The following is a 228,557-nucleotide window of genomic DNA, read 5'->3' as shown; positions in this document are numbered from 1 at the left end:
GATGCTCTGCAGTCGGTCTCGCTTCCAAAGAGGCTTATCTCTTCTCTAGATATCTCGCTCTTCTCCTAAATCTGGTTGAAGGAGCGAACCGCTTGATGAAAAATTGAAAGCGGCACCACTATCAGCACTTCCAAAGTGCTTTTTTTTAAATCACTCGAGGGATAAAGCATGTTAGTTCCTCTGCTTTGAGGTCGGCCGCTCTGAGATGCTGAACCAGAAGACTCTAACCCTAACCCTAACCCTAACCCTAACCCTAACCCTAACCCTAACCCTAACTCTAACCCTAACCCTAACCCTAACCCGCTCCCACCCTGGAGGTCAGCGATGCGTCGTCTCTCATGAACCCTTCTCACGGCCCTCCTGGCCACGATGTTCACAAACAACTTTGATTGATACATAGGACGTTGCCATAGCGACCGGCGATTTGCTGCAGATTTGGACCTGGGCGTCTGCTGGATCATTAGGACCACCGTGTAATTCCGTTAATGTTACAGGAGTCGGCTGATCTGTTTATCCAGAGCTGTTATCTCCCACCCACGGGAGCAACACGAAGGAGACGCGTGAGGCTGCGCTCTGGAGCCTTGAGGAGCTCATTCCTGATTCTTTGCGACAGGCAATGGAAAATGTGACAAACCCAAAAGAGGGTCTCAACAAACTGTCAGATGGAGAAAATGTTGTGATGTTGCGGTTGCCCGCGGCGACTGCAGCTGTTTCGACACAGTTTGGCCCCCGCCAGGAAGCAACAGGCAGGATATTGAGACTCGCTGTGGCTGCCAGTCATGGAAGGATCTGTCACATCTGGACCTCAGCCTCTTCACCTGCACGGCAAACAACCTGAGCGGCTCGTGCGCGTCACCCACCCACAAACAAACGCTGCTGCCACGTGCACCGTGCTGTGGAACTCCTGCGACCTCTAACGGCAGGAAAAGAAAACGCAGGCATATTTTCAGAGAATTCCTGGGTGCTGGCACTGAGAGCAGTTTACTCAAGCTCCCAAGTTTGCCTAATTAAAACAAAAAAACAGGGTCACATCACAGACCTGAGGACACGTACCAGCTAACTGAAATTAGGAATATCATTAATACTTAACGGACTAAATAAGGAGTTTGAGAACACAAACCAAAAACCAAAGATAAACCCCCACATGTCATACAAGGTTATTGTTCCCTCTTTATCATGAGGGCTGACAGTGAATCCAAAATTCTGTGAGTTAATTTCCTTTATGCTGCCAAATGAACAGGCGCAGCAGATTAAATTCCAGAGCATTCCGGTGGACGGAGAATGTGGCCCATGAAATATCTGCTCCTGACTGGAGCCAGCGGGGGTTTGTCGTGGCAAAAAATTCAGCTGAAACAAAAACGTAATGTTTTGCCTGACGGCAGCAAACGTTAAATACCACTGGCAATATTTGCTCTCCTTTAAATATACATCTTGGCTGACTAGACCTCCTGACTGTAGGATCACGGGAATCACAGACTTTCATGGTGGAAAAACGGCTTCTTTTATTACATTTGACACCGCTGCTGTGATTCCTTACAACATAAAACCTTTATCATCTGCATGTACACCCTGCAGCACGGTCCACACTGTCTGTGGTGCTGCCTACACAAGGGTGCCTGTGGTGATGTTTATGGAAATAGAGCATAAAAAGCTGTAGGAAGCTTCCCACAAGAGCTCAGCACAATGAAGATGATGAATCGCTCCTCTCCTGCTCCCAAGTGCACGTGTTCAACAATTAATGCATTCACAGATGTGCCGCCTCACAACTGGATTCTGGATGAAAGAACGTTCTGTATCCACAAGACTGGCACTTTAGAGAAAATCGAGCACTCAGACGACGAGCAGGAGAACGAGAGGCTGAGTAAATCTTCTTCACGGCTTTTTATTGTCGACGTCGAGTCTCAAGTTCACACTGAAGGAAAAAACAACAGTTGGATTTTCAGTCCTCGAAGCTCAAGTGTGGAGATAAACAGACCTGTTCTCTGATGCTAGACGGTAGCGTGCCCCCCCCCCCCCACCACCACCACCCCCCCCGCCCCCCCAGCACAGTTCTTAGATTGGTTTTAGTGTTTCCATCACTCAGTTTAAGACTCTTGATCTGGGAAATGTGTGTTGTGTGCAAACAAGATTCAACGGACGTTTCCCTTACCTACGAGTGAGACAGGCAGGCAGACAGACAGGCAGGCAGACAGGCAGACAGGCAGGCAGGCAGGCAGGCAGACAGGCAGGCAGGCAGAGAGACAGGCAGACAGACAGGCAGACAGGCAGAGAGACAGGCAGGCAGAGAGACAGGCAGACAGACAGGCAGACAGGCAGGCAGACAGACAGACAGGCAGGCAGACAGGCAGGCAGGCAGGCAGGCAGACAGACAGGCAGGCAGGAAGACAGGCAGACAGACAGGCAGGCAGGCAGGCAGGCAGGAAGACAGGCGGGCAGGTGAGATCCATCAGCATCACATTCAGCCTGGTGACTTGCACCTAAACACACACACACACACGCGCGCGCACACACACACACACGCACACACACTCCAGGCTGAGCATACTGAGTCTCTCCACTCGTGTTTTGATTCATAACTGAAGGTGTTTTTTGCGGCGTGAATGAGTGAATATCACGTGATGTCACTGTGACTGTGCACTTTTTGTGTGTGTTCACGCACACACGTGTTTTTCCAGACAAGTTATAAAAAGTTGTTTCCCCAGCAGAGAAAACTGTCTCCCCAATATGTTAAAAGGTTGTGGGGGGGGCACGTTTCCCATTCCACTGCGTCACCTTTTCATTTGGAAACCTGCGACAGTTCCTTCCTCCAGCTGCTCAGCAGGTCCGAGGCTCTGTGGCCCTGAACGCCTCAGAACGCTAAACATTGGTAAAAGGGACACGCAGGGACAGCAGGTGGGCCCGGTTGAGCCCCAAACTCCACATTTAGAGTGGTGCTGATTAATATTGGGCCCCTGGCCCCTGGCGTGCCTGTAAATCTTGGTTATATTAATATTAGCGCAGGATGAGGCCGTTCCTGATCGGATCAAAGAGCTGACAGCTCCACATTAGCACATGTTGAGCAGATTCCAAAAGAGATCACCACATGTCAATCTATAATATTTTTAATAATGATTTACACATTTATACAAAAATGTTTCATTTCTTTATATGTCGCAAATGTCAGAAGCCTTTTTGAGGCGTATAGGCAGGAAGGTCCAGTTAAGAGTCCTATTTGCATAGATATATTTCATATTAGTATTATACCACACACACACACACACACACACACAACACACACACACCACACACACACACACACACACACACACAACACACACACACACAACACACACACACCACACACACACACACACCACACCACACACACACACACACACCTTCCCTATCACAATGGTCCTTGAGATTAAAACACGATCTTTCCCTGCAGATTTTCTCAGGTTTCTTCTACTTATTTTCTGTCCCAACCATCCATTTCATGCAAAATAAATGATATTTAAAGCATGAATCTTAAGAAGCTGAGTGTGGAATAACTCTAAGTGTTATTCCTCCAGATCGGGTCCTCGACCAGAGGCCTGGGGGTCTGAGGGTTCTGCCCCTAGTGTCCCCATCACTACTGGGACCACTGGTGCCTTCACACCCCACATTCTCTCCATCTCCTCTTTCAGCCCTTGGAAGTTCTCCAGCTTCTCATGTTCTTTCCATATATAATATAAATTTCCTGATGGCTTAAGTCCTCCCTTTTCTAAGAACGTCCCTTTATATTACTTGACCTCGGAACAATGCAGATGCTGAACGTTTTGGTTTGCAAATTGTAGATACATAAAGTGCAATCAGTGTTTGATTAAGCTCCAAAAGTTCATCAAAGCCAAAGAAATGTACATTTATTCCTGATTTGTATGGAGAAGCACGGAAGTCCCAGCTCTGTGTCACCAACACAACATTCCATGACTGGTGGCTCCAGCCACAACCGTCACTGGAATGTCATCTTCCAGCAGCCGGTTGTAATTCCTCCGCCGCCCTGAAGGGGGAGACGGCGTTTCTGCTCTACTTCTCATCGACCACAGAGATCTGTTCGGGGATCTTCTCCTCCGAATCAGAACGGTCCGACAGCTTGTCCAGGTACTCCAGGTCATAGAAGCGTTCGGCGACACACTGCGCTGTCAGACGGGCCTCCGGGTCGTGGTCCCAACACTCCTCTATGGAGGTGCACACTATCTGGATGCCCTGTGGTGGGAGCCATAGAGCACAGGTCAGCCAACAGTAGACACACACACACACACACACACACACACACACACACACACACACACACACACACAACACACACACGCACACACGCACACACACACAAATGCGACTGATGCAGCCTTTTGAACATATTTCGAACATATTTTATTTCTTGGGAGTGAGTTCTGGACCTCTTGGACCTTTATGTGCTACTTCCCCCCCCCCCATTCAGCCCCCTATAGGCAGCTGGAGCTTTACCTCCAGGCAGGGCAGATGCTGAAAGGTTTCACCTCTGGCAGCCTTTATCAAGCAGGTCCAAGACTAAACTGTCCAAAGTGCTGACTTTAGATGAGCTTTTATTTTCCTGTTGTAATTTGCTTATTGTGTCGATGAAGACAGAATGTTCCTCATCAGCTTAAGTCTTAATCGTTCTTGGATGGACACGTGGAACCTCTTACCGGGTGGTTGCTCCAGCTGTTGGGGACCTCAGGCCTTCCTCTGTCTCTCAGAACACTGTCCTTCATGCTCTCCACACATGGATTTTCCCTCAGATTCCCAAATGGTGGTTCATATTCTTTGACCTCTGCAAATGTAAAAACAAGGGGCTTTTATTTAAAGGGAACATTAAAATCGACGGCCCTGGTGAGACGGGATTGGACTGCGGCACCTCAGGGTACGAATATCCACGACTCTCAAAGGCGTCGTTGTGCTCCAAATGAAAACTGCAGGTTGCAACTTAAAATAGCACAAACAACTAGAGGCTCCTGTGCTGCCCAAAGCTGGGCTGAGGGGATATTTGCTGAGGAGAAACACGCACGGAATTATTACTATCACATTTTAACCCTCAGCGTCATGCAGCTTAAAGGCTCACACCGACGCAGCTCTGGCTTTGTGTCGGCTCCTTACACAACAAAATCCAGGATGCTTGTCAAAGGCAATTTACCAGTTCAGTTTACTCGAGGCCAAAATTCAAAAGGCGCTGGAGTGAAGGATATAATCTGGAACCCGGCGCTCAGATCTTCCAAATACTGTTTATTTGAGGTGATTCGGTGCGTCCTGGGAGGAACGCAACAACTGCCATTGTGAAAACACCAGTTATTTTGGCACAAATCTGTACAAATTCAGTCAGGAAGATAGAATATCATACACACCAGTAAGCTATCAAACGTGTCTAATCACCTTAACTCACTAATCACCACAGTTTCTTTCTTTCTTTGGTATCATAATTGGAAATACCTTAGCAGGATCCAACCAGGTGAGTAAAAGTGGAACAGCAACGATTCAGCCACCATAACTACAGATCAGTAATTCAGTTCTGTCCTGCTACGTAAATGCTAATAAACCTTTTAGAGTGAACTCCTTTTTACTGGTGACGAACACCTTCTGAAGAGGCACGCTGCCGCTCCTGCAGCTCTCACCTCACACAACATGACAACAACGTGACTCAACACCTGGTTGCACAACAATCGCATGATTAAACGGAGGAAGGAGAAAGCTAGGAGAGGCGCTAAAGCTAACACTCACACTGTCCATGGAAAACACAGCAGACGATGATGCCTCAGCAGCTGTTTAGTCATGGAGCTGTGTTTACCCACTAAAGGCTGTTGTTACTGAGGCGGAACCTGCTGCACCACTAATCACTGCTGTCTCCTCACTGCAGACACAAACCTGAAGCCAGATCCACCTTCCCCTCAGCGCGACAGGCGTCTGGGAGGCAGCAAGGACGGCTTCAGATGGCGAAACTTCCTCTTTTTGCAAGCGCAGTTCCTCCTGTTTGCTGTTAAAACCACAGCGGTTGCCTGCACATGTCAGACCGATTGTGACGAAAGTCCTTCCCGTCTAATGGAACAAGACCTGCAGAGCAAAGACGCTTGAAACCGGCAGCCCGACACTCAAACCAGCGCCACTGCTACCGCTAAAGCTTGGGAGCCTTCTCCGGTGCTCACAGACCTTCACCCAATCTCCGAACAAGTGGGTTCGGCACCGCACAGTTGCACACTGACAAGATTCCTGGTGAAAAGATGGCAGAAGCTTTCCCCGTCTCCCCCACCCAAGCCCACCTGTGGGGGAAGTGTTCTGGTTCTGAAACAGATTTCACCATTTCATCATTTTTCGGGTTCCCGGAGAAGCAGCATTGATCACCGTTGATAGATGAGCTGACAGGGTCTGCTGCACTCTGATCGTCTGACACATTTCATGGTTGACAAACCCCCCCTCAAACAGGAAACACATGATTTTTTCCCCTTTTGAATCAAATACACACACACACACACACACACACACACACACACACACACACACACACACACACACAAGGGTCTGACATCTGCTTAACAGCTGGGTAACCAGTCACCAGTCCAGCCTAGTCTCCCTCCAGGGACTGAAAGCCCTCCAACATCTCTGCCTCCATTCAGCTCCACACCACCATGATCCCCCTAGGGAGCCCCCCCTAGGGAGCCCCCCCTAGGGAGCCCCACCCGTCAGAGCAACGCCCTTATTTGCTTCCCAAGCCCTAAATCGGGACCTTTTAAATTACACAGGAGGAACATTTTTGGGGAGTGCGGCAGAGATAAAGAGACCCGAGAGCTGGATCCACTTCTGTCTAGGTCCAGTCCCGAGTCTGTTCGCCTGTTCACCTGTCTTTATACAGGTGAAACCACCACTGTCTTTATACAGGTGAAATACAGGTGGAACCAGAGCGATGGCTCGTGGGCGCCTGCTGACAGATGCTGTGTTCTCCTCTCCAGGCAGATCTCAGATCAGATCACTGCCTCCGGAACTGTGATGGAGCAGCTCTGTGCCTGCTGTGGCGCCGTATTGATCACACATCTGTCTTCCTCACACACACACACACACACACACACACACGCGCGCACACGAGAGCCACAGGCAGAAATGGGGGGGCTTTATTTCAGCCGTTAAAAGGACGCCCAGAGAGGTGCTGCTGAGAACATCTGCCCCAAGAGCCTGTGGCCTCATCAGAACCTCACTGACCACCGTGAAGGCCGTTAAGGTGCCGTCTGCAAACGCTCCCTTGACCCATAGCAGATTCCTGTTCACACATTAGCTGAGAGGCTTTTGGGGGGTCCAGATAAGGTGGTGCTGTCCCAGCGTAGCCGTCTCAGTGAAACAGCACAGATGGCTCGGTGGATAAAGCAGCACAGCTCTGCACTTCCGGACACATGCAAACGAAAAGAACTCTGGTCCAGATGTGTTTTCGGAGCGGTTGGAAAGGTGTCCCAGCTAATTTCATCACTCATGTGAACAACAAGCGCAGTATTCCAACCGCTCTGGGAATATGCGCCGCCATCCGACAGACAGAAAGGAATCGGTTTACAACAGAAGCTCACGGACTCGTTTCCGAACTGGACCTGAACTTCTCTCACCCTCCCCAAACAGGAGTCGGCCTGACGTTAAAATTAGCCCGACCCATTTAGTTGTTTATGTGTGAAAAGTTAAAACACAAAAGAAAACCAAGCTCCCCACAGAAATTAGAGGAAGAATGTGGCCTCTCTAGTCTCCGAAGAGGAAACGGGGAGCCAGGATTCATTTACGTCGTCTCTCCCAATATGTATCTTTTCTGGTCCCCTCTCAGGAGACGCTCAGAAGCTCCACGCACACACACACATCCATCTCAGCCTGAGAACAGAGCACTCAACCGTCTGCTGCTTGCAAAACAGGAAAGAGACTTTTATTTTTAAAGAGCGGACCAGCAGGGCACTCTCTGCTGCTGGGAAGGTCAGCTGTGTTTTCCTCTGAATGGCAGCAGAACTGTGCAATAACCCCCCTCCACCCCCAGGAGGGTGACAGGAAGATGATAAAAGTGGCAGCATTCAAGCTCAAACCCAGCTTTCAACCAGTCCTGCCACACAATGGACTCAAAATCGACCCTAAAGGGAAGTGAACTCCACCGCCCGAGTGTGGACGCGGCAGGGTTGACAGCCGAGCCCCTCGGAGAGTCAACCCACGTTGACCTGGGATCCCCGGTTTCCTCGTGAACGCCGTCGTCTGCCTGCCGGGACAGAAAACCCGGCTCCATTCCGGAGCTCGTGGGACCGGGTTGGTGCCTCTATTGTGAGTTAAGGCCAGGAGCAGTGTTTAAAGATACACTGGTCACTACGTGATGATGCTGTTAGAAGCTGAACCAGAGCGTTGCCGTGTGTTCATCTGAAATCCCCGATGGCTCGGGCAGAGTTGACGCCACACCCAACAAAGGAATTAGGGAAAGAGCGTTTAGGGAAAGAGAGCAGCAGGTCATCTTCAGGGTGGTGCAGTGGTGCGTGAACATGAACGCCGGCATCTTACCTCCAATTGCGTTACACCTGGAGGTGAGCTCCCACAGTACGAGCGCCATGGAGTACACGTCGGCCTGTTTGAAGGACTCAATGTTTTCCAGATTGATTCTGGACTCCAACACTTCTGGGGCCATGTACCTGGCTGTTCCCACCTGAGACAACACGGAGATCGCCATCGGATTAGAACCAAAACGCCGCTTCAGTTCCTCTGATTAGACCTGTTGTGTTTCATTAGACTCGGTACGCTGCTCAGTAAGCTGCTAACTCGCTGCTAACTCGCTGCTAACTTGCTGCTAACTCGCTGCCAACTCGCTGCCAACTCGCTGCTAACTCGCTGCTAACTCGCTGCTAACTCGCTGCTAACTCGCCGCTGATCTGACGCACAGTTACGGGAAGGAACATTTGACGGATGACATCGTCGGAAAAACAAAGATTGCTGTGATTTCAACCACATCTTTGTTCTTTTTCCAGTTCCCAGCCTGGAAAAACGATGCGTTCTGTGAATTTGTGACATTTCAGCGGCGTGGAGGTCGTGCACGTGCTAAACTGAGCGCTTTTCATCATGAGCCACTAAAATGAGAGTTTGACGTGACTCCGCTCTGTTGCATCAGCATGATGAGGTCATTAAGACTCCGTCTGATCCGTTTGTTTTCCGCATCACAAGAGGAACGTTGCAACAGTCACGCGCTATTTTTAGCAGCACTGGTCAGCTCAGGCTACAGGTGTTGCTCAGAATGGTCGCAGTTGTTGCTAGGGTTGCTAACCCTAACCCTAGCGTCTTTACCTGTCCACTGTTGGCCAGCTCGTCCACCGACAGGTTGTTCTCCAGGCGCAGCGCCAGCCCAAAATCACACAGGCAGCAGGTCAGGTCGTTCTTCACCAGGATGTTGGAGCTCTTGATGTCCCTGTGTGCCACTGGCACTTTGTAGCGCCGGCAGGCGGTGCGGTCGCTGTGGAGGTGCGCCACCCCGCAGGCCAAGGAGCCCCCCAGCGTCCACAGGTCATGCCAGTTGATCACATGGTGAATCAGGTACTCCTGCAGGTTCCCTGCTGGGTGGTAGGCCGTGATCAGCCAGTACTGTCTTTGCACCTTCCGTTCCTCCGCCGTCAGGAAGTGGAGCACGTTGTCGTGTCTCAGATCTGCGTCGGAGAAGATTTCCTTCTCGGTCTTCCAGGAGGCATACTCCTCGTACGGGAAGATCTTGATGGCCACCGTCTCGAAGCCCTGCTCCCCGCTGACCGAAGAGCCCTGCTTGAGCTTGGCTCTGTAAACCTCTGCGAAGCGTCCTTTCCCGACCTGAACGTCCAGCTCGATGGGCAGCAACTCCGTGTTGTGGTTAAGGTTGTTAGCGTGCGTGGAGCTACTGTCGGAACCTTCGTCGTCCATCATGATGGCTCGGTTATCGCTGAAGTCCAGGGGAGGACCTTTCTTACGCCGGGAGCTGGCTTTCCTCTGGCGGTAGACTCGGTACCAGTAGAAGGAGGCGATGACGACAACGGCCATGACCAAGAGAGGCACCAGGCTCACTAAGACGACCGCCACCACCGGAGAGTCCGTGGCTAAAGGGACAAAAGAGAGTTAAAGTCTTTAGCTGGGACGAAAATCAAATTTAGACATGAATCAATTAGAATGTCTGAAGCAAAGACAAGAATCTAAAAGAGGTCAGTTTCATTTAGCAGGCCTGTGGATTTATTTTACATCTACTATGTAGTTCCAAAGAACACAGAGATCAAAGCTTCTTTGGGGGCTTTGATAGCCGTGTGTGATACTGTTTAGCTTCCAGAGAAGGAAAACAAGCCAGGAGTGAAATGTGGGTTAGCTAACACATTAGCCCTGTATCATTTATTAGTGTTAACTTGGTGCCTTGCTCAAGGGTAGCTTGGCAGTGCTCTGAAGGGGTTCTGGTACCTCCCCCTACTACCAGAACACCTTCCACCAAACCCAGAACCCAAACATCATGTTAGCATCGGGCCCACCGCCCCTCCGCCAGCCTAATTAGGCCTCTTCAAAAAGAGGCTTTTATTTTTGAACCTGCGGCCGTTTGGCCAAACAGTGAAAATCAGACTGTTGTTGCATATATAAGAAAAACATGAACAACGTTTTAAAACGGCATTTTCCCGGAGACACACGGAACCCCAGCCCCCAGTGGGGACCCAAGAACAGCTATGATTTGAATTCTTCCTCCAGATTCGATGAGTAAACTGTTGCATTCTGACACAGACGTGTAGGAATGAGTGGACGTGAGGAGCGACGAGGCCTGAGGACGAGCGTCTGTCTGCACTCTCCAGTCCTGTTAAAACAGGAAACCACATGTCTGAAAACCTCCACATGGCCTCTGCACGTTTTTTGTGTTGCTTTCATAAAGTCAGGAGTGTTTCTGACAACAGCTGCCCCGTTCTGGAGCTGCCCTCGCTTTCACCCAAATCCTCACTTCACATTTGGAAGAGTTCTGGTCTCCTTTGGAGCGCACGATTGTGGCGAAACAGCGTCTGATTTATGGATATTGCTCACAACACCTCTCGTCTCCTGTTGGTCCCTGAGAACTTCCCCCGCGTGCGTGGACCTTCTCAGGAGGAGGGGAATGTCTTTCCATTACGCGGTTTGTACAGATGCTTTCAATTTGGCCCCGTGTGGGGAGCCAGGCCTCGGAAATGTACCTCGCTGTTATTTCTGCCTGGATGCAGTCGTCCCAAAACATCTGACTCCAGGGCCCGTGTTGAAACCACCGCACACATGACTCCGCTTCAGCAAACATGTGCTAATGGTGTCTGGACGGCCGCCCAGCGCACATGTGTTAGCGTCCCTGGCTGATAGCTAACATGACAAACTGCTGCGGTATCATCAGGCTGACTATGTTATGTCTCATCGCGTATATTTAACATTTGTTCTACACACAGAAAACTACCACTTGGTTGTATTTCTCTCCACCAGGTCCTGCTCAGCCAAACAAACTGGCCTCCAGCGCACCCCCCCCCCCAGACGCACAGTAAGATTATTGACTCCAGCTCCTGTGGAGGAAGAGGAAGTCCACGTCTGGACTTATTTGATTTCTCCATCACACTCTTTCTGCTCTCTTGCAAAACACAGAAACCATCCGTCTCTTGCGTAACGGAGCGGATTCAGACGAGGGATGTGTGTATACACGTAGGCATTCATGCAAACGTGCACAACCCCTGATGGAAGAGTCAAAGATGGAACCTCAACCCTCAAAATGTCTCGTTTCTCATTGCAGGAATACAGAACAATGTGTGTCCATCTACTCTCACACGTGCTGTCAGCGCACATCTATGGGATGGATGTAGCATCTTCAAGCTAACAGACGTTCATTGTGGCTAACCACATACCTCAGGTGGCGCCGGTGACAGATGCAGCACCTGCTGGTACGAGCAGGTGCGTCACACGTGGGATCAGAGTGGGTGAAGGTGTGAAGGTGCTGCACTTACTGGGGTTGAAGAACGTGTGTTCGTTGCACTCGTCCACTGAGCAGGAGCAGATGAAGAACTGCGAGCCCATTCCCTTGATTTCTTTCATTTGGCACTTGCTGTTGTTGTAGTCATCCAGCAGCACTCCGTGCAGCGCGTGAGCAGGGTTGTGGCACACGGTGTCAAAGGTCACGTTGGCGTCCGTCTTCCTCCTCGGGTAGCGAGAAAAGAAGCAGCAAAGCATGAAACGGCGGGAAGTGAGCCTCTGCTCGCTGCGTTTCTGGCCACCAAAGGCTTTTTGCTCGCATCTAGAGGATTATCCTGTTGCCAGACAATGAAGCGGAGCTGTTTTCTAAAGTGGCACATTTGTCTGTCTGTTGGTGACAGCGGTCGAGGCGCCACAACGCTCCGGACCTGCGCGTCTTCCTGTTCACCTGCGGCCTCCCCGCGGAGGAGCGCAGCCACAAACTACTGAGACTCTTCCTGCTGACCTCGGCTCAGACGTGCCAGCGTAGCTAATGCCAACGCTAAAACTGCGCCGTCTCACACAGACGCTCACGTCGTCCTCGCCCACTCGCGCTCCCCTCAGATCGGACGCTCGCCGCGAGCCGTTTCTGTGCTTCCCAGTTAATCCTGTTAGCTGTCAAAGCGCTGACTGACGGCGCTTCAAAGGCAGCTGGGAGAGAGATGACGCCTCGTTTCTTTACATTTATGCTTGGACGTCAAAGATGATCTATTTCCTTTCCTGCCTAAAAAGGACAGACTATTCTATGGTTTAAAGTACAATATAGAGCTACTGCAGTTTTATTATTATAATGTAGATATTTCAAAACTCTGCCTGAGGGTAAAAACCACTAAGTGCAGAGTAATTAGCGGCACGAGTGCACGCGTGACATGTCCTGTCCCTGGGTCCACAGTGGGAGCTCTCACCAGATACTGACGCACACGTCCTGCTTGTCCGGGCAGATGGCGGTGATGTCACACTCCACCTTGCAGCTCCTGACGCCCGCGCAGCTGGTGGCGCGCACGTCGCAGAACTTGCACAGCCTCGGGATCTTCATGATGTAGGATTCTAAAAAAGAGCGAGAGACAGAGAGAAAATGGGAAGAATAATGAAGCAGGAGGAGACTCAAAGTGCTCCAAAGGCCGGCGTGACGTGAGGCGGCGTGACGTGAGGCGGCGTGACGTGAGGCGGCGTGACGTGAGGCGGCGTGACGTGGCGTGGGTGTGATGGTCGCCACCCCACTGGCAGCCAAGAACACAGTGGATGCACCTTCAGCTGAGACGATACCGCGTTTACGAAGGTGTTTTTCCAAATATGAGGTGACGTCTCAGCGTCTGTGTACAGTGAAACTGCCCCCCCAACACACACACACACACACACACACACTCCTGTGCTTCTGACGCTCTGAAATCAGACACAGCAATGATTTCGCTGCTCTTCTGTGATTTTCCCTCTTCTTAAAATGGAAAGAAATCATCCACCAGATCCGAGTCACACATGGAAACAGGATTTCAGGGTTAGAAACGACCCTCAATAGAGGATATTCCACATTTCCAGGGATCGGGACTGATGGAAAAAGTGCCACATGAAGAGTTTCTGCAGGACAGGGAGGAGTTAAGTAAACACACACGAGCGAAACTCCCATGAACCAAATCCCACTTCCTGTTTTTAGCATCGAATGCTGCGACCTGAAAGACGAACCACCATTAACGGTGCAACAGTGTCTGAAGGATGTGACGGTAAAAACCACATTTGACTTCATGCGAACTGGGGGTGCACCTGTTTCCGACAACGGCCTGGTCTTGGTTCCGCGTTAGATGCTAGCAGGCTGCCAAACGGGGCTCTGGCATGGTCACGTGACCTCAAAACATGTCGAAATGGAAGGTGAAAGCCGCATGTGTGCGCGTGCGCGCCTGCGTGCGTCTCATCGGCCACAGAAGGCCTCCTGTGTTATTTCATCTAATCCGCTGGGTGGGGTCAAACCTGCGGCCTGCAGCGGCAAAAATACTGTAGAAGCTGCAGCAGGAAGAAGCGGCGCTGGACGTTCCTGCCACCCCGACCCTGCTGCCGCTCCGCCGCCCTCAAAGCCAGATGTTGTTTTCTTTCCTCGTCTCGTGTGACTCCGAAATATAAATAAGCAGAGTGTTACGCTGGTTCTGTAGACTAAACTATAGGAGGGAGCAGGTTAAAGTGCTGCCTGTTGCAGTTTTAGGTGGCTCATCACTGGGGGGGGGGGGGGGGGGGGGGGGTCCGTGCCCGGTGGTGGGAAGACAGTTGTGCAGAAATAATTATATCATTAGAGCAACTCCTCTGAAAGAGCATGTCATTTAAAGCCAGGGGGTGGGGTATTTGGAGATGAATAGTAGTAATTGTCACCCAGGGCTACGGATAATTGCAGAGAGCGAGAGGATTAGAAGCCGCCAGATTTGCTCGGTGCCTCTGGGACTGAGGCTTAAGTCAGATGAAAGTAAAACACCCTTTCATTTGTTAGCTCTGCAAATACACATCGAGGATGGAGATAAGTCGTCTGAGACCAGGGTTTCAGCCCCAAATTAACCGTTTAATGATCACTTTTGCCCAGCTAGCATGCTTGTTTGGGTGTGCCTGCTAACGAAGACATGAATATCTCTGGATGTAGAGATGCTACGCTCCCACGTGATGGTGAAGCACCTCCGTCGTGGTGAAACCACCTGAACGCAGAGACGGTGTCGAGGACCCGGCTGCCTGTCTGTGGTCCTGCTGAGGAGACATCAGGTGGGCGGCCAGCGCTTCTTCTTCCCGTCTTCCTTTTACGTGTGTATTTGTAGCAATCGTGGCAGTGAGACAACAACCGTGGGGTTAGAACACCACTGGAATCAACCCTGTTTCACTGCTGTCACCGATTGAGCTGCTTAACAAACGTGTCTGGACCAGCGAGCCCGGCTCGGAACGCTTGTACACCCTCCTGATCTGCATTTAAGGGTTGAGAACCGGTGACCAGGCATGAACAGATAAAGTCCGTGTCCCTGTTGGATGGGATCAGAAGCAGAACTGTTTGGTTCTGCAGCGTCTCAGCGCCACGGATCCAACTGTTAAGCTCTCATTTCACCTCACATGCTGACACACCACTAACCAACCTGGATGACTACAGACTTGTTGATATAGTTGTTGCTCAATTATTAAACAAGGTGACAGTTTTATGAAGGTTATTGGTTCTACTGGGAAACGTGGACGGGCCAAATAATGCCCCTTAACTGTGAGCTCGTTTAATAAAGACAATATACCCTTAATATGGAGCCTTTATGTAAGATGACCCATTGCCAAATGTTTACATAGTTTTACGTAGTTCCGTTTCCTGTAAAACTTAACATTTAAAGAAAATCGCACTGTGACTGAGCAGGTGAACTTTAACACAAAGTGCTTCCTGGAAACTTTTCCCCAGGAAATAAAAGTGTTAAATTGGGCCACGCGTGTCGCCTCGGCTCGGCTCGGTTCGGTGTCGGTTCGGTGTCGGCTCGGTGTCGGTTCGGTGTCGGCTCGGACTCACCCGCCTCCCGCAGCAGGACGGAGCCGCAGAGGATCGTCCCGCACCAAAAAACGGCCACGCCGAGTAGCTCCATGTGGAAACGCGCCTCCTTTTCTCATGAATTGGGCCAAGCAGCGCTGACATCGGGGTTAAGATCCTGACTGGACTCAGTGGTTCTGCCGAACCGCCGCCTCTGTGCGGGAGAAGCTGCGGAGCAAAGGCAGCAGGCGGCGGCAGCTTTGCCCTATATGCACTTTTCATCAAACAGGAAATCTTCAGAGGGGTTGGACTCGTTCTTCCTCCTCCTCAGAGGAGCTCTCGACAGTAACGTCTGAACCCTGTCATTAAGGGGCTGGAACCCAGCTCTGAAATGACAGGCTCACAAATAGCAGCACCTAAAGGAAGCCAGTAGATCACAGAATAAAAGGATCTGCCAGATCTCCTCGCTTTGCTCCTTTTTAACTCTCTAAATTTGTGGATCCAAGAGTTTCAGAGCGTCTGTGACCAGCTTCTGTCGTTATTATCAGGAGTTATTAAACCATCCTGATCACAGACATATTTATTACAGCTAAGAAGATTCTTGAATTTCTGGACAGCTTAATCCCTTTTGGGGTCGGGGGAGGGTCCTGGACCGGGACTTGATCCAAGAACCCTCCGTTCACCTACAGCGAGCTACCCCCGGCCCAACTCTCTCCACCCTCCCAGAGGCTGGGTCCCGGGATGTTTGCCCCCCTCCCCATTCCCTTATTGCCCTGTTTCCATGTAGTCACTAAACGTCTCCATGCTCCTCTGGACTCCGTCCAGGTCTCGCTCCATCAACAGTGACGTCAGGGGTGGGGAACGCGGCTCCGCCGGCGGCCGTAAACCAGGCGAACATGGCCCATGGAGGTTTGAGGAGCCGTGTTGTGGCTGCGCATACTTCCAGCATGATGTCAGGTTTCAGGGCTGACCCCGTGACCCTGGGTCTTATATCTCTCCACACAGGATGTTTCCTCCTATACACCCTCAAACACCCCTCCCAGCTCCAGGACCGGCCCCAGAACCATCTGATTTCCCCATTTTCATCTGGAACGTGCTCATGAGCTCGAGCGAAGCGCTTCTATTTCCTGCTCCGTGGAACTTCCTCCCTGCTGCTCGACAATCGTTCAGCCAAGCAGCCAAACGTGTCCCGACAAGAACGGAGGATTTCTTTTCATGGCAACATTTTCATATTAGCTTGAATTAGCCAGAGCGCTACAATGTACAGTAATTTGGTTAATTAAGCTAATTTACTGATGAGCTTTGGTGAGATCCCTGACATCCCCCCCCCCCCCCCCCCCGCTGGATTTGGTTCCACAAGCCTTTTGGGCACTTTTCAGGTTATGTTGACCTCAGAATGAAAAGGACTCAATTGTCTGGTTCCGGTCTCGGAGGAGGGCTCCCAGTCAGGATTGGACCGGCACCGGTCTACATGGAGGCGAGCCGACTTTACTGGCTCACTTTTAGCCCCTCGGGGGGCGTGATCACGGTCACTCCTGGGCGTCTGTGGTTTCCAGGCAGCCGTTCAGCACTGTGAGATGGAGGCCAAGCCACAAGGTGGAGACCCGACAGCGCTGAGCCCAGAATGGCCGGTGCTCCGTGGCCCCACCGCACGTGGCCTCCGGAGGGTGAAGACATCCTGTTTGCAGACCACAACACCCAAACAAAGCTGGACCAGATCTGCTGCACCTCCACAGGAAGCACCCACTGGGCGCCCGCAAAAATATATTTAAACGCCTTTTTTTTTTTTAGTATTTTACCATTTGTTACTTTTAGCTTTTCCTTGCACACGTTTCTCCTGTTAAAGGAAAACGTCTAAAATTATGATGGTCCTCAGAGTGTCGTTTATGGAAAAGGCTCTAACGCAACTGGTCTGCAAACTGGAATCTGGGGCGATGATGTTTATGTCCAAACCACAGAGACACTCAGCTTAGTTGAGTTCATCTGGATCAAGCAGGATTTTATGAGTGTTCAGTAAAGCCCCGGGGGCGAGGAGTCACATATCATGGAGTCCTGCGAGAAAACACTCATTTATGATTATTTGGAAGGAAGAAAACGCTTCTTCTTAGCTGCTGTTTCCTTTGCAGGGTCGACTGGAGAGAAAAATGCTTTTATTGCTCCTTAAAATCCGTACATGACAGAATCTGTGGCCTTTGTTCCACACGTTCTCTGATCCAATCCCACATTAACAGCCTCATCACTTCACACTGTTTCTGCAGATGCCAAAAGAGATGCAACAGAACCACGTCAGGAGCGCCCAAGTTTCCTCTGAATCGTGAGTCAGAACATCTGACGTCACGCTCGTCCCCGCTGACACGGCTCACTCTTGATCGGGAATTCTCCAGCTTCCAGGAATTCTCCAGCTTTTGGGCACCATGTGGACCATGTGGAGGGCCGGGTTATCTACTAAGATGGCTGCTGTGAAAGGGCTCAGTTCCTGGGAAACATGTCCGCAGGAGCCGCTGAAGACATCTGGAAATGGACACGGCGTGTTTGGCAGCCAGACAGGAAAAGTTCCCCGATCCGGCTGGGAATGTCACCGTTTTAGGAGAGCTCACTGTGGCGCGTCTGCTGCCTGAACCTTCCCTTCAGGAAGGCACCTTCCTGCTGTACACCTGTGCTGGAGTTCTGCTGTCTCCATAGCAACGTATCGAGTGCTTTTTGGACTAAATCTTCCACGACACCAATAAGAGGCCTTTGTGTGCTGCTGGGATCTGTGGTGTTTGTGATTGTGTCTGAAGCTGGAGGCGCCTCTCGGCCGTCTCAGTGGTGCCGCGGGATTGGGCCTCAGCAGCGTCACATGACCAGAAGCGTTGATAGATTAGGTACGTTTTCTGTGGCACGTGACCCCTCTCCGTCATGTGACTAAGAAAAGCCACTTCCTTATTTAGACACTAGCAGAAAAATCCCACTCATGTGAGCACTTGTTTTTTTCATGTGTATTTTTCATGTGCAAATCCATTAAAAGGGTGAAACACACCGACGAAGCAGGAATTCTGTCTCTAAACTAAAGTGCCAGTAATGATAAGAATCACCAATTTTAAAGTGAATAGATGCTAATTCATCAGGTAATGAGGATCAGGCCAGATTTTCCAAGGTCTCAACGCATTACCAACAGGCTCTGTGGTGCCTTTGCTGCATTTTCATGGAGTCATGCTAGCATATCTGCACCTAGCATGGATGCTAATCTGACAATGGATGTAACCTTTCAAGCCCACCTGCTTCTGAAGATGAGCAACGTCTCATCTCGACTTAAAACCCCCCAAACGCTGACTCAGCAGCTCTGAGAAATGTCGATCGGCAGAGGGTTACAGCAGTATCAGACAGAATGTTCGATTTTCCCCGTCACACTGCACAGACAAGCAGCAAAAGATGCCTGCAGCAAGTCTTAAGGAGTTATTTATACATGTGTACATCATCAAATATATGCACTTTACTCTGTGTGTCTATATTATATGTGTGAACAGAATGCAATGGACAATGGAAGAAAAGAAAGGCAAGAGTTTGAAGAGGAGAAAAAGCGAGTGTAACTGATGACATCATGTCTGCGGCCATCAGCAGCGTTAGCGCCTTTAATGCTTCAGGCTGAAAAACAGCTCCAAAACTCTAAAATACTGGATTTACTTCACACAACAGGAAAAAGCCCCTGAGTGTGTTGCATCAGGGTTTGTAGCCCACCGAACACACACTCCGAACACACACTCCTGTCTGAGACAGCACAGTTCCACGCCCACTTTCTCCGTTCACACACTCAGATTTGCTCCGATCCGGCTCGAGCAGAATTCCGAAGGTGGAACAAAGAGGGCAGAGAAGCAGACGCACGTTCATGCACCATGAATCGAGGCTCAGATTGATCCCAACGCGTCTGTGTGACCTGAACCTCACAGGTGCACAGGTGGATCAGCTCTGTGCACCTCTGTGCACGGCAGCTCTGACCTGCTATTGTTCCAACCTTTGCCACTTCCTCCTGCTTCCCTTGGAAACAGAGGAAATCTGAGTCAGTGTGAGAGTTTGTGAACACAACCGTCCCAACATGGCTGCCGATGGTGCAGAACTCCCACGATCCCACACAATCGTTTGGCACGTTTGGTTGGTTCTGACTGGCAAACTGAAGGAAGTTTGGCTTCAGGGCCGCTCGGACGAGGCCTCGCTCCGCTGGCGGCAGGGCCCACACCACCTTTTGTTCTGCTAAATTACTGCGAAACTCTTGAGGAAGGCAGAGTTTATCAGCAATGGTTGGTGTCATGGCCATTGTTCTCTGGTGGAACCTTGAGAGGTGTCCAAAAGTCTGGTTTTAATGAGAATGGGGGGGGGGCACATGACTTGGCCTGGACTACTCCCAACTAGAATCGGGGCTGGAGTTCATTTCTGTCTATTCAAACTGTAGTTTAATGTTTATTTTTGCGACATGACCCTCACAGGTGTCACAGGTGATGCTGTGACCCCCCCCTGCCCCGAGACACCCTCCTCCTCTCCGACCTCACCAACTGTCCCATAACGGAGCACAGAACCAGAACCAGAGATCACACGGAGCAGGAGGCGTCTGAAGGAGCTTACTTAAGGAAATGAGCATTTAACGAGGATGAAGGAGGGTTCATTATCTCTGATTAGGCCCCATCAAAACATTTCAAACTGACACTCTTCTCATTTACATGAGCTTTTAATTTTATGCTTTAAAGTAATAAATTAAAGTCAAGTTAAGCACAAGAGGACGAATACGTTGGTCCTGAGGACATTATTTATGTCTTTAGGTGGAAAAAGTGCTAAATGTGTTACGATGTTTGAGAAAAAGGGTCAATACGACGTTAGAAGGTTGGAAAATTGTCTTTGAACTAAATTAGCTCCTTTTTGCAGCGTTTGAATAAGAAGCTAAACATTAATCTACAAACAGTGAAACGTTGTTTTTTCCTACTCACTGTGCTCTTTTACTGGGCACAAAACAGAAGCGTTTATTCTTTTTTTCATTATTGTTGGCGATCTGTGTTTGATGTTCTGGACAGATGTGCAGACACCCCAGTGGACTCGTGCACCCTGAGATGGCTCTGGGTTAGCTTCTGTCCCACATCATGATCAGCTGCTAAGTGGATTTTGGGTTTTACTCAACAGGCTTCGTCAGGTTTATCTCTAAAGTGCAACAACAGAATGCAAATCCACCAGCGGATCTTGTTCCCTCCTGCTGTGCCGTCAGTTTTTAGGGCTTCAAGACTGAATATTTATTCACCATTTAAATGGAACAAAGCCCTTAAAGACTAATTAGTTTATCCTGAACTCTAGAATTCAGCTTCCTAATTCTGTGACTTGCTGTCCTGTAATTTCACTAAACTTGTGGGGCTTCTGCTCTCTAATTAGTAGCAACAAGGGCCACAAACATCAGGCTGTACACGTGAAGCCATCAGTGTCATCAGTGGGATAAATGTTCCACGTCGGAACGTTTGAAGGGCAGCTTCTCGCTGGCCTCAGCAGCCACATGCCGTATTTACAAACGTGCAGATTTCCCCTGATGAGCCCAAAGATTCGGCTCTGTGCTTCCCATGGGAACGGCTGCACAGATCGGGATGAAACAACATTCCAGGCAAACAAGGTTTCCACAGGAAGAAAAAAGGCAATATTCTAAAGTCCCACGAAGAGCACTTTCTACCCAGAGGGCCGCTCAGGAAGTCACATGATCTCCAGAGAGGTTGGCCCACACATCTGGGGCTTAATTGGAGGATATTGAAACATATTCACAAGATACAACCGTCAGCTGATGTGGCATTCATTGGCATGAAAACAATCTGAACTGGTGTTCAGTTTGGTATATTTGTGAGCTCCACACTGTCACACTCTCTTCCTCTGCTGGTTCCTACACCTGTACTAAAGCCCATTAAGGACCAGATGAATTACAGATGAAGCACTCTAAGCTAGCAGCTAGCAGCAGTATCCTTCGTCTCTGGGAAACAGATGCGTGAGCTAAGTGACGCTAACACGGGCAACACTTCCTCTGCTGCAGCACGATCTCAGTGTTCAGAGCCAGCGGGTGCACGATGGGCGTGCCAGAGCAGGAAGCTGCAGTCATCCTGTGCCACCTTCTGCTCTTGTTCCAGACAGGAAATACCACCGCGACCTGACACCGATAAGGGCGAGCGGCTGGGAATGGTGCTGCACAGTCCCCTGTGCGTATGTGTGAGAGAAGAGTGGAGAAAGCAGGACTGACGGGGATTCCAAATCAAATTACAGAAAGTTAGATGGCTTTGCTTGTTTCCCTGCCAATATTTAGAGGGAACTGGTGGCACCTTTAAGCAGCTTCCATTAGTTCTGCAGCACATTCGGCCTCCTCTGAGCCTCTTGAGGCTACATTTGTCTAGTCTGTACCTCATGATTTTATCAGATGGGGAGACAGTTTTCTGATGCTTTCTGTTACACAAACCTCATCCAGAACACAAAAACATGCTCAAATTCTCTGCTTTAATGTGGGTTTTACCAGATATTTAGAAGCTTCATCTCTAAAGGGGCTGTAAGAAAAAATGAATGGGGTCAACAGATGAAATCCAGATTAATGTGAATGTTTTTAAAATTAAGAAAGTACAACAAAATTAGTGCTAATCTTGTTTGCGAGGAGTCCCAAAAGACACCCTCATGTCCGCTCGTCTCTGCCTGACACTTTCCAAATACGGCTGTTTGATTCTTCGCTGTGACAAGTTACACACCGAAGCCTTAAATCCTGAATTCAGAAGAGCCCGTTATTCCGGGTCTGCAAGGTCGAGGCACTAAACCGTAGGACAACCTTTATGTGTTTGTTCCATCAGCATGTGCAGACATTTAAAGACGACCAGCCAACATGCGCTCGCTTCACTGTCTCGGTGAGAAATATGTCAAATATTTTAAGTTGCAGCTGAAATGTGTCCCCACCACTTCCAGAGTCCAAATGGATTTAATTTAACGCCCCATTCCATAAGCTGTTCCTCCACGGAGGGGCTCATTTTCCCTCACTGGTTTGTAAATTTACCGTGACTGTGAACACGCAGTCCCATTCCCAGCCGCTCGGCAGCCAAGCGGAGCTCTGCAGCGTCACTTTGATCGTGCAAGCTCGCCTCCTTTTAAACAAACTGTGCATGACACAAAGTGAGATGGAACCTCTGTACGTTTCCTCAAAACAGCAGCAGGCAAATGACAAGCCAATCAGAGCCGTGGTCTGCAGGAGCCGTCCTGGCCTTTATGTGCTAATGAGGCTCAGAAGAGGCTGCTGATGGAAGATCAGGAATTCTCCTCGGCTCTGATTTACACATGTCGAGTCTCGACGCCGTCTGACTTTGCAGCTTCCAGATCCATGATTTTTTCATTCAGACAAAGACATCAATGTCACAATCACTCATCAGCTGTAATGAAGCTCCTTCTGGCTGCTGGAGTCGACAAGCTCGCCAGATCCCGGCGTGCTCATCCAAACACAGCGGCTGCCAGCTTTCACGCTTGGAGGAATTTCCTCAGCGAGCTCTTCCAGCACCTCTCAAGACACTCGGTGATTTAGATATTCAAGGGAACTGGTGACTCGTCTGTGGATTCATCATTTTAATGAGAATTTCATCATCGCGTTTGGTCTTCAGGAAGATAGTCTAGACAGAATCCACATTTGATTCTCAAAAAAAGGGGAAACCGCGGCTGTCGTTGATTAATAGCTATCGAGAAGTCCCCAAAACTTACCGAATTCTTCTCCAGCAGCCTTAGAAAAGAGCTTTTCCCTCCAGGTTTGTGCATCTTCTCACATGTGTAAACATGAAGCCCAGCAGCCGGAGAGTCCGGTACGCTGAGCGAGAGGGTTTCAGCTGCTGGGGGCCACAGTGGCGACTGTGTCTGCCATGAGTCGGCCTTTGTTACGGCTGGAAACAAAGCTGCTCTTCTTGAGGCAGAACCATCAGCAGCCTCGGGGAGCTGCCCTCGGTTAGCGTTCGATGGAGGATGCAGAATGTTGTGAGGCTGAAGAGGCAACAACTGACGCAGCGGTCCGGTGTGGTCCCTGTGGGGCTATCGGATGTGTTCAGTAACAGGCATCTTCTCCACAGCAGCCCATTTTCATGCACACGCAGGCCCCGTTTAAAGTCTGCAGAGGAAAGAGGCCCACAGCCTCCATTTCCACACAATCATCCTCATTAAAACACAGCGCCGTTATGGCCCAACTCGCACCTCAACTTGCTGCCTAAGCGCTTTGTCTCCAGCGCAGCTGCTAGGCGAGCTGAATTTTCTTTCTGGGTAATTTCAGGCCGTCGTTAAAGGCGCAGGAGGTTACGAGGTTGAGCGTCTCCAGATTGTTACGAGAGGAAGAGAAAATGTGTTTGTGCGCTGCTCCATCTGAACTCTGTCTCCATTATGTGACCACTGGCGAGACAACAATGATAGTGGAGGCTGCGCGCTGCAGCGAGGCTCCATTGTCCTCACAGGAAAAACACCGCTGCTCCTGCTGCCGCTGCCGCTGCCGTCCAGAGGAACCGTGTGGTCACCTGAAATCTGCCACATAATTACAGCTTCCTTTTAATGTCCGCATCCTTCAGCTGGGTCCATTGTGTCTGAGACAATTTGTGGAGTGCTGGAAAAGGAAAGCGGAGCAGCAGAGTTTACACAAGTGTCAATGACTCCAGCCAGAGTCACAGAAACACAGGTGACCCACAGGTGACCCACAGGTGACCCACAGGTGACCCACAGCGTGACCCACAGCGTGACCCACAGGTGACCCACAGGTGACCCACAGCGTGACCCACAGCGTGACCCACGCGTGACCCACAGGTGACCCACAGGTGACCCACAGGTGACCCACAGCGTGACCCACAGCGTGACCCACAGGTGACCCACAGCGTGACCCACAGCGTGACCCACAGCGTGACCCACAGGTGACCACAGCGTGACCCACAGCGTGACCCACAGGTGACCCACAGCGTGACCCACAGCGTGAGGCTGGATTCTTCTAAATCTGGATTATAGCTGTCTGGCCTCTACAGAATTACATAACCATAAGATGATCATAACAATCGCTGTTCAGACTTCAGGAGGCTGTAAGCCAACTCCTGATGGATGAGCAGAAAAGATGCAGAAAGAGCCTTTATGACCGCTGAATCACCTGTGTGGCGTTAACGAAAGCACAGGTGGCACAGAGGAGGGGGAGAAACAGCAGGAACGACAGTGAAGCGCAGAGGGCTCAATCAAGACAGAAGGAGGTCATTTAGAAAAATACAAAGGAAAAATGATCTGCAAAAAAAAGAATAATATAATATAATAAATCAGCTGATTGGAGGTAATGGAAGACTTGAACGAGCTGCTCAGAGCCTCCACGGAGGCAGAGGTGTATTTTCCATGATGGAGGTCAGTTTGTCCGCCGTCCTCCAGCTCTGGTCCTCCTGACCAGCTGATTCAGTCTCTTCCTGCCCCAATGGGAGCTGCCCGTTCCCCATCAGATGACAGTGTGGAGGACGTCTGAGGCTACCTCAGAAGTAGCACTTAAACGTATAAACAGGGCTTCAATGCCGGCGGAGCCATCAGAAACCTTCTGGAGGTAACAACTGCTGATGTCAGAGGTGAAGAGAAGCGGTGAGAGCGCCTTCCCCGAGGGGCCGCCGTGCTGAAGCCACTTCCTGGGACACACGGCGACACTGCTTCAGCCTTTCCGTGGTCGTCCATCCAGTCCAGCCAGCAGCAGAGATCGCTGAACAAGCTCCAGGTGATTCAGCCCTGCGCTCCGCTCGGAGCCTCTCCGTGGTCTTCATCAGGCGGGAGGTCAAGGCGACACGTCTGTGGTGCTTCAGCTCCTTGGTGTGTGAAGGTTTTGGAACCAGAACCAAACAGAATCGCATTAACGGCTCATTGTCTTTTGTTTTTTAACGGACAAAGCAAAAATGTGCATAAAAATACGTCGCGTTATCATTAATGTCAATCATTCCGGGTGTGGTGCACGCTTGGCTTAACACAAATCCAAATGGACTGACCAAGAGTAGAGCTGTGGAGATGAGGAGCAGCAGCAGGAGCCTCCCCCCTGCACGTTCAAATCCTCCCCACTGTGTACACTTGTTGTCCCACTGCCGCTATGGCAACCGGGCTGCTAGTCCTTCACTAGGATGTCTGAGTCTGAAGAGGCAGACACACACACACACACACACACACACACACACACACACTTGGGCAGAATGACAGCCCAACAGGAGGAAAAGCAATAAAGGGAGCATTAAAAAGCCGGGCCAGCTCCTGAAGTACAGCAGTGAGTGACTGAAGGAGGAAAATGAGGCATTTCTGCACGGCTCTGTCACTCTTGGCTACTGTTCTTCTCACCGTGATGGCCAACTTTCGGTGAGGGGAATGTTCCACACGTCAGAAAGAAAGACTCCTTAAGGACGACATGAAAACACCGTCCAGTTCCACCTGAACGTCCGTCATAAACAGATCTAGCAACAGATCTAGATTCTAGCAACTATTTCCTGCCTCCGGAACCTCATAAATGGAGTCATTGTTGTTTATTATTTATTAAGATCCATAGCTCATATTCAAACGTGTCTTTGTCTCAGGGAAAGCACCTGGAATCCCAGGATCTGAAAAAGGGCCCCGAATGCTGTAATTCACTGTTTATTAGGGCGCAGCAGCACACTGAAAATGTTATTTTCACCCTGTAATTTACGACTGAACCTGAACGCACCTTTTGCCAAACACAAGCGTTTGTTATCTGCTGTCACCTGGGGGGGGGGGGGGGGGGGCTCTGTGGAAACACTAAAGATAATGAGGCTCAGGTGAAGCTCTGTGGGAATGATGTTGGTATAACCCACCCATCTGTTTACTGCTCACTAATGGCCGTTCTTTATCGGGCTGAGTCCGGGAGTCCTGGCTGAGAGGCAGGAACACCTCCTGGACAGCACCAGTCCATCACTCTCACAGAGACTCCAGGGGAACACGTCTGCTTTACTTAGAAAATGTCTACTTGGAACCATCTGCAACTTTGCTTATCGACGTTTTTTTTTGTACTTTCCCAGAAATGTGAAGTCGCTGTGATTGGGTAACCTGTTTTCTTCCAGGAAACTTCTGTTTTTTTTTGCCTCAATGTTCGGGAAGAAATTACAAATGAATCACTAAAGTCAAGCTTTTTTATTTTACAGCTCTTGTTTTCAACATGGACCTTTGATTTCCTGGAATTACATTTGCACACAGAGACTCTTTCATATCAGCTTTTTAAGCTTAAAACTGCTTCTTGTCTGTTGCAGTTGTGCAGTTCTGCTCCTGCTAACGAGCGTTCGTTGGGAATGGCAGCGGAGCAGACTTTTCTCAGAAGACTCCGATTCAACAAACACTCAATGATGTCTTTCGCTGCTGTTGCCTAATAATAATAGATTAATTACAGCGAAACGCGTGTGCACGTAGTGGTGAACAATAGCTGGCACAGGTTCAGACTCAAACACAGCACATGTGGGAGTATTTAAGAGTGTGAGGCCCGTTCTGACCAGCCTCACCTATGAGGAGCCTCTTTGTAGTTCAGCACAGGGTTATTCCAGCGCAGCCATAACATCTGTAATGTTCCAGAACCAGGGAGATCCGAAACATGCTGCTCAGGGTTCCGGTCCAGCTGGAAAACTGTGTGCATGTGAGAGAGAGAGAGAGATTATGGAGAACACACAAAGCCTTTGCGGTCTATTGGGCCTCTGACCCAGAACGCACGGTTCTTAGATGCAGGACCACCACAGTTGGTCCGCTGCAACCTTTCACCGGCTCAGACGCAGCACGTCCACCGTATTTATAGAGCGGCGTTTCCCCCGCTTGCTTCCCTTCTCCAAATCCACCTTCCATTGTGTCGTGACGAGGGCGCGGGGTTATCCAGCTGACGGCTCCTCGGGGCCTCACCACGGGATCTGGGACCTTTTGGATCCGCTCCTATTCCTATGAGTGATGAGATGATTTAGGAGCTGCTCCAGTTTATGAAATGAACTTGTTGCTTTGTTTCTTTTCAAATATCCCTAAAATAAAATCATGTTCTGAAGGCTTCCACATGTTTTCCTGATTGTCCTCCTGATCTGCAGCCCTAAAGGCCTCAGGGTCACTGTGCGGAGCCTCTGTGGTCTTCCCCTCGTTACCGTGGTGATGACGGTGGACTGTTTACTCACCGGCAAAGTTAATGGAGATCCTTGCCAAGGCTACGAGGATCTCATCCTGCAGCACTCATGGTCCTGAAGGCCACCCAGGGAGGAGCGGAGGGTCTAATTTGCACCCTTTAGCTTCCATTTTCTCCGTTTTCCTGCTGTTTCACTATTTATTTATTATATTTTCACATCTTCTGCTATTTCTTGGTTGCACCTTTATTCTGTCGTTTCCTTTTGAGGGCACCTGAAAACCCTCTTCACCTCGCTGTTTATAACTCAATCTGGTTTTTGTGACCGCGCAGCCGCTGTCCTCTTCTTATCTCTTCATCTTTAACTCGGTCCTCTGTCGTCACAATAACTTACTGAGAACACGGTTTCATTTATATCGGCTCAATGGAAAATCTGCTTTCTTCCTTTCAGACTCATCAGATTGATTCTTTGTCAGACTAGCAAGAAAAATGTGTCACACACACACACACACTGACTCACTGTGTGTGTGTGTGTGTATGTGTGTGTGTTGGGGGGGTCAGTGTGTGTGTGTGTGCGTGTGTTGAGGGGGAGTGGGTCAGTGTGTGTGTGTGTGTGTGTGTGGTGTGTGTGTGTGTGTTGGGGGGGTCAGTGTGTGTGTGTGTGCGTGTGTGTGTGCGCGTGTGTGTGTTGGGGGGGAGTGGGTCAGTGTGTGTGTGTGTGTGTGTATGGCATTTAGTTGATGCTACGTGTGTCAATAGTTACGTAATTTACACAAACATTAAAGTTCACTGAGTGAATTGGCGCTGAGAGAAAATATGATTAAACTGTGTATAGAAAAACGATGACAGATGTAAAACACTGCAAATGCGTTTGAGGATTAAAACGCATGAACTGATAGACGATATAATAATGATATAGACTATTAATGTTGCATCACAGTATCATATTGTACTCATATTTCTAGTCTAAAACACTGGTGCGGAGTTTATAAATATGAATCATGCATTTCCTCCTTGATGAGATTCCCACATTTAGCTCCTTAACAGGGTTGAGTGGCCTAATGTTGCACGCATATTTTCCCAGATTAAGCAGATAATGAATTTCCCCTCAAAACACAGCAAATTCCTCTCGGGCATGATTGAAGTCTGCAGTGCTGATCTCCATCCTTCCGGTTAATTACCTCGTTTTTAACGGAGAATAAGCTAATAGGAGAGCACCAGGTGTGTTTGTATTTGCTGACAAGCACAGATTCTTGATTGGCTGTAAAAGCCAACACACTTGGTGGCTCAGGGCTCGTCCGGCTCCACAGTCCTGCGATGTGATTAGGCCAGAATAAACACACGTGTTTTAATAAGCCTTCCATGGCTTTGACTAATAATTTACAGAGAATTCAAAGATGATGTCGCCGCTTGAATCTGACTGCCTTTATCAGCACCCGTTGGATCACACAGAGATTCAAAAAATTGTATTGGAAGTAGGACAGATATATTTGAATGCTCGTCCAGGCGTGTGCCTCCTAATCTCAGGCTGCGTAGAGCAGATGGCGAAGGCCTGATGAGGAGGCTGGTTGTGCCGCCGTGCTTCACCCACTGGAGATGTCCTTGATCTGAATCCAGCGGCGGTGGCGGTGTGCGACGCGGCGTGCGGATGGGGCTCCTTGGTCCTCTGTGAAATGAGCGCAGCAGATAACATCTGTGTTGGTATGCTGCACCCTTGTGGTGCTCAGCGGCTACATCTCTATAAGTCCAGATAAGGAGGCTGCCAGGCTCTGAGGGAGAGAGATTCAATCTGTGGCATTTTACTCAATAATGCACTCCGCTGCATTTTCCCTGCGATTTAACAGCCATGCGGCGTGGAGTGGAGGAGGCCGCGGCACCACGGAGGACTTTCCCAGCAACAGACTTCTTGAATTTGCTGTAAATGCACCAAGCTGGCAGTTATCTGTGTGAAGAACTAGTGCGCTTATAAACAGGAAGCTGTGACCCCTGGCGCTCCAAACCCACGCACATCACATCTAATCCCAGCCATCAATTGTTCTCTGCTAAGATGTCCTTTGTCCGAGTGAGCCGGCCTTGCTGCCTCGATCACGCGGAGACGACTCGGGCGGTGGAAACTTGGCTACGCTAGCAGCTGCGGTATCGACAGAACAGGCGTTTCTAGGAGGTGACAAGGACGGCCATTGATTGGGCCTAAATGAGAGTGAAGAGGAAGATTGATTGCCATCGATCCCTTTCTTCCTCCTGTGGTCTCCTCCATCCTTGATTATGACCACTTTACTCCCAATCAGATGTGTGTGAGCGGTGTTGGGGGGAGGGGGGTCCCATTGAGAGGTATTAGCTCCATTTGCAAAAGCTGTAATTATGAGAGGATGTGTGGGACAAGGTCAACCCGCAGCAGGTGCCATCAGGCGGGATCATAATAATAAGGCCGCCTTTTGCTTCCCTCTGCAATTTAGTCATATGGATAATAGGGTGGAAAAGATGTGTGTGTTCCTCGGAGGACGCCCGCAGCATAATAAATGTTGCCACTGACGGCTGAAGGACAGAAAAGCAGCGACGAACACTCACTTTCGGGGGTAGATTAAAGGAGAAGCGCTCACTTTTATAATTTTTCCCCACGTTTTTTTTATTGAAAGCTTCATCAAAGAAAAAAAAATAATCAGAAAATCCATTTCAATTCGTAACATCCACAGATGTACAGATAGCTTCTCAAAGATCACACACACTGAGCAGTGTGTGTGAGGCGTGACCATGTCCTCCTAGGCGCTGATACAAAGGAAAATTAAAAACAAACACAGAGAAAGTGAAGACTAACCCAAAAAAAATCAAAGGAAATTAAAAACCGCTCTGCTGTCCTAATATATGGTTCCTTAATTAATCTGCGGGATGAATCCCATGAAAAACGCTCTTCCCGTGCAAACAATCATCCATTTCCTCGTTATTGTTGGATTTTGGATTTCCCAGGGAGGCATTTGAACTCTGCAGCGAGGTTAGTGGCTGGCCGCGCTCCCGGGGTGGCGTGGCCAATCGATGGCGCTCATCAAAGGTGGAGCGAAGCATCAATTAAAAGCACGGGGCCTCGCTCTTGTGAGGGGTCGAGGTTGCAGTCTGAGTGTGTTGAGCTCGGTTCCACCCGGTCGGAGTTTCCCCGTATGAGTTTCTTCCCAACGCACGACAATCGATGCGGAATGTCGGCGCTCACATGGACAAATCCAGCAGAGTCCCGGGGGAAGCTGAATATGACACGTGACCTATGGGATGAGCAAAGTCACGCTGCCAAACGACTTTGTGGACCATGTCCGATTGGACTGTGAAGACCCGGAGAGCTGGAGTCAGACTGGGGGGGCTTTATTTTGAAGAGAGGCAGTGACCTCATCACCTTAACACATTTCTCATTATTCCCTCTCATGTGCCATATTCAGACTATCAAAAAGCTGATGGGAACCACGTCTGAGCATCGGCTTAGACTGGCTCAGGACACCAGATGAGTGAGATCACCTCATGTGATCCGTTGCAGCAGATTAAATTAGGCCGAATGCCGACGTGCTTGTGGCGTTCTGAGGCCTCGAGTCTGCACAGCTCACGCGTGGGTCTGGCTGGTTGTCCACAAAACAGGAGGTGCAACACCATGATGAAAAGGGTGAAACTAAAGGCTCGTACTCTTCATTTTAAGGAGTTCCATACAATGGTCCCCCCCCCCCCCCAGCTGGCCCCGGTCCTGGGGTGTACTGACAGGAGGAGACAGAGCACCTCCTTACAACTGCATGTGCTCCTGCTCTACCCTGAACAGGCAGGGTTCGCTGCGATGCTGTGAAGAAAAAGCCATTTCAGGGGCTAATTTCAGCGTCTTCCAGACGTAGCGTGAACAGTTAGCAGCAAAAACCTGCAGCAACAACTTTTGCTTTTCGATATTCATCAGCAGAACAGAACTCATTTTCTTTGTTGTGCAGTTTATCCATAATCTCTTTGCTGTGTGTCATCCTGTGTGGCTGTAATGTCATTACTATTGGATCTCACACCATCTGCGCTGCGATGTGCAATTTCGCTGATATGAGAGCTATAAACCTTCCAAAGAGTCCCAACTGCTGGAAAATGTATATAGAACTTAGATGCTCTGCTGTCTTCAGCTGGCTAGGATTCTACAAAAAGGGCTCCTCGGCTGTGCACGTGGACACGCACACCCTCGCTTGAAGCTGGTTAGAACTTAGGAGGTGTTTGGCTTTAAACAATGATGAGAGCAGAACAAAGGTGGAGCTTTTTCAGGACCGGGAGAGACTCGATGCTGTGGAAGCAGATGTTGGTGCGATGATCTGGGATTGTGGACGTGACTTGAGAAACCTGTGCATCTGTTTCTTGGCTGTTTGTCAAGCGGCCCGTTGGACACTCACCTGGTGTCCAAAGGATCACGATGCCCAGTTTGTGAAGGGATGAAGGCACAAGCCTGAGGCTGCTTCCATCTTTAGCACCAGAGACTGCTGTTACGTTGTACTCACCACAGCCAGGTTGGACATGTGCTTTCCTCTACGGACAGAATTTGGAATCTTCATTTTAAAGGCACTGAATACACGACCGATTGTTCCTTCCACCTGCCACGCCTGCCATGTGCACCACATGCCGACATATCCCAAAAGGTAGCAGTGGAGTCACATGAACTGTGAGAGGCCGAACGCTATTGTCAGCAAACAAAACGCTCCCTCTCTGTCTGGAAGAAAGGGGTCTTTTGTGGGACACTGGAGTGAATCCTATTGCCCCCAGGGGAGACAAATTGGTCCCGTCAAGCCTCATTGCCAGAGTGACTGAAATTGGTTTGTGGTTCTGCTTCTGCAGCATCCAATAAAGAGAAGAAACCTGGGTGAGGGCAGCGAATGAGTGAGCGCATTAATGGTCCCAGTTAGGCACAGGGGTGCAGATGGGAGGCATGGGATAAAATGACTATTGGCCCAGGGGCAATTTGACAATGCTCAGACGTCACGCAGCTCCAGATAAAATGAGCTGGGGTTGTCTGAGGGACAAGCGAGGTTGGGAACGACTGATGGACACTGTGGTGGCCGGTGAGGACCACCGAGGTCCTGAGTTCTCAAAAGCAGGCGCATCTTCCTGCCCCTTGGAGGGCTGTTTCCATCTTCCATCTATTTTCATAGTATCTGTCGGACACATTGAGCACAGGAGATCCAGAGGCGACGTGGGAATGATTCTGTCTGCAGGTAGAAAGACGGCGAAATGTTTGCTGTTCCGTGGATCTGAGCGTAAATATGTGAGCCGAAGCTTTATTAGCTTCAGCAAAGAGCCGAAATGAACGATGCAGCAACCTTCACTCATCTGGTGTTTTGAACATATAAATAGCCCAAACTGGGTCCGGACATGCTGAAATTGGATTCACGGGGGCCAAAAGCAGCAGGAATTTTCTACCTCAACTCCGAAGCTCAACAGTCTGAGGAATAGTTGATATTACAGCGACAGAGAGACAGAAGTAGGTAAAACTAGTAGCAATGCATCAGCGACTGCAGAATAAGTTAAAGACATTCTTCAATCTGTTTTGTAAAAAATTCCTGGCATGAAGTGAGCAAACCAGAGCCGGGATGCAGCCGCATCACACCTGAAGGGAGATAGGGAAGGAAATGAAGAGGACGTCTGGAAGATTGTGTTACACGGTAAAACACTGACGGATGTGTGTTTGGAGAAGGAGGGTGAAGCCCAGCTGAGGGGGTCAGGAAGGACAATGAAGGACTGGTCCGGCCATCACGGGGAAAAAAAAAACAACGACAACAGCAACACCAACAACAGCATCAACAGCAACGTCATCAACAACAGCAACAACACCAACAACAAGGAAATCAAAGTGAAAATGGAAAGGAATCAAAGCCAACAAAAGCCTCAGTGTGTCTCTTCATCTTTGGTATAAAAATGGCCGTCCATGGGCTGCATTTGCTCCACAACTAGGAAAGACTACAGAAATTGTCAACAATTTCTTCTATTGCTTTTGCCTGGTTGAAACCAGAAGCTCTACGGAATCTACCAATCTTCGTTCCCCTGCCAGGTTTTTCCCCTCCTTTTTTTGGGATTGTTTTTGTAGCTTATATTGTATTTTTTTGTCCATCTTTTATTTCCATTCATTTTTGCCGTGTGACAAGCAAAGCGGGCTAAAAACATCTTAAAGCTTATAAAAAAGGTAAAATGTGGCAGATAAAAAGCACTAATGTCCTCCACAGCGACCTTGCCCTGTCAAATAAGAGAGAATTAAAAAAAGACAAGTTCAGCAGTTCAGACCGCAGCAACATTGCAGCCTGTTTTTCTTACTGGGTTTTTTTCCTCACTGTGAAAAATCTCTTCAAAGCCCCCCAACACAGACACACAACACCCTCCCCAGAGTCCCCCCCCCCCAACAGACATTTTGTTTTCTTCTGACGTGTAGTTACCTCTGACATAATAATTATCAAAGTTTTCTTCTAATGAAGAAACACAAAAGCTCTTTTCTATTAAATCTGTACAGCGTATGTGATAGATTCTCCCCCCCCCCCCCCCAACTCGTTCAGTGTCTCGTCCCCTCTGAGTGGTCCAACACATGGATTTCCTTTGATTCCCCCCCGTCTCTAATCAGACGTCAGACTTAAACTCTGTAAAAAGTTTCTGGCGCCTCTTAAATTAAGGCCATAAGATTCAAGAAAAAGGAAAAACACTTTGAGAATATATCTAGAAAACTAAAATTTAACACTAGAACATAAAAAAGAGTGAAAAGAAACATAGCTTAATATCTGAGGAAGACAATCTCTGTGTATCTCAAACTTGACTCCTCTTTTCTAATTACAAAATAAACTTCACCCCTTACCTGCACATTCAACCCTTTTTTGTCTTTTTTCCTGTGTTTTTGTGTTGTTTTTTTAATGTTGGTTAAGATTTTTCTTTGAGAAACTCTTCAAGCTTCAGCACAGCCCTTCAGGCAGGTTCCCCCACTAACAATTTCACTTCTTTGCACTGCGCCCTGCAATTTCCCATCCCCTTCTCCAGCACTCTTTACCTCCTCCTTGCATTTTTTTTCTCATAAGCCAGGTAGGAAATGAAAAAAAAAGTGTCTCTTTTTGGTGCCTGGGCAATCTGGAAGCAATCTCTTTCTTTTTCTCTTTTCCTTCACATTCACAGTGCAGCCACCTTCTGTCTCAAGGCAACGCTGTCACATGAACATTCGCTCAGGCCGTTGTTATCTGACAAAGGGGGGGAGAGGGGGGAGAGGGGGGAGGAGGGATGGAGGAGGGAGGGGGAGATGGGGGAAGGAGAGAGGGGGGAGGACGGAGGGAGGAGAGAGGGGGAGACAGATGTAATTTAAGCCAAATAACAGCTGACTGTGTAATAAGCCAGAAATGTTAATGAACTGATCCTGAAAAATGACTAAAAGGATTCTGGGTTCTGTTTTCATTGTCCGCCCGGACTTACTTGGACTGGTATGAGTAAGCAGGAACGTGGTCGGCGCCGCCGTCCACCTGGATCTGTTGCTGCTGAGCAGATACCTCCTGTGATGAGGGGGCCACAGTCTGTGGGGAGGCATCAGTCACGACTCCCTGGAGAACAGGAGGGAGGTGTGAGATGATGACCTGGAAGGGATCCTGGAGGAATCTGCTAGCTTATACCAGCAGCCTCCTAAAACTATACGGGCGAGTCAGCAGATGTTAACCTGATATCTCCATCTTGTTTAAACAACAATGTTCCCTAAACCAGCACCACAGGATCAAAGGCTGCAGTTCGGCCTCTTTGGTGTTGAGAACATTCATCCCAAATCCACCAAACTTCTGACAAAGGGTGCAAACTGGAGTGTGTCTTTGTTGTTCTGCTTTCAGTAATATTCTTTATGTAGCTCAGGATCAAGAAGAAGCCCAGAGAGAGCAGCCATGGCAGAACCCCTGGTTGATGTTTGGATCTTCCAGGCTCCAGCCTCTGCCGTCTCCCTACCGGAGACAGGAAGCCTCCCCACAGGTGGGTGTGTCTCCTCACCTTCAGGTGGGTGTGTCTCCTCACCTTCAGGTGGGTCTGGCTCTTCACCTTCAGGTGGGTCTGGCTCACCTTCAGGTTGGTCTGGCCCCTCACCTTCAGGTGGGTGTGGCTCCTCACCTTCAGGTTGGTCTGGCCCCTCACCTTCAGGTGGGTCTGGCCCCTCACCTTCAGGTGGGTCTGGCCCCTCACCTTCAGGTGGGTCTGGCTCACCTTCAGGTGGGTGTGTCTCCTCACCTTCAGGTGGGTCTGGCCCCTCACCTTCAGGTGGGTGTGGCTTTGCCAACAGCAGAGAACTTCAGAGTCATCTCAATTACCTTTAACAAGCTCTGAAGGACGGTGCTTCCTGTCCATACATCAGCCCCGTAGTCACGGTTAAAAGTGTGACTCCTTGCTGCTGACGCCGCGATCCAGACGTGACAGTGACTTAGGTGAGAGGCGCTGTGGGGGCTAAAACACAGCTACACCCCCCCACCACTCTTTCACAAACTGTCTGAGGAGGATATAAGGGGGGGCACAACTAATGGCTCTGTCAGGGGAAACTGTCATTGTGTGTGGCTGCGGGCTAACCACGGCTCTATGGCTGATGGATGTGTGTGTTCCCGCTACCTGCACGCCTCTACTGACTACGGGGGGACGGGGGGGGGCAGCCCCCCAGGCACTGTGTCTCACTTCAGCTGCTGTCATCTGATACACGACTGATAGTCCATCTGAAGACGACTGCAGTGTCAGCCGCTTGACAGCCAGCCGGCTCTCCTCGCCGGCCCTGCCCGCCGCTTCCCACCATCATAATTCCTCCGGCTGGACCGCCCGAACCTGCCAGCAGCCCAGACCGCCACCGAGAAAGTGACAAAGTCGGCGCCGCACTTCAAACGCCTTTCCCAAAAACTTTGGCGCGGTTCTGCTTTGCTTGCAGTTTTCCTCCTCATTATTTGTGGGCGGTGGGAGGCCATTTGTTTCCAGAGAAAAACCAGAGATTTACAGCATCTTTCAAAGCTAATCTGTCGATTTAATGAATGTTTTGATGGGTTGATGTGCTGAGCGGGTTAAAGAATGGCTGAACCGGGAGCCTGTGGGCGTGAGTGATCGGGCTGTCAGGAGTAATGATGTTCTCCTTTGGGTAATCGGACAGATTGTTTCTCATCGGTAAGTAAGGTGTGAGGGTTTGAGGCTCTTACTTCAACAGGGACGGCTGTTGGAGGCACAGGAGTGTACTGGGGAATGTAGGTCCCTTGCATAGGCGCGGCGGCGGCGGCGGCGGCAGTCATGTACTGCAACACAAACACACCACATTTTACACAACAATTCACAGATATTTTAGCCTGAATCTCACTACATGATTAAATTAGACAGCAACGACTTGTAGGGAAGAAGGATTCAATAATCAAAGGCAGGTCAGCTGATGGGGAAAAAGGTTGAGTTATAGTTAAATTGTTAAATAGATTCAGACTACATTACATTCATATCTTTTGTCATATGTTTTGTCTCTTTTGTCATCTGGCTTTACATTATTCGATTATTGTATTAGGTCATGAGATTTGCACGTTGAAATGATAATAACACACATGTGATCCAAAACCAAGACAATCTTCAGTGCAATTATGTCAACATGCTATTCCACCTGGATCCTTTGGAGGGCGCTAAAAGAATATACGTCCACGTCTGCCAGAGTGGAGCAGTTCAGAAGGAATTAGAGGCGTATTGCTCTTCTACTGAAATATAACAGGCTGATACAGAGTTGATGAGCTCAATAATAAAAATGGAGAGACAGACGGAGCCAGGGAGAGAGAGAGAGAGAGAGAGAGAGAGAGAGAGAGAGAGAGAGAGAGAGAGAGAGAGAGAGCAGGCACCGGTTCGCCTGTGGCCTACATTCTTTGGTGACGCTCTGGCTTTTAACTGGGGGGCACACTTTCTCACCATGATGGCCCTTTCACAGACCTGACACTGGTTCAGTTACATGACAGCCACAGGGCTTTAACATCAAATATGAATGAGGACGCTGCACTTAGCGTGAGGCCTTCGCTGGGACTGGCGCCGTGTGTGCGTGTGATCCTGACACGCCAGTGTGTGTTCTGTTTAATTAACACTTGCCTACACATGAGAAACTTCATTATTTGCATGTGGCTTTTGCATGTGCTCTCCTGCGTACAGCTTAGCGACGACAGCACGCGCGCATGCGTGCGTGTGTGTGTGTGTGCACGCGTGCGAGGCGGACAAAGACAGAGGCCTGGAACGATAATGCCGCAGTCCATTGCCAGCGGATGTGATCCCAGATAAAAGCCACCAGACTGCCTCTCAGCCTCTCCTCGTTTCCTGCTGCTTTTCCGGACCAAAGAATAAAAGGGGAAGTGTGATCTTTTTCTCTGTGACTTATTTTTTCCTCTGGCTCATAGTTGCTCTGCCAGTACTGGAAAAGTGTGGTGCTCGTATGAGGTGGGAGGCAGTAACGGAGGGGCTGAGTCGAGCCTTTCTTGGCCGCGGGCCCGGCGGTGCTGGTGAAGTGTCATTACCGGCAGCGTCGCTAATGGATCGGGTACGGCTCCACTGCTCACTGCTAATGAGAGCAGCTAAAGGCCACGGACACGGGTGATTAACTCCCCCACCATTGCTACACCCGGCCAGGAAGTTGCCCCGGGACGGCTGTTGGTCCTCGCTGGTATGGCTGCGCGGGTGCGTGCATGTGATTTTCAGGTTACCGCACCGCTGTGGCTGTCACAGGCAGCTCCGGGGTGACGAGCCACATTCAGACTTCCTGACACATAACCACATTACCCCTCCGTGCCATCCCGTATCGCTCCTCCACCTTCCTGTCAGTCGTCTCTCTCGACCCGCTATCTCCTAAAAGCACCTATCAGATTGCTGAAGTGACCTTCTCCCTGCTGGATCTAAACCCTGCATACCAATTTGACTCCAGACTTTCTTCTTGCCCCCATTAACTTATTCCACCAACTCACCTGCGAGGGCGGCGTGAAAGCAAATGAGAGGAAGCAGAAGATAATTAGCAATATCAAAATCCTCCTGTCAAAGGCAGAATGTCCATTTGATATGTTATATTTCTCTGCACGGCTGGCAAAGGGAATTTAAATTAGATTCAACGAGAAAATTTAATAGGATAAGATTTTTTCTTCCTTCCACTGTAACCATTAGTTAACCCATTTAATGTGGCAGGATGAGCGGGGCATATTTCTGCACTCACTGCTCTGGAGAGTCCGGGGGATGTCAAGCGTAGCTACTGTGATTGGTGTTGCCATGGTGACAAAGACGATTTTTGTCCGATTTCAACTCATTTAACACTTCTCTGTCCACAGTCAGGGGACAGGTTTGGAAACATAAATTCTTCCTAATTGGTAATAAATGGAGTCCCGCTCACACACACACAGCACCTGCACACGGAACAGATGGCAGGTGTGTGTTTGAGGGACGTGACAGCTGAACACGTCCTTAATGAGAGCGTGTGAATGGACTCCTCTTCCCTCACTGTCCGTGAAGTCAACATCACTCATTCATTCATTCACTCATTCACTCCCTCACTCGCAGTAACGACAGGAGCTACACCTGCGATCGCATCCAGCGGTTTGAGATTTTCCGATAAGCCGTCCACCTCCGCGTGTGGCGCCGCATCTATCCATCTATTTCCTGACATGCTGTTCTGTCGCATTGTGTGCAAGGTGGAGGATAAACAGTTGGTCAAGGCAAGAGCATCCAAGCACTCAGAGAGGGTTATTAATGGCAGAGCGGTGTGGGGACGAGCTCTGATGACTATTGATCTTAGCTGTGGGCTCCGGCATGATGGAAGCACTCTGACGCAGCCCAGCAGCTGTGAATCACAGGGCTGTACCCCCTCGCTGCCAAACAGCCCCTCTATATGTTGCCCCCCAGGCTTTGTTAAAGCACGCCTGCAGAGATTTATGCTGGCTGGATCAGTGTCATCTCCCAAATCGCTTTAAATGGATCCTCAACGCCCTTTTCAGATGTTTGGACTTTTGGTATCGCGGGGCCCATCGTGCATATCTACACCATATACGGAATTCAAACATCCCCACTGTCGTGCACGTGAACTCTTAACTGAGTACAAAAGGCAGATGTGATATCAACATTCTGCAAAGGTGCTGAGGAGAAGAATTTGCCAGGAATTCAGGATGTGCTCATTTAGAGATTTGGTCTCTGGGTGGGAGATAAATTAACATTCTTCAGACAGATTTCCACCCATTTCAGAAAATTAACTCATCATTTATCCTCTTTTTGCTTCCCTATTCCATCTCAACACAGGGAAATATCTCTTTTGTCAAAATAATGCTGGAGTGCAGTGAGTAGCTCACACTTGCAGCTGGAAACGAGGCTGATTGCAGTGCTGAGACGACACTAAATAGTCCCCTTTTGGGTTGTAAACCAACGAGTGAAGATGTGGAAACACCACGCAGGGGCTAAAGTCGTTCAGTGAGGTAATTGAATTCATTGCTTTATTAAATACTGATTGTCGGAGCGCTCATTTAAAAGAGAAAAGTCAGAAAAAACACCTGAAAAAACAAGGAACTGCCTGAAATGATGGTCTGAAATGCATAATGGAAGCTTATTAAAGCACATATTTCTCAATGAAGTCATATTTGGAGCACAAAAATTGAGTCACAGCAAACATGAAATGATTTAAATGCTGCACAAATGTACTTTGGCCACGATCTCATGTGAAAACGGTTCTACGCTTAAATCCAATAACGCCCGATTAAAATGAGCTGAGATCGCTGAGAAAAGACTGTCGCGGGAATGTAAAGCCAATCACAACTCACCTCACTCAGACAAAACAAGACGAGGACACCACTGATTTTACAAAAGTCTGTCTTCCAGGGACACAGGAGCTGTCACTCACCACTGTCACCATGACAACAGAGAACTAGGGTTTCACATATCAAGACAGGAATAGGAAGGATGGAAGGTCACCTCTTGTCATGTCAAATCCACACACACACACACACACACACACGCAGACACATTTTCTGAGTGATGTGCACATCCACACGTGCGCAGGAGCTAATGTGAGCAAACACGCGCCTGACAGATTGACTGCTCGTGAGTTGCGAGAGCTTGAAGACGGTAAATAAATCACTAACAAGGCAATATGTTGCAAACACGGTAAATCACATCAGCGAGGCGCCCGGGTGGCATCTTTATGGGTGCCATCCACAGAATTTTGTTAGGTGGTTTCGCATCGACGACCTGAGCTGAGCTGGGGGACTTCGCAAGGAAAGAGGGAAGGACGGAAGAGGAAAAGACGGACAAGCAGCTAAATTCCGAAGCGGTGACCATCAGACGGCGGCGCCAGTCCAGGCCTCATTAGAAGGTTTTCCCTGCCACTCCTATCTGACACCGCTTAACCCTCCACTCTGGTCCTTGCTGTAAAAGAACACGGAATTCTCGGAAAGCTGGAGTCATTACACCAGCTTGGGTGGACCAGGAACATTTGGTTCTTTTCTTGGAGCGCAGCAGAAACACAAACACAAACATCTGCGGAGCGTCCAACAGCCAAGGGCAACTTTGGAGACGTTGCTCGTGGCAGGTGCTCTTTTGTGGTGACGGTCAAGTCACATGACCAGTGTGTGTGTGCAGTGAGCAGTGTGTGTGTGCAGTGAGCAGTGTGTGTGTGCAGTGAGCAGTGTGTGTGTGTGTGCAGTGAGCAGTGTGTGTGTGCAGTGAGCAGTGTGTGTGTGCAGTGAGCAGTGTGTGTGTGTGTGCAGTGAGCAGTGTGTGTTGTCTGGAACACACTGGGCCAGCAGTCTTTTTAAACCTCACGGTGCACCAGAGAACGCTCCTGAGGAAGTTCAGACAGGGCAGGATTGCAACCGTGTGCCCCCAGGACTGATCACGTGCCGTACGCCGCTGAACGACCCCACCCGCCGCTCCTTTGGTGAACTGTTCACGTGCGTGTTGCTGGTCGTTGTCGCTCCTGTTGCCAACAGCTGTGTTGCATTTCTGCCCAGCAGGTGTTTGTATTTACTGTCAAATCCTATTTTGAATGTTCAGATGTTTAATTGCAAAACATTACTACACAAATATTGGGTCTGAGCTCTAATGAGGCTTACTTGATCCTCCAGTAATGAAAGGCTGTCACATCTGGCTGAATAACGGTAATAGAATAATAATATTAATAGAATACAATTCTCCATTCTCATGGAAAATCAAATATGGGTATCAAGGCCTGCTGCACAGCTATTGCCCAGAATAAAGCTTGACAGTCAAAAAAGGGAAAGACAGGAGGAGTAAATCATAATTTAAACAGAGGGGGGAGGGACAGAGGCCTAGTCCATTCGCTAGCATATTACAACCCATCAAACATCAGACGCCATCATCACAGATTAGCCCGTCTCTAATCCTGCCTGTTAGCACAGCTGGGGCAGATGAAGGTGGGGGCATTCCTGACGGGGCCAACATGGCGTCACACTCAGTCCAGATCACCTGGAAACACATGTGTAACCGTACAACGCCTCTCTGTAACGCACACACACACACACACACACATCAAATATAGTGCCACAGTAAAGCTGCCCCTTGCCTGCCCTCAGGGCAACAGGGTGAGGGCAGGAAGTCAAGCTTCTGAGCTGTGTGAGGCCTTTAAGTCGACTTGATCCTGAAACACGGGTGAGTTCCAGGTTTAGGTGTTGGTGACTGTGTGAATGTGTGTGTGTTTGGAATCAGCACAACCGACAACTGATGTGTGATTCGCAGCGTCTATAAAGGCAGAAAGTGTGAGAAAGAGGCTGAAAGAGAAAAGCTGCGTCGTAGCCGTAAGCTTCAGAGGAAATGTGTGAAATGTTGAAGATCAGGGAGGAAATATGCACAAAATCTGGTGGAGAAAGAACACAAATGATGTGGCGACAGTGTGGGAGGTTTGGCTTCCTTGTCAGGAAATGGAAGAAGCTACTCTTGCTAAAGTCCCCACAAGAGTTGCAACACAGATGCAGAGTAAACAAAATAATTAAAGACACAACCGCCTATCAAAAGATTCCTTTTTTAACCCAACAAATGATTAAGATTTAATTTCATTGACACAGAAAGTCAAAACCTGTTACTGAACGAGTACGTGGGGTTCGTGTCCTCTGGCTTTACGACACGGATCAGGTCCTGTTTTATATAAAACATAAAAGCTGTAATGATTTAAATATATCCTGCTGAATTGAACAAAAATAGCATAAACATTGTGGAACTTGAACTTATAATATAATAATAATATAACGTGTTTAACCATTGCTGCCGTTAAAAGCAGTCAGTGCTGCTATACCATAAAAAATCATCATCAAGCTTTACCACTTAGACCATTACCATCGCATTACCATCGAAACATTAAATAAATCTACTCTAGATGCAATTTAATCAACAAAACGTATGAGAGACAGAGCAGTGGTGGTCAACGCGTGTCTCTTCCACCTAAGCTGCAGGTTGTCCCTGTTTTCAAGTCGTTTTCAGGGCAAAAGTTGCTTCTCTTTCCCTTTTGTGCCCTTCTGGTGGTAAAAGTTGATCAGGTTCAGCCTCAGACCGCCGCACCGCCCTCACAATGCTGCTGAGGTTGCTGTGGGCCCCTGGAAAAGGACCTGCTTGCCCTCCAGGCAGGGTTCAGCTCCGCCATCTGACCAAGGCATTGTGGGTATTTAGGCTGATATGTCGGTGGTGTTGTGATATCCTCTGGAGGTTCCTGCTACTCTGCTACAGTTTTCGACTCCTCCTCTCCTGGTGTTGCTGTCAGGAGAGATTCCTGCTCTTCTGTCTTCCCGAGCGCTCACCTGCGCAGCATCGTGTCATTGGCTCATGAAGATTCTCGATCATTTGCACGTATGAAACAACTGTGGGTGAAAGCGGGCTCAGAAAAGCCATCTCTTCCTCTTGTAGTAATCAGAGTGGCTGGCAGCTCGTTTGTTCCACCTCCCAGTGCCAACCGTTGGAATTTCCTTCGTTAGGAGCCTCCAACCAAACTCAGGAGAGGTGTAGAAGTCGTCCCACATTCGATTGTGTCGCCCGTTCGGCTTCACAGCTACAAGCATCCCTAAAACAACCATTCTCTCTAATTAGACCTAACATCAATATAAATACGGGTCAAATCTGACCCAAACAGCCTCACGGTGCAAAAATCTGGAGCACTTTTACAAAAATAGGGCTTTTTAAAATATTTTCTTTTTGTGAATATTGAATTTGTGGCAAAATATATGATGAATGAGACGTGAGAGGAGACAGTGCAGCTGGCAGCCATGAGCACTCTGAGAATGACCAAGTTGATTACATGCATCGTACTCACACTTCCTGTAGTGCCCAGGGACAGATGGTTCATCTGCTGTGTGATAGGGCCCATCATGCTGGCAGGCTGCATGGACATAGTGTGGTCCATGGTTGGCGTGATCACTGCACCCTGGTGGAGGAGATGGGGAGGACGTGAGTGGCCAAGGAGAGACAATCCATATGGTTGTTCCTCAGAGGAGTCACCAAAATATCAATGGAAAACAGCGGAACACTGCTGCGCTTCCAGGAAGCCCTGTGTCATCGCTCGCTCGCTCGCTCATTCACTCAGTATTAGAATGATATAGACGGGTAAATGACAAGCAATAATGCTCCAACAACAGGGTTTAGTAAACAGCATTACCAGCCGGTCAGACGTTAACACATTTTAAAGTCTGCTTCCACAAATTTGTGAAGGAGGAATGTGGAGAACAATGCCATCAGCAGATGATGTTCATTTTCACTTGAGGTTTGGAACAATATTAGTTATCAAAAGGTGAAATCAAAGGAGAACATCCATTATTTTAATTCCATAAATGTTCTCAAAGCTTCAAAGTCAAGAAACAAACCAAGTCTTCAAAGATATGCAACATGTATGTCCATTGATACACGGTTCAGGTGGTTTTCTCCAGAAGCAAACCTAATTATCACAAAGACGGCTTAATTCAATGAATCAGCACAGGCTGGGATGGACAGAACAAGGAAAGGAAAGACGGGACGGCAGAGAGAGGACAGAAGACAGACGATTAGCTGATGGAGGTCATGAGGAAGACAGGAGGGAGAGATGAAGAGAGGAGGAGAGAGAATTAGAGAGAGGACAGACACGAAGGGAGAGGGAGGGAAGACAAAGGCAGCACAAAGATATGAGAAGAAGGAGAGGACAAGAGAGAAAGAGGAGGAGCGAGAGCAGAGCGGCGGGAGCTGTGGGCTACCTTTTAGTGATTCAGCCCCTGACAATGCCTTTATAATGGGAAAGGGAGAGCAACGGAAAGGCTTAATTCACAGATGTGTCAGGGAGAGTTAAGCCGATTTGTGATTTCGATTTTCTGTGTTTGTGGAACTGAGTGTCTGTGAGAGAGGAGGTTTTAGTGGGCATGGCTCCGTGTGTGTGCGTGTGTGTGTGTGCGCGTGTGTGTGTGTGCATGTGTGTGTGCATGTGTGTCCAACCTGGGGGGGGATAGAAACAGACACAAATAGATGATGTATGCTTTTGATTTGTCCTCTCCCAGGGAAAGATCAAGCTAATGGATGCTGTAGATGTATCTGCTGTAAATGTATGAGCTGATGTTTGCAGATACCTTCCACGGACGTACGTGCGTTTCAGGAGAGGGTGTGTCTGCGCACAAACCTGCTGCAGATCATATTGATCTTGCATTGGATCACCACAGTAGCAAACTGGCCGCTCAGATGCTGATAGACAGCAGAATGATGGAGTCAAAGACACCGAAGAGTCAGCCAAAACAAGGGCCAAAACTCCCCAAAAGCAGCTGTCTAAAATAATAATAATAAATAAAAAGCAACATTCCAGCTGATGGAGCGCTGCTTGGTATCAGCCGATACCCATTACATGGTCTGCAGAGCTGCTGATCAGGAATGATAGCTGTACAGCGGGTACGGCCGATACATAAATGTCACACAGATAGAGTGTTTTACCGCCTGATCCATGACACATAATGGCTGGACGGGACCTGGAGCCACGGAACACGCCGGTGGGTCTGGAACCACGTATCACTGCATGTAATGCAACATCTAGACAGCATCCTTCAAAATGTCTCCCAAATGTCTACTAATGCATCAGAAAAACCAATCGAAGACGGGAATCACGTGCACGTGCGCACCCCAGAGCTGGCCTTTATGTGCATGTGTATTGCTGCTGCAGGTAATAACATCCAGCATTATTGCCATCTACACTGTTGCTTCTGGTGCTGATATATCAGCACCTTCAGGCGCTGGTGCTGCCGCCCCCCTCCTGACTAAACAGCCCCAGGCTGCGTGGCGGCCGTCACCTGGTGCACCCGCAGGTTTCAGTGCAGACGTCCGGAACTGTAACAAGCAGTGGACACCAGAACCCGAGGACACTGCGGCCCGAGGTCTGGACGGCCTCGCCACAGGTGAAGAGCTCAAGAGTGAGAAGGTGTCGGCGAAGGAAGCCGGTCAGAGCGTCGCTCGTGTGTCCAGAGGAGAGGACGCCAACGTCTGCTACAGCAGGAGCGTCGGCTGCGGTTCACTTGTGAGGCTGGGCTTTGTTCTCCCTGCAGGAGCGATTCAAGTGCTGCATAACCTCAGCCGGCGCTGAAGCACAAGCTAAGATCAGCACATCTGCTGTCCTCGGCCCGATCGATCGGACGGGCAGGAGTGACGTGGCTTCAACAGCGCTACACACAGGAATACGACGCCGTTCCAACTCGTGAAAGATGGCAAAGTGTCGCCTGACGCTGGAGCCTTTGCAAACATTGGCCTAATCAACAAGCACAGTTCTGTGCAGAACCCAAGCAGCTCCGTCCCCAGTGGTCGCTCATCTACTGAGTGAATCCCAACTCTCCATCCATAAAACTGAGGACTCGTCCAGCACCTAATCCAGCAGGACCGTTCCTGCCCCTGATTTGGGTTTGTATTTACTGACAGTTGAACGGACTCCTAAATAAGAATGAAACACAACTCTGTCCGTGTCCATCAAACGTGACTCGTTGCGTTAGTGACACTCGTTAACACATAACGAGAGGTTTTCACCTTGGGCAGGGATCTGAATCATCCGTCCGAACTCCGTCTTGAACTTAAGCAGCTACTATGATGGATCAATCTCACGTATTACTTTTTGTCTGTCAATCGAGGAAAGCCGGCAGGGTCTGGCTGGAGCAGCTCTGAAACACAGGCCTTCATTATCCACCCAGGTTGAGCGTGATGTGCTGCAGAGAGCATGTTGATGTTTAACTGACAGTGACGGAGAGCGTTCGTGGCAGCGCCGCTGGCTTCTCTCCTGCATGAATAAATCGGCGTGTGGGAGAACGAGCCAAACCATTCATCTGAACTCTTGTTATGACTCCTATGATTAAAAATGTTCACTGTAATGAAGTTCTTATCGAGGAGAAACGCTTAACAGGTTGCTTTTGAGGAGGGTTCGGTGTTTGCATGGATTTAAAGGGAGCGTTTCATTCTGTCCAAGCCCACGTGAGAGAGGAGAAGCGTGCTAGATGAAGCATGTAACACCATTTGTCATGTCTTCGTGGGCGGTCCATTCCTCGCCACGCTCAGCCGTTCTCTGAGAGCATTTTGCAGACAAATGGATCACTTCACACAGAAAGAGCTCTCCAGAATATTTACTCTGTTTGCAAAAGCCAAAAAAAGAGATGAGAAATCCAATTAAAGGATCAGAGCAGGCTAATGAAGCCTGATAGTCTTCTTTTTTTTTTTTTTTTTAGCTCTGGCAGCTCTTTGTGCTTTATGTGTTACGATCCAGCAGATCACAATAAAGCAGGCCAATTCAGAATTGTATAAACTTACGTCCCATTTTCAGGTCGTTAAAGTGGGCCTAAAGGAACGACGTCCAACATCGCAGTGGGGCACAAAGCAAAGGGAGCAGTTTTCCATCCCAACCACTTCTGAGGAGTGACTTAATTCCAAAGACAACAGGACGGACACGTTCCCCTCACAGACGCTCTGTGTTGTGTTGCAAATTACTGGGAGAACAGGGCGATAATTCACATTTTGGGATTTCATGGTACGGCGCTGCTCTCCACAACGTTGTCTCGGTTGTGAAGCATTTGAATTTACGCGTTTTTGCTGACTGTTAATGACCGTTAATGACCGTTAATCCCCATGAAGAAAGAAGCGCAAACTCCTGCAGCGACTTGAAAAGCTCTTTTTCCTGAAGACTAGAAAATGAGCAGAGTGGAAGACACTCACTTTCCAGCACGTTCGCACCGGAATGAGGGGCAACGTAGCAGAAGAGAAATGAGAGTATCCGAAGAGCAATAACGAGAGAGAAAAGGCAGAGAAAGCAAGTCAAGGACGACCGGAGTCTCCAAATGTGCCTCGCCGGTCGAATCCACGAGCCAACATAACGTTCCTCTTTTGGAATCCACGGAGAATTTTTGAGATTAGCATCAGGCAGCGTGTGATTCTCCTGCATTCAAGGAGGTCAGATAGTCATGGGTTCAATCCTGAGACGCCTGGCAAGCATCTATTGAGAGGCAGTGACAGCAGACTTGGGAACAGCTGAGGTATTTAACTATTCACCTTCAGAATTTAAGGGCTAATGCACTCAAGCACATAAAGTTTACAGATGGAAAAGGGAAAAAAGGATGGATAAGTCATGAAGGAAGACAGCCGTGCTGCGTCGGGCCAACACTGTAGTCAGGGGCATGATTGATGATCTAGAAGTCATGGAGAGTTAGCATAAAGAGTATGTTGTTCTTACTCTTCACGTTTCTTTTGGCCTGAATAACAATGTCCAGGCATGAAGGGAGGTGCTCATGCTTTACTGGGCTGCCAAAAAATCCACAGCATAAGAGAGAGACTAAAGGAAAAGGACGACAGATCACGAGCGCAGACAAAAGGATATGCTGCCTCATATTCAGCTGTCCACTTAAGGAGGTGCTGTCACTTACTAACAAGAGCCACTGCAGAGTGCATCTGGCCCATTAATTGGCCATAAACAGACTTTGAAAGCTGTTCGCTCTCTCCAGCTATCAGAGTCCACCGACTGGATGAGTGGAGTTCCATATGGATGGACCTGTCAAACGTAATCTGCCCCGATAACAACAAACGCCTCTGCTGAAGCACGCTGTGATGTACTGTGCAGCAACGCCTCAGCCTTAACAATCTTTAACTCTATATGGACACGGGATCTATACAGGGGAGGGGCCTATGGACGGTGCTCTTAAAGGGGGCGTGAACAGATTCTGTCGACGACCGACGATGATGCTTTGATCTGTGCAGCAGAGTTTCCTATCTGACTCATCCCTGCCACCATCCATCAACCAGGCATCAACCAGGCATCAACCAGGCTCCTCCATGGTGGACACCTGGCCAACTCTGTTCCTGCTCAGAACCGTTCTGCTAACACGGATGATGCTGCGTCCCCGGCACGTTGCTTGGGATTTGTCATTATCCTGTCCTGTATAATAATATCTGACCGAAATCTCTGCAGATTAACTTTGTTTAGACCTGCGGTGTTTACAGGAATGGTGCGTTTGGGAAATGAGAAATGTGACAGTGAGTCATGATCCAGAAGCTGGACTGTCATTAAGCCAAAGATTTTCTTTCATGAGAACTCTCCCACGGTTTACCTATTGTGACAGGATACCTCTGCTTTCTTGCGCGTTCATGCTCGGCTGTCTCCATATTGCCTCGTCACCAGGAGTGCCTTTGCATTCCGCGCCACTGACTTAACAAACCACTCGTGGTGGAAGAAGCCAAACTGCACAATCAATTGGTTTTTAATGCTTTGAGGAGGCCCCCGAGCGCCTGGAGTTAGCATGCCTGGCTAATTTGATGTGATTCATTGAACTGGTGGTGGGCTGGGTGTGTGTACGGGGTCGTCGGCCTGGGCGTGTGTACGTCGTCGTCGGCCTGGGCGTGTGTACGTGGTCGTCGGCCTGGGTGCGTGTACGTGGTCGTCGGCCTGGGTGTGTGTACGTGGTCGTCGGCCTGGGCGTGTGTACGTGGTCGTCGGCCTGGGCGTGTGTACGTGGTCGTCGGCCTGGGTGTGTGTACGTGGTCGTCGGCCTGGGTGTGTGTACGTGGTCGTCGGCCTGGGCGTGTGTACGTGGTCGTCGGCTGCTTGTGTAGGTGGCTGACATGAGCGTGCTGCATAAAGGGGACAGATTGGTAGCTATCCACTGATGTCTGTGACAGCTGGGGTTAGCGCCTCACAGCAGTCTGCTGCCAAACAGCACCGCGAACACAATGGAGACGCGACCGTGGGGATGTTTGTGGCCCACATGGCTACTTCTGGCACAAATCTTGATGAGAAAGACACCACAGTGTGGCCGCTGGCTAATGCCAGGAAGGCCTCGTGACATAAGGCTGGAAGCCGACGGCTATCAGACAGCCGGACAGGCTGGTTGCAAAGCAGCATGGACCACACATACGGAATCACATAACACGTACAGGCCGCACAAACATGTGTCACGAAAACACGGTGGCGCAGGCTGTGTGTGTTCTGCCTGTGTGCTGACAGCACAACAACACATGGGTGGAGAGCCTGAAACACTGTGGACGCAGGAAGGAAATTGTTATACCATTGCAAAACAATGGTATAAGTGTTGTATAACTGTTATAACAGGTGGCTCTCTCGGTACGGGATTAGCTATTGCACCTGTACCTGCACCCGCCCTCTAGTGAGTGAGTGAGTGAGTGAGAGTGAGTGAGTGAGTGAGTGAGTAAGTGAGTGAGTGAGTGTGAGTGAGTGAGTGAGTGAGTGAGTGAGTGAGTGAGTGAGTGAGTGAGTGAGTGAGGGAGTGAGGGAGTGAGGGGCCAGCGGGGGAGTCCTCGCCGCATCAGGCTAACAACTGCTCCACGGCTCAGCGGGTGGCTTGAGGCCACCATATTCCAACGAAAGTCCACCGACGGTGAGGAACGAGTGACAGGACGGCCGATGCCAAACGCATGGACGACGTAAAATCCATACATTGTGATGTTTGTTCTTTAACTCAGTGTTTAATTCAAGCCGTCAGTCAATATCCGTTGTCCTAAACAATGTTTACAGAGCCACCGCTAAAAGGCTAAAGCTATGTGAGGCGCTGCACATAAACGGTTCGCAGCGTTCAGTAAAGAAATTATATACTCATCCTGCATGCATATTTAATTACTCATTAGTACACAGTAATGAAGTACTTTAATTATAAAGCTGTTTGATTTATTAGATGTAACATTGGCCTGAGAGAAAATAATTTATGCTATCATTCTGATTATGCCAGATTTCGGTTATGTTATCGTCCACCTGACACACCTGCACATTTCAGGCTCTTCCATAAACCCCTCAAGGGCTCTTGCTTCGGTATTTCAAGGCCACGCTTGTTTCTGTTTCATGCCCATAAAGAATGTAACACACAAGGTGATAAAATGCATCTAACAAACGTGAAAAGCCAGAACCTGTTGAGATGAAGCATCTCTCACACACACTGCAGCGGCTCTTTTAAAGCCAGGATGTCCTCACCGCTCAATATCCTCCATTGTTACATCATGAAGGATGCAAACAGCGCATAGCAACAATCGCTATGAGGAACGTGGAACTGATTCCTGGAATATAAAGCTTTCAGCAGCAAGAGGACGAATATTTGTGATGGAAATGGGAGAGAAGCATTTAGCTGTTTCTACTGTTGTCAAGTATATTTCATGAACGTATCCCGAAAGGTTCCTCTCACGCCTTTTCATCGGCGCCATGCGCAGCAGGAGGATACTTACTGTAGGTTGCATAACATATTGTTGATGAGGCATCCATGACGTACTCTGGACCTGCGCAGAGATAAGCAGAAAAGGTCCACACGGTCACTTCAAACCGCTCTTTATATCCATGTTTTACCTTTAAAACCTTTAAATACTGTTGGGTCAGAGGTGAGAGTCGTCGCTGTGGGTCCAAGGCAGCAAAAAGGCCTGAACTTTCCACGGAATATCAAAATGAGTTGGGAAGTCTCAAGGCACTAAATCTGCCCGTCTCCTCATTATTGGTGTGACTCCTCACACAACCTATAATAACCCGCTTCTCCATCATAATGCTAATGCCTGTGAATATTTGAAGGACGGAGAGCTTATTATTGAAAAGTTTGAAACTGTAAAGTGGGACTGAGAGATTTCCTTCTGATTTCAGAGAGGAATCCGACAAAAGCTTGTTTGCTGGTGTGGATGTGAAAGAATGAGCCTGAAGGTGCAGGACTGGCGGAACAAACGGAGAATTTCCACATGCTGGAGAGGAGAAGCAGACAGCTTGTGGCAGACAAACACCCAGGCTGGCCACTGATCCCGGGAAAATGATTAGATTAAACAAAGACAAACATGGAATAATGTGCTGTAAGAGCAATCAATCCTGAGAGCCAACAGGAAGGCGGGATTTGGATCCACAGCCAAACAAGCTGGATCTTCTATAACATGGAGCCAAGTGTGTTTGTACACGGCAGTGTTTGTTCTCCCAGCAAGAGAGCACACACACACACACACACACACACACAACACACACACACACACACACACCACACACACACACACTCACACAGAGACACACACACACACAGAGACACAGAGACACACACAGACACACACACACACACACACACAGAGACACACACACACAGAGACACAGAGACACAGAGACACACACACAGACACACACACACACACACTCACAGAGAGACACACACACACAGAGACACACACACAGACACACACACACACACTCTCTCACACACACACTGGTGGATTCTTTGCAGGGTTCTGGTGGAGCTCAGCAGGGCCCAGCTCGTCCCAGGTCCGTTTCTGGGATGAACCTCTAACACCGACCCAGTTCTGCTCCTCTCACTCACATTATGACTAAAAACCAAACACACACCTTGAAAATCATAAAAGAAAAGAACCAGCAGTCACAGGGAGGCTGGTTGTGGGGGAACCTGGTTTGGACTTGATGTGACCGCCTTCCAGTGCTCTCTACACCACTGTGATCCGCCACAGTGATCCACCACTGTGATCCACCACTGTGATCCGCCACAGTGATCCACCGCTGTGATCCACCACTGTGTACAGAACTCCTGCCCCCCCTGGCCTGGTGTTACCACCTCTGGCAGCGGCTCAGAGGCGCTGCACCTGATTGGTCGGCCTTTCGCTGGCTCCAGCACAGCTCTGCCAGTTTGCTGCTCTAATCCACACAGCTGCCTTCGCCCGCTCAGCCACGCATCCGCTCCACGCCAGCCTTTACGACAGTGATGTAAACCAGGCTGCGGCTGGCGGGCGGCTCCAGCTCAGATCTAGGTGGAGATTTGGCCTCCACTGGCGGCTGTCATGTGGACATCAAAGCCGTTTCTCCTCAGAAATGAAGCCAACGGTTGTTCCAGCCCAGGCTTTAACGAGGGCGGAACGCCGCCGTTAGCATGGCCGTTCGCTGATTTCAGAAATCTGTGTCATCAAACAGCAGCTAAAAGAACTAAATATGGGATTTGTACAAAAGAAAGCTTCTTCCATAAGGGCTGTTGTCTGTTGGGCGGGGCTGAATCTTTGATGTTTTCCCTCTCTGCCTTTGAACAGAAGCTAAAGGACTCACCTTCCTGACGCGGCTGGCTGAAGGGCAATATTACAGGGAGCAGCAGCGGCACCGGCCGATATTGAAACTGTGAGGATTAATATTCCTCAAAAGCCCGGTCATTGTTTTTGATAAATCAATTTGGGAAGCCTTCCGAGAGCAGATTAGAGATGCGCCTTGGCCCACTCCCCCCCTCCTCCGCAGGTACTGGACCAGAGTTTTAATCAAGCGTAGCTCAAAGTCGGGCGCCGCAACCTTCAGCCCACCCTCCCTCAGCCGTTACCATCACGACCACCACTGTGATACCTCTCCTGCCTCTCTCCATTTGTCTCTTCTATATTCTTATCTTCCGTCCTCTCCAGGTCTCTCTGCATACCAAGCAAAGGTACGTGATGGGGGGCCCGAAAGGCCACGGCAGCACCTCCATGTTGAGACCTGGCTGAGGCCGCTTCATGGACGCGGACGTGGACGGAAGGCGGTCCAAGCTCTCGACGTCCCGCACGGCCAAGTTCCACGTTTCATTACTCTGCTCATCACTGACGTGGTGAATGTGGAAATTCACCACGGAGGAGGAGGGAACGCGATCAAATTTAGCTGGAATAAATAACAAAGTGGAAAACAAACAAACCTTCATCTTCTTAGCAGATGCAGAAAAGAACGAGGTCCCGAGGCTGAGAGGGAGAAATTTGTTTCTTCAAAACACTTCAAACACTTTCGGTCCTGATGAATGATTCCAGTTTTCAAGACTGTCGGCATTTTTTTCTTTTTTCTAAATTTGCTGCTTGTGTTCACACGCCTGTTGTGCTCGCCGCCTACGGAGCAGATGTCACCGCGGAGCGGAGCAGCACAGAGACACAGGAGCATTCATTCACTCTGGCCTCTCCGTGGCGCCCGGCCCAGTAGCCTACCTGATATGTGGAGACGGGAGAAGCAGCGATGAAGGGCGTGATGGAGGTCTGTGCAATCATGCGGTTGGTGGCGATACTGTAAGGCGAAGAGTAGAACCTGCCAAGAGGCGAAGAAAAGTCAGTCAAAATCAAATAGAAGACCGATAAATAAATGGCCAAGCTCACATCTGTTGTAAAAAAAAAACATTACAAAGGAATGTAACAATGATATCTCTCTCAAACACACACACACACACACACACACGCCTGTTTACCCGTGGTTATGTGCTCCTCAGCCCCCTACTCTGGCCCAAACCAACCAACTCAGCCTCCACCGTGGGACCAGCCAGAAGGTCCTCACTTCCCTAAAATATCCTCATTCCGCAGGTCAAAAATTGCAATTTGCTCTTGACTAGTTATTGAGCAGAGAACACACACTCTATGCTGGACCTTGTACGGTCACACACTTGGTCCTATATTGTATTTGGAAAGCCAAATAAAAGTTTCATGAAGTAGCAGGCAGGACTTTCAATTGAAAAGTCGGGTCCGATCACATCAAATTGAGTGTTGTCATCATATAAGGGAGGATACTAATATTAGGGCCACGCTGCCGGAGTGTGTGAAGGAGTGTGTGTGGAGCCGGCCTGGAGGAAACGTAATGCATTTCAAGAAGGTGAGCTGGCGTGAGATGAAGAGAAGCGGAGTGGATGGCTACGCTGTTTTATCTCGCCGCTGAAGGTCTGCAGAAGCAGGGGTCACTGTGATCCCTGACAGACATCCTCAGTGTCCAATAGTCCCTGTCACTCCAGCTGAAGCTCATATTAGTGTGGGCATTACACATGACAGCGACAGGCTTTTAAAAGCTGCAGTTCTATTTCAAAATACAGCAGCAGGGTTTCAGACTGCACCGACTCCACGTCTCAACATCCCAAAGCAAGCACGTCCAAACACTGTTTATATTTACGCTTGTGTGTTTTTGGCTTTAATAACTTCTGCAGACGTTCAGGTTTTTTTCTTGACCGCATAAAAAGTTGCATTAGGACTTCAAAAATTCCCTCCTATTTTCAGAAAATTGGAAAAACGGACATCGGAGGAAAAACCGGAGTAATTTTGCGATTCTAATTACCGTGCGTTTGCGTGCAGCAATGATGTGAAATTGCAAACAATGAGCACTGAAACCAATAAACACGGGGATAAAACAGATCGGAAGCAGCTCTTGTGCGTTGCTTATTAGGTTGTTGAAATAGCTTACGCTGCTGTGTACAATATTTTTGGCTGTGATTAAATTGAACGGCCTAATTTGCCCTGAGGAAACATCAAAGACTGGTGCTGTGCGTTTCACTGGGAGGAAATCAGGAAGTTAGCGGCGTAAAAATGGCCGCGCTGCGCTACTGGAGGTATTTGGCTTCAGGCAACAGCTAAATTTGTGCAAAACTGCGAGAATCTCTTGGATGTAATTATTGTTTGTGGTCTGATTCAATGCTGGTTGTTTCTTATCCCTGATCCCAGACCAGCCTGGTTCCAGGAGAAGCTCCACGCAGGGCACAAGTACTCAAGGATGAAGAATACTCACACATTAGGAGACAGCAGGGACACATTTATTCACAATCATCAATAATCCACACTTCTGTCTGCACGATGGAATTATTGATGGTTCTGCTGTCAAAAACAGGTGAATTCTATCTCCACATCCTTTGATTGCTAGTGAGTTTAGTAGCATTACCCCCAAATGGTTTAAAAGTTACTGGCAAGATTTTCCCAACAGTTTTCCTCATTTCAGCTCAACTGGTGCCTGTAATATTTGGTGCCTCTGAAGGGTCCGATAGAGACCAGCACCACCGTGTGGGTGAAGCTGTTGGGGCCGCAGCGCCGCCTCTTCAGTGGTCACGAAGGGAACGAATGTGTTCGACACTTGTGCGCCGCAACGAAAAACCAGGGGTTTGTTTCAGGAAGCGCAACCTATCGGACGTCCTGAAAGGGGAAGGCAGGTGTGTTTCCTGCTGCGTTCGGCAGGAGAGGCGAACTGCTGAGCTAGTAAAAAGCTTCAGGAAGGTTGGAGTTAAGGGGCGTCCGGAGACAGCGCTGAGCTGAGTTTGGGTTCAGCTGAGTTCCAACAAGCCTCCTCCTCAGAAGGCGTGAGCACATATTCCAGGATGCAAAGCAAAGACCAATAAATCTGCTCTGTATCTTATCAATATCCTGGATCAGATGATATTGTATTACCCAGTTCGTTTTCTGTCTGATTAAATATTGAATAACGAAGCTTTCATCGTGTCTGGAGGTGGTAAGATTCGATTCCTCTGTAAAATGATCTTTCTACTCCAGAAAATTAGCCAGAACAGTGATCAAAGTCAAGGTTTTCATCGGGGTCCTGATGTTCTGCCTCTGTCCTTAATCCTGCCAATCCTCATCAATTAAATCATACCCATAAGTTGACCATAAATGACTATAAATGACCATAAATAACCATAAATGACCATAAATAACCATATGTTTGTAATAGTGGTGCAGACGTTGATCAGAAGCAAAGCTGGAAGAAAAGGTTTGATTTTCTTATCCAGCTGCCATCAAGACTTACTGATAAGAATAAAATAAGAACAACGAGCACCTGAAAACACAGTCGCAGACGTGTGTGTGTGTGTGTGTGTGTGTGTGTGGTGTGTGTGTGTGTGTGTGTGTGTGCGTGTGCGTGTGTGGAGCACCTGTTATCCACGTTTAGCTTGAACTTTTTTCCATTGACATGAATCATAAAGGTAAAATGCTTATTTATTTATCTGTTCAATCTGGCTTCTCCTGTGTAACAAAATAAAACGAGATACTTTCAGGTTTGCTGCTCCCCAGCTCGGGCTGGTTGGAGAGGTGGAACTAGACTCATCAGGCTGAACGCAGCTCCGGCGTGAGCGCATTAAGACTCCGGCATTCCTGCTCCGCCTGGCTGGAAATGTTATTTGCCTTATTTGGAACCCAGCAGATACTTAAAGTTGAGGCTTTTGGAAATGAGCGCTGTTTTTTATCCACTTCTGTGGCTGAGATTCACTTTGAGCCACTGCAGGACAGGTTGTTTAGGAACTGGAGAATGAGGTTTTTCCTCTGAACGACTCCGAGGGAGATATGAAGAACCTTTGTCCTCCATCCGGCATCAGCGAGGAGGGGAAAAATAAAGCACGTTGCCGGGTCATTTATTTCCCCAGCACCATTAAGTCATGACAATAAGACGCAAGAAAACACACACACACACGCTTACGAGAAGACCCGGGCACACACACGCACACTCAGCGACCCTCTGCTATTTCTCATCCTGCACAACCAGCGAAACAGATATTTGAAGTCCATATAGATTTCCTTAATCAAAGAGCAACAAAGTGGAGACACAACATTAATCTTTATGTATGGCAGCCGTATTGAGCCAAGAAGTGAGTGTATTAGCTGGTGCAGAGGATGGATTGGACGTGCAGCTCTTACCCGTTCTGCATTGCAGTGGGGTCGTATGTTAACGCCATCCCAGTCTGGGGGGGGAGAGAGAGAATTAGCATTCAAAATCAATAACGAGAAGACAAATTATTCCCAATAATATTCTCTCATTCCTCTTCCTGCTATTCTGTTTCATTCAAAGCAGATACCGTCCACTCACACTCGGCCGGCAGGAAGAACCTGCTCATGTGTTTCTGTTCCGGGGTCGTCAAGGTCAAAGTGTGCTGAGCCTTCTTCTGAAGTGATTGAAACTATTTAAACTGTGTGTGCGTGTGTGTGTGTGTGGTGTGTGTGTGTGTGTGTGTGTGTGTGTGTGTGTGTGGCCCTCAAGTCCAAGAGTGAAATGTGCTCCAATCCGTCATCTGCATTCCCGAAGCTTCTCTCAGAGGAAGGCTAATCCGATTTCTTTTACCGGGAGTCTGCTGAGGGTAGCAGATTTCATCAGGATACACACGTGCGCCTTGTTCTCGTCTCTCTTCCTTTTTGCATCCGTCCCTTTGGTCTGTGTGTCCCTTTTGCTCTACTTCCCTCCTTATTTCCATCCTTCCGTGTGACCTTCGGCCCTTGTTTCTCCTTGGGGCTACCTGTGCTGGGCTTTCATGTGGATCCAGGCTTGGAGGAGGGGATTGGCCCACAAGAGTGACCGGGCCGAGAATGTTCACTGAATGGACGTCATGGGAACGCCACTTCCTTGTCTGTGATGTGACCGTGCACGTGTGCACGTGTGTCCGGCTGGTGCGCTGCAGTCAGGTGGGAGGAAGCAACATTGTACTGTTGATCTAAAAGGAAACTTGATCGAACAGCTGATATCTGTGTTTGAATTATGTGACTGTATTTAACATTCCCGACTGTTCCCTAAATCCACACATCTGCCTCGTGTTGCTGGGGAACTTGAAAATGATAGAAACTTGAACCGCCAGCATGTGTGTATGTGTGTGTGTGTGTGTGTGTGTGTGTGCTAATAACATGGTCAGCTGTCTGTGAGGCTGATGACTCCCCCGAGTGCTGTCCTTGATTCCACGGGCTAATGAAATCCACACCAGACAGGGTGAAGCCTGCACAGCCAACGACTAATTAATGATTCTGTCAGCTTTTGGATCGTTCTGCTGGGCGGAGGAGGGCAAAAGTATTTAGCTGTGAGAACAAGCAGTGATTGACTGAGATGAAATGACATTGAAAGCTAAGGGTTCCCTCCATAACTCTGTTTAAAAGAAAAGAACTTCCGTTTCTGCATGTTTCTGTGAGCTTTTATGGGCCCACATGGACCGGTGTTTCACTGTCCTCTCGTCAGACCAGCTGCTCACCGTTTGTGAGGAAAGATCTGTAGAGGAACCATTATTTGACATGTCCGTCACCCGGCAATTTAGAGTTAAGCTAATATAACATGTAATTATTCCATTCTTGCATCAAAGCAGACGGATCAAGATGATTGTCTGCATTTTTTTTCAGAAAATGTGGCCACATTAATTATATTGTGCCTAAAATAATGACGCTAAAGGTCCTCGGATCTGTCATAGACTGAGAAGAACCATTTAAACCTCATAGTGTTGGAAAAAAGAGCTAACCTTGGAGAAAATGGGATGGAGGTGTGAACTACGGCTCCTTTGAATGATAAAAACAAGTCTGAGGTGACCCAAGCTTTGCCAAAAAGAGCCTTAAGGGGGTCTACCATCAACTTTTGTTCTTCTACACGACGCTCAAAAGGGTTGTAAAGTGATTTCAGAGCCTTTAGAAATCCACCAGTCTCCAGTTAGGCTAACGATCTTCAAATGAAGCGACTTTGGGACTGGAGCTACTCTGCCAAGGTCTGGGCACCAACAGAGCCTCATCGGTGATGTAAAGAAAGAGGCCCTAGCAACAGCTAAAGCTGGAGAGGCTTTGCAAGCTTCCATCTGTATTCAGGGCTCGACTGTACAGAAAACACTGAACAAACAACCTGGATCCCACAAAGGAAGCTGCTTCTAACTGAAGAGAACATTGCTGCTCGCCTGACGTTTGCTAAAGAGCACCGTGAGACTCCGCAGCGGCACTGGCACAATGTGGACCCTGCATATCAAAGGACCCTGCATATCATCACGGATTCTCCGTCCCAACCGTTGATTGCGGTGGAGGAAATGTCAGGATTCCAGGATCGGAGGAACGGGGATTCCCAAGTGAATCAGGATAACGTGAAGATGTCTGTAGATGTGCAGAAAGCGGCTGATGGAACAGGATAATGACTCAAACACCAGAGCAGAGCGGCCAAGTCAGAACCTCCGCTCAACATACGGAGAAGCTCCGGAAGCATTTGGAGAGAGTCGGAGACACGAGAGGTCCGGAGCGATGACGGCTCGGCAGCTACAGGAAGTGCTTGGTCGAGGAGGGTTTGAATGATGAATGCGCGTTTCATAAAGACATGAAAGATCGGATTCTTTTGCTATTATATTTATCCATACCGATGACTTTCTTTTCTTTTTCTTAACAAATTGATGCAGAAAACCACGAAATTCCAAAAGGATCACATGGATGTGAGGGTGACTTGCCTTCTTTAAATTCATAGCTCTATGGGGTCTTTTTCACAGATCAAAAGGTCAGCGGAGCAATTATTTAGAAAAGAGAACAATATTTGTGGTGCAGTTAGAGCGGAAACCCCCCCCCCCCACACACACACACACACACACACGCACACACACACACACACACACGCACACACACACACACACACACACGGACATCTGTCAGGCTTTCACAGAGTGAAATGGCGGATGTTTTTTCATCTACACTCATTTCCCTGGAGTATTTGCTTGGGAAGTGTGACTTTGAAAGTTTGGAGTTGGTAAAAAAGAAAAGAAGTGAGCGTAAGGAGGCAGGAATCAAACAACAAACAGCCACGTTGCTTGTGTGTAAAATGTGCCTCTGTCTGCATTTTACAAAATTATGAAGTTTGGCAGCGTGAGACATTGACGACCAGCAAGATTTCCACTTCGGATAGTTTATAAGGAAATCTGTCATCTTCCTCAGCCGTTAGCAGCCCCCCTGCAGAATTCAATCCCCACAATTCCTGACTGATCGTGCAATGTGTTCTCTCTTTTTTCCACTTTTCTTAGACACAGTAAGCTTCTCTCCAGCCATATGTTGCTGGGGGATCTGGGAAGACTTCAAACAGCGAAACACACTTCAAACGCAGAAGAAACAATGTGGGAGAGGGAGAGAGGGCAAGGTGGAGAGAATGACGAAACAATGTGAGGAAAAAAAGGAAACGGCATATTGAAATATACTCTGGAAACAAAGTCTCTCCCATGGACAGGTTCTGACTGGCCCACTAATAAATTAAAATTCTATCTGCTGTTTTCAGATCACCGTGTGCATGAAGCAACTGTGCTGGAGTTACTTTACATCTATACTGACATCTATGCTCAGCTGGGGGCAACTACAGAGGACATAAGAATGAATAAAGCAGGCCACATAATGAGTGGATTCTGGACTTTTATTCATGCTTAATAACAGGACTTTAATCAAAAAGGGCCTGCAGCCTGCTAAACTAACACAGTGATATCATCACAATACTTTAATTCACTGTTGGGAGAAAATCAGCCAGCTGAAGAAGATTGTATTTGCTCATTTAACATTAAAGTGTTAAATTGCAATTTGAAGATTGTTTTGCTTTGCTCAGATTCTACAAAATCAAACTATATAGTTGCACACGACAACCGAGACGTTTAATCGTCTTGTTTTCCAGGCTCCCTCCCGTAGATCAATAACATGCCGCTGGGATGACTGGACCCTCGGACCCTCCTCTCTGTATCCGTGTGGGTCAATGATGTGTTCTGTGGTGGCCCGGTGACCTCGCTACGGCCTATTCCTGCCTCTCACCTGCGTTTAACAGGAAACGGATGGATGGGCGGGCAGAGGGGGCACGCACATTCAAGCCATTCACCACACATACGCCAGCGGAGTGTGAGCCTACGAGGGGCCGTTGAGCAGCAGTGTGATGGGGGAGCGGGCTGCACTGGGTTAGGGGTGTCATGGCTGCTGAACATGTGACGGGCAGACACGGCCATGCAGGGCTCCAGTCAGACACATGAAGCCTGCACCACCCACGCGGACACGTAGGGAGCGTGTGTCCTCAAGGACAAACATTTCATCCCTCCAGGTCTCACATGCTGCCGTTTCAGCACAACTGTCAGCATCGCTGAATGCGTGTGTGCGTGTGTGTATTGACTCTCTGGAACAGTCCGCCACCTGTCTCCTCTGTGTGTCCTCCCCACTGAGGTAGTTGGGATCCTGAGAACACAGCTCAGGCTGGCCTCCACGTGCTGTTGATGAATGCTCGCCACTTCTGGTTTCCACAGGTTCGAGGTGCACTCCCCGTGACGTGTGGAGACACGAGTGGACAGTTTGATCCATATCTCGGGTAATTGTCTTCGTCCTTTTTAACAGTCGTACGACTGAGGGTGAATTCCAATGACAGACAGCAAATCCAGATGTTGCGAGAAGGGCGGCGACGGTTAACAGGAATAGCATTACATCAGCAGTAAACAACTTGTTTAGAACGTCATTCTGCTGCAATGGAAAAAGGCTTATTTGGTTTATGTGGCTTTGGCAGTTATCAGCTCTAGACACTGACTGTGCTGAAGGAAACTCTGATGTGGTGCATGTTGCAGCTTGCTTTTCATATCCAGTGAGTTTGACTTGACTTGGAGAAGCGCGCCACCCTCACACTTCACCGTCACTTTCCAAGAGTCCCAGATGATGACGTTTTCAGGGGTGTGGAGGAAGAGCAGCATAGAAAGTGGAGGTGAGCATGGATGAAGCACCCATTGGTCAGGGTAAACCGAACACCTCATTCGGACGGAGATATTTTTTGGTCTGTTCTACCGAGACCTTCTGAGGGGGTCAGCTTGGGCAACGGCCGGACATCTTACCTCGCCCTCTCTGTGCCACGGTCTCCCATTCTGGGGGTACTTGCTCTGGCTCTGGCGTTTCTTCTGTCCTCCGTCTGCAAATTTACACAGCAAAGGCTCTGTAGGAGCTGCACAGAAAGGGAAAGAAAACAAAATGATGTTTGGATACCTCCATCCTGTGACCCATCAGAGAGGTTTAAGCCCTTCTCCACCACTTTGCATTTCTTTTCAGCCACCATCACATCTCTATCTCTCCATCTCCTCCTCCACTCTGCCCCCCCAACGGAGCGCTTAGACAAAATTCCAGACACAACTAACAATTGAGAAAAATCCCCAAATCCCAATGCTGGCAGCCCGTTCCTACTCTGGCCTTAGCTGGCAGCTTATGAAAGAGCATTGCAGGGTATTGTTGAAATAATAATCACAGTAATCGCTCTTGTAAATACCTCTGAGAGAGTAAAGCAGCACCGCACTGGCAGCCAAAGCTCATTTCTAGAAGGCATTCCTGTTTCTGAAGCCTTATCCCCCACTGTTTTACTTCTAAAGACATCTTTTTCTTTAATTTGTAATTGTATGCCTTTCTCCACGAGCGTTCGTACCAGAGGGGTGAGAAAGCTGTCAAACACACCAAGGCTTCTGATTCTGGAGTCACGATCAACTTCTGTTCCATCAACCAAGACCAAAATCAAAGAAAAAACCCTCTTATTAACCAATTATTAGAAAGAAAAGCCCTGTATATACGACAGTTTCTGCCTAAATGATTTTATATTGAAGGCTGGTTCTAATACAGTGATAAAGGACATCAGGCTAAAGGTCTGAGTGTGCATCTTTTTATAGTTGAGCTCCAGGTGTGCACTGAGGCCGACCAAACCGGATAAAGAAATGAATGCAGAGAAAAAAGGGGGGGGGGGCTTTCGTGAGCTGTTCTCCTGAGAAAAATGGGGGTCACCCTTGGCTGAGGATATGGGGTTTTAACAGCATTGGTCCCTTTTTTCAGTCTGTGTCAGCAAGATTGGAATCTGAGAGCAGCAGCGATGAGAGCAGGAACGGGGACAGTTGGGAACAAAAGAGAAGAGAAAGAGTGAAGGAAACAAGACACAAACCAGTGGAGAGAGCGAAAGATAAGGGAAGCAGGTGGCTGACCACGACGTGTCGACTGAGAACCAGCACCAGTATCAAACACTTGTTCCCCAGACGGGTTGTTCAGGTCAGAAGCTCGACAGTAGTGAACCGGCCCGTTTGTCCACAGAACTGCTGCTGTTCTGCACCTGCTGGCTCAGAAGCGTCCTGACGGCTGTCCTGTCATCACATTCCCATTACAGGCCTGGCAGCTCGTGACACGGCCGCTCTGACGACACGGGGCTGCCGGGGGGGGCGAGGAGCAGGACCTTTCATCGTGTCAGAGATGACACCTACGGAGAGGACTGTTGATGCTCTAATCTCCGCTCCACATGCGAGAGGTGCTGGGGACTTGATAGCAGAGGACATCGCATGACAGGACGAAGCGACGCGCTCAGGATTGATAAAGCAGTGACAACAACACACAAAATGATCTCTGAGCTTTTCTCAAGCATATTTTGCTGTTTATGAGTTCAAGCATTGAGCTTCAGTTCATTTCTCTCTCCTAATTCCATAAATGATGTAAATTCTGCTCAGCCGCGACCAAACTGGCCAAATTCAGCCGTGGAAATTTTGGCCTGGAATGGAGCGTGAGGGGAAAAGCTGCCGAAACACAAAAATCCCAAGATAAAAAAACCTTTTCCAAAGTTCTCCTTTTGCACTCGGGCAGATAATTAGCTATCTAAGAGATGTGGGGAACCCGACACCGAGCGTGCTGACGCTACGCCTGCGACTACCTCCCCGGCCCCACAGCAAAATGGCCAATTTGTTTAAGACTCCAGCCCAAGATCAACAGCCTCCATCCACCCTGTGATCTCAGCCTGACGTGGCCCAGCCCAGCCCTGCCCCCCCCCCCCCCACACACACACACACACACAGGCACACTCACTCCTTCTGCCCATAACACCACACTGAAATAGTAAACACATTCAAAACAAATGACTGCCAGCCTGAAAGCTTGTTTTTTCCGCCTTTTCTTTCCACACACCCCCATCGGTGGCACAGCCAGGAATAAATTAGGCCACTGGGTGCACGTGTTAGCTTGCTGATGTTGCATCTTTAGGTCACAGACTCCGAGTACAGCGCACACTCGGCGCTAACAAGGCTCTTTGGATCTCCTAATTGTTTTTATGTGGGTTGCTGCAAGAATCCAGTAAACACTTTAATAAGGGTCGAACACAGATATGATCACACACACGCCTGCGAATGAAAACACTTTGGTGGGAGATGTCTTTGTCACTATTGCCTAATTCGATCACGGCTTCGGCTCAATCATCGTCCGGGCCGAGTGTGGCTCTGAAAAGATAGTCGTGGCTTTCTGCACATCAAAAGATCCATTAACAGCACAGCAAATGAAGCAATAAGCGCCTGCAGCTGTACTTCTGGATGAGACATTAAACCAACAATCGGCATTTAAATGAAGGCTTGCTGCATATTTCATTTATTAACTCCACTGTGTACATCAGTGATTATCGCTCATGATGGGCCTCCTCCTCTGGTCCAGCGTGACAAAGCCGGCCCTCGATAATCCTGTTTCATCTTCCTCCACACGGATGCAGCAGATGGTCCGGCAACAGCGGCTCTATGACAGTTTGATCCATACATATGAATCGGGATGTGCAACCAAATGTACCAGAGTCAGAATCGCATCCACTTGTTCATACCTGGAGGGTGGATCTGTCAGCTGAGCAAGAATGCCCCCCCCCCCCCCCACACACACACACACACACAGGCTGTTACAAAACTGGTTCTACACAATGGTATGGAGCCAAACTGGGTCGGTGTTGCTTTGCTGAGTGTGTGCAAAGCCCTAAAGAGGCTGAACTCAGGGTGCTGCTCAGCCACTTGAACCGAAACACCTCATCCTAAGTAGCTTCAGCAAAAGGAAGCTTTCCAAGAAAGCAACAGAAAAAAGAGAGCTAAAAGTCCAATGATGATGATGATGATGGTGGTGATGATGATGATGACGGGATGGGAAAAATGGTGAGAAGGTGAGAGATGTTAAGATACTAAGAGAGAGTAAATAAAATTGATGAGAAGTGGCTTACAGTTAATTCCTTATTACCTCCTGTCAGTGGAATCGTTCCTGAAATAATCATATTCATTATTTATTAACCTGTTGTCAGTGATGAATTATGTATTAATCACAATGTCAAAAAGTGGGGAAGATATTCACACTGAGAAGTTCAAACTTAGAGATTTGGGACTCAACACTCATTAAAAAATGATGAAAAAAAATGTCGTGAGGTGTGAATATATAGTAAAACTGAAATGAAACATTTGGATGGGGGGATTCACACAAGATGTCACATGACAGGATCAGCACGGCCACCAAACAGGAAGACAGACAGTGGTAGCTTCCCAAAGGGGAGGCTGTGACGGATCCCAGTCGATAACTCTCACGACTGCCACTGTCCGCGCATCCCTCAGCGTGGAAATGAAGACGGTCTGCCAGCGTTCTGCTGACAGGGACAGCACACATGGCTCAATGACACGCACTGATAAATGGAGTGTGCGCTGGGAGGAGGGCGCTGCGGAGAGCCAGACAAAGAGGGGAGGGCTCCAGATGGAAGCACCGATACCGAGTCATAGAGAGACTCACAGACAGAGACAAAGGGAGTGGTAAAAAAAGACAGCCACAGTCCAACCCCAGTCTTTAAAGCCACAGCTCGCAGTATGAGATTAGTATGGGGGAGTATTGATCCGCCCTCGGTTGGACGGGCTCATAGAGGGCTCCTGGAACACCACAGCACTGCAGCCCTGAGATCATATTATGGATTACAGGAAGGGAAGAGCCCTGGATGTAGGTAGTAGAAGCCTGATCGATGAGCTATTGCGCACTTAACAAGAGTAATGTTATGTAGGGAGTCTCTGACATGCTAATCCATCTCTCACTCTCTCCGTCTCCCTCCATTGCATCTCTCTCAGACGTGGTTATCTTCTGTCTGGCTTCCTCTCAACTCATCTCTCCATCTATTTGTAAGACTATGAATAGAAAGATTCTACACGTTCTGATTCTACACGACCCAGAGAGAAGGGTGGGTGCTGTATGTTCAAAGTGCCGTCTCCCCGGTAGATGACCCATTTCAAACGGCATCATCCAAAGTGTCGACTGCTAATGGCGTTAGCTGGAGCTTTGAAAAACGTGGCGGGAACAGATGTTTCTAATGCCGAACCAACATATGCTTCTCCCTCCTGCCAACATCTTTGTTGCTGCAGCCGACCTCGGTATCGGTGGCCCTAATCCGCAGCTGGCCAGCGAGCCAATTAAGTACGGCGCCATTGTGAGCGTGCGTATGTTAGTTAGAGGACGGAGCCAAAATAAGACGCAAGCTAAGACAAAAAACACAGACGTTACACATAATGGACAAGTGGTCAGCGTCTTTGTTCTTACAGCATAAAGGTGGTCAGTTTGGGTTATGGTGGCGGCTCTACTTTGCTTGTGGGGGGGTCTTTGCCACTGCCTGGGTGGGCAGACTGTCCTCTTAGAGCAGTATTATAACGCTGCCAGCGCCTCCAGGGACCCGGGAAACTCCCAACTATCCAGTTGAATCCCACAGATGGGCTTTGTAATTCCACACAACTGCCCATCAGCCACACCTCCAGCACGTATGGCTGCACATACGTGACACTGGCCTGGAGAAACCAGCTCAGTTCCACACCTGGAATATATGCTGGACCAGACTTTTGAGCATCCTCTGAAGGCTCCAGGGTTCAAACCTGGGCCGCAGCCACGCCCGTGGCGATTTGTTGAGGAGACTCTTCCTGATTTCGATTTTATTCTGGGTCTACGCTGGTTTTTGCAGCTTTCATGCAGCCCCTGATGATGAATCTTGAATGACAGCATATAAACAGCTGCAGAAACAGGAACCCCAGCAGTTCCTCAAGCCTGGCATGAAGACAAAAGGCTGTACGTCTGTTAACGAGGTTTCAGGCGTACGCGTTTCCAGTAACAACAGCATGGACAGGAAAGAAAATGAAATTACAGCACAATAAATGAATTATCAATAAAGAGACCTCAATACTGTATCTGAGGGCGATCGATGTGACAGCTGCGATGTGGGCCGAGGACAGAGGACAATCCTGTGGACGCGGGGACGCACAAATCAATAATGTTGCTGGGAGTGAGGGACAATCGATGCTGCCAGTGGCGCTGATTGATGATCATTGAAAGCCCGGCTCCTGACTAAACGGGGTGAAGGGGTTGGGGGTTGGGGTGCAAAGGGGGTTCCACAGCCCCCCTCCCTCACTGTAACTGATTGGGGATCGATGAACGGCAGCACTGGAGCTGATTGGGGATCAGGTGACTGTGTGGCGGAGGGGAGCAGCGGCGTGAGAGGAGGTGGTGGAGCTGGAGGAGCCTCCACAGGAGCCTCCACAGGCTGCAGGTGGAGCTGCCTTTGCTCTCTACAACATCCCATCCGTGGTCACATCACCACTCTCCTCTCTAAAACAGCGCGTCTCCTCCTATTGGAACCGTTCTTGGTTGCTTTGGAACGTTCCTCATCACTGTTTCTCTCGTTTGCTTCCACTGAGCAGAACGATCCCTGAACGTAACCAGTGACATGATGGTGACAGATGCTGTGTTGGATCAGCTGACTCCTGAATTCACATGGAGTCGGGAATGTTTGGAAACTCTTGGGAACGCTCCGTTAAACAGTCAACATGCGACGCTTTGGTGAGACGACCTTCGTCAGAAATCTGTGGGAAACAGAGCCCAAAGGTCTCCCCCTTTACGAGAGTGTTCACGACCACACGTGATCTCTGACTGTCTGGATGGAAACCATCTGGAGATCACCCGTTCTGGTCTGGGGCAGCTTCTATATCTGACCTCCAAAGAGCACAGCGGCTTCACAATGAAGAACATTCAGAGTCCTCCATCGTATGTTTGGGTTCAGTCAAGACCTCAACTGTTTCCAAGGTAACGTGCTCTGGCTGTAGCATTAACCCTGCTAACGATATGTAACAACTCCAAAAACGGCTTCCAACATGCAACATGTTACACGCAGCGTGTTTACGAGGAACTTTCTACTTCAAACGCTCAAACTTCAGTCAAGGCTGATGAAAATGAACAAATAAAACAAGACTGGCTCCACACCAGGCTCCTGCTGCTGTCATGCTGCTCCGCTACAAACTGTGGAGAACAAAAATGATCACGCTGGATAAAATTCTCTGGATGCATGGAAGCACCGTTTTGCTCGTGTTGTAAAGAAAGAGGAAAGAGCAGCCCTTATTAGTGAGCAAATGCACACCTAACAGTCTTCAGAGTGTCTTCAACAGTGCACGGACGCAGATCAGAAGCTGCTGTATCCCTGCGGAGGAAAATCAGGGCTGGTAATCAGAAACAACGGCTGACCTGTGTCAGACAGATCTGACTAAGTCTTTGCCTAAACATCTCTGAAGTGATGAAAGGTCTCGTTTTCCCCTCAGTCAGCATTAATGGGATCCAATAAAAGGAAGAGAGCTGTGTTTTTTCCCCACATCTTGACCCTGGGGAGGTAATACAGTAAGAGAGATGTTGACGTCCATATTTGTAGCGTTCGCACACGCCAGCGTAGCGTTGGTAATGCCTTGAGAGAGGGCCGAACCCGTTTAAACTGGCTCTGACAGCTGAAACATCGGCCTTAAGCACATGCGCTGCAGCGTTCTTTCTTTCTTTATACGACATCAAACTGCATTAGACCGTGTAAAGAATCACGTTAGGAGTCGTCCTCAAATCATCACTGTGCCGTTGATCTTGTTCCGTGATAACGATTCAGTCAATTAACCATTTTAATATGCTTGCAAACTCCGCAGAACCAACTAGGTTATTGCTTGGCAAACCTGGCAGAGCACATGATGAAGCCAGAAACAATAAAGATGGATGGTGTCACCAGCCAGGAGCGCCGCTCCGCCCTGTCTATGCGACACGCAGCATCAGAGCCCGTTAATGACGGCTATGGCTGTTGGCCCGGATTCTCTTAAACTCGCGACACATCTTTGACCACAAGAATGTCGGCAATGCGGGTTTCAGCAGCGCAGCGGCACAGCGAAGCACATCGCCACGGCGGCTCCCATCCATCACCGTAGCATACAACCAGCCTGCCAGCCGCCATGGCGACGGCTTAATTGGTGGAGCTGATGAGGTCTGATGAGGCTGGGACTTATTAAATTGGCCAGGCTGTTATTTAGATAATTCCATAGAGATGGGATTCTTCCAATTCTCATCCATTCTCTGTCCTAGCAGGGGGCTGCTGGCTAATCCACTCCTTTTGTAATAGCTGTAAGAGGGGGTTTAGAAACATTAGCTCCCCTCTCTAGCACACATTTATCAGTGTGGACTGTTGGTTTAATGCTATGATGAGTGTATTTCACTACTTATCCCACTCACATGGTGGACATGTGGAAGTTCCGGGACCAACGACCAAACAACAACAGCAGCAGCAGCAGCAGCAGCTTCATTAGCAGCAGCAGCTTCATTAGCAGCAGCAGTAGCAGCTTCATTAGCAGCAGCAGCTTTATTAGCAGCAGCTTCATTAGCAGCAGCTTCATTAGCAACAGCAGCAGCAGCAGCAGCTTTATTAGCAGAAGCAGCTTTATTAGCAGCAGCAGCAGCTTCATTAGCAGCAGCAGCTTCATTAGCAGCAGCAGCAGCTTCATTAGCAGCAGCAGCAGCTTCATTAGCAGCAGCTTCATTAGCAGCAGCAGCAGCAGCAGCTTCATTAGCAGCAGCTTCATTAGCAGCAGCAGCTTCATTAGCAGCAGCAGCAGCAGCATAAACTCAAAGCACGGTTGCTAACATGAAGTGGAAAGCATAACGTCACAGAGGGGTGCTAAGAATGCTGCTCAGTATGGGACAGTGCTTCAAAACACATTACAACTGACAACAACTGACAACTCTGCACATAATTAAAGTCTCTGCTGCACAGAAGTGGTGAAGAAGATGTGTATTTCAAACGGGCGTTTCTATAGGAACCTCCTAGCATCTGGTCGGTCAGACCTTCAGCACCAGCTGCAGCATTGTAGAAATTCCAACCAAACCCAGACGGCGAAACAACAAGGAAAATCTTCAGCTCATGAGCAGAGCGCTGTGTAAAAGGAGATAGCTGCGCTGTTGATCGCACGCAGCCAACTCTGCAGAACATTCTTCTCAGCTCGGTGACGGCCAGGAGTCAAACGCTGGACAACAAGAAGATGATGAGCAAATCGGTGAAACAGTCCTCGAAAGTAACAACAGACGGAAAACCAGCAGATTTCCGGTTGGCAGGTTCCAGAAAAGCTGTAAGGCCGCGGCGACATGATGTTCCTGAAGAACTCGACACCCTTCCATGTGCTATCACAGAAACAACAACAGACCCTGATTGGAAGGGTCAGTGGTTGTGGCCTTATGGATCAGGGGGCCATTAAGAGAGCAACGTTTAAAAGCTTACATGGAGAAGCTACAGCGAGCAGTTCACCGGGGGCAACGCTAATCAATATCAGCTCCACTTAGAAATCTGCTGTATTATCCTTGATCTCCAAGGCCATTTGCCTCCCAGTCTGAAACTGGATACACCCTAACGGCCTCCAACACCCCCCCCACCCCTGCTGTGGCAGCCTCGCTCCTCCCTCCACAAACTAGACGTCCTGATACATTGATCTGGATGCATCAGCGGCACGATTACGTCTGGAGTCTGAGAGAGATACGAGCAGCTCAAGGTGGTTCAGAACTCGCCGTTTACATGTTGAAAGGGGCCTTGAGGTGGTATCGCCGTGACAACAGCGGTCATTAGGACCACAGCACACATGCTCGGGGCTGGAATTGCCCATAAAAACAATCCTAGTCACAGAACGTAGCGCAGGTATGATGAACAAGGACGTGAGAAGAAGAACTCATCTGTGTGGATTTCCCCATGATTCCATTTCTGTGATGAACGACGTGTGAGGAAATAGAACGTGTGCATTTGAAAACAGCATTTTTCATCCTTTCGCATTTCCCTATGAATCCCAGGCTGCTGTACGTCGCTCATTACACACTCCCATTATTTTCCCATTGGAGTTAAAAATATTGGGTGTCTTGTAACTGCCTGCGAAGACGGTTGTGTTATTTTCAAGCCTTCATTCGTTACCTGTAACTCCTGCAGATAGCAGAACGTTGGGTGACAGCAGGAATTCTCCACAGAAATGTTGGGAAGGTCTTTGTTCAGCTGGGACTACAGACTCCCTGAGCATGAGAATTCATCCTTCCATTATTATTACATGACACTGAATCGTTGCTGTGTCCTTAAAGTCTGCATGACCTCTAAATATTGTTGTAGCTTGAGCGTCCTTCTGCCTGAAGCCCCAGGAAAAAACCAAAATAAAGCTCCTTGATTAAAGAGTTTGTGTTCCAGGAACTAAAGTGCACTTTAAAAAGAGAGAGGTCGGAGGTCACAGGATCTTTGGCTACCTCTCATGCACGTGTGGTGTGTTTTCATGTCTTTTTATTCCCATTGTGTTGGCGTGTGTGTTGTCAGAGTGGCAGTTGGACTCGCAGGCCTTAAGCGCTCTGTTTTCCCACTATTACTTGTGCCCAGTGGGGGGTAGCTGCAGCAAGATGTGGTGCCAAACACAGGGTGGTCCCCAGATGCCACACATTCATACTTCCCACCTGGCTCACAGAGCAGAGAGAAGAAAGGGATGGAAATTTCCTGAATTTTGACTCTTTCTCTGTATTTACACTGCGATCCCGACCAGCTCTGCATCATTATACTCAACTCCGACGGCTCGGCGCTGGGGGGTCAGGCAGGAGGTAATGAAAGCAACACCTTCCTAATGGCCTGTTGATGTGTGTGTGTGTGTGTGAGACAGACAGTTAGCATGTCTTTAAGGAAAAGTTTGCTAACATGAAATGGAACCATCCCATTGTTATTCCCTTCCTGTCATCACACATCACTGTTGTTACAAATAAAAAACCTCCTACTCTGAAGAAGACTGCAGGCTTTTGCCGGTGGCACAGGCATGCATGGCTGCAAAATAACTAATTAGGTTAACTATAACCTAATTGTTCAGTTAGGCTAAATGCTAACAAAGCATTTCACCTCTGTGAGGTAGAACGAACCAGCTTTTCTAGCAGTGTAATAAAACACTGTGCTATAGTGTTAGCATAGCGCAGCTCAACCTGATCCGGACCAGGTTAGTTACTTTAGATACTTTTCATTGCTTTAGACAAATTGTCTATTGACTATAAAGGTCTTTATTAGAAACGTCCTCTTATTCATGAACATGGAGAAAATGCCGTTACCTGGCAGACAGAAAGGTTTTTCTTTGTGGAAGAACCAACTGCGGTGCCAGTACCGGGCCGAATGTGGAGCTGTGTGTGTGTCCTTTTTGTGTGCATTTGTCTCTCTGTGGGTCCCCTTCCCTGCTGACAGGCGGTTGGATGAATGAATGGGTGTCAACTCCTGGAGGTCCGGTAGCATTACAGGAATAACTCTGCTGACCACAGTGACCTCTGCCTGTTCCCACACAGCCTGCGTCCTGTTCTAATGGAGCCGCACACTCTATTCTGGGGGGCAGCTTCTAGATTTATCTCACTGCCCTCTGTGTCCTGGGACAGTCACACTGACGTAGCTGGGTGTAACTGATGCCCGTTAGTTCATCTCGTTATTTATTTTCCCTTGCTTCCCCGACACCAGCGCTAAGCTAGTCCCCAGGTCAGAGTCGGAGCAGGAACACGGCCCGGCTTCAACTCGCCGTATGTTAAAACATGCTAACGACAAGCTCCTGTGAGAGAGAAAAATAGGATCCGCTATTTATCAAACTCATGTGGAGAGACTCCAAAGCAATGAAAGGTGCCGGAGGAGGAAGGCGAGCGTGCTGCATTGCTTGCATACCACAGGGACCTCGGAGCGCGATTATCCTGCTCAGCAAACTTAATCTTCATTCTGAAGGACAGGCGCGCCGGCCGAAAGGCTGTGAGCTCGGTGACCTATTGTATCTGCTGAGAGCGGGGATATTATTCAAAAGAAGGCCGCCTCGGGTCCCACATTAGATTATGTTGACCGATGGGTAAAACCTCCAAGCCTGGGATCAGAGGGGTAAATTGCACATCTCCGCTTTCATCTCACTTACATAGAAACGAACTTAAGAACGACTTCATACAATTAACATGAATCAAACTGGGATTAAATACTGAAACCAAACGCTGTAAATAAGAGTGGAGAGTAAATAAAAACACAAACACAAGCAGGTTGAACGTGTGTTTAGGTGGAAACTTGTTCTACATCAATTATGGCATCGTCAGGCGCTCGTTAGCTGCGTGTGCTCAGCTCTATGAGTATTAGGGAAGGAACGCTGTGCGGGATAATGAACAGAAGGGAAGAGCCGCAGAGGAAAGGCAGATGAAAGAGGCAGGAAGATGAGAGGAGGTGGGACAGAGAGAGAGCACAACAGCAACGATGACAAACTGGGAGCTGGGTGATGGGGAGAACCACAGAAGGGGATCAACGCGGCGGACAGCTGCTCCGGGGTCACCCAGGGTCACGCTCAGGAAGCGCTGGCAAAGTCAAAGTCGTGCTTTCATCTGCAGATGCAGCAGCCTGAACATTAACCGACTCAAACATCACCTTCAGAAAACAGCCGTTTGATGCTGCTTCCACTCGTCTCCTCGTCTTCTCCCAACCAGCCGCCCGTCTTCACCTGCTGCACTTTGCCATCTGTTCTCTTTATCTCCCACTCTCCTTCCTGTCAAACCTTCTTAGCTCCTAATATATTATTTTCTATCATTCTCCCGCTGCAGTCCTCTGGGCTTCGCTTCTCTCACCGCTCTCAGGTCGTGCTAGCACCTCATCTGGAACAGTTCAGGGTTGGCAAAGCTACAGGAAGTCGTCCACACGTTTCAAAATGGCAGAAAAACCCCTCACAAATCTGATCTTCTGGCACACACACATTATTCATTATTCTGACGAGCTACGGCTGCTAAACTGTGGTGGACGTTGGTGTGGACCAGGTTCTTGTCTTATATATCAGCAGATCTCCTTGGAGCCTGCTCTCCTAGCTCTCCATCTGGGTGCTAACCGTGCGCGTCACCCTAACCGTGCGCTTCACCCGTGATTGAAATAGTTTGGCGGCAAAACAAACAAAGCGTGACAAATCCAGATTACTGTCTGTGGGAGAAATAAGGTTATAATGAGAAAGTGCATCAAGGGAAATTGATCCCTATTTCAGGAAGCAGTCTGATTTACTGGGGATGCCAATAATAACTTCCTGTGTCTCCTGCCCCTAATGGGGGGGGGGGGGGGGGGGTGAAGTCCGGGCTGTGGGGGTAGGACGGGTGATGCTGAGAGGACACATTATTCCAGCGCCGTATCCTAACCAGGTACATGTGAAAGGCAGCTCTGCGAGCTAATTATCATCTGCAGCGCCGCATATTGAGAAGCTGTCTGATTGTCATTGTGCGTCACAAACAGGCAGAAATTGGCTCGCACACGCCGCGCGTCAGCGGCAGAAAATGAATTATCAATACCTAATAGATGCGACCTTTTCTTTCCGTCAAAACAGAAGAAAGAAAACATCAGACAGAAGCGGCTCACAGCTCAGCAGCCGCACGCGACGGCGTGATGCATGACGGGGGAAACGTGCGCTGGCGCCGGGAGAGGCGGCCATATCTGACAGCCGAGCCACCGGGCGACTTGGCTGCACATTAACGCCGCTCGGCGTGGGGAAGAGAAATGGGCCGGCTGACAGGCCACTTATTAGCCAGGGGAGTGTGGGAGGGATTGCAGAAATTAACATGGATTACTCAAGTATGACTGACACTTTCAGAAGAGCCTTTTTTAACGTACCAAGTGATTTGGGACTTGCCTTAATTCAACGAGGGACCTTTTAATACCGGGGGCTGTCTCCGCTATCTTGGTACCGTTGTCGTGGCGACGATGCCAACAGGGAGAGGAACGTTTCTCCAACGGCACCTTCTGAAAGATCCCTCCCACCCACCCGATAGCAAGTGCACGTGCACGTGCACGCTGGTGGCAGGCGTTTGTGGATTCCTCGTCTCATGTTTTGAAGGGATGTATTTTAAAAATTCCGTAAATAGATTTCAAATCCTGCGCGAGCCTCTTGTCCGCGAGCCGAGGCTCGGCTCTCCGAAACTTCCGCTCGAATGTACATGTGGATTCGTTCTAAAACAATAACGGGGAAGCGCCAAAGCCTTGGCGAAACCGTGGCGTTTAAAGCTCCTCTCGCCAAGTCCCCGAGACCGAGACTAGAGACTTCGATGGAAAAATGTGGGTCTCATGGCGACAGGAAGAACAGGGAATGTTACTGGAGCTTGGTAAGATCCCATCCTCAACGGCGTTCGCCAATATGGCGTTCACAGCAGCCCATAATATGCTTTACGCATGTGAACACCCCAGCGAGCTGCTGCTAAGATGGAAGACGGAGCGCTGTGGTTTCAGGAGGTCTCTGAAGACCAGATCAGGTTAAGAAAGGGGGAATCTTGTTCTTGATGATTTATCCAGAACCTGTTCTGACCCTGGAGCCACACGCTGCTCTGTTTGGACCAACACAGGAGAACATGCAGACGCTGCCACGCCGGGTGTGTCTGCACGCCGTGACACTCGTGGCGAGGCGGCGTCGGCGTCCACTCCCGCCATTTGGCAACACTCGACGCTATCGGTGCGGAGCCTTATGGAAAACAGCTGCCTGTTTATTTAGCTGCTGTTTGATTGTTGACAGTGGAAATAGGAGCGACCATGCAAAGAGCTGCAGTCTGTCTGAGCAGCTCAGCACGTGCACAGGATCAAATGTTATCCATTTCCTTTCTGGCGAGGTGGACACACAGAAGAGCGCGTGCATGAGATTACTCACCTGTCAAAACCAAACAATAGCTAATGTATCTCCGGTTCAAATTACATTTACCATAGGGTGTCATCTCTAAGCTGTTTAATGCATTGTGGGACGGAGGGCTTTACTCAGCAGGGCTCAGTGGAGCCGGCGGATTAAATCACTTTTTATCTCTGCTTCCTTTGACTTTCCCAGAGCTCAGTGTTGCAATGTAATAACGCATCCCTGTTGGGCTCCAGCATGCTTTATTGACGTTGTAAGATTTCATAAATTCCATTTCTTTTCTGCGCGGAGCAAATCCACAGCCCAGACTTCACTCACAGCTACAGAGTCCACGTTTTCCGAGGCTTCGACGTGTGGACGTCCTTGTCCGCAGCCGGAAACACGAAAATGCCCACGCCACCCGCACGTGTGGGGCACGAGAATGACTCTGTATCCATGTGGGGACACATGCGCGCTCACGGCCCACGACAGTGACACGGAGAGCGGCTGCCGCATTGCACAGAATAGCTAAACAGCTGTAGCGCTCCATCAGGGCTATCGATCATGTCCCGCTCTCGGAATCCCAATCAGACGTGGGCAGACCGCAGCGGCTCGCTGACGAGCTTGTTGGGCCAAAACGACGTGGCGCTCATATCAACCAGACTTCGCCAAATAAACCTGACTTGGATAGCTGATTAAATTTGTGCTGCTATTTACTTCTGCTTCCCTCCGTAAACGAAGCGTTTGGCATAGTTTTCCTGGTGTTCCGGGAGTCAGAATTCCTGAACTCTCTTTGTTTATGAGTCTTAAGTTTCAGCAGGAACCACTTCGAGCCATCATAAGGACAAATTTAAGTTTGATCCCAGTAGAAGTTCAATCGTAATAACAGGGAAGTTGGAGGATCATTTCCTGCCATCTGCTATCACCTCACCACACTCTAAATCAATTTAGTGTCTTGTCTATTCACAAGGAAGTTAAATGTTATTACATTAAAATTTAAAAAAGGAACTGAAGTGAAGGTCTCTATGGCACCATTAACTGCCACCTGTTATCGTCTCTCTAATCTTTCCTCCTCTTCCCGGTGTTGCGGCTTTATCTGCAGGCTGGTGCTCACTTCCTGTCTCTGCCGACTTCCTTTCCTCCCAAACTCAGCTGAATTTATCAAATGACCTGCGTCTGGATCTGGTGGAGCAAAGGTACGACTCCATACATGTATGAGTGTGTGTTTGTGTGTGTGTGTGTGTGAGTGAGGGGATTTTTATACCCTAAATGGTTGGTTAAAAAGATTTCCATTGCCCTGATATGGATGTGCGGTTTCCAGGTCAAACTCAGCGGTGTGTGACCGTATTTGTGCTCTGTGCTCGTGTGCTTGTGTGAGGTTATGTGTCAGGGCTCACAAAGTGTAACCGTCACTGCTGTCACACACGCATAACCACGTATGTGTGGCGCACACACACACACACACACACACACACACACGCACACACACACTTGTGTGGCAAAGGCCCCCCAGGGGTGTCGCTGAACTGTCAAAGCAGGATGGATGGAGAAGCTGCCCTGCATAGCAAACGGCTCGAGGGAAACATCGTGCATGTGCGCGCTCTCCCTCTGACACACAAATGCACGCACACACACGTGAAGTATACGGGTAGTTTTGATGAATGAAAAATCATCACAGCAGCTTATGAGAACACGAAGCCAAATCCGAACGCGCTCCCACATCCCACCCGTTTGAGGAACAAAAACATCCTTTGAGGCTCCGAGGAGCAGAGGAACATCTGCCTTGGATTTCTAAAGAATGTCCAGACTACAGCAGATAGCTGCCAACGTGGAGAAGGGCCCCTACGGGCCGCGAAGGAGAGGCAGAAACGCACCAAATATTGGTGAGTCTTCATCCATCCTCAAAAGAATGTCAGACAAAAACACTAAATCAAGATTTTATGATTTCAGACCGTAAAAGACATCAGAGAAAATCAGATACAAAGTTTTCCCATAAAAATATTTAACTTTTTCAAGCTATTCTTTGGGCTTTAAACGGACATCAAGCTTTGTGCAACCTGCTTGATGATTTCAGACGCTTCGATTCTCAGATATTTCTAATGTGAATCATTTAAACTTGAGTCCTGAACAGCATGAAAGGGTGTCATAAAGTTGGAATAAATCTACACAATTAGCAGATCTCAGCTCACTTCTGGCTGGAAAAGACAACAATGGGGAAACATCTGCATCCCCTACGTTGGTGACGTCTGTGAAAAGGTGGTGAACACGGAGCCAAACGCTCTGGTCTTCTGGACACCACTCAGACCTTCAGCTGCACCTCAACAACAAAGGTCAGATGATTTGGGAGAGGGGCAAAAGAAGCTATCTTGGCCGGGCGATAGCAACCACCCTGAAATTGGGTGGGGGGGGGGTCATTTCGTGGCGAGGCCTCTCCCCAGCCACACCTGGGGGTGGACACTCCGCTGGGTCATGTGACCCTCACGCCCCCAGGAGCAGCCGCTCTGCCGTCCCTCCAGCAGGAGCATGGATAGACTCCACCAGACCTCGAAGAGCAACTCTGGCCTGATCAACCAGAAGCTTCATGGACAACAGAGGGACAATAACAGAATGCTTGGTCGTCCCACTTTAGAGGGAAGCAGAGTAGAACCAGACTGGAGAGGACGTAAACATGAGCAGCCAGAATTACAGGCTAATTTGTAATTAAATAAGAATGAAAGGATTTCCTTGATCGAGGTAATAAATCTCCACGATTGGCTCAGAACTGAAAAATGCATTAGCAACAATAAAGAGTGACAGAAGGTCGACTGAAAGGCGAAGGTCAGTCTCATCTTACAGCCTTAGAGGGATCGCCTTTAATGGAACCCTGCACCTGCCTGTAACGGCCACCGGCTACAGCAAGTATGAGGACTCTAGGATTCTAATTCTGGACTGGTGGGGGCCACTTTATGGGTTACCTGCTGCTGTTGAAGAGCATTTTAATTAAACTAGCATGGATGCAAAGGAGATCTCTGTCTCGCTCAATCTGGTCATCATATTCTGTGGAGATGCACAGGAGGCTTCCAGCCCCCCCCCCAACTTGGCTCGCTAAGTCATCTCACTGAGCCGTGGCTCTGCTCTCCTTTGCCTGGAGCTCCTCTTTAAGCCGCAGTCCTCTGAGATACTCCAGTTCCAGTGATTTGCCTACCTCCCTTGTGTTCTACCTGCCTTTTTAAGCTACAAACATGAATCCAAACATGAATTTCTGTGCCAGAAATTGAGATCCGCGTTAGCATCATCCAGAAACGACGCCGTTAGCTATGACCCAACGATAGCTTTCGGCCACGATCCCCATTTGGATCAATCTGCGTCTCATTTAAGACCCTGATATTTCACAGCATTGTCTGGTCTGTTTCTAGGTCAATTTGAGATGCAAGTCTAAACAGGAATGACCAGATCTGAAATTCAGGCTGCGTAGATATGAATTTCAGATGGTTTGGGGAGGTCCGCTCCTTTGTTTTACACTCTGGGGACCCAGAATAAAAGGCTGCGTTGACTTTACATCTGCCTCTGCTTTGTGTCATTCTGTCAACCTTTTTCCAACAGTCTGGTTTCTCCTTGAGCAGCTTGTTCCGCTGTCTGGAGTGTCTGTGGAGAGGAGCGACAGGAAGGAGAAAGGACACAGCAACAGGGAGCAGAAGCAAAGGAGGAAAAGGGGAGAGTGCGAGCTCTTAAGTAGATTGCAAAGAAAAGCGGGGAGGCATGAGGCTGAATATTAAGAAGGTTCTCTCCTGCCCCAGAAGTTCCAGGCTCGCCAGGATCGGCAGGATGCGGCAGGGATGGGGAGCAGACGGAGGGAAGGGACCCGTAAATGTATCAGCCTGTGATAGCGAGCTTCAGATGTCAAAAACAACAGCGTGCACAATCTATCAACCTGCCCAGCAGAGGAGGGAGGTGGACGTAACATAACTGCATTAGAAGAGAGGGTTCTCATGTCCAAAGCTGGGATTTTTCCCACACACTTCATAAAGACGGGGAACACTCACCTGGAATGCCTGGAGGGGTTTTCAGGTATTTTCCATTGAAATGCTGAATCACAACTTCACATTTCTCCGTAGACTCCATCCTGAAACAGGAAACAGAGCGGAATTAATCAGAACTGCTCCCTTTACACTCCCCGCCCGGGGTCAGGTTGAATAAAAGTTATTCCCCTCTGACGACAAATGTAATAAATGGTTTTTCTAATTGGAATAAGCAAACTTTGGGTTTTATTCCTCTTTACTTTTATCTGAGCGTTTGTGTGCTGGACCTCAACCACACCAGGGCTGCAGGCTCATGTTCTCTGTTGCACTACAGCCGAATATCACCTGCTGCATGAGTCTGAGGCGCACAATTAGATTGAGCAACTGTAGGAGAACGCTTTGTTATGCACCTCTGTCTGCAGTAGGACCAGCCCCGAAGAGCAGAGAGATGGAGGAGTGGGAGAGAAAGGAAGCAGGTCTAAAGAAGCAAAGCAGATGTTGGAACAAAATAAAACCGGCGGGCTTATGGAGAGAAACGACTCAATTTCCTGTGTGTGTGTGGCATGCGTGTGTGTGTGTGTGTGTGGTGCGCGCGTGCGTGTGTGTGTGAGAGAGAGAGGCTAGGTTATAAATCTACGAGCTAAACATGTGATCAGCAGGAGGGCTCAGACCATCAACGCTCACACTCACACACGGACAGATGAAACCCAGTTGAGCTCTCAGACACACAACAATCTCTTATTTTAGCTAAATCCAAGATAATTGATCCCATTTGTGAGGATGCAACATGTGAGTTATTGGGTTTTAGAAGCTGGCTGCTTCATTTTAACGCACGTTTCCATCACTGACTGTGCTGATGTGCGTCGAAGCTTCTCAGATTCTTGTTTTCAGCGTGTTCATTATTCACAAAGGCTCACGAACGTGGATGCATCTATTTCTGGGGTCACGTCCTTTAATTCTCAGACGCTTCCTCATAAACAAACAACATCAACCTTATAGGGGACACTTTAGTACTACTTCCCTGGGTGAAGATGCTAACCCTAGTGAACTCACAGTCAGGAAATATTACTGCAGAATCAGACTTTGATTCATCTTCATCAAGAGCCTGAACCTCTTCTGAGAGTCAAGAATCACCTCCTGAGCCAATAAGATTCATCCTGGGAGGATCCCAGTAACCTGTGGGAACGAATGTTGGTTCTGGAGCGCCGGCTCGTCTCCGGGGACGACGACAGCGAGCACGATATGATTTGTTTTATACCAACATGCATCTTTAGGTGACACCGTGATGGAAAGAACCTGACGTGAGTTTCAGCGGTTAATGTTGAGAGCGTTTAAACGCAGGCCTGAGGGATCGTCTCTGCTAACGCCCCTGGGACGTGCTCGGGCCATCGCTCCTCAGGTGCTCCCGCTTTATTCACCTCCACCAATACTCATATCATCCTGTCAGCCTCTCACGTCTCTGTACCCTCTTGCTCATCTTTAGCCTCTCTTCCTTTATCATTCCTTTTAAAAAACCAGGGCTTCTTTATCGCTGGCGCCGTCCCATCCATCTTACTCCAGGCCCTCCCGTCTCTACCTCTTCTTTCTGACGTCTCTCTCATTCTTCCACATCTTTCAACCGTGGTTATTTCCTCCATCTTTACTCCCCCCCCGACACCGTCCTGCTCATTTTCCATGCGCTCCTTTCCTTTCCAGTCTGTCCATCCTTTTGTCTCGGCGGTACGGCCTCGCCACGCCTGAACCCACCTCCCTTTTCCTCTTCCTACTTCTCTTTTTAGAGTTGTAATCTTTCACACTTCCTGACACCAGCCATTGCACGTTGACCCTGTATCCAGCCTGACGCCACAGACGCCCCAAGTGAGCAGATTCCTGCAGTTATTCAGCAAGTAAACAAGATCCCAGTTGATCTATCAGATGCAAAATGAAGCTGTAGCGTTTCAAGCTGCGCTTTAATCCAGTCGCCGTAGTTCCACAGCTGCATTCATTGATCTCATATATTTGCAAGTTCCAAAGGCAGATTTTTGGTGATGATGTAATCAAGTTGTGAAGCCTGCTATTAATGGAATGTAGCAACATTTGTACGTTTCAAAATGCAACGAAAGGACTGTAAAACTGTAATTCATTCGCGGGTGGTAGCGAAGATGTGCAGGACTTTTAGCGAGGCTGTTATCGGCGATTTGAATGTTTCAGCTTCACAGCAAATATCTCACTAATTAAAATGAAGTAACGGAGAGCTAACGCGAACAAGCTCTTCTGCAAACTGTCTCACTGAATAAAGTGTGATGGACTCTTGCATCTGCTGACGGGCTCTGTAGAGGTTGGGCTCCAGTACTTCCTGGCACACTCATTCGTGAAATCTGCGTTTGTGTTTCACTGTTCATGATGACGGTTGAGATGAGCTTCAGACTGGAGGTGTGGGGGTATTTGCCGTTTACCTCCGCCAGGATGCCATCTCTGAAGACTGGCCAACAGGTATGGACAGAAAACAGGAGGGTCGAAGAGGAATAAACAAGCCAAACAAGCTGTTTGTGGGGAAGCAGACGGTCGGCCATTGTTTGGGGGCAGCCAATCACTCGGAGAGCCGTGAGGTGGGCATGGTGAGGCGGGCTGCTGCTCCTCCGTGTGCTGCTGCTGCTTAATGGCATCAGGTGCTGCTGTCTGCAATGATTAGTGCTGAGGCTGGAGTAATGGGCTCTGATAACAGTAATGGATCGGCCCACAAACACTTAGCTCAGTTTACTCTCTCTAATGCCCCTCATGGCCCAACCAGCAGCAGCTGCTTGTCTGTCTGCATGGTGGCCAAACCAAAGCCACGTCAAAAAATACGCACCTTTCCCGAGTGAGTTACTTTATTTCAACACCAACGCTTCAAACTGATCCGTGTTTCCTTCTACGCACCTTGTTTGGGTTTGTAATCCTCAATGTCTCCTTCCCATCACCTTCTCGTTCCCTTTATAATAACCTCTCTCTTTCTCTCACACTCTCTCCCACCGTCTCATCCTCCCTTTCATCAAGTCTCTTCCTCCACCCACTGAGGGCTGCTGGAGCAGGTGGCTGGTGGCAGGTTGCTGCCGTGCTCTGCTTGTCGGCCTGCAGGAGGCTGCCTACCTGTGTGTGTTCGAATCTGTGCGAGTGTGAATGCACATGCGCAGGCCGCTCTTTGCATATGTTCAGTTTTGTGCCAGTTTGTGTGTGTGCTCCTGCGCCTGTCTGTCCTGCTCTAATAGAGCAGGGAACAGCAGAGGAATCGAGCCAGAGCAGGTGATTAAGAAAAACCCCAGCAAGATGGCGCTTCTGCGGCTGGCACCGACTTCCTGGGAGTAAACAAGGAGGCAACGTGAAGGGAGGAATGTCAGCCTGCTGGCCACTGCTGACGACAAGGACAGAGAGGTTTATGACTTTGGGGGGATTAACAAGCTAAAGTGGGAACTTTTATAAGCAGAAAAAGAAATAAACTGTTCAGTGTGGAGCTCAGAAGTGGCTGCAGATTTGCTGGAAGGACAAGTGGGTAATTGCTGGTATCCATGAATAACACACCATGACACACAGCCCAGCACATCCTCACAACGTTCCCAACCACCAGTTCATCGTCCGGCACCAGGCTGGAAAACCCAGTTAAAACCATTTTAGCTCCCGCTGCATCATGTGGACCTCTCACATGATTTAGTGCAAATGCCAAACTCCATCAAGCAAGAATTTACAGGAAGGAGCAGAAGCCCAAAATAACACACTGTGATTACAGAGTAACTCCTGTATTCTGCATCAATGAGCAGAAGAGCTGAAGCAAAGCTGAAGATTTGATCTCGTGTGCTTTGTAAGTATGTTTTATAGGTCTAAAAACCATTCCAGCTTTATTGGCAGGACCGTATAGGAGCTACTCCAAACCATGAAGACTGAACATTATTCTCTGTTCTGGGAAAAGTCAAAGTCTCTTCCTGAGTTAAAACACAAAGAAACCTCAACACAGCCTCGTCTAAACTTGTCAAAACATTACCCTCAAATGCCAGTGTTTCCATGGCGACGGGCGTCCCATGGAGCCTGATTAAATATAAATGGATGGGTGGATGGATGGATGATGGATGATGGATGGGTGGATGGATGGATGGATGGCTGGATGGATGGATGGAGGGATGGATGGATGGATGAGGATGGATGGATGATGGATGATGATGGATGGATGATGGATGGGTGGAGGGATGGATGATGGGTGGAGGGATGGATGGATGATGGATGGATGATGGATGGATGGAGGATGGATGGATGATGATGGATGGATGGATGGATGGATGGATTGATGATGGATGGGTGGATGGATGGATGGAGGGATGGATGATGGGTGGAGGATGGATGGATGATGGATGGATGGATGGCTGGATGGGTGGATGGGTGGAGGGATGGATGATGGGTGGATGGATGGATGGATGGATGGATGATGGATGGATGGATGATGGATGGATGGATGATGGATGGATGATGGATGGATGGATGGATGGATGGATGGATGGATGGATGATGGATGGATGATTTGTTCCTGTGGTTTACTGACTGTTACCTGGTTTATTGAAGCCAAATATAAATCATAAATATAAATCAGACCAACATTACAAGTGATTAAACTTACCCCCCCCCCCCAACTTTTAATTTATATTGTAAATTAGCTTCTTTACTGTGAGGTTACACATCGTTTTGGGAGCTGACGGATTTTCCGAACAGGCAGTGACACAAGTTGGAATCAGAGAAAAACTCCACTCTGGGAGCAGAAGCGTGTGCAGATGAAGGATGAGAGGCTCCTCCTGTACCTGGCAAAGCCGACTCCTCTGCTGACCCCGTTGGCATCTCTCAGTATCCTCGTGGAGATGACGTGCCCCAGGGGCTTCAGCATGTTCTCCAGCTCCTGCTCATCCATAGACACTGGCAGGTTGGAGATGTACAGGTTGGTGGGATCCTGCTCCTGTTGCTGTGGGCAGAAAGAGGAGAGAGAAGGACGATAATGGTGAACAGGAGGCTGCAGAGGCTCGGACGCTTGTCATGAAAGCTAACGTAGCGTGTTGCCCTAAACTCATATGATGTCTGACTTTACACGCACAAGCGCTCACATACAGAACAGATAAGACAAGTCTACTGAGCCTGGAGCTGTGTGTGTGTGTGTGTGTGTGTGTGTGTGTGTGTGTGTGTGTTGTGTGTGTGTGTGTGTGTGTGTGTGTGTGTGTGTGTGTGTGTGTGTGTGTGTGTGCGTGTGTTTGTGCCACGTGGGCGGATGGAAAGGTTAACGAGGGCCCAGTGTGTGCGTGTACGTATGCCAGGCATTAGCTTGTTTAGAACCACCCGAAAGATGGTTTCAAGTGATCATTTCAAAGAAAAGAAGGGAGGGGAAGAGAGAATCAGAAGCTACGCAGTGCAGCTGCACCAACGCTGGTTCCTCCGTCAGTGCCCACAGGCTGCTGCTGACTAGGTGGAGATGCACAGCTGGTGTGGGTCGGCCTGAGGAAGCAGAGGCCCCGCGAGCTCCAAAACAGTGGAAACAGCAACCCCACCAGTCAATCAGCCAGTGATCCAAGAAGCCACCACATAAATCATCCAGCTATTCACCCATTTATGCTTCAGGTGAACCACCGTTTAGCTAACTGTGACACCAGTATCTTTAATTCTGTATCTTCTATCCATCCACCCACCCCCACATGAGGGGTGCGGATCTGTGAGCAGCTCTCGGTCGCCATGGCTGCTCCTTATCTTAGCATGAACAGGTTAGTGCCCAGGTTAGTGGCCAGGTTAGTGCTCAGGTTAGTGCCCAGGTTAGTGCCCAGGTTAGTGCTCAGGTTAGTGCTCAGGTTAGTGCCCAGGTTAGTGGCCAGGTTAGTGCTCAGGTTAGTGCTCAGGTTAGTGCCCAGGTTAGTGGCCAGGTTAGTGGCCAGGTTAGTGCTCAGGTTAGTGCTCAGGTTAGTGCCCAGGTTAGTGGCCAGGTTAGTGGCCAGGTTAGTGCTCAGGTTAGTGCCCAGGTTAGTGCCCAGGTTAGTGCTCAGGTTAGTGCTCAGGTTAGTGCCCAGGTTAGTGGCCAGGTTAGTGCCCAGGTTAGTGCTCAGGTTAGTGCCCAGGTTAGTGCCCAGGTTAGTGCTCAGGTTAGTGCCCAGGTTAGTGCTCAGGTTAGTGCTCAGGTTAGTGCTCAGGTTAGTGCCAAAAAGAGCAACAACTACTGCTAATGGAGGGTTGACATGAAGAAGAATAAGAAGACGACATTGGTTGAACAATGATGGAGGTTCTCTAAGCTAAGTTAGCAATAGTGCTAACTACGCCACCATGCCCTCCACGGATAATGGCTAAACCAGTGTGGGAGATGTAAATGCACTTAAAACAAATTGTAAAATGTAAACATTGTCAGGAATGTAAAGGAATTCTTCATAGGAAAGAATTCCTTCCAATTCCAGCCGAGCATTGTTATGGCTACATCTGCGCTACACGCGTGTTGCTCAGGCTAATACCAATGAACATGTCCTGGAGGATAATGCAGTTTACCGAGACGAACGTCTCCATAACATTTTTATAGAGTGACATAAACGCTACAGTTAATCTTTAGGAGAAGTTGGCCCAGACTAGAAACATCAATGTTAAATCTTGGCAACAAGACAAGAGAAACAAGGACACGTAGGGCGACTAAATGGCTCCTGTCCAACGCTAATTTCCTTCCATAATCTAAAAAGAGGCACTTTGAACTTGGTGGCATGGTTGGTGATGGATGACTTCGCATGCATCTATGCAAAACTTTAAAGAGAAATGTCAGCACAGAAGTGTGTGGTGTCCTCAGCGGGGGGGCTGCTGAGACACTTCCCTCGCAGGCTGCATGTAAACACCCTCAGCGGAGACCTTTAGAGACTCTCTGGGCCTCGGAACACCGTCCAAGCCCGTCTTGTTTTGTTTTCTGTTGATGGCAGAGGAAAAGGTTAAGGAGGTGGGGAGGAAGTGTCCTGCCTCCGTCTCCATCTGTCATCATCGAGCAGACGACTGGCCCCTCCCCTGATTAATTAGCCGTCTTATCTGACAGGACCTGTTTGATCTGATTAAAGCCTCTGGGAGAAATCTGGTGCCTGACATGAGAATAATAATAAAGATTTTCTTCTCTAAATAATCAGGTGCAGTTGTGTTTGCAGAGACGTACGAGGCGCTCTACGTTTGTGAGACGGGATCTGACGCAGAACGCAGCTTAATTAAATCCGCCCATCAAACACACACACGTCACTCTGCAGTCCAGTGTAACGGTTTACGTCAACTAGGACAGCAGGTTCCAAGCGTTGACTTATTAACTGGCTTCATGAACCCAAACCTCCGTGTGATGCTGAGTGAGCCTGACCGGACGTGAAGCACTCATTTCTGCGTGTGGGCTCATAGTCGGATTATCACCGGAAGACCTCGGCTGTGCGCCACCGCCTCACTAACTTCCCTCTTTGATGCCGTTCCGCACCACGAAGCCCTAAATACCCCGGCGAGAAGGTGGCGGGACCCGTTGAAACGGGAGCGTCTCATTCCGCTCACATCGGATGGTTTCATCAGTAATTTACGCTGGGATGTCGCTGCTCTCGTTCCTGTTTCTTCTGGACGTGATGCCCCCCCCCCCCCCCCCCCCCCACACACACACACACACACACACACACACACACCACTGACTGGTGTAGAGGGCTAATGGAAGTGCTGCAGGCTGCAATGGACCTTTGACGAACATAATTCCTTCACCTTGCCACAAGGAGGACAGGAGGATTCCAACTGTGTCCGCGCAGGAAGTGGAGGCAGCTGACGTGTCATTTCCTGCTGACGGATGGCCCCCTCGCTAAAGCTGACAGCCCCATGGCTGTTGTTTAATTTCAAGCCACTTTCCTGTTTCCATCATTGTAATTTCTGAGAAGCTTTCTGCACATAAGGGTGTGTGTGTGTGTGTGTGTGTTCAAAAAAGAGGACAAAAGCGTGTCGAGCTATAAATAAAGAGAAAGCAGGAGCTGTGATGTTGATCACAGTGCAAAGGTTGAGACGTGAATTCCTGGAGCTGAGACAGCTACATGACTGGCAGACGGGGCATTAAAGGAAGCCCCCGCTGCCTATTGACAGCACTCAAGGTAAAAGAAAAGTCAGCTGTTAGAAGTCTCAGATTCTGCCTGTGGGGGCCTCGGTGCTGCATCTATTTAGCTGATAAAAGTTAAGTCAGATAGATGTGTGTGTCTTTTCTGGGGGGCTGGATCAGAAGCCGTGTTGTGGCTCCTTTTCCGCTCGTGGTACCTTCCAGACTACTTTACCCCGTGCTTTAGTTTCCTTTCCATTCCCCCTCAGACCAATGAATTTTTTATAGCCTCCGTGCACATGACAGAGGTGTTGGTTCCAATAAGTATGAAAAAGCCTAAAACAAAACTTGGACGGACTTGACAACCTTCACCTCCCCACACCACCAAAGATCCTTCAGCCTGCTCCGGAGATTAGAGCCATGTGTGTTATTGGCGCTGCAGGGCCGATAACACACACAGCTGCAACAAAATGAGGGGGAGCATGCAGGTGTGGGCCCAAGCTTCCTCAGGTAGACCACTGCTATACAGGGTGGCTACTCAGAAGGCTAAAGGGGCACAATCATAGCAAAAGACAATGTGTTAGCATTAGCTGGTTGTAGCAAGCTGTGAGAAAACAGGAGGCTTGCTGCTGATGGGAGGATGTTGTTGCTAACAGGTCTGTAGATTCCAGTCGGGGTTGTTCTGTATTCGTGGATATAAGCTGAGGCTCTGCTCTCAGATGGTGCTCTGGGAGTTGGCAGAATTCATTCAAAACACAGACGAGCCAATCGAGTGAAGGCAGGCAGGTTGGTGGAGTCGGAGAGGCATGCGAGCGCACCAGCTCACTTCAAAAGCCCAGTGTTATTCGCAAGGAGCCGGAGAATTCGGAGACAAAAAGGTTGCACTACAAAGGAGCCATCATTCTGTCAGCCGGCAGGTCAGCTGGTCAGGCAGCAGCAGGCAGAGTCGGGGGGTCAGCTTTGATGAGCGCTTCCCAACATCTTCTGCTTCCAGCCATTCGTTGATGGCAGCTTCCCTCTACTTTTCCCTTTGTAGCAGCAATTGGTGAGAGTTTCCTCACTGCTGTGCCTTCTGTTAGCGTACCCCTCCTGTGACCCTCCATTTTCACTACAGTCAACACTCTTCTGGGTCCTCCTGGGCATCGCTGTCAACGTGGGAAGCAGCAGGCTGCAGGAGGCGTTGGTGCTGAACGCGATCGTGGAAACTGCTGAATTTGTCCAGAGAAAAGAAGGCGTCAAGCCTCCCCACCCCCTCACACATACCCTGAAGTTAAACACCCAGATTAGTGTCATTTATGAAAAAATTAAAAAGGAGCGAGGGAGCGAGGGAGCGGCGTTGTCCTGCACCAGGGTCTTCCCGCTGCCCAGCAGGGGGGCAACAAAGTCCACGTTCCCCACTCAAACCACTGGAAACACAGACTGTGAGACTGTGTGCAGCCATTTTCTATTCAATTTGCAGATTATGTCTGAGCAAACAGCCTAAAACACCTGTCAATGAAAGCCGGCGTCCATAGTGCGGCTATGACGGGGCGTTGCTCCGCCTTTAAGATAACGTATGCTAACACGTATGGACGCCAGCGCCCGCGGATGAGAAAGGAAGGAGCTTTAATTCCATAAGGGTAAAAACTTTTACATTTTGAATGATGCTTTTAAAGCCTTTTGTGGATTCCACTGTTGGAATCATTATGGCCGTCCAAACCTTCTGCATGATTAAAAAGGAATTTCAATTATTTTGACATAATCTAATGAAGGCCTGAAAGTGGGAGGTCCTATAGAATTCATTCCTTCTCTATACTGAAATAAGCAGCACACATAAATAATTAAGTCTTTTCTTTTTTTATACTAACGATTTCCTCGCTGGTGATTGTGTGACGCTCATTTCTAAATCTTTGGGAAACACTGCTCACCTTCCTCATGACATGTTTCATTTGGCTGGAATACAACATTACCTGATTGAATGAATAACATTTTCAGCAATTACCATGCGTTGCTGCGTTGCTGCGTTGCTGCGTTGCCGCGTTGCCTAATAAACGACATCGTTCAGCTGCACAATTCTTCCCATGAGTGCAATCCAAGTCACTGACAACCGAGTGTGTCCTGGTGGCCCAGAGGCACCGAGGTGTTTAGTTTGGCTTTAAGAGCCCCATCACACTCTCTCTCTCACACACACACACACACACACACACACACACACACACACACACACACACACACACACACACACACGTTCTGCCAATCTTTGTCATATTACTATAGAAACTTCTAATGACATTATAGATGCTGTGTAAAGAACCAAAGCCGGTGATAGATGACAGCGGGGTGGGGGTGGGGGCTTTGTTTCCCTCTCTAGGGCAGCCCCGGTGCTCCTGCATGGCCCCTCCTGTGGCTTGTGCTGGGTCTATGTACCATTTATGTGTAGTTAAGGAATCAGGCATAATACAGAGATCAGAGAGGCTAAAACGCTGAGAATTTTAATTAGGTGTGACATTTAAAATACTTTTTCTCCTCATTAGTGATACAGAGAAGGGTTCCACTTATCTATTTCTAGATAAATATTTAAAAAAAAATACAAAACCAATGTTTATCATAAAATATGACTCTAATTAATTCAAGCACTTTAGCAGCGTATGACCATAATTAGTGTTTGGCTAAATGTGAGCATGTTAAGTGTTTTCTGATCTGCAGCTAACTGGAGCTGAAGGGGCGACACCAGCTCCCGATTCCAGCTCAACTCGAGGCTATTATCTTTTAATGTGCAGGAAGCATCACATCCCATAACAGGTATTATTTTCCTGATTCACAGATGAGTGTTAGAGGGATCCCACTTTTGCAAAACAGACATAACACCACTAAATTATGTCTGCCATCAATGTCATGGCTCATACATTTTGATGCCGGGTTAATGTGAATTTAAATGGGTTGATATGCGCTTCGCCCGCTTAATCACGACCCCCTGATTTGATTTTGTATCTCCCCTCGGTGAGCTAATATTCCAGAGATTAAAATTTCATGTGGAGCTTCTATCAAAAATTCATTATTAACATGGGAGACGGGCACGCCCGCGTTACCCCTGTGGTCCTGGAAAAGGAGACAGAACTCATGCATGCATGGTATTAAGTGGGCAGGCGCACGTGCACACCATGACAGTCTTTGCCACATTCCCTGAGGACTTAAAGACAAATTCATTGCACATTATATAGAAATATTGGGGAATCTGTGCCAAAGCTGGGGTTCTGGCACCAGCTCGTCCCCTTTGCTCTGTATCAGACAACGTTCAGAGATGTTTTCCTGGTTTCATGACGCACTTTTGTTGCTGTAACCTTCATATTTTTCCATTACGGTGTTTGCAACAACAGCTCTTTGTGTTGATGCCAGAGTAAATGCATTTTTCCATCTTATGCATCATTCATGATATCATTTCTGAGATTGAATTCCTCCGGGCTGACATCATGTGGTGAAGGATGCTGGTGATGGTTTTAGACAGAAGATGAGTGCTAAAAGGAAACACTGTTTGATTTCTGCTATTGACAAACACATGCGTCTCTGTGAAGGCAAAACCAGGAAAAAAGAAGAAAATTGCACAATTTTCCACTTTGCGATAATGTCTACAGAGTTGAGAACCTGAGACTGAGCTGTTCCCACATAAAGATGGTTAAACACATTATTCCACGGTGGCCACAGCTGAACGGCACCAACAATAACGTGCTGCGTTTCTCTTGTTGTGCGCAGGATTGGTCTTGTTCACGCGTGCCTCAACAACTTGATTCCCATCAACATCGATGGAAGATTGGTCACGTGACCTTCGGGAATAATGCTTGTGTAATAAATACACTCACCAATAATCTCACCACCGCCACTGTCATTACCCGGCAATAAAAAAGTCAAATGCAATTCCTCCGCGCCATTCCGTCTATTCCAAGTGCACGACGTGGGAGCAATCGAACACTGCGGTTAAAACAGCGGGAGGATAAAAACTCGGGGAGCTGCTGTTCACAGACGGGCCGCCGTCGGTGACCCGTGCTCTGGAACCCCCCCGTCTCCACACACCCACCTCTGAGCTGAGCGACATGCTGCTCGCAGGGGTTTTGTCTCCTGTCCTTCCCGTAACCACCGTCACCGTCTTGTAAAGTGACCTGAGGTGGCGTTATCGTCTCTGGGAATGGGTCAAACGAGCTGAGCGGCGTTGGAAACGCCCCTCCGCCTCCTGCCCAGCACATGCTCGCCGGACCAAGAAGCGGAGTTTCGTTTACAAGTTGATGGCGTGCAAGACTCCCTACCCTCCCCTGCAAGAGCAGCGCCTCCATCTTTGAGAAGCAGGCCTGCTCCATGCTGGAGAAGCAGCCTGCAGACGGCAGGGCGGCTGCGTGAGCCTGGGAGCAGCCTGGGAGCAGCCTGGCGGAGCGCCGTCACAGCCCGCCAAGGCAACAACTCTTTTGTTTCCTTCCACACTCCATCACCCACTCTGCAAATGGAGGCACAATGCAATTTTCACTTATGAATCTACTGCAAAGCAAATAGCATCCGCTGTTGTGCTGCTCCACAAACACAGCGTGAATAACTACCGTGGGTCATGGACTCATTTGTTATTCCTTAATGTGCAACTACTCACCAGGGAACACTGAGGCTGGCACATGAAACGGCGCTGCGGCGTGAGCGTCATATGTCTAACCGCGGCGGAAATACCTCGCCTTAGCTCCGTCACATCTGCGCCGAGAAATGACAACACTGTGGAGGCGAGCGCGGCGGAAATATTGAAATATATATTAAAGTATTATTTCTCAATGGAAAACAGCGACAACAAAAGTAATAAAAAAGCAATAATGGAAGTGTTGCGCGGAGAAAGCCGCTCGGAACAAATCAACATTTCTGTGACATCAGTCAGGTTCAGTGGTGGAACTGATGCAATGATTTTCAATTAGAAAACGCCGATCTGCGGTATTAGTTTCCTTTGCCTTACAAAACATTTATTTTTCAGGGCTGCAACACATGCAAATGTAAACGTGCAGCCTTCATAAAATCTCCAGGCTCATTAAGGCTTCTTAACTGAACAAAAGTCTACAAATCCGTCAAATCCCACTATCCAACCTACAGATATACATCCCGTGTGTGTGTGTGTGTGTGTGTGTGTGTGTGTGTGTGTGTGTGTGTGTGTGTGTGTTGACCACTGATGACTCATCGTGCACTGTAACAGGTACTGTGAGACGGCCTCGATAGAGTGGACGGATGCTTGTTACAGTCTAATTCTCAGCCAAAACGCTCAGAACAAGGATGATATCACGTGTTTGTGATGGACACCAATGACAGTGTGGAAGCAAAGGAACGACCCACCCCAGGTCTCCCCACTCTATTGAGCCCCATTCTCCGGGAACTTGGGTCCGTTTCCCAGGATGGGATACAATGGAACAAGCAACAGGGCCATAAAACCCCAGAAACCCTAAAGAACTAGAAGCATTTGCATTGAGCAGGTGTAGAAGCTAAAGATGTACATGATGTATCCATGTAAGGGTGATGCTCATCTGGAAGCTCTTACCTAGATGTTTGCAGATGTTTGCTAAATGAGCGGTATGGAAGACTTCTTTAAAACACTAAATAATCTTCAAATGTGTAGAATCAGTCAGGAACACAAATGCTTGATGTGTGTGTCACTGTGGAAACCAAGAAGCTGAAGAGGAACCAGGCTTCACACTTTGAAACGAGAGTTGAAAACCTTCCACTGAGAGCTGAGAACCCAAATGATTGGACTATTTTGTTTTAGAACGGTGACAAATGATCCAAACGTTCAGGTGCGCAGGTGCACGTGCCTCCGGGCCCCTTTGCAGAGGGGTCCCATTTTGAGCAATATGCCAAATCGACACCACACACGCTGTGCAATGATTTTCAACGATCAGCATCTGACCAATCAGCAGTCAGAGGCATCAGAGGCAGTAGCCATGACAACCAATACGAGTGCAGAGCGCTGAAAATAAAACAGGGAGAAGCTCTCGCTTCACCTGAAGGTGGGTATGATGAAAGGAAAGTATAAAACACCGGACTGGTACAAAAGGGTGTCCCGTCCCACCCACCCATCCACCCATCCATCCATCCATCCATCCATCCATCCATCCATCCATCCATCCACCCCATCCACCCTCCATCCATCCACCCATCCATCCATCCATCCATCCACCCATCCATCCATCCATCCATCCATCCATCCACCCCATCCACCCATCCATCCATCATCCATCCATCCATCCATCCATCCATCCCCCATCCATCCATCCACCCATCCATCCATCCATCCATCCATCCATCCACCCCATCCATCCATCCATCCATCCATCCATCCATCCATCCATCCATCCACCCACCCACCCATCCATCCACCATCCACCCATCCATCATCCATCCACCCATCCATCCATCATCCATCCACCCATCCATCCACCATCCACCCATCCATCCATCCATCCATCCATCCATCCATCCACCCCATCCACCATCCACCCATCCATCCATCCATCCCCCATCCATCCACCCATCCATCCATCCACCCACCCATCCATCCATCCACCCATCCATCCATCCATCCATCCATCCATCCTCCATCCATCCATCCATCCATCCATCCATCCACCCATCAATCTTTATTTATATAGCGTCTGTTACAATCAAATTTGTTTAGGTGCTTTCCAGGACCCCAGGGCCTGACCCCCAACAAGCTGCAGATGGGGGGGCTGGGTAGAGAGGGAGGAGAAGGGGGAGGAGATGGGGGGAGGGCAGGTAGAGGAGAGAACAGGCAGAGATCAGGGAAATACCTCCATTTCAGGCCTTTGCAATCATGTATGGTGCTAAAATAGGACGGCGATGGGCCCCAGAGGACGTCGCCGCCCTGCCAGACCGCAGTGTGTCAGTCAGGCAACGACTAATGGACTGGACCAAGGCCTCCAACTGATCTACTAGAGAGATCCAATCCACGGAGGCACGCCTCGTAAACATGACTCAAAGGGTCCTCGGCCAACACACAAGAGGAGCTCAGTGTGATGCACGACAGCATTTATTGAGGAAATCCCCACAGTTGCTCATCTGGGGATTTTCCCAAAGTCTAAAGTTCAACAACTCTGCTACATATTTTCTTCATTTTGCTAAAGAAACACATGTTTCTGGTGGGAGGACCAGCGGGCGCAGCGGGGTCATGCAGACGGCGGGGGACAGCCTGCGGCGTTATCATGGCCGACCGGCGTGAGACGACCCAGGCTGCTACAGAAGGCGGTGGCCTCCGCCATCGTCTGGATGGATGGGAGGCACTTTAAATAAACACGAGTCATCTGATGCCGACATCGTCTTTGTGTATCCAGATAATTAACTGTCACATGCCTCCCAGTGAGTTCTGACATTTCCAGAATCTCTTCATCATTTATCATTGCCATTTAAAAGGACGGCCCGATGCCACCCGAGTCAAGATGCTGCTTGTGTCAATGCGCGGCGTAATTCAGTGTGACTGTAACCGATCTGGGGAGCAACACTTCATCACCGCAGGAAGTGAGGTTAAGGTTCATTACACAACAGATACGCCAACTTAAAGAAACAAACGCCACTCTACTTTCTAAATCCACTTTTTCCCGCGTCTGGAAAGCCGGTAATAAAGCACGAGGGAAGCGTCTAACGTTCCCTCCCGAGTGGTCAGCAATAAAACTACCACCACTAAAAACTCGGCCTGTGTCACTCGGCACAACGACATCCCAGATTTCTACGGGCGACTAAAGGTGTTAATAGAGTTTCTTACACAAACACCAAGTGGATCAGCACTGATTAAGAGCACCGTGTCCTCTAATCAGCAGGACCGTGTTAACGTTGTGTCGTATGATTTCATGGTCTGTCACCATCACATTTCCACCATCACCGCTGAGGGTTTCTGGGATGTTTCTGAGGTGACGGCGTCCTGTTGTTGAGAACCCGACTAGATTTGCATTCCTGCTCTCTGTAGTGTGAATTCTGGCCGCGTTCTTCCCTCCGCCGCTCTCGCCGCTCTCTCACTCGCATCCCTGGCTGCTGTAATTAGAGTAATTGGAATCAGATGATTCTAGCTTAATTGGAAAGGAATGTAGTCACGGCAATGGGACTTGACCACACAGGAAAAATCAGCTGAAGGGAAGCACGTGAGCCAGGAGGGATAAAGAGGTCCACAATCACGTACTCGCCTGCTGCTCCACCTTTTAATGAAATCTGAAGGTTTCCGCTGTACGCATGCAAACAAATTAGAACGCCTGCTGGAGTGCGAAGGCCTTCGTATGTTGGCAACCCAAATGATGATGTCAGGGGGAGAAATGAATGTGAACGAGTTTGGCACAAAACATTGAAATTAGGGGAGCGTGATTTATATCAAGTAATGAGTCCAAGTTAAAATTCCATCTCCCCGTCTGACAGGAGCTTTGAGTTTGTGGGAAGCAATGCACAAACATTTCGGAGTGAAGGCTCGGGGGCCAGGAGGCGATAACAATACATATTGCATGATGAAAGTTGGATACACACTTTCCAACAAAGGGGCCAGAATATTAAAGGTTAGAATCCATCGGTAAGAGGGCAAGTTTCATTTAAACTGTGCCAGAAGCAAATTTTCCTTCAGACTTGAAAGAGTCTGTAGGAGAAAGAGTGAAAGAGAAAGGCAGGGTGGGGGGGCGGGGGTGTCCATTCTGCTGAAAGTCACAGCTGAAAGTCAGCCCCAGTGCTTGCTGTGTTTGTTCCGTGGCCACACACACATGCACAGCGTTGGATTCCCTGCAGGCACTGGAGGCTTCATGAGGAAAAGAAGCTGGGAGGTCATGCAACTGACCTCCGGAACACAAGGGGGCAGCGCTGCTGAGAATGTGCTCCAGCTACAAAGCTGGACGTGCAAATCATTAATATTCACGACATTCCTGCTGACAGTTCCTCACAAACACTGAGAGTGTGTGTTTTGCTCATTACATCAAACACGCTTCCCTTTTACTTAACATAGACTAGAGAAGGCGTGAAGAAACGCTTCCTCCATATCTTGTTCTCGCCGCTCACGTGGACTTGAATTGCACGTATGCAGCTCTTTTGTTTTGCCTGCCGTCTGCTGCCGGACTGCTCAGAGCCTTTGTCTTCCCGTGATGCTCCCCAGATCTCAGTTCGTTATACAGTGTAATTAGCATGGTGCGAGTGGATTCCCCAGCCGACAAACAAAACTCATTAAATTCCACGAGCCTGCTTTTCTCTGGCACATCCTAACATCATATTAATCTTCCTTCCAAACCAAACTTTAATTCTCTGAGAAAATGTTTATGGGGGAATAACCGCTTCCACCCGCACATGTAATAACACTGTGCCAGTTTATTGCCCCCCCCCCCTTCCCTTATATTCTGTGCTGTTTTGTAATGTGAGCCAAGGTCATATCTAATGAATGTCTGCTTAATCACATGGAAGGTGCCACGGTGCCTTCCTCCCTTCTGAGTGCAGCAGGTCGAAAATGAGACAGTTATTCCTTCTCTCCACCCCTCCGTCGTTCCCCCTGTCGTTCCCTCCGTCGTTCCCTCCGTCTCTCCGCGTGCCTTCCTCCATCTCAAGACAATGACCAGACTCATTTCTAGACTCCAGCCCACAGTCTCCCTCGCCACTAACAGGGCCACATAAACAAGGTCATTGAGACTGTTGTAAGAGGAAGATGTATCATTTACTGGGAGACAGGTGACAGGATGTCTCTGAAAAAGCTTTTATTTTGACCACAAGTATGACGGCAACCCTGCAGCTCCTGCCCCACTCCCCTCTAATTGAACAAGGAGGCAAAAGGCAACTAGCACTTTAGCTGCAGAGGAAATTGCTTCTTCAGTGTGATGGAAAATACACAAACTGTTGTTGAAAAATGAGTGTATTTGTTCAACGACCCGACCTAATATGAAGACAAATTGAGACAGCCGTTTCCAATGATAACCTATCTGGCCAGTGGGGCAGAGATCCATAGACTTTCCCCCATCACTTGCGAAGTTCATATTTGGCACTATTATACATCATATGGGTTTAAACGCAGCTTGGCCTAAAGGGGCTTCCATTACTGTCAAACAGCTTGTCTGCTCGGCCCGGACACAAGGATTTTCAGTAGAATTCACCAACAATGGCCAACAATGTCGTTCGTCCGTTCTTCTCTAGATTTTTATAACGTAATGCTGCTGAACTGAAAGGCTCGGCTACATGGTCACTGGTTGGGTTACAGTTAGGAATATCCAGGCCAGCTCAAATCAAATCACGTCTATTAATAGAACATCTGTTACAATCCAAATGGTCTCTAGGTGCTTGGGCCTGACCCCCAACAGGCAGCGGTGGCAGGAAGACCTCTAACAGGAAGAATTACGATAAGCTCCCAGTCAGTGGGGTCAGAGGTCAGCGCACAGCTGTGAGGTAACGGGATCAGGAAACACCTCTTCATTCAAACAGGCATCATAAGATAGTAGAAGATATGCAAGTGTTTTTATTAACTTTGTAAATGATGATTTAATTTGAGGCCTTCGTTTAGGAGTCGTTCAGCTGACCGACCAACGGTTCTCTGACCAGTTGAGCTCAGTCACACTCGCACTGGTCACACACCTGCCAGATGGAGCGTGATGCGAGTGTGTGGCAGGGGGGTATCTGCTGTCGCCCTGGAACTGGGACTAGGACTGGGACTGGGACTGGGACTGGGACTGGGACTGGGACTAGGACTAGGACTAGGACTAGGACTAGGACTGGGACTGGGACTGGGACTGGGACTGGAACTGAGACTAGAAATGGGACTGGGACGAGAAATGGGAATGGGACTGGGACTGGGACTGGGACTAGGACTGGGACTGGGACTGGGACTGGGACTAGGACTGGACTGGGACTGGGACTAGGACTAGGACTAGGACTAGGACTAGGACTGGGACTGGGACTGGGACTGGGACTGGAACTGAGACTAGAAATGGGACTGGGACGAGAAATGGGAATGGGACTGGGACTGGGACTGGGACTAGGACTGGGACTGGGACTGGGACTGGGACTAGGACTGGACTGGGACTGGGACTGGGACTGGGACTAGGACTGGGACTAGGACTGGACTGGGACTGGGACTAGAAATGGGACTGGGACTGGGACTGGGACTGGAAATGGGACTGGGACTGGACGAGAAATGGGAATGGGACTGGGACTGGGACTGGGACTAGGACTAGGACTGGGACTAGAAATGGGACTGGTACTGGGACTGGGACTGGAACTGGGACTAGAAATGGGACTGGGACTGGGACTGGGACTAGAAATGGGACTGGGACTGGGACTAGGACTGGGACTGGGACTGGGACTAGAAATGGGACTGGGACTAGAAATGGGAATGAGACTGGGACTAGACATGGGTCTGGGACTGGGACTAGAACTGGGACTAGAAATGGGACTGGGATGAGAAATGGGAATTGGACTGGGACTGGGACTGGGACTAGAACTGGGACTGGGACTAGAACTGGGACTGGGACTAGAAATTGGAATGGGACTAGAAATGGGACTGGGACTAGGACCGGGACAGGGACCGGGACGTCTCACCCTGAGATTAACTGAACCCGCGTGGTGACTGCTGCCATTTTCTCCTGCACTTTAGCAGGTGGAATCCATTTGATCAGCTTTTATTAAGTGTTCCTAATTAGTGGGAGAATTCTATCCATTATCATGAGCATCGACCTTTGAAGGATGAGTTGGAAAAATGAACAAGTGAACTAAAGTGAAGCAAAGACAAGAGTAAACACTGTTTAACAATGCCCACAGCGTTCAGACTATAATGGTTTAAACTTACTTCACCTGCAACATCAAAGCAGACATCAAAGAAAATTGAAGACCAGAAGGTGGGATGTGAACTTCCAAAGCTCCCAAGGCTGCTCTTCCCAGTCATGTCTATTCAGTCAAATTAGCAGATTGCAGGTTTTGCTAATGTCTAAAGCTATCCAGGCAGGTAGCAGTCCCCAGTTATGGTAATGGTTCCCTACTCTTTGAAGCTGTGCTGGTCGTAATGGCATCTGAAGGGACTGATTGTAGGTTACAAGTCTCCAGGGACTCATTAGCGAAGAGTAGAGATATTTGAAGAAGACCAAGAAAAAGAGGAGTAGAGGGGGACTCGGTATGTTTCCCTCTGCCTCCTCCTCGTTTCTCTCAAGATAAAATAGATGCTACACAATGTTGCGGAGATGAAGGGAGCAGACTGGTCAACCATGCAGGAGCTGCAGCACATGCCAGAGCTGAAGTAGCACCACGAGACTCAAGGGAGAATCCTTGATGGGAGGAATGTGATGTGCTGGCAGGCTGAGGGGGGGGGGGGGGGCAGGTGTGGGGTGCTGTCTGTTAGCCGCTACAGAAGCTCACAGCAGGAATCTGAGCAGGGCGCCGTTGTGAATGCGTTGGGAGCACACGCTGACGAGTACATTAGACTTTGGCTCTTGTTGTGTCCGTCTGATCCGTGGTGACGCTGGAGCCCGAACAGGAAGCTGCTTCCTGTCTCCAGGCAATGAATCAAGGAAAAAAGATACGGAAGAACTGGTCACATGGTCACGCTTTTCCTCGACATAATAAAAATATCCACCTTTTGATTGTAACAAACGCTATATAAATCAATAAATATTGATTGATTGACTGTTTAACATAAATGTGTGTGGGCACGTTAAAAATTCCCCCAAATGCCCCCAAACGTGTCTCAAAACAAGTTGTTTGGGGTTTTTTTGCCTCAGCCCATGTCATCATGTTTCATCAGCTTCAACTGACCTAAATCCATACAAATGACACAAACAGCTCGTGAATCCACGGTTTCATTTCCGTTTTGTCACATGCGAAGGGAAAAAAAAGCAGTCAACACTGCAGAAGGTGTTCGTTAACTGAAGATCTTGCTTTAAAAAGACCTCCAGCATTTACATTCCCCTAAACCCTCGCCTTTCATGCCAAGCCTGCTTTCAATATCAAAGCTCCTTTTGAGAGCCTCTGGTGGAATGATAACACATCGAAGGGGACTTTAGTGAAAATGTAAGATCTTGAAGAGAAGAAGAAAGACAGAGGTGGGGGGGGGGCTGGTGGGACTGGGAGCATATCAATCGCCCCTTAACTGACACCAGGATTCTACAGCGAGGCAGGTTTTTTTAACGCGTGGATGAATGGAGACATGTTGCAGAGAGTGTGATAAAACATCATTAGACATCAATTTAAAGGGGCTCGGAGATTTGGGGAGAATGGAGTCTTTCTGGTGGATGTATTGAGGATTAAACACACAGAAGCAGCAGAAAAGAAGTGATGTGTTCCGACAGAACACTTAGTGAACCCGTGGGTGACGTGCACGCTCCTCACGTGGTTGTGTGAGGAAAATGAGTGTGAGTGTCATGGCACATGCTCCGACTGTGCAGGAATGACTACACCTGGAAGCACTTTGGGATTAACCAGGGCAGCTGCGGATGAGTCCACAACGTGCACGCCAGTCTGCGTGCACTCGCATGTGTTTGGCGTGTTGGGTGCCCGTCTAGAGGACATTTATGTGAGCATGTGCTGAGACACTGAGTTGGATGGATAAACGATGCAACACAGGCCCAAGAAAATGAAGCCGCTAATGACGCAGCATTCCAGGTAAGGGCATTAGCGTTCATGGGCCGGGCTCAGGAGGACGGAACTTGAACGAACCCCCTCAGCAGATCAAAGAATGGATCAAACTATAAAGGGACCCTGTTCATTTATAGTTCACCATCATCTGGCTGAGTCAGAGGCAGAACAGGAAGCTCTTCAACAGCAAATTACAGCAACATAGCTGCATTTGGGTTCTGTTTCGGCCTAATTGTTTTGTTCAGTTCATGCCAGTTTGATCTTGTTGTGCTTAAATCTGGCCCTGGTTCTTACCCTCTTATTAGCCATGTTCAAGTCTAATCAGCTTTATATTTATAGGCCAGGCCTCTGAGGAGTTCCCCATACGCACAGCAGACAACATTCACAAACTGTTCTCTGGGTTTGATGGGAAGTAAGAGGAAAGATAGCAAATGAAGGAAAACCTCAGGGAGAACAGAGGGAGAACAGCTCTTCTAGCAGCAGCTGGCAGGAACCACAGCAGCACAGACGCAATATAGGATGAAGCATTACAATACTACGTGTCTAATAACGACTTTCTTTATCGGAATAAGTAAAAGGTAAAGGGAGATCTATTAATTATTGTGTTCAATGTAAGTTTGAGCTCATCCCCAGCATATATTAACGACCTACCGCCTAATTAATGTAACTCGTGCAGTATCACTGAATCATTAAGGAGCCTTTCTTTTTGCTGAGGTTTTCCAGTTTGGGTCCATATTAGGGTCTTCCCAATCCCGTTTCCTTGCTCCCAATCCGATCGTGATTCTAAATAAAGTCTTGCCGATACCGATCCGATCCGGTCGTTTGCCGATACAGTTGCGGTGTTCACTTCAACGTCTACGTTAAAGTTATGACATGAAAAAAGCCCCATCCAAGCGGTTCCTTAAAACATTATTATAAAGAATTCAATTTCTAAAGCACAGAACCGCAGCCATGAGGACGTAGCTGCCAGATCCTAACAGAAGGAATCGTAGGAAAGAAAAGCGTCATTATTTAGAATAACGCCGCGCTAAAGACATGGCTGCCGTGTTCTAACCAGCTCTGAGCAGCACTAAGGTGCCGCTAGAACTCGGCCCTGGAAGTAAAGCATGTTAGCGCTGTAAAAGCCTGTTACTGCAAACAAAGCCTTCATATACATTCATATACATTCATATAGGCAAAGACACGTGCACATGCTCCCCGCGTCCGTCCCCTGCTGCGCACAAAAAGGATTTAAAGGCAGTGGAGGCAGCTTTATGGTCATTTTCACCATTAAACTCCATCATGCTGACTAACGTTCATGGCAGCTTAGTGTGTTCCACCTGTGTCGCGCATCTTTGGATGATAACTGTCACATAATGATGTAATGGTCAAGATCCATGTTTAGCTGCTCACGATTCAGGCAGGAATTTATTTTGGCTTTCAAAGTTGCTAAAATTGCTGCACTTTGTGCACAAACAGTTGTATTTAAACCGTTTTTAAAGATAATCTGTTTGGATGAGTCCCTTTCATGTAAAAAAGAGGAAAGAAAAAAGACCTGTGCGCTCACCCAATCATCAGACAGACAAACCGTGACATCAGGAAATAAGACCTATCAAATTAGGAATTATTCACACTTCAGGCAAGAATTTACGAAGTGTGCAGCACTAAAAGGGCCACGGAAGTGAGGCACCTGCCACATTTATGGCCTCTCTGCAAACGTCTCAGAAATCACACCCATCTCCGTGGAAACAGACACACAAGCAAGAGCTCAGGACTCCCAACATCCCAAAGAGTAAAACTAACAAATGAAAATATAAATCTGAGCCCAACATCGATTATTGCCCGGACACTAATGCTCTAATTGATCAACGTTTCTCTATTTCAACCTCTCTGTTTAGAAGAAAGACTGGAGCAAATAAACCCTCCCACCTTGTCTCATTCCATCCTTCACATCATCACTATCTCCCACGCTGCAAATATCTCCCTCCAGGTAGTGACATGGAGGCCTCATATCAGGTGTGTGTGTGTGTGTGTGTGTGTGTGTGTGTGTGTGTGTGTGTGTGTGTGTGTGTGTGTGTGTGTGTGATGCTGTGCTAGTATGAGCCAGGATGGAGGTACTGTATTTGCTATTATTTCTGTAGGCATATTTGCTGGTTTTCTTGCACATAATTTACCAACTAAAACAAAACAAAACCTGACTTTACATTATCAACAGCTCTCTCTCTCTCTCTCTTTCTATCTGTCTGTCTGTCTGTCTCTCTCTCTCGCTCTGTCTGTCTGTCTGTCTCTCTCTCTATCGCTCTGTCTCTCTCTATCTCTCTCTCTCTGTCTCTCTCTCTGAGCGTGAGCGTGGTGTGTGTGTTGGCTGCGGGAGTGTTTTTTCCAAACTTTTCCAAACCTCTTCCACTGACCAGGAACTGCACCGCCTTAAAAAACTGCTGCTAAAGGTTCGGTCTGGGCCTGAAAGCACCGACTAGGCCAATTCTGAGGAGTTTGAGAGGACATGGTGCCCAAAAGATGAACTATGTCTGAGGAGGAGGAGCTGGTCTTTGGAGGCCTCCTCAAATGAATGATGTTCTCTGTTCATGTTCTTGTTTTTTGTAATGACAAATTAAATTGAGTTCTGAAAAATCAAAAATCTCTCTCTCTCTGTCTCTCTCTGTCTCTCTCTCTCTCTCTCTGTCTCTCTCTGTCTCTCTCCGTTTCTCTCCATAGACACTGATTTAAACACACTAAACACATCTCTTCTAATTTCCATTTGATGGTAGCCCCCCAGCTGTGAGGAGTCCACTGTGTTTTCACATTTCCTTCCATTTTTTGGGATGCGAACAGGCTCTGTGAGCATCGGCTCACACACACTTCTGTCAACAGAACAATTGTTGGTTCTTCTATCAAGACCTGCATTGAATTCATGTTAGTGGATTTGGCTAATTACTTTTTAAAAAGTACTTAAGAATGACATCATCAAGAAGATAATGCTAAAACCCTGTCTGGGAGTGTAGCTCCATGACCAAAAAACAAGGCCTCATTTATAAATAGCTTAAATTAATAAAGATCTTTTGAAGAACCACGGGAAACCTGGGATTTTTGGTTTTCACATTTGACTTAAGTTTTACTTTTTACATTTAAAAGATGGCGACATCTGTTTGCATCAGCAGTTTATAGGAGAAATAAATAAAAACCTGTTTTCCTCTTCCAGCCAATCTAATCCTTTCTAACCCTGGAGACTTGGAGGTAGGTCTTTCAGTCAGATAATGACTTCCCCTGTCTGCCTCCCTCTCTGTTCTCGCTTCTTTTAGCTGAGGTTGTTTGACCCCAACATCGTCCCCGGCTTCCTGCGTACTTCCTGAAAAGCCTTAGATCCTGGAGCAGGTCTGACATGGAGAGCCCACCATGAAGCCCAGGTCTTATATCTCTGTCTATATTTGGAGCCAAAGCTTGTCCAGCACTACCAAAGGATTAGCAGCCTAATCAACTCATCTGGTCATTTACTTTTGTGTAGTTTCTTTTTTGTGTTCACTTTTTCATGTTACTTGAGCCACACCGATGTGTGCTGTAATACCGAGGTACCGAGGGCCACACACACACACACACACACACACCACACACACACACACACACACACACACACACGCACACACACACACACACACACACACACAGCAGACGAGGAGTGAAAACCACAAGTAACCTGTCAATATTCTGAGGAAGAAACACAAAAGCGAATCAGAACCTGAACGCCCTGCAGCCATGTAACAGCATTTTCCTCTTTTGTGTTTCTGACAGGCCGTATCCCCGGGGGGGGGGGGGGGGGGGGTTCCTGTTGGGAGAGATTTAACGACATGCTGAAGGCTTTTGAGGAGGTTTGGCGTGTATCACTGTAAACAAGCTGCATATGTCGGGGCGTGCTGCGTTTTCCTGAATATGCGGTAGGTGGCGTCTGGTGGCAAATATTACAAAAGTTGTAGTTAGAAAGCAAAGTAATCAAAAACCCGGCAACACTTGTTATTTTCCTGATAGAGAAATCCAGCAAATCTATCACCTTGGCAGGTGCCCCCCCACTCTGGGATTTGTGTAAAATAAACAAGGGTATTCAGAAGTGCTGGGGTTGCATTTAATAACTTCTCACCATCTACACCATCTCCTTCCATCCACATCCAATTCGCCTCCCCTCCAGCGGTGGGTATATAGAACCCGCTTCAACCAAAACATGATGAGTCTACAAATCTCCTGCGGCTGGGGGGGGGGGGGGCTGGCGTCCTGTGTAGGAGGAGGCCAGGATTTGATTACGCTGTGTGGCAGAAGGTGTGGATGAAAAACACCACTGCCAGAGCCAAAATGGCGTCCAAGCAGCGAGGTTGTTTATAGTTATGGCGGCTGCGATATATGTTTTTCAGGACACGCCTCCCCTCAACCTCTCTGGTGCCCCTGGGGGAGGGGGGGGGGGGGGGGGGGGGGGGGGCTGGCGTCCTGTGTAGGAGGAGGCCAGGATTTGATTACGCTGTGTGGCAGAAGGTGTGGATGAAAAACACCACTGCCAGAGCCAAAATGGCGTCCAGGCAGCGAGGTTGTTTATAGTTATGGCGGCTGCGATATATGTTTTTCAGGACACGCCTCCCCTCAACCTCTCTGGTGCCCCCGGGGGAGGGGGGGGGGGGTCGCTGCTTTGCATTATACGCCACTTTAATACAGTGCGGAAGCAAATACTGTAGAAATGAGTTTAATGGGGCAGGATTGAGCGTGAGGAATACCAAGCCGAGGAGAAACGAGCTTTTTCCTACATAAACACGCGTTCAGGCTCGTGCAGCTTTTAACAGGCTGACACGCAAACCCCTCCAACGATGAATATCCTGGCATTGGAGAAACATTTATTTTTGGAGTCTATATAATATCGACACCATCAATCCTTTGCCTATCTGACTTTTATAACATCCTGATATACAGTAGATGCAAATCTCAGGCTCACACACTGCATGTGAATCATTTCTGCCTACTTGAGCAGATCATTTCCTGGCTGCCACTGGCAGAGCTGGGAGCAGGGACCATCTGGTTTCCCTGTGTTTACTTCACTCTGGCTCCAGTTAAAGTGGTACAGTCACATTTCACTGGGAGACAACACAGACACGCTGGCCTTAAATCTGCCATTGCTGAGTCGCTCTGACCGTCCGTCCGTCCGTCCAGGATAGAGAGAAGCACCCGATTCAGGAGGGATTAAAATACATCGGTCTGGCAATAAGAAAATGAAGCAGATGAGGGTGAGTTGTGCTGCAGTGTGGATGCAGGGAAGTGCGGGACAAGGTCAGCAGCCCTGTGATGTGATGCCTTCCTCCCACTGCAGCTCACGCACTCACACGTGCACGCACGCACGCACCCGCGCAGCTGTAAAGGCGTGGTAATTAAGGGTAGGAAAGGTGAAGCAGGACGCTGAGAAGAAACCTTGAATAAATCAGCAGAATCTGAAAAAGAGGTCTTTAAAAAGCAGGAGAGCCTGGGAGCACTGGGTAACGCTGGGAGCTTGACACCACGTTCAGACATCTTCACACACCGAATTAAAAGGAGAGAACTCTCAATATTGTTCTCAGCTATATAAATAAGGTGTTATTACTGAAGGCTGGAGGACCTGTTAACTGGCACCCTAATGCAGAGCTGTAATCACATGCTGCTATCTGAGGGGCCCCCAGAAAGGGGAAATACTGCCTGCTGCACATCTCTTCTGGCTTCTTCATTTAGCTTTTAGAATTACTGAGTTTAAAGTGGAGCCAATAACCACATGTCCATGTTCAAAATAGAATCCTGTTTTTTTTAAATTGAAGCAATCTTTGTGATAGAACATTGAGCGACACAAAATCTAGACAGGCAACAGAGAAGAATTAGTAGCAGCCAAGGGCCCGGCAACATGGCATCGGCCCGGAGGCCCAATAATTGGTTGGGCATGACGGAAAGTCAGGACCCTGCCAGCGTGCTGCTGATGAGGTCACGGGGCTGGGGAGTAAAGTGCACCGCCAGTTAGTCATGATCTTGGCTCATCCATCAAAGTTGTTATGAGAATAAATCTGAAGTGACAGCCATCATAGCTGAGCTGGAACAGCAGGAGGCTGCTGCGTAGGGCCCCGGCAGTGAGGTGTGTTTAAGGCAGGCAGCCGGGGTCGCTCCAGGAGCCGTATTCCACCGTCATTCCAGAGGTCGCAACAGCAGCAGTGGGAGCCGCTGCCTTTTCTTTGAATAAATAATCCCCGTTTAAACATCTGTCTGGTTTCATACAAGCCTCTGATAGTTCTCTGTTCCTTCCAAACCTCTCTTGCTCTTGAGATGAACCTCAGGGCTGTTATCTCCGGACAGGTTTGGCTTCCCACCGTGCCCCACCCAGACAGCAAAATTCATAACCTACAGGAGACGAACCGCCACAGTTTCTGATCATTTGGAGGGAGAATTTATCTTTTATAGATGAGGCTTAAGTCTCCCAAGGCAGCCGAGGTCTAAACGTGGAGGATGAGGTGCCTCCGTCCCACAGGAAACGTTGGCCTCTGCCAGCGCCTCTTCCAGCGCAGTGTTGTCTGAGAACGGTTGAAGGCTCTATCAGCGCGGCCTGGGCCGAGGGAATTAAACTTCCAACCCCTGTGGTAATTTTGTGAAGTATGCAGCACGGCGACTGCAGAATGCTACTGACCAAAAATGTCACCCTGCCCTTTCTGCTTGTCAAAGAGAGCCTGTCAGAGTCCTGGGGGCACTAATTACTGCTGCCTGTGTGGGAGAGGGGACATGCAGGCGCTGTGTCTCTGTGGGGGGGGGATGTCTCCTCACCGCAGAAGTGTGTGTGTGTGATGTTCTATGTGGCAAAACACAGCTTCTACAGGGGCACAAGTTGCATATCAACGACTTTGCGATGTCGAGCAACAGAGCAACAAACAGGAAAACGAGACTTATGAAATTAAGAGCGCCACTAAGGGAGGGTGGCGGCGCTGAAGCTCATTTCTACTGAGAAAAGAACCCAAACCAACACAGAAGCTTAACAGATTTGCACAGGAGTGTCATGAATTAATTTCTCTCAGTCCTCATTTAAATAATTCAGGAAATATTTGGGCTTTAAGTCAGACTTTATTGTGTTGGGTAGCAGCAGGTCAGGCGGTAACAGGTCAGACATCGGTCGGTGTCGGTGAGGAACCCAGAGCAACGCTCGGGGCCCGTCTACAAAAACATTTTCCATCCGACCAATCTGCAGGTTACACGTCAGTCGAAGATTTGTTGTGAAATAAAAATGAACCGCTTCGGTCAATCGGAGAATCACTGGATTAGCCGACATCCTACAACCAGAGGTAACGAGAACTTTAAATAGAGGAGAAAACACCTCCACATGCTTCAGCATTCCAACGGTGCTTCAGACCTCTGCGACAGAAGTATTGTCAGCAAATTATCAGCCTATGTGGACGCAGAGCTTCATTAGCACAAACACTGCAAGCCAGCTAACGCGGCATAATTTTACACCCCCGCTGAACCTCTGGGTGCCTGCCTGTGGATGTCGTGGTGTAACTGGAAGTGTGTCTGGAAATTAGCAGGGATGAAGTTGAGCACCCTTCATTATGCAGTAATTATGCACCGGCACCCCCTGAAAATGTGTATGGCATGGTGTGGAACTCTGGAGGAGTGTGCCAAGAGTCATTAATTTAAAGAACTTTATCATGCTTTTGGTCTCTAAGTGTCGTCATCATGCATCATTTTCCTGCTAATGTTATCTGATTTCACACACAGACTGTTCCTACGATATTAAAGGTGATATTTCGTTGCTTCTGAATGTGGTCCTTCAGTTGCCAAACCAAGAGTTTTTGGTGTGTGTTACCGGAGGAGAAGCCGTCAGCAGAACAGAGCGGAGCCTCGGTGTTTGTCCTGCAGTGTGTTTAATGGCTCTTCCACACACACAACCCTCCCTGGTGACAACAACGCTAATGACTGTGCACAGCCCTGCAACACTGTCCTGCAGCTGCTCTCATACAGAAGAACGTGTGAACACAGATGAGCACATGTAGTCGGGAAATGCTGTATCACCAACTAAAACCACACTCAAATTAAAACCACACTGAGAAAAGGCTCAGAGATGGAGACCAAACTGGTTCAGCAAATCCAGTTAATATATATCACATACAACATATCGCCCATTCGTTTTGTTATGTCCAAAGACAGATCGGCTCCCGCTCATCTGCTTCATCCCCACGTTCTTATCACCTTCAGATACCTTTGATCCTTCAGGGAATCCCCCCACTCCTCACCTGAGGTCACAGGTCATCCCTGGGCATCGATCCAAAGGAAGCAGATAGACTATTTTAGTCATTTTAGCCAGAGTTGTATGCAATAACCTGTAGGAAAGCATCTATTAAACACACACACACACACACACACACACACACACACACACACACACACACAGGCCTTTAAACGAGGGTGCGAGTGAGTGTGTGCTGTCCACGGCTGCAATCAATTACAAAGTGTTGGGGCTGTGTGTTCTAATCAGAGGCATAAATGTCAACTCTTTCCCCTGCACACGCCTCCATTTGCATCCATTAATGCAGTGGGAGAGCGAAAGAGCGTGAGAGCAAGTGAAAGGGAGGAGAAGCTGCTTTGTGTCTCATAGGAAGCAGCTGAGGGCGGAAATCATTAAGGAAACAGCAGTTTATGCTCATAAGTATATTAACACAGATAAATAAATTAGCAAATGGCTGCAGTTTGATGTCCAGAACTGATTTGGAAAACACGTTCAAGCTCAAAGTGCAGTTTAATGCACCACACATTTGTAACAGTGACAAATCAAAATGTAGATGCTACATTTATAGAAAGAGAGTGGTATTATTCACATTATTCATACATCTATGGCCAACCTCAGCGCAGACTGTCTGCCCGAGAAAATCAAATACTCAACATGAAACAACTGTGCAAAGACACACACACACACACACACACACACACACACACACACACACACACACACAACTCTATAACCACCATTTTGGCTAGTGCAGCCCAGAGGCTATAGGCTGCGTGGATTAGCATAGCACGGACACAACCATCGCCATGCACCCGCCTCACGTGCACTATTCCAGAAATGCTGCTGGTTTGAGCCGAAGCTGTGGGAAGGACACTAATGGTTTGATTGGTGAGTTTTTACCTGGTCAAGGAGATCCCTGAGAGATCACACCATCTGCCCATTTAGCAACGGTAGCGGAAGTGGCTACAAAGAAAGAGGGCTGAGGTGGCTCAGGCCCCTGCTGGGACGTGCATGTTCACAGCTATTCTAAACACATTTCCTTACTTGCCTGCCTGCTCCACATCCAGTAAACCACAGGCTGCATCTGCCTCAGCCATTTCAATGGCCACATAATGCATGCACGCTAAATATAAGCACAGGTTTATTATTGCAGTGCTGTTCCTGGTTTTCCTCGCTGGCTGATGTGAACAGATGACTCCTCATCGGTTATTTCCCCCAGGCATGTGCAACGTTCTGTACGTCTAGGGCAACAGGGGGTCCCTCCATCTGTGCTCATTCTACATCAGCACAGTCTATCTTCCCAGAGTGGAGGATGCCATGGTGGCATGCCAGTGCTGATTCAATCAGTCACCACAACAATGGGGGGGGGGGGGGGTCTGCTTCATTTGCATCAAAACAGCCTTGAAATTCTACAAAAGTGCAGATGAGAACAGATTTTTTACAAACAACCTGCTTGATGCTGAAATCCTGAGAAATGATCCTACATAAAACCTGGGCAGAGGAGCTGCAACAGCATTTGGAGCCTTATGTATTAAACAGACCTTTGTGGAATAACAAGAGGAGAAGAAAAGGACAAGAGTGAGCAGAGCGAACAGCAGCCGACAGCGTCTCTTCCTCCCTCTTGTCTCCACAAACTGTGGAACAGTCAGTGCTATTCCCCATGCTGTGTCTGACAGGGGGGGCTTGGATATAGTGCGTCTGTAGCATATATATGAGGTAAAAAGCTTCTGTGGCTGGATTCTTCCTGTCTATTCTCACTCGTGGGGAAGGACACACTGTCCCCCCCCCCCCCAAAGACTAATCCACCTTTCATTTGAGCCTAATTGATGTTGCGTTGGTGGGCACCAACTCTTGGATTATACGATCCGCCTTGTTTAACTGGTTTCCAAGCAACAAACTGGGAAACACATTAACTGTGATATATCGCCATTAATGTAGCAGATGATCTTTACATAATGATTCACCACGTTGATACACAGCAGCTCCTCACATGACATCCATCCTTTATGCTCCTAGAATAGGAAACCTTGAATAATTACAGATCTTATTCAGAATGTAAAACATGGCTCAGTACAATGAAAAGAAGTTCAGATCTCCTGTCTCCTGCCACATTTTTTGCTTTTAACATACAGGATCGAATGAAAATACATCCTACAGTCAAGTTTGGCTCAGTACCACACACCAAATCCACACACCATCTCCTGGGTTCTGTTGGGATGTATTAAACAATCATATCTCTTCTTTGTTAATGGATGTCGTGTTGTTCTCTCAATATTGTTCTCAGCTATATAAATAACGTATAATATTAATAATCTAAGTCAGAGTTAGCCACCCTTAAACAGCTCGCTGCTAACATGCTATAGATGTAGACATTCAAGAAAGCTTCTTCTCCATGAGCTCATTTTTGATTGGCACCTCGTTTTATACGTGCAGCCTTGCTTGCAGCCTGCTGGAGGACGGGCCAGATGTTTTCCATGATGAGGTCATGCACAGGTTGTTGTGTTAACCAAGAACACTGTCAAACCTGTCACTTCTGCTCCACTTGACAAGCGTTATTAGAGGAGGATGTTTGTCCTCAGTTGGTGGATGCGCTGTGCTTAAGCTCATTACGTTTGTTCAGCTGATGCCGTACTGGTGAGACTGGCTTTAGTCGGTCAGTGGTGGTAGAATCGTGCTGACGAGGGACGAGGACTGTGGGAACACAATCAGAAGGCTTTTTGTCTTTTTTGAATAAAGATAAACTCATAAACATGGATATGGCTGAATTACTGGGGGGAACTCAACATGGAGACTTTTTGGTTTGTTTTGGCTCAGGAAGGTGAAGATAACAGGCTTTAGCACTCCAGACCAGTCAGAAGGCAGTGAGCCCACACTTGAGGTGGAGAGCCGTCCATCTGGTGGCTGGACAAGAGCTGATGTTTCCCCAAGAAATACCAGGTTCTGTGGGCCAGTGAAACTCCTGCAGTGTCTCCAGAGCACTTAAAAGGAGATGATTGGGGAGGTTTTAGATGAATGCAGAACCATAAATGCTGCAGGCGTGTAAAAAAGGGCCACGGGGGAAAACAATAGGATTTGAACTTTTCGGGTTTTTGTTGCAGACCGACAAACTACATGAATGAGACGAGGCCAGAAAATCCAGGAAACATTACGCTAATCTTCTGCTTCTGTAATTGGACCAACGAAAGAGTTCCCCATTGGAGAACGGCACTGCAACAGATGGCACCAGGCTGGCAGGAGAAGCCTCCCTCCCAACGTACCGTCGAGGCCGGCTCCGCTTCAACAGCCCCAACAAATCAGCTTTCGTTCACCGCCTACAAACACCCTCCCACCAAAGGTAAAATGCCTCCCATCTAAAAGCATCTCATCCCCCAGCCCCCCCACCCAGCCCCCCCACCCGGGAGAGCTGCTCCGAGCCCCTAATGCATGAGCAATCAGATTAGGGCCGTCGATGTAAGCCTTGAATTACTCACGTTATGACTTGATTGGCCAATAATTTGATTGGAGTCACATCTCTACTTCCCTTGGTTCCTCCCATCCCATCCCCTCCCCTCCCCCCACTTTGGCTTCGTCTGTCCTCTCCGCTCATTTGATGCAACAACAAAAACAACAACAGAAAAGTCTGGCTGTCAGCTTTGGAGGGACTGTGACAGCTTCCACGGGGAACAAAACTGACATATCAAGGGAGATAAAGCCTGCTATAAACTATACAACACTGTAAACCAAGAGACAAAAACATGTCGTTCACTTTGATATGGACGTGGACAACCATTGTGTAAATCCAGAAGGGCCCTCCATACAGTCAGACTGTAAACATAAGAGGAGGACGGGCATTTATGGACAATAGGACAGAGATGAAACTGCAGGATCACAGCCTCCTTTATAAACTAGAGGAGTGAGAGTATCGTGTGGTTCCAGATGTTTACCGGGGGGTCTTTAAATGCAACATCTGACGATTATTATTAGAAACGTAAAGCCACAGTCAGATTATGTCTATATTATATCAACGGTAACATATCGAGAGAGGTATTGTTTTAGTGGTGGAGAACTGGATCAGCAGCTGACTACTTCTCACCGCTCTATTAAACCTGGGAAAATGTCTCGTGTCACCAGTTGAGCACAGAAACTGAAACCATGATTTACAACTTTGGTCGCTAAATTGTAATATTTCGGGTGAACTTTCCCTCGCTGGAATTTCTACAGAGCCATGAAATGAAAACAATAAGTGAACTGGATGGTAAAAATAACACTTAGAGAGGCTCCTCAAACTCTTTTCCGGACAGATTACTTTTCCAGAGAAAAGGACCGTGATTTCTCCCAACAGTATTCTGTTACTGGACCTTAATGAGAAATATGCACGCAGGTCTGGGAAGCCCATTTAGAAAGTTACGTTTAAAGACGGGGTTTTTAATTTCTTCAGAAACGTTTAGCACAGAAGATTTCACTCAAGGTTTTTTCCTGCCGAGCAGCAGAAGTCACGGAGCCGTCGGCTCGGTTATCTGGTTCAAAACATATCAAAACAAGATCAAATGTCAAAGTGATCCTGCACATAAAAGGAGGAACTAAAGGAGGATTTCATTAGCAGGCTCCAGTTCAACCAGCCTTGAGAGCGTGTTTGAAGAGATTTTTCCACTTATATTTCCCTGTTTAGACGCAAAGAGCTGATTCTGTTTGACTGCGAACTTCAAAATGAATTAGTTAGGAGTGCGTGCCGCTCTGTAAATGAGCCTGGGAGGCGTTTATGTCACATTCCGAGTGGAGGGAAGGATGCGGACGGATGCTCCCTCTGCAGAGGTGGGATGTAATCACCTCCCCGGCTCTTCCTGCCTTTGCTATCATGACTTGTGCGCTCACTTCTAACTTTCTTCAGCTGTCACAGCCCTCTGGAAGGAGACAACCATCTGCTCGGAATCCCACGATGCGCCAAAGCAAATGTTCCAACACTGATTTGAAGCCGTGTAAACACAGACACACACAAATGTTGCGCAGAAACTGAAGTCAGTTTTCAGGGCAAAACGGGTTTGATAGCGATGGAAAATCTGGAAAAAAGAAGACAAAATCTGGAAAAGATCCACACGGGACAAAGGAACATCATGGAAATCAATCCTGGAAAATCATGCCACAAATCCACAGTTGTTCCTGATGACAGAACTTAAATAAACTAACAAATAAATAAAAGGGAGCGCCAACACATTCCTCGGAGCAGTTTACGACGCTGTCAGAGGGAAAGGTCGCCGACTCGATTGCGACATACGATAACATATAGACAAAGATAAAAGCGGAGATGGCGGCGAGAGAACACGGCCTCAACACTAAAATGCCAGGGAGAATACGGAGATAATGAGGAAAACAATGATGTGACACCACCAGCAAAGTGGAAGCAGCACAACGGGCCAAACATCACACGCACCGTAAGCGAAGGAGACAGAACACCGGCGTTCCGAAGCCGGAGAGGAGGAATGGGAAGCAGAGACAGACATAACAAAGGCGGATGGAGAACAGGGGCATCAGAAAGAGACGCAGCGGCACAACACACATCACAACACAAGCAGACACAATATTGACACCCGCAGTGGCTTCTAGATTACAGCTGATATAAATAAAGCTGCGGGAGGAAGAAAAAAGAGCTTTATTTGCATAACAGCCTTTTTCTGAAGATGGGCAGAAATAAACTGACAAAAAAAATCCAAACAGCTAAAAGGAAACGACGCTGCGAGAAGCCGCGGCGATCCGCGTGGTTCTGCCCTCACGGTTCACACGTACGAGCAACAACCCGCCGAGCTGCTTGGCCGTGTTTTGGGAATGTGCTGATGCTTCCGTTCTGAGAGGCAATGATGTGAAATCACCTCAGAGGGAGCCCAGGCACCCGCGTGCCCTGCACCCCCCCACAGCACTGCTGACCAGCTCTTATTCCACGTGCACCCTGGAGAAAATAAACAGTCAAGGAAAATGATCCTCCGCTCAACCCCGTAAGCTCGCTGTGTCCGTCCCTGCATCCGCTGCTTCTCATGTGCCCAGAAATGGAACGGCCACGGCAGCCCCACAGGGCCGGAGCTCCTCAAACCTCCTGAGCTCAGATAAACCAGCCTGACCCTGAGACAGTGGCTCGCAGGCGGTTCTCAGCGGAGAGAAAAGGTCAGAAAAGCATTTTCCCCCCTTCAGATTATCTGTGACATGTAGCTGGAGTGATTGAATTCAGATCTGATACCAACCCCAAACCCTCTCGGCCCAGTCATGTTTCCATACAACATTCCTGTTTCATTCACTTCCGGTCTCCGTTTATCCGTCTCAAAGGCCTCCAGACCCTTCCAGCCGGAGAAGCAGACAAAAGCCTGGGCAGGAGAGACGATGCACGCTCATGTCCAGGTACGTGCACGCTCACGCCCAGGTACATGCACGCTCACGCCCAGGTACGTGCACGCTCACGCCCAGGTACGTGCACGCTCACGCCCAGGTACATGCACGCTCACGCCCAGGTACGTGCACGCTGTGGATGTTGGATTCACGTCTGACAGCAGTTTTCTGAGACAGGAATCATTTCTCCTTTGGGATGAACAGTTTTCACCTGCAGCTCTCTCACAGACGTTAGCTAAAGCAGTTGGTGGTTGAATAAGCACAGCTAACATCCCAGCCCCCCCCCCCCCCCCCCCCCCTCAGGATCTGCAGCCACCTCTCTGTGTGCATATGCGGTGGCACCCTAACCCTCCACTAAAGATGTTTAATGCTTTCCCGAGTGGAGGTGAGCACCAGTCCAATATTTAAACAGGGTTTGTTTGAATCTTCCTGGGAAACAGGATGAATAGTGCGGGAGGATCCTCGAGACTCCACTGCTTTCTTTATTAACATCCTCAGGATGACTCTTAACATATCTTAACCTTCCAACTGTTAGAATCCACAACTAAATCACAGATCTACAGCTGGTAAACGGCTGAAGAAAGAATCAACATACGATGCAGATGAAAGAAAAAGAGCATCATAATGAGATGTATCTTTGATTTAATCTCCTTACAGCAGAATCTGACCTCGTTTAGGTTAAAAATAGCACTCAACCTTCTCGATCAAAGCGGCGTCATTGATTATCCAACCCTGACGTCTATTCGCAGGTTTTCTACTGAGTAAATGAATGCAAAGCTCTTCACCTGGTCCACGCGTGGCGGCGTTGTGTGTGGCAGCCTGCGCCTTTGAACATCGTCTCCACGGACCCGCTAATTGAGCCAGATCAATTCACAGAGACAGCTAGCAGGTTGGCACAGTTGCCACATCAAAGAGATTCTAATAACTGCACACTGCGGCCATTACCCAACCTGAAAAAGCCATATTTGTGTTCACTTCAAAGCAAGCGCGGCAGCATTGAATGTCCTGAAAATGCAGGCCTGCGCGGTTTCTCTCTTTTTTTGTCAACTGTTTAGACACAAGGTCACTTTGGGGCAGTTTGGGAAGAGAACAGAGATGATTCACACACGATCCTGTTCCAAATTCCACTGTAATTAGATGCTTTTTCCCTGAGCTGCAGCAGAAAGCAATAAAAACCTAAAAAAAACCAGTCCAGTGACAGATTGCGAGTGTTAGGACGCGAGCGCAATATTGAAGTTTTGCCCCCACACGCCGACGGCCGATGTTTGGTGGCGGTTTGGGCTGTGGAACGGACACAAATGTCCAGCGTGAGTGAAGGCCTCGCTCTCTCTGTGTTCCCTCCCTGTCTGAACGCTGATGGCTGGGAACCTCGTTGGTTAGTGCCGCGCTCTCTGGCTGGTCTGTGCTCGACACGGCCTCCGCGTGCACCCTCCGCCGCCTCCTCTTCATCGTCTCCCTCCCTTCTCTCACCTTTCCTCTGTTGCTTATTCTCTCACTGATTTTAACTTTGCGCCTGCATCCTTGCTTCACTCTGGCGCTGCTCGGTGCGTCTCGGCACGTCTCCACCCCGCTTGGCAAAATAATTTACTCCACGCAGCGTTCCTGTGGATGATTGAAGCGTAATTAGACGGCAGAAACGGCGGCTGCCAGCAGAGGTGCTCCGGCGCCAGCGCTCGTCAGATGGTCGGCCCGTCTCGCTCGCTCTGGCTTTGCCCTTCAGAATCCTCACTTCTCCAGGCGGCGCCGGGCACAAACAACGCTGCATAAACCCACACGTTGGCAAAGGTGCCGAATCGTTCCAGTAGTTTCGCTGCTCTGCAGATCGTTCAACAGGTACGTTTGGTCTTTATTCTTGTTCTTGGGGCCGAATTTGAAGTTTTTCTTGCTCATCCTTGACCTGAGGGACTATTTCTCTGAGCTACATGACCTGCTCACCGTGCTATCAGATATGTCGAAAACAGAGGAGAACAAAGGCTTTGAAAGCAGATAAAGCCAGTTTTCTACTCCACACAGGAACTGGAACCACTTGGCCAGACAGCAACATCACACACCTGCTGTTTGTCGAAGCGCTGACAGACGCAGCGTCTGACAGTGATGCACGAAATCAGACCTGATTTCAGATGAAAGCAAAAGTGGAGGAAGATCGCCGTTGGCAGCTGGCCGGACCCTGATGTGCAGCAACAAAAATGGAAAAAATGGAAAAACAAACCCCCCAAAACAATCCTAATCCAGCTGAGACGATGGTACACGTGAGGGGGATCCCATCACGACACACACGTCCTGTTGGGGAGGAGCCCAGGAGACGCCCACAGGAGGCCGCCGGACTGGAGCCGTTCAATGATCTGACTGGTGTCACAAAACTGGACAAATAACCAGAATGTGACCGTCTGGAATCTGGCTACGACTTCAATCAACTCCAAACAATAATTTACAATACAGCAAACACTTTATCATTTCAGGAGAACCAACACATCAAAGTGAAAAAGTGCAAATCTATTCCTATTAACGAGAGGCGTCACTATAATACCATTATATACTACATATTTATATATATATATATGCCATTTTGTAGCTATCTGCGCCCACCATTTTGGCTCCTTTGAAGTATGGAACACGCGAGATGTGGGCGGAAAGTTGCTGCTCTGAGAACGTCCTTGTCAGACGCTCATCAACACTCGCTGTTCACACACCATATGTTTTGTGAGCAAACTCGGCGGTGGATGTCAGGGAAGCAGCATCCCAATCAAGGTTGTTCACGCCGCACCGAAAGGTGAATGATGCCGCTGAGCGAGCACCTGCATCCCCAAAGTCTGGCCAATTAGTTCAATGTATTCACAACAGCACCTCCGCCTGCATTCTGCCCGCTTTAACCCGCTCCGGCGGGGAGGGAGGCCTCGCCAGGCTGGCTGGTGTCAGCAGCCAACTGGAACAGCACTGTCAGCCGTCCCTTTGATTATCGCCAGGAGGTCACCCCGTGTTGAGCCCGACCGCGGGGTCCTGGGAGTCAACGGAGCCGAGGCGTCAGAGGAGTCACCTTTGGAGGATAATCAGAAGACTGCTGACTGACTGCAGACCACCCAGAGGGGGATCGTTGCCTTTCACATGAATATAAATGTTACACTGACAGGAAGTCTCAGCGAGCAGAAGTCGGAGAGACGAGGAAAATGGAGAATAGATGAGGAAGGATAGAGCGAGAGAGAAGGACGGTTCACAGCGCTCGACTATCCGAAGCCTCCGCTGGTCGCTACTGGTGCGAGAAGTGTGTTACTAAACATTCGGGATTCACTTAATGGAGGCACTTTAATGATGCTTTTAGCATAATTTCCCCACAGTGAAGGGAAGCGAAGGGCGAGCAGCGCCTCCCTGTCTGCCTGGAGCTGGGCTCAACCTTAGAAATATCAGTTCTTGGTTACTGATGGAGTCACGGTGCCTCACGCAATCCTTGAACTACACCGCTTTAGGAGGGATCATCATCAAAATGATCTGACAGTATAGAAATGATGAGGCGAGTGATTTGGTTGCGTAGTTTTACCTCTTCAGGAGTGTGGCAGAGTTCTTGCTACAGATCTTTTAGATCTGTAAGTTTCCTGTGGCCCAAGAACGTCCACCCTCAAAGCTCGGTGTGCGGTGCCATGGGGGCTTCCTATAATTTTAGACGGCTTTGTTTCCATTCAGGCTGTTATCAGCAGACGCCGACTGCAGCGAGAATTGGGAAGGATGATTTCCATAAAGACGGGCTGTTGTCTGAAAGCAAGCAGCTGTCAGGCGGAATTACCTCTCTGACACAGACACCACAATCGAGGGTGAACTTCCCATAAATCAGTCTGATTGGCTCAAGGGGGAAATGGTAGCCTGCTGAGGGAGGCCAGCGCCGGGTTGACAGGCCTGCATTTGCGGAGCGAGACGGAGCGTTTACCTGTTATCATGGTGTCTGCTCGCCGTGTCAGTTTCCGCAGCTTGAAGAGCAACCGGAACAAATGTAGTCCGGGGGGCAAAGAGGCCGAGGCTTGAGGGTAACATCTCCATCTCATAGACAAACGCCTCATTTTGATAGTTGTCTAAACACTTGTGTCTCTGAAAGATGCCCAGAATTCCTCCTAAACTTGTGTTTCGGACCCACTCAGCGGACACTAACACCCGTGTGGCCTCACCAGCGGCCGGCGTGAGTGACAGGAGCGGAGGCTCAAGGGAAAAGTGTCCTTTAGGTGTCTTAATTACGGCTCTTCGCCTCCCTTTTGCTGTCACCGTCTCCAGGGGAGGGCAAGACAAAAGCAAGGCAATGTTTCATCTCTGCTGCCTCGCTATTTCAAATTCCGAGGGGAGTAAGAGGATAGAGACAGCGTGTTATTACAGCGGAGGGAGACCAGGAAATCTTGATGCTTCCCTTTTCTCCCCCGTTTCTCTTTACTTGCCTCCTTTTGCAGCTGTGTTTAAAATAAGCCACTATAATAAAAGTGCTTTAATGGCGTCAAGGCAGTGGAAAAAGGCACAACTTGATTACTGTGACAGTTTTATTTAATGAGCTCAAAGCCTCTGGCTCCAACTAGCTATCCGTTTATTACTTTGTTATGGAGAGATATATGTGGCAAAGTGGAGCAGAGGGAGGGAGAGAATGAGCCGCTCATTGGGGAGAGCATCTGTGGCGTTACCATTGTCTGTTACTTACACCTCCCTTACAGCGCACCTGGGGGGGGGGGGTCCGGTGTGTCAGAGACACCTTGGCAGGTAGGCAGACCCTGGGAGCGCTAGATGCTAATTATCCACGTGGTGGCTGTGAACAGAAAGGTGATTAAGGAGAACAAAAACCCAGATGAAAGAGGAGTTTGGAAAGGTAAAGAGGAGGTGAAGAGGATGCGGAGACCGACGTCAGACCAGCGGACGTTAAAGAGACGCCTTCTGAAGCCCCCCTCAACTGGGACAAATTTATGTGCATAGAAAGAAAATATTAGACACAAACACTACCTGAAGATGATTTGGTGAAGCTCTTTGCCTCTCGCCAACACAAAGACAAGCACACACACATTTTTAAAAAGGTCAGGTCTTCTGTTTGGGGACATCAGCCCTCTCTCGTGAACATATTGAGCAGAGCAATGCAAAGCGCGCTGTTAGAAAAGGATGCTAAAGAGCAAGGATGCTAAAGAGCAAGGCTCTTATCAGTATTCTGAGAGCCTTCCCTCTTATAAATATTGGAAGAAGGACACTGGTGAGGAAACGGCCAAATGGTGCATTTGAGAAATGGCACACCTGAGCACCGCATGGAATATCATCTCCTGCTGTCAGATCTCATCCCATTTGATCAAAATAATTGCCGCCTTCATCGTTATCATCAATTCTGTCATCGTGGCTGGCACCATCACCGGCCTCCATCTCAGAGAGCCTGCTCGGGCTCCGAATGGATCAGATCTCTGGATCAGATCAAATGTGAATCATTGCACCTGAGGAAATCACTCAGGGCCCAGCCTCATCGTAATCACCATATTCATTGCTTTAATGCTACTGACATTTTGTTCACCTGCTCAGCTTTTCTAGCCTTCATCTTTGGTGTTAGACAGTCTGCCAGAGAAGGTGGCTCTGCCTCAGACGTCTGCGGAGACGAGACGAGATGTTTCAACAAGAAAAACTGGGAAGAGCAAATATCGCTGCTTAAACTGCGCCAGTCACACACGCCAAAGCCTTTCATTAGCACCGCTGGATTGAGGTGTAATAACGAGAGCAAGGGAAGTATTTGGAAGGTCAACAAGGGATGTTTAAAGAGGACGATTCAGGGCTGAATGAGCGTTCCTTCTGGTGCTGAGTCCAGGTACGGGAGCCTGACTCCGCGCGCTCCTCTTTGTCCTGCTCAAACCGCTCCTCTCAGTTGCTTCCACTTCAGCAGGCTAAAGACGGCGTGCTACGGGGCCAGCAGCGGTCAGGCTTCAGCCACGGTCGGGCCAACTCACATGACAGAAACATGTTTTATCCATGGAAAATGATGCACCCGCACGGCGCCTGGATCCAAAATGTGTGCAGACATGATGCTAACTAATAACAAGCTTTGCAAATTCACATCTTTACAGCACATCTCTGGCAAGAAATCTGTCATTTAACAGCACAGCAGTTTGGAAAATGACTCTATAAAACTACATTTACGGACAAAACTAGTTTGTATGTGGGAGCTTTCAGAAGCTTTTAACTGTGTCGAAAGGATTATATTAAACCACTGTGGGCAATTCAACGTGCAGCAAAGAGCTGCTGATAATGTGGCAGGAAGGAGGGCCGGCGGCGGGTTGAAGGCGCTGCCTTACCTTGGCCATCTGTGCCTGCACCCCAGTGGCCTTCAGGGACGACACCGCCTTCTGGGCCGCGGCCGGACTGTCAAAATCCACGAAGCCGTAACCTGCAGACGCGGCGGAGAAAAGACAAGAATTAGTGAGGAGCGGCTGAAGGCCTAACGAGGAGAGTGACGGCGCGGTAATTGTAGCAGTAATAGGTTGGTAACACGACTACGGAGGCTGCCAGTTCTCATATCTGTTGAGCACTACATTGTTTGATAATTAGCGACACTGACGTTCATAGGGGATGCGTTGCATCTTAATTAGTAGCACGGATGAGCGATTTTGTAATAACAAACTCCGGCACCGTGACCACCTCCACACACACACACACACACACACACGCTACCACAAACATAAACACAAACGGCGAGGAGCATAGAGGCGAAGGAGCCGGAGGAACGCTGTTAAGATGCTGTTGAGATTACTTTCATAGTTCGTCAAGTAGAGGCATTAATGAATGCAAACGACGACTGGGAGGAAATGATGCGCGGATGAATGCAGCCGTGTCTCCGTCGGCCCAACTTTCCAGTTTATCAAGCAAGTTTTGTCGACAACCCCCTCGAATTAAATGGATACAGTCCAACATTCAACGTCCATTAAAGGAAACACACGCACACACACACACACACACACACACACACACACACAATTAAGACTTGAGGAGCGGAGTGACTCTTTTTGCTCTGAACTTGCGAGTGTTAGATTTCACAGATGCTGACTAACCCCATCACGCTCCCCAACAGCCGGCATATTAAAACAGCCTCATTTCACAGCCTTTCTAATCCTCTCCCTGGTAACAAATCTCTCAAAGGTTGACAGCGTATCACAGTTGCTGCAATTCCTCTCCTCCTCTGCAAGCCTCCGTCTCGCTTACATACACATAAACGTGCAATTACGGGCCGTGGAACGTGGCCTTTCTGTCCGCTCCCCCTGTCCCCAGCTTTCCCTGACATTAACAGCCCCCGGCCTCCATCACCAGACCAACGCCGGGCAAATGAAATCTGCGGCTGTGATTTATGAGTTATTGTGATCCCGACGTTCTGCTGGATGTATCAGGGACGGGGGTCACGTCTGTGTTAATTAAAATTTGCTGGCAGATTAAAAGCAGTCAATGGTGCCCTCTGATCCGCCGTTTCAGGAGGAAAGTGTAATTGGGAGAGGATAATGGCAGTTAGCTGGGAGGGGCTGCTGCGGCCCCCCCATCCTAGGAGGAACCTTCAGAAAACACTCAGAAATGTGCGTTGAGAGTAACGCGAGAAGCCGAACCTGACAAACGGGGGGGGGGGTCCGACCCACCGCCGTCCGTTAGAGAGGCCCTCAGCCCCGCGGAATGTGATCTGGAAAAGTTGGATTTAAATCCAGGTGTTAGTAGGAACCGGGGCGGGGGGAGGGTGGGGGGGGGGGGGGGGCAGGGTGCTCCATTAGGGAAGATACAACTCTGTCAGCCTGGTCAATATTCTGCAATGTTGGTTTCCAATGTTGGAATAGTTTAGCAGGCACTGATGCCGTTTTCACCGTCTGTTAATCCGGATCTCAATCAAAGTGGATCCGTGAAATCTCTCCATTACTCATTTAAGCTTCTCATGTCCCGGATTCGTCATCCGGTGTGTGAACCTTCACAGGAAGTGTCACAGCATGGATCTTTTCTTAAATATGCTCACGTTCTCTCTTTTCCGTCGTTCTTTAATATTCCAACACAGCTCTAATTCCATGTGCAACATTCCGCCCTGCGTTCTGAGGGTCCGACAGACGGCTGAGCCACATTCCCACGGCTGGATGGACGGAGCCGGAGAAAGACAGGCGGGAAAAAGTGCACGAGAGCTCATCTGCCACTCAGTAGTTACTCAAGAGAATCAGAGCTCAGCACAAGGTTCTGGAAGAGTCTTCAGTCCCCAGGGTCAGGGGTCACCTGAGCAGGTCTCAGATGTTCTACGCTCATCACATCTAGATGCTTATATTAGCATGAAGGCTAACGCCCTTTACGTCCCTTCGGCTGGGCGCCGCTGCCATTTTTGATTTTTTTTGGGCTCCATCTTTTGGTTTTACACATTTTAATGGATCAACGTATAATTTTTGGTTAAATACAACAAATCTGATTCAAATATCCAATCAGGGAACGAACTTAAAACAGTTAAACGGACTCAGCGAGCGTAGCGGTGGATGATGTGGTCAGAAGTGCAACATTTCTCACTGCAACAGTTGTGTAGCACTCTGAAGGTGGCCGTTCGGCTCGCTCAGACGCTCCTGGAGGAACGTTCGGCTCGCTCAGACGCTCCTGGAGGAACGTCTGAACGTGGCCGTTCGGCTCGCTCAGACGCTCCTGGAGGAACGTCGGAACGTGGCCGTTCGGCTCACTCAGACGCTCCTGGAGGAACGTTCGGCTCGCTCAGACGCTCCTGGAGGAACGTTCGGCTCGCTCAGACGCTCCTGGAGGAACGTCTGAACGTGGCCGTTCGGCTCGCTCAGACGCTCCTGGAGGAACGTTCGGCTCGCTCAGGCGCTCCTGGAGGAACGTTGTTCTGCAGCGGAGGACAGGCCTCAACGCTCCTCTCTTCAACCTGAACCCTCTCCAGTCGTTCTCAAGTGTGATGCACGGAGCAAAGCGTGGCGTGGAGGCCCGGCGACGGCACCCACGTGGAATCGATAACTGTCACAAGTCGCTGGAAGTGAGTACGGCCGATGAAAACGGTCGCACACGAACACAAGTGGCTGAAGCACAAACACTCTGCAAGGATCTCACACAGCGAAGGAAGAATGAAGAGAAGTCCAGCTGTCATGTCGTGTTTGCTGGCCTGGCTCTGACAGGAAGAGAGTCACGTGTGAGCAGATCCCAGGCTCCTGCTGATGCTAGCCTTCATAACGAAGGGCTGGGGTCCTCAACCACTGCAGACGGCTCCTCAGGCCAACACATGTGCGAACCTCTCTGACGGAGAGCGCAGATAAGGGACTCATTACGATGCATGTATCGACATATCAATCATCCATGCATCATTCATGCGCCATCGAATTATGCTAATCCTAATTACTTCTGGGGAAATTACCATTCTTTATCTGCTAATGGTTGGGATTGTTTGGGGTTTCTTATAAACTATACCCTCTACAGTTTTTCCCATATTGTCATTTTTCACATTCTCATATTCGGCGCTAATGATCCCATTTAGCACTGCTAACAATGGAATAATAATGCCCTAAACATGAATAATGAATCAATGACAAGTCACGGGGCATTACAATGGTGTACAGGGCAAACAGCTTCACCGTTTACGTCCTTGAGAATCACCAACAAGGAAAGTGGAGGTGCCGCTGCACACGGGTGATTAATCATTGTGTTTACACGTATGCTAATAATCCATACTTTGCATGTAGAATAATAATTATGGTTCTTAGAGGAGACCGATGGACGACTCAATGGGAAACTGGGAGCTACAGTTTGTGCAACAGGATTGTTTTGATTCAGGCAAATACTGGACACCCGTTAAGATGTGTGATATAGAACAGAAAAGTACAGGTGAACACGTGCACTCTTCCTGACGCAGCTATGCTAGACAGCATCTCTGACCTTCTCCATGTGGATGAGGCTGTGCTGTGGTCAGCTGTGCACGTGCACCAGCTTGAACAGCGAGGTGGCGTCAACGACAAAGCCGAATCTGACGCTAGAGCCACGTTAGCATCTTTCTGGGTCTGCGTTCCTCTGCCCTCCACCACCAGCCCCATCCGCCCCAGTCTGACTGGTTTGGAAGCTCCTCTCCACCAGTGTGAGCGTGTGGTGACGATGCGACCGACTGCATGACCTCCAACTTTCTCTTTGAGCGCACGGGGGCGGATGAGAGAACAGATGAGGAGCATGAATCAGCGCTTTACCAGATCTGATGTGTGTAAATAAACACATCAAGAAGGATGTGAAGGTAACGACAAGAGAAAACTCTTCTAGCCCTCATTTACTCATCACATTTCACCACCTTTCCTACGTGCACGTGCAGACAATATCCATCTGTTGTAAAATAACTCTCATAGGCTTCTATAGCAGACAGTGTTGTGCAGATAGAGGCAATTAACTTATCGACCCTACAACAAGGATTTATAGCTAAGGCATTTATCTTGGGACGAAGCAGCCAGCTGATTGGGTCAAATGTATTTCTTGTCATCTTCGCTTGCAGGTGTGTAGGAGTGTCCTTGTCCGAGCTAAAGTTGCTCTCTGTGAAGGGCAGAGCGCCAGAGCTGGGGGCCGGACGGGGCTGGAGGGGGCCGGACGGGGCAGAGGACCAGAGGGGACCAGGGGGCCAGAGGGGGCTGGACAGGGCCAGAGGGGGCCGGACGGGGGCGGAGGGGCCGGAGGGGCCAGAGGGGCCGGAGGGGGCCAGAGGGGCCGAGGGCCAGAGGACCAGAGGGGACCGGGGCCAGAGGGGGCCGACGGGGCGGAGGGGGCCGGACGGGGCCGGAGGGCTGGAGGGCCAGAGGGGACCAGAGGGCCGGACGGGGCCAGAGGGGGCCGGACGGGGCTGGAGGGGGCCGAGGGCCGTAGGGCCAGAGGGCCGGAGGGGGCCAGAGGGCGCCAGAGGACCAGGGGGCCGGAGGGGGCCAGAGGGCCAGAGGGGCCGGACGGGCCCAGAGGGGGCCAGAGGGCCAGAGGGGCCAGAGGGGCCAGACGGGGCCAGAGGGGGCCGGAGGGCCAGAGGGGGCCGGACGGGGCTGGAGGGGGCCATAGGGCCAGAGGGCCAGAGGGGACCAGGGGGCCAGAGGGGGCCGGAGGGCCAGAGGGGCCCCTGGGACCTCTGTGCTGAAGATAAAGTGAACCAAAGTTTAAATAAACTAAACTTCAGCCCTCAAATGAGCAAATATCTTCAATAACGATATGCAGACAAAATTTACTAATTGAATTTATAAATTCGGACATAATATCTCGTTCATTTTTTATTTATTCAAAGGAAACCACAGATTTGACATTAAGATAAGTAGATAGTTTCCAAAATTTAAATACTGCTAATTACGGCTCTTCTAATATCAAATTATTTTGGTCCTGGTCGTCATTAAAAAACTATTTTGGTTTTGGAATTGATTAGGCTGAAACCTGGCGCAGCATCTTACAGCGGTACATAAATATTAACACCACTATTTCATTATTTATCTTTGTTTTCCCAGCACAGCTTTTCTTGGTACATTTTTTGGATTTTCTATTTTTGATCCTCTTAATTAAGCACAGGGCAGCACCATATGGTCTCTTTAGCTCTAAATTCAGCTTGACGGTGGAGACATTAGCTAAATAATGGGTTTTGCTAGCGAACACAACGGTGCTGATGCTGCTGTTCCCACTCCAGTGTGAAGACACAAGAGTCCGAGAACGCGTCATTTCTAATAAAAAAGGATTCATCCGTTTCAAGAACTAAACTACTGTTTCTGCTCAGCGCTTCATTTGTGAAGGGGATTAAAACGGTTCCTAAACTGAGTCTGCTGGCCTGTTTTCAGCTGTAAATGAGCTGGTCGCTCAGGTCTCGTAGTAGCCAAACAGCGGCGCGTTTGATGCTACATGTCAGGAGCACTCGAGAGTGATTCACATCTAAAGCGTGTTAATTACTTGTCAAGAGGCTGCTAAAAAGAGACGTGTTAGCAAACGTCCTGCACGCAACCTCTGCACCGACCACAGAGGGAATAACCGCCCCCCCACCTTCAGGAACAGATTAAAATGTCAAGTGAGAAGATGCTGCTTCAAATACAACAAACATGAGCACAGGTGGCGCCAAAGTAACCAGCAGCCTTCTGTAGGTCCATCACTCCATCCTGTCACCTTTGATGGTGCCACTGTATCCGAATCTTAGCAGCTATTTGCTAGGAAATGCTAACATGTCCTGACAGCAAAAGAAAGTGTGATGAGATGTTGGAGCACACGCGGGACTGGATTAATGAGGATAAAGCTGACAGGAATTTCCCGACGGAGACAGACGCTCACATCTAGACAAAGACCGACTGTCATTCCTCTGATTCCCATTTCCTGTGTCCTGCATCTGTAGCTCAGTCTTGAGGAACAGCCAGGCTGCCCCCAGCTACCCTTCCTCCTCTGCAGGGTTATGATTTATGCCTTCCTTAACTAATCAAGGCGAAGATCATTAGTCAGGAAATGTGAAGGGGGAAAGAGCCGAGACGGGCCAGCGGAAGGCTGTTTCCCAGTGGTCTCCCAGCCGTGCTGTTTGGGTCCAGGATAAGAGATGACGTGGGAGACGGCCCCCACCTCAGGTGAGCATGTGAGTGGACGGATCAGGAAAAACCAGGACACAAAACGTCCAGGAAAGAAAAACCTGCCAGTATTTAATGTTTCTGTCTGTATCTGGATCCAGAGAACACTTCAGAAGCTCCCGGTACGCGTTGGTCATGGGTCTGTGGAAGAACCTGGGAATATTTAGACACATCCCACTTGTTGGTCACTGGGATGAAACATAGCAGCAACTCAGATGCCCCACAAACAAACCAGCACAACCAGTGGAGTCTTTTCACAGGAGGAAGCGTCTTGGTTCCCCCTGGGTGGGGGGTGGGGGGGTGCTGGGTGCTAACACTGGGTGCTGGGCGCTAACACTGGGTGCTAACACTGGGTGCTGGGTGCTAACACTGGGTGCTGGGTGCTAACACTGGGTGCTAACACTGGGTGCTGGGTGCTAACACTGGGTGCTGGGTGCTAACACTGGGTGCTAACACTGGGTGCTAACACTGGGTGCTGGGTGCTAACACTGGGTGCTGGGCACTAACACTGGGTGCTAACACTGGGTGCTGGGTGCTAACACTGGGTGCTGGGTGCTAACACTGGGTGCTAACACTGGGTGCTGGGCACTGGGTGCTAACACTGGGTTCTAACACTGGGTGCTAACACTGGGTGCTGGGTGCTAACACTGGGTGCTGGGCACTAACACTGGGTGCTAACACTGGGTGCTGGGCGCTAACACTGGGTGCTGGGTGCTAACACTGGGTGCTGGGTGCTAACACTGGGTGCTAACACTGGGTGCTAACACTGGGTGCTAACACTGGGTGCTCTCCGCTGAATCTGCCCAAACCAATGTGATTATCCCTCAGCTCCTGCTAATTAGAGCCATTAATGTGCGGCGCGAGCAGGAAATTCTTTCTCTCCCATTCGTCTCTCCTGGGCCTGGAATGGCTGTGAGGAAGCTCAGGCATTTGGAAAAGGTCCGTCCTGGCCACACTTCAGTCGAGATTCTCATCTGCACATAATTCACTTCCAAAAGGGCAGCGGGGTGGCAAAGAGAATCCGTAATTGTACCGGCGCCGTGTACAGCATAGATAAATGTTTATATCTCAGCCCACTAATGAGAAACCAATAACGGACACAAAGGACTGCTCTCCCCCCACCAGCCCTGGACCCCAACCTACACCAAAACGTACATAGATACATTACACACGCACGTGATAATGAAAACCAGGCCAGCAGGGGAGAGCATCGCCTCATTCATCAGCAGCCTTTAGCTGGGAGCCGTACGATGCTGCAGTCAGCCGCTGACGTGGCAATAAATCTGCTTTTATAGAATGGAACAATGCCTATATTTCTTCATTAGACGGAGGCAGGAATGGGGACGATTAGGAAAGGAACGGACGAGACTGAGACCGTTTGAAGGTGCATTTTCAGGTCAGCACACCCAACTGGAACAGGACGGTGCCGAGCAGAGAAATAAAGCAGGAGCTTTCCTCACATGGCGACAACAGACCATCTACTCATCTCATCTATCGCCCACAACTCACAGCGGTGGTGCATCAGCAGAGCATCTCAGGCCAGCGACTCGCTGCACTTATCTCCCCATAGCTGAGGAGGAAGCAGAGGTCCTCCAAAGGGGTGAGGTCATTTCCTCTGCCTCCAGGCCCTGGCAGGAAAAAAGAAAATGTCTCCATTCGGTCAGCACTGCATTATTTCAAATGCTGCCGCTGCCTTTTAAGGGGCCCTTGTGGGCATGGATGGCAAATGAGCAGTTTTGGGGGTTATCGCAGTCGATTCCTTCTCTCTCCCTCTGCCGCCTTCAATCCCACCGCATCCGTGATGGAAACCCCAAATCACCGCTGCGTTTTTAGAGATGTGAAAGTGCAGCGGGACACAGAAAGGAGGCTGGGAGACAAAGAGCCAAGGAGAGGGATGAAGAGCTGAATGCCTCCGCTTCCCAGCCGCCATCGACGGCCCTGAAGCCCCTCCGTGACTTCCTGCCCCCCCTCCGCTTCAAACTGGGCAACATCCAAAACGTGTATCCACAGCTGCTTTGTTCTCCGCTGCTGAGTAGTCCTCACAAAAGATGTGTGTCTGTTTGCCCGGAAGCCTTTTGTCTGTGTGTGTGTGTGTGTGTGTGTGTGTGTGTGTGTGTGTGTGTGTGTGTGTGTGTGTGTGTGTCATCGGTAAGGACGAGGGAGGCAGTGAGTCAGTGCTGGAGAGCGCCAGGCTTGTGGAGAGGCCTGTGCGGTGGACGAGAGGCCGGAACAGGCGCCCGTGCTGTGATGCTCGGAAGGCGATTGATGGATCAGCTGCACAGCCTGAAGCCCCTCAGGCAGAAGGATGGCGAGGACTTACGGAGCCACGGTTAGCGTTTGTGTCTGCCGGAGCGTGTGGGAGAGGTGCACAAGGCTCTCGTAACGCAGCGTTCGCGGTGGAGTCCTCAGAAGGGCCTCGCAGCACTGGCTCGTCCACTCAACGTATAGAAGGAAGCGGCAACAGCGGGCGTTTATGTTTGAGCGTGGGCGCCATACCTGCACAGGCCTGTTCACCTGACCCCAGAGAGCAGCGGCGCCCAGCTGCAGCCTCCACTCCCACACTCACTCTTCCATCGCTCCATTATCCAGTTTTCTGCAATCTCTCACCATGAAAGAAGAAAAGGCCAATTTATGAACTGAGGCTTTTGATTATGTACTCCGGGTTTAATCTCTAAATATGAAAACACACACTGCTCAGTGAGCCTGACTGCCAGCTGGGTTTAGCTGAGAAATAGATCCAAAAAACAAATATTATAAAATAGCTGTCCAGCAGAAAGGAATGTAGCCAAAGGAAAGCAGAAGGTGGAAGGTCCCACCACCATATCAGCTGCCCTTTGATGAATAAAGTTCAGGCTATTGTCGTTAGCTTACCCTGCGCTTCAGAGACACAGCTATTCAAATCTCTGTCCTTGCTGTATTGATTGAACAGATATATCACCTTTTGGTAAAAGAAATCATAGCATATCCTAAACAATATACAGTGCAGCAGACTCGCACCGCCCAATTAAAATTCATGGAAATGGATTTTTCAGTGTATTCGGTCAAACTTAATCCAAAGTTTACGAAGAGGAGCTCAATTCACAGTAACTTGGAGACATGTCGCGCTCCTCTTTTCCCGGAGCTGACAGTCACTCCTGGCGCTGACCTCTGACCTCATTTGTTCATGTTGATGAGGCCAGTCGGAGATGGGAAGAGAGATGCTCACCGGTGCGACGGGGGGGGCTGGGGGGGGGGGGGTCACACGCTGCTGCGCTGACATTTAGACAAGCGTCAGGGTCACATGGTCAGATGGGTGGAAACAAGAGCGACGGTTCCGTACATCTGCTCCGCTTTTATGTTTCAAACTGGGATTTGTGCTGATATCAGACACAGATGCAGACACAGTTCCCACCCCCTTCAAATGAACCCTAAATTACCATTTTCTAGTATTCTCCCTCATCCTCCCCCTCTTCTGTTCCTTCTTTCTGCAGGCAACGTTGGACCATCCTTCCACTCGTAAAATACGTCTTCTTATATTTGCTTTCTGGCATCTTAACAGTGCTGCATTCCAGGATGGTGAGTTATGGGAGTCATTCTATTACATAAGGCAGCGGGAGGCTGAGCCATGTGGTGAGCAGTGCATAACTGGGATCAGCTGGACACGGAGGAGGACGGCATGTTACCGAGCACGTCCTGATTCTTTACAGCAGCTTTATTGTATGTGCTGAATCCCTCTGACCTGGAGGGAGGGATTCCACTTCCAGGCATTTGGTCCGGACCCATTAGTGCACAGCTCTCACAAACCTGGATCTGTCCAGATGATCACGCCTATTTTCTTTTCTGCAAAAAGTCAGGGATTCGTTTTGACCCTGAGCTTGTCTGGCAGGATAAACTCAGGTGAGGAGCAGGGTTAAGCAGACAGTTTCACCTTGGCAGGCCACACGCCACAGCCAGGAAAACCACAAAAAGCAATTAAAAGTATTGATGGAACTTCAATAGGTCTTAAACAGCGCTGCCAGACACCTCCAGCAAAGCAGCACACTAATCTTTCCTTCTTATCTCTCATCTAGTTTTTCCTTCAGTCTTCTTACCTTTCACATCAATCTAAGTGCAACGCAAGAGCGCGGAAGTGTGTGAACTATAGTTACAGGCACACGAGTGCTTAAGTGAAAGTAAAACAAAGACCCCAGGAAGGTGAGCGTGACAATGATAGTAATTAAAGTTTATCTATTCCCAGCTAGCCTATTAGCCCCCTAATTGGTCCAGTATGTGTGTATGTTCAAGCGTTTAAAGTGTGATGCGCTCCAGAAACAATTCCAAATGGCGCACTAATGTGGCTGCGTGTGTGGTCTATTTAGTGGCTGGACACTAATGGAGCATTTATGGAAACACATCCTCCAAAAGCCTGCATTCAGCACAAGAAAACAGGAAAGTGAAGAAAGGACAGGGAGGAGCTGGAACTGGAGCTTCTGGTCTGGTTATCCTCTGAAGCGGAACAGCAACGTCAAACAGTGAACAGTTTACTCAAAGCTTTCCAGCAGCGTGAAAGCCAACGGCTCCGTTAATCACTGGTTTACACCTCAAAGCGTCCTTATTCCAAGTCTAACAAATCCTTGGAATTTCTGCTCCTATTGGAATCTACAGGCTAAAAGGTATTATTCCGGCTGCAACAAAGGGGATGAGTAAGACTAGAGGTGCTTACCTTTGCACTGGTTGGTGTTTTTGTCCAGGATAGCCTTGGTTGACACTATTTTTCCATACCTGTAAAAACAGAGGAATCACACTTATGGTTTGTCCAGACAGGAGCTTTGGAGCAGAGACATTCAGGACAAGTGTCAGACGTGGGTGGAATTCAGGCCCCTTTGCTGCCATGAAGCTCTCCAAGTACTGCAGGTCGTCCCCTGCGTGAATGTGTGTGTGCTGAGCATCTTTGAGACATATGTATGTATAGATTTATGTGATATATTGGGATATCCAAAATACATAATTGGAAACAATTACCTGTGTATGCGTATCACGATGAGTGACTAAAAGACAGGTTTTCTCTCTCTCTCTCACACACACACACCACACACACACACACACACACACACGCATTCTGTAGGGAAGAAGCAGTGGTGCATCCCAGCCCATATTTCACCAGCATGGGATAATTGTGCCATTTCTCAACGAGTGGCGGAGACTCTATTTACTGCACGCTGCGGTGGGGTGGGTGGTGGATATGAACTGATGAGCTCTGAGAGGAAAACTACCGGCTCACACTCAAATATACACAAGCACACACACATGCAGGTCGAGAGAAAAGCATTCACCAATCAGAATTGTAGCATTTCCAGAGATAACGGGCTATTTTAGCTATAGGGAGCCATCGTGTGTGCAACAGAAGAGGGAATAACGTGCAGTGTTGGATCCCAGTGAGACACTTGAACACAAGTGAGCACAAGATGAGCCTGACGAGTCGTCATTTGATTAGAGAGCATGTGGAGGTGGGTTAACTTCTGCTTCTGAACACGAGAATAACTCGTCATCAATCAGGGCACATGTTAAACAAATATACAGCAGTGATAAACAGCAATTATTTGGATTAAGGACATATTTCCTGGATAGTTATACAGTAGACGGGAAAAGAAGATAAATAAAACGCTTGAAAGAAGGAATATTGGGAATGGGACTGACGGCGGTGGGCATTCCTTCCATACGCTCAAATGTTCTTCTGACAGGTTTCTACCCTAGTGCCACATTTCATTGAGAATTAATGCACTCTTTCCATTTGGCAGCAGGTAAAAAGCTCAGTGCTGTTGGCAAAAACGGGGGAAAGTTCCTATTAAAACTTTGTTGGGACTCTCGGGAGCGCACTCATCAGTGCTCGCCTCATTAAATGTTAACGATGGCTCATCAATGCGTTTGTGCTCCAAATACACAGCAAAAACACACTTTCACTGAGATGAAACGCAAGTGGAAGGAGCCAGTTCTGTGCCCATAACGGAGACCTATTAACATGCTGGAGGTGGCCGGAGCATGTGTGGGGAGGTGTGTGGACGTCCTCCTGGCGGGGCCTTCACCTCTCCTCCAGCCAGGCCTGAGGACGCTTTGATGTGACAGAGGCAGTCTCTGTGAAGCACAGCTTTAACACGGTGATGGGGTGGCCGGGATGCACAGCCGTCTCCACTAATCCCATTTCAATCACTCTCGCAGCCTCTTATCTCCGACTCCACCGGCCCTCAGCCCTCCCTGCTCCTCACGTATCTTCTGCCTCCTGCACTCTCTCGCTCTCCCCCCTGTTAATGTCTCTTTTCCATCCTCAGTATTTCCATTTCCTGTATTCTCTCCTTCCATTTCCTTCTGCTTTGGTCTTCCCCCTCTAACAACAATCCCACAGCAATTGTAATGATGTAATTTTCAGATCAACCCTGAGAAAAGACAACGCCAGAAATGTAACAGCTTATAAAATCCAGGCTTTATGGGCTGTTTTATGTGGAGGAAAATATACAAAGTTTGGCAGATGTAAAACGTGCAGGCCGCTTGACACCTGCCTGCTCAAAAAAGCCTTTAAGCTCTACGATTTTATTTGTTTTTAGGAGGTAGTTTCTTACGCCTGAACCATCCTGGCACAACATTGTGGTTCCTTTTGTGTTCCAGCAGCCTTGCAGGGTTAACTGTCCACTTCTAGAGTAAGGAGAGTAGAGTGGCTCTTTGCTGTTGTGCGTTTGTGGGCAGACACAGCTGACCAGAGCTCCGGCACTGGCACAGAAGAGAAGGCCAGAAGGACCACCCAAGTGCTCAGATGTTGTTCTCCGCTTACAGAGACACTCCTCAAACATCTGCCACCGGACTTTTATCTGCTCAGTCACAGTTGGAGGCTGAATATTCATAGAAGTGTCCATCTGTGGATGCAGATGAAGCATTTACATATTTGAATCATCCCTTTAATAAAAGGACAATGACAGAGTTTAGGGACATTTGCTGTGTGCAGCTGTAGGACTGCAAACAAAGCATCTTCAGGTGTGCTCACCCCCGATGAGCTCGTGCAGAGGGGCCGAGGCAGCTGTGAAGCCAACACGATATTCAACACAACCTGACTGATTACCTTTGAGCTGGCTTTCACTTTCACTTCATTTGGGATAAAAACTAAAATGGGGTTCTAATATAATACATAAACATTATTCAGGTATGTTATTTATAATTGTAGCTTTTCATTCATTGTATAATGAATGTACTGAATATGCATGTAAGATGCCCATTCTTCCTTCTTCCTTCATATTTGCTGCATTTATTAACAACTGCTTCTATTTAAGGCAACGTCCATTAAAAAGCCTCCAATTATTTATGCTAATATTCAGTTTTACTCCAATAGTCAACGGTGGAAACTGAACACATCTTGACGATCAGTTGGATCACGTGGCTTTGATGCTAATTTAAGAGACTCGTGTCACAGGGAGACACACAGAGAGCAGAACAAAGAAACACAACTACTTTAGACTCAATATCAAAGATGAAAACAGGACAAACAGTACGAAACAAAAAGTGGGAGAAATAAAAAACGTACTGATACTTTAACACAGTGTATGATACTGTGTTACACCCACACTGAGGAGGGAGGGAGGGAGAAGTAAGGAGGGAGGGAGGGAGGAGGAGGGCAGCAGCAGCCTGCTCTAGCAGCTCTCATAGCAGGAAGTCCCTCACTTGACCTTTGACCCCGAGCTGCCAGCCGGCTGATAATGGCCTTTATCTCCATCTCTGGAGGACCTGCAGAGTCACGGTGACATTTTCTAAGTGAGTCAAATGCAGCTCACCTCCGACTCCACTGCACCTTTGTTAATGTAGAGTCGGAGGAAGTGGAACGCCACTCTGGTCCTGTTCTAGACCTGCTGTAGGACGGCTCCTCTCCATCAGATGGTGACGTATCTTTACAGGCCTTTTCTAACCACTGCAGGAGCTCCACGTTATTGCTGCACCTTCCCTGGTCACACTCACCTCATACTTCATATGCTGATGGCAGGATAACAATTACTAATCAGGAATCGTGCACATTGGTGCACCCTAAACACGGCTGGGGGGGGGGGGGGTCTTGCAGGGGTCCAGGATCAAACCAGTCACCTTGACCGACTGGAGCGACCACACCCCCACCGGCATCCAGGCCACACCCCCACCGGCCTCCAGACCACACCCCCACCGGCCTCCAGACCACACCCCCACCGGCATCCAGGCCACACCCCCACCGACCTCCAGACCACACCCCCACCGGCCTCCAGCCATGTGGCAGCAGTGACGTTAGAGCAGATTAAGGGTGAGACCTGGAACCTGAAGGTGGCCCCCACCATGTTCTAGAACACAGCTGAATCTCCCATTTTTCCCCCCGACCTGTCAAAGCCGCCGCCGCAGCGCGCCGCCACGCACTGATGAACACGTCTTACTCCTGCGGCTGCAGCTGGAGACACCGCTCAAGTGGAAAAGTCAGTGGAATGACATGGTGATAAAAAAGAAGTCTGGAAAGTCCAGTGATCTCAGCTTTTGCTCCTCAAATCAACTGGCGTCCGGACCAGAGCAGCCACCGCCGGACCGACAGCAGATCCAGTAAAGAGGAGCACGACGAGTAAACCTGCTCTGGACCGGCTGCGTATGTGTCCTCTCGACCATAATGGGCGGATAAATAATTAAAAAAACTAGCCTCTGGCCAAATTAGCCCGTCCGCTCAACCTCGCGTTGAGATCAATGTTGGACGATGGCAGAAGGCGCCGCGCTCCGGACGGCCAATCGAACGGAGGCGTCAGTAGTTCTGAGGCAGAGCTGAGACGAATGTGACGGAGAACAGGAAGCAAAGGAAAGACGAGAGACACGAGTGGATCGAAAAGTTCGAAAGTGAGAGCAGAAAAGGTTCGCGCAGCTCTCCCAGTCCTGTTCCCGGGAATAGCAGATGCTTCCACTCAGCTGGGAGCTGTGGGAGTTGTTTGGTTTGGGAATTCCTGTGGCTGTGCTGCTGCTTCCAGAGGTTAAGCTTCATTATTTCTTTGATTTACAACCTGACGCCGAGCGGCTGACGCGGTTAAAGGTAAAGAGGCAGAGCAGAGCAGAGGGGCCGGAGGTGGGAATAACGCTCGGATCAACACCGGCATGTTCTCATGACACTTTGGACCATGATTTCCTTTTTAGGAGGAACATTTCACACATCAAAGGCGTGAAGAAAAGCTGCTTTAATGTTCTGACTGAGGGTTTCTGGATCAGATCCACAAACCTGCAGCCTGGCCTCCATCCATCCTTCCTTCATTCATCCACCCATCCATCCATCCATCCATCATTCATCCATCCATCCATCCATCCTTCATCCATCCATCCATCCTTCATCCATCCATCATCCATCATCCATCATCCATCCATCCATCCATCCATCCATCCATCCATCCATCCTTCATCCATCCATCCATCCTTCATCCATCCATCATCCATCCTTCATCCATCCATCATCCATCCATCCATCCTTCACCCATCCATCCATCCATCCATCCTTCATCCATCCATCCATCACCCATCCATCCATCATCCATCCACCCATCCATCCATCCATCATCATCCATCCATCCATCCATCCATCCTTCATCCATCCACCCACCCACCCATCCATCCATCATCCATCCACCCATCCATCCTCCATCCATCCATCCATCCTTCATCCATCCATCCATCCATCCATCCTCCATCATCCATCCATCCTCCTCCATCCATCCATCCATCCATCCATCCATCCATCCATCCATCCATCCTCCATCCATCATCATCCATCCATCCTTCATCCATCCATCCTTCATCCATCCATCCATCCTTCATCCATCCATAATCATCCATCTTATTTTTTTTACTACTGTTGTTGTTTAGAAGTCTTGGTTTGCTTCTGGAAATCTTTATCTGCTATTGTTTTTTCTTAACTTTAATAAGGGCTTTAAAAGATTTGATTTGATATTAATGAGTTCTGTTGAAACACTGAGGATTTATGAAGCAAGATAATTGTTTAACATCCTCATTTTCTTAATACCTGTTATAATGAGACCCATAATTCCAAATGAGTCTTAATTCTGTTTGACCGTGGTGTCCCGTTACTGGTGGGAGGGATGATGGGATGTTTGGAATGTTAGCATCTCTCATCCTGCCCAAACTGGGACAGGCTGGCTCTGATAACTAGCTGGCTAATGTCAACACTGGACCTCTTTGGGTCATTATGCACAATGTAGTACCACTGGGCCTCCCCTCCATAAAGACAGGTGGTCCCAGAGTCGCCCCCCCCCCTCCCCAAACTGCTTAGCACACCTCCTTCTCATCCCCTCCCCCATTCCCTGGGCGCACTGGGGGGTTATTTGGAGAATTAGTGGTGGTTAAGCTGGCTGATTCTGAATATTTGATCAGATCATCACGGCACGGACACATCCGCTGTGGGAAAAAGGGCCGATCTGCTTCAGCTCCGACTGAAATAGGTGAGCAGAACAAGAGGAGGAGGAGCAAAAATCAAGGAGTTTACTGGAATTTCTCAGACCTCGTGGCTTTTTCTTCTTGGCTCTCCGAGTTATGGACTTTGGCTGGTGGCGGTGAAAATGTGAAGTATTTTGCTCCTGTTATTCCAGGTGTGGGCCATCATAATGAAAAAAGTGAACCTGCTCGTTCTTCTGTTCCAGTCCCAACATCTCCACTCCGTGCCCCTCCTCACTGGTCGTTGAGCAGTAATAACCTGCTGGTAAATCAGGTAGTAAAGCTTGACAGCTGGGTTGGGTTTGCTGGCTGCACCAGTTATTGGGGTTGGCACTGATGGATGCTTTTGGTTTGGCTAACCGCCTCAAGCCTCCCACCTCTCCACCATAATGGCTGCCCCCCCCCCTCCCCTCTTTATGGAATCTTTTGGTGCTGCTTGTTTCACAGTCACAGTTTAAGGCCTGGTTTCCAGTGTCCAGCCTGGTGAACCAGTATGTTTCGCTGTGTGACAATTAATACGAAGAGAAGCACCAAATGAATAAATGGGGATTAACTCATGTGATTCATGTTACTATAGCAACAATAGATTGCATGGTTTCGTCAGCAAATGTGTCAGTTTTAAAATCCTCGTCCTCACACCAAATAATAAATTAACATATAAGAAACAAGCAAATGAAGCATTTTGGGCCTAATAAAGCAGAGTTAAATGGGACAGGGATCCATCCGGAGTAGCGGTCATCTACGTGGCCTCTGTGCAGCCCTATCAACAGCCTATCAACAGCCTATCAACAGCCTGTCAACAGCCTGTAAGCAGCAGCGATGCTGTGGCCTGTGGTCTGCTGCCAGCGCTCTCACGGACCCGCACATGTGCACGTGCAAGACCCACTCAAGGGAGCTCCGAGATCAAAGACCCATCCCGAAAACTCTCTCTGCTCATAGAACATTTTTTATTTGAAGAACAGATATTTGCATTCAGTTTCAGATCATAACGGATCCAGGCATCAAGGAAAAACATTGGGGGGGGGGGGGGTGTCAGGGTGCTGTGAGCCACAGACCGGCCGAATGACCTTTTGTAGAACGCTGCCATCCACCTGCCATTGAAACACGGCCTGGCTAATTAAAGTTTCAGTGGCATTGGATTTTCACTGGCACAGCACACTCCGGGCAACCTTGGGGGCCTTTTGGGCAGGTGATAAACACAGCGGGAAGAGAGGAGGTGAAAGAGGCAGAGCAGTGGGAAGAGTCACACCGGGGGACGCACAGCCGAGCCCAGGAACAACAGTCGGCGCTTCCACAACAAATAGGGCGAAGGCTATAGATGCAAATGCAAATCCCCAGAAGCAAATGTGCACACCACTGGCTTATTTTACATAAGCTCTGACACGCTTTGGCCTCCCCAAGAGGAAAGCTTCACATCTTCCCCACCATATAGAATTAGAAATAAAACTGAAACTGTGGCGCGCTGTACAACTGGGCAAATGTAAAAGCTAAGCAGCAGCTAGGCCGTGTCGGGAGGCCGCCGTGTCGGGTCGCCGTCAGGCTAATGGAATCTTGAAGGGTCAGTATCAAGAATACATTTCTGACTTATGACATGGGTACTGGGAGCAGGACCAAACACACTGGACGCCATGTTCTCGTCTCCAGATGATTACTGAATAATTGGATATGTTTGACCAGGACACTTCTGGAAATCTGTCCAAGAAAAGGTTACGCAACCAGACAGACGTGCTCATGGCCTGTATTGCGCAATCCGCTGGCCTTGTCTCCATTAATGATTTTGACCTGCTTTGTTTACAATTTTGGAAGTGAAAGGGCCTAATGGAGCTGAACAAAGCTGCTTGTGTGAGTGGGAGAGAGAGAGGGAGAGAGACACAGAGAGCAAGAGAGAGGGAGAGAGACACAGAGAGCAAGAGAGAGGGAGAGGGAGAGAGAGAGGGAGAGAGACACAGAGAGTGAGAGAGAGTTGTGTGTGTGTGTGTGTGTGTGTGTGTGTGTGTGTGTGACGGACACACATAAAGAAACAGACTGAATGACTGTGTGTTCCAGCTTGATGAGGTCTTGGTCTGTGATTCCTGAGGGAGGTGGTCCAATCTAAGCGTTATTAGGCCTTATTGAGCCGTGTGCAGGCAGGTGTGTGTCTCCCTTTTCTCTATTAATAACATTTGGCAGCACTTGATGTATACCTTTGTGTGTCCTCACAATTCACTGCGTTTGGGGCAGTTTGGTGGTGTATGAAAGGTTCTGTACATGAACTGTTCAGCTGTTTCGCTCAAGAACAAAGACACGAGCTGTCCTTATTTTCAATGATTCGTTTGTTTCGTTATCGTCTCGTTGAGGTTTTAAATGGCGGCAGCGCGGAGTTTATTGGACAAACTAACACCGCGCACTTTTGGTGGACTCGTTATAACATGTGTGACTAATCTCTCGGCTTAGTTGACAGTAGCTGATCTCAGTTCCCTTCTCCTAAAGTGTGAATGTGAGCTTATTGATTTGAAATGACGGACTAGCCTCTATTAATCTGATGCTCTCTACTGTATGGATGCTAATCAGGTGACTCTAAGTCGGACATCACTGCGCGGCCCAACACTCATTTAACTATGGTGCCACTTTTCTGCACCCTCATCTCAGGTGAATTCAGGTTCTGCTCACTAACTGTGAGAACAAATAGCGTAAAGAAGTGGTAATTGAACAACAAAACACACTGATTCTAAAGAAGAGGGGAGAAGAATAAGCACTAATCTTTCTGTTCACTGGTAATCTCCAGTCACATGTAAAGGGCAGCTCATGTCTTCTAAAACAGAGATTAGATACATGATTCTCCATAATGTCACAGCCTGCAGTGCGAGTGTGCGTGGAGCTGGAGACCTACAGTGTACAGAAGCACACATTCTGGACTGTGGTGAATACATTGAGGGGTTCCACGCCAGGGGGCCATAAATCATTGCATTTAACTGTAATTGTTGTCAGTACTCACGGTTGGCAGAGTTTGATGAGGTCCTGGTCAGTGGTCCCAGGTGGCAGCCCTCGGATATACAGGTTGGTCTTACTCAGCTGCTCTGCTCCCCCCTGGCTGCAGTTGTTGGTGCTGGGGCTGGGAGGAGCCATGGGATGGGGGGGGGGAGCATAGGGCTGCTGGGAACAAGGGCAAAAAGATGAAGACGTTCAAGCCAACAGGTGATTACAAGCCGCAGCAAAATAACCCCGTTTATCGTGAGGTTTCCATCTGAAAGAGAAAAGTGCACTTTGGCTTTACCTGATAGCAACTTCCTGCCAATTGGAATGGACAAATTAACCTCAGTGTAATGCAGTTTACACCCCCACGAGGTATCCTGATGCAGATGTTGCACCCAGCACTGTTTCATGACCATCTCTGAAGAAATGGTGCGTTTGTAGCAGGCTTCAGGTGAGGTCAGGCGAGGATTTCTAATCTCTACCTTCGCAGATGGAGATCTGATCCCCTGCCCGTCTCCCTCTGCCCCCCCCTCCCCGGTTGTCCTCATGTGTCTGTTGCGCTGTTAGCGTAGATTTATGGCATAGGAGTCAGGGCCCCCTGCTCACAGCCCATTTATATCTCTATTGCAGGGACAGAGCACATGGAGACGGAGAGAGAAGCAGGGCCCTGTGGGCATGAGCGGAAAAGGAGAGGAGAGCAGACGGAGAGGGAACCGGATGATGCACAAGGTAATAAAGTAAGTGAATGATGGATGAAACAGAAAAACTGGCCGGGAAGAAAGGGGGATAACCACCACCAACCCCATTTACCCATATTAACCTCTTATTTTCCCCAGTGAGAACCTGGAGACCCCATATTGTGATGTTACAGTACACACACGCACATGCACGCACGCTCACACCATTAGCCCTCAATCCACCCCACACTTTCGGAGCGGCTGCCGAAGCATGGCTGATTTGACGCGCTATTTTAAGCGTGTGTGCTATGCCAGCGTGTTGCCTCCCACTCTTCATACAAGAGCCGGGTTCCCTGGAGCGTGAAGAGGGAGCAACGTCCATCAATGGGTGGCCAATTACCACGCTGAGCTAAGTGGAACTGATGGGCAGCCACTCGCTGTGCTGGACGGACACACGCGCACGCACGCAGGCAGGATCACACACACACACACACACACACACACACACACACACACACACCATGGTTCATACAGGAGGTAAAAATGAATTTTGCACAATCGTGAAGTTTTTTGTCGCTTCTGAGTGAATCCAACTGACAAGTGAGAGGAATGTAGCACAAACCCTAACCCCCCCCCCCCCCCCCCGTAGGGCATCTCTTTAGGAAGAAAGAGACAAGAAAATAACCAGGCAACTTCATTAATGTCCTTTAAATCTCATTTACATTAGTTGTCTGTGTTTAAACAGGACCTTCTGGCCCACAGACGCTTGATTTTATGCTCCAGAAGTGAAGCAGAGCTGAATCTCAGACATCCCAGTTAGCTAAGAAACAGGAAGAACCGTGGAAACGGAGGAAAAAGGTTGGTTTCTCCATGAAACGCATGACTTTGTATGTCACGTTTCCCATCACGCAGACTTGATGAGAAGTTCCAACCATTTTCTGTGACCTTCAAACCAACCCGTGGAAAACAGAGCTAAGTCCGATCCTGAACAGGACTAAAGTGGCACCATAGGGACGAATCCACGCTCAGACAATCAGGTCCAATCAGACACTTAGACAGTCAACACCAGCGTGAGCAGCCGTCGTCGTCAGCCTGAGAGGTCAAACTGAGGGCAAAACCATCAAAAAGGGATGGAAGCCTCCTGAAGCTTCAGCAGACACATTTGGGAGGTTTGGATGTAAATAATGCAACAATATTTTAGTAAAAGCTTTGGTAGCACTGCTTCCAACACCCTCAAGGAACGGGTCCAGAACGTGTGAAGAGAAATAAACGTTAATATGTGTGACAACATTTAGCTGGACCGGGTCGACCCAGTCAAAACGAGCCAGACGATTACGTGATAACAACCAACAAAGGTTCATGATTCAGCTGTAATAACCTGAAATAACCGTTTAGTTGGGAGGTTCTGCAGCCTTGGCTCCATCAGGTAATTATTGGATGTAAAGTTGTGTTGTAAAAAAGTCAAAGCATCATTTAAAATTTCTCAGGTCTTTAAATCCACCCATTCGAGTGGCACGAGGACATTTTCCCCTTTGTGGAATGTTTTCTGAAAGGTTTCCAAATGTAGTGACCCAAAATTCCGATTGAACGGTCAAATTACAGTGTTGATGGAACACGGAAGGACACAAGCTCTTAAACGCAGTCGAAATCGAGCCAACTTCAGCCGTGAAGATTCCAGGTCGAAACATGACTCAGCTGAAAATGGGCCGAAACATGACTCAGCTGAAAATGGGCCGAAACGTCTTCACATTTGGTTTCACAGCATCATTGAGTTTACACAGAACACAATGACGGCTTCTCTGGGGGGTCAATCTTCATTTGATTTGTCCCGCCCCCCCTCGTTGGCCCTGTGGTTCACCCCCCCCACCACCACCCACCCCCCGTTGGCCCTGTGGTCCACGCCCACTAAAGTCTCTGGTTTGGATCAGACCACCACGTCTCCCCGTCAGTGTCCCAACATTCACCCACAACAGCACAGGGGAAGAAATGTGCTGTTGTTGCAACTCACACACACACACACACACACACACACACAGTGTCACACACACACCACACACAGTGTCACACAGTCTCTCTCTCACACACACACACACAGTCTCACACCACACACACACACACACACACACACACACAGTCTCACTCACTCTCTCACACACACAAACACACACACACACACATTTCCTCCCACTCAGAGTCGCTGGAATGTTCAGACCTGAGCTTCCACCTGCCCCCCCCCCACCAATTTGGTTTTAGTTTTTCACTCGTCCGCTGTGGCTTGAATTTGACAAACGCTACTTAACTGTGGAACACACACACACACACACACACACAACACACACACACACACACACACACACACACATAAACCTTGTCGTGCAAACAGGACACACAGATGCCATCAGCACTGAAGGTTAATTGAAAGCCCGTCTGTTTCTGTCTTCATTTTATCCCTTCAGGAACCCCCCCTCACTCCTCTTCCTCCTCCTCCCTCCCTCCTCCCTCCTCCTCTTCTTTCTCCTCTTCCCTCCCTCCCCCCTCCTCTTCTTCCTCCTCTTCCTCCTCCTCCCTCCCCCCTCCTCTTCTTCCTCCTCCCTCCTCCTCCTCTTCTTCCTCCTCCCTCCCTCACTCACTCCTCCTCCTCCTCTACCCTTCCTCCTCCTCCTCCTCCTCCTCCTCTTCCCTCCCTCCCTCCCCCCTCCTCCTCCTCCTCCTCCTCTTCCCTCCCTCCCTCCCTCCCTCACTCCTTCTCCTCCTCCTCCTCCTCCTCTTCTTCTCCTCCTCCTCCTCCTCTTCCCTCTCCTCCCTCACTCCTCCTCTCCTCCTCCCTCCTCCTCCTCTTCTTCTTCTCCTCCTCCCTCCTCTTCCTCCTCCCTCCATCCCCTCCCTCCTCCTCTTCTTCTTCCTCCTCCTCCTCTTCTTCCTTCCTCCTCCTCCCTCACTCCTCCTCCTCCTCCTCCTCTTCTTGCTCCTCTTCCCTCCCTCACTCCTCCTCCTCCTCCTCTTCCCTCCCTCCTCCTCCTCCTCTCCCTCCCTCCCTCCCTCACTCCTCCCTCACTCCTCCCTCCCTCCCCCCCCCACCCCCCCTTGGCTTGCATCCTAGCCTTAGGAATTCATGTGTCCCGCCCTATCGATTTGCTTTCATTTTTTAAGGTCAGAAGCTGAAATCTTACACAATGAGGCAGAGCGGGTCAGGAGCAGCCCATTACTTACAGACTTGGGAAGAAGGCGGAGAGCAAATTCATCCGAGGGGAAAGAAAAGAGCCCCCAGTGTCCCCCAGGATGAAGAGCACTGAGTTAAAATGGCTTCTGCAGGTTAAGCTTTCGTGTTCGAACCTGCTTTTGGTGTAAAGCTGGTTTTTATCATGATAACAGTTGTGTCCTCAGATTCGGGTTCGAGGGTACGTAAACCGTCGTTTGCCCCCCCCCCCCCCCCCCATGTGGAGCCATAAATATATTGCCACCTGCTACAGTAGCTTTGTTGCTAACGTCCAGTGATGTCAGCAATCAGCCCATCGGCCTGTAAGTCTAAATAATGGGGACAATGACAGCAGCCCCCCGATGGCCAAGCAACTGCCCCCACAATGACCCACTTTGCTTCAAATAAAACGGTCTGTTTAACTGACCCCCCCAGAGGTTAGTAACCAGTAACTACCATTGGTCATCAAATCAGAGGCCAACATCCAGCCGATTAAAGACATGAATACATACAGAGAGGAAAGGAAAGGAAAGGAAAGCAAGGAAATGAAAGTAAAGGAAAGGAAAGGAAAGGAAAGGAAAGGAAAGGAAAGGAAGCAAAGCAAAGCAAAGCAAAGCAAAGCAAAGGAAAGGAAAGGAAAGGAAAGGAAAGGAAAGGAAAGGAAAGGAAAGGAAAGGAAAGGAAAGGAAAGAAAGGAAAGCAAGGAAAGGAAAGCAAGGAAAGGAAAGAAAGGAAAGGAAAGCAAGGAAAGGAAAGGAAAGCAAGGAAAGGAAAGCAAGGAAAGGAAAGGAAAGAAAGGAAAGGAAAGGAAAGGAAAGGAAAGGAAAGGAAAGGAAAGGAAAGGAAGGAAGGAAAGGAAAGGAAAAGACAAAGGCTCAGAGGAATTGAGGAATTGAGGAAAAAGGAGAGATGAGTGTTGAGATGAAGAGTGTGTTGGAAGATCTGATTAGAGCTCTTCAGAAACCTCCGGGTGGCAAATGAGCAGAGCTCCCTCCTGCCGCCTCCTCACAGCTGTGAGCAGCACTGCAGACGCCGACTGGGGAGTTCAATTTGCTGCACTGTACTTTAGGCAGAACGGTTACACAGCTCCGGTTTACAGAGACAGCCATGTTGGGGGGGGGGGCAAGGCAGGGGAATGGTTACACAGCTCCGGTTTACAGAGACAGCCATGTTGGGGGGGGGGGGGGCAGGGGAATGGTTATGAGTGTATTAAGTGAGGAGGATAACTCTCGCATGTGCTACCCAGACTGGGGGCACGCCGGCCTCCTGGATCCTCACACTCCCACGAACAGGCCTGAGTTTGGCTCCCACATCTGAAGGTTCGTCAGCTGTTGTGCAAACTGCAGTAAAAGCTTTAAATTATAAAACACAATAAAAAAATCAGCGTGAGCAAAATTCCTGCCAGGATCCGTCTCAAAGACGCCGAAGACCCAAATGTTTCGGCCCCAGAAGGACCGAGGTTCCATTGGAGGCACCTCAACACCACCGTGTATCTGCTTTATCCTTGGCTTCCTTATATAAAGCGTCCACGCGTGCGTCCACAGTGGCGTCCACGCGTGCGTCCACAGTGGCGTCCACAGTGGCGTCCACAGTGGCGTCCACGCGTGCGTCCACAGTGGCGTCCACAGTGGCGTCCACAGTGGCGTCCACAGTGGCGTCCACAGTGGCGAGCAGAGAGGACGCAGCAGCACAGAATAACTGGAATAAAGCACTCAGCAGGGCTGCAGCTGCAGCATCGTGGCTCTGCATCTCCATGGTAATTGGCCCTGATTTAGGGGCCGGCGCCGTCAGAGCCACCTAAACACTGGCAACGGGCCAAATAAGGTCACGCTGTCAATATGGGCCAACCAGCCCGGCCCAGCCTGGCCCAGCCCCCCAGCTCGAACCCTCACGGATCCAAATCAGTTACCACTGAGCCGTAGGGAGGACGTGTGTGCACGTATGAGTGCACGTATGAGAGCAGGGCCGTGCGGACTGCACTCATACGTGCACTCATACGTGCACACGATGCTGGGCGTCCTGTTCTGCACAGTCATGCATTTGTGCCTTCAGCCCCAGTGCGTCGGCCCAGATGTGCTCACAAGAAGAGCTGCCACAAAAATGACACGACTCTCCTTCAGCTGCAGGAAAAAGCTCCTCAGCTCATCCTCCATTAATTCACGCTGGCAAAGTTAGCGAAGACTCTTTCAGACAAGTGTCGTCCCCGAGGCATCACTTCTCCACCGCCAGAACTGATGGCGAGCAAATGCAGCCGCCTCAAAACCCAAAAGACACACAAGCCCGATCCGTCCAGGGTCGCTGTTCCCAAACTTTCAGCCCTTAAACACGTGTTGTGGGAACCACAGCCTGGATCTCAGGAGACAAACAGAAACAAGCTCCGCTCTCCCTCTCTCTCCATCTCGGTTTGCCCTGTAAAAAAGCATCCAGGGATGCTAAGGTGCTAGCGCTACGTCCAAATGCATGCTAACAGGGACGCCATAAAGATGGGTCACCAATGGGATCACCATAACCAGTGGCACATGTTAATCTGGTTAATGCTCATTTGTTGGAACTGCTTGTTTTCCTGTTTCTTCCTTTGAGGGAGATTGGAAGTGTTTCTCCACATCCAGACCCATGGACTGGATAGAAAACAGAGACTATTATAGGATGCAAAGATGCCACTTGACAGCAGACAGCAGTTATGCGTGTAAAAAAAGAGTCTGGAATAATTCATTTCAGAATAAAAATGTAATTTTTGTTGGATTCTTGTGTTAAAAAGTAGAGAAAGTTAACAAAATCCTTCCAGCTCAACAGAGGTTGGAAGTGTTGCTTATATAATGAGCTTCGTCACGATGAGCTAATCGGTGCTTGGGAATCAATAATTAGTCAGGAATCGCCAAGTTTGGAAGGCTAAAAATAAGAGAAAGTAACAACAATGCAAGTGTGTGACCTAGAAAACAGCTTTTCCCCATGAAGATTTTATCAGACGCGAGGCAAAGCCAAGCAAACGTCAGGAAAGAATGGATGTCACCACGCTGCAGCGCATCTATATTTTAGACTTATCTAATATATTCTAGCTGAGAATATATGCACAGCCGTCAGAATGTTGATCATTAGTGTAATGGGGCTGATATCGTCTGACCCCTGAGGCGTCCTGAGGAGCTCCTAGAGGGAAGAAACGCGGCCCATCGGCCTCACTGGCTTTTTCCTGAGTTGACTTTAGTATTTTTACATATATAACAATGCCAACATTTGTAGTTTGTCATCAACATTTTGTCCGGAGGCGGAAAAAGAAATCTAAAATATACTTTATGGTTAAAAACCCCCCAAAAGGCTGACTCAGCATTCCCACGACAGACATATTTCTCTATCAGCGTCATCGCTCCTGTTTTTGTTTAATGTTTTTCTAAATATGACAAAGTCATTTCCTGCTAAACTGCATTTATAGCAGAGGCTTTTCATCATGCCCACACACACACACACACACACACACACACACACACACACACGGACAGCCGTGTTTACACCACTCCTCTGACAACCATAAACAGAGCAGGTTTCATGACATCAGCCACAGAGATCAGAGGGCTCCAGTCTGACCTACGCAGGGAAGGTATTTGTAAAAAAAATGGAAGTTATGGGCAGAGCCAGAGTGAATCTTAGTGCACATAAATATTTGGGCTGTTTGTCATCGTTGTAGCCAACTGGGTTTGAGTGCAACCAGTGGATGTGGAGCCTGCAGACGGGCGGGCGATCAAGTGTGGCGGCCGAGGAAGTCGTTTAAAGGACCAAAACGCTTGGTCCAAACGGACCTAAACTGAAAAACCTACGAAAATAAAGCGAGAACGCCGTTCATGCAACCAAAGGTGTTGCCCTCAGTTATGCAGTTCATAAAAATACTTTTGGGAAGCGTTTGGTCCATTTAAAGTTACCGAGAGAGGATTTTATTATGTAAAAATACAACATGAAATCCATGTAAATAAATGATCATTTGCATAGAACACACAAAAGTGAGGAGCTCCCACTCCCCGTCCTAAACTGGGCCCGTTCATGAGGAGCATGAGGAGCGTGAGGAGCATGAGCAGCATGAGGAGCAAGAGGAGCATGAGGAGCATGAGGAGCATGAGCAGCATGAGGAGCAAGAGGAGCATGAGGAGCATGAGGAGCATGAGGAGCATGAGGAGCGTGAGGAGCGTGAGGAGCATGAGGAGCATGAGCAGCATGAGGAGCAAGAGGAGCATGAGGAGCATGAGGAGCATGAGGAGCATGAGGAGCAAGAGGAGCATGAGGAGCATGAGGAGCATGAGGAGCAAGAGGAGCATGAGGAGCCTGAGGAGCGTGAGGAGAATGAGGAGAATGAGGAGCGTGAGGAGCGTGAGAGCGTGAGGAGCATGAGCAGCATGAGGAGCATGAGGAGCATGAGGAGCGTGAGGAGCAAGAGGAGCATGAGGAGCCTGAGGAGCGTGAGGAGAATGAGGAGAATGAGGAGCATGAGGAGCATGAGGAGCGTGAGGAGCGTGAGGAGCGTGAGGAGCCTGAGGAGCCTGAGGAGCGTGAGGAGGTGAGGAGCGTGAGGAGCGTGAGGAGCGTGAGGAGCGTGAGGAGCGTGAGGAGCCTGAGGAGCCTGAGGAGCGTGAGAAGCATGAGGAGCCTGAGGAGCCTGAGGAGCGTGAGGAGCGTGAGGAGCGTGAGGAGCGTGAGGAGCCTGAGGAGCGTGAGGAGCGTGAGGAGCCTGAGGAGCGTGAGGAGCGTGAGGAGCGTGAGGAGCGTGAGGAGCATGAGGAGCGTGAGGAGCGTGAGGAGCCTGAGGAGCATGAGGAGCCTGAGGAGCGTGAGGAGCCTGAGGAGCGTGAGGAGCGTGAGGAGCCTGAGGAGCATGAGGAGCGTGAGGAGCATGAGGAGCGTGAGGCCTGGCGAGCCAAAGTGCTCCCAGGGGCCGTGCGAAGAGAAGGAGGAGGACTGACGAACATCTGTGAGCATCTGTATCCCTCACATTAGACTCACATTAAAGCCAACTGACGTCCACGTAGCAGGAATCCACTGACCCGATCCGTAGAGCACAGCATCACAGACAGGGACCGACTCCGGACGCTTGGCTTCTCCCACAGCGCCGTTATTACGGCGTATTTACCTTTACTGGTCTGGAAGGTCAGCCGTGCCCAGATCCAGGAACAACTGGCGCTCCGCTCCGGCACCAATTATGGACCCGCAGGTCCACTGACAACAGCGCATGAATTACTGCCCTGACAGCCCAGGGAGCAGAGGGCTGTGCTCACCTAAAGGGTCGTCGTATTATTGTTTTAAGTTTAAAGGCCCAGTAGCGTCAATGAAAATATAAAGGTGACATTTATATATTTATTTCCTTGTCGGCTCATATTTGCCTTCAATATGAATATAGAGAAAAAGTCCACAGAAAAAAAAACTTTACTCAAAATGAGTGCGTGTATCTGTCGGCTACACTTATATCCTGTGTGTACTGCTCATTAACTGTTGGAAACCTCACACACACACACACATACACACACACACACACACACATGCAGACGTGTGTTTAATATGCACCGGGAAAACAGCATCTCCTCTTTTAATAAGTATTTTCTTTTACATGCTAAATAGTTCCTCTCAGTCTGGAACGTCACTCCTGGGCCCCCAGGAACCTGCTCACTGAAGCAGTTCTGGGTTCAGTTCGGCCCTAAAACACCCCCCCCCCACCCAGCATCATGGAAGGAAGCCTTCATGCAGCCAAAGTGACTCAATGAATGGTGGACACTCACTCTGTGGGTCCTTACGGATGTTTCATGGCGTGCATTCAAATATTAGATCCATACATTATTAATTCACCCACCCAAGAGCTGTTAAACTGAATATCAAGGTTTTAGCTAAGCTCATCTCATGATAGGTTACATCTGCTTTGATGTAGCCCAAGAAGCTGGTACCTCTCCTACAAACACAACCCGCCCTAACCCGACCAGCCTAACCCGACCAGCCTAACCTGACCACCGTAACCTGACCGGCCTAACCCGACCGCCCTAACCCGACCGGCCTAACCTGACCGCCCTAACCTGACCGCCCTAAACTGACCAGCCTAACCTGACCACCCTAACCTGACCGGCCTAACCTGACCACCCTAACCTGACCACCCTAACCTGACCGGCTAACCTGACCACCCTAACCTGACCACCCTAACCTGACCGGCCTAACCTGACCACCCTAACCTGACCACCCTCCCTAACCTGACCGCCCTAACCTGACCGCCCTAAACTGACCAGCCTAACCTGACCACCCTAACCTGACCACCCTAACCTGACCGGCCTAACCTGACCGCCCTAACCTGACCGCCCTAACCTGCGACCGCCCTAACATGACCGCCCCCTAACCTGACCGGCCTAACCTGACAGCCCTAACCCGACCGCCCTAACCCGACCGGCCTAACCCGACCGGCCTAACCCGACCACCCTAACCTGACCACCCTAACCTGACCGGCCTAACCTGACCGGCCTAACATGACCGCCCTAACCTGACCGGCCTAACCTGACCGCCCTAATCCGACCGGCCTAACCCAACCGGCCTAACCCGACCGGCCTAACCCGACCACCCTAACCTGACCGGCCTAACCCGACCGGCCTAACCCGACCGACCTAACCGGCCTAACCTGACCGGCCTAAACTGACTGGCCTAACCTGACCGGCCTAACCCGACCACCCTAACCTGACCGGCCTAACCTGACCGGCCTAACCTGACCACCCTAACCTGACCGGCCTAACCTGACCGCCCCCTAACCTGACCGCCCTAACCCGACCGCCCTAAACTGACCGGCCTAACCTGACCGGCCTAACCTGACCGGCCTACCCGACCACCTAACCCGACCGGCCTAACCTGACCAGCCTAACCTGACCACCCTAACCTGACCAGCCTAACCTGACCACCCTAACCCGACCGGCCTAACTGACCGGCCTAACCTGACCACCCTAACCTGAATGTCCAGGATTCAGTTCTTTACACGTCCTCAGCTAAAAGGTGTGAAAAGTGAAGCAGTCATTGCGTAATCTTCAGGAAAGCTGTAAATGAGATTTTGATTGATGTGAACTTGCAGGAAAGGTCACGCAGCAGCAGACGATCACGCCACAAGGTCGTGCCACAAGGTCGCTGCCCACACATCTACAGCAGAGGTTTATATACGTGTAAAGCTGCTTTGAGCGCTGATAAATGCTTCCTACCTGGAGGCATCTTGGCATCTTTTGCTACGACCCTTGTGTCAGTTTCAGACTTTGAAGTGGCTGATTGTGCATTTCAAGTGCAGACTCCTCTTTAGGGTACAATTTGTCAAGGCAGTAAATGATGATCTCGCTCAAGTATTTCAGTCAGTCCCAGTCGGAGGGCTGGTTCCTTAGTGAGAATAAAAGATTACCACCAGTCTTATGAACAAGGGCCTCTTCTATGTATTTAACTAATCACACCTGTTTAACAACTAAAGCATCATGCCAGATCTATTTCCCTCTAAAATTGCATCCACCCCTGACTTGTCCTCCATCCATCCTTTCCTTAGCTCCTCCAATCTCTTCAGTCAGCTCTCATCTATCCCTAAATCCATCCCAATCCTCATCTGGCTGCTTGTCCTCAATTTCCCCTTCCAGCTCCCTCTCTTCCTTCTTACGGTTGTGTGTCTCCTTCCTCTTTCGCTCTGCAGCCGTGCTCCTCCCTGTCTGAGCCACCGGGGACTTCTTGCTAGTGTTGAGCAGAGTTTAGTGGGCCAAAGAAGATGTCGTGCCAGATTCTTCACAGTGAGATAAGCATCTGTCCTGTAAGAATTACCGACGCGTACGCTCCCGTATCTGCGTGCCTCCTCAGGTCTGTGCTCACTCGCTGGAAGGCTGCAGTCATGAGGGGAGGTCTTCGCTCAGGGTCAATGCCAGAACAATGCCGCATTGTAAATTCTTTGGAACCACTTTGGATTTAGGGGACTATTCACAATCGCCTCTCAAAGTGATTGAAAGGCAGAAAGTCAGCCTCTTATGGGCAGACCAGCCGGAGCCATCAATCCCGAGGCTTACTGGAAACCAAATGGGAAAGATCTGTTCTTCCCAGCTCTCACAGCCGGAGCTCAATCAGGTGCGAACGTGGAGCTTTGACTTAAACTGTCGCAAAGGCCTGATAAATAAAGCCAGCTCCGCCGGTGGCCCGGAAGCGTGAGGGATGTAAGGAATAAAATAATATGTGGAGGGAGGGATAGTGGAAGAAGAGAGGACTCAAATAAGAGGTAACAGAGAAAGGAAGACGGATAGTGATGCAGCCGACTGCCAAAGAGAAGAGGAGCGGCGTCGGAGCCGTCCGGAGCTTGGCAGCGTGATTTATTTAGAAGATAAGTCACCCCGGTGGTGAACAGGTGAGTGTAGCGCTTCCTCACGCCTGGCTGCTTGGCTCCAGCCTGCTGTGGTCCTGCTGGATGAGTTCAGTGGATCACACTCTAGATAAACGCAGGTCACCTTGGGTTCACACCAGTTAGGGCGCCACCCGTCCCACTGAAGGTTTCAGCTGAGCCCTGAAACTGTGAGGCTCGGGGATTTTAAGCCTTTTAAAGACTCACACCCCGGGCGCCTGGTTCTGCTTAAAGGCTACAATTCAAAGTATATTTTTAAACATACAGATGTGAAACATACAGATTAGTGAGACGCCCTCACTGTCACATTTAGCGGGGGACTCTGAAGAACACACACCCTTCACACTAAAACCCTCTCTCAGGTTACAAATTGGATAATCGGCCGAACTAAAATTAGAATCTCAGAGTTAAACTCTCCATGAAAAGAAAGCTACTGTTTTTTTCATTTTATACCTTTTCACCATTCGCTTTCTGCAGAGCATAATAAAATATTCATGGGCAAACTGTGAGAAGACATCAAAGATGGAAATCAGCCGTGGTCGGCTCTATTGTATCTGATGAAAAGCTTTGGGAACTATTTATTTACCATCCGACGGCGGCTCCTCATGGGACGCTGGGAGTGACGCGTCATTGTTCTGCTGTGGTCCCTCCTTTCTCAGGCTGAATGCGACGGCCTGGACTTGGCGAGAACCGTCTGATCCATTGTACCGAGGTCCACATTACCACATGAACAGGAAGCTCCAGCAGACCACCACCAAATAACCGAGGCAGCAGAGTCAGTGTGGGGTTAAATATGAAGGGATCTGCATGTAAACATGCACGCACATTAACATCACAATCAACCCCACACGATTTTTCCAAGAATTTCAAAGAAGCAGAAGACAACCAGGATGTGAGGCTTCCCACACAGACAGTGACATTCCTCCCTTTTTAGCCAAGGAAGAACATGATGGAAATGCATAATTAATTAGTTCCAGGCTGCTACACGTCCCGCACGGGGGCCAACATATCGCCAACATATTTTAAAGCCGACCTCAAGCCACGGAGCGTTTAATTTAGAGTCCAATTAACATCCCGGAGACGAACCCAAACACAAAGAAGAGAAGATGAAGGACGTTACGTCTACGCAGTGTTTGGGTTCGAGCTCCGCGTCGCTTGGTGAGGGAGTTCCCGACAGGCCGGCGCGCTGATAGATGTGTCGCGCTGGACCATTTTATGTGCATTAAACTATTTCAGCCCAGTGGTTTTTCACAACTATGGGAGCGGCAGAGATGAAAACACTGCATCTAATGTCAGCTAAAGGGCACTTCGGCAGTTGGGCTGACAAACAGAGCCCTGTTAATGTATATCACCCAACGGATATTAGAGTAGCCATTTCTGAGTGCAAGCTAACAGGCGCGCAGGTATCCAGGATGCTATTTGAAGGCTACGCAGAGGCCAGCGTTTGCTACCTGCCTCACTCGCAGCTGCTAAACAATAAAGAACTAAATCTCAACACCCTTAAAAGGGTTGCTGGTAACCCCACTGAGCAACAGTGTCCACATGTATGTCGAGTTTCTGTTCCTCCCTTTACAGCTCTAAATTATTTCAATTCTCTGAGGGGAAAACAGCGTTCAAGCAAGAAAAATCAATCTTAGCTCCTTTTCTCACTGCAACAGACTTATTTGACATTAAATGGCCCACTGGTGGAGAAGAGAGGCAAAAGTTAAAGGAATACATCCGATTATTCATGCATAATGATAGTTCTGGTATCTATGGAGGAAGCTCTTCGACCGCTCGGGCTAACGCGTCCATCTTAAATAGCGACAGTCGCCAGGAGTCACAGTTTGACAGGCAACTAATTCCACACAGTGACCGTCATTCCTTACAAGTTACAGCCCATTGGCGCCTTCTCAATGACTTGCAGTATTTATGATGGGGAGATGGCCCCAAGGAGCATTAACTTGTGTCTACTGCCCCCACCCCCACCCCCACCCCCCTCCCCTCCCAAAAAACGGGCGTATTAGCAGACCTTGGCTGGCACAATCATAGGGTCATGTTTCAGGCACAGATACAAGCTGGAACCCTGGATGAAGAGTTAACAAGCAGCCAGTATATTGTGGTGAAGACCTCCTATATAGATATGAGCTCAAGGTTCACAGCACCTCATTGCTTTTGCTGCTACCAGGCAATAAATTCTAGAGTGGGAATGAATTGGTTGACCTTGAGGGTAGCCGCTGTTGCAAGTTGCAATTTAATACTATATATTATCTCACTCTCATGTTTTTCTTATTCCCCACAAAACATGTTTGTTGTCAAATTAACCCTGCAGATATATATATATATATATATATATATATATATTTGGAGTAGCTACAAAAAGACAACCTTGTGCAGACGGTTTGCACGGACAGGTTGCACTTTTGCGGATGCGGCTCAGGTGGCTTCCCGGTCCCCTTTTCTTACCTTCCATCACAGCTCCGAGTCGATAGGATGCGCTTAATAATTCATGGCCTGTTAGAATCAGCATCCCCTAATTGGTCGGCAGGCTTAATACTCTCAGCAAGGATAAAATACAAAAGCAGCAAGAAGCTTTGGTATTTTTTCTTTTTGACAGAGAAGAAAAACCCGTCGCCTCTCTTTGGTTTCAGGTTTAAAGGGTCTTCCTGAAACCCAAGAAGCACTCTGAAGGACAACAGCTCATGCAGGCAGGAGCAAGCGGTGCCGGGGGTCAAATAAGACCACCACTGGCACCTCTCAAGTGGAAAGCGAGGGGCACCGTGTTCACTCTTTAAACTCTCTTGTCAGACACAAAGTGGCTGCTGGTATAAAAAAAAAAAAAAAACCTTAAAAGTAGTGCTGAAGATGCCACTGACACAATTTTAAAGGCTGTTCATCGGTCAGGAACCACAGGAGGAGGTTTAAGGCCTTTGCCCTGAATGTATTACATAAAGAATAAGATCCTGTTTGAGTTCTTTTCACAATAGCAAAAAAAACAAAAACCCTGGGATGAAATAAATTAGGGACTGATTTTCAGGAAACAACCATCCCGGAGAATATTCCAACTGTTGCTCCACTGAATGACTGAAGCCTCTAAAGATTGTTCCATAAAATCCTGTAGAAAGCACTAAGCGTACTGTAACTCGATTACTTTTCCCATTTGAGCCCAAATGGTCTGCATTTGGCACAGTAAAGCACATTTAACTATCTTCCTTTAGATCTGAGCACAGAATTCCCAACGGTAATCTCTGCATCCTTTGTCTCCTCCTCCTCTCCAACATTTCCTTCTTAAAGTGCTTCAACGTTTGGAGAAGTGCAAGAGCGTGATCGCCCTGATCACCCTGTCCGGCCGCTCACGCTGCAGCGATGCTGTGTGTGCATGTGTGTGCACACCAGGAAAAAGAGGCTGCTTGTGATCCTCTCCTGCCCCGCCCTCCCTCCTTCATCGAATTAAAAGCGTGCAGTATCACCATGTGCCACTTTTTAAACTGCACTAATGCATCAGAGTGCGAGGTAGGGTAGCTGAGTCACACTCAGTATGTTCCAGACAATTACCACCAGAGAAGATGGAAGAAATGGCCCCAAATTGATGGGAAACAAACGGGCGTGGATCCTTAGGATGACTCATTAAACAATCAGGCTATCACGTCGCTGTGATTTCACTTTCCCTCAAAATGCCCCAACAATGTTGCCTTCTGCAGTCAACAATTCCTCCATCTCTGCCTTGTAATTGAAAGAAGGCTATCATTAGCAAACAACAGACATTTCACATAATAAAATCATCCTTCTTCCAGTATGTTTGCTGCACAATGATCATTTAAGTGTAATGAAGTTGTATTGATTTAATTTTGATTCAGTGAAGCAAATATTCCCATTGATTGGCTGCATGTAAGTTAATAACTCACAACCTGCCGCAGACAACAATCACCATTCGATGTTAAGTGCACTTGCCTTTGTGAATTTAAATGTGCTTTTTGATGCATAAAGAACAACACTCATTACTTTTGGGTGTCGATGCAATTTAGGAGGAGGCAGCAGGAGGGTGTGCTGTGATTAAAGTAGGGCCGCAGCGATCGGACACTGAAAACTCCTTCGATTGATCCAGTAATCGTATTAAACCCATTTTTGCTTAATTAAAGAGCAACAATAAATACAGAGAAAATGTTGCCATTGTTGCTACTTTCCCCCAACTCTTCCATCGTCCCGTTTGTGAGGGTGACACGAGCGCATCGCGCCCCAGTAACGGTGCTCCTCCAACTGGAATCACTCGAGGACTCATTTCACCCCTCAGACAAATCTTGGAGCAAAAGCGAATCTCCTGGCCGAGATCATGGCAGGCGAATACGAGCCGGGTTTTATTTCAAGAAAGACGGACAGTCGGGGGACTGAGGGCAAGGTTTTCAAAGCAGAGCGCTGCAACAGGCACCATATCTCAGCACAGGAGATTGGATTCCAACTCCAGGCTGAGGGCAGCACTGCTGGGGTCACTCCACAATCTACGCGGGTCAGAGCCAAGGCAGCGCTTACAACCCAGTTTGACATTGTCCATTAACTCGCCATCTCCAAGTCAGGAACGCTCCCGCGCTAAACAGAAGGAGCGCAACACCAGATAAAAAAGATGCAGTGAAATATGGACAGATAAGAGTTCAGGAAACATCCATTTAAACTGGTATTTTAGTGAAAAATGGAAACAGAATCCAAACCGGTGCTGTTGGAGGATATTTAAATTACAGGTTTACGATGAATGTGAAGCACAAGATGCTTTTGGTTCCGATCATCTGCACGACTTTAGCATGCCTGTTGAAACAGTAGGGTTCAGTTAAAACCGTTACCAAAACTCAAAGCTGCTGCTATCAGTTACGTTCTGTAGTTTCACTTTCACTTATAGCCAGTTGGTTTAGCATCCACATGTAGCCGGGCCGGACTCCTGGCACAAAGAGCCCACTGGGCCGCATGTACAGACCATAGAGGCAGCCAGCTGCCACAAGTCAAAGCATTTTTAAACCTCACTCAACCTTGAATGGCTCAGAAGTCGTAGTAGTCACTTCCTGGATAAACATTATCTGGGGTATCGGAGCACTTAAAACATCTGGAACAACATTACAGCTGGCAGAAATTTCATGCTTACAAGTGGGGGAATAAAGGCCGACTGAAGCGAGCCAGTCGGGTACTGAGCCGCTGTGCTCCGAGTGGTGGGAACCAGAAAGGGAACGTTAAGGACTGGTGATACTGTAAATGATTGACTGCAGGGATATTGGCAGCTGCACGGCCATTAGTGTTTGAGTCCCGGTTTTAGGGCGAGCGAGGTTGCATCCTGGCATTGATACAGGTATAGTTGTCCTGGAGGCCCAGACTTCATTCCATGCTTCATTTCACCTTATTTTACCACAATAGTTGTGTAAATGGGGACTGGTAACAATCGAAGAGCAACAATAAATACCAACAACCGCACAGTAAATGTCATTAGGTCATTTATTCTGGCCTCGAATTTATTTATTTAAAACCCTTTCTCACAAGATAAATGAACCTGTACAATCATATCATGACTCGCATTACGTTGTTTTTCTCCGTAAAAAAAACCAGTAGGTTTTGGATAATACGACCTCAGAGAAAGAGCAGAACAATATTTGTTCTGCAATGTCGGTCTCCACACAATGATCGGGTCTGTCGGGGGCTGCTGATACCCGCGAACCAAAACAACAAACCACGCCAGCGCAATTATGCACGTCCACTTCACCATAATGAGGAGAACCCGAGATGTGTGGGAGTCTGAGAGGTGACTGCTGAGTCATGTGGGGGTGGGGGCTCTTCATGAGAGTGACAGGGAGGGGCCCACACGTATGGGGACTTCTATCTCCCATAGCTGTGTTTCCAGTGATGCTTCTAGAAGGGACATGAACACTGCAACACCTTTATAACACGGCAGACGCAGTGGTGGGCTTCTACCGACCAGCATCTCCGACCCACGACCCGTCTAGTTACCCCATCCCACGGGGCAGGAATGAGTGGAAAAGCAGCTCACGTTTGTGTTTCCAAGACAAACAGAAGGCAGGTGTCCGGAGTGACAAGAGAACATGAGTCAGGATCTAAAGGACACATGTTCAGTGTCCCTTTGATGCCAGGGCTTTGAGCTGACAGTGTTTGGGTTTGGGTGGGGATTTCAAAGTGCTCTTTGGGATAAAAGACTCTTTAGCTTATAGCCACTACACATTTTCCATTTTAAGATCCAAAACGTCTTAAGCTATCAGCTTTAACAGACTGTGTCTTTCACACACATAATGTGCGTCTCTGCGAGCTCTGAAGGACAAAATGTTCATAAAGACGTGGGTAAGCCCTGCAAAAACAACAAGATCATGTCTTCATTTGCATGCAAGTCTTTTTTTTTGTTTCCAATAGGAGCTTTTGGAGGTACTTCAAATGTTAAATGATGCACTATTAATAAAAATTACACTTATATTATGGAAAAGTCATTCATTGCCAGCAGATAACGAGAGATCATTAGTCCCCCCAACACACACACACACACACACACACATTTCCCAGTGGTAAATAATCTTTTAAATGGACCTGCTTCCATCCAAGCCAACACCTTTCCAGAACACCACACCTGTATCTTACTGGGACGCCGCTGTTTTACTGGAAGATTCAAAACATGGTCAGATTCGTGATTATGGGAGAATGTCTTCTAGAGGAAGTACGCAGTTGTGTCCTATCAACACTGATCTGTGAAGGAACCAGTGTTTTGGTCTCACAGCGGTGGTGGGGGGGGGGGGGGCACGCAGGACCAGTTACTCAGGGTGACCTCATATGTTTGGCACAGGGAATGCCTATCAGGTTTCCTCCTGCTCAGATTCCAGCTCACTCCAAATGAGACCCAGGACCAAACACCTTCAGGCATGTGTGTGAACGTGTGTTTGCATGGAAGAGGTGGGGACTGTGAGTGTGGGTGTTGGTGTGGGAGGGAAATTATAAGAGATAAATTATTCAGATCGGCCTCGGTGAGACAGAGAGAGCGAGAGGGTGAGCAGGCTGAGCAGCGTCTCAGTAGCCTCCAGTGAACCCAGTGAACTCAAGAGAACTCCCACCCTTCCTCACACACAAGCTGCCCGCCTCCCTCCACGCTCATGTTTCCTTGGCTGCTGTCACTTTACCATGTGATCACGCTGGCCACTGCCATCCAAGTGGGCATGAGGAGCTCATGACTCTGCTCATGATGGCATCCATTATTTACTACAGATACAAGTTAGAAAACCCTCTCTGGAAAGCCTACACTTTAATTTTCAGTATGACACCTTGTTCCCATCCTTTAACTTATATTTCCAAATGACAGATTTCAGGAATAAAAACAGAACAATACTAAACCTACTCAGTTAAAGGAACAGAATAAGATCACCTCTCACCTCGGGAATGTTCGTAGTTCCAAAATGATTTTGAATTTATTGGCCTGCAAATCTGCTGCTACAAAGTACGGCAACCATAAGGCCCCAGTAGCCTTTCTCCAACAAATTACCATGACAATGACGACACACTAGCATCAGCAGAGAAAGGGGACAATGTCCAACACGCTATCACACACGGCTCAGCTGAAGCAGCAGCCAGTTAACACGTGCACACGTCACTATGGAATTGTGTCGTGGGCGCTGTGAGCCACAGCCCTGATTGGTTGTTACCGCTAACCTTAGCTAAATGGTTAAACAAATCATCTACACTCCAAAGGAAGTCGATTGAATATTCCATGTGGACGGAGAATCAACAGTTGGATTAAAGATTAGACTGCGTCTGTGGTGCCGGTGTTTATCCTACATTTGCAGGAAGGTGGGGGAACGTCGGGTTAGTGATTAATTACAGGCTAAAAGTGCTGAGGACACAGAATCTGCTCTGAAGCAGCCAACTGCAGATCTTACAAGGTTTTATTGCTTTATCGGCTGATTCCTAATGTGACCCCTTTCCCTTGACTGCCCCTGATGTTTCTGCTGTTGCTGGGACGTTCCCGAAACGTTCCTCAAGTGTCTCCATGCTTAACTGCCTGCTGCTCCTTACTAACGTTTCTATTGTATTTCAGCTGACAGCCTGGGAAAATAAGCATTAGGAAATAATTCAAGGGCAGCATATCTTCGCTGGGTGTGTCAAAGATCTCCAGTCTGATGTGAATCTGCCTCTACAGGGCAAATCCACCTAGCATGTTGGATGAAAGCAAAGCATACGTGTGTGTGTGTGTGTGTGTGTGTGTGTGTGTGTGTGTGTGTGTGTGTGTGTGTGTGTGTGTGTCCTCTACGGGGCACTCTCCACAGCTAATGAGAGAGGAGGATCAGACAGGGAGTTGGTAACAGAGTTCATGCTTTCTAACATTTTCCAGAAGGATAAAAACATCAATATTCACCAACTGTAACAGCGGTAAAACATTATCATTTGCATGTGTGCATCACTTTTACCAGCAACATTGTGCTATTATTAAGGGACCAAGTCCTAATGTGAGAGTGGCTTTGCTGGACGTCATGGTGAACGTGGGATTCCCACCTTTCCTAAACTCTTCTGCAAATGTAAATGAGTTCAATAATAATTGTAATAATAGTGAAAGAGGCAGGAGCCTATATGCTACTATATGCTACTATATGCTGGGAAACTAGTGTTCTGCATCCGACCGTCCAACCCGTATTAAGTCTGTGTGCACAGGAGGTATCTGCAAGGCCGCAGGATTAATTAATGAAATGGAAATGAACCCACATTTTGTATAGAGACTACATATCATAATGACACTTTTTAATTCAGTTGCCAATGGCTGTTTATGGGCTACTAATTACCAGTGAAGAATAATAATCTTTCCTCCAATTGGATCCTGTCGGGCTAGGGGCTTCCTCCTCTTCCCATTTATCCTGCTGGGTGACTCCAGCGGCTCTCCTCCCTCTCTGCATCAGTGTCCTTGCGATGTAATTCCTGCCCGCCTCCCTGTCCCTCTCAGTGTTTTTCCATCGCTGACTAATGCAAACACGTTGTGGCCTGAACTGGACCAGTGGACGGCTCCGCTAGACAAACCATTCAGGCAAATTCCCAGAAGGTGGCTTGAGTCATTTAACTCAAATAACGGCCTGTTTGCTCTTGGTAATCCCCCACTTGCTTGACAAGGATTCGCAAGGTTCATCTGCTGCGTTAAATTGGTGCACATATCCTTATTTGTATTGGAGCTCATGGTGGATTGGGGGGGGGGGGGATCTGACAGGACTGGCAGCTATTCAAGCCCTCATGCCTATTTGCTTATCCTCATTCATGGCAGAATTGGCTACTTCCTGAGCCATTTTTCAAACTGTGCCCGACCTGGTATTTTCATTCAGACAGCCACCACTAATGCAGCTGTATAAAGTAAATCTTATGGGGTGGGGGTGGGGGGGCAGTTTATATGCTTACAAAAGCAGACATTAGTCTACTTTAACATTTGCATGTATCTGTGTTCTCCAGTTTGTGCACCCACATATCAACCTGGTTATTTGTTCCTGTTATCAGAACACAATTATATTGGCATGGTAGGTTATGGGGGGGGGGGGGGGCATTACGCTCACTCATTTTACACTTGGATACTGACTTGTTTGTCTAAACTCTGCATTTGAAAAGTCTCGAGGACACGTTCCAGTTAGCCAACAGCGATGTGCAGAGAGGATTTAATTGGAGAACTATTTGTTCACAGTTTTAAAACTTGTTGAAATGTTAAAAAATGGACGAGTTTAAATTGAATTAGCAACCCCGTGGTGACCTCATGATTATGAGTCCAGGTAATAAAGACATCGTCTCCCTTCCTGCTGTACAGGAAGTGTGGCGTGGAGCCCCCAGTGCTGTGTGCTCCTCAGACCTTGTGCAGCAGACACTCGTTAAAAATGCACGAGCAATTATACCAGCCAGGCCACGAGTCGAGTCCGGGCTATAGCAGGGCGAGCTGCTACCTCTTCTCACCCTCCCTGTGCTGCCAGACGAGCATTTTTGACGTGAATCGTCACGCTGAGGCCAGAGCAGCAGATGTGACGGAGACCCAAAGCTACGGTTCCACATCAACACCTTCTCTGTCTGAGTGTCTCACAAGGTGCAACTACTGTCCTTCCCCTCCTCCACTCGTCTGCCTCACCTGACCTGCTGCTTGACATCCTTTAACACGTGGGCAACGTCCTGCTTTGACCTGTCCACCACATTAGGACAGTAAAGACATCTTCCATAGTTGCTTTGCACTTTTCCAGTATTTCACCCCACATGTTAAACAGGACGGCAAAAACGGGGTTAAAAAGAAGCATTATGGAAAAATATATCTCACTAGCATGTTCTTATTTAGATCTATAATTTATTGTGTATTAAAGAGCAGTCGGAGTAACTGAAGTTTTTCTGTTTTTCAGCATTTCTGAGCTGAACGGAGACAAGGGGACGGGACGGGAGATGCTGCTACAGCCACACACACTGATGGAGAACACACCCTCCAGGGAGTGGGCTGGTGGAGGCTGTGGCAGGAACACATTAAAGCATGGAAAAGAGGAATTGTGCAGGGTGTAAACATAAAAGGAAAATTTAAAGACGAGGGCTTGGCAAGTGTCACGCGACTGCAGAACAAACAGGAAAGCAAAGACAGAATTCCGAGTGTGTCTCCTGGTGTCCTGAGAGGCAAAGGGGAGACGGAAAACATGAAAGTGTGAGGCCAGGCGCTTGCTGGAGTGGCAGGAGTGAGACAGCGGGCCGGGGTGGACCGCTTCAGGCGATCGCTGCCGTACAGACAAAAGTGCTGGCAGAACAAGGAGGGTCTTTGTGGAGCCCTGATGCGTTTGTTTGGTTGGTTTTAGGGCCACAGCGTCCGTCACCTTTGATCGGACGCTTAACCTGAAGCCACATTTTTCCTGCCCCCTCTGTGTCTCTGACTGGCTGAAAAGCACCGTACGCTGCCGCCCATGGGGCAACAAACGCACCTTCATTATATGTGGAAATTAGAGCAAATCAGAAGATTCTATGAAGCCAGATGGAGCAGAGGAGCTAGGAGTCCTCACTTTCACCCTCAGATGTGTCAAAGATAATCAGCTTTGCTTTTCCCTAACACATTTTTAATTTAAAACAACAGACTAAAATCTACCCTGGTTAATTACTACATGTTTTCAGACTTTCCTTTGCATATATGCTAATGCATCACCTTCTTTATATACAGCATGAAAAACTATTTAGTGCTATTTTTAGTTACATTATGGTGCTTCTACGTGTCCGTCTCACTTCTTTGCCGACATCACAAAATGGCCATCAAACACAGGGAATGCTGAGGTGCTGCAGCTTTAATGGGATGTGGATGCAGGCACCTTCTTTGTGCTTTACGAGAGGCCTTTGGAAGATGTAGCGCAGCCATAGCCTTAATGTTTGGGCTTGAAGCTGAGAATTACCCACCGGTAGTTGGACGAGAAGAGAACTCTGGGATGTAATGTGCATGACTGTGCACGTCTGTGCATGTACCACAGACCACAGCAAATACAACCAAGGGTTCATGAGAAGTGTGGTGCTGCTGTGTCGCGCTTGACTGATGGAAATGATAAAAAGTATGTGTTTTCATATTTCTGCGAGCCTGGAAAATCTAAACATGGTATGTCAGTATTTTATCACGGACATTTGTTTTGCTAGCATGTACCTGGAATAGCTAGAGGGGGAACGGGTTATATCCTGCCTACAACAATAAGATCATGTAGCATCGGACGTCAAATAGCCTCAGCTTTAGAAAACGTAGTTTCCAAATTTGAAGGATAAACTCCTCAAAGTAGATGGAGATAATCAAGGGCAGTGGTTACATAAATGATTCAATCGCCCTTTTTTCTTGGATTCTTCTTTCCCTCTATATGACCTCCTCCTCCTGGAGGCTTTAAATGCAGATTTAGATGCTTGGTTATTATTTCTGTAGCACAATGGATCACCCTGTGTAATGTAACCAGCTGCTTTTACTGGCCCCTCCCTGTCATGTCCAGCCAACGTTCTTTTTCCCTCACATCGTTTTTCTCCAGCTTTTCTTCCTTTTCAAAAGACTTAGAGTATCAATCGTGCGGACGACAGGGTCGCCCATGGGCACGGGTCCTCTCAGAGGCGTCCACTGACCGCTGCTTATTTACGGCCAGTGACATTAACCAGCACTCACTCCACCTCAACGTCCCTTCGCCTCTTTGGTTCTGAACATCCTACTCTGCCCGCTAACCAGAAGTCTTCCAGCACCAAGATGGTGCACATTTATCAGCACAAACGTGTGTGTGTGTGTGTGTGTGTGTGTGTGTGTGTGTGTGTGTGGAGCATCCTAGTGCGCCTGTGGTCTACTCGCCTGTATGCAGACGCTGGTTGTCCAGGTTTTAATAACTAGCTGTTCTACCTTGCTTGTTCTAACGGGGAAGGAGCAGCCTAGTTTGGAACTTATGACTGTAAAGCTCTAATTCCTGTTACATATCAATTACAGGATATTAATGTTGAATGAGCAGAACTAAAAATGAAAATCAAACAGAAAGATAAGGCTGAACGAAGGCCAATATTTTGGGGAAATGACTCAGTGGGTTGATTGGCAAGAGAATAGTCAGAAATAGGACCTTTAAAGGGTCCTCCTCAAAGCATCCACCCGTCCCACACACACACACACACACACACACACACTAATGGGTGCACACAAACCCACAAATCCTTTTTCAGAATCAATAATTCAGCTAAAGAGAAGCACATGCAACGCCCCACTGCACTGATCAATAGAAAGCCAAATGTTATTGTTTCATCTCATTCTCTGACTCTCACGTTCTAATCTGGCCTGATGGCACATGTGCTGGCACAGGCCCGACGGAGACAGAGCGCCGGATTTAATGGAATGCACACGTACAGGAAACGGCTAGGTGGCTGAAATGAAAGCGCATCTGAGATTATGTTACAGGCCTTTACTTCCTTTCTTCAGAAGAGAATACAAATGTAACTGAGCACAGATGTTCTGCACTGCTCCGTATTCTTTACTGAATACATGCATCAGAAAATGGAAGCAGAGAAGTATAGCAGCAATGTTATGAGTTACGCCCTATTCCCTTCCCGATCCCTGCGAGATATTTATGCCCCCCCCCATCCCTCGGGAGAATGAGGCCATACCTTTAGAATGCAGCAATGAAGATGGATGGTGAAACCTGTGTGATTGGATGTGGAAGCACGGGGAATTTTTTTGTGTATTCATGTGAGCAGCCAGACGACCGGAGCCTTTTGCCCCCCCCCCCCAATCAAGCTCTTTAATCGCTGATCATTAGCAGCAGCAGGACAGACTGCAGCCTCATTTTGGTTTCCATCAGCCTAACAGGCAACAAGCAAAACAAACTTCTGTTGAAAGTCACTAAGAATTTAGGATTTTGCCTGTTGGTTTGAGGATCTAATCGTAAACACGCGTTGTCAATATTGTTTGCGCGACACTGGACCCTTGCGGCTCTCTCAAGGATGCATCAATCGCTGACGGTAGCGAGATCAGATGGGCGCTGACCTTGGAGATAAACCGCAGCAGCAGACAGAGGGCCCTGTTCCAGAAGGGGAGTGGAGAGAAGAGAGGGGCACGCTGGGACCGGAGGCCCCCGAGATGAGTGACTCTGAGATTCAGAAAGGGGAATGGAGGGGGTGATGGAAGCAGGAGCCAAAGGTGGGAGGGGCAAGAGGGAGGCCATATGGCAGCAGCACAAATGTATTAAACTATAAATCTTGGAGAAAGCGAGTGAGCTGCCAGGTGGGACTGCAGACAGGTCCCCCCCCCACTGAAGGCCCAGCCATGGAGGTCCACCAGACAAGACCCAAAACACCGTCCGTGTACGTTTGACCGTAAAAGTTCTCATTTTAAATTTGTTCAGAATGGCACTTATAGATCTCTAAGGTGAATCTCCCAACCTGGACTTTCATTTCCTGCCAAGTGCATCAGTTGCTGGTGCGTCTCAGGGTGAAAGTGACGCAACAATGGGTAGAAATCAGAGCAAGGCAATTAATAGAACAACAAATACAGCAAGTGCCCAAACGCTTCCATTTTAATCCCTTGATGATGTCTGGGTAGTGGCCCAGCCAGGACTCCTGGCACCCACCAGGACCCAGACCTGGGCTTCCATCCCAGTGGCACTGATGCACAGTGTGGCAGAGTAAACACAGGCAGCCTCCTCGCGCCTCCTGCTCCCGTCTGATCCGGGCTGGACCGGGCTGGACCGCACCGTCGTCAGAGCGAGACGGCCCGTCGCCCATTAGGCCGGCACTCCTGAAGTCGATGCGTTTGGGAGATTAACATCTTGTAAATAATTGCTTCATTTGTCCTTGTAATTAAGTTTTACAGCTGTAAACGGTGGCCCACATTAAAGCTTACATTAGTAAATTAAACTCTCATTTTTTTTAAATTGGTTAGATAATTTAAACAAAAATCTGTGGCTGTCGTGAACGTGCACATCACACATCACACCTAGTTTGAAGGTGATGGATATTAATGGAGCAGCTCCCAGCATGACGTTAACGATGGACTAACGTCGCCCAGAGCCCCGAGCCTTTATCCTTGATGGCAAACACGCAATCACAAATACGCAGACGCACACACATGCATGTACATACACACACACTCATACACACACACAGAAATCTAAACTCCAATGAACTGCCTGTCATCTGCAACAGTGCAACCACGGCCAGCGATCCATCAAATCTCATATTCACTTGGAGATGAGAGCGGGATCAAGAGGGGCAGCGGCGGAGCTGGTGGGGATGAGGACGGAAGCCCGGACAAGAGCAGCGGGGCTACGGGAGCACGCTGGAGGAATATAGGAAGAGCGCGATAATCACGTACCTTGGTCTGGAGATAGTGGGGGTAGTAGTAGGTGTACTGAGGGTACATTGGTTGCTGCTCCAAACGCTTGCCCATGTAGCTGGAATCCTTAGTACTGAGGCAGGGAATGTTGACACGGGGAAGAAGCTGCCAAGTAGCGAGCAATGGGATAGAGGCAGCAGAAGCGGGATAGGATTCCTGATTTTCCGATAGCCTCGGTGTCTTCGTCTCTGGTCGTCCAAGAAAAGAGGCAGGTTGAGGTTGTCCGACAGATTTGAGAAGGTCTGCCTGTGATGGGAGCGCTTCTGAGCCGGTGCAGAGCCTCAGTGTTGGATGGATGCTCAGTCAGTCTCTCGCTACTGGAGCAACGGAAAGATTTCCACAAGTCCTGGAGTCGGGAGCAGTGTGTCCGTTAGTTGCCAGTTTCAGACAGCGACGCGTGACAGGGTCAGGTGGAGGAAGAATAGGACGGAAAAGGAAAGGTGCAGGTGGTTGTAGCAGTGTCACTCCTGTGAATACTGGAAAAAAACAGGAGAGGAGGAGGAGGAGAGGAGGAGGAAAGGGATGGCAAGGAAAATGGGAGCGGACGTATAGATTCACTTCTCTATTTAAGCTGTTTCACTCCCGTCCAGCCTGTGTTTTAAACTGCCTCACAAACACACTGGGAATCTGGCTTTCTCTCACTGCCCCCCTCCTTCCTCTCTTCCATGCACACACACTCTCGCTCGCTCGCTCTCTCTCTCTCTCGCTCTCACTCCCCTCCGTAGTCTGATTTGACAGTGGCTGTGTGCCGTCCTGACAGAGGTTAGATATCTACAGCACCGGTTGCGTAGAGATGCACTTTGTGCGAGCAGAACAATCATATATCGAACACAGGCTGTAGTGGTGGGCAGCCAACAGGACTGGTTCCAGTTTCTAAATGATGCACCACAAAGGTCTGGTTTTAATCCAAGGGTTTGCTGCCAAATCCGCTGGGGTTCCAGCTAGAAGAAAACACACTGACAGTGTCCCAGGTGACCAGTTGAGAAGGAGTCCTTCGTCTGCGATCCTTCCTCTTCTTACGCTTGCAAAATGTGGTCCTGATTCCGTCCTTGGCTCTCTTACTCCAATAAGCAGCCTGCCTTGTTCTTTTTCCCTCTTCCCTCTGTCGCACAGTTGCTCTCTCTCTCTCTCTCTCTCTCGCTCGCTCGCGTGCACTTTCTCTATCACTCAGTCTCACAGCCGCTCTCGCTCGCTCTTTCTCATCCACTGACAGGGCGGTAAAAGGGGCTCGTCTGAGGCTGGAAGCCGTGCAGACCGCCTTCTCTTTCCCAAGCCCAGCCAGTAGGAGGGTCTTGAGTGAGGGATCCAGACACTAACCAGCGGGCTGCTGCATTTCCACAACCTGGGAGAATGCAGGGATGAGGGGGAGAGTGGAGAAGAGAGGGGGTTGGCAGGAACACGAGGAGTCGAGTCCCCCTACTGGCGCTACACGGAGCTACAATACGGGGGCACATTGCTCAAAGTCAAAAACAATCAACTTGTTTGTATGTTGGCTTTAAATCCGTCTCTAAAACTGGATGTAATTTTATTGTTCTAGCAAGGAAATCCATGAATTTTAGCCTTCCTCCGATCCACCAGGCCCGTCTTCGCAGGCTTTGGTTCTGAGCTCAAAGATTTGTGAGAAGTTTTTGATCTTTTGATCTGATTTATCAAAATGTCAAAAGTTCCCTTTTGTGCACCCATGAGTTACCAGGGCTGTTCAATAACATGACTGGGCAGATTTTATCTTCTAATTAATGAAATATGGCATATTTACAGTGATTTGTTTAGTTTCTTTTTTAAATTTGTCACTCTGCACTTATCTTTCTAAACGTAATAAGGTTAATAATCAAAGGCGATACACAAAATAAGAGGAAAAGAAGAGGATTGTTGCTTCAACATTACCATATGATGATGGATAAAGGTTTGTCTTAACTATCACCATATGGCAACAAATAATAATACACTGCATCAAATGAAATAAAACAGGACTCCACATTCAGTCTTAGTCGCTCCGTATCATCACCGCGCTTCAAATGCCACAAACCCAAACTGGCCCAAATACTGAATAAATGAGTGTAAGTGCAGCTGCTGGTCCTGGTCCTGGTCCTGGTCCTGGTCTGGGTCACGGGGAGATCTAGACCATGTTTTTATGGCCACTTTTCCCAGCTTCTCTAGAAGACATATGGCCAGATGCCTAAAATGCAGATTCAGTAACTCTATTTTGAGCCCATTCCAGATGTCTAATCAGCCCTTCCACTTAAAGCTGAGCCTCCCCACCATGAGAACAGAGCTCATTTCTACAATCTCTCCATAGAACAAAGACAACTGGCCGGACCTTCTTTATCCGACAGGGTCAGTGACCTAGCTGCTCAAAACTCCTCTACAACCTGTCTGTGCGTGGAAAGCCCACAGTAGACGGACTGAATCGATACCAGCAGAACTTTTCCAGGTATGCCGGGAATGTGCAGTCCTCTATTGACAATCAAAGGAACATGTGCTTACAGTCAGGCCATTCCTGGCTGCAGGAAAACACACAGGCCGATATTGATTGCAGATTACCGGATTGACGGTCACTCGATGGACAAGACATAAACTCTATTAATGCACACAAAGGCAGAGTAGAGAGCAAAGAAAGGAACCAAGACCAGTGGCCAGAGTGTGGTCGGTTTAAATGACTGTAGATCTATGGAAAAATAATGTAAGGAAAGGACATTATACAAAATAAGTTGTGCTACGTGTCTTAACGGATTACTCTTTTTCATTTTATTTAGCTACAATTACATAAAACCAGTAATGCCTGAAGAACTTACAGAGTCAAATATTCCAAGTGGACTCTGTCAGAAGGTAGAATGAGCTAACAGAAGAGGGAGCTAAAAGTATTCGTCCATTCTACCAAGCCATGCAACAATTAGTTTATTCAAAGTCCTGTTCTTTTCATGTGTATTCATGGCCTCACTATTAATATTCATGGGCCAAACCATTAAGAATTAAGGTGAGAACTGAGACTTGACTCCTGAAACTAAAGAACTTGACCTGTGGCTCTGTGCAGAGAACTGGCTGCTACCTTGAGAATTAACTGCTCAGAAATGTGTGCTTCTTTCTGGGAGTGGGCAAAAGGTTAGTTTGGGAAGTTAAAGTAATCAAACGTCCAAGGAGGAAAGAAATGTCTCCTTCTGACTATTAGCTGGACGTGCATGTGTGTGAACAGTTTGTTGGAGCTGATGGAAGCATTCTGCTCTGGATCATTGGGACTGACGGCACTGAGCGCTGATAGGAGCCAACTATTTCCTGGCACGGTGACAGAGCGCTAGTGAACATATTTCTGTGTTGCTGTTATTACCACAGATGGAACACCTCATCATTCACTTCAATCAGCCAAGTCCAGGCTAAGACAAGAGGTTTAGCATCAACAACTCCCTCAAAACCTGAATGATGGAATAATTTCAGTGTCCTGCCTCTCTGTGGGCTGGAGGGTCGTTTCCCTGCACCTTTGGGTCGGGGTCAGGGTCGAGGTCGGGGTCGAGGTCGGGGTCAGGGTCGGGGTCAGGGTCGGGGTCGAGGTCGGGGTCAGGGTCGGGGTTGTGGTCTGGGTCAGGGTCAGGGTCGAGGTCGGGGTCCGGGTCAGGTCTCTTGATGTTGTTTCTCTCTACGGGCCAAACATGAGCACCGTACCCGGCCTTCTTGGAGTCGGTGCCAGTACTTTGACTGGGGACCCCATAGTTCAACTGGGGGGGGTCAACGCCCCTGCAGGCAATGGCAGCGACACCTGGAGGGGCGTGATTGGGAGGAACGGCCACCCCGACCTGAACTTACTCGGGTAAGGAGAGGGTGGATCTGTCGCTCCTTCTTCCCCTCACTCGTGATACCTGAGCTCCTCCACCTGTGGCAGGACTTTCCCACCAACCTGGAGAGGGAGACCAGGTCAAGAACCGTGGCCTTGGATTTGGAGGTGCTCATTCTCATGCTAGTTGCTTCGCACTCGGCAGCAAACCGCCCCGGTACATGCTGGAGGGCCTGGTTTGATGAGGCCAACAGGACAACTGGATGAAATCTGTGGTTCCCAAACCGGACTCCCTCCGGCCCCTGGCTACGCCTAGAACTTCTGTCCATAAAGACTATGAACAGAACTGGGGACAAAGGACAGCCCGGCCCGGCTCGAGTCCCGTCTCAATCTCTCCATTCCCCTTCAGATTATATCGTTGCCATTTGTATTTACGTGGTATCTTTGACCCTTTTAAAGCAACCTTGAGGGTCCAAAAGGTGTTTATTATTATTGATATTAACGAATCAAAGACTAGAAACCTGAAATGATCAAGTTTCTTTGTTTTTGTCGGTAAATTCAGCGCTTGCGAGCGTATTAATGGGGGGGGGGGGATTACAGAAATATTTTACATTATTATGCATCATTTTCATTTGAAATAAGATTCCCTTTCATGCTTCGGACTGTTCTTTGAATGTCTTCGTAACATTTTCAGTCTTTTTGTGGGACGTAGATGCAATCAGATAGTGTTTCACAGAAGGGACATTGTATAAGTGTGTGTGTGTGGGGGGGGGGGGGGGTCAAATAGTGGCTACAAGAACTGCCAAGATGTAAAATGATTCAGCTTCTGCTGCGACTACACAATGATAAACACATGAAGAGTAAAGGAACATGCTGCTTATGCTGCATTCCAAGACAAGATTACACAACGCTGTCAAGCAGGGGCCCCTGGAAGAGCCACAACAATGATTTCATTCCCTGGGGGCAAACAATGGACTTCCTGAAGCTTCTGATGAAGCTCTGTCCCATTTGTGTTGCTCTAACTCTCTAGATACAGTAGTCGTGTCAGGAGTGCTTCCTATAATCAAGACAGGACATCAGATTACTCCATCAAATTACCAAAGAAATAACAAACCTGGTTTTAGTTCCTGTCCTCGTGCAATTTTTCCAATTTTCTTTTTGGTGGGTCTCTGAAAAGCACATTCAATAAAATACATGTAAATATATTCTTTAAGAAACTGTAAAGCCCTCGAGTTCAAGATGAAGACATTGAGAACTGTAACAGTATAACTGCAGTTGTAGTTTATTATTTTAAAATGAGAAAATACAGCACCAAGACCCAAAAAGGGCTTTGTGTGCTTGGAATGGACTTAAGAGATAAAGAATGGGAGATAAATGTCCTAGAACAAGTGTCTAGAAGTGGAGCCACCTTTGATTCACGTCTTGCTTCTGTGTGTAAATATGTGTCATGTATGTTGAGCATGAACGCGCTGTGTGTGTGTGTACGCGCGTGTGTGTGTGTGCGTGTGTGTGTGTGATGAGCCTCACAATCGCAACAGTGAGGAGAACGATGTGGAAATATGAGCTCAGACATCGAGGAGTGAAACTCCCTCACAGCGAGCCATCGAATGCCAGGAAACACAAACAGCATCAGAGATGAGAACAGGCAAAGTTACGATCCTTAAAATAAGTAAACGGGTCAGGGTTAACTGGTTAGTAACTGGGTTAACTGGTTAGTAACTGGGTTAACTGGTTAGTAACTGGGTTAACTGGTTTTCTTGTTTAAGAAGCCACGATTACAGTCTCTCTAAACCAGGGGTGGGCAAACATTTTGATTCGTGGGCCACAATGGGTTCTAACATTTGACAAAGGACAAAGTTTAGAGTCTAAACGGTCGACAGCTGAGGTTTTATTTGCCCGAGCATGAACGTGTGTGTCTGGATTTTAGGCAATTCCTTTTTCTGGGCTCACCAGCGGGTCAAGGTTCTTCAGCGCGTTGCTAAAATCAGACTTCCTCTGCTCTCCAGAAGAACCTGCAACAGAACCCTTCTGTGAAGCAGCTTCACTCTGACGCTCAGGGCGTTGGGAAATATTATATATATAATAAGGAATGAAACCCTGCACTGGGAATTTAAACATCTTCAAATCAACAATACGAAGCGTTTGGCAGGAGAAGATAGAGGGAGGAGAGAACGCTGCCACTGCAGACACGGATCCTTGAAGGTCAATGTTGCCACCTTTCATGATGAGGCAAAACCAAAGGTTCACTTTTTGTGTAAATAAAAAACAAAAATACCAGTAACCCAAAAACTTTGAAAAGTTCCTGACCAAGGCTCCACTAAAGGGTGCATCCCTTCACCCAGGTGTTTAACCTCAAGCTCCTCCAGCTGTGAGAAGAACCTGACCAAGGCTCCACTAAAGGGTGCATCCCCTCACCTACGTGTTTAACCTCAAGCTCCTCCAGCTGTGAGAAGAACCTGAACAAGGCTCCACTAAAGGGAGCATCCCTTCACCTACGTGTTTAACCTCAAGCTCCTCCAGCTGTGAGAAGAACCTGACCAAGGCTCCACTAAAGGGTGCATCCCCTCACCCAGGTGTTTAACCTCAAGCTCCTCCAGCTGTGAGAAGAACCTGACCAAGGCTCCACTAAAGGGTGCATCCCCTCACCCAGGTGTTTAACCTCAAGCTCCTCCAGCTGTGAGAAGAACCTGACCAAGGCTCCACTAAACTTACTAAAGGGTGTTTAACTGTAGGAAACAGAAGAACAAGCTTCATTTTGCTGTTCAAGTGTCGTGTGTGTGATTGAATTTCCCTGATGCAAAAGCAACACAATGTTTGGGGTTAATCCACATAAGACCCAGTCTCCGTCTGGTCACCCGTCCTGTGTGTGTGGTCACACTAGTAGGAGGAACCTTCAAGAGGACGGCAGTCACACAGAAGGTGACACAGATTGGAGATTTAAGAAAAGTGTCATAGCTCAGGGAACGGAAAAGAGCTCCATAAGCTGCCAGCAACTGAGCAGGAAGTAATGGAAAGGTAGGAGCAATATTTGAAAGGCCTGCTAAGCCGTCCTGGAATGGAGCGAAATGACCACATGTCACACAGAGATGAGAAGTGAGATGGACAGAAGTGAGGAACAGAGTGGAGAGTGAGGATTGAGAGAAAACAGAGTGTGTCGTACTGAGCGGACTATTTCAGGGGGGTAAATGGAGCAGAACTCCATTCCAGCTCCACTCTTAACCCCCCCCCCCCCCCCAAACCTCTGCATGCAAAGAATGAAGCTTTGGAGACAAAGGAGGCGGCGAGGGGGGGCGTCAATGAGACAAGATTCATGAGAAAATCAAGCTAGCTTAAATGTGGGCACCATGGATTCACATGCAGCTGTTTAACGAGGGTAACGAGCCAAACAACAGACAAAACCATCTTCGTGTCAGGCACCAGGATCTATTTTACAATCACAGTTTACTCACTCAAAGTAGAATTCTTATTTCAGAATGTGCAGATGTATCTGGAGGCTGTTGTTGAAGACACCAGAACAAAAGTTGCTTGGTTCCAAGGTCAGTGGGAAAACACACAACACAGAGTGGCTCATTTGTTTAGCATTTAAGGGTAATTAGCACAGTTCCTGCCTGCCTATTATGACTGAGGACATCATTTTTGTTCAGGGTTCAAGTGACAAAAACACTGAATGTAACAAAGATCCCCATCTGCCCGCGGGACACCTCAATGAATGAATGGACACTGTACAAATTACACAGAAATCTACAGTGGTTCTCTGCTGCATGTAGTTATTTCACAGGGATTTAAACTACAGATCTGTGGGTAATACCATAATGCATATAAGCTTGCTATATAACTCATAAAACCTATAAAAAAGGGCTGTGAATGTTGCTGGGGGTTTCAAACCACCAGCCTTGTAAAGTTCTCATCGTTCTCCTTCAGTTTGGGATGTTCTGTCGTTCTAACCCCACAGTGCCGATTGCTTTGGAAGACCAGTATAATCAGCGTAATGTTTTACAGATGTTATGGGTGTTTTTAAAACCAGTACTGCAGCCCCGGGCGGCCGTATATGAAAACCCATCTGTCTACGCGTTTCAGTGTGCGTTAGCATGTGTGTGTGAGTGTGAATGCAGAGCTTGATTAGAGTGAAACACTATGAATTAAGGTCACATCAATGGCCCAGAGATTTATGTTCCTCTGGTTCGGACTGTCACTGAATAATGACCTCCACAGAAAATAACAGGGAGAAACGGAGCAACTTCACAGCTGAGGCTGGATTCACTGAACCACGGGTGAACACACACACACCCGCACACACTCACACACACGTCAGTAACAGTGTGTAAATATGGCACGCTTCATGATTTGAACAAAGGAAGACTCCCTCTTAAATCCGCGGCAGCTCTCCGCTTCCTAAAACAGGCCGAACATTTGTCATTGTGTACAACTTCACACATCAACCGTGAACCAAAGTCAAATGAGGAATGGTGGCTCGCAGCTGCCAGAACTCAGCACGGACCACGATCTCTTGTGAAATAGGAAATGAAGCATATGGAGCCTTGGAGGCTCGGTCACATTCTGGATATTCCTGTGGTCTGGCACTGGGAATCATGTGGTGGAGGGCCTCTGATTCCTAATGACGGATAACGTCAAACTCTGGTCACCACAGGAAATGCCGAGTAGGTGAGACCTCCCCTCCCGAAGCTGAAGTGTCAAACGCACGGGGCTTTTCTAGGAAAGGGTCCAAAACGCTGCGTCATGATGATTTCCCCAATATCAGTGGAATCTAGTCAGTAAATGCACACAAAGCTTCCTTAAAGGCTGCAACCATTTAAAAAATAACAACATTGTTGTGATTAGCAGTTCCATTTTGGGATGTTCCTAACCTTAATCTCGAGGTCACGGGGTCACCTGATCAGCAACAACAACAACAACAACAACGTTATTCTAGCGGTCTGCTGGCTTCTGCTTTTACCAGTGTTAATTCTTGATGCAGCACATTTTTGGTTTTGAGGATATCAGAATGTCACATTTATCTCCTAATAACTGATATGAAGGTTATACAAAGATAACTACACAATTAGCAGAACACGCTGACACTGGAGGGGTAATAGTGAGATACAACTGCCCACCTGGCCGTTCCTAACACAAGTGACCCCAAACACACACGAAGCAGAGACATGACAAAGACTGAGGATGATGATGGCGGTGGTCAGTGTTGTGTGTTTCACCCTTTGGCAGTTTGAGAATCAGGAGTAAGATTGTTGAGGGGTGTAAACGTGCGAGGAGGTAAACGTGCGAGGAGGTAAACGTGCGAGGAGGACTGGTGGCACTCAGTCAATCTGCCCCCGTTGGAGCTGTTGAGGCTAATGAAGGAAGCCTTTAATGCTCCGTCACACTCCAACAGGTTTACTGCACTTACAATGGACCCAGGCACGGAGCCCGACAGCTAGTGCTTAATTGTTCAAAACCTGTGCGTGCACGTGCGTGTACGTGCACGTGTGTGGAACAAAAAACAGATCTTGTGTTGGTGAGTACCGACATCGGCGTTTACGACCCAGGTCTTCTTGTTATTTCAGAGAATATTGATTTTAAGCTTCCTGCACGGTTCTATTTTCAGGATGTTGAACGTGTGCTTGTTTGGGATGTAAAAGAAAAAGATCAAAGCAACAATGTCAATGTGATTCCACACGTTCCAGCCAGGGATAAAACCCAGCGGAAGCCTCTGAAGCAGCAGGAGGCACCAGCTGTGACACCCAGAATAAGTTGGACAATCACAGTTGTAATCAGGTCTCGTTAGCGTTCCTCGTTACACAAACATTTCAAAAGCCCCTGGTGGAGCCACCAGCAGACGTCCATTCAGCCGCGTGATTCTACCTCTGGTCACATCAGCAGCGAGGTTTTGAAGCCCGCGTTGTCAAGAACAATCCCAGAGGCTCAGGATTATTCCTGTTGACCGGCGTTTTATCCTTGAAGCCATTCAAACTCGTTTCTACTGATCAAACAATCAACAAGCGCTTCATCATCAGTACAAACAGGAAGCAGGAACGTTGGCTCCCGCCCAAATACAACACGCCAACAGTTGCCGGGTCATTAGAACTAAAGAGCTACCAGCTCAATCTTGTCCTGGAGATGTTCCTCTTTCTGCGATCTTCACTCCCGTTTTATTACGCTGCTTCCGAGAAATGGGCTCATTTTCCTTTGAAACTGCGGTGAATTCCCTTCTTCGTATCGTTCCAACCATTTCTAGGAACGGTCAAAACTTCCTGTTGTGATTAAAATTCTGGGAAAATTGAAATTAAAAACAGTGGTAAGTGGTTCCGGCCGCATGTTCGCAACAGACACGGAAAGACTGGAATGAGTCATTAAAAGCGTTAATTTGCTTTCTTTGATAATCCGGTTCCCACATTCGGCTCCTGCTTCCAGATGCTTCTTCTCCGACTGCTCAGAGACCCTGTGAATGTGAGATAAACCCAGATTCCCTCCTGGCAGGTTTGGACTCACTGAACGATCACAGTCTAATTAGGTAGGAAAAGAAAAACATTCGAGTGACGGGTTCACGGGGATGTCGCCGTCATCAGATGGAAAGCGTCTTCACTTAGACGTGCATACATCACCTCATCTACAGCAGCAGGGCTTCAGACGCCTTCCACCCACATGGATGGCTACACAAACATGCACGGATAACTTTATCTGAAGCAGACGAGTCTGAGATCAGGAGTCACGTAGGGAATCTCTCATCTTCAGACATGTGGGCAGGCACACGGCATCCGTGTGGGCTCGGTGGACGTCAGTCCAGAATGGAGGGCAGATGTCCACCGGGGAACCGGCCACGTAATAAAGAAAGCTGCTGACTTCGAACGAGAGTCAGCTGCTGTGAAGTCTGAACACACGTCAGTAAAGGAGGCGCCGCTTTGATACGTCAAAGGGAAGCGACGTCACAATTACCCACAAAAATGATATGAAATTAAAGTTGCACTTTAGCATGAAGGTGCCTCAGCAGCTTAACAGCTTTGCTTCTTCTTGAATTAAAAAATCTTGTGATTTAATTTAAAAAACCCTAACTCCATTTTGGTAACCTGGGTTAGAGCACCCCCCCCCCCGACATTCCCAGACAGCAAACATGTATTTCTTTGGCAAAAGAACCAAGAGAAATCACATTTCTCCTGACTTCCTTTTAGCTTTTATTTTTCGTCGCCCCCCCCCCAGATCTCCATCCCACCATATTAACGGTGGAAACGTATCCGCTTCCATTGTAATTACAAAGCCACTGGAGGCAGAGCCTCTTGCTCTCAGCTGGATCCTTGCTTGCGTCTCTTTTCCCGTTATTTACTCGCTCCTCGAGCTGAGGACAGACACACGCTGAGCCATCAGCTCTGCTTTTCTTCCTATTCGGATTCTGTTTCTCATGTTTCCAGAATGACACTATAATAGCATGAAAGGGGCAGTAAAAACAGTGACATCCAGACGTTCTGTTCCTCCACAGCAGCATCGGTCCCATGTGAGACACTGCTAAAGGTCCGCAAGGCCAGAACCAGGATTTGTCTGAGGATTCTCCATCTCCAGGCAGTGTGACTCCTCCTGGAGGCCACACCGTTCACTTACACCCGTCTGGGACACAAACAGCGAGATAGAGGGAGAGAAATTACTTTCCACAGGGATGAAATGAAAACTGCTGAAAAGAAAAGATCCACCCCCAAGTGAGATGGAACCAGCCCGGTCAAAGCAGCGGAGTCTATTATTGTTGGACAAATGAGTGTTGGAGGACTGAGGTTGGACATTAGAGCACGGGTGTGACGAGCCCACAGCCATCTCCACCCATTACTGGTTAAGTGGAGTGAAAAATGTTACCTATAATCCTGCTGTGACGCCAGAGAGCCAGGAGGTGTGGTCGCTGCCCGTCGGCTCGCCGTGTTGTCGGTTCGAAACCAGGAATCGATCACACCCTCGTCTGCTCGCTGTGAGACGGCCGCACCAAATATTCCCCAGAAAGTCTCAGGCTGCATCTTCCTATCAACATCAAACTCAAGAATGTGATAAATTACACAGCCAGGTTGTCCGACAGGGAAAAGTCTACAGGAACTCCCTCACGTTTCCTTCATCTACTCCAGGTTCTGTCCACAAAGTAATGATCAGTAGTATGATTGGAGTATGATTCTATGCTCTATTCTATTCTATGTTCTATTCTGATCTATTCTATGTTCAGCCTCCCTCATTCAGGGTTTACAGTCATTTACAGATCTGGTAATCTCTTATATGGAGATTCATACATATAGAATTTCAATTAGTGTTTTATAGATTCACAGTTTTCCGTAATCAGGAAACTTCTTAATGACAACACACAGTCTCCTGATCATTTAAATGAATTTCTATTTAAATTCCCTCTTTCTCACAGACCAGACTGGACGTGTGTCTCAATAAGGAATAGCGTTAAAATTAAGAATAATTCTAACTAGATCCAAACATGTATGTAAAGTGTGTAAATCATGAGGGGAAAATGATGTGAAGTCTTAAGTTATTAAAAGAAAATAAATAGTGAGAAAAAATAAAAAATGACAACCTGGTGACAATAACCTGGTGACAATAACCTGATAATAAACTGATGATAATAACCTGATGACAGTAACCTGATGACAGTAACCTGATGATAATAACCTGATGATAATAACCTGATGATAATAACTGATGATAATAACCTGATGATAATAACCTGATGATAATAACCTGATGACAGTAACACTTAATTGGGCTCTTGAACGTTGTGCAATAGAATGTTGGAAGAAAAGATCAGACTAATAAATGTCAAATCGAAAGAAGCAGACAAGTAATTAATGCCGAGGATAATGACGACGGATGCTGTCTGAAACGGCCTCTGCCTCAATTAGTCTGTCATTAAACATTAAAAAAGTGAGAAAGCCCAGAGAGACATATTGGGTGGAGACACCAGGATGAGTGTGGGAAAGAGGGAACGAGCACGGAAGAGCTGGAGGGACAATTATTGATATTAGAACTGCTGACCCTAACCCTGGGACAGGAGGATGAAGCTCTCGTTCAGGCAGGAGGAACCCAGCATGCACACGCTGCTTCCTGGTTGGACGTGGAGCCTCTTCTGACACCATCCTCGTCTGTCCCTCATGTCCGTGGTCGTCTTCGTCTCAGCGGACGATGACGGCGGGACCGCAGCCACGACCTGCTCGTGTTGCCTGTGGACGCTGACGTCGCTGATAGTGACTCGGGCGAGGAGACACTCCGGGGGCCTTGACCACCGCTGACCCCGCTGGTCCAGAACGGCAGCCTCGACCCTGCAGCAGGAACGTTCTGACAGCGGGTTGGCTGCTGCCGTCCACCGTGAGCCCAGAACGCCACGTTGAAAACTCTCCGTTTTCACCCACACTTGTTCTCTGCCTGCGCTCGCTTTGAAAGGCACCAAACCCGCGTGTCCCGTGTGTCCTGCGTGTCCCGGATGACCGCAGCTCCTGGTATGATAAGATGCTTGGATTGCCAGCTACCCGGCGTGGCGGTCCGTACCGGCCGGCGCCAGGGTCCAGCAAACATGGGCCGGATCCGCTGACAGGCAGCATTGCGACACCCCGACACGGGTTATGGCGGCTGTCGTGGCTACTGGAGCAAAGGAGCAGGAAAAAGGGCAAATGTTGCCATTTTAACAAGATCTGGGGCAAACGTGTCCACTTGGTTGGAAAAAACTGACAAAAGACGCCGAGAAAGGTGCCGACATGGAGACAGAAGCTCTAAAATAGTGTTTACTAAGATTAAAAAGAGGAAAAAATAGCCCCATTTATCACAGAACAAGAATCTAAAGTTGTCTTTACTTTCACATTAGGAGGACATTTACATTTAATTGCTTTTTAATGTTGTAAACCAACAAAACTATATAGAAAAATCATTTTAAAAAGTGTTTGTGAAAAAGTGTTCATAAAATGAAGCTTTGTGAAGCTTGTGGATCCACACAAACATCAGCATGTTGTGTTATAAAGGCTTTACTAATTTAATAAGGATTGTTTTTCATAACAGAATTATTCCATTTTAAAATTGTGTAAGAAAACGCCCGTTAAGGAGCAAAGGCCTGAATGAAGAACAAGCGTTCCTCCCCTGGAAGTGCCAACAGACCCCGGATGCTCTGCTGGAGTTTGACCCGGGTCAAAGGTCATTCCAGTGCAGAGACCCCCAGCTGTGCTCAGAAAACCTGCCAACCGTGCGTTCTTCATCACAAAAGAACTGGAGGAGAACATCTAAGTCAAAGTTCAGCATCATCAGGACAGAGTCTGACAGGTTTAGTTGCACTAACCTCCAACAGATGGGGTCAGGAGGTCAACCACACCTACTGACTAACCTGCAGCGTCTGCAGAGCAGCTTTGGACGAGGCTTCACAACCAATATGTCAAACATCAAGTTCCAAACCTGGAAGCATCAGTTCCAACCCAAAGTCCCGTGGGGCTGCGCCTCTTCTTCGTGATTGGGTTGATTCTGGATTCTGCTGCATTCTGATGTCGCCGGTGCCGCCCTGAGGGCCACGATACGTCTCTTCCCATCCACGGGGCTCCGGGATGTTCAGCGTGAGGCGGAGATCTTTCCACATAACGGCTGGAAGGATCCAGAAACTGGGAATCGTGCCACAGGCTTCCAGCACGAGCAGCCAGTTCAGGGGTTTGAGCAGGGCCGATCACACCCGGTCACCAACAGGGGCGTGTTTCACATGCAGGGACCCAGGTGCACGCGTGCGTGTGCATGTAATCCTCCATAGGCGTCATTTATCTATGACATCATGCAGGTAGTTTAACCTAAACTCGTGACCACTGCACTGAAGTCCACATGAGTCAGAACAGAACCAACATGAAGGTCCCGTTGTGTCATATTGGGAGTGATTAAGAGTCACTCGGAATTGGTTTTATTCTGGGAAAACAGGGAATAAATCAGCAATATCATGAAGATATTTGGATTTTTGGCAGCTTTGATTTACGTTTAAATGGACTAAAAGAGTCGAACTATTATGGGGACGGAAGCCAAACCAAATAATTCTGATAGATTTCTGCGTTCCCAGAGCTTCCCAAACACCTCAGGGTTAATCCCACCAGGAAGAGTTTTTACTGGAGTTTCTGTCCCTGTTAAAGAACGTTAGCCAAGCAGGACGTTAGCATGTGTTGCAGAGCGCTCCAGACGAGGTGCCCAGTTGAACCGGGTTCCATCATCAGAACCGGAACCTGGAGCCTCACATGAGCCCATTATTTCAAGTGAATCCTCGGCTCTACAGAGACACCGTAGTATCAAGGGTGTGTGTGTGTGTGTGTGTGTGTGTGTGGTGTGTGTGTGTGTGTTGTGTGTGTGTGTGTGTATTAATGGTTACTTGCTGCATTATGACGCAATACCACTGAATCTGCTACACGAGTTCTACATGAGAACAAACGTGGAACCCTTTATTCTCTGGTGTGACGGCGGTTTCAGCTTGTGTGAGATCAACATTTCATTTCTTCCAGAACATTTCTCCCCCTTCCAGGGAACTGTTCCTCCTTCAGCTCCTAAACTCTGGAACACTGTTACTGAACAGAGGTTTACTGCTGAGACTGATGGCTCTTGTCTTCCAAAAGGGAGATGAGGGAAATCTCTGTGAAATTCACCTTTTTAAGGGTTATAAACTGCAGCAAACTGCCTTTTTCTTTCTAAAGACAAATATTGAGCAGAAAACGTCCTTTCAGCTCCTCTCGATACTGTAAAAATGAAAGTGCAGATTGTTTCTACAGCACAGGTCCAAACCAAAAGGACCCTGCTGCTCTCTCACCCCCCCATCAGCCTCCTCTCCTCAGTAAAATCCACGTAAATAACAGATAACCAGCAGCTCTCAGCGCTCCCATACTAAAGTGACTAAAATGAGGTCATAGAAGTTGGCCAGAAGGACCCGACTGAGTCCGTGTTGGAATAAGGGGGGGGGGCATTTCAACACAAGGTCCAGAGAGTCGTCCCAGATGGCATTAGTCAGAGGATATTGTCTTCTAAAGGGCCCTCCATGCCTGGTCGCTTCCTTTGGCGGGCTATGAAAGGGCTGCAGCTTTCCTCCAGCATTCTGATGACTGACTTCCTGGAAGCTGCGTTGCGTGAAATGGCCTCTTCTGTACGAGCCGCCCTCCTTTGCCAACCCTCCTCTCCTCACCCGCCTCAGCCTCCCAGCGCCAGGCGCCGGCTGTGGCTGTCACTCTTGGCAGAAGACAGCAGATGGAAGTATCATTAGCTCTGCAGGTTAGTTCCACCTACAGCAGCAAACGCCCCCCACCCCCACCCCTCGCCCCCCACCCCCACCCCTCCCGTTGTGGTTCCAGCAGCACGGCGTGCGCTCGCAGCCGGGCGAGTTACTATTGGTTCAACAGGAGGAGGAAGGTCGAGCCAGGTCATTCTAACCCTAGCCTTCTTAACACCTGAAGAAAATGAGCGGTAACCACGGTAACCGTGTGAGAGGGCGACATCACGTGCAGGGTGCACGACAGCCGCTGACCTTGGGGTCAGCTGTGCACTCTCCTCTGCTCTTGTGCTCCAGGACCAGCAGGACCAACGAGGCTGGAGCTTCCATGCGATGACGCCCTAGAAATGGGTTCATCCGTTCAAAGGTGCTGCTTATTTTCTGATCTAGTCTAAATTGGAAGGAGCTTCTCTCTTTTAACGAGGATAAATTAACAACTTCACCATTTGGAACAGCATGTAGACGATAGTTGGAAGGCCGTTAATGTCGGCCGCTGAGCTACGATTGCAGCGGTGTCGCCACTGGGTCAGCGGAACCGTGTCTGAGTGGATCCCACCCCCATAAAATGACTTCACTCTGACATTGTGGCCCTCTCCTTCCTGCTTTTATACACCCACCTCTCTGACTGTTCACTGTGCTCTGCAGCTGCCTCCGCTCGCCCTCACTTTACCTTCACTCTTTAAGGGTGGGGGGGGTGATGGATGCCGGAGGCCTCTCAGTCCAGCACAAATCCTCTAAATCCTGAGTTAAATTTTTAATTAAAGCAACGCCGTCGGGTCCAGAAATAGCTGTTCATACTGGTAACTGATGTCTGAAAAGAATGCAACACTAACTGGACACAAACTACAGGCTAGCTTTAGCTTTTAGCATGGTCCTGCCCTCAACCAGCCCATAACCCAGCAGAGTTCCGGAGACTGATCTTCATTAGCAGGGACTATTACTGCTGCGCGGTCAGAAATGATAAAGGGAAACAGGGAAATGACCCATATTTTAGGATTATTTCATCGATGGGTCTTTAGGAAGCATAATTGACCGTTTTCACTGCTCCACAGAACTCTGCAGGACGCTGTTGAGCTTTTGGATGATTTTAGATAAAGTCCATGTCCGCTCCACAAAAATAAGCAGCGCGGGATGAAATGTCCCGAAGAACCAGCTCGTCTCTGCCTGGGCTGTTGCCGTCCAACCCAAAACTGTAATGGGACACAGAACCGTGCAGAGGTCGGCTTCTGCTTCTATATTACACTGTAATTACAACCCACAACACACCAGCAACTTTGCGTCTAATTTAATGAAACGGCTCAGATAGCATTTCCTGTTCTTTCTGGTTTCTTTGCTGCAGACTGCAGAAATCTTTGCTCTATAAATCATCGTGAAATCAACAATAAAAGACTGATTTAATACAATTAGAAACCAGTAAAATTGGACTTGAATGAGGTTGTATTGAACACTGAGGCTCAGCGGGATGAAGTGTTAGCACCGTTTATGTTGAGTGGGAGCAGAAGGGGGCCTTGCATTGGGAACTATAGTGGTCGGCCCAGACGGGTCCTTGGTGCTGCAGAACCTCAGCATGACACAGAACACACCTGCCCTTTAACTGTACAATATTTCTCTGCCAAACACAAATGATTCCCCCTCCCCCCAAAATATCCGTTTCAATCACATTTGGCTAAATTGCCCCACTGGTACCCTTTAATGCAGCAAAGCCGATGAAAATACCATGTGACAAGATCCCACATCATTGACATTTCTGCTCCAAGAGCCGTTCAACGTCCGTTCAGATTATTAGTAACTATGACGATTCAACTTTTAATTAAGTTAATGAAGTGCAAATGCTCGTGTGTCTGCCCTGAGGTAGTGGATTCGATGTTGCAATATTGTCCTCTCCACCAAGACACACACACACACACACACACACACACACCGAGCACGTCGCACCAGTGGTGAAACAAATCACGAGGGATCAGAGGGTAAATACCTGATGTTCCTCTAAAAAGCTCGTCTGGAATCTTTGCTGTTGCATCATCAGTCAACGGTGAAAGAGCTCCGACACCTGATGATACGGCTGCAGACGCCCTCCCAGAGGTGACGGATCAAACGTTGGCCCACTTAGGGCCAAACCTATTTCCGTTGAGAAGAACTTCCTCTTTCCTGATCAAAAGCATCGTCTCATTTTAAAATCTCAATAAAGGACGGAGGATTTTATTTTGCAGCGCGTCCGTGTTTGGTCATTTTTAACTTTCCGCACATTCCTGAAACACTTCCAGGAGAGATTTGGACGTAGACACGCTCCTGAGTGGAACACACCAAATCCATGCTGCTGTGCTTGGGAACGTTCCCGAGCACATCAAAGACCCTCCAGGTGTCTGCGAGCCCGATCCAACGACGCTCACTTTGCCTCACAGAGACCTGCAGCGTGTTGGGACGGCGGGCAGGAGCGACTGGGATGTCCGTCTTTCGTGGCGGTCATTAAGGACTCGCTCCAGCCGGAGCGGCGCACGACCCAAATTGAAAAGTCCTGGAGCGGAACTGTGTCGAATAGCCGGTTTCCAGCCTTTAGTCTATATGATTGAATCCCTGCCTCACCTTGTGCATAACGTCTTTAAATATTCCCAGGTGGACACGGATCGGACGGTCGGCTTCATCCCTGGCAGTTGTGTGTGGAAAGGTCAAAGGTCACCGTCTAACTTTCACCAACAACAATACATTTAAACGCGTCACGTTTCAGTACCGTGCACATTAACAGACACCTTGGTAAAATAAATTACTAAAGAAAATGAACTCATTTGGAATATTTTGGAGTGTCCGGTATTCCAGGCTATGGAGGCGCCATAGTAACGGGCCGTTTCGGCTCATCTAAAGCTTCTTTGTAACATACAGAACCTGTTTGGAGCTTTTCCATTGAAAACTTTCTGGTCTGGAACCAAAGCACAGCTCTCATCTGACGGTCTAATCTGAGGGCTTTTCCCAGCTCGGAGAGGCTCGTTCAGCGACACGGAACCCCGGAGCTTCAGCCGGGGGCTCGGCTGGCTCCCTTCACTGACATGGATAGGGGCTCCACAGGAGCCTGACGGAACAATGGTGTTGACAGCAGGATCCGGCTGGTGGCATGAAGGCAGGGCCAAACCATTCAATATTCCAGCCAATTCCATTATCAGGACACGCAGACTTTACTAATGCCTGGAAACAAACAATACACAAGCATCTACTAATTAAGCCCTTGAGAAGCTCTGCTTAAAGCACGGGCAGATCTGTGTTGGGAGCCTGGAAACGGGCTGATTGGATTCATCAGCACTTTAAATGTGTCGCTGTTCTCCCCAGACCCCCCAGACCCATCTGCATTCAGCCGCCCATCCAAGATCTCGCCATTTGAAGCCAAACGGAGAAGCCGACTGCAGCGTGTTGTTGTTGTTTATGGCCCTGCAATGACCCAATATAATGTTGATATAAAGGATTTTCTCTCGTGGGATAATATTGACCGTCTCCTCACAAGGCCGAGGTCGGCCTGGACAGTTGGGGGGACACTAACCTGTCCTGTGTCTCTGGGCCACGCCTCCCTCCTGCATCAACATGGTTCCTGCCTGAGGACTCTGGCCAGGGAGGCTCATGGACACGCGGGTAGCGTGTCACACGCGTGTAGCGTGTCACACGCGGGTAGCGTGTCACACGCCGGGCGGTCGGGGTGGTCACGGTAGAGCTCGGGCATCTTGGAAAAGGAGGCGTGTGATAACAATACTGATACCTGGAAAACAGAGGGTGGGGCATCAAGGCTGAGCTGTGAGCAGAGGGTGGGGCATCAAGGCTGAGCTGTGAGCAGAGGTCAGGGCATCAAGGCTGAGCTGTGAGCAGAGGTCAGGGCATCAAGGCTGAGCTGTGAGCAGAGGTCGGGGCATCAAGGCTGAGCTGTGAGCAGAGGTCGGGGCATCAAGGCTGAGCTGTGAGCAGAGGTCGGGGCATCAAGGCTGAGCTGTGAGCAGAGGGTGGGGCATCAAGGCTGAGCTGTGAGCAGAGGGTGGGGCATCAAGGCTGAGCTCTGAGCAGAGGGTGGGGCATCAAGGCTGAGCTGTGAGCAGAGGGTGGGGCATCAAGGCTGAGCTCTGAGCAGAGGGTGGGGCATCAAGGCTGAGCTCTGAGCAGAGGGTGGGGCATCAAGGCTGAGCTCTGAGCAGAGGGTGGGGCATCAAGGCTGAGCTGTGAGCAGAGGGTGGGGCATCAAGGCTGAGCTAAACCATCCAGGCTAACTCCCCACATTTATCAGGAGGGTAGAATCTGACTACAAGCCAAACAAAAGTCTCTATTCCTTCCTTCCTTCCTTGCTCATTTCCTTCCAGACAGTGTATCTCCTTTCTCCCAAGCTCACATCCTGCTGCCTCAGTCTTCACCATAAGAAGTGCTAGCTAGTGCTAGCTAGTGCTAGCTAGCTAGCGCTAGCTAGTGCTAGCTAGTGCTAGCAGTGATTCCTCTCCCGTTATTCTTCATTACTGAAGAGGAACGAACCCAATGCTCATCATATTTACCATTAACTTAAGTTTCCACGGTAATTGGCTCAGGTTGTTAAAATGAATCACAGTTAGGACAATAATCTCTGAGGCCGTTATGGTCTGTTTATCCGAGAGGCTCCTGTGGATATTGACCGTTGCCAACAGCCTGATGAGCCTCCTGCAACCGCGACCTCCATCAGTCCCAGAGAGGAAGCTCAGGCTGCCACCTTTAGGAACCACAGCTTCCATCATGAGACGGTTCCATGCCGGTCGCTATGGTATCCGATGGGGGGTCACAGGGTCACGGATGATTGTGCTGATTTAAGCGCCTCCTCCCAGCTGAACAAGCAAAATAAAAATGCTTCAGTGTCTGTAAAATGAAGACTTTCCTTTTGTTCCTTATAGATATATTCCTTTATTCCCATAGTCTCTCTGCCCACTGCTCCGTGTGTGCGGGATGGTCCTGGTAGGTGCTCTTCACCACAGGTGCTCTTCACCACAGGTGCTCTTCATCACAGGTGCTCTCCATCACAGGTGCTCTCCATCACAGGTGCTCTCCACCACAGGTGCTCTCCACCACAGGTGCTCTCCATCACAGGTGACCTTCATCACAGGTGCTCTCCATCACAGGTGCTCTCCATCACAGGTGCTCTCCACCACAGGTGCTCTCCATCACAGGTGCTCTACATAACAGGTGCTCTCCATCAAAGGTGACCTTCAACACAGGTGCTCTCCACCACAGGTGCTCTCCACCACAGGTGCTCTCCATCACAGGTGCTCTACATAACAGGTGCTCTCCATCAAAGGTGACCTTCAACACAGGTGCTCTCCACCACAGGTGACCTTCATCACAGGTGCTCTCCACCACAGGTGCTCTCCACCACAGGTGCTCTCCATCACAGGTGCTCTCCACCACAGGTGCTCTCCACCACAGGTGCTCTCCATCACAGGTGACCTTCATCACAGGTGCTCTCCACCACAGGTGCTCTCCATCACAGGTGCTCTACATAACAGGTGCTCTCCATCAAAGGTGACCTTCAACACAGGTGCTCTCCACCACAGGTGCTCTCCACCACAGGTGACCTTCACCACAGGTGCTCTCTATCACAGGTGACCTTCACCACAGGTGCTCGCTCTTCACCACAGGTGACCTTCACCACAGGTGCTCGCTCTTCACCACAGGTGCTCTTCATCACAGGTGCTCGCTCTTCACCACAGGTGCTCTTCACCACAGGTGCTCTACATCACAGGTGACCTTCACCACAGGTGCTCGCTCCTCACCACAGGTGCTCTCCATCACAGGTGCTCTTCACCACGGGTGCTCTCCACCACAGGTGCCCTCCACCACAGGTGCTCTCCACCACAGGTGCTCTTCACCACAGGTGCTCTCCATCACAGGTGCTCTCCATCACAGGCGCCCTCCATCACACAGGTGCCCTCCATCACAGGTGACCATCACAGGTGCTCTCTATCACAGGTGCTCTCCATCACAGGTGCTCTCCATCACAGGTGCTCTCCATCACAGGTGACCATCACAGGTGCTCTCCATCACAGGTGACCTTCATCACAGGTGCTCCTCAACACAGGTGCTCTACATCACAGGTGCCCTTCATCACAGGTGCTCTCCATCACAGGTGACCTTCATCACAGGTGCTCTACATCACAGGTGCTCTTCATCACAGGTGCTCTTCATCACAGGTGACCTTCACCACAGGTGACCTTCACCACAGGTGACCTTCACCACAGGTGACCTTCACCACAGGTGCTCACTCTCCATCACAGGTGATTTTAGACTCTTCAAAGGCTTCGACCACAGTTAATATTCACACTGTTGGTTGGCTGGTTCTGATCCATCTGCATGAAAGCTTTGTTGCTTTGTGTTGGGGGAGATCAGGAAGTGGTCAGTCACACACACACACACACATTGTTCACATACACACACACACACACACTGTTCACACACACACCCACTCACTCACACACACACAGGCTGCCTGAAGGGTCCACGATCATCCCAGTATAATTAATGATTTCTCCAGCTAAGAGCTAATTAATGCAGAAGCAGGAAGTGAGCGCTTACCCGTCCATGTTACCCGTCTATGTTTTTTAACACGTGCACGCGCCTCGTGCATGGTTGGGTTTTCTAGCTGTATCGTATCATTCACATGATGGAATTTGGTTGTTTAACGTCATCAAAGTTTAACCAGGTGAGCTTTAATGTTGTCTGTGCAAAGGAGGGTTATTTTTAGTTTTAGAGAGCGCTCATCGTTTTCCACATGCAGAAAAAAATCAAAGAAAACTGTAATATTTGGTGGGCTCATATACTGTGTTATAAGCAGTGTTACGACAGCACGTGCACCTGTGCGGCTGTGTGCACGTCACCATCTCGGGGGTTGGCCCCTCCTCCCTCCTCCTCTGAGCTTCTCTGCTTTAATGATCAACTCAACAGGCGTCTCCCTCATTAGCAGCAGGGCGAGAAAGGCCAGCGAGCCAGGCTGACCCGGCTCCTCTCCTCAGCCCATGGCGGCGGAATTCTAATGGGAACGCAAACGCAGGCAGGCGGGTCGGTCTGGAGACGCGCTGCACATGTCGATCAGAGCTGAGCCACCGGTGTGAGCCCAGGGTCTGGAGCACCAGGGTCTGGAGCACCAGGGTCTGGAGCACCAGGGTCTGGAGCACCAGGGGCCAGGGGCCAGGGGCCGAGGAGGACGGGGAGGACGGGGAGTCCTGAAGGGCTCCACAGGGACATGACTGTCCCTCCTGGAGGTCAGAGGGAGGAGACTGAGGGTGGGGGGGGGAGAGGGAGCAGACTGAGGGTGGGGGGGAGGGGGCGCCAAAGAAGCAGTAGTCACCGTAGTTTTTGGTGTTTTCACTGTAGTTTATGGTGTTTTCACCGTAGTTTGTGGTGTTTTCACCGTAGTTTATGGTGTTTTCACCGTAGTGTGTGTTGTTTTCACCGTAGTTTGTGGCGTTTTCACTGTAGTTTATGGTGTTTTCACCGTAGGTGTGTGGTGTTTTCACCGTAGTTTATGGTGTTTTCACCATAGTTTGTGGTGTTTTCACCGTAGTTTGTGGTGTTTTCACCGTAGTTTGTGGTGTTTTCACCGTAGCTTGTGGTGTTTTCACTGTAGTTTATGGTGTTTTCACCGTAGCTTGTGGTGTTTTCACTGTAGTTTATGGTGTTTTCACCGTAGTTTGTGGTGTTTTCACCATAGTGTGTGTTGTTTTCACCGTAGTTTGTGGCGTTTTCACCGTAGTTTGTGGTGGTTTCACCGTAGCTTGTGGTGTTTTCACCGTAGTTGTGGTGTTTTCACCGTAGTTTGTGGTGTTTTACATAGTTTATGGTGTTTTTACTGTAGTTTGTGGTGTTTTCACCGTAGTTTGTGTGTGTTTTCACCGTAGTTTGTGGTGTTTTCACCATAGTTTATGGTGTTTTCACCGTAGTTGTGGCGTTTTCACCGTAGTTTGTGGCGTTTTCAACATAGTTTATGGTGTTTTTACTGTAGTTATGGTGTTTTCACCGTAGCTTGTGGTGTTTTCACGTAGTAGTTTGTGGTGTAGAAATAACACAAACTGCGGTGAAAACACCACACACTACGGTGAAAAAATAACACAAACTACAGTGAAAACACTATAAACTATGGTGAAAACACCACAAACTACAAAGTGTTTTCACCGTAGTTTGTGGTGTTTTCACCATAGTTTATAGTGTTTTCACTGTAGTTTGTGTTATTTTCACCGTAGTTTGTGGTGTTTTCAACATAGTTTGTGGTGTTTTCACCGTAGCTTGTGGTGTTTTCACTGTAGTTTATGGTGTTTTCACCGTAGTTTGTGGTGTTTTCACCGTAGTTTGTGGTGTTTTCAACATAGTTTGTGGTGTTTTCACCGTAGTTTGTGGTGTTTTCACCATAGTTTGTGGCGTTTTCACCGTAGTTTGTGGCGTTTTCAACATAGTTTATGGTGTTTTTACTGTAGTTTATGGTGTTTTCACCGTAGCTTGTGGTGTTTTCACCGTAGTTTGTGGTGTAGAAATAACACAAACTGCGGTGAAAACACCACAAACTACGGTGAAAATAACACAAACTACGGTGAAAATAACACAAACTACAGTGAAAACACTATAAACTACGGTGAAAACACCACAACCTACGGTGAAAATAACACAAACTACAGTGAAAACACTATAAACTATGGTGAAAACACCACAAACTACGGTGAAAATAACACAAACTACAGTGAAAACACTATAAACTATGTTGAAAACACCACAAACTACGGTGTGAAAACACCATAAACTACGGTGAAAACACCACAAACTACGGTGAAAACGCCACAAACCATGTTGAAAACGCCACAACCTACGGTGAAAATAACACAAACTACAGTGAAAACACCACAAACTACGGTGAAAGTAACACAAACTACGGTGAAAATAACACAAACTACGGTGAAAACACCACAAACTACGGGGAAAACACCATAAACTATGTTGAAAACACCACAAACTACGGTGAAAATAACACAAACTACAGTGAAAACACTATAAGCTATGGTGAAAACACCACAAACTACGGTTGAAAATAACACAAACTACGGTGAAAACACCATTAACTACAGTGAAAACGCCACAAACTACGGTGAAAACAACAGACACTACGGTGAAAACACCACAAACTACGGTGAAAACACCACAAACTACGGTGAAAACGCCATAAACTACGGCCATGAGATCCGAACCCTCGAGAACACGCTGCGGCTGCAGATGTTCATCAGCGGCTGCAGATGTTCACAGCTGTGCTGAAGTTCCTTCAGCTTCACTCCGCCCCCTAAAGATCGCTGCAACTGGCAGCCATGGTGGTTGCCATGGCGACCTTGACGTAAACAGGCAAATAAAACATATCTTCTCTCAAGACGCTGCCATGAGCACGGCTGCAGAATTACCTCATTTCCTCTGATCTGTGCAAACAGTTGGGATTCTGGGCACGCCAGCAGGAACTAACCCTCCAGCAGGAGGAACTCTGTCCTCCAGCAGGAACTAACCCTCCAGCAGGAGGAACTGTGTCCTCCAGCAGGAACTAACCCTCCAGCAGGAGGAACTCTGTCCTCCAGCAGGAGGAACTGTGTCCTCCAGCAGGAACTAACCCTCCAGCAGGAGGAACTGTGTCCTCCAGCAGGAACTAACCCTCCAGCAGGAGGAACTCTGTCCTCCAGCAGGAACTAACCCTCCAGCAGGAAGAACTGTGTCCTCCAGCAGGAACTAACCCTCCCAGAGGAACTGTGTCCTCCAGCAGGAACTAACCCTCCAGCAGGAGGAACTGTGTCCTCCAGCAGGAGGAACTGTGTCCTCCAGCAGGAACTAACCCTCCAGCAGGAGGAACTGTGTCCTCCAGCAGGAGGAACTGTGTCCTCCAGCAGGAACTAACCCTCCAGCAGGAGGAACTGTGTCCTCCAGCAGGAACTAACCCTCCAGCAGGAGGAACTCTGTCCTCCAGCAGGAACTAACCCCCCCAGCAGGAGGAACTGTGTCCTCCAGCAGGAACTAACCCTCCAGCAGGAGGAACTCTGTCCTCCAGCAGGAACTAACCCTCCAGCAGGAGGAACTGTGTCCTCCAGCAGGAGGAACTGTGTCCTCCAGCAGGAACTAACCCTCCAGCAGGAGGAACTGTGTCCTCCAGCAGGAACTAACCCTCCAGCAGGAGGAACTGTGTCCTCCAGCAGGAGGAACTGTGTCCTCCAGCAGGAACTAACCCTCCAGCAGGAGGAACTGTGTCCTCCAGCAGGAGGAACTGTGTCCTCCAGCAGGAACTAACCCTCCAGCAGGAGGAACTGTGTCCTCCAGCAGGAGGAACTGTGTCCTCCAGCAGGAACTAACCCTCCAGCAGGAGGACAATGTGTCTCCAGCAGGAGGAACTGTGTCCTCCAGCAGGAACTAACCCTCCAGCAGGAGGAACTCTGTCCTCCAGCAGGAGGAACTCTGTCCTCCAGCAGGAACTAACCCCCAGCAGGAGGAACTGTGTCCTCCAGCAGGAACTAACCCTCCAGCAGGAGGAACTCTGTCCTCCAGCAGGAACTAACCCTCCAGCAGGAGGAACTGTGTCCTCCAGCAGGAGGAACTGTGTCCTCCAGCAGGAACTAACACTCCAGCAGGAGGAACTGTGTCCTCCAGCAGGAACTGTGTCCTCCAGCAGGAGGAACTGTGTCCTCCAGCAGGAGGAACTGTGTCCTCCAGCAGGAACTAACCCTCCAGCAGGAGGAACTGTGTCCTCCAGCAGGAACTAACCCTCCAGCAGGAGGAACTGTGTCCTCCAGCAGAGGAACTGTGTCCTCCAGCAGGAACTAACCCTCCAGCAGGAGGAACTGTGTCCTCCAGCAGGAGGAACTGTGTCCTCCAGAGGAACTAACCCTCCAGCAGGAGGAACTGTGTCCTCCAGCAGGAGGTCTAGTAAGACCTGTTCCAAGAGCCGGACGTCTCTCGTTAACCACCAACACGATGCAGTTTTACACAATGATCCTCAGTCTAATTGTGGTGGATGAAGAACTCCTTTCTGGGGAGGAGATGGGGACTCGTTAGCTGCAGCAGCAACAAGGAGTGAGGAAACATCCGCTCTACGATATTCTCAAGGACGTCCTGAGACCAACTTCGGGGGGGGGGGGGGGGGGGGGGGGGGGGGTCACAAGCTTGTTATTCTGGCATCTCTCACTAATATCGAGGGATTTCTTAACTTTAACTAAGTTTGCTAACGGTGAAAAGTGATCAGGCACCTTAATGGACGTGATCCACAGCTGTGGTCAGAGCTCAGTCTCAATAACGGGATTTTTATCGCTCATTATTCACAATAATCCCGTTTCTTATTTGTGGTTTTGCCAAACTGGATTAATTAACAATCCACAAAGAAACTCAACATTCAGAAGGCTTTAGGGTTAGGGTTAGGTTAACCCTAGGGTTAGGGTTAGGGTTAGGCCTAACCATAGGGTTAGGGTAGGGTTAACCCTAGGGTTAGGGTTAGGGTTAGGCCTAACCAGACACAGCCCCCACACTCCAGTATCATAAAGGAAAATATGGAATATGGAACCACATTTCTTGATTAGAAATTAGTACCTCTGATATGTTCTGTCGGTACGCTTCTAGAGTGTTTTTCTTTTCATCCAGTTCATTCTCCAACTCTCCAACGTCTGCGCCGCCGCCGCCACGGCTATTTGAGGAAGCCTTTATAGAGTCCCCTAACCCTCTAACCCCTAACCCTCTAACCCCTAACCCTCTAACCCCTAACCCTAGCCCTCTAACCCTTTAACCCTAACCTCTAACCCTCTAACCCCCTAACCTCTAACCCCTAACCCTCTAACCCCTAACCCTCTAACCCCTCTAACCCTCTAACCCCTAACCTCTAACCCCTAACCCTCTAACCCCTAACCCTCTAACCCTTTAACCCTAACCTCTAACCCCTCTAATCCTCTAACCCCTAACCCTCTAACCCCTAACCGCTAACCCTCTAACCCCTAACCTCTAACCCCTAACCCTCTAACCCCTAACCCTCTAACCTCTAACCCTCTAACCTTCTAACCCCTAACCCTCTAACCCTCTAACCCTTACCCCCTAACCCCTAACCCTCTAACCCCTAACCCTCTAACCCTCTAACCCCTAACCCCCTACCCTCTAACCCTTAACCCTCTAACCCCTAACCCTCTAACCCTCTAACCCTTAACCCCCTAACCCTCTAACCCTCTAACCCTTAACCCCCCTACCCTCTAACCTCTAAACCTCTAACCCCTAACCCTCTAACCTCTAACCCTTAACCCCCTAACCCTCTAACCCTCTAACCCTTAAACCCAAAAACCCTAACCCACCCTAACCCTTACCCTCTAACCCCCCTAACCAACCCTCTACCCTTAACCCCCTAACCCCTAACCCTCTGACCCTCTAACCCCTACCCTCTAACCCTCTAACCCCTAACCCCTAACCCTCTAACCCCTAACCCTCTAACCCTCTAACCTAACCCCTAACCCTCTAACCCTCTAACCCTTAACCCCCTAACCCTACCCTCTAACCCTTAACCCCCTACCCCTAACCCTCTAACCCTCTAACCCTTAACCCTCTAACCCCTAACCCTCTAAACCCTTAACCCCCTAACCCTCTACCCTCTAACAACACCCTTAACCCCCTAACCCCTAACCCTCTAACCCTCTAACCAACCCTCTAACCCTTAACCCTCTAACCCCTAACCCCTAACCCCTAACCCCTCTAACCCTCTAACCCCTAACCCTCTAACCCTCTAACCCTAACCCCTAACCCCTAACCCTCTAACCCTCTAACCCCTTAACACCCCCCTAACCCCTAACCCCTAACCCTCTAACCATCTAACCCTTAACCCCCTAACCCCTAACCCTCTAACCCTCTAACCCTTAACCCTCTAACCCCTAACCCTCTAACCCTTAACCCCCTAACCCCTAACCCTCTAACCCCTAACCCCTCTAAACCCTTAACTTAACAACCCCCCTAACCCCTAACCCTCTAACCCTCTAACCCTTAACCCCCTAACCCCTAACCCCTAACCCTCTAACACCCTTAACCCTCTAACCCCTAACCCTCTAACCCTTACCAACAACCTAACCCCTAACCCCTAACCCTCTAACCCCTAACCCTCTAACCCTCTAACCCTTAACCCCCCTAACCCCTACCCTCTAACCCTCTAACCCTTAACCTCTAACCCCTAACCCTCTAACCCTCTAACCCCTAACCCTCTAACCCTTACCCCCCCTAACCCCTAACCCTCTAACCCCTAACCCTCTAACCCTCTAACCCTTACCCCCTAACCCCTAACCCTCTAACCCCCTCACCCCCTAACCCTTAACCCCCTTAACCCCAACCCCTAACCCTCTAACCCTCCCCGCTCTAACCCTCTAACCCCTAACCCCCTACCCCCTACCCTCTAACCCCTAACCCTCTAACCCCTAACCCTCTAACCCCTAACCCTCTAACCCTTAACCCCCCTAACCCTCTAACCCTCTAACCCTTAACCCCCTAACCCCTAACCCTCTAACCCCTAACCCTCTAACCCCTAACCTACCCCTAACCCTCTGACCCTCTAACCCCTAACCCTCTAACCCTCTAACCCTCTAACCCCTAACCCTCTATGACAGGAGTGAACCATCACTTCTGTTGTTGCTCTGAACGTGCACGTTTGTTGGGAGGATGTTTCACACGTGCACGCTTGTTGGGAGGATGTTTCACACGTGCACGTTTGTTGGGAGGATGTTTCACACGTGCAACTAAACCTGCTTTATTTACACAGAAGAGGAATTTAACCCTTAAAGGATTTATTCACGCAGAGCGGCATGCACGTGCACGTGCACGTCTTCACTGAGTTCCACTCCCTTTACCCCGAAGCTCTAAACGTAAACTTTACTGCCGTGCACGCCCCTCACACAGGGTTAGGGTGTGTGTGTGTGTGTGTGGTGTGTGTGGGTGTGTGCGTATGTGTGTGTGTGTGTGTGTGTGCGTGCGTGCGCGCGTGTGTCCTGAAGCTCTGATGCTCATTTCCAGACTGTATTTTTTTGAGCTGTTAATGTCACAACGTGTTTGATGGTTTCAATGGCAACATTGTAACATTCGGTCGTTAATTATCAGGTTAATTGACTGAATTAAAGGATGTTGATAGTTTAGAATGGAGATGAGATGTGCTGTTGCTGTGAGGTCTGACCAGCATCCTGAACGCCCCCCCCGCCCCCATAATGACATTTTGTCACTGTTAAAAGCCACGATGCTGCTGTTAGTAGCAACCGGGGAGGCGGTTGCCACGGTTACCTGATGCAACACGGTGCTGGACCATCTGCCGTGCAAAGGACAGTTTCCTGTTCATGTCTGTAATTACTGAAAACACTGAGCAGACAATGAGCCTTGAAGTGTGTGTGTGTGTGTGTGTGTGTGTGTGTGTGTGTGTGTGCACGTGAGCAACAGATAGGGTGACAGGATGAACCAAAAGACGCCTAGAAAGTTTCATTTATTACAGTTTACGCATGTTGAGTTCAGGAAAGAAGCAAATTTGTAGCACAACAAAACATCCACGAGGTCGTTAAGTGTTGTTGCTAATTATGAGCCATGTTAACGAGCCACACATCAGCTGGGACAGCTCGAAGATGTGCGCAGTGATCCCGAATCCTCGCCGCTGCCCTGCAGCTTCACCCACAACAACGGAAGCAGCCGTCGTTACCTACTGTTGTAGAACCTTTATTACACCTTTATTACACCTTTATTACACCTTTCCCTCGATTAAGCCGCCATGGCAACAGTTGTGCTCAGCCGCTAATATCAGAGTTGCCAATTAGCAATAACAGTTATTAAAAGTGCTGACATTAGTGGAGGTGCCAGGACTCTCCTGCTCTCTGTACAGGTAATTAGCAGTAATTACTAGCTGCAGTAATAGTAAACAGTGTCGTAACTGTCATTACTAGCTGCAGTAATAGTAAACAGTGTCGTACCTGTCATTACTAGCTGCAGTAATAGTAAACAGTGTCGTAACTGTCATTACTAGCTGCAGTAATAGTAAACAGTGTCGTAACTGTCATTACTAGCTGCAGTAATAGTAAACAGTGTCATAACTGTCATTACTAGCTGCAGTAATAGTAAACAGTGTCGTACCTGTCATTACTAGCTGCAGTAATAGTAAACAGTGTCGTAACTGTCATTACTAGCTGCAGTAATAGTAAACAGTGTCGTAACTGTCATTACTAGCTGCAGTAATAGTAAACAGTGTCGTAACTGTCATTACTAGCTGCAGTAATAGTAAACAGTGTCGTAACTGTCATTACTAGCAGGCCGACTGTCTCCTGACGACCGAGACGTTTACTGGAAATGAGACGTGAATCAGACGCAGCTCCGACCAGAACGATGAAGCTTCCGCACCCACAACAAACCAGGGAAAAGCAATTAGGAGCTAAATGTGCTCTTAATTGCTCGGTGAGCCAATTAAAGGCGGAGGCCTGCAGATATGAATCAGGCTGGAACGAGGGACAATTAGCAGCGTTTTCCTGACTCGGGATTCCGGATCTTTCTCTGTTCTGATCCGAATGTCTGCAGAAAACAAATGTGTGTGTTTGGAGTTATTATCGCGCTCTAATTTCCCGTAATGGAAGCGCTGGCGGATGAGCCCTTTTAATTTAGGCATCCACTGCAGGCCTGCATATTAATGAGCTCATTTGCATAAATCATGTCACTCCACTCGGGATTCCAATTAAACCCTTGAGTAATTGCTCAGCTGACCTGTTAAATAGAATCTTTTAAGTGGTTCAACAGGGCACTAAAGTCTGCCCCCCCCCCACACACACACACTCACACACACACACACACACACACACACACTCACACTCACACACACACACACTAAATTTCCACACAATTTAGTCTGAATATAATGAGATATCTTTTAATTTTGAAATCTATTATCTTCCCAGTGTGAAGCTGCTGGATCAGAACTTCCCGGTTCTGTAGAAGGTCTCAGGTGGGCGGAACATGTCCAGAAACTGGGTTTGTTGATCTTCCCTGGGATGATCCAGCAGGGATCCAGCAGGGATCCTAAATCCCATCTGCGCTGTGCTTTACTTAACCTTATGTTTACCGTTACCATGGCAACAAAGCATTCCGAAGTGGATGCTGTGATCAAGTTACAGCAGCATCTCCTAATGTTGATGTAACCGACGTCGACTAGTGTTCAATAAATTCACTGTTTCACTAATTAATTAAGTGATTAGTGACTTGATTAGATGGGCAGAAATATTGGGCAGTATGGGGGGGCAGTATGGGGGGGCAGTATGGAGGGCAGTATGGGGGGGCAGTATGGGGGGGTAGTATGGGGGGGCAGTATGGGGGGGTAGTATGGGGGGGCAGTATGGGGGGGGCAGTATGGGGGGCAGTATGGGGGGGCAGTATGGGGGGGTAGTATGGGGGGGCAGTATGGGGGGGCAGTATGGGGGGGTAGTATGGTGGGGCAGTATGGGGGGGGTAGCCTGTGATGACTGAATCTGACTGAATCTGACTGAATCTGACTGAATCGGATTGTAACTAAATCTGTGTGTCCAAACCAGAATAACTGAATTATTCATTATTGGATTAATCTGCATAAACAAGGACAAACGTTTGGGAGAAACTGCTGAGTCAGCAGATAAATGAGGAGGAATCAACGTTTCCTCGGCAACGTCATCGTTTATTTTCTTGGTTTTCATATTTGAAATGTATTTATTTAAGAAAAGTTTGGGGATTCATTCACTATTTTGATGTGGGGAATTCATCTGGAGTGATGGTGGAGGACGCACGCAGGACTTCATGTTTCGGCTCGTCCGTCGCCACGGCAACAGCAGAACATCTGTGAACATCTCTCACAAACTTCCTTTATCGTGCAACAAACATGCTCAGAAACAGGAAAGAGCCTCGTTTAGAATTAATTACCGTCCAGACAGAAACGGAGGCATCTTCCATGGAGCTTTACGGGCCGGTTAGCTAGTTGCTAGTTGCTAGTAAACTAACTGGAGCTAGTTGGCCCAGTTAGTTTACTGGAGTTTAAGAACATTTATGTCAAATCTGGGTAAATCAGAAGCTTTTAATTTTCTTTGATGGCAGAAAAGAAAAAGGGAAGCTGAGGAAGAGGAGGGATATCTGCTCGTCTGCTGGATGCATCCCATAATAACTGGAGCTTATATGCTAACGCATCACCCAAAGAATCAAGAATCCCCAACAGCGTTCCTGATCTACTGGATCTCTCCTGGCCCAGCACCGTGCTCCCAACCTGGTTACCCTTGGCTAACAGTGTAAAGTCACCAGTGAGCTAACTCGCTGGTTTAGATGCTCAGACAATATTAGCGCCGTTACAAGTGTTAGCTAAAGCCCAAAGGAACCTCAACACTTTTTCTGTTATATGTTCGGTTATATTGACGCTGTTTCGTTGAGTCGTTGCCTCTAAATCCTCTCTGACGACCCAAAAGTGCAGAGTAATCAGAACGGGATCCAGTGGGATCAGGAGTCCATCAGACCAACTCAGGGGATCGTGGATTGAACGGCCCCGCATCACATGACAGATGCACAAAAACGCTGAGTCAGTCCGGGAGATCCGGAGGTGTTACCATGGAGATTACGCAATCAATGAGAATTCGTTTTTTTTCCTCAAAATTTAGGACTTTGGTGATCAAATGTAATCAGCAATATTGATACAATGAAAGTGTTCTGGTAGCCATGCTGCTAGAACTGGCCACTTTCTCCACAGGAACGTTATAACAGTGTTATAACAGTGACGTTATAACACTGTTATAACAGGAGGATGACCCCAGCCGAGTGCTGCCGTTAGATCAAATGATCTAATGTGATCTACTGGCTCACATTACGAGCAGTTTAACAGTACATGAAAAATAAGATAATTACAGCTCAGCACCGCTCTAATTATAGCCTTTACAAAAGAGACGCAGTGATGCACTTTTACTGTAATGGGAGTTTATCTAATTAGACCGTTTATACACACACGCACACACACACACACACACACACACACACACACACACACACACTGGGGAGAAATCTGTCATTCGTAATCAGTAGTGTTGATGAAGCCCCCATTACCATTTCATTTACACACCATCACAGGGCACACTCAGCTGGCCCATGCTGCTAATGCTAATGCTAATGCTGCTAATAAAGCTGCTGCTAATAAAGCTGCTGCTAATAAAGTTGGTGCTAATGCTGTTGGTGCTAATGCTGCTGCTAATACAGTTGCTGCTGCTGCTGCTGCTAATAATGCTGCTGCTAACAAAGCTGCTGCTACTACTGTTGCTGCTGCTGCTGCTAATAATGCTGCTGCTACTACTGTTGCTGCTGCTGCTGCTAATAATGCTGCTGCTGCTAAGAATGCTGCTGCTAACAAAGCTGCTGCTACTACTGTTGCTGCTGCTGCTAATAATGCTGCTGCTGCTGCTGCTAACAAAGCTGCTGCTACTACTGTTGCTGCTGCTAATAATAATGCTGCTGCTGCTACTACTGTTGCTGCTGCTGCTAATAATAATGCTGCTGCTGCTACTAGACGGTCGGTCCATCTGGGCAGAACGTTCCCTTCGGATCAACGGCGCTCCCAGACAGAGCTGGAGTCTGAATGTGTGACAGCAGCTAATAGGATCCCTGTGATCCGCCGGTCCCGATAATAGAACCCACGACTATCCGGATACTCTGAGCCGAGATCCGATTCTGTTGCTGAGGGACAAACAGAACCACTGACGTCGTGATGCAGAACCATGACAGATTAATTAAAATAACAGGAACAGCAACACCCTGGCTGGTTGGGGGGGGGGGGGGGGGGATACGACAGGCACCTTGACACCAGTGTGATCACAAGTAGATCAAAGGATTTAAAAATCTGTGTCCCGCTCTGTCACCTGCTCATTAGTGACCCTCTGCCCCTAATGCCCCCATCAGGGGCTAAAGCGCGACCTCGATGGCCCAGCTGGGAACCAACAACCTCACGAGCAGCATCAGAGCCCAGAACCACCGTTTCAGCAAAGACTCCAAATAAAGGAGGATATATACGATAAAGGAAAACCGGGATCATTAACCAGGATCATTAACCAGGATCATTAACCCCTTCAGGGCGGAGGGTTAGGCAGACACGTGATGACCCACAGGTGCTCAACGGGACTCAGGTGTGAGGGAACGGCTGACGGGCTGCAGCACCAACACAGCCTGGCCTCATGAGGCTGGAGGGGAGCTGGGCTTGAGCCTATAGAGCTGAGCAGCACACCACCAGCCCCCGGGACCCACCCTCACCCTAGGGTTAACCCTCACCCTCACCCTAGGGTTAACCCTCACCCTAACCCCAGGGTTAACCCTCACCCTAGGGTTAACCCTCACCCTCACCCTAGGTTAACCCTCACCCTAGGGTTAACCCTCACCCTCACCCCAGGGTTAACCCTCACCCTCACCCTAAGGTTAACCCTCACCCTCACCCTAGGGTTAACCCTCACCCTAGGGTTAACCCTCACCCTAGGGTTAACCCTCACCCTCACCCTAGGGTTAACCCTCACCCTAACCCCAGGGTTAACCCTCACCCTAGGGTTAACCCTCACCCTCACCCTAGGGTTAACCCTCACCCTCACCCTAGGGTTAACCCTCACCCTAGGGTTAACCCTCACCCTAACCCCAGGGTTAACCCTCACCCTCACCCTAGGGTTAACCCTCACCCTCGGGTTAACCCTCACCCTAACCCTAGGGTTAACCCTCACCCTCGGGTTAACCCTCACCCTAACCCCAGGGTTAACCCTCACCCTAGGGTTAACCCTCACCCTCAGGTTAACCCTCACCCTAACCCCAGGGTTAACCCTAACCCTCGGGTTAACCCTCACCCTAACCGGTTGGTCCAAGACCAGAAATGGGGATTTAGAGATTAATAGGCCAATTATCTAAAAAGTCCACGACAACTGGACAGGAAAGACAAACACAGTTTCAGAGGTTTGTCTCTCCGAGCATCAGTCACATGATCCCGTCATGTGACTGTGGCGCTCCAGGTCAGGCGCCATCTGCTGTTCCAGGTGTAATAAAGCAAGAAAAGTTCCGGAAGCATGTGGACAAGTGGAGAAGGTTCCAGACGAGCGGCTCCGGCGCGATGTCATTAATTAGCAAACAGAAAACTCATGTAGCTCATTTGGAAACGTAAACAATCTTCAGCCTGAGCAGTTTAACAGATTTAACAAACTCTTCTCTTATTGGTGGAATCAGATTTAATCAGTGGCAGCAACATTCATCTCCCGTCTCAACGTTAACTCCAAAGTTTGGCTTCTAATTAAAATAAATCAGTCATTCGGGTTTACGATGATTTCAACGATGAAAAGGAACCAAAATAACACAAAACCAATGAAAGTTCCTGGTTCCTGAACCTTTTTATGAGGGAAAGATGCAGAATCAGCAAACTAAGACGTGTTCTGCTGCATCTTTGATGACTTGTTTATGTTTCCAACACTGTTAAGAGTTAAAGGTCGTTTGTGAATGACACTAATTAGTGGAAAATCTTCCAAATGACGGCAGCTCATCATCAGTAACAGATAACTGAAGCTCCGGCCCAGATAATTAGAGAATAATGAGCACAAAGTTCATCAAGGGGAACCAGTCTCTCAGGTCGTTTAAAGGTCGTGGACCTCCAACACGGAGGTCTGAGGCACGGCTGTGGACCAGGTTCTGTCAGGGTTCAGGACATGGTCTCGATCCTTCACCTTCATCAAAACTTCCCACCAAAAAGGCAGCTGAGTCACATTCAGGTCTTCTGATGACGCCACAGATGTAAGAACGACGTTTCACAACAACAGTCACAAGCACGAGCGCCACAAGTGGAAACACCCCCGAGTACCCCCCGAGTACCCCCCAAACACCCCCGAGTACCCCCCGAGTACCCCCCAAACACCCCCGAGTACCTCCCAGTACCCCCCGAGTACCCCCCAAACACCCCCGAGTACCCCCCAACACCCCCGAGTACCCCCCGAGTACCCCCCAGTACCCCCCAAACAACCCCCGAGTACCCCCCGAGTACCCCCCAGTAACCCCCCGAGTACCCCCCCAAAACCCCCAGTACCCCCCAGTACCCCCCGAGTACCCCCCAAACACCCCCCAGTACCCCCCGAGTACCCCCCGAGTACCCCCCAAACACCCCCCAGTACCCCCCCCCGAGTACCCCCCAAACACCCCCCGAGTTACCCCCCGAGTACCCCCCAAACCCCCCGAGTGCCCCCCAGTACCCCCCAGTACCCCCCGAGTACCCCCCGAGTACCCCCCAAACACCCCCCAGTACCCCCCCAAAACCCCCCGAGTACCCCCCAGTACCCCCCGAGTACCCCCCAACCACCCCCGAGTACCCCCCCAAAACCCCCCGAGTACCCCCCAGTACCCCCCGAGTACCCCCCAAACACCCCCGAGTAACCCCCAACCACCCCCGAGTACCCCCCAAACACCCCCGAGTACCCCCCAGTACCCCCCAGTAACCCCCCGAGTACCCCCCGAGTACCCCCGAGTACCCCCCGAGTACCCCCCAAACACCCCCGAGTACCCCCCGAACACTCCCAGTACCCCCCCCCCCCGAGTACCCCCCACACCCCCGAGTACCCCCTGAACACCCCCGAGTACCCCCCAAACACCCCCGAGTGCCCCCCGAACACCCCCGAGTACCCCCTGAACACCCCCGTGGTGCTCCACTTTCCCCCCCAGAGCTAAGCTAACCTTCCTCCCCCCAGCTAATATCCTCACCCAGACAATAAGGAATCAGGATAAGGATAAAAAACTTTATTGATCCCACATCGGGGAAATTACCTGTGACAGCGGAAGCTCCTTCGGCTCTTTTTCTGTGGTAAAACTTTAATTTTCCTCGAGGTTTCAAATCCAGTTATTTGTTGCTTTTAGCGAGGACACGAAGAGAAAAAGCGATTTGATCAGGACGTCGTTGTAGCTTAAACTCTTTAACTGGCTGCTCCAGAGCACTACGGCAACATTTAACCTTTTCTCTCTGGTTGTCTCCTGCCACCTCTCACCAATAAAACTAACACATCCAATAATAACACAACAGAAAACACAAAACCACCCGCAGGTACCAGATGGGAGCACCTGCACAGTATTTATATTTTCCATCTTTTTCTCCATGAAACAAAATGACCTAATAAGCAAAACATTGCGCTTGCAACACACACACACACACACACACACACACACACACACACACGCACACGCACACACACACACACTTCCAGGTCTAAGGTCAGTAAAGTGTCGATCAAACTCCTAATTCGCAAACACAGGTCGTACAGGTGTAATCATGGTGCCTGTGGCCTCGTTAGCTAGAAACTTAAGGGCTTTTGTGAGTGTGTGTGTGTGTTGTGTGTGTGTGTGTGTGTGTGTGTGTGTGTGTGTGTGTGTGTGTGTGTTGTGTGTGTGTGTGTGTTCTGCGTTAGATGTGACCTGTCAGACTGTGACACTAAAAGGTTCTGACCTCTGAAGGTGCAGACGTGTCCGTGCTAGCAGTGCTAACCCACAACAAAACACCTCCTTCCCTTTGAAAGCCACTGAAGCTCCAGACCACAAACACACAGTTTCACTTTCTCTTTCAGCAGTGACACACACACACACACACACACACACACACACACACACACACACACACACACACACACACAGAGCAGCTGCACATGTGCTGCCGGGGTTCTGTCACTTACTTTAGCATCAGCCGCCTTCACATCCGTCAAAGCCTCGCCGCCGCCGCCGCCGCCTTCCTGTCCGTCCTCCGCTCTGCTGATTGGCCTCTGACCACAGAAGAGGGCGGGGCTCCAGCTGGACATCACCTGAGACCTCCATCTTCCTCCGTCGTCCCTGGAAATAGAACACGTCAGAGGCTACAGGCCACATCGTTCATGACTCTACAAAACCTGCTTTTATTTCTACACAAAGGTGCAAAACACGAGCCCCTACACACACACACACACACAACACACACACACACACACACACCAAAATCCTTTTCAGCAACTGTGCGCTTCAGGGTATAAAAACTGTGTTTAATGTGACCTGGTGACAGAAATTGAATTTAGGCAGCAATGACAGGTTTTTTAAGTTTCATTAGATAATTAAGAATGTGGAATATTTTCAATGTTCCGCAGCTAAAACAATAAGGTTTCGGTGTTAATAGCATATAAATGTATATTTTCTAATTGTTATTTTAAATGTGGCCTGTGGGTAATTGAATGATGTCTCGGAGACCCAAACGCGCCCGACTGGGCCACGTTCGGGCCTGAAGGCCGCGGCTTTGGCCTCCGCAAGACTTTTAATCCCGCGGTGGGGGGGCGCGCACCGGTTCGTGCGCGTTAATTACCTCCGCACACGTGCGGCGAAGCGACAACTGTCAACGAAAATGTTGCAGAAACTCAGACTGGAATGAAGCAACATTCGGTCCAAGCCTCAGCAGTGTTGGGGGGTGACGTCAGCGAGTTGCACTTAATAATTAAAGTCAATTAAGTCCCTAAACACGGTGGAAACGGCTCGCGCCACCCTTCGGGAGCTACAACAGGTGGTGTCGTTGGAAACGTGCTGTAATAATAATAGTAATAGTAATAATAATAACAATACCTCCGTCAACTCGGCTCCTCGTGACGTCTGAAGCATCTCGTCAAGTTGCTTCACAGCTCCGTGGCCGCGCTGCGCGCTCCGGTCCGCCAGGGCGCGCAGCGCGGCCGCGTCATTCTGATGGACGAGCCGGGAGAGAGGGGCCCCTAACGGGGGGGGGGCCCCTGACTGGGGAGGGGCGGGGCCCTGGCGGGGGGCGGGGCCCCTGACTGGGGAGGGGCGGGGCCCGAGACAGACGATCTCCCCCCTTACCCCACCTCTCTCCCCCTCCCCTCTCCCCCCTCCCCTCCCCTCCCATCTCCCCCTCCCCTCCCATCCCCCCCTTACCCCACCTCTCTCCCCCTCCCCTCCCATCTCACCCCTCCCCTCCCATCTCCCCCTTACCCCACCTCTCTCCCCCTCCCATCTCTCTCCCCCTCCCCTCCCATCTCTCTCCCCCTCCCCTCTCCCCCTCCCATCTCACCCCTCCCCTCCCATCTCCCCCTTACCCCACCTCTCTCCCCCCTCCCCTCCCATCTCCCCCTCCCCTCTCCCCCTCCCATCTCCCCCTCCCATCCCCCCCTTACCCCACCTCTCTCCCCCTCCCCTCCCCTCTCCCCCCTCCCATCTCCCCCTTACCCCACCTCTCTCCCCCTTACCTCCCATCTCTCCCCCCCTCCCCTCCCCTCTCTCCCCCTCCCCTCCCCTCTCCCCCCTCCCATCTCCCCCTTACCCCACCTCTCTCCCCCTCCCCCTCCCCTCCCCTCTCCCCCCTCCCCCCTCCCATCTCTCTCCCCCTCCCATCTCCCCCTTACCCCACCTCTCTCTCCCCCTCCCCTCCCATCTCTCTCCCCCCTCCCCTCCCATCTCCCCCTCCCCTCTCCCCCCTTACCCCACCTCTCACCCCCTCCCGTCCCATCTCTCCCCCTCCCATCTCCCCCTCCCATCTCCCCCCTGGTTATTGGCTGCTGGATATTACGATGGGAAGGGAACTTATTTAGAATAAAGGTAAAAATCGATTCCAGGAATTATGCAAAAAACAAAACTATGAGCAAGTTGTAAATTCATACACGCACCAGCAAAAAAAAAGACCTTTTTAAATATTCCATTTGGTACTTTTATACAGGAGAGCACCAGAGGGAGATCGAACCATGAGAATAGAAGAGGAAAGCTGGAGACGTCATCGCTGCTACGCGTTTTTGTTGTGGAGCAATTCTCATGGTGGCCACACGGTGGCGCTATAAACCAAGGAAACGCACAAGATGCAGCGCGCTGCGGAGCTGCACCGGAGCCGGAGAACACAGAGCCCGGCGGTTCCGGCTCGGTATGAGGGCGGGTATGCGAGGAGCCGCGCAGCATGTTTCCACCATCTTCCGTGTGATCTGTTTGGTCCAAGAATCCGGGAATTCTCACGAGCAGCGACTGACAGACGCCCCCTCATCTGTCACGGCAGAGCTGCCATTCGCTCCGGGGGGCGGGGGGGTCAGCAGGTGGAAGGACAGGCGAACCAAGCGGAGCCTCGGCCCGCATTCTCCAGTCGGTTCTGTGCATCCTGGCAGCCTTGCGCGCTCCGTGCGCGCCAGCAGGGACGCACGGGCGTCCATGTTGTGGGCTCAGCCGGCACAAGCAGATGTTTTCTGGGTAATGCTGTTTTGCTCCCCCTGTAATGAAGGGGGGGGGGGGGCAGCCAGGCCGGAGTGCCAGGTGGTTCTGCTGGAAAGGTTTAGGAATTTGTTCTGAATTGGGACAATATGAGCTGGCAAATCAGAATTCTCTGATAAAATATGATCTCATTAACTGTAAAGCTTTATTATCCAGATGGTACACAATATTCAGATAAACTAGAGTGTGTGTGTGTGTGGTGTGTGTGTGGTGTGTGTGTGTGTGTGTGTGTGTGTGTGTGTGTGTGTGTGGTGATCAAACCTCCAGACCTTTGGAGGCCCCGAACCACCTTGTCCAGAGCGGTGCCGTGCAGAGCCGCTGGGGGGCAGCTTGAGCCTTCAGATGGGGGCCGCGGCGGAAGGAGGCCGCGGGGCTCGTCGACGTGCGTGAATCTAAAGGTGTTGCGGTTCTTTAGAGCCGCTCCGACCCGCATCATCCCGTCAAGCTTCTCGGGGATTTTATTGCTGCAGTGATGTATTTTTGTTGAATTGTTTTATTCTTTGTTTTTGATTCTTTCAGTAGAAACGCAGCATCATAACGCGTCTGGAGGAACGAGCGCGGGAGCGTGCGCGTCGTGGCTGCGTGTTTAAGCCAAGATGTTGAGCTTTTTACTGAATGATGCAAGTTGTAAGTAATTTTGTCTAATAGTCTTTCTAATAGTGACACACACACACGCACGCACACACACACAGGTGTTAAAAGCACTGTTCCGAGCACGTGGACGGTGCAAATAGCTCCAGCGTCACTTCTGTTATTTTACTATTTCTATTGACGTCCGTTTGCCTAATGCCATCCCATAATATGCTGCTCATCAGCGCCCTTTCCTTCTATCTGACCACCTTTATCGGGGTGTCTGCTGAAGCTTCCCGTAGCACCGTTAGCGCCCGTGTTCCTGCTCGAGGGGGCTAGAGATGGGGAGGCAAACCTGACCAGGGCAAAAAGATGCACAATTACCCGGGATGTTTGACGTCGGCATTGTAAATTCACACATGGATGTAGCCTTAGCTCCGAAATGGCCTCCTTTATTACACAGTAATAAATGCAGGAATGTGCCCTTCCTCACCTCTGATTCATACCTGTCACAATCCCGGCAGCCATGGTTCAAATCCCGCCTTCTTTGGATGATTGGCGCTTGGTTCTGCCAGAGTTCGGCCGCCACAGCTCCAGATCGGTGCCACAACACAGCTGCTAATGCTGCATGACAGAAGCAACACCTCTGAGTCACAGAAGAGCACCTCGAAGAACATTAGTCACATATTTGTGTTTCTCTTCATCAATACAAACCATAAGAAGGAAAAACTGCCTCGAGAGAGGCTTTTCATTTAATCGGTGGCCTGAAGAGGCCTAAAGTAGAACAGAATAAAATAGCACGGATGGAAAAATACACCTAGAGCTTGTTGGTTTAAATTTATCGTATTTAAATTCAATCTCAGATTTTCACATTTGCATTAAAGAACAAAAGCCGAGCGTGTTCCAAGAGTAGCGGCGTTGCTAAAACTAGCAAGAGGACAAAAGAACTGCTCCCGCTGATATACCATGTGTCAACTGTCCTGTGTGTGTGTGTGTGTGTGTGTGTGTGTGTGTGGTGTGTGCGTGTGCGTGTGTGCGCGTGCGTGCCTGCGTGCGTGCGTGTGGGGGGGTGCTGATGAGCAAGCACACACACATTTGCGTCAGCTACATAGAACAAGAGGTGGCAGTTTGAGGTGTGAGCAGCAAAGAAAAGAAGTTCTTTTTTTTTAATTCAGAAAAGACGTTTTTTTCTTCCAAACAGTCGACGACTTTTTATTTTTATTTCTAAACTGTGCTGTGGGGAGCAAACGCTCACGAACGCACCTCCGTACACCTCGGCCCTCCGTCCACGTGCGCGCTGTCATGGCGCCCGTGCACATTAGTGCACCCAGTTAGCAGCGATGCAAAAGTGCACGCCCAAGTGTTACTGTGAGTGTGTGGATGTTTCCAAGCTGGGTTGAATCATTAGGAAGTGCTTCTCTGTAACGAGGCTAAGGAGCTGTCAGGAGACGTTCACAGGCAGGTTCCGCCATGGAGAGTGTGAGGAGTCTCATCAGGGTCTTAGCTGTTTTGCTGCGCCTGTTTATAAAGAGGCTGCTTTATTTGGAGGGAACGCATTCTAGCAAGGTCTCTACTGTTTCTGTGCGTTGATTAAAAGTGTTTTCACGATTACCCGTAGTGAGCGTATTCCAGCCTAACAGGGTTACGCTTGCAGCTTTAATGAAGGGGCCCAATCAGGAGATGTGGAGGGGGCTTATCGGGGCCGCGGGGCCCCTCCAGCCGCACGGCGCCGCTCGTCCTGTCGGCTTCATTCTGACAAACTGAACCAGCTCATGTTTAGCGTTAAATGGAAAAGGATCCCTGCTCGCTGCTGCGCCTCGCGTGCTGCTGCGCCTCGCGTGCTGCTGCGCCTCGCGTGCTGCTGCGCCCTCGCGTGCTGCTGCGCCTCGCGTGCTGCTGCGCCCTCGAGTGCTGCTGCGCCCCGTGTGCTGCTGCGCCCTCGCGTGCTGCTGCGCCCTCGCGTGCTGCTGCGCCCCGTGTGCTGCTGCGCCCTCGCGTGCTGCTGCACCTCGCATGCTGCTGTGCTCCGCGTGCTGCTGCGCCCCGCGTGCTGCTGCGCCCTCGCGTGCTGCTGCGCCCTCGCGTGCTGCTGCGCCCCGTGTGCTGCTGCGCCCTCGCATGCTGCTGCGCCCTCGCGTGCTGCTGCACCTCGCATGCTGCTGTGCTCCGCGTGCTGCTGCGCCCCGCGTGCTGCTGCGCCCTCGCGTGCTGCTGCGCCCTCGAGTGCTGCTGTGCTCCGCGTGCTGCTGCGCCCTCGCGTGCTGCTGCGCCCTCGCGTGCTGCTGCGCCCTCGCGTGCTGCTGCGCCCCGTGTGCTGCTGCGCCCCGTGTGCTGCTGCGCCCCGCGTGCTGCTGCGCCCCGCGTGCTGCTGCGCCCTCGCGTGCTGCTGCGCCCTCGCGTGCTGCTGCGCCCTCGCGTGCTGCTGCGCTCCGCGTGCTGCTGCGCCCCACGTGCTGCTGCGCTCCGTGTGTTGTGTGGTGCAGCTTCTCTCGGTGGCGATGCTGCTCCGCTCCCTTTGTTGGCTGTGGTCAGCTCTTGCATTTGCTGGTGTGAGTGAATATCTCACAGCTTCTCATGAATGTGTTTTTTTGAAAGTCCTTTTCAACATTTGGTGCAACTATAATCGGCAGGAAGCCACGTGCACGTGCACGCTCCGCACATTCACACGTTCAGGCCTTCGGGTGTTTCGCCATCTCTTCATTTTCAGCCCGAACCGACAACGTTGTTAAGTTGGTCCAACAGAAATTTAAATTAAATTAGACTTCAATTAAAAAGTGCTCATACAAAGAATTTTAGATTTTTACAACTGAATATTTAAATGATAAAGAATCACATTTGTTGTAATGACTATATTTGTTTTAATGAATTCGAACAATGAGAAGGCCTAATCAGAGAGTTAGTTACCAGAAGCTGCACAATTCCGGCTCCTCTTATCTTTCCCCATCACTTTCGCTCTCACTTCTCTCTCTTTTTTCAAAGCCTCTTGTCTTAAATTTAAACACTCCTGCGGACGCGCCTGTGGATGTTTTTAGCTAAAGCTTCTGCTATTTGTGTGCAGGAGAGCTGCACCTGCGTGCAGACTTCCGTTTTAAACCAAGACCTGCTGCTCTGCTGTTGGACTCAGCGTTGCGTCTTTGATGGATATATTCCAGCGTCTGGAGCTGCTCTGGCTGTGCTCCGATGGCGTCGGAGGCCGGCGCGGCACCATCATTACACTGTCTGTTAAAACGAGCTAATGTGCTGCTGCGCGTCCTCTCGGAGGGCACGCACGCTGAATTCCCCTCTCACAGCTGCAAACCAGAGGTGTAAATTACAGCCAAACAACGTAAAAAAATGAAAAATGAAAGAAGAAGCAGGCAGGCTTCAGTAGTCCTGCGTTTGCTCCGTGGGATTTCCTCGCGTTCCGCTCCAAATGTGGGAGAGACTTGTCCTGTGCTACGTTGATGCTGATGCTGTTGGAAACTGGGAATTTCTCTTTTCGAATGTTTGACGGTGGATTTATCTGCAGGAAAGTTCCGACACGTCGCTGCCGTTGTTTATTCTCCTCCTATTGTCTCGGGTGCTTATTAGCAGTGACGGGGACGTCTGAGTTGACGAGCTGGTGGCAGGTGTAAGTTTCACACACACACTTTAAATCCAATTAATGGCCAACATGTTCTGCTCTCTTGTTCTCTGCCAACACGAAGCGTTTACACGCTCGCTATTTCATCAGGACCGTAATTTCATTTAAAAAAATCACACCTCGGTGTCCTTCCTGTACACATTCCAAAGGTTTTAATATGGTTTTTTAAAGGTGAAAAAGCACCTCCAAACATAAAGGAGGGGGGGGTGTGTTGTTTGGGGATAGCAGCAAAAAAATTCCACTTCCAGAATGTGCAAGATATCATGCAGTTGCCTCTCTCTCACTCTCATCCCTCCTCTCTGTTGGCGCTAAATCACACGTTAGTGCAGCCAGTGGACGTGTTGACAGTTTTACAAACAGAAATGTAAAACGCTGTTCTCAGGGGGGTCGAAGAGATGAGCAGAACCCAACAAACACGGCCCACAGAGCTGAGCGCCACCTTAAAACACCTTTACTGGCTTCTTCTAATTGCACCGTGTGCACGGCTCCATCGTCTAGATAAGCAGGAGCAGCATATGGAAGGAAGTGCTGCTCCACACCTTCCTGACTTCCTCTGCACAGCAGATGTTACGTCACAAATGGAAAACGTTGAACAAAGGAATGGATAATTGTCCACTAAGAAGAACGTTTCAACTCTCAGGTTCAGCTCAAACTTCCTGCCTTGAGCTCACGTTCCACAGCTTTGGGCCTGCGGATGTTCCGACACGCTCGATCCGTCCTGCACATGTGGAAACTGCTGCGGAGCTCCTGCTGAACGTGTCCTGCAGGGCTCAAAGCCAGCCGGGGGGGGACGGTGGAAGCTGCCACCAGCCCCCACCCTCATTGTTCCTGTCACCTCCACATGCTTCGACATGTATGTGTCAGTACAACAGTCTCTTCTTCTGGTTTCACCAGTCATGTTCACATCAAAAATCTTTCATAGTCAAATAGAAATGTGTCCCAGAATGGAAGGCCGCCTTTAGTTTGGTCAGAAGAGCATGTGTACGCATGATGGTGTGAAATAACTGTGGGAATATTAATGTAGCTTCTGTGTTTTAGCACCTTGTGCAGGTGTTTAGCTTCAGCTAAATGCAAAAGCTTCAGCTTTCATCAGATGGGCTGGTGAGGACGGCCCCGACTGGGCTCCGTGCTGCTAGACGCAGGCTTGAGTCTCAGAAAAGCATCATTAGAACGTGACAAAACCGCCGGCGGCAAAACTGGCGCAGCACAATGATCAATTGGGAGGACGGGATTGAATTATAACAGGAGGGCTGGCTTTAAAGGAGGCGGACTGGTATAGCACAAGCCCCCCTGCTGCTTTAATTACTGATGTGTGCGTCTCCCAATTAACAGCGCACCTATGGTCCTCCGGCCACTCTGGGCCGCACAAAGCCGGGGAGGAGAAAGAACATTCTGCAGAGGAGCAGAGAGAAACGCGAGACACACAAACCGCCGTGCTCATTAGCGAATGGTAATCAGCGGTCGAGAGGTTGGGCGCCCACCTCACAAAACGCCACATGTCAATTTGTCCCCTTTCATTCATGGGCCCGGTCCCATCCCGCCCCGTTCCCTCATGCGTCCTTGTTGGAGAGAATTGGATGGAGCGCAGTGGGGGGAAACACTCGGAGGGGAACGTAAACACAGGCCTCGTGGACGACTCCGGCTTCCTCAACAAGGGGGGGCCGCGCTCCTCAGCTGCGGCCCATTTTCACCACACGCTCCTATTAGCCTCCATCAGCTCCATCAGCTGCTCTTATTGATTGATTATTTCTTTATTCCACATGCATTAGAACCACATTAGATCCAAGTTACCAAGGTCAAAAACAGCATTTACCAACAAGAAAAATGCTGTTTTACATTCTACTGTCCTTTTGATCCTCATGTATAAAATAAAATCTTCCTTTTAAGTAAATGTGCACCAGCAGAGTAAATATCTTTGGTTCCTTAAGAGTCACTGACGCCGCCCCGGGGGCCGCGCCGCCCCGGGGGCCGCGCCGTCCCGGGGGCCGCGCTGTCCCGCCGGTGTTGGCGGGCTTCCGTGGCCGGTGCATCCGCGTGTTTCACGTCTCTTTCATGTCTCTTTCATGTCTCTTTCACGTCTCTTTCATGTCTCAGTCCGCCGGGCTGGGGCAGCATGTCGCACAGGCTGAACCCAATTTCGTCTGAAGGGAAATTCACGTCTCTCACGTTCAACATTTGCATCAGATCTCCACTCAGTCAGGTGGAATCGATGCAGCCCTCCATCTAACTTTGAGATGAGGACAGGTCGTGCTCGTGGATTATCCGTGGCTCGTGGTGGGTTGCCGCTCAAGGACGTCTCCAGAGATCCGTGTCCATCCGCTCGTGTCGACGGTCCTGCCGCTGTCATTTACTCACTTTGAATATAGATGAGCGAAGCCTCTGTGGAGCAACCTGGTGTTCCTGTCTTTGAGAGGAGAAAGATCTGGTTTATGTGTTAATGCAGTAAAGCAGTCATCATCACAGTGTTGTCAGACTGGGCAAAGCAGCCCAAACCTCTAAGAGTATAGAGAATCTTTAAATCTGAGGTCATAATAATAAAGATCAGCAAGAGCAGACCCAGATGAAGCACTTGTCTAATATCCTTTGCACCTCCATTCTTCCTTATTCCAGCTTCAAAAGGTTTAATTGGCATAGAAATAGAAGTGGGAAAACCATGACAGGGAATTTCCAAGCCTGGCTATTTAGACTCTTATTACTGTATATTGTCCTTCAACCAATTATCACCAATCTTCTGCTCTGCAGCCCCCCCACGACCTCTTTTGAAATGATTTTTCTAAGCCTTGAACGGCCCCAGAGACACGTATGTGTTAATAAATATGACCTGCAGTTGAGAGTGGTGCAAATTGACTTTCTATTGGAGATTATTGCACCGCTCAAAAATGAGGGAAGCGCTAAAGCGCGAGAATGAACAGGAAGAGCCAAACCAGCAACGCGATACGGGCCGAACAGGTGCCGGGAACCAGGAAGCTCCAGAGGTGCTCGGTTCAGGTGTTGGGTGCTAGGCAGGTCAGAACAAGGCCAAACCCAGGAGGACCAGCCGACCCCTGAACCCTCACCGGTGCAGGGCCCCACTCCTGCTCTCTGATTGGTTGGAGCCGGTAGGTTCACAGCAGTTTACGTCTGTTTCTCTGGGGCCGACAGTTCCCAGAGTTTCCACTGTCCCCTCAGGAGAAACACTTTGTGAAGAAAGAGCTTTGTTTTGCTAAAACAGAACCTTCATCCAGACCATCGAGGAGACACATCCGAATGATCACGCAGGTGTTTCACGCATTAGGACAACAGGGCACCAGTAAAAGGAGGGCCAGTTTGGGAGGTTCTGACAGCGCTGGGCTGCCCAGGCCCCACCGGTGCATGTCTGGGGCCTCATGTCACCCTTACAGAATGTTTCTGTCAAATTGGCAGGAAATTGCACAAAGGTGTTCTGCTGGAGATCACGTTTTAGGAGTGGAGCGTGTTCCTACGTAGGAAGCGTCCAAAAACCGTCCTGCTTCGTGGCTCTTGTCCTTCTGCTCTTTCTCCAGGTGGACTGGCCGTTCCCCTGGTAGCTCCCACCCACACGACTAATCCGAGCAAATTCTCGAGGCTACAGATATCACCACTAGCTACAGTATAGTAGTGGGGGCTCTGGAAAAATGAATCACCTTCCCCCCCCCCACAAAATGATAGATCTTGCACACCTGTTGCCTCAGCACTTGCATAACAACAGAGTTTAGCACTACATTAGCGGTAGCCACTTTATCGCACTGCTTAATACAGAGTAGTACGCTCTTATAATTTATAGGAAATTAGACCATTTCCTGCCCAGGGGTTAGCGTGTTTCTGTGTGTTTTCTATTTGCATGTAGCGAGGAAATGTCACCTCGCAAAGAAAATTCACAGCTCAAGCTGTGTGTGTTTGCCACATCATGGAAAATGGCTGGACCTCCAGTGTAGCACGTAGAGGGAGGAAGAGTTGCATTTGCATTGACACCTTAAGCTGAAACACACTTCCAGACCTTTGAGAGTAAACGCGTACTGAATATAGCAATAAACTAGCGTCATGTTGAAGGTGAAAATTGGCTGAATAAGATTGGAATACTTGCAATCCTTTGCAAGTTCTTGCCCCTGATGTTGTCTTACCGCGGATCAGCGTGGTCTCAGGGCCTTTGTTTGCCCAGGAGGCTGGCCTGAGCCCCGAGTATTTAGCTTTTCTAGAAGGTGGGGCTGGGAGGAATGGGTGGGGGGGGGTGGGAAGACTATGGAAATGGGTGCAGGCCAAGGCTGGGCAGAGCACAATGCCAGGGTCTCAGTAGGACACCATTCTTTCTGGGAGCCTGCTCGGACCCCCTCCTGGGGGCCCCAGCAGGACACAGGGATATGTGGTCAGTGCAAGACAGGTCCATCTGCCCCACTGCCTCTGTCCAGCTCATGCCAGCACCCTCCTGTCACCTGCCCCTGCACCGTATGGAAATGACCTGGTGCTGCCTGACCTGACACACATGGTTCACCTTCAGATTGTCCAGCGAGGCCTCCAGGAGCTCCTCCGCTACGGTTGGAACCCTCCAAGTGTTTTAGCCTTCGGTATAAGGCGAATGTCTACGGGAGTTAGCTTGAGACTTGTTGTAGTTAACCCAGTTTTAAGCTGCCTTTACAGGCTGCTGCACATGTTGAGAGAGCTGTGACAGCGGCGTGGCCAGAATGAAGGATTCCGCTCGTGCTCCTCTTCCCAAACGATGGGATATGGATGCAGGGAGAAGCAGCGTCCGTCAGCAGCATCACACAGCGCAGAGATCATCACATATTGTGCTGTGCTGCCTCTCACAACCAACCAGCTCACACAGGAAGCACCAATCTCGCACACGCACGCGATAAAATGTGGAGTTGAATTCTAAAAATATGACGTCCTGCATTTGAAAAAGCTGACACCTCCTTCAAAAAAGCATAGGTGTGAAAAAGAATGCGGTACAACTGAAACGGTTGACCAGAAAGACATCAGCGGCATTATTTGTGAGCTTCCAGCCTCTTCTAAATATGAATGTGGAAACATCAGAGGCCTTTTCGTGATGTGATTCCTTTGGTGTTTAAAAGCACTCGCGTCCTTCAGTTCAACCTCACGAGATGTTGGAGTGCTGGTTAAACCGCTCCGATCCGAGCGGCTCTATTTATCCAGCCAGCATCTTTGGGTATTTCCCTTTTTGTCCAGCGCTGCAAACACTCTGCAACTTTGTTATAATAATACGCCGTCTTTCTAATTAAAGGTGTTAAACCAAACTGTGCCGAAAAGCAGAAGTGCGGCTCTTTTCCACTCGGCAAATGGAGAAATGGTGGTGTATTATTGTCGCAACCGTTATATATGCTCTGCTCTGCTCTGCTCTGCAAGGAGACCACTGGTTTTTTAATATATTATGTTTATCTGACTTTCGTTGTTCCACAACTGCAGATGCAAAATTTAGAATTGATCTTAAATTCAGGCTGACGTACTTCCAGCACCGACGGCTGTTCCTCACTTGTGCACGTGTGAAACGGTGCATTATTCAGAGCCAGACAGTATCTAACAATAAGCGTCCTACAGTAAAGCCGTTGCAGATACCACACAGCAACTGTCAGAGCTCCATGCTGTCAGCTTTCCTCTCATATATCACAGGACTCTACAAGGAATCAATTATTGATATAAATGCATTGTTAATTTGCTATGAAAATATTGGTTTGGTCACAAAAGTTACTGAAATTCTAGCTAACATGTTGTAGGTTAATTTCCATGCTTTTATTCCATAATCTTTGGTAGTTTATGATGATGCCCATTCCTTATTTAATAAGTATCTGTACATACTTCAGCAGGCTGTATAGTTCTCCTCTCCTTCCAGTCGAGTGAAGACATTCAGGCCCGACAATCGGAGAGCTCGTTTAAAACACAAACAAAACGCGGTAGTCTTCTTGGCCTCTACAGATGGGCTGGCTGCGGCCTTTTGTGCCACAGCGGTCGGCACCAGGCTGAATGTGATGAATAGAGAGCAGTCGTGCCCTCTGTCTCGCCCCAGCTGTCTTGGGATGGAGGGAGGTGCTGGGACGCAGGGAAGTTCGGGAGGCCTGTAGATGTACAACAGGACTGAACAGACTGTTGTGTTAGTCATCCCGACTACCCCCTCAGCCAACCAAGCAGTGGGCTGTTGCGTTAACACTGAGCTCTGCAGCAAGATAATGAATGCTGCCAAATGAGATCAGCACTAGAGGCCCAGGCCAGGGCCATATTGCTAAATAGCTTTCTTCAGTGTCGGCCTGTGTGGTGTAATTACCACCACCCCACCCCACAATGCTGCTTTTATATCCCACTGAAAGTGATTTCATGTCCCCCATTAGCAGCATGTTTTTCAAATGTGATGAGAGAAGTCTGTCAATGGTTATTGTCCGTGTTTGTGTGAGAGAGTGCCAGTTTGCTTTGGCTATTATCTTTGTAAGGACACGGAGCGGGGGCGCATGTTCCCCAGACCGGGTGAATCCCAGGCTGCAAGCCCACCAACATACATCAGACAAATGCCGAACCAGTAAAACCTGCAGAGCTGCAAAGTTAGCTTAGCTTGGGTTTCTAGATTTTTGTTATTGGTGAATGGATGAATTTTAATACAGGAACATCTGTGCGATTGATGCCCATCAAATGCACCACTAAAAGACAAAAGGACGGGTTTCTCTACCTGACTGGTTAGAGCGGATCGTCAAGAAAAGACAACAGAATTTAAAAATCTTTCACAACTGTGCCGAACCAACAACACGAAGGGATTAGCCAGCACCAAAGAACGCCAAACATTTTTCTATTGTCGTTAAGTCGATTGAGACAAATGTCCAAGTCAAGGTAAAAGGACAGCGTTCGTTCTGGACACGTCCCGGTTTTAGCCGTGTGCCACAGCTGTCCTCGCTTCATAATCAGCCTGAATGGAGACGCTGTGTGTAATGTAGCAGCGGCTAACTGTCCGCCACCCTCACGCCGTCAAAGGCGCCATGTTTAGCCGCGGGGCAAAACGACCGCCTGTTTCTGTGGAGGCCAGCAGAGGAGCAGATCTCACTAATGCTTTAGTAACCCCCCCCCCCCCCAAACCTATGAGGTGGGGGGGGCTCCCTTTGGGTCCCGAAGCAGCAGCTCTTTGCTCATGAGGGTTGAGAGGCTGAAACGGCACCGTCGTCTTTCTGTGCTCCCCCCGGTCTTCTCGCTGGACGGGGTAAGGGGGGGGGGGGGGGGGTCATAACAACAATAATAGAGACTACAATCATAACAACAATAATAGATACTACAATCATAACAACAATAATAGACACTACAATCATAACAACAATAATAGACAATACAAACAACAATAATAGACTACATCATAACAACAATAATAGACATACAAACAACAATAATAAACACTACAATCATAACAACAATAATAGACACTACAATCATAACAACAATAATAGATACTACAATCATAACAACAATAATAGACACTACAATCATAACAACAATAATAGACAATACAAACAACAATAATAGACTACAATCATAACAACAATAATAGACAATACAAACAACATAATAGACTACAATCATAACAACAATAATAGACAATACAAACAACAATAATAGACTACAATCATAACAACAATAATAGACAATACAAACAACAATAATAAACACTACAATCATAACAACAATAATAGACACTACAATCATAACAACAATAATAGATACTACAATCATACAACAATAATAGACACTACAATCATAACAACAATAATAGATACTACAATCATACAACAATAATAGATACTACAATCATAACAACAATAATAGACTACAATCATAACAACAATATAGACACTACAATCATACAACAATAATAGACACTACAATCATAACAACAATAATAGACACTACAATCATAACAACAATAATAGACACTACAATCATAACAACAATAATAGATACTACAATCATAACAACAATAATAGATACTACAATCATAACACAATAATAGACAATACAACAACAATAATAGACACTACAATCATAACAACAATAATAGACACTACAATCATAACAACAATATAGATACTACAATCATAACAACAATAATAGACACTACAATCATAACAACAATAATAGACTACAATCATAACAACATAATAGACACTACAATCATAACACAATAATAGACTACAATCATAACAACAATAATAGACAATACAAACAACAATAATAACACTACAATCATAACAACAATAATAGACACTACAATCATAACAACAATATAGACACTACAATCATAACAACAATAATAGATACTACAATCATAACAACAATAATAGATACTACAATCATAACAACAATAATAGACACTACAATCATAACAACAATAATAGATACTACAATCATAACAACAATAATAGACACTACAATCATAACAACAATAATAGACACTACAATCATAACAACAATAATAGATACTATCTTCCTCAGAGACCTCATGTTGTTCCAAAGGAAATCTAAAAAACAATCCAATGCATTACTTCGTTAGCAGGAGGTGTCAGCGATCCCAGTCATGCACGGACGTGCCTGGTCAATAGGTGGTCACATGACACGTGACCGATGTCTCTCCAAACTGCTCGTTGGAGGTGGTAGCATCTGTAACCGTGTAACGAGTTCATTCTTTCTTTCTATATTGCTCCACTCATTTGGTAAATTTGGACTCAACAGTCTTGATTAGATGAATATTAGGGGGGAATTGTGATAGATAGATAGATAGATAGATGGATGGATGGATGGATGGATGGATGGATGGATGGATAGATAGATAGATAGATAGATAGATAGATAGATAGATAGATGGATAGATGGATAGATGGATAGATAGACCGACGGACGGACGGACGGACGGACAGAATGTTGCGTGCAGTCCAATAACAATGATACATATGGCGTGTGGAGAAGCCAGCCTGGGCCATATAGATCAGCTCCAGTGTTCACAGGTCCGGTGGAGGTGAGAATCCAGGGTCAGGCTCCAGCACGAATCCCAGGCTTCTAATTTAAAGGTTCTCATTTTCAGTTTCCAGACTGAGAGCAACAAATCGTACCCGTGAGAAGCCTCCAGGCAGAACAGGCAGAGGTGTTGAAGAATCTGTTTCATCCTGGCTTCTGGTTTTCCATATATATCACCACAGCAGAAAGTTTGGGCAACCTAACTAGTGCGGTTTCCATGCTCTCGTATGCTAGCCTGATCCCCTTCACTCCTGATGGATAAACAGTGTAAAGAACACATGAAGAAGTTGCGTTGTGGCCACAGTTACTCGAGCAATGACGGTAATATTGGTGAGGTTTTAACATCCACTCTGTCTGCTGGGCCTTCATCATCTGCTGACTCAGAGTCTTTTATTAGCAGCTAACAGGCTGCAGTGGCTCCAGCCGAAGGAATCACTTTTATACATATTTGTTGGTGGTACAAGTCTCTAGGGGCTGTTTTTTCCTTTTCGTCATTTCATATTTTGAGTTCCTGGGTGAGGAAGTGGAGGGCCCTTGGTTGAAGCCCTGTTTGCAGACCAGGGGTTTTCAGGTCTTTCAGGTGACCCCACACAGGTGACCCCACCCAGAGAGATCAGTTCTCTGTCCAAGCAGTGATGATCCATGGTGCTCCTGTGGTGGCCACGAGGCCGTCTCCTCCAACGCTGCTTATTTCTTGTCCTCCCTCTCACTGGCTTCCTACACCCTCTGCACCGACGGCACCTTTGGCTCCAACAAGGAGCACCTGCTTGGATCCCTCTGAGCAGGACAGTGTAAAGCTGTTCTCCACAACGTTTCCAGGGAATCTAAGTTGCTTAAGTTCCATTATAGTTGCAAATGATTGCTCTGGTCGATGGTGTTGAGTGACTCGCCACCTCCTTCAGGACCTGGTCCTGGCCTTAATAGGGACCATCGCCAACCACTTTAGGACAGCTGCTGAAGATGTTCCTCTTCCTTGGCTCAAGGGACATCCTGGAGTTTCAGCCCTGCCCAACAAGATGATCCCACCCACGCTGAAGTGGTCGTCACTCGTAACCTTGCCAGTATCGTAGATTGAAACGGGGGAAAGTTGTGATGCCAATGAAATAGATTGGTAGTTCTCAGTGAAGCCACGTGAAGTAATGATTTCTGCTCAGTTGGAGCCCAGTTTGGTCCTCAAATACCCCCCGAGCATGATTCGATGAGAGAAGGCGGTTGGCGCTCGTATCACCGCTGAACCTAGCGGGTGCACCCAGGTCTGCCGTTCACACCAATGGGAGGAGCCAATAAAACCCCGGGTCATCGGCAGGTTGGTTTCCAGTTCTTTTCACGTTCTTCTTGAATGCCAACACTGTTGTGGTTTAAACGGGGTTTTTGGCCAGTGTGAAAGTGGTTCGTAGATGTTTCACGATGTTCATTTCACCCCTTCCATCATATTTTAGGATCCTCCAGGACTTCTGATGTTTTGTCTCCACTAATCTGGTCTTCCTACTCCGTATAATCTCTGTTAGCATCTGCTCTGAGATGGCGTCGCCCTCCTCTCCAAGCTGGAGGAGAGGAGGGACAGTGCAGATACCCGTGTGGACGACCCCCCCGCCACACTGCGTCTGACCCCTCCAGCCGTGGTCCTGCTTCCTAGAGCCCCACCACCACCCCTTTCCCTGCTCATGCTCTCTGAGGAAAGGAGCAGTATTGAGCGGGAGCTTGAAACCATGCTTGTATTGTCAGAGGAGTTGCCAGCACTTACCTCCACTTGAACATTTAGTGCCGTCTTGCTGGCTCCCGACAGAGAATTGCACTATAGGGTCACCGATGAATTGCTATTTCTGGGGACGGGGTAAACACGTTGCTTTGTACAGATTATCTCTCAATCTGAAGAAGCTCAACTGAGATTTTGTTTTGCGTGTTTGTACCCTGTTGGACCAGCTGTGGAAGAATTAATTATGAAGCAAAGAAAGCGACTTTAAATCATGAGATGAGTTTGCTAAATAATTATTAATGAGTGAAATGTTAGCATTTTAGCTCTCAGTCAGTTCTGGTACTTCTTCAATGAAGTTATAGGGAAATAGTTTGTTAATTGTATCTCCAAGAAGACACATTTCACAGATTGTGTTTCCTTATGTCAGTTAAACAACATATTAAACATTAACTTAATGTAACAAGTTACAACATTGAGCTGTTATAAAAGTTATTATTCTGCCCTTTGCTTCTTTTCTATCATCTTTTCAATATAACTGAAAATTAAAAGCTTTGAAGACAGTGATGCAAATTTAGTATGAAAACAAGTGTGTGTCTGTGTGTGAATGTGTGTTGTGTGTTTTTATTAGTGTGTGTTCTGCAGAATCATTCATAGTCACACACATCTGTCTGTTTTAATAATAAGGTGTCGACTCTACGGTTCACCTGTGGGGATTCCATGGTGGCACTGAGACTGCTCCTGTGTGTGTGTGTGTGTGTGTGTTGTGTGTGTGTGTGTGTGTGTGTGTCTGTGTGTGTGTGTGTGTGTCTGTGTGTGTGTGTGCGTGTGTGTGTGTCTGTGTGTGTCTGTGTGTGTGTGTGTGGGGGGGGCACACATACTCGTGCAACACATCACAACACCTGCCGGGGGCTGCAGTGGACCAGGGCCAGCTTGTGCGCACACACGTGCACGCAAACACATGCAGGCCACGTGAAAATGCAGCAACTCTGCTGTCAATTACTCAAAATGTACAAATAAACCTTTCTAAATGGCTTGACGTCACACCTATATTTTGAAACATCACACACACACACACATGCACGCACACACACACACACACACACAGGTGCACAGGTTGCCTCTCTCCCTGGGTCTTGCTGGCTGTGCAGGTCCCCAGCAGCTCTGAAATTACAGCAGTAGGCAGGGGAGCCTGGCAGAGCCACTGTTCTACAAACTTCAATATAAATGAACAGTGGGATCTCCTGGCAGGAAAAAGCTTAGCAAAGTTAAACCCTGACCAGCCTTTCATGGTTGTCCGTGCCAACAAACACCACACACACACGAACACGTGCATACGGGGACAGAAGCTTTGGATCAGGATGAATATTTTATGCATTTTGTGTGTGAATGCACAACAAGCATTCTGTCATTATCAGTGGCTAAAATTGTGTCATATTTCGACTTTATTTGGGGAGAATAAATCTTTTCATGCATTTCTTTATTTATCCTCAAAAGAGGGCCATGAACTTAAATTTATAGATTTCAGTCCAACAAGTGCCAATAGTTTCCCCTTGACCTCACTGAAACACCCCAACACCACTAAAAAATAGTTCTAGTTTTAAATTCAAATAACTTTCACAACGTTCAACATCACTGCTTGATTATTTTTTGTGCTCGTACTCTAAGTGTTCAGCTTCCTCTCACGGTGCATGGCAGGGTTGCTTCCCTCTTCAGATGGCTGTGGATGCAATAATGACCCAACAGATGGGTTTATTAGAGGGCGGTTAAGGCCGCCAGCGGGTGGTTTGTTCAGGGGAACCAGGAGCTAAAAACACCAGGACCTCTGTGTGTAGAGGAGGCCGAGAGAGAGTGACGCAGCCTCCTCCCCGTCTACTGGCCAGTAGTGCCCTCTGTGTGTGTGTGTGTGGGGGGGGGGGGGGGGTCTGTAGCTGCTTGTGGTCTCTCACACCCACACATATGTGCACGCTTGTTTGACATTAAGTGCTTCTACATTTCACTACATATGCTGGAGGCCTGAAGCGTGTGCACGGCTTTTCACATGGAAATGAGAGAGCGCTGGCTTTGTTAGCTACCTGTGTGTTAACGCTTGTTTAGATGTCATCTGTCTCTCTTTCCCTCCCCATTCAGCCGAGGCCTGATGGGGCGCTTTTTGTATCCAGCCCCAGGTGTCACGGGAGGTTCATCAGGCCCTCGATAGGCTCCAAGTGTGTGTGTGTGTGTGTGTGTGTGTGTGTGTGTGTGTGTGTGTGTGTGTGTGTGTGTGAGAGAGAGAGAGAGAGCGAGGGATGCACAGGATAATATGAACTCCATGATATCACAGTGAGTTTGTATTATTCTCTTTGCCCTGATTAGTCTCCTCAACACTTGTTAACTAAACAGAGTTCATTTAGCAAAAAGGGCACAAAAGAAGATCGTTTGCTCTCATTATCAACATAAACAGAGAGAAAAAACCTCGTTCTATTGATGGTCTGACAGTCGATCGATAAAAGACGCATATTAGATGACATTAAGGTGCTCCAATTCCTGGCAGCTCATTTTAAGTAGCAGCTAATGAGGTCATCTAAGAGTTCTGAAGATATTGAAATCTTGCTATAAAAGGTTTTTATGTAAGATCTTTGTGTTCTCTTTCTTCAGGGTGAGATCTCAGCCATCAACCATGTTGCTAAAGCAGCTCCTCAACTTTGATCATGATAAAGCTCGGACGGTCGCCTGAGCAGGAGACCAGCGCTCAGGTCCATTCCCACTTCCAGAAGCGTCTCCTCACACTCTCCTCCTCTGTTTGGAGACCACTCGGAGAGGTTGTTAGAGCTCCCACACCTGGGGGGGGACTGTTTGGGGACCCTTTCCAGTCTCTCACCCCCCGACCACCACCATCACCACCAAACTCACCCGGATGCTGACGGCACGTGCATCCACCCCCACCTCATCCCCCCTTCAAAGGTCATCCGTTCCACTGCACAGCCCCCCCCCCCCCCAAACCATGGAGACACAATGAAGCATGAGATGAGCGAGCCGTAGCCCCTGTTCAATGTTCTCCCATTGTCACCCTTGTTGTTATTCAAACCCAGGTCTCCCCACCGTAGACACCCCACCGTATGGCCCCCCCTGCACGGACACAAGTCTGTAATCCTCCTAATCTGTCACCATGACCCAGGGTAATGCGATGTCACAACAAGTATTT

At 48.8% G+C, this 228,557-nt stretch overlaps 2 protein-coding genes and 4 long non-coding RNA genes across 13 annotated transcripts; 4 read left to right on the top strand and 2 right to left on the bottom strand.

Moving 5' to 3' along the window:
• Window positions 1-3,864: 3,864 nt before the first annotated feature.
• Window positions 3,865-23,301, bottom strand: LOC130518504 (TGF-beta receptor type-2-like). Of its 2 annotated transcripts, none has more exons than XM_057021127.1 (7): window positions 23,150-23,301; window positions 12,876-13,017; window positions 11,967-12,157; window positions 9,307-10,082; window positions 8,533-8,674; window positions 4,686-4,810; window positions 3,865-4,224 (listed from the first exon to the last, which is right to left on the bottom strand). In XM_057021127.1, the coding sequence occupies exons 2-7, from the start codon at window positions 13,004-13,006 to the stop codon at window positions 4,045-4,047; spliced, it is 1,545 nt and encodes a 514-aa protein (XP_056877107.1). In that variant the 5' UTR covers window positions 13,007-13,017; window positions 23,150-23,301; the 3' UTR covers window positions 3,865-4,044. The 2 variants fall into 2 exon arrangements, with proteins under 2 accessions (XP_056877107.1, XP_056877106.1); XM_057021126.1 differs by lacking the exon at window positions 23,150-23,301 and adding an exon at window positions 15,476-15,751.
• On the top strand, window positions 14,560-18,451 carry LOC130518508 (uncharacterized). The gene is made up of 2 exons (XR_008948059.1): window positions 14,560-14,703; window positions 17,692-18,451. It is a non-coding gene; the product is annotated as an uncharacterized LOC130518508 (long non-coding RNA).
• Window positions 23,302-30,118: 6,817 nt separating the features above from the next.
• LOC130518505 (RNA-binding motif, single-stranded-interacting protein 3) lies at window positions 30,119-208,938 on the bottom strand. 7 transcript variants are annotated; one of them, XM_057021128.1, is made up of 15 exons: window positions 208,860-208,934; window positions 207,953-208,106; window positions 142,251-142,408; window positions 133,524-133,582; window positions 122,585-122,676; window positions 84,906-85,063; window positions 80,131-80,210; window positions 62,246-62,352; window positions 57,333-57,376; window positions 53,892-53,988; window positions 51,162-51,212; window positions 43,777-43,887; window positions 36,677-36,769; window positions 34,947-35,071; window positions 30,119-34,717 (listed from the first exon to the last, which is right to left on the bottom strand). In XM_057021128.1, the coding sequence occupies exons 2-15, from the start codon at window positions 208,073-208,075 to the stop codon at window positions 34,714-34,716; spliced, it is 1,302 nt and encodes a 433-aa protein (XP_056877108.1). In that variant the 5' UTR covers window positions 208,076-208,106; window positions 208,860-208,934; the 3' UTR covers window positions 30,119-34,713. The 7 variants fall into 7 exon arrangements, with proteins under 7 accessions (XP_056877108.1, XP_056877111.1, XP_056877112.1 ...); XM_057021131.1 differs by lacking the exon at window positions 51,162-51,212 and having other exon boundaries at window positions 208,860-208,938; XM_057021132.1 differs by lacking the exons at window positions 207,953-208,106; window positions 208,860-208,934 and adding an exon at window positions 187,234-187,293.
• On the top strand, window positions 58,894-60,967 carry LOC130518507 (uncharacterized). The gene is made up of 3 exons (XR_008948058.1): window positions 58,894-59,910; window positions 60,428-60,562; window positions 60,676-60,967. It is a non-coding gene; the product is annotated as an uncharacterized LOC130518507 (long non-coding RNA).
• LOC130518509 (uncharacterized) lies at window positions 63,173-64,761 on the top strand. The gene is made up of 2 exons (XR_008948060.1): window positions 63,173-63,431; window positions 63,547-64,761. It is a non-coding gene; the product is annotated as an uncharacterized LOC130518509 (long non-coding RNA).
• A 1,822-nt stretch (window positions 208,939-210,760) lies between the features above and the next one.
• LOC130518682 (uncharacterized) lies at window positions 210,761-211,811 on the top strand. Its single transcript, XR_008948119.1, has 3 exons — window positions 210,761-210,879; window positions 211,020-211,124; window positions 211,592-211,811. It is a non-coding gene; the product is annotated as an uncharacterized LOC130518682 (long non-coding RNA).
• Window positions 211,812-228,557: the final 16,746 nt, after the last annotated feature.

Source organism: Takifugu flavidus, chromosome 21, assembly GCF_003711565.1.
Source record: "Takifugu flavidus isolate HTHZ2018 chromosome 21, ASM371156v2, whole genome shotgun sequence".
NCBI classification, from domain to species: domain Eukaryota; kingdom Metazoa; phylum Chordata; class Actinopteri; order Tetraodontiformes; family Tetraodontidae; genus Takifugu; species Takifugu flavidus.
The sequence above is the reverse complement of the archived record's forward strand: the minus strand, read 5'-3'. Positions and strand labels throughout refer to the sequence as shown.

What these genes read in the sequence shown, in the direction of transcription:
- LOC130518504 (XM_057021126.1), bottom strand. Translation starts at nt 15,548, where the DNA reads ATGGAGCTACTCGGCGTGGCCGTTTTTTGGTGCGGGACGATCCTCTGC. An exon ending in AGCTGGCCAACAGTGGACAG is followed by an intron (nt 8,675 to 9,306) that starts GTAAAGACGCTA and finishes GTGTTGTCTCAG; the next exon opens with GTGGGAACAGCCAGGTACAT. An exon ending in CAGGTGTAACGCAATTGGAG is followed by an intron (nt 4,811 to 8,532) that starts GTAAGATGCCGG and finishes TTACATTTGCAG; the next exon opens with AGGTCAAAGAATATGAACCA.
- LOC130518505 (XM_057021128.1), bottom strand. Translation starts at nt 208,075, where the DNA reads ATGTCCAGCTGGAGCCCCGCCCTCTTCTGTGGTCAGAGGCCAATCAGC. An exon ending in CCCACTGCAATGCAGAACGG is followed by an intron (nt 53,989 to 57,332) that starts GTAAGAGCTGCA and finishes GCCTCTTGGCAG; the next exon opens with GTTCTACTCTTCGCCTTACA. An exon ending in CTCCCGTCTCCACATATCAG is followed by an intron (nt 51,213 to 53,891) that starts GTAGGCTACTGG and finishes ATCTCTGCGCAG; the next exon opens with GTCCAGAGTACGTCATGGAT.